Below are 247,222 nucleotides of genomic sequence, written 5' to 3'. Positions count from 1 at the left end.
TAGGAGCTGGTTTTATGAAAAGATTAACAAAATAGGTAGACCACTAGACAAACTAATAAAGAAAACAACAGAGAAGAATCAAATAGACACAATAAAAAATGGCAAAGGGGATATCACCACTGATGCCACAGAAATACAAACTACAATCAAAAAGTACTATAAACACCTACATGCAAATAAACTAGAAAATCTAGAAGAAATGGATAAATTCCTGGACACATACACCCTCCCAAGACTAAACAAGGAAGAAGTCAAATCCCTGAATAGACCAGTAACAACTTCTGAAATTGAGGCAGTAATTAATAGACTACCAACAAAAAAAAGTCCAGGACCAGATGGATTCACAGTTGGCTTCTACCAGAGGTACAAAGAGGATCTGGTACCATTCCTTCTGAAACTATTCCAAACAACAGAAAAAGAGGGACACCTCCCTAACTCATTTTATGAGGCCAGCATCATTCTGATTCCAAAACCTGGCAGAAACACAACAAAAAAAGAAAATTTCAGGCCAATATCCCTTATGAACGTTAACATAAAAATACTCAATAAAATACTGGCAAAATGAATCTAGCAGTACATCAAAAAGCTTATCCACCATGATCAAGTTGACTTCATCCCTGAGATGCAAGACTGATTCAACATACACAAATCAATAAATATAATCCACACATAAACAGAATCAATGACAAAAAACACACGATTATCTGAATAGATGCAGAAAAGGCCTTCAGTAAAATTCAACACCACTTCATGCTAAAAACTCTCAATAAACTAGGTATAGATGGAACATATCTCAAAGTAGTAAGAGCTATTTCTGTTAAGCACATAGCCAATATCATACTGAATGGGTAAAAGCTGAAAGCATTCCCTTTGAAAACAGGCACAAGACAAGTATGCCCTTTCTCACCACTCATATTCAACATAGTATTGGAAGACCTGGCCAGACCAATCAGGCAACAGAAAGAAATAAAGGTATTCAAATAGGAAGAGAGGAAGTCAAATAGTCTCTGTTTGCAGACAACAAGATTGTGTATTTAGAAAACCCTATCGTCTCAGCCCAAAATCTCCTTAAACTGATAAGCAACTTCAGCAAAGTCTCAGGATACAAAATCAATGTGCAAAAATCACAAGCGTTCCTATACACCAACAATAGACAAAAGCAGAGATCCAAATCATTTGTGAACTCCTATTCACAATTGCTACAAAGAGAATAAAATACCTAGGAATACAACTTACAAGGGATATGAAGGACCTCTTAAAAGAGAACCACAAACCACTGCTCAAGGAAATAAGAGAGGACACAAACAAATGGAAAAACATTCCATGCTCATGGATAGGAAGATTCAAGATCATGAAAATGGCCATATGGTCCAAAGTAATTTATAGATACAATGCTATTGACTTGTATCAATAGCTACCATTGACTTTCTTCATAGAACTAGAAAAAAAAAAAACCCTACTTTAAATTTCATATGGAACCAAAAAAGAGCTCATATAGACAAGACAGTCCTAAGCAAAAAGAACAAAACTGGAGGCATCACGCTACCTGACTTCAAACTATACTTCATGGCTTCAGTAACCAAAACAGCATGGTACTGGGACCAAAGTAGATGTATAGACCAATGGAACAGAACAGAGGCCTCGGAAATAACACCACACATCTACAACCATCTGATCTTTTTTTTTTTTTTTTTTCTTTTTTTTTTTTGAGACGGAGTCTCGCTCTGTTGTCCGGGCTGGAGTGCAGTGGCCAGATCTCAGCTCACTGCAAGCTCCGCCTCCCGGGTTTACGCCATTCTCCTGCCTCAGCCTCCCGAGTAGCTGGGACTACAGGCGCCTGCCACCTCGCCCGGCTAGTTTTTTTTTTTTTTGTATTTTTTAGTAGAGATGGGGTTTCACCGTGTTAGCCAGGATGGTCTCGATCTCCTGACCTCGTGATCCACCCGTCTCGGCCTCCCAAAGTGCTGGGATTACAGGCTTGAGCCACCGTGCCCGGCCCAACCATCTGATCTTCGACAAACCTGACAAAAACGAGCAATGGGTAAAGGATTCCCTATTTAATAAATGGTACTGGAGAAACTGGCTAGCCAAACACAGAAAACAGAAACTGGACCCCTTCCTTATACTTTATTAAAAAAAATTAACTCAAGATTGAATAAAGACTTAAATGTAAAACCTAAAGCTATAAAAACCCTAGAGAAAACCTAGGCAACACCATTCAGGACATAGGCATGGGCAAAGACTTCATGACTAAAACACCAAAAGCAATTGCAACAAAAGCCAAAATTGACAAATGGGATTTAAGTAAACTAAAGAGCTTCTGCTCAGCAAAAGAAACTATCATCACAATGAACAGGTAACCTACAGAATGGGAGAAAAATGGTGCAGTCTACTCATCTGACAAAGGTCTAATATGCAGAATCTACAAGGAACCTAAACAAATTTAAAAGAAAAAAATCAAACAAACCCATCAAAATGTGGATGAAGAATATGAACAGACACTTCTCAAGAGAAGACGTTTATGCATCCAACAAACATATGAAAAAAAGCTCGTCATCACTGGTCATTAGAGAAATGCAAATCAAAATCACAATGAGATACCATCTCATGCCAGTTAGAATGGCGATCATTAAAAAGTCTGGAAACAACAGATATTGGAGAGGCTGTGGAGAAATAAGAAAGCTTTTACCCTGTTGGTGGGAGTGTAAATTAGTTCAACCATTGTGGAAGACAGTGTGGCGATTCCTTAAGGATCTAAAACCAGAAACACCATTTGACTTTTCATAATGTACATAAAAAATAAACACTGTTGTTTGAAACCTGCTTTACCATATGAAAGATTCGGCTCATGGACACAAGATTGCAGTTCAAGCACAAAGTCTGCTTATTCCTTCTAACTCTCCATTTATTGTTTAAAAATTAAATTGCATTGCAGGTTATTGAGTACAGTAAAAACGTATTTTTATAAATATATTCTGTCTGACACACAGTAATTTTTCAATAAACAACAAAGTCTTATTTACATGCCTTATTTTCTTTAATTTCCATTAAAAATCCAAGGATATTATCTCCTTCATACACCTGAAAAGCTGAGGCTCAGAAATAACACAAGCATGGCTAATATGGACAATAGACTCAATGTCATAAATGATTTAGGCATTAGGTAATTGAGTTCAAATCCTACTTTCACCGTTACAATTTTAACTGAATAGAAAAGAAATCAGATTCGGGTCACTTTAATTTGGAAGGATTCAAGAGAATCCAGAGGCAATTTTGATAAAGGTGCTGTGCTCATCACTGCGTATAGAAAGAACCTGAAACCACTTTAAGTAGCTTTCAGCTTTAAAAAATCTACTTTATTTTTCATTTGTTAATTAGGAAAAGAAAACCAAAAACAAGTTGGTATTACAGGTAACAATGACAAGCAATTCTGTGACAAAATTGTTGTCTGATGGACGCCTGAGTTTTCTGATTTTAGATCCCAAATATTTATAGGCTATGAGAACGTACCTCGCTAGCACTGGTCAAGTCAATGTTTTTGACTCTTTTTTTATTATCAGTGAAGAGGGCTTTTTGTTATAGTTTTCATTTTTTTTTTTGTTCTAGAAATTGCCTCAGACAGGGATTGATGTCAGGAGGCTTCAAGAAGAGAAATATACACGAATGGGGACCCCAGGGTGCAGGTGACAATAGTCACAGGTATGGGAGAAACCAGGAAATCTTGCCATGTTAACTTTGCTCATCTCATCATGCTTTGTATTCAGATAAGAATGTCATACAGAAACACAGCATGTTACTTCTTGTAAGTGAGTCTTACTGTTCCACAAAATATACAAGTTTAAAAGTCAGAATGGAAATTAGACTTCAACAAATAATTCAGCAACTTCAATATTCAAGAAAACTGTACAAAAATATGCCACAATGTTATTTCAAACAGAAAGGCAAACCTCTACGGATGGGACTTCCTCCTTGATGGGGCTGACTGCTCCTCACCAGACAGGCCTCGGGTTTCTGAAATATGATACTTGAAGAAAACTGGACTGAGTCTATTCAATATTGTATTTGAGATTAATTCCAATAAGCTTAAGACATGCCCATTAGACATTTTCCAGCATGTTACTGCCTAAAAAACTAATAATCGCAACACTAAATAATTCTTTACAAGGTTTGTAAACCAATCTGCAACTTTAGGTGTAGTAAAACAGTTAAATATGCTATAGTAAAGAGTTTGTTTTTAAAAAGCATTTACTTCCTTGACTGACCACGTGCTTGTGAAGCTAAGGAAACACCTTGACAGCCTCACTTGGGTGGAGAGAAACTTCCTTGGCAAGAGTTGCCCAAAATGCCAAGTCACACAAAGCAGACACTCTCTGAGTGCCCCATTTGGGTTGGGCTTTGAAGCTGGCTTTATACAGGGTGTCAACAATCACACAGAGACTTTTAGGTTTTGTTTACTTGTCAAATAATAAAGCAATAAAAAAGACTTTTGGTTTTGTTTGCCTTTTTGTCTTCTAGTCTATCTTTCATGCCAGCAGTAGGATTTTGAGGGTGGTTTTCCTCCTTTGGCTGAACCATTCCCAGCATCACAGTAGCAACCACAGCATTCAGATGAGAAAGCTGTCTCTTTGATGGATTCTTTTAGGAGCACACTTGCTGCTATCCCAGAAGCCCCTGACAAATGTGTCCCCATGTCTCTTGGCTTCATGAACCAATCACTACAGAAGGGATGGGATTAAGTTTTCCCCAGGAATAAGGGAGAAAGTCACAGCACATATGGGAACAATTAGGAAAGGGTGAAGAAGAATGGATGCTAAGGCAAGCGAACATGGCCCCACACCACAGAACTTAATCTGAAAACAAGTGTTCTCCTGACCTTAGGCAGATTCTCACTTCAAATCTCTCCTCCACTGACATTCTCAGCTGTATCTTCAGTGTATCATCTTCTCCTGTAACACCCGATGACAGCTAAAACATTCTAATGGAGTCTTTAGGGGTTTTGGAGCAGTGGTTCTCAAAGTTTAAAGGAAAGAATGACCTGAAGATTTATTACAATTTAGGTGCTGGTGTGCCACACCCAGAGGTTCCAAATTCACTCTGTGTGTGTGTGTGTGTGTGTGTGTGTGTGTGAAAGAGAGAGAGAGAGAGAGAGAGTGATTGCCTGCAGGTGGAGGGGTTGTCATTTTAACAAGCAATCCAGATGATTTGAATGCAGGTAATCAATGGAGAAACACTGACTGCTGAGAAACATCCAATTTAGAACCTATAAAATGTTAAAACTATATAGCCGAGAGAATTTGGAGTTTAAATCACAGCAATCTTTCTATTCATGAAGGTTTAAAAATTCATCACTCCAGGAAAAAGAAGAGCATGCGTGTTTTAGATTTTCCACAGGTTGTTATATATTTTCCAGAATCCTCTCAGGTAATTAGGGTGAGTGGTATTATTCTGACTTTGCTGATTGGGAGATTAATGCAGGTAAAGGGATTTGCGAAAGGTTAACTGCCTGGGGCGTAAACCCTGCCAAGCCTCCTGACTTTTGTACAGAGGTCAAGTAACATGGCATTCCCTCTACCACTACTAAAGTCAAAAGCATTGAGAAAAGCATGCATAAAATGGAAGGTGGAGGTTGCAGTGAGCAGAGATCTTGCTACTGCATTCTAGTCTGGGCAACAGAGGAAGACTCTGTCTAAAAAAAAAAAAAAAAAAAAAAAAAAAAAAAAGTCTTTTTTTTGATAGCAGAGTTGTGCAGCGGAAGCGTGCTGGGCCTATAAAAAGCAGTTTTTTCTAGAATACCCTTCATTTCTGAGCATTCACTAACCTAGAAACCTCGACAAATGGGCTTAGTTTGCCAATCACAAACCAAGTGACCCATCCTGTCAGCTGTCACTGTCCTCTAAATTAGAAAATTGTCTGTGGCAATCAGCTGTGGCCCTGTTTATTGTCCAGTACCAAAAAATCCCCCAAATAAAATATTTATCATAGCAGATCAACCCTGAACCAGAAGGAAGAGAGCACAAAACAGATATTCTAAGCCCCAATACCTTACCAAAAGATTGTTGTCTTATAGCCGACACTTTGTTTTGTGGGGCTCAATCATACTGCTTTAAAATAGAGTTGCTTTCTTTAAACACACACAGTTTCTTTGTTGGAAATGCTCATTTTGCTACACAACAATCTTCTGGGTTTATTCAATTTCCTCTAATTTCCTCTATTGTCTGAATTTGGAAAAGAACTGAAAAGCACATTAGACATTTGTCCTCTTTTCTTACAAAAAGCAAAAATGCATTAGAGGGCAAGCACACCCACTCGTGCAGGACAGGTCCATCCCACTTAGCACCCTCAGTGGAGGTCCTCTGCACCCTGGGATATTAGCCAATTGAGCCACCAGGTCAAAAGGCAAGCAACACTACTAAGGGCTACCTCACAAAAAACAGCTGTTGGACACAGTCTAGACTGCAGTCAACCCAGGGGTTTCATTTACTTCTGCAGAGTAAGTGAGGCAGAGATAGCAGACAGCTGTGCCATGCACAGACCTGCCCCTAAAATATGTATTCCTGGGTGGGAAACACCAATTAAAGTCTGACCCACTGTTCTTCCCTTTCCACTGGGTTCTGTGCCCCAGCATGAACATCCTCCTTTAAACGTGGGTGGAAACACCAGTGCAAACATCAATCTACTCAGTGCACACCCCTTGCAAACAGTTGCCCCTTGGACCTAGGGTTGTGCAATCTGGCCTGCATCTGGAAGGAGGCCCAAGCAGGCCTTGGTAATGGGCATTTGGCTGTTTGAGAAAGAGGCCTGGGTTCCTGGGAGCCCAGAGAACACACTAGAAGGGGCTGTGTGCATCACAGCTTTTCACTCTGTGCAGAGAAATACACCCAGCGAAGGAGGGCCAGTGCAGAGGTCCCTAAAACATAGGGCCCAGCAGCCTGTTTTGGGGGTCTAAGGACAGGATTGCTGTGGGCAACCCCAGGGTGGGGTCTCTGGGATGAACCTGGAGACCTGTGCTTGCACAGCTTCCTTGGTCAATTGAGGAGGTGTGGACCACAAGACTGCCAAGCTCCTTTCTATCCAAACTTGATACTGTGAGATTCCATGATCCAGTTTGTCACAGTTGATGGCTCAATCTCATGCACTAGAAAAAGGTAGTATAAAAGAAAAAAATAAAAAGACATTCAAGTGAGTATAAAGACCTTTAATCTCAGCCTCTCTAGTTCAAAGAGATACTGGTTCATAGAGCTGTTAGATTTAACTTCCACAGATGACTCAACAGAGGATAACTACTAATCAGAGTACAACATCAAAACTGTAACCAATATAATCACTGGATTATGAATAACTCAAAATAGCTCCAGTTTCCAAAGGGCCATAAAGTGTACATATCAGTATGATGTGCAATTAACACATAATTTATTATGAAAATGTGGACATGCCAGGTAAGTAAGGGGGTTTAGGTTGACTTTTTATAATACTTTAAATTTAAAATGCCATTTCTGTGGACTAGATGACATCTTCCAGATTCTTTAATTTGGTTTACCTCCTGATAGATCCTGATAGAAACAGGTAGCACCAGCCTCTACTGAACCTCAATACAGTTGCAAAACACAGAGAGCCTGCTTGCCTACACATGGAGAAACACTGTTATCACAAGACACAGAAGGCAAACTTCCAATCTGGCATACTTACCTGTCCTCTCATATTTAGTGCAATAAGAATGGGGGACCAGATGGTTAAGTAGATGCCAAAGAACACCAGACCAGTCAGTGTGCTTCCCCAGACAGTCAGATGACTGAACTGCAGAGGAAAACAGTCACTTAGACACGGCTTCTCGGCTGGACTGGCAGATTCACCCGAACTCCACCTGCCACAGAATGCCTGCATCCTAGCTAGCTCTCCTTATGGAAAGATTCTCATGACTCATAGCTTACTGGGGAGGTCAATCTTCCTAATTCCCTTGTCTCAGAATTTTTAACAATGACTTGAAGTTATGAGTGTCCCCAAAGTACTCTGAAGATGAACATGCTTTTGCTGTCATGGCTGGCCTTTCTCTTAAGATTTATACCATAGTGACGCGGGTTCCTCTCAATTCATGGCAAGTGTTTGCTCCAACCTAAGGCTGTATACAACAAGGATTCATTAATCTGGTAAGAGAGTGGCTGAATGGACAAAATCAGTAAGATGTTTTTATTGATCATTTTGGGACTTCAATTGTTCTGTTCAATTTGCAAAGAATTTTTTTTTTAAATCTGGAATGGATATTGCCTCTTAACAGTGTTTCTTTAAGCATCTACTGAGTTGTTCATTTTTCCTCCTTTGTCCTCTTAATATGATGACCCTTGACTTCTTTCTTTCTTCCACAACACACAATCTAATCTATATGCAAGTTCTCTTAGCTTTTAAAAAGATAAAATAAATCCAGGCTCTGACCACTTCTCACTGCCTCCTCCTCTAACATCCTAGGCTAAAGACATCATCACATTTAACCTGGATTAATTGCCACTGTCTCTTAGGGCAGTGGGCCCCATCCCACAACACAGGCCATGGACTGGTAGCAGACCATGACCTGTTAGGAACCAGGCTGCACAGCAGGAAGTGCACAACAGGTGCGCAAGCAAAGCTACATCTGTATTTATAGCCATTTCCTATCACTGGCATTCCCACCTGAAGTTCTGCCTTCTGTCAGATCAGCAGGGGCACTAGATTCTCATAGAAGCATGAACCCTATTGAGAACTGTGCATGCAAAGGACCTAGGTTGCATGTTCTTTCTGAAAATTTAATGCCTGATGATCTCTCACTGTCTCCCATTACCCCCAGATGGGACTATCTAGTTGTAGAAAAACAAGCTCAGGACTCCCACTGATTCTGTATTATGGTATATAATTATTTTCTTATATATTACAATGTAACATATAAAAGAAATAAAGTACATAATAAATGTAACGTTCTAGAAGCATCCGGAAACCAGCTCCTAGGAGACTCCCGGAAGTCCTCTTGTCCATGGAATAATTATCTTCCATGAAACCAGTCCCTGATGCCAAAAAAGTTGGGGACTGCTATCTTAGGAGATTACCTATTCCACATTGACTTATCACCTCATACTCATTTTTTTTAGCAGAGCATTTAAACATCAGGCAGGTCATGATACTTCATGAGAGACAAAAATAAAGATTTAGATATAATCTTTAAATGTTGGAAATAATGAAAATGTCTAAAATAGGAGACTGCTGAAATAAATGATGGAACATCTATAAAACTTAATAATCTATAATCATAAACAATAATTGTGTTAAATTATATTTTAAGGCATAGAAATTGTGTCTAATCTTTTTTTAATAATAAAGCCTTGTGTTCTGTAATGCATCATCTTATTTAAAAATACACACACACACAGACATAGAACAATGTCTGGAAGGATCCCCAGCAAAGCATTAGTAGTGACTGTCTCTTGATAAAATTATGGAAATTAAATTTTTTTAGTCTTTCTTTATTTTCTATATATTTGGGTATGTATATGGTTTTTGTTTTTAAAATGGGGCTTTACATTTGAAATGAGATGACTGTTGTAAGCTTAGAGGTGTATTAGGTGCCAAGCAAATAAATCACCAAGAGAATTTGGATTGCAAATTTGCTCCAATAAAGATCAATCCACAATTTATACATATCAAATTTGAAATAAGATAACCAGATGTTGTTTATTGTTTCCCCTAGGCTTAGAAATAAATCATAGCATGAAAATGTCTATACTGAATAGAGAAACAATTCTAGACACTTCCAGAAGAGCTTTCAATCTAGTGATGGGCCTTCTCATAAATAGTAGAGAAAGACTTTCTGTTACCTTGGATGATTTGAGAAACACCACCATTCTGAGTGTTGCTCTCCTTTGCAGGTAGATGTGAAATGGCCATTTGAAGAACGGGGAAATCTGCTAATCACCTGTCAAGAAACTTTGACTTTGTATTTCATAACCATTCAGGCCTTTAAAGGATCTATCAAATATATTTTGAGGAGTTAAAATAAGGAATAATAACAAGGGAGGTCGTATATATAGGGTTTAGAGAAAGAAGTACAAGTCACACATGAGCTACTTAAGAATGGCTTAGCAAACAGAGATAAACTTACTGTGTAAACAATATTTTCAACAAATAGATAGGCAGTGGCAGGACCACTGGTCAACACGTATCTGAAAAAGAAAGAGGCTACTATTAACTTCCTAGATCCTGAGCATGGCCACCTATTTTATTCAAAATATTAAACATGGAACTTTAGGAACATCCATAAACTTACAGAGGCATTTCAAAATCCCATTCTCTGTGATTCTAATGCTAAATTTTGTTTCTAGTGTTAAAGTTTTTCATCTTATAGTCTGTCTAAATGAAGTGAACAAAGTCAAGCTTTCAACAAACCAAACAACCAAATACTTGATCTGCATTGGAATTTCCATTTTTATGAAGATTAAAATTTCTATTTATCCAGTTTTTTATGAGAAAGGAATAAGAAATTATTAACCTATTTTGATAAAATGCCAACATTGAACCTTTTTCCAAGTGTTCATTTATGATTCATCTTTAATTTTTTGCTAAATTTGAATTATGGATCAATAAAAAGATAACTATATGAATATAAAATCAATTTATAATGACTGAGTTCTGAAATAATTTGGGGGGATATTTACCACTCATGTTCTTATTTGTAACTATATGAGCTTCTGGAATCTATCAGTTGGAGGAACGCAAGCAATCCAATGAGAGATGTTTAGAAAATACAGGAAGGATTTTGAAGCTTCAGTTTTCCTCTCTTGTCTTGTTTTTTCTTTTCAAGGATGTCTATGACAATGTATATGACAACCACTAAGGCAGAACTCTAGTAGAGTTGTCTAATCATGTCAACTAGACCCGCATGGAGAAGTCTGATTTTTATCCTCAGGGGTCAGAGCCTATTTTTAAGACAAGCCACAGTATCTTTGTGTTACATAGCCAGCCACTTTTTATTCTTTTTTTTTTCCAACTTTTATTTTAAATTTGGGGGTACAAGTACAAGTTTGTTATAAAGATATATTGTGTAATGTTAAGGCTGGAGTACAAATAAATCCATCATCCAGGTAGTGAGCACAGCACACAATTGGTAGTTTTTCAACCCTTTTCTCTCTCCTTCTCTTCTCCTGTTCCCCAGTGTCTATTGTTCCCATCTATAAGTTCATGTGTACTCAATGTTTAGCTTCCACTTATAAGTGAGAACATGTGGTATTTAGTTTTATTCTTTTTTATACTCAGTCCAGATTTGTAGCTCACAGGCTGGGTAGATAAAGATTTTTGTGTTCAAATTTCCAACCAATAGCAGCTATACGCACATATCTGGGCCTGCCAATTTTCCCATTTGCTTGTTGAAGAATCAACTCTTATGCAAACATCAAGATCTGTTTATTTTCCTAAAACAGTGTAATGAATGGAATCATAAGTAGAATTGGGTAACCATGGGTCTCTGAATCCAGCTCCTGGGCACACACTTTCTCCTGCTTCTCAACAGTTAAGTTTGTGGATAAGGGAAGATTAATCATTAAAGCAATATCATGGGCTGCCCTAATACAGAGGGCCTGCTGCTAGGTAAGGTAAGAGTTACACTAGGAGAACAGGGAGAGATAAGGCCACTGACTTAAAATGGAACAATCCCTAATCTTAGGGGAGAGGTGGAAAATAGAGCCTAGAGCTTAGGCAGGACTTTATTAAAAGGGAAGGAAGGGAGCAAGTTAAAAAAGGAATGGACAGGCTAAGCTAATCCCAAGAATGCAGCAAATCAATGTATTAGCAAATAGCTATTCAAAGTTGTAGGAGTTTACATTTTAGTAACTGGCCTTAAGATTGGTTTTAGTAACAAGCACAATACTTTTTTTTTGTTTTGTTTTTTAGTTTTCTCTGTCTTTTTTTTGTCCTTTTTATAATGGAAAACTTCAAACATACACAAAATGGCAAGGATAGTACAACAAATTCCCAAGTATACATAACCCAACAATAACAATTGTAAGCATTTGGCCACTCACGTCTCTTTAGCTCCCCCACCTCCTCCCTATCCTCCCAAGTTCCCATTGAATTATATATCATGTCATTCATAAATAATTCCATATATTTAGTTACAGCTCAATGAATTTCCACAAAGTGAACATGCTCATGTAAACCACACCTGCACTGGGAAATAGAAATTACAAACACACAGAGCCCCCTCTGCAGTACTCTCTTAGTCCTTTCCTCACTACTTCCCAAAACAGTAGCCACTATCACCTATTGTGAACTTTGCATATATGGATTCATAGAATATGTGTATTTTTTGGTTTGGCTTCATTTGTCTAACATTGTTGGTAAGATTTATCCATGTTGTTGAACATAGCCATAGTTTGTTTATTTTCATTGCTCTATAGTATTTTATTGTAAGAATACACTACAATGTAGTCATCCATTCTACCACTGATGCACAACTGGGTTGCTTCCAGCTCTTGACTATGACAAATGCTGCTGCTATGAACATTCTTATATGTCTTTTGGAACACACTTGTATTCATTTCTGTCGGGTATATAACAAGTATGAAATTGGGTCTTAAAATATGTATATATTAACTTCATCAAATGCTGCCTAAGAATTTTTTGAAGTGGTTGTGCTATTTTACCTTTTCCAGTTCTAGTTGCTCCATATCTTTGCAGTCACTTGACAGTGTCTGTATTTTTTATTTTGACCAGACTGGTCTGTGTGTCATGGTATCCCATTGTCACTTTAAGTTGCATGCCCTTGATGAAGACATTTTCTGATGCTTAATTGGCTCTTTCAATATATTCTGTAACTGATTTATAGGCGTTTTTCATATATTTTGGATATAAGTTTTTGATTGGACATAAACATTGCCGATATCTTCTCCCACTTTAACTTGCCTTTTCTTTCTCTTAATGGTGACTTTCTTAACACAAAGTTCTTAATTTTAATGTAGTCCAATTTATCAGACTTTTCCTGTATAATTAATGCTTCAAGAAATTTTTGTCAACCTCAGTGTCATAAAGATATTCTCTTATGCTATAGAAACTTTGTTTTTTGTTGTTGCTTGTTTGTTTGTTTGTTTTTTGAGATGGAGTCTCACTTTGTAATCCAGGCTGGGGTGCACTGGCATGATCTCGGCTCACTGCAACCTCCTCATCCCGAGTTCAAGCAATTCTCCCGCCTTAGCCTCCCGAGTAGCTGGGACTATAGGCACCTGCCACCACGCCCAGCTAATTTTTTATATTTTTAGTAGAGTAGGGGTTTCACCTTGTTAGCCAGGATGGTCTCAATCTCCTGACCTCGTGATCCGCCCGCCTCGGCCTCCCAAAGTGCTGGGATTACAGGCATGAGCCACTGCTCCCGGCTGTTACAGAAGCTTTATAAAAAAATTTTTAACCTTTCACATTTAGCTTTATAACCCACCTATACTGACCTTTGTTTATGATGTAAGATAGGGGTCAAATTCTTTTATTCCCCCATAATGATATCCAAGTGATCTACTAACATTTATTGAAAAGATTATTGTGGCCTCACTACACTGCAGTTTCACCTTTGTCATAAATCAGGGGATAGTATAAATATGAATTTGTTTCTGGTTTCTTTATTTATATGTCCTTCTGCTAATATCATCTTATTTTAATTGTAATAAAGATTGAAACACCTGATGGTATACATTCTTGAGCTCTGCTCTTCTTCAGAACTTTCTTGATTCTTCTCGGTCTTTTACATTTTCAAATACATTTAAAATTAGCTTGTCAATTTTCAAATTACCTGATAGGATTTTGAGTAGGATTTCATTCAACCATTATTTAATAAATATAAATGACTTATTTACAATATAGAATCTTTCTGTTCATAAGCATTTTGTATCTTTTTTATGCATATGATATGTATATCCTTTTTTAAATTTTTACTTTAAGTTCTGGGATACATGTGCAGAACGTGCAGGTTTGCCACATAGGTATACATGTGCCATGATGATTTGCTGCACCTATTAACCCGTCATCTGGCTTTTAAGTCCCACATGCATTAGGTATTTGTCATAATCCTCTCCCTTCCCTTCCCCTCCAATCCCTGACAAGCCACGGTGTGTGATGGTTCCCTCCCTGTGTCCATGTGTTCTCACTGTTCAACTCCCATTTATGAGGGAGAACATGCAGGGTTTGGTTTTCTGTTCCTGTGTTAGTTTGCTGAGAATGATGGCTTCCAGTTTCATCCATGTCCCTGCAAAGGACATGAGCTCATTCTTTTATATGACTGCATAGTATTCCATGGTGTACTCTAATTTGTATATGTACAAATTAGATCTCAGGATTAAGAAACTCACTCAAAACCACAAAATTACATGGAAATTGAACAACCTGTTCCTGAATTACCACTGGGTAAATAATGAAATTAAGGCAGAAATAATGAAGTTTTTTGAAACCAATGAGAACAAAGAGACAATGTACCAGAATCTCTGGGACATGGCTAAAGCAATGTTAAGAGGGAAACTTACAGCACTAAATTCCCACAACAGAAAGCTGGAAAGATCTAAAATTGACCCCCTAACATCACAATTAAAAGAACTAGCTCCTCATAGATGGTGTCTTCTTACTGTATCTCACATGGCGCAGGGGGCAATGAGCTCTCTGGAGTCCCTTCTATAAGGACACTAATCACTAATCCCACCATTTGTGAGGGGTTTGCCCTCAAAACCTAATCACCTCCCAGAGGCCCCATCTCTTAATATTATCACTTTATGATTTTGGGTTTCAGCATATAAAATATAGGGGTATGGGGGCACAAACATTCAGATCACAGTAGAAGGTTACCATATTTACTGGCCAGGATCAGGGTGCCCAGTGTCCCGAACTCCTCATCACAGTCTGGCAAAGAAGAGTCACGTTCAGGCATCCCCATCCCCATCCCCACTAAAACACTTCGCATAGCCACACTTCGCATAGCCACAGCAACTCAAGTCCTATGCCTCTGCTTGATCCTGGCCATGAATGCTCCTTCTCTGAATCCTTCCTCACACCTCCCTGACCTGTATAGCCATCCCCTACTTATCTTTCAATAACTTCAATATCACTTCCTTGGAGAAGATTCTCTTGAACTTACTAAACTATGCTCTTTTATCATATAAGCTCTACCTACAGACCCCAGGACTCATCACATTGGTAAATAGACAACATGTACACATTTTTTGACCATCAACTCTGACCTTAAGTAAGAGCCATCCCATTACTGGGTATATACCCAAAGGATTATAAATCATGCTGCAATAAAGACACATGTACACATATGTTTATTGCGGCACTATTCACAATAGCAAAGACTTGGAAACAACCCAAATGTCCATCAATGATAGAATGGAATAAGAAAATGTGGCACATATACACCCACCATGGAATACTATGCAGCCATTAAAAAGATGAGTTCATGTCCTTTGTAGGGACATGGATGGAGCTGGAAACCATCATTCTCAGCAAACTATTGCAAGGAGAAAAACCAAACACTGCATGTTCTCACTCAAAGGTGGGAATTGAATAATGAGAACACTTGGACACAGGAAGGGGAACATCACACACTGGGGCCTGTCGTGGGGTTGGGGAAGGGAGGAGGGATAGTATTAGGAGATACACCTAATGTAAATGACGAGTTAATGGGTGTAGCACACCAACATGGCACATGTATACATATGTAACATGTGCACGTGTACCCTAGAACTTAAAGTATAATGAAAAAAAAAAAGAAAAGAATCAATTGAGAGCACCCCTGAATGGTGGGTGAAATATAATAAAATGTCAAAAACTAAATAGAGTCAGGAGGAATCCATGCAGGGATGGAGATGGACAGCCTAGCATTGGTTTTCAGCACCTGAGCAGAAAAAAAATTCTGCCTAAAAGGGCAGCTTGGCACAAAACATCTGAGAAAGACAGGGGTGAAGACAGAGGGAAAGCAGCAGAGGCAACCTGATGAAGGATGTTGAAGTCCCAGAGGGAGTGAGGACTCGCCTAAGGACAGAGACACAAGAGACTGTTCACACAGAAGGGTACTGAACAAATAAGTGAGTACAGCAGGTCCTTGAATAATGGCATTTCATTATAACATTGATGAAAAACAAATCTCATCTGAGGTCCCTGTCCGTGAGGCGTTTAAATGTTCTCATCATGTCTGTGTGGGGTTTCTTCAGGGACTCTGTTTTTGTCCTACATCCCAAAGCTCAGTAGATGAGATTAACTGATGTGTCTACATGATGCCAGTCTAACCAACAGTGGATGTGTGTGTGAGTGAGTGTGCAATGTCATTATGTACATGACATTGCTTACAAGTTTGATGTAGGACAATTAATCCTTTTCAAACACTTATCATTTAGATTAAATCACTGAGCACCATTGACAAAGAAACTCTATAATAATAGGGTTCCCTCCTGGCACCCAAAACTGCCAGGAGAAGCTCCTGCCATCTGCAAACCCGAACTGGAACAAGCAGGTTGGAAAAGGATCAAGTGAATGAATGCAAATTACTGTAAAATAAAAATCTGTGAGAACTACGATAATCACAAAAGTGCTCTTGTTGACAATGATGCCATACAAAAGCACTCTGTGAGGCTGACATACTTGTTCCTGTTTCTGAACTGCATAATGGTAAGTGGTGCTCCTTACAATCTGAAATCTGCTGACATTGATTGCTTGATGCAACCCACCACCACTACAACTGCCATCACTCAGTGGTTCACCAGAAATTTGAGTAAAAAATATCTTACTTATTTTTATTAATCTTTAGAAAAAGTTTTCTAACAAACATTAAACATTGAAATCAATGTGAGCTATGTAAAGCTATGTAAAGCTCACATTGATTTCAATGTTTAATGTTTGTTAGAAGTGTTTTGGGTCCTTATTTAGAAGTTCGGTGATGTTTCTGGGCCCAGAAATATATCATAGGAATGTCACTCTTATTTATATCAGTTAGCCTATGGTGAAAGTGGTTTTATTATACGTATTTCACTCAAGCTCAATTCCAAGACCTATTGACCACATTAAGTAAGGACTTACTATATACTAAGCATGAAGGGAGCCAGGTTACTATCAGAGATGGGAGTTACAGATGCAATTGACCCTTAAATGACATGGTGTGAACTGCATGGATGCTCTTGTTAGCAGATATTTTTCAAGAAATATGAAACAATTTGGAAATTAATGGCAATTTGTAAAAACCTGCAGATGAACCAAATAACAGAAATAGCAAACAAAAATATTTATACAATTACTAGTCTATGTTATCATTGCTACCATGAAATGTACAAAATCAATTATAAAAAGTGAAAATTTATCAAAATGTATGCATATAAAGAACATGATACCAGCTTCAACTAAGAGAAATGTAAACAAGCATAAAAATGCAGCATTAAATTATAACTGCACAAAGTTAACTTTAGTATGTATTGTACTACTGTAGTAAGTTTATGACCACCTGGTACTACTGCAGTGAGCTCAAGTGTTGGGAGTATCAGCTCAAAACACCATGTGATGATAATCGTCTCCACAGGAGCAATTCGTTTACCTAGGAAAATGTGTCGTACAGTAAAAGGTAATTTCTCATGGTTCTTGTCTGTTTTCCATTATTCTTTTTGCAATGCCACGAACCTCAAAACATGTGAAGTGCCACTATTGATGCCACAAGTGCTCCAATGATGTAAAGTCATGACTTTTTTATATGAAAAAGTTGAACATTTCTCCAAAGAAAAAGTTTTGAAAAATATTAACAAGTTTCCTATAATACCACACATCTACAGCCATCTGATCTTTGACAAACCTGAGAGAAACAAGAAATGGGGAAAGGATTCCCTATGTAATAAATGGTGCTGGGAAAATTGGCTAGCCATAAGTAGAAAGCTGAAACTGGATCCTTTCCTTACTCCTTATACGAAAATTAATTCAAGATGGATTAGAGACTGAAATGTTAGACCTAATACCATAAAAATCCTAGAGGAAAACCTAGGTAGTACCATTCAGGACATAGGCATGGGCAAAGACTTCATGTCTAAAACACCAAAAGCAACGGCAGCAAAAGCCAAAATTGACAAATGGGATCTCATTAAACTAAAGAGCTTCTGCACAGCAAAAGAAACTACCATCAGAGTGAACAGGCAACCTACAGAATGGGAGAAAATTTTTGCAGTCTACTCATCTGACAAAGGGCTAATATCCAGAACCTACAAAGAACTCAAACAAATTTACAAGAAAAAAACAAACAACCCCATCCAAAAGTGGGCAAAGGATATGAACAGACATTTCAATAAAGAAGACATTCATACAGCCAACAGACACATGAAAAAATGCTCATCATCACTGGCCATCAGAGAAATGCAAATCAAAACCACAAGGAGATACCATCTCACACCAGTTAGAATGGCGATCATTCAAAAGTCAGGAAACAACAGGTGCTGGAGAGGATGTGGAGAAATAGGAACACTTGTACACTATTGGTGGGATTGTAAACTAGTTCAACCATTATGGAAAACAGTATGGCGATTCCTCAAGGATCTAGAACTAGATGTACCATATGACCCAGCCATCCCATTACTGGGTCCAAAGGATTATAAATCATTCTGCTATAAAGACACATGCACACGTATGTTTATTGTGGCACTATTCACAATAGCAAAGACTTGGAATCAACCCAAATGTCCATCAGTGACAGACTGGATTAAGAAAATGTGGCACATATACACCATGGAATACTATGCAGCCATAAAAAAGAATGAGTTTGTGTCCTTTGTAGGGACATGGATGCAGCTGGAAACCATCATTCTTAGCAAACTATCACAAGAACAGAAAACCAAACACCGCATGTTCTCACTCATAGGTGGGAACTGAACAATGAGATCACTTGGACTCGGGAAGGGGAACATCACACACCGGGGCCTATCATGGGGAGGGGGGAGGGGGGGAGGGATTGCACTGGGAGTTATACCTGATGTAAATGACGAGTTGATGGGTGCTGACGAGTTGATGGGTGCAGCACACCAACATGGCACAAGTATACATATGTGACAAACCTGCACGTTATGCACATGTACCCTAGAACTCAAAGTATAATAATAAAAAAAATTAACAAGTTATAACCTATTAAATAGAATGAACCATGAATCTATACTGATACAAGTAAATTAATAGCTTGAAGGTTTGATGAGAAAGAGATATTCATATAGTCTCAAATGAACTCTCTACAAAATAGTAATTCATTAAAAAGTGAAAAAATAGCATGACAGAGAAGATATTCAGCAGATACCACCATTAATAATAAAATCTAACATCACCAGTAACAGGCCAAATCAAAACTGTGGTCAAATAATAGGATGCAATAAGATCACAGGAGCATTTCTGTGATAGCCATGTTCAAAAAGTATGATATAAAACTAATTACAAGGAAACATTACAAAAACCCAATTGAAGAACATTCTGCATTACTAAACTTTATCTTCTAAAGATTCAAGGTCATAAATATCAAGGAAAGACTGAGAAACTGCTCTCATTGAAAGTCTTAGAGATATAAAAAATAAATATAATCAATGGATCTGAATGGAATCTTTTGCAACAAGGAATATTATAGACAAGTAATAAAACAAAAAATCTAAGAATTAAATCTTAGAATATATTAATGCTAAATTTCTGTGAAGATTATATTGTAGTCACATAGAATGTCCTGACTTGTAGGAATACCCACTAAGAAATCAGAAATCATGGTAGAGTGTCAGCAATTTACTCTCAAATGGTTCAGATAATGTTCTTTGTAATAAAGCTTGAAACTTTGATTTTAAGACTGTTTTCAAAAGCTAATCAAAAAACAAATAAGTAAGTAACATAAAAGGTGAAAAGTCTTAGGAAAACCTTATTTTTTCATGAGGAAAGATCCATATAAATCAGCACTTAAAATTACATAAATTTGATGGTATGGTGTCAATTGCATTACATGCAACCATTGCCAATGACCACAGTACTAATATAACAAAATGATGTCGGTTGAAATCTAAATCTACCATTGTAATTGTAATAAAAATTACAGGATACAAAGCACTAATACAAAGTTGGTAATTTTACTTGTTTAAACAGCTGCCTATTGAAACATTTGAGTATGTAAAACTCAATACAGGTTTTTATTTGCAAGATCCACTAAAAAGTTTGTTAAAGAAGCCTAGAAACATGGTTTAAAATGCCACATAATTTTTTTTTTTTTTTTTGAGACGGAGTCTCGCTCTGTCACCCAGGCTGGGGTGCAGCGGTGCAATGTCAGCTCACTGCAAGCTCCATCTCCCAGGTTCATGCCATTCTCCTGACTCAGCCTCCTGAGTAGCTGGGACTACAGGCACCTGCCACCACGCCCGGCTGATTTTTTGTATTTTTAGTAGAGATGGGGTTTTACCATGGTCTCGATCTCCTGACCTTGTGATCTGCCCGCCTCAGCTTCCCAAAGTGTTGGGATTACAGGTGTGAGCCACCACGCCCAGCCATAAATTTTCACCAAACATGTATGATATAAAAATATTATGCTTTTTAAGAAAAATTTTTATATGTTTTATGTTAAATAAAAAACCATTAAAAGTTCAAGTAAGCGTTCCAGTAATAAAATATTACAATTTTTTATATTATATAATTTTAAAATAAAAGTTAGTACCTTTTTTTCTGATGCTTTACTGACTTCATCTTTTAGATTTAAATCAGTAGATCCTAGAGGAGCCAGTTGCAGAAAATATTGATTGTAGTTCAGCACCACCTGGAAAGAAAAATGTTTATGTTCTTCACCTAAAAGTTTTTATGGTAAACTAAGTGGAAGTCAGAAAAGGGTTGAGAACCTGCTCTGTGTTACTGAGAATAAACAAAAATGTATATGTAACTATTATACAAAATTGTTGTTAAATATAACTCACCCATAGTTGTGCATTGAAATAATTATCATTATGACTATGTATCAGAGCTTCTGGCTTTCTCATTCTTTATTCATTTATTCAACAACCATGTGACAAACACTGGAATTACAGGATGAAGATGAGATAATCCACTTCTTGGCAATGTTACACTATTATATAACCTGAAAAAACAAACAGGTAATTTTCACACTTAGTAATAGATATCATGACAGATTTAAAATAGGGCACTACTGGAACACACAGATGGGACATCCAAGTTTTGGGTCAATATTGTAGACTTTTTGGTGGAGGAGATATGCAGGTTGATACCAGAAGGACAACAAAACCATATGTCAGACAGAAGGCAGGAGCAAATGCCAAGAGTTGGAGCTGGGAAAGATCACTGTGAAATTCTATGTAGTCTCGTTGGCTGGATGCTAGAGGTGGAGTACTAGTAAGTGGTGAGAAAAATCTGAGTAACTTGACAACAACCAAATTGACTTGGGCATTTTTTATTGTATTCCAAGAAATGTAGAACATTTACTGAAGACGAAGGTCAACCAATGACAAAGTCAAAGACTGAAGATTTAAAATGTCACCAGTCACATGACTGCTTATGAACTATAACTGCTTGGCTATGCATTACGAGATGAGTCTTAGGTCTGTTGACCTTAAATCACAACCATAACCCTGAGAAGAGAATGATGCCTTTGTTTTCTCAAAACAACTGCAGTGTGTAGGCTAAAAGTTCCACAGGGATGGCAGAGAGTTAGAGCCAAAAACAGATATGTCGACTATTTGAGAGTTTTCTAAAGATATGGAAAATGACAAATTAATGAGGCATAAATATACTCCTTTTTTTTTTATTATACTTTAAGTTCTAGGGTACATATGCACAACGTGCAGGTTTGTTACATATATATACATGTGCTATGTTGGTGTGCTGCACCCATTAACTCGTCATTTACATCAGGTATATCTCCTAATGCTATCCCTCCCCGCTCCCCTCTCCCCACAATAGGACATGGTGTGTGATGTTCCCCTTCCTGTGTCCAAGTGATCTCATTGTTCAATTCCCATCTATGAGTGAGGACATGTGGTATTTGGTTTTCTGTTCTTGTGATAGTTTGCTGAAAATCATAAATATACTCTTAATTATAAGCATGTGTTTATATCTTTCATTAAATGTGTATACAAAAATAATTAGCATACTATCTATTGAACAAACAATAGCCAACTGATGTACTTATCAATTAAGCAAACTGTAAATAGACATTTCCTATTTATAGTTTATTTTAGAAACCAATTAATAAATCTGAATTGAACTAATAAATCTTGCAATGTACCTTCTCCTGCTCTAGTGGTATTTTCTGCCACTCCTGCTACATTTTAAATAAGTCAAATATTATTTAAAATGTTTAATTTTAAGAAGAGAAATTATCCTGACAATGATGTATCACTTACAGAATTGTGCCCTTTAATATTTTCAGAGACTATACTGAACATGAGAATTGCTTAAATAGAAAAATACAATCATATAAATAACCTAGAATTCTAACTTATTTTAGGTTTAGATAATAGAGACTATACATGTGTACTGCTGTTTAATCTGAGAAAAAAATTACAAATAATATTGTTCTATGAGTTTTTCTCTTAGTACTACAAAGGTTAGAGAATTTAAGTCATATTTTGCAGTGAATGTATTTCTTTCTAATTCTTAGCAAAACTCTGTCCTTTATAAAAGTTCAGTTTTTTCACTTCAATAGATTTTTCCTTAAATTAACATCCCATTCTCCCCCTTCAGAAAATTTACATTTTAATGTTTGTTATATGTTATCAACTTTTCAGCACAGAACCTTAAATACACAAGCAAATAAAGTGGTACTAGCATAATGTCATGAGAAAACTGGACTGGCAAGAGAATAAGTAAGAATATCATGTGATCTATGTTATGATTGATATTTCTTTATATGAACACATAGATTTCATAAAATTTGTTTGAAAAAAGAATATAGGTTAGAACCAGTTTTCAAAGTTAGTTTGATTTATAACTTTCTAGAATTAGAAAGAAGGAAAGTATTAAATAGCTGCATATTTATAACTTTGATGCCTTTTCAGAAATTAGTATCAGTTTTAAGAATCATTTAATTATAGTTTTCTACTTAATAATGAAATGTGTGGGAGTATTTCAAGCTCCATTGCAAGTGTTTCCATCTGGAGTGTTCTTCTTTACATCTTTTGTATAAGAGGTATTCTCTTGCCATATGCCAACAAGGTCTGAAATTGTGTACTGTATACACTGGACACTTTAATACCAATGAAAATATGATACTTAAAGCCTTCACCATTTTCAGACAAACATGTTTTCCCATATTTTGAGAGACTGTACTTCATAACATATCTGTGACTATAATGTTACAGACATGCCTGGTAAATTTAATGATGTGACAATACACATCACTAGAGAGGTCTTGTAAAGGAAATAACTCAACACCAGATAAAGGAAGGAGGCTGTACTGGAAGAATATTATATTACCATTAATAAACAGTATGAAAATGTACACTTTCACGTGACTTCAACTAAAAAACTACTAAGGCAATGCTATTATCTTTTCCCCAAAAAGTTCTTGTTCTAAATACTTAATTCCTATGTGTAAAAGATTACATTACTTCTTTACATCCTGTTTATATTTTTATAATACATAAATTTGATTCCATAAAAATCAAACATGTTTCTCAACAGATTGTCTAATTTTGTACTGAAGAAATATGAACTCTGTAGGGAATACTTTATTTTAACAAACTTAAGTGAGGCCATTTTTTACCCTCCTAACTCTCAAAAAATAAATGGTAGAAGGAGCTCTATCTCCTTCAGTTCTGCTCTAATCTTAGTTATTTCTTGCCTCCTGCTATGTTTTGAATGTGTTTGCTCTTGCTTCTCTAGTTCTTTTAATTGTGATGTTAGAGTGTCAATTTTAGATCTTTCCAGCTTTCTCTTGTGGGCATTTAGTGCTATACATTTCCCTCTACACACTGCTTTAAATGTGTCCCAGAGATTCTGGTATATTGTATCATTGTTCTCATTGGTTTCAAAGAACATCTTTATTTCTGCCTTCAGTTCGTTATGTACCCAGTAGTCATTCAGGAGCAGGTTATTCAGTTTCCTTGTAGTTGAGCAGTTTTGATTGAGTTTCTTTGTCCTGAGTTCTAGTTTGATTGCACTGTGGTCTGAGAGACAGTTTGTTATAATTTCTGTTCTTGTATATTTGCTGAGGAGTGCTTTACTTCCAATTATGTGGTCTATTTTGGAATAAGTGTGATGTGGTGCTAAGAAGAATATATATTCTGTTGATTTGGGGTGGAGAGTTCTGTAGATGTGTATTAGGTCTGCTTGCTGCAGAGATGAGTTCAATTCCTGGATATCCTTGTTAACTTTCTGTCTCATTGATCTGTCTAATGTTGACAGTGGGGTGTTGAAGTCTCCCATTATTATTGTATGGGAGTCTAAGTCTCTTGGTAAGTTTCTAAGGACTTGCTTTATGAATCTGGGTGCTCCTGTATTGGGTGCATATATATTTAGGAGAGTTAGCTCTTCCTGTTGAATTGATCCCTTTACCATTATGTAATGGCCTTCTTTGTCTCTTTTGATCTTTGATGGTTTAAAGTCTGTTTTATCAGAGACTAGTATTGCAACCCCTACTTTTTTGCATTTGCTTGGTAGATCTTCCTCCATCCCTTTATTTTGAGCCTATGTATGTCTCTGCATGTGAGACGGGTCTCCTGAATACAGCAAACTGATGGGTCTTGCCTCTTTATCCAGTTTGCCAGTCTGTGTCTTTTAATTGGAGCATTTAGTCCATTTACATTTAAGGTTAATATTGTTATGTGTGAACTTGATCCTGCCATTATGATATTAACTGGTTATTTTGCTCGTTAGTTGATGCAGTTTCTTCCTAGCCTCGATGGTCTTTACATTTTGGCATGTTTTTGCAATGGCTGGTACCGGTTGTTCCTTTCCATGTTTAGTGCTTCCTTCAGGGTCTCTTGTAAGGCAGGCCCGGTGGTGACAAAATCTCTAAGCATTTGCTTATCTGTAAAGGATTTTATTTCTCCTTCACTTATGAAACTTAGTTTGGCTGGATATGAAATTCTGGGTTTAAAATGCTTTTCTTTAGGGATGTTGAATATTGGCCCCCACTCTCTTCTGGCTTGTAGAGTTTCTGCCGAGAGATCTGCTATTAGTCTGATGGGTTTCCCTTTGTGGGTAACCCAACCTTTCTCTCTGGCTACCCTTAAGATTTTTTCCTTCATTTCATAAGTCCCTTTCAATTTTGTTATTTCTTTCCTATTAAATCCACGTATTTCTCATATTTCTCTTAATTGAAATTCAGAATTATTATTTCCAATCAAGTACCTCATACAGTACCTGGCACAAATTATGGAAGGCAAAAGGAGATAAAAGAATCTTCATGACATCAGTCACTGTTCTATTCAGTGAGAAAAGGGTGTTGGTGATGGCTTTGAAGTATGTGTAGCTTATGAGATATTAAACATTGCCAGAGGAAATACAGAAGCTTAATAAACTGCTAACCTAATTTTATGAATAATACTAAATCAAAAGTTATATTAGCTCCTTATAGGGTAAAATACATAATTTTTAGGAAATTAGCAAGGCTCTCGCATAAACAATGGTTTTTAAATGATTTCCCATAGAAATCTAAGATACTACAGAGGACCTAGCAGTATTAAGGGATAATGAAGTCACAGCTTCAGAGCCTCCATCCTTTCTTTAGCAAGTTAGCTCTTCTTGTACCTGTTCTATTTTATATAATATGGTTGTATCTAACTTTTTTTAAAAAAACTTTCTGTTCTTCTAAAAAATTTCAAGCTATGAAAGTCACTGATTAAGTCAAACTCCTTCATTTTACAAAAGAGGCAACACAAACTCAGAGCACTTATGTCTTACTGTAGGTCACAAAGCCAATTAGCTCCAGGCCAGAAATGGGCTTTAGGTCTTCTGTCTGAGACTGGCATTTGATGCCAGTGATTTCCTCCATATTTAGGAGAAATGTATACATTTAAAAATATAACTCAGAGAAAATGCATGCATATGGTAAAACTGTCTTGTAGCTCAAACATGTTTAGGTGCAATAGGTTAAAAAGTAGCTGTCCAGCTAAATAGTGAATTCTAAAATTATGAATACAAAGTAAGCAATAGAAATTAATATCATAACATCTCTGAGTGACAGTCAACATAATCAATTTGTAAAAAACAAGTTTGTTAAACTCCAAAAAAAAAAAAAAAAAATAGAAAAAAAGGGAAAAAAGGAACTCAAAGGAGAAAAACTTTATCAAGCCAGGTGATATTGAGAAAATTCTTAGAAAAACTATTAATTTTCTCCAAATAGGACTTGACTTACCAAAATCAATTAATAAATGAATTATCCATGTTCTGGGTTATTTTTAGCAAAATTGAAGACACAAAACAGATTTCTCTTCACCATCTAGCATACTTCTATCTAACCTCTTGTCATTAATTGGTACATACAAAGAAAGTTCTGAACTTAATTTCAAGGATAACTTAAACCCATGCACAAATAATTGGTGAGCCTTCATTTCCCTGGCTTCAAGTTTCCATGTGAGGGCTCATGCTGTCTCTACTTTCCTCTTGGGAGGAGGGAAGATTTATGTAATGAGTAAATTTGGGCAAAGCACATTGAGTGTATTTGTTTGGCTTTGAGTCCCTTTGCAAACGTGTGTCTGCCTACAGTGACATGAGTTTGGATTGGCTGTCATCTCTGCAGGAAGCTGCCTGCTCCTGTGGCAGTGTCAAGTATCTCTTTCTTCCACTTGCAACTGTGTGTAAGAGCCTAGTCTGAGAAGAAATGTTCAGAAGCTCACTGTGGCTGCACATCTGAGCCACATCTTCCCATGAGTTGTCATAAGTCAGCAATAAAGCTGGTATGTTGATGTCTGTCCATTTGATTCTTATGTTCTGAACTCAGAGAAAAAATAGGAGCGTCATTTGCAGCCTACCCCACCACAGCCCCACCAAGATGGCTACATAACACTTGTAAAAATGTTTCCTACTTCCTTGACTTTGTAACTTTATATTCTTCAACACAACCCCCCATGTTAACAAGAGAAAGGGCTGGAATAAAGATTGTAAATAAAGAAATATAGTGAAATCAGGCCGGGCGCAGTGGCCTGTAATCCCAGCACTTTGGGAGGCTGAGGTGGGAGGATCACGAGGTCAGGAGATCGAGACCATCCTGGCTAACATGGTGAAATCCCATCTCTACTAAAAATACAAAAAATTAGCCAGGTGTGGTGGCAGGCAACTGTAGCCCCAGCCACTTGAGAGGCTGAGGCAGGAGAATGGCGTGAACCTAGGAGGTGGAGCTTGCTGTGAGCCAAGATCACGCCACTGCACTCCAGCCTGGGTGACAGAGCAAGATTCTGTCTCAAAAAAAAAAAAAAAAAAAAAAAAAGGAAATAAAGAAATATAGTAAAATCAATCACAATAGTAAAGCCCAACAAATACAATGTTCACTATTTCAACAATAACTTAGTGACAGGCTACTGTTACATTGTACCTGATATTATAAGTTTAAAAATATTGCTGTATTGTCTTTTTGAGACCAATTTGATAAATACATATACATCACACACATACTTTTCCATAATTAATATATTTTCAAGTAACCATGTTTTTAAATTAAAATGTAATATCATTCTGTATTTTAAGGAGCACTCAAGTTTTATGACAGTAATTATGCACTCCCATGTAGTATAATCAAATAGGTTTGCACATTTAAACCACTGCAATTCAAGATCAAAATATCAATAATGTCTGAAGGCAATTATACTTGCTAGTTTGTGAGTATTAAAAACATGCACTGTGTCACAGAGAAAGAAAATGGGGAATACTTCATTCACCAAAGACCTGATAGATGAAGCATAGATCCACACATATATTTAAAGTGCAACTCAACATTCTGTGGAAAATGTGCAACTCAACATTCTGATATGACAGTGTTCCACCATGCAACACAATGTTCCACCATGCAACACAATGTTCCACCATGTAAAAAGCTACAGTCTTAGAAATATGGTTTTAGCTTGGACATATCTGTATAACTACATTTAGAAAAGAAGTTGCTAAACTGAATGAACATTTGAGAAATAGAAAAGTTACTTAAATAAATTATTAGAAACCTTTTGAGTCAGTAATGTACTGGAAGTCCAAATCCAATCAATGTAGAAATGAGTCTTCCTCTCTCAAACATTTAAAAAACATGTACCAAGTGACTACTGGGTGCCATACATTGTCTTAGACACACAGGTACTATACAACTTTCAAACCTAAAAAAAAACTTTAAACCAGCTAAGTCTTATCTTTCATTAATGTGGTATAAAGTGAAGATTTCAGTTATCACAAAAACATTCTATGTGCAAAAGGATCCAATGACTGATGTATTTTTGAAGCTAATTTTAATTTTTGAATTTTACAATATAATTTTTTAAAGAACCAATAAAATTATAAAATTCCTTCCCATATATGGAACAAAGCATCTCAGAATTTAAATAAAAACAAAGTAAACGTTTGGAAAAAGTATACATAGTTATCTATGATAGCTATCATAGTGTTAAGTGGTAAGGCTAAACTTAATGTGTTGGTGACAGGTGCAAGAACTGGCAAAAGAGATCAACATAGAGAACACTGGCTTTGACATCTAGCACAACTTCCATCACATGCAACAAAAATGAGGTATTATAATCAGTTTCTCTACAGTTTAAAAAACGGCATAAGAAAGAACTTCAAATTAACAATATTCCAAAATATCACAACCTTGTAAATAAAGAAGATAAATACATTCAGTATCAATGCGATTTTAACATATTTTATATTTAGATATTTTAACATTTTACTTTCTAGAATTATAGCCAAAAATGTCTAAATATCTTCTTGTTTGTAATGCTCCCTCTAAAAACCTACCTTTTGTATTATTTTAGATAATCTGTACCAACTCTCATAGTATTATTAGATGTTTTCCTAGTAGAAATAATTAAATTTTAGCAACTCTAGTAGGCACCTTCTTTCTGTATCTCTAAGAGTTTTGTAAACAATTACATAAGAACTTTTTCAGGTCATTCTAAAGAAGTTATGAAAACATGTCACTGAATCTTCATAGAATTATTAAGTCAAACATGATTTGGCAAACCAATTGCCCACAAAGGAACCCTGCACTCTTTGGAACTACTAATGAAGTTTAAGATGAACTGTCTTTCAACATATCTGGAAATACTAAAAATAAATAGCACTTTGCCCCCTAAAAACTAAGAGAAAATATTTTCTCAAAAATCTTTGCTTGCACTACATTCGTATTTATACATGCTTTCATTATCTTATGAAATTATACATGAGCTGATTATTCTGGAAAAAAAAGATAAGAAAATTTCACATGTGCATCATGATTAAACTTCACAGTAGTATTTAACATTCTTCCTCTTTTTGTACCCAGAAGTGCAGTTTTATGACCCTGAAGCACTTAGACCCTGATCATATCACTCTTTTTTCAGAAAAATAAAACTAAGCTATCAAAATAATTAAAAACTCAGCTAGCTAGGATCATCTAATTTATGTATTAAAACAATCATTTAATTGTTCCCCTTTATTTAGCAGCAATGCTGTCTGAGAAAGTTTAGATTTGCTCCTCTAGAATTTTTTAGAATATGAAGCCAGGTAAAGAAAAAACATTTCATTTAACATAAGCATACACTACTTTTCTCTGCATTAAAGAGACTGTGAAATCACCATCAAAACTATAAGCCAATGTGCATTGATTGAAATGGGTATTTCAGTGACAGTGATACACATTGAAAACTAGTTCCTACCTATTTATTTTAGTTCAAAAAATTGTGGGTTTTTTAATAATTTATTTTGTTTTTGTTTTTTTCCTCAACAGGGACTCACTAAGTTGCCCAGGCTGGAGGGCATTGGCTATTTATAGCTGTGATTATGATACACTACAGCCTGTAAATCTTGGGCTCAAGTGATTATTTTGCCTACTCAGCCTCCTAAGTAGCTAGGATGACTGCACACAGTTTTAAAATTTCTCCCCCAGTCAAAAATGGAGTATCTATCTATCTATCTATCTATCTATCTATCTATCTATCTATAATCAATGCTTTAATTTATAGATCTTGTCATTGCTGGCATCATTTTGGGATCTTCAGAAATGGATTCTCACTATGAATAAAATCATCTAGTTGGATTGTAAGATGTCTGCTACATCATCAAGGTAAATGGGAACCCTGCACAGCTTTATGGAATTCTGGGTAGAAAGAAGATAATGGTTTATGTGTGGTTGTAATTGCCATTAAAAGACTCAATATCATTGCCATATTAGTCATCAGTATTTCAAGTGATAGACACAAGTGAACATCATTTTAAAAATTTAAAGAGTTGAATGATTTAGCTATTTTCAAGCTATTGTAAAATTGCACAGCAATAACAGAGAGTTTACAAAAACTGAGAAAAAAAGTGATGTAGGTATAGTGGCAATTAAAGACCCAGTCTTGTGTAAAAAAAATTATAAGACTTTTAACTTAAAAACAAAAAAATGAATCCTTTAAGTGTTCCATGTTTATTTACTTCATAAATGTATTTATTTTAGATTACTTTAAATAATGAACATCTACATGTGATTAACTGTTTGGATGTCAAACATTCACTTCTGATTAGGGGCACAAAACTTGAGATGGTACAAGAAAGCATTAAAAGTGTTATGAACAACAGTTAAACTCAAACCAATCAGAAAGCAAGCCAAAACATCTCCAAGTATATATTTAGTTACTAGGGAATAATATTCACTTTCTAAAATGTAACTTAAATGCAGTTTTTAAAGCAAATCAAAATGTGTTACTTAAGTTTATTGAATGAAGTTAACAACTAGGTATTTCATAAAAATGAGAACTCCAGGGACTTTTAGTAAAATTTCTGTTTTCTTTCTTTGTTAACACAGGTAATGTTGACCATTATTTAACATACGAGTCAATTAACTCAGTATTTCACCTACTTAAAAACAAGAATTGCATCAGACATCTGAAAACCAAAGGAAGAAAGATAATATAACTAACCTTGAACAAGTAGGTCTTTGCACTGTTATTTTATGTAGTAGGCTTCAGGAAGAAATCATGAATTTTTCTTCTAAAATAAGTATTCTGTCGACTCAAACTATTGGTAAGATTTCCAACACAAGGTAAATCTGGGACTGGCCTCCTAGCATGAGTTGTGAATAAAGATCTGGTCTGTTGTTTCTCCAAAAGAAGTTTCTTACTGGTCTCTGCTTGTCTCTCATGAGTTCTATGAAGATTGCAAAAGAAAAAGCTTAGTATTTTATTTTATCCTACATAATTAGAAAAGGACTTGTATTTAAAAAGAAAACCCTTGTATAAGAATAATAACATTTCCTATTAAACCGTACTTTAACAATGAAGACGTGTGAGAGCATGCCTAATGTATGTAATTATAGGTTTTAAATTGTTCTTAAAAAGTACATATATATTTTAGGAGAATTTCTAACAAAAAGTTTTTTTTTTGCCTGCCATGACTATTCACTATGTAGAAATATATCAAAACGTCATGTTGTATTTCTTAAATACATACAATTAAGAAACTAAAACTAAAAAAGCTATAAATATGTGTTTATTAAACCAGTTTAAAGATTAAAAAAAATTATCCCTCAAATACATTTTCAGGCGTTTGATTTAACATTTCTTGTACATTTTCACGCATTATTTGGGATCAATTAAGCATTTGACACTGAGAAGTAATTCACACAAACAACTCCCAGGGGAGACAAAAAGAACTAAAACAGCTTCAAAGGCAGTCAGCTACTAACATTGTGACCAAGGCATCGGAGGTGGGGCCTGTCCTTCTGTCTTCCACACACACCCTCAGGCTAACAAAAGTGTTATTTTTAACCATTTTGTGAATTATACATCCCTTAATCTCTGTATTAGTAATTCCCCATTTCACAAGGATGTTTTTATAAAGAATAAGAAAACTATACAGGGTGTTTTCTCAGGGTGCTGTCTAATGATAATTCCCAAGATCACTACCAAAGAAAGTTAATTTACCAACTGCCAGAAAGTGAAATGTAGTAGTAATTGTACTTGACCATTTTGGTCTCAATTTTAATCCTCCAAACAATAGTTAAACTTATTAGTATTTCTATTTGGGGACATGTTGAAAAGCCATTTAATGACGATACTACTGTCTGAATTAAATGCTTCAAAAATACTTAGCTGAAAGACTAATAGATCAGGTTGACTAGATGTGAATCGGAAGGGGAAAAAAAGCCATATAAAACCAACAAATGTGGAAGAGACATAAACTCTCCTGGACAAACATTTGGAAGCTCAGTTCATTTACTAACACCATGTTTCCATAATTATATTATCTAGTTAACTTTCACTTCCCACTGATGTTGTGACCCTGTCTCACTAAAAATTAATCTTTTGAGGTAAATTAATGAGCTTATTTTCTATAATTATATTTTGACTGACTAGTTCATTTGACAACAAATCTCTAAATTTTAATTCTTCTAAATAGAGGTGCTCATATTTTTCTAATTCTGTTTTATTAAAGTCTTCTACAGTTTTCATTTTGGAGAGTTCAGATTCCAGATCTTTAACTATCAGCTCCATCTTATTTATTGAAACAATACCATGCTCTCTTAAGTGCTATAGGTTTCCTTGAGTTTCTGCTTGTGTTTAAACAAATTAAAAGTACAGTAACAAACAATTTAATTGGACATTTAAAAATAACTAAAAGAGTATAATTAATTTGTTTGTAACACATTGGATAAAAGCTTGAGGTGACAAATACCCCATTTACCCTAATGTGATTATTATGCATCTCATTCCTGTATTAAAATGTCTCATGTAACCCATACATATATATGTATATATATATGTACACAGACACCTACTGTGTACCCACAAAAATTAAAATTAAAAAGAAAACAAACCAAAACGGTACATTTTAAAGTAATTATAAGCTTCATAATTATTGTATATTTGTTTCCTTTTGTTTTAAGTCAGTGATTCAGAAAGCAATTTTAAATACATGAACGAGAAGCTGAAGCTTAAAATACTTATCAGCAATATTTACTAAATTGATAATAGCTAATACCTAGATAGGAGGATGAGTTCTGGTGTTCTGTGGCATTGTAGGGTGAATACAGTTAGCTATAATTTATGGTATGCTTTCAAAAAGCTAGAAGAGAGGATTGGAAATGTTCCCAACAGAAACAAATAATAAATGTTTGAGGTATTGAATATACTAGTTATCCTGATTTGAGCATTACACAGTGTATACATATATAGAGAAGATATCACTGTTACTTTATATCCCATAAACATGTATGTACATGTCAACTAAAAATATAAAAAAATTCATCTCATTAAAAAAATAATAATACGGGCCAGTCTTAGTGACTTACAGCTAATTAATAGTATGTGGCCTGACCATCCTCACTTAAAACAGGGGAAGGGGGTACCAAGCGCAAGCAGTTTGAGATAGAGAGCCTTTTCTAAGCTAATGCTGCAAATCTCATGGTGTAACTCTTACCATATTCCATTTATTCAAAGCAAGTTCCATTTATGAATGCCTAGAAGCTCCAATGTAGGTGATCTGGCTGCCTGCCACAGCCAACGTTCCAGGCAATGGCCAGCATTAACAACAAGACACACAGCTGAGCAAACCTTCAGATTATTGTACTTTCCCGGTCTTTGAGCTGTCCCCAGGAAAGATAAGAGGAACAGTGACAAGCTGTCCTGGCCAAGCTTCTCCCAAATGGCAGATTTATTAATGCAACAAATGTTGTTTTAACCCACTAAATTGTGGGTGATTGTTAGGAAACAATAAAAATAAAAATTGATTTAAAAAATTACAATAGAAAACTTACACAGTAGGAACTAGTCACCTTTAAAGTATGATCTAGTAGAGGTTGATATTAATTTTTTTCATGTCAAACTATGCTAATGAGAAGCAGTAGAAAAGTAGAAGACAGACAGACATAAGAGCTACTGAGGAGAAAGATTTCCTAAAATTCCTTTTAATTAAAAATTCTTATTACTAGGCAAGTGTGCTTCTTTAGGATTTCCACTCAAGTTAGGAAATCAGTAAGGCAGGGAAGCAAAGAGGCAAGTTTTGAAGTGCAACAGCTAGAAAACTAAAAATATTTGGTTTAACAATCAAAATCAGACATTATCTGATTTCATAGAAGTAAAATCTTAAGAAAGCTAAGCCGCAGAGTATGAAGTAATCAATCTGGCATTCATTATTCATTTTCCTTTCCTCAATGAGAAAATAAAGAGAACATTATAGAATCATTTTTAATCATCTCAGAAGTAAAATAAATGTAGTAGGTTTTGAATGTTAATAAATTAAATACAATGTACCCTTTACTGTACTTCACGTTTGTCTATACGAAGAAGTTAAGACCATTTAATCTTTATGTTGTACCACAATCCTTCTTCATATCATACAAAAAAATTAGCTTTGATATTTTGAAATTTAAACAACTAATTTTACTATTGTCTCTTATAAATTGCCTGAACATAACCTATTTTTTAGTGCTGAACTTTTGAGACTTTTTAGTTGAATAGGATAAAATATTTATTCCAAAAAAATGTATGAAGCTATAAAATATACCTGTGCATCTTGATCTATTTAAGCAGAGGGAAGTAGTTACAGAGAATTGTGATTTCTGAGAATGCAGGAACTGTACCAAGAAAAGATCATCCCAGGTGTTATACATAAGAATCAGGTGCCAGGTCAAAAGAGGATCTACCTGTGAACTGCAAGATGATGAATTAGCTCCATTTCCAATGAGAAAAGCTTATAGCCTGGACTGACTCTTCTCCTCCCAGGATGGATAACATCTACAGATGACTGTGCAAATTACAATGAGTTAATAAAACCTAATGCATGAAATAGTAGACTGTAAGAAGATGATGTGACCAAGATTAGATGGAAATGGGACTCAAGAGAGAGGCATTCAATGAGAGACTAAAGGTTCGAATAGAGAAACAAAGGAAAGGACTCTTGTCTCTGTAAGCTTGACTTCCCATCATGTCATGGAGTCAGCAAGGAATAAGCTTGCCACGGAATCTTTCAAGAAACAAAAAGTAAAGATGTTTCTTTATATTGAACTTTTATTATGCATGATAATATATAGCTGGTAATATGCAAAATGATTGAAAAAGAGTTATCATGTAAGTTGATGTGGTACTGGCATAAGAATAGAGAGATCAATGTTTTAGAATTTAGAATCCAAAAATAGACCTGCACATGTATGGTCAATTGATTTTCAACCAGGATAACAAAATTACTACATGAGAAAAGAATAGCATTTTCAACAAATGGTTCTGGGACAAACAGATATCCATATGCAAAAGAATAAAGTTGGCGTCCCAGCAAATACTGTATTTAAAATTTATCTGAAAATAAAATAGCTAAATTTAAGAGCTAAAACTACAAGTTTCTTCAAAGAAAAGACAGGAATAAATCTTTATGACTACATTTGGCAGTAGCTTCTTAGATATAACAACTCAAAATATGGATTAACATTATAATTTAAAGCTGTGGTGCTTGAAAATATACTAACAGTAAAGTAAAAAGGCAAGCCACTGAGTAGGAGAAAATATTTGAAAACTGTATTTCTCTTAGAAAACTTGTATCTACGATATATAAAGAACACTTACCATTCAGAAAGAAAAAGATGACCCAATTAGAAAATGGGCAAAGGAAAGAAATATACATTTCTCCAAAAAAGATATACACATAGCTAAGATGCACATTAAAACAAGATTAAAATTATTAGTCATTAGGGAATGCAAATCAAAACCATGGAGGGGTGCCACTTCCCACCACTAGCATGGAATCATTCCTGGTAAAAATGTGGAGAAATTAGAACCCTCATACTGCTAATGAAAAATGGTATAGCTGCTTTGGAAAATGTACGGGCATAAAGTTAAACATAGAATACCATATGACTCTTCAATTCCACCCATAAGTATGCACCCAAGAGACATGAAAACACATGCAAACACAAAAACTTATACATAAAAGTTCATGGCAGCATTATTAATAATAGCCCAAAATGGAAACAACCTAAAGATCTATCAACTGATGTGTGGGTAGATAAAATGTTTGTTATATCTAGACAATGAAATATACTCAGCAATAAGAAGAAATGAAGTGCCGATACTTGCTACAACAGAGGACCCTGAAAATGTTATGCTAAGTGAAAGAATCCAGTCACAACACGCCACATACTGTGATGTGAACAAGATGAAGCATACAGAACAGGCAAATATATACAAACAAAGTAGATCGGTGGTTCCCTAGAACTGAGCAAGGAATGGGAAACCGGTGGCTGACAAAAATGTAGAATTTCTTTTAAGAGTGATAAAAATATTCTAGAATAGACTGTGTTGACGATTGTGTAACTCTGTGAAAATACTAAAAGCCACTAAACTGTGCACTTTCAAAGAGTGAATTGCATGGCATGTTAATTATACCTCAATAAAATTGTTACCAAGAAAACCGATTTGATACTAGTGACTTGAAGTCATAGGATGGTGTACTGCTTGCTTTTATATCATTGGCCAGGGTTCAAGACACAGAATGAGCAGTATGCCCATCTTATAGAAAAAGAATACATTAAACATGTATTCTTCTAAGTCCATAAAATTAAAAAACAAATCTCTTTCACTTCTCAAAGCACTGAGAGATTTTTATTTCCCCAAAGTATTTGGGTACCTCTTTTGGTCCCAAAACGTACTTGATGTGTTAGCTTATTCATCTGAATATCCATTTCAAGTAGACCAGTTTTAAAATCTCCATGGAAATTAAGCTTTCCATTTTCACATTCCTTTAACTTCTTTTCTGTTATTTCTAAAAGCTCCTTATATCTGCAGGAATGTACAGAATGACTAAATCAAAATGTTTCAGACTAATATTTAACAATTTCTTTTCTTTTCTTTTTTTTTTAAACAAATGTGTTCTAACCTACAAAGAAACAAATCAATAAATTATCCCTCTCTCATTTGTTTCAATGTAACACAGTTTGAAAACATTCTAACAAAATTTAACTTTATGTAAGTAATATGAAGAAAATTTTACAACATATATGACAGATAAAGGATCGATATTATAACCATATATAGAGTTTTTATAAATAAACTATTAATATTTATTTTAGTATTTGGTTGGAAAGTAATCATGATTTTTGAACCACGATTACTTTTGTACCAACCTAATATGTTAATATAAAATACTAACCTATTATTAAATACGAGTTTTCACTCAGAGATCAGCATCAAAGGGGAAAAGCATATTTATATGTGAATATTTGCAAAAGACACAAAAATACATTTTTGATACATTTTGACCACAGTCTATAGGAAGAAAAGAATACACACACAAAAATTATCACAAAAATTATTCAAAGTAGAATAGAAAGAAAAGAAAACAGTCCGAGTTGAGGAGGGAAAAGGAAATGAGAGATCATGTGAAGACTTAACGACAGTTGTAGGAAGAGATCTAAAGATCTTTGCTAGCACAGTGCTAACAAAGTGAAAGGCATCCAAAACCATGCAGAGAAAGATAATGAGAGAAAAATATTAATTGGAATCAGAGAACAAATTAAAGTTCTCAGCAAATAGAAAAGCAGCCATGTTGGGGGCTTCAAAGGCACTGAGGAAAATTCTATTTTTACTCTCGGTGGCAGAAACACAATTACTCATTTTACTCTTTTTTAGGTAATGCATATTTTTATTATAACATATATATATAATATATGTGTATATATACACATGTGTATGTGTGTATCAAAAACAGCAGAAGTTTAGTGATATATATACATAACTCACATACGCATGGGAGGTACCAGTAGAAAATAAGTAAATATCCATAATATATTTAAAAACTAAACAGAATCAAAGAGACTGAAATAAAAGTTAATCGAGATAATTTTTGATGATGTTTAAAAACAACAAGGGCAGATTTTCAGATATTAAAGAACAGCAGATATGCACACTACCACCCGGAAGATTACCAAATACAAACACATCTTCAGAAATAAAAATTCAAAGTAGATAATGAAGAGAGCAGTTGACATTATATGCCAAAGGCATTGCCATTATTGTTTTCAAAATCATTAAAGAATAAGAGTGTGATATTTAGGTATTCAAAAAAGTTGCAGTTTGTGCTGTGACTCTGATAACGCATTAAGATTGAATAATTTGTTTAATTATAAAAATGCAGGTTAGGTCAAATTTATATCTCAGTTTTAATAAATATGTTGAAATTACAGTTAATATATATTTTTAAAGTTCTAAAATATTGAAACCTTACCCAGTTATTTCTTTCCTGATTCATTTTTTTTCTTTATTTCCCAATCCAAATTATGCTCCAGAGATTGCATTAAGTCACAGTACATTCATTTAATTTCTCTTTTCTATATTCAGTCTTTTAAAGAAGTTAAATTATTATTAAAAATCTAGAGACACTCTTCTTTCCTAAAAATATTATTTCTCTTGAGTTCACGAGTTATATATGTGTAAACCATTTTATAATATGCAGTTTATACACTTTATTCCAATAATGACAGATTGAAACATAACCTTTTTTAAAACAACCCAAAATGATTTATACTTTCATTAGTATCATTTGCGGAATTTAAACTGCCAAAATTTATTTGGTAAAAAAGTTTTTATGCATAAAATACTAAATGCTAACAATAAGTGAAAAAATAAGTAGTTATATTTATATTTTGGTGCCAAAGATGCCCTCAAAGCATTGTCATCAACAGTTCACAATACTCCAGGTTTGTTTATTCAGATCTAAGAAAGATAATTTTTTGAAAGCTCTCATTTGGTCCCCATAACATTTCTGATTCTTACCTAACTTCAGGATAAGGTAACTACGTTCATTCTCTGTAAGCATTCTTTTATGGTTTTTTGATTTTTCTTTTTTTATTAACCATTTTTCTCTAGATACAGTTTATGTGTTTTCTATGTTTATCATTCTCAATATTGTCAACTTATAATGGATTTATCAAGATGTAACACCACTGCAAACTGAGGAGACCCTGTACTGTGTGTTGAAAATCCCTACTCAAAAATGTGAAGCTTCAAAATCTGAAACTTTTAAAATGCAGACATAATTTTTCTCAACAGTCAGAAAAAATTTGATTATTGACTAGAACAATTCTCCTCTATTAGAGTGATTTCTGTTTTATATTTATTGATTGAAATATATTTCAAATAAAACTTTATTATGTCAATGTCTGAAAAAATAAATTATCAGTATAATAAATTTAATTGTGTTGTAACAACTGGTAAGATAGAATATTTTCAATTTATATAATAACAGGTAGCATGTATGTCAGATATAATCCTCTGCTTAGGTAAATTTATAATAAGACATGATTACGTCTCATGAAAAAATAAAGCAATGTACAACTGAAAGTTAAATTGTTCTGCACCAACTAGAAAACACATCCTGAAGCATAAGGTCAATGAGAGTCAGAACAGTCAGAGAAAGCTTCATGAAAATGGAAAATGTGTCCACCAAGTCTGAATGAATGAGGACAGATGAACAAAAACTGAAAATGGAGGAAAAGCATGAGGAAGGCAGAGAGATAAGGAAATCGGCCCAATTAAGTAAATGTAAAATCCAGTGGCAGAGAAATAAAAACATAGGTCCACACAATAACTTGTAAGTGAATGCTTATAGCAGCATTATTCACAATAGCCAAAAGGAGAAGCAGCCTAAAGATCTATCAACTGATGAATGAATAGCTGCTGTAGCCATGCAATAGAGTATTATTGGACAGTAAATAAAAATGAAATACTGATATGTACTACAAAATAGATGAACCTTAAAAACACTACGCTAAGTAAGAGAAGCTGCTCATTAAACACTACAAATTGTATGATTCCATTTCTATGAAATGTTCAGAACGGGAAAATCTATAAAGACAAAAATTAGATGATGGTTGCCTAGGACTGGGGAAGGTGGAGAAACATAGCAGTGAGTGGTGGTGATGACTAAGACATACGAAGTTTCTCTTTAGGGCGATGAAAATGTTCTGAAAATGATTGTGGTGGTGGTTATACAACATTGTGAATATATTAAGAGACATTGAGTTGTACAATTTAAATGTGTGAACTGTATGATACGTGAAATTTTTTCCCAATAAATTTCCTTCTTAAACATCCAATGTCAGTATCAAGATAATTTCCTTTATTTTCTATTTTGAATATGCCTACTACACATGATCTAAATATGTATATGTTTATACAATATAATTAAAAAGAAAAAATAAAAGAATTGCCTAGCTATTCAAATATTGTGTATATTAACCTAAACATTTGCATTTTGGAGAGTAGTATAATGTCCTTGGCATCCATTCACAAAAGTGGAGCTAAGAAATAAGATAATTTTCTGGAATATTCCATTACACATTCTTCTTTGATTAAATATGGCTTGCCTCACCATGGCAACATAAATCACTGAAAAATACTGTTTATCTGAAGAATAGTCTCTCAACTTGTGGGATAAACAATGTATAATTCTTAATCTTCTTAAGGGTAAATATTATGAAAAAATAGGTAATTATAAGAAAAACATTGCAGAATGATAGCCACAGTTTTTAAAATAAGCATATTATAAATAGAATTGTAATAAAACTAATTATAATGAACATATAAAAGAAGTCTTCCCATGGAAATTAATATCATAAAACAATTTATATTACTTAACCAGCTATAGATTCACTGTTGGCATGTTACATTTAATACATACTTGACTTTTGACTTGAAATCATTTCTTCATTAAATCCTATATCTCATCTTTGAGATTAATGTGATAATGTGATGTAAGTTCTAGTGAGGTCTCAGACACACACTGTTTATTGAGATCAGCCAATTGTTTTTGAAGTTGTCTCACAATGACCTGACAAGACATATTTGTTATTGATTTTGTAAATCATCTTATCAAATTAACAATATTTACTTTTAAAAAAATCCCCAAATATATTGATTCAGCTTATTTTCTTCATTTGTACACATTGCTGCTTATTACTGAATCCACTCAAGGACAAAAGAAGGTGCTATCTTCCTGCCAAACTGGTAGTCTCTTACTAGACACCAGGTTCATCCCACTAGTCATTTATTTGTCCCCTAATGAATCTGTAATGCTTCACAACCTACTGCAGTCTCCAAAAAAAAAAAAAAAAAAAAAAAAAAAAAGTTGGGGCAGGACTGGTGGTGGTAAATTCTACACAGTGGAATGCTTTCTTTCTTCTATATTAGAAGCACAAATCAACATCAAAGTTCCTCACATATTCAATCACCTGTTGAAATTTTTCCAATAGATTTCTATCTCAGAATAAAACTATTTTTATTTTAAAGCCTTTAGAGACCCTAGGTAACCTGCTCTCCACATCTCTCCTGACCTCAACTGCTATGTTTCTCTTCTCTACTCGCTTATTTTGTACTATACATGAACCTTGCCACCCCACATGAATTGTAAAATGGGGATCCAATGCAAAGCTAATAAATCACAGATAGCTGCAATGACCTTTCTCTGGGACATGATAGTCTTTGAGCTTTGAAATATAAATTATGAGCAAATTATTTGTAACAATATTCAAAATAAGTTATAAATACCAGTGGGGTGATTAAATCAAATTTGATATTATAAAATTCACTACATTTTTCCTAAGGTATTATTTAATAAAATGCAGATGTCTTTAAAAAATTGAGAGGTTATAACAATACGTAATTTGAGATTCAAATACGTTCAGATTTAAGTCAAATTGACATAAATGAAAATAAAATTATATCAACTAAAATATACAAAAAGCTACTGAAAAAAAGTATTATTACAAGATGCAGAAATGTACACTTCAAAATATACTTCAAATACACTTCAGTTCCTCTGGAAAATTTATAATTAATTGTCAAGGTAGATTGCTGAACTGAATCTGAATTTCAAAATACTAATTGCTGATATGGGCATTCCCATTTATCTGCTTCAATGTGGTCATAAAATGTGGTGACAAAGAGACATTAAAACCTTTATTTCAACAGTAAAACCCAATGTCATTAACGTTCATCTATTAAAAATCTTAAACTTAAAATTTCATCAGTGACACAATGTCTTTACTCAAAGTGTAACGTCTCTCTCAGCTTTAACTTTCATTTGGTGGAGATGAGGTATGTTTCTAAGCTGACATAGTAAGTATATTTATCATCTGTTTATATTCTACTAGATTCAGCATTTAACCAACACCAAATATGCTTTAAATTTTCTTTCAGGAAGGTTGACAAGTATTTATATTTTTTGATACTTACTTCTCTTTCTTCTTTCTCTTTTTCATATTTATATATACAGTCTTTTAAATGGTTACTGTAATTACATTTTTCTCTTTTAGGAGATGATGTTGCATTTTCCCCTCAAGGAGCTGAATATTAATTGTTATCTTGCTTTTGTTATCAGCTTTCTTATGTGCATGAATTAATTGCTGTCGAAGCCACATATTTTTGCTTTGTAGTTGAAATAATTTCTGCTCCAGAGACTCCTGCTGTTCATTGTGTATGTTCACATTATCTTGTTCATTTTGATACATGTGTTCAGCTTTCTTCATTTGATACTGTGTTTCATCTCGCTCTCTTTGTGCATGTTCTGAAACCAATGTATTTTCCCTCAGAGCATCTCCTGCATAATTGAGATTAATTTTTAGGCTTTTGGATTTCCTTTGAGCTTCAGCAAGTGGTTGATGGAGCACCTTATTGTTATATATTGTATTATTCACATCAACATTAATTTTGCCTTGCAGAGAAGCATCTCCTGCAATGTGGAAAGCAAGTCCTTGGCTTTTTCTTGATGTCAATATTTGATCACGGTCTTGTATAGCAGAAGCCAGTCTAGGATGGTATGATTCAATTTCTCTCTCCCGTATTTCTTTGTCTTGTTTTTCCTTCAATTTAGAAGTGAGCATTGTGCTCTCAGCCATCGGAACTTTAGGCTGCTCACTATATTGAGATGCCCTTTTTGTTAATGATTCCACTTTCAGTTTTAGAGTCATTTGAAGTTCAGCAGTTTTTTCTTTTAAAATCTTAATTTTCTTAAGGTATTTATCTTCATTCTCCTGGCGTTGGTGTTTTAGTTTGGCTATTTCCAGTTTTAGCATGGCAATTTCGTTTTTCATTTGAAGTTCAGCAGTTTTTTCATTTAAAATCTTAAGTTCCTTAAGGTATTTATTTTCATTCTCCTGGCGTTGGTGTTTTAGTTTGGCTATTTCCAGTTTTAGCATGGCAATTTCCTTTTTCAACATGCGATTTTCATGTAGGAGATAATTTTCATTTTCATGAGTGTGAGAAACCTAAATAAAACAAAATAAACTTTAGCTAGCAGTCAAAATGGCATATCATGGTTCCTCTGAAACTAAAGAATAACTTGTACATTTATACAATGAAAGGGTTTTTATAAGTAGGTATCAGTTGAAGAACCATTGAATCAAAACTTCAAATGCTATAGAGCATAAATTCCCCAAAGTTCAAACATTTATTTGAAGACAATGAATTCATGAAAGTACAAAATAAATGATTAGAGAATTTTTAAGAGCCTCAGAATTGAAAAAAAAAAATGTTCCCTGAATTACAACAAACTCAACAGCATAAAATAAAAGATTAATCAATTTGACTGCCTACAAAAACTGGGTTTACACTCTGATGTCTAACTTATACAAGATCCCATACTAAGAGCCTTAGTGCTGCATATATTTAGACAGAAAAAATTTCCCAAAGTTCTTTCAGTTCCTTTTTCCTGAGAATATTCTCTAGATATTCTATTTTTTAAAAATATATAGTTAATTTTAAGAATTATATTTATGAATTTTTGATAAATTGAGACATTGTAACAAGCACTTTTAGGTATCACAATTCTGAAAGGAAAAGATTAAAAATATAAACAAGTTGTAGGATTTTCTCCCAGTCTTATGAGTCTACATCCAGGACCTCTCCACCAAATCTCAGTTAATTCTACTGGGTAAATATGTAAATATAAAAGAAGTCTTCAATTTCCAAAACAAAAGAAAGATGATAAAATCTAGAGAGCCCTACATAGAAAACCATGAGCTTGTTTACTATGACAATAACTTTTGCTTCCTCTTCATAATGTTTGAGTCAGTATTAAATGTTAACTATGTTGCTAGGAAAAAACTACGTACTAATAAATTATCACTAAGTATACGGTAGGGATAATCATTGTTTTCAAAAGCTCTTTGTACTGAAATAAGATACTACATGGATGTCATAATTTATAACAAATAACCGTAGCTACAAAAGTGATAATTTTAAGATAACATTTTTGTCTGATTTAGATCTGAATAATTCATACTAAATCAGAGGGAAATAAAGTTAGAAATATAAAATTTTTATCAGAGATTGATTTACCTGACTTAAATTACTTCTTACACTCTTCACTTCCATATCTTGTATTCTGAGAGCCTGTTCAAGTTCTTGTTTCACTTCTAACTCTTTCCTATGTTGCTCTTCGATTCTTCCTAATTCTTTCCTAAGTTTTTCATTTAATATATTGGCATTTCTTCTCTTCTCTTCTTCTTGGTTTAAAGTCAATCTGCCATTAAACATACTTATCTTAAAATTCATTTTGTTAGAAAATAGAATTCACTGTGAGATATATTTATTACTACATTAGTTTATTACTCCAATAAAATTCCTATATTCTTGAATTTTTTTTTCTTTCTAGTTCTCAGGTATTTATTACTCGAACCTCTTCCAAATAACATACATACTTGAAAAATGGTGAGGAAAGAACATCTTCTAGTTAGAAAGTTTCTCATACTATTAACGACTGTTTCTGTAACTAGCAATGACTGTTATGGAAAAGAATACTGGAAGCTATCCAGCAAATTCATAAGTTGAAAATTACTTTTTAAAAATCTTACACAGTCAAAATTACTCCACAATGAGGACAGATCATTTAGAGTTAACTGATTAAAGTGACTGATTAAAGTTAACTGGTTAGTTTTTATGAACAATATACTGATTTATTAGACATAAATATTCATACTTATAAAATATGGCAAGTATCCCTAAAAATAATTTTAATATTAAAATCTCAGATTAGGTTAAATAGTCTAATATCTGATATCCCATATATCTTTTGCTTCTTTTTTAAGTAATGCTTTAAATGTATCTTGTTGATTATTATATATTTTATCAACAAATTTTAAATCTCTTTTATCACAAGACAGAATATAATACTTAAAGAATAAAAATAATATGCATTTAACATAGAACTCTGAATTAATTTTATTTATGTAGGAGAGCAAGAGATGTTGAATAAACTAATAAATTATTCTGTATTTTCTCTACATTCCATGCACATTAAACGTGTATAATTAAAAGAAATTGATTTTGGGGGAGAAAAGAATGGCCATTTCACACTCTGTTTGTTGAGCTGTAAATGAATATAAATTTTCTTGAGAATAATTTAGAAGCAACGAACAAATAACTTCTTATAAACTTCTTATAATTTAGTCAAATATTTTTATATTGAAGAATTTATTCCAAGTCAATAATTAGAAAGGTAGAAAAATATTTGCATGCAGTTATGCCTTGCATCACTTACAATACAGAAATTTAAAAATCAAAAAAATTAATTTGTTAAGTAAGTTAAGTAAGGATTTCCAAATAATGGCCTTCTATATAGCCATTAAAATTGTGATTTAAATAAATATGCATTTAATTATCAGCAGAAATATTCACATTTAAGAACTTGTATTATTTAAAAGAATTTGACACTCTACAAGACAGAGATTTTTTTCTCCAGCTAAACCTCAAAAAGTAAGTCAGCTATTACAAAAATATCCTACATAATTTTAGTATAAATAGTTGAAATATTCATTTAAAACTAGGACGTCATACCTCACACTGCAGAGCTCTTGTTCCCATTTAACTTTTTGATTCTCTAACTGTGAATTTATTTCTTTTGTTTCTGATAGTTCTTTTTTTAGTACACAAAACTTATTTTTCATTCGTTCAATTTTTGCTGCAAGTTTTTCACAGTGATCTTTTTTAAGTTCCCTTGCTCTTTTACAAGAAGGAACTGCATCCAAGCTTATTGATAGGCTAGTTGAATCTGTCTCAAGGAAGAGATAGAAATAAAATATATTAGTACTTTTGGGATATAAAGGGCTGCATATTTTAACAATCACTTATACACTGAACTACTGGGGGAAACTCACTCCTGATAATTCACATGGGTTCTTTTCTATTTCCCTAAGTTTCAGTTGATCTGAGAAATAAAGGGAAAGAGTACAAAGAGAGAAATTTTAAAGCTGGGTGTCTGGGAGAGACATCACATGTAGCAGGTTCCGTGATGCTCCTTGAGCTGTAAAACCAGCAAGTTCTTATTAGCGATTTTCAAAAGGGGAGGGAGTGTACAAATAGGGTGTGGGTCACAAAGATCACATGCTTCACAAGGTAATAAAATATCACAAAGCAAATGAGGCAGAGTGAGATCACAGGACGGGCTGAAATTAAAATTGCTAATGAAGTTTCGGGTACACATTGTCATTGATAATATCTTATCAGGAGACAGCATTTGAGAGGAGACAATTGGTCTGACCAAAATTTATTAGGTGGGAATTCCCTTGTCCTAATAAGCCTGGGAGCGCTATGGGAGACCAGGACTTATTTCATCCCTTTGTCTATGACCATAAAAGACAGCCGCCCACAAAGTGGCCTTTTTAGAGGCCTCCCCTCAGGGACGCATTCTCTTTCTCAGGGATGTTCCTTGCTGAGAAAAAGAATTCAGTGATAGGTCTCCTATTTGCTTTTGAAAGAAGAGAAATATGGCTGTCTTCTGCCCGGCTCTCCAGCAGTCAGAGTTTAAGGTTATCTTCCTTGTTCCCTGAACATTGCTGTTATCCTGTTCTTTTTTCAAGGTGCCCAGATTTCATATTGTTCAAACACACATGCTCTACAAACAATTTGTGCAGTTAATGCAATCATCACAGGGTCCTGAGGTGACATACATCCTCCTCAGCTTATGAAGATGATGGGATTAAGAGATCAAAGTAAAGACAGGCATAGGAAATCACAAGGGTATTGATTGAGGAAGTGATAAGTGTCCATGAAATCTTCACAATTTATGTTCAGAGACTGCAGTAAAGACAAGCATAAGAAATTATAAAAGTATTAATTTGGTGAACTAATAAATGTCCATGAAATCTTCACAATTTATGTTCTTCTGCCTTGGCTTCAGCTGGTCCCTCTGTTTGGGGTCCCTGACATCCCGCAACATCGAACAAATATATATTGATTGGCTACCATGTGGAACGCATTATACTAAGCTCTGCAGATTAAACAGAAAAAAAAAAAAAAAAAAAAAAAAACCTCTGCCCTTGTTTAGCTTAAAATATACTGAAAAGCAAAGCCCCAGAAAAGTGGCAATTATAAATTCAGATAGATACTTTAAGAAAACAGATTGCTAAGAATAAGATATATACTAGGCCCATGCAAAATTCCCCTGAGGAATGTACGGTTACACTGTGGAAAGAAGATTGAAAAGGAAGCAGCTGAGCAAAGGGGGAAGAAAAGCATTTTATCCAGTGTGTGGCATGTGCTGAAGCTCTAGAGTAGTCTGCCTCCAGCCAAAAGAGAACAACGGGTATTGATTTTTCTTCTTAGCTCAAATAACTAAAAATAAAACACACGAAATGCATTAAACATTTTTTTTAGACACTGAACATTAGGCAAAGAAGACGATAATCCCTGAAAAACAGAAAAAAAATTGGGAAACAAACCTTATGAATGTTTCAGCTTCCTGCCTTGACAGAGATTCCAAGACATGACACAGGAAGAAAAAACTGAAGTGGAACCTACCAGACTCTCTTGGTTACAGTGATGAAGCTCAGAGTCTGGTAAAACCAAAGCAGAGAGACATTACAGAACAAAGCACTAAGGAGGAGAGAGATATAGAAGCAACAGCAAGAAACCCCTGGAAACCCCCTCCCAGTATTTAGCAAAATAATAAAGATTGCATGTGAGACAGAAAACTACCTAAGACCAAGCTGTCATTCTCAGCAAATTCTCACAAGAACAGAAAACCAAACACCGCATGTTCTCACTCATAGGTGGGAACTGAACAATGAGATCACTTGGGCTCAGGAAGGGGAACATCATACACTGGGGCCTATCATGGGGAGTGGGGAGGGGGGAGGGATTGCATTGGGAGTTATACCTGATGTAAATGATGAATTGATGGGTGCTGACGAGTTGATGAGTGCAGCACGCCAACATGGCACAAGTACACATATGTAACAAACCTGCATGTTATGCACATGTACCCTAGAACTTAAAGTATGACAATAACAAAAAAAAAATTAAAAAATAAAATAAAAAAAAGACCAAGCTGGGTCGGAGTGGGGGACTTATAAATTTAGAGAAAATCACACCTGGTGCTCACATAGTGGCAAGAAGAGTATCTATTTTTATAGATTTACCTGGAAGACTCAGACTTCACAGGAAAATGAATAGTCAGAAAAGCCTTGCCTCAGGTGTGGGGAGTTAGCTCAAACTATAAAAAGCAAAAATGAAAAGGATCAAGTTGTTTATAAGTAACTCAACTCTATTCTACAATAAAAATCCATAAGATAAGTAGAGCAATAGAAGATACTTTCAAAAACTAAATTGCACTTGTATAGATACAAGTTACAATGCCAGAGATGAAAGCTACACTGAGTAGATATGAGCATAGATTGATTTGCCATCATGAAAGAAAAGATTCACAAATTTCAGACACTAGAGAACTACGAGCAAACTCCCAGCAGGTAATATATAAGTCCCCAAACAGATAGGATGAGAAACAGAATAAAACATTTGAGGAAAAATTGGTTAAACATATTCTAAACTTAATGAAAGCTACAATCCCACAGATCCAGGCTGGAATCTGGCTGGAAGTGAAGAAATGAAAATATACAATTGTAATTTCTTATACCATCTATGATATGATATAATATTACTTGAAGGTGGGTTGTGATGAAGTAAATCCATACACAACAAATCCTAAAAAGCCACTAAGACAGCAAAGCAGAGTTATACCTAATAACCAAATAAACTTATACCACAAAAAGATATGACTAAATCATAAAGAAATATAAAACTAGACCAATAACTAAAAAAGTTATACCTATATATATATATATATACACACACACACACACACATAAAACTAAATCATAAAAATTACTAAACTAGTCTGAAGGAAGTAGATAAAGAACAAAAGCAAAACAAAGAAGATCTGGGACTAATAGAAATCAAACAGCATGATGACAGACAACTTTTATCATATCAATAATTACATAATAAATTAAACTAGTCTAAAAACCACTGTTCAAAGGCAGATTGTTAGAATGGATATAAAAGTAAGATCTATCTGTATAATGCCTATAATAAATAAACTTTAAATATAAAGACAAAAATTGGTTAAAGATGAAACAAGATATACCACACTACCACTTGACAAAAGAAGGTTGAGGAAGAGTGGTTGTATTAATACCAAAGTACATTTCATAGCAAAACTATTACCAGCAATAAACAAACTCATTTTATAGTGACAAAGGGTTCACTTAATCAAGAAAACATAACAGTCCTAAATATTTCTGTACATAATAACATAAATGCTTCAAAATACATGATACAAAAATAGAACTGCAAAAGAAATGGACAAATGCCCAAGTATAGTCTAAAATTTCTAAACCCCTTACTCAAGTGGTAGAATAAGGAGGCAGAAAATCAGTAAGAATATGATAGACAACACCATTCTTTTGAAGTACTCAAAGACTATATTCTAGATCATATCTTAATAAAAGGATCAAGAAGGTTTTAAGTCATACAAAACATATTACCTGACCCCAAAGCAATCAAATTAAAAATCAATAATAAAAATGTACCTGGAACAACTCAACCATTGCAAATTAAGTAACATACATCCAAATAACCCTGGGTCGGTTCAAAAAATAATAAAAAGGAAAATTAGAAAGTATTTTGAACTAACTTCAAACGAAAACGCAACACATTAGATATTGCAAAATGCATCTACAACAGCACTTAAATAAAAATTTTCGGTACGAATGTCTATATTAGAAGACTCTCAAATAAATAATTTTGACTTTTACCTTACGAAACTAAAAAAAGAAGAAGAAGAAGAAAGTAAACTCAGTGGAAGCAGAGGACAGGAAATGATAAATATCTGTATTGGTTTGAATGTTTTTCTCCTTGCAATTTTCATACGCTAAAATCAAATCATAGAGATAGGAGTTTTTGGATGTAATTAAGTCACGAGGACCAACCCTTCATAAATGGATTTAAGCTCTGATAGAAATAACCCCAGCAAGCCTCTTTAGCCTTTCTGCCATGTGAGGACACAGGGGAAAAGAATGTATCGATGAATCATGAAGTGGTACCTCTTCAGGCATCAAATCTGATGAGACCTTGATCTTGAACTGTGCAGCTTCCAAAATTGTGAGAATTCAATTTATGTTGCTGATAAGCTCCCAACTAGAGATTTTTAAAATAATAGGCAAAGAGAACTAAAACATCAGAGATGGAATTAATAAAACACAAAAATGATAGAAAACTTGAACAATACCAAACACTTTGAGAGGATCAATAAAAGCAAAAGTCTACCTAGCCAAACTAGCTCTTGAAAAGAAAAAGCAACAAATTACCAACTTTGAAAATGAGTTAATGTGACATTATTTCAGATTCTACAGATACTTAAAAATACAAGGTAATAATATAAAATTTATGTGAATACACATGACAACTTAGAAAAGATTGACAAATTCATTGAAATGTGAAAATTACCATCTGATATTTGACAAAACTGAAAAAAAGCAATTGGGAAAGAATTCCCTATTTAATAAATGGTGTTGAGAAAGCTGGTTGGTCATATGCAGAAAACTGAAACTTGACCCCTTCCTTACACCTTATACAAAAATTAACACAAGACACATTAAAGACTAAAACATAAGATCTAAAACCATAAAAAGCCTAGAAGACAACCTAGGCAATACCATTCAGGACATAGGCATGGGCAAAGACTTCATGACTAAAACACTAAAAGCAATGGCAACAAAAGCCAACATTGACAAATGGGACTAAATTAACCTAAAGAGCTTCGGCACAGCAAAAGAAACTAGCATCAAAATGAACAAGCAACCTACAGAATGGGAGAAAATTTTTGCAATCTATCCATCTGACACAGGGCTAATATCCAGAATCTACAAGAACTTGAACAAATTTATGAGAAAAAAAGAAACAACCCCATCAAAAAGTGTGCAAAGGATATGAACAGATACTTCTCAAAAGAAGACATTCATGCAGCCAAGAGACACATGAAAAAATGCTCATTATCACTGGTCATCATAAAAATGCAAATCAAAACCACAATGAGATGCCATCTCACGCCAGTTGAATGGTGATCATTAAAGTCAGGAAACAACAGATGCTGGAGAGCATATGGAGAAATAGGAACACTTTCACACTGTTGGTGGGAGTGTCAATTAGTTCAACCATTGTGGAAGACAGTGTGGCGATTCCTCAAGGATCTAGGACTAGAAATACCATTTGATCCAGCAATCCCATTACTGGTTATATATCCAAAGGATTATAAATCATTCTACTATAAAGACAAATGCACACGTATGTTTATTGGGGCACTATTTGCGATAGCAAAGACTTGGAACCAACCCAAATGTCCATTAATGATAGACTGGATAAAGAAAATATGGCACATATAGACCACAAAACACTATGCAGCCATAAAACAGAATATGAATTCATGTCCTTTGCAGGGACATGTATGAAGCTGGAAACCATCATTCTCAGCAAACTAACACAAGAACAGAAAACCAAACACCACTTATTCTCACTCATAAGTGGGAGTTGAACAATGAGAACATATGGACACAGAGAGGGGAACATCACACACCAGGGTCTGTTGGGGGGTGAGGGGCTAGGGGAGGGGTAGCATTAGGAGAAATACCTAATGTAGATAATGGTTTGATGAGTACAGAAAACTACCATGGAATGTGTATACATATGTAACAAACCTGCACATTCTGCACAGGTAACCTAGAACTTAAAGTATAATATAAGAAAAACTTTTTAACTAGGAATGACAGTATACTGATTCTGGCAAAGGTTCAGAGGAAATATTTATGGAAAAGATCAAACTCTCTTTTGCCAAAATATAAATGATGTCAACAACAGGAAAATAAAATTTAGGCAATAGTCAAAAAAATACAATATCTGAAGAAAAAATAGATAGCCTGCATTGCCCGAAATATATAAAAGATTAAGCTATAGTTAAAAATCTTCCTAGAGTGAAAAGTCCAGGCCAAGATTCCTACACTGGTGAGTTCTACCAAATATTTTAGAAAAAAAAAAGAGATATAATTTTAAACAAACTCTACTCCTAAAATTAAAAGTTATGATATAGTTTGGATGTGTGTCCCCACCAAAACCTCCCATTGAAATGTAATCCCCAATGTTGGAAGTAAAGCTTCGTGAGAGGTGAATGCATCATGAGGGAAGATTTCTCACAATTTAGTACCATGCCTTTGGTGCTGTACTCATAATAGTGATTCTCATGAAAATTGGTCATTTAAATGTGCATGGCACCTCCCACCTCTCTCTCTTGCTCCTGCTCCAGCCATATGATATGCTAGTTCTTCTTCAGGTTCCACTATAATTGTAAGCTTCCACAGGCCTCCCCAGAAGCAGAGCCCCATGTTATGCTTCCTGTACAACCTGTAGAACTGTGAGCCAATGAAACCTATTTCTTCATAAATTACCCAATCTCATGTATTTATCTATAGCAATGCACAAATAGCTTAATACAGAGTACATTTCAATTCAGTGTATAATGCTAGCATTACTCTAAATCAAAACCAGATGATATTGTTACAAACAAGAGAACTGCCTTATGAACATGCATGCAAAAATTCAACCAATTTGTGAAGTAACAATGATAACCTTAGAAAGATGAGTGTATAAACTGTGCTATAGTCATACAATGGAATATTACTAAGGACTAAAAAGAGATGAACTATCAAGTATGAAAAGACTTAAATGCATATTTCCAAAAATGACATTATCCAGAAACCAAAATTATGGATAGAGTAAAAAGATTAGTGGTTGCCAAAGGGTTGAGGAGCAAAGTTGTGTGTTGATACCCTGTGTTTTTTCAGCTTTCTGAACTTTTGGCTCATCTTTCTAATCTGAAAACAGAGCCACTTCTTCTATTTAAGTTTACTTTCACTTGCTTGAGACATGTTGTCACCCTGGAGGGTGTGACTTTAACATATACTGAGGAATGCAATTTGTTTCTGAGTGCTGCCAGGGGAGTCAGCCTCTGTATGATTCTTTTGGTTATATGTAAACTTAGTATGGTGGTTTTCCCAAATGCTAGTTCTCATGGCAGCAATCTGGGCATGTGAGAAAGCCCTTGATTTGCTGCAGAAATGAGAAAGTGGAGGTCTCAAGAAGCCTATATCATTTTCTTATCCGCACTTGAGTCAGCAAATTTTGTAATGGGGTGTGCAGTGCAACCTCACAGCCAACAAATGGTGACCGCAGGTTAGAATATACTGTGGCAGAAGCGGGTAAGAATATGCTTTGTCATTGTCTTACTGGTAAGAACTCTTTGTTGCCTCAGGTTATCGACAGGTCTGTGTAATGCCCAGTGCCCTGAATTCTGTACTCAGCTCCAGAAAGAAAGATGAAGCTGAACAAAAGTACACTGACAAGCTGGACTGGACTGACAAAACTAGCCTCAAGTTTGGATACCCTAATGAGGAGCACAAGCACCAGTCAAGACAAGGGTCTCAGGAAAAGCTCTTAGTGAATTGCAAAGAGGCTCCCAGAGGAAAGAGAAAACGCAGCATCAGTTCTGTGTCCTGAGTGGTCATGAATGGCTCTGCTTCCTTATCAAAACCCTGACGTAAGACTTATAAAAAGCTTGTATGATTTTTTTCCTTCAAAAAAGCAGTCTCCTGTATTCCTCTCCCCGCAAAAAACACACTATGCCTGATAGTTGCCATTTACCCAGATAAGTTTAGGTAAATATCAACCCTCATTTTCTTTTTTTTTTTTTTTTTTTTTTTTTTTTAATAAGAAGCAAGATCTTTTATTTTATGATCTCTTTTCACGATCTCTGCCATTTGCTGTAAGTCTTCTTTCAAAGGATATTTTTGCTTTAATGAACTCAGCATCATAATCTCTATACATGTATAATAAATACACTTCCATTCTTTATTATTACCCATTGATAACATGATTAATGTGCCTTTCTTTTTTTTTATTTTTTAATTAATTTATTATTATTAAACTTCAAGTTGTAGGGTACATGTGCACAACGTGCAGGTTTGCTACATATGTATACTTGTGCCATGTTGGTGTGCTGCACCCATCAACTCGTCATTTACATCAGGTATAACTCCCAATGCAATCCCTCCCCCCTCCCCCCTCCCCATGATAGGCCCCGGTGTGTGATGTTCCCCTTCCCGAGTCCAAGTGATCTCATTGTTCAGTTCCCACCTACGAGTGAGAACATGCGGTGTTTGGTTTTCTGTTCTTGTGATAGTTTGCTAAGAATGATGGTTTCCAGCTGCATCCATGTCCCTACAAAGGACACAAACTCATCCTTTTTTATGGCTGCATAGTATTCCATGGTGTATATGTGCCACATTTTCTTAATCCAATCTGTCACTGATGGACATTTGGGTTGATTCCAACTCTTTGCTATTGTGAATAGTGCTGCAATAAACATACGTGTGCATGTGTCCTTATAGCAGCATAATTTATAATCCTTTGGGTATATACCCAGTAATGGGATGGCTGGGTCATATGGTACATCTAGTTCTAGATCCTTGAGGAATCGCCATACTGTTTTCCATAATGGTTGAACTAGTTTACAATCCCACCAACAGTGTAAAAGTGTTCCTATTTCTCCACATCCTCTCCAGCACCTGTTGTTTCCTGACTTTTGAATGATCGCCATTCTAACTGGTGTGAGATGGTATCTCATTGTGGTTTTGATTTGCATTTCTCTGATGGCCAGTGATGATGAGCATTTTTTCATGTGTCTGTTGGCTGTATGAATGTCTTCTTTTGAGAAATGTCTGTTCATATCCTTTGCCCACTTTTGGATGGGGTTGTTTGTTTTTTTCTTGTAAATTTGTTTGAGTTCTTTGTAGGTTCTGGATATTAGCCCTTTGTCAGATGAGTAGATTGCAAAAATTTTCTCCCATTCTGTAGGTTGCCTGCTCACTCTGATGGTAGTTTCTTTTGCTGTGCAGAAGCTCTTTAGTTTGATGAGATCCCATTTGTCAATTTTGGCTTTTGTTGCCATTGCTTTTGGTGTTTTAGACATGAAGTCTTTGCCCATGCCTATGTCCTGAATGGTACTACCTAGGTTTTCCTCTAGGATTTTTATGGTATTAGGTCTAACATTTAAGTCTCTAATCCATCTTGAATTAATTTTCGTATAAGGAGTAAGGAAAGGATCCAGTTTCAGCTTTCTACTTATGGCTAGCCAGTTTTCCCAGCACCATTTATTAAATAGGGAATCCTTTCCCCATTTCTTGTTTCTCTCAGGTTTGTCAAAGATCAGATGGCTGTAGATGTGTGGTATTATTTCTGAGGACTCTGTTCTGTTCCATTGGTCTATATCTCTGTTTTGGTACCAGTACCATGCTGTTTTGGTTACTGTAGCCTTGTAGTATAGTTTGAAGTCAGGTAGCGTGATGCCTCCAGCTTTGTTCTTTTGACTTAGGATTGTCTTGGAGATGCGGGCTCTTTTTTGGTTCCATATGAACTTTAAAGCAGTTTTTTCCAATTCTGTGAAGAAGCTCATTGGTAGCTTGATGGGGATGGCATTGAATCTATAAATTACCTTGGGCAGTATGGCCATTTTCATGATATTGATTCTTCCTATCCATGAGCATGGTATGTTCTTCCATTTGTTTGTGTCCTCTTTGATTTCACTGAGCAGTGGTTTGTAGTTCTCCTTGAAGAGGTCCTTTACATCCCTTGTAAGTTGGATTCCTAGGTATTTTATTCTCTTTGAAGCAATTGTGAATGGAAGTTCATTCATGATTTGGCTCTCTGTTTGACTGTCACTGGTGTATAAGAATGCTTGTGATTTTTGCACATTAATTTTGTATCCTGAGACTTTGCTGAAGTTGCTGATCAGCTTAAGGAGATTTTGGGCTGAGACAATGGGGTTTTCTAACTATACAATCATGTCGTCTGCAAACAGGGACAATTTGACTTCTTCTTTTCCTAACTGAATCCCCTTGATTTCTTTCTCTTGCCTGATTGCCCTAGCCAGAACTTCCAACACTATGTTGAATAGGAGTGGTGAGAGAGGGCATCCCTGTCTTGTGCCAGTTTTCAAAGGGAATTTTTCCAGTTTTTGCCCATTCAGTATGATATTGGCTGTGGGTTTGTCATAAATAGCTCTTATGATTTTGAGGTACGTTCCATCAATACCGAATTTATTGAGCGTTTTTAGCATGAAGGGCTGTTGAATTTTGTCAAAAGCCTTTTCTGCATCTATTGAGATAATGATGTGGTTCTTGTCTTTGGTTCTGTTTATATGCTGGATTATGTTTATTGATTTGCGAATGTTGAACCAGCCTTGCATCCCAGGGATGAAGCCCACTTGATCATCATGGATAAGCTTTTTGATGTGCTGCTGAATCCGGTTTGCCAGTATTTTATTGAGGATTTTTGCATCGATGTTCATCAGGGATATTGGTCTAAAATTCTCTTTTTTTGTTGTGTCTCTGCCAGGCTTTGGTATCAGGATGATGTTGGCCTCATAAAATGAGTTAGGGAGGATTCCCTCTTTTTCTATTGATTGGAATAGTTTCAGAAGGAATGGTACCAGCTCCTCCTTGTACCTCTGGTAGAATTCAGCTGTGAATCCATCTGGTCCTGGACTTTTTTTGGTTGGTAGGCTATTAATTATTGCCTCAATTTCAGAGCCTACTATTGGTCTATTCAGGGATTCAACTTCTTCCTGGTTTAGTCTTGGAAGAGTGTAAGTGTCCAGGAAATTATCCATTTCTTCTAGATTTTCCAGTATATTTGCGTAGAGGTGTTTATAGTATTCTCTGATGGTAGTTTGTATTTCTGTGGGGTCGGTGGTGATATCCCCTTTATCATTTTTAATTGCGTCGATTTGATTCTTCTCTCTTTTCTTCTTTATTAGTCTTGCTAGTGGTCTGTCAATTTTGTTGATCTTTTCAAAAAACCAACTCCTGGATTCATTGATTTTTTGGAGGGTTTTTTGTGTCTCTATCTCCTTCAGTTCTGCTCTGATCTTAGTTATTTCTTGCCTTCTGCTAGCTTTCGAATGTGTTTGCTCTTGCTTCTCTAGTTCTTTTAATTGCGATGTTAGAGTGTCAATTTTAGATCTTTCCAGCTTTCTCTTGTGGGCATTTAGTGCTATAAATTTCCCTCTACACACTGCTTTAAATGTGTCCCAGAGATTCTGGTATGTTGTATCTTTGTTCTCATTGGTTTCAAAGAACATCTTTATTTCTGCCTTCATTTCGTTATGTACCCAGTAGTCATTCAGGAGCAGGTTGTTCAGTTTCCATGTAGTTGAGCGGTTTTGATTGAGTTTCTTAGTCCTGAGTTCTAATTTGATTGCACTGTGGTCTGAGAGACAGTTTGTTATAATTTCTGTTTTTGTACATTTGCTGAGGAGTGCTTTACTTCCAATTACGTGGTCAATTTTGGAGTAAGTACGATGTGGTGCTGAGAAGAATGTATATTCTGTTGATTTGGGGTGGAGAGTTCTATAGATGTCTATTAGGTCTGCTTGCTGCAGAGATGAGTTCAATTCCTGGATATCCTTGTTAACTTTCTGTCTCGTTGATCTGTCTAATGTTGACAGTGGAGTGTTGAAGTCTCCCATTATTATTGTATGGGAGTCTAAGTCTCTTTGTAAGTCTCTAAGGACTTGCTTTATGAATCTGGGTGCTCCTGTATTGGGTGCATATATATTTAGGATAGTTAGCTCTTCCTGTTGAATTGATCCCTTTACCATTATGTAATGGCCTTCTTTGTCTCTTTTGATCTTTGATGGTTTAAAGTCTGTTTTATCAGAGACTAGTATTGCAACCCCCGCTTTTTTGTGTTCTCCATTTGCTTGGTAAATCTTCCTCCATCCCTTTATTTTGAGCCTATGTATGTCTCTGCGTGTGAGATGGGTCTCCTGAATACAGCAGACTGATGGATCTTGACTCTTGATCCAGTTTGCCAGTCTGTGTCTTTTAATTGGAGCATTTAGTCCATTTACATTTAAGGTTAAGATTGTTATGTGTGAACTTGATCCTGCCATGATGATATTAACTGGTGATTTTGCTCGTTAGTTGATGCAGTTTCTTCCTAGCCTTGATGGTCTTTACATTTTGGCATGTTTTTGCAATGGCTGGTACCGGTTGTTCCTTTCCATGTTTAGTGCTTCCTTCAGGGTCTCTTGTAAGGCAGGCCTAGTGGTGACAAAATCTCTAAGCATTTGCTTATCTGTAAAGGATTTTATTTCTCCTTCACTTATGAAACTTAGTTTGGCTGGATATAAAATTCTGGGTTTAAAATTCTTTTCTTTAAGAATGTTGAATATTGGCCCCCACTCTCTTCTGGCTTGAAGAGTTTCTGCCGAGAGATCTGCTGTTAGTCTGATGGGCTTCCCTTTGTGGGTAACCCGACCTTTCTCTCTGGCTGCCCTTAAGATTTTTTCCTTCATTTCAACTTTGGTGAATCTGGCAATTATGTGTCTTGGAGTTGCTCTTCTCGAGGAGTATCTTTGTGGCGTTCTCTGTATTTCCTGGATTTGAATGTTGGCCTGCCCTACTAGGTTGGGGAAGTTCTCCTGGATGATATCCTGAAGAGTGTTTTCCAACTTGGTTCCATTTTCCCCCTCACTTTCAGGCACCCCAATCAGATGTAGATTTGGTCTTTTTACATAATCCCATACTTCTTGCAGGCTTTGTTCATTTCTTTTTCTTCTTTTTTCTTTTGGTTTCTCTTCTCGCTTCATTTCATTCATTTGATCCTCCATCGCTGACATTCTTTCTTCCAGTTGATCGAGACGGTTACTGAAGCTTGTGCATTTGTCACGTATTTCTCGTGCCATGGTTTTCATCTCTTTCATTTCGTTTGTGAGCTTCTCTGCATTAATTACTCTAGCCATCAATTCTTCCACTTTTTTTTCAAGATTTTTAGTTTCTTTGCGCTGGGTACGTAATTCCTCCTTTAGCTCTGAGAAATTTGATGGACTGAAGCCTTCTTCTCTCATCTCGTCGAAGTCATTCTCCGTCCAGCTTTGATCCGTTGCTGGCGATGAGCTGCGCTCCTTTGCCGGGGGAGATGCGCTCTTATTTTTTGAATTTCCAGCTTTTCTGCCCTGCTTTTTCCCCATCTTTGTGGTTTTATCTGCCTCTGGTCTTTGATGATGGTGATGTACTGATGGGGTTTTGGTGTAGGTGTCCTTCCTGTTTGATAGCTTTCCTTCTAACAGTCAGGATCCTCAGCTGTAGGTTGTAGCTGTAGGAGATTGCTTGAGGTCCACTCCAGACCCTGTTTGCCTGGGTATCAGCAGCAGAGGCTGCAGAAGATAGAATATTTCTGAACAGCGAGTGTACCTGTCTGATTCTTGCTTTGGAATCTTCCTCTCAGGGGTGTACTCCACCCTGTGAGGTGTGGTGTGTCAGACTGCCCCTAGTGGGGGATGTCTCCCAGTTAGGCTACTCAGGGGTCAGGGACCCACTTGAGCAGGGAGTCTGTCCCTTCTCAGATCTCAACCTCCGTGTTGGGAGATCCACTGCTCTCTTCAAAGCTGTCAGACAGAGTCGTTTGCGTCTGCAGAGCTGCTGCGTTTGTTATTATTTACTGTGCCCTGTCCCCAGAGGTGGAGTCTACAGAGACAGGCAGGTTTCCTTGAGCTGCTGTGAGCTCCACCCAGTTCGAGCTTCCCAGCAGCTTTGTTTACCTACTTAAGCCTCAGCAATGGCGGGCGCCCCTCCCCCAGCCTCGCTGCTGCCTTGCCGGTAGATCACAGACTGCTGTGCTAGCAATGAGAGAGGCTCCGTGGGTGTGGGACACTCCCGGCCAGGTGTGGGATATGATCTCCTGGTGTGCCTGTCTGCTTAAAGCGCAGTATTGGGGTGGGAGTTACCCGATTTTCCAGGTGTTGTGTGTCTCAGTTCCCCTGGCTAGGAAAAGGGATTCCCTTCCCCCTTGCGCTTTCCAGGTGAGGCAATGCCTCGCCCTGCTTCAGCTCTCGCTGGTCGGGCTGCAGCAGCTGACCAGCACCGATCGTCTGGCACTCCCCAGTGAGATGAACCCAGTACCTCAGTTGAAAATGCAGAAATCGCCGGTCTTCTGTGTCGCTTGTGCTGGGAGTTGGAGACTGGAGCTGTTCCTATTCGGCCATCTTGCTCCCAACCCTCATTTTCTTTCAGGAATTAATGTTTTACTGTTACTTTCTTTGATTGACTCAGCAAGATTTATGACTAGTTCATTTTCCAGGATAAATTATTCATCAATAAGATTCTTCAAAGATATGTATACTTTTATATCAATGAAATTTATGTCTAGTCATTTAAAGTTTAAAGATTAATGAAACTATTGTGTCAATGAATGATACAGATATGGACTTTAAAACATTTTATTGAATATATTTTTTAAAAAAATTATAATGATATAGTCTCTTTCTAATGCGCCAATATATTAAGAAAGTACTTGGGAAATTTTGGATAAATATATCAGAAATTTATATAAAAATAATAGTCATAAGTGACCTAATTTTTCACAAGTTTAAAAAAAGTCTAGGTTCAAACTATATCAAAAATGTGCAGTCCCAGGTGACAAAAAGTAAATTTGTAACTATTTTCTTTATAAACAAAAACATTGAGTTTAAAATTTTTATGTGAAAAAGAAAAAAAAGCAAAAAACACACAAGCAAAATTTTACAAACCATTTCATCATCTAGAGCTCATTTATCACATGGCATCTATGAATCTCACACATGGCTAACATATACTGGTTATAAATTATGAGAGCTTCTGAACTACAAGATACACTTCAGAATCACTTATATCATTAAATTATAAACATTCATCATACTCTTTATCTTATAATTGAGAAGGTACACAGTTACAATAAGAGTTTAGCTGAATGTAAAATTGATGTCTCATTAACGAAAGTGTAATGAATTCATGAGCATGGATGTATATTAGGGAATAATAGTAAATAAAAATATTCATTTTTTTCCATACACATGTGGTGTAATTTTACGCCTACATTTTTGCAACCTCTCGTTTATCCATCTGAATGTTTTTTCATCCCTTCATATAAGATGGCATATAAAACTCATAAAGAAAATAATGTATAAAAATCTTTCAGTATTGAAATATTTATTCAAAAACTTGATTGCTAAATATTAATTAGTTATAACCATTTTTATTTTGAAATCAGTATAATATTTATTTAAAAATCAGTTTTAGTATTCAAGTAATAAATTTAGTTTTTGTTTCTAAAATTAGACTGATTTACCATGTTAGTCTCTAACAAATTTTTATTTTTTTATTTTTATTTTTTTTGAGATGGAGTCTCACTCTGTCACCCAGAGTGGAATGCAGTGGAGTGACCTCAGTTCACTGCAACCTCCGCCACCTAGGTTCAAGCGATTCTCCTGCCTTAGCCTCTTGAGTAGCTGGGATTACAGGCGTGTGCTACCACACCCAGCTAATTTTTTTTTTTTTTTTTTTTGTATTTTTAGTAGAGATGGCGTTTCACCATGTTGGCCAGGCTGGTCTCGAACTGCTGACCCCAAGTGATCGGCCCACCTCAGCTTCCCAAAGTGCTGGGATTACAGGCATGAGCCACCGGGGCCAGTCAACTAACAGATTATTATGGAGCAGCAATTTTACTAGAAAAGTCAATGGATTCATATTCAAATTTATCTCACTTAAATAAATAATATCAACAAAACATGTCTCTATGAATCCTGAAAGTAATAGAAAAGAGTAATGAGTCACTGTGGTAGATGCCAAATCTAGTAATCCCTGCTTCTTCCAATACTGTCCAGAGCACACATAATCTAACCTTCTGGAGTGCAGACATTCCAAATGCATCTGAAATGAGTTCACTCAAGTTTCCTTCTCAGAAACTTCAAAATTACCTACTTAGCTTCTCCTCCCCTCCCCCTTCATGCCTCACAATTGCTATTCTTTAGCAAAAATAATCTCCAGATCTGTAGTTTTGATTCTTTCCCTTCAACACTTTTAAAAATAAATTTTCCTACCACTTTCTTTCTCTTGTTCGGAAGTAATATTGGGCATCTATAAATTCTGTTGTTGTTTTTTAACCTCTTTCTTCGCTTCTGACTAAAAACATACTGAGAAACAAAATCAAAATAATGCTTGCCCTTGACTCTGTTATGTCTTGACATTCTATCCAATTGCTCTTCTTCCAAATTACTTCAATGAAAACTCTATACCTTTGCTACTCAGTGCATGGTCCAAGAACCACCAGCATCAGCATCACCTGAGAATTTATTAAAATTGCACAACCTCAAGTCTATTGAATCAGAATGTGCATTGTTAACAAGATGTGTAGCTCATTTATTAAAGTATGAAAACTTCTGGACCATACTGAAAAAATATATACATGTGTGGCTGCCCATATATGCTTATATTCACCAATAATAGATGAAACATAGCTTCGCACAGTCAGGTAATTCCATCCCTAATGTCCTCCCCAAGCGAGTAAGTAAAGATGGAAAATTTTTTTTATTATTATTATACTTTCAGTTCTAGGGTACATGTGCACAACATGCAGATGTGTTACATATGTATACATGTGCCATGTTGGTGCGGTGCACCCATTAACTCATCATTTACATTATGTATTTTTATTAATGCTATCCCTCCCCGCTCCCTCCACCCCATGACAGGCCCTGGTGTGTGATGTTCCCCACCCTGTATCCAAGTGTTCTCATATTTCAATTCCCACTTATGGGTGAGAACATGCAGTGTTTGGTTTTCTGTCCTTGTGATAGTTTGCTCAGAATGATGGTTTCCAGCTTTATCCATGTCCCTACAAAGGACATGAACTCATCCTTTTTATATGGTTGCATAGTATTCTATGATGTATATGTGCCACATTTTCTTAATTCAGTCTATCATTGATGGACATTTGGGTTGGTTCCAAGTCTTTGCTATTGTGAATAGTGCCCCAATAAACATACATGTGCATGTGTCTTTATAGTAGTATGATTTATAATCCTTTGGATATATAACCAGTAATGGGATTGCTGGGTCAAATAGTATTTCTAGTCCTAGATCCTTGAGAAATCGCCACACTGTTTTCCACAATGGTTGAACTAATTGACACTCCCACCAACAGTGTAAAAGTGTTCCTGTTTCTCCACATCCTCTCCAGCACCTGTTGTTTCCTGACTTTTTAATGATTACCATTCTAACTGGTGTGAGTAGGTATCTCATTGTGATTTTGATTTGCATTTCTCTGATGGCCAGTGATGATGAGCATTTTTTCATGTGTCTGTTGGCTGCATACATGTCTTCTTTTGAGAACTGTCTGTTCACATCTTTTGTCCACTTTTTGATGGGGTTGTCTGATTTTTTCTTGTAAACTTGTTAAAGTTATTTGTAGATTCCAGATAGTAGCCCTTTGTCAGATGGGTAGATTGCAAAAATTTTCTCCTATTCTGTAGGTTTCCTGTTCACTCTGGTGGAAGCTTCTTTTGCTGTGCAGAAGCTCTTTAATTAGATCACATTTGTCCATTTTGGCTTTTGTTGCCATTGCTTTTGGTGTTTTAGTCATGAAGTCTTTGCCCACGCCTCTGTCCTGAATGGTATTGCCTAGGTTTTCTTCTGGGGTTTTTATAGTTTTAGGTCTAACATTGAAGTCTTTAATCCATCTCAAAATAATTTTTGTATAAGGTGTAAGGAAGGGATGCAGTTTCAGCTTTCTACATATAGCTAGCCAGTTTTCCCAGAACAATTTATTAAACAGGGAATCCTTCCCCATTTCTTGTTTTTGTCTGGTTCATCAAAAATCAGATGGTTGTAGATTTGTGGTGTTATTTCTGAGAGCTCTGTTCCTTTCCCTTGGTCTATATCTCTGTTTTGGTACCAAGACCATGCTGTTTTGGTTACTATAGCCTTGTAGTATAGTTTGAAGTCAGGTAGCGTGATGTCTCCAGCTGTGTTCTTTTGGCTTAGGATTGTCTTGGCAATGAGGGCTCTTTTTTGGTTCCATATGAACTTTAAAGTAGTTTTTTTCCAATTCTGTGAAGAAAGTCATTGGTAGCTTGATGGAGATGGCATAGAATCTAAAATTTTCCTTGGGCAGTATGGTCATTTTCATGATATTGATTCTTCCTATCCATGAGCATGGAATGTTGTTCCATTTGTTTGTGTCCCCTTTTTTCTGTTGAGCAGTTGTTTGTAGTTCTCCTTGAAGAGGTCCTTCACATCCCTTGTAAGTTGGATTCCTAGGCATTTTATTCTCTTTGAAGCAATTGTGAATGGGAGTTCACTCATGATTTGGCTCTCTGTTTGTCTGTTATCGGTGTATAGGAATTCTTGTGATTTTTGCACATTAATTGTATGTCCTGAGACTTTGCTGAAGTTGCTTATATCAGCTTAAGGAGATTTAGGGCTGAGATGATAGAGTTTTCTAAATACACAATCACGTCATCTGCAAACAGGGACAATCTGACTTCCTCTTTTTCTAATTGAATACCCTTAGTTTCTTTCTCCCGTCTGATTGCCCTGGCCAGAACTTCTAACACTATGTTGAATAGGAGTGGTGAGAGAGGGCATCCCTGTTTTGTGCCAGTTTTCAAAGGGAAAGCTTCAAGTTTTTGCCCATTCAGTATGATATTGGCTATGAGTTTGTCATAAATAGCTCTTACTATTTTGAGATACGTCCCATCAGTACCTAGTTTATTTATTGAGAGATTTTAGCATGAAGTGCTGTTGAATTTTGTCAAAGGCCTTTTCTGCATCTATTGATATAATCGTGTGGTTTTTGTCTTTGGTTCTGTTTATGTGATGCATTATGTTTATGCATTATGTTTATTGAAACAGCCTTGCATCTCAGGGATGAAGCCAACTTGATCATGGTGGATAAGCTTTTTGATATGTTGCTGGATTCAGTTTGCCAGTATTTTATTGAGGATTTTTGCATTGATGTTCATCAGGGATATTGGTCTAAAATTCTCTTTTTTGTTGTCTCTCTGCCAGACTTTGGTATCAGGATGATACTGGCTTCATAAAATGAGTAAGGGAGGATTCTCTCTTTTTCTATGATTGGAATAGTTTCAGAAGGAATGGTTCCAGCTCTTCTTTGTACCTCTGGTAGAATTCGGCTGTGAATCCGTCTGGTCCTGGACTTTTTTTTGGTTGGTAGGCTATTAATTATTGCCTCAATTTCAGAGCCTGTTATTGGTCTATTCAGGGACTCAACTTCTTCCTGGTTTAGTCTAGGGAGGGTGTGTGTGTCCAGGAATTTATCCATTTCTTCTAGATTTTCTAGTTTATTTGTGTAGAGGTGTTTATAGTGTTGTGTGATAGTAGTTTGTATTTCTGTGGGATCAGTGGTGATATCCCCTTTTTCATTTTTTATTGTGTCTATTTGATTCTTCTCTCTTTTCTTCTTTATTAATCTTGCTAGCCATCTATTTTGTTGATCGTTTCAAAAAACTAGCTCCTGGATTCATTGATTTTTGAAGGGTTTTTGGTATCTCTATCTCCTTCAGTTCTACTCTGTTCTTAGTTATTTCTTACTTTCTGCTACCTTTTGAATTTGTTTGCTCTTGCTTCTCTAGTTCATTAAATTGTGATGTTAGGGTGTCAATTTTAGGTCTTTCCTGCTTTCTCTTCTGGGCATTTAGTGCTATAAATTTCCCTCTACACATTGCTTAAATGTGGCCCAGAGATTCTGATATGTTGTGCCTTTGTTCTCATTGGTTTCAAACAACATCTTTATTTCTGCCTTCATTTTGTTATGTACCCAGCAGTCACTCAGGGGCAGGTTGTTCAGTTTCCACGTAGTTGTGTGATTTTGAGTGAGTTTTTTAATCCTGAGTTCTAATTTGATTGCACTGTGATCTGAGAGACAGTTTGTTGTGATTTCTGTTCTTTTATATTTGCTGAGGAGTGCTTTACTTCCAACTATATGGTCAATTTTGGAATAAGTATGATGTGGTACTGAGAAGAATGTATATTCTGCTGATTTGGGGTGGAGAGTTCTGTAGATGTCTATTGGGTCTGCTTGGTGCAGAGCCGAGTTCAAGTCCTGGATATCCTTTTTAACCTTCTGTCTCGTTGATCTGTCTAATATTGATACCGGGGTGTTAAAGTCTCCCATCATTATTTTGTGGGAGTCTAAGTCTCTTTGTAGGTCTCTATTGACTTGCCTTATGAATCTGGGTTCTCCTGTATTGGGTGCATATATATTTAGGATAGTTAGGTCTTCTTGTTGAATTGATCCCTTTACCATTATGTAATGGCCTTCTTTGTCTCTTTTGATCTTTGTTGGTTTAAAGTCTGTTGTGTCAGAGACTAGGATTGCAATCCCTGCTTTCTTCTTGTTTTCCATTTGCTTGGTAGATCTTTCTGCATCCCTTTATTTTGAGCCTATGTGTGTCTCTGCACATGAGATGTGTCTCCTGAATACATCACACTGATGGGTCTTGACTCTTTATCAATTTGCCAGTCTGTGTCTTTTAATTGGAGCATTTAGTCCATTTACATTTAAGGTTAATATTGTTATGTGTGAATTTGATCCTGTCATTATGATGTTAGCTGGTTATTTTGCTTATTAGTTGATGCAGTTTCTTCCTAGCATCGAGGGTCTTTGTAATTTGGCATGTTTTTGCAGTGACTGGTACCTGTTTTTCATTTCCATGTTTAGTGTGTCCTTCAGGAGCTCTTGTAAGGCAGGACTGGTGGTGACAAAACGTCTCAGCATTTGTTTGTTTGTAAAGGATTTTATTTCTCCTTCACTTATGAAGCTTAGTTTAGCTGGATATGAAATTTCGGGTTGAAAATTCTTTTCTTTAAGAATGTTGAATATTGGCCCCCACTCTCTTCTGGCTTGTAGAGTTTCTTCTGAGAGCTCTGCTGTTAGTCTAATGGGCTTCCCTTTGTGGGTAACCCGACCTTTCTCTCTAGCTACCTTTAACATTTTTTCCTTCTTTGCAACCTTGGTGGATCTGACAATTATGTGTCTTGGGGTTGCTCTTCTCGAGGAGTAACTTTGTGGTATTCTCTGTATTTCCTGAATTTGAATGTTGGCCTGTCTTTCTAGGTTGGGGAAGTTCTCCTCGATAATATCCTGCAGAGTGTTTTCCAACTTGGTTCCATTCTCCCTGTCAATTTCAGGTACACCAATCAAACGTTGATTTGGTCTTTTCACATAGTCCCATATTTCTTGAGGCTTTGTTTGTTTCTTTTTACTCTTTTTTCTTTAAACTTCTCTTCTCACTTCATTTCATTCATTTGATCTTCAATCACAGATACCCTTTCTTCCACTTGATCGAATCAGCTACTGAAGCTTGTGCATGTATCACGTACTTCTTGTGCCATGGTTTTTAGCTTGGTTGGAACATTTTTGCTGTAATTCTTTTACTAGTTTTTGTACTGAAAGCTTACTATATATTCTTCCCACCTTTCTAACCATACTCTTCCTCTATCTAAAGAGTTATTTTATCTTATGAACCTCCATTGTATACACCTGCTTCTTTTTCCCTCATTTCCTCCCTGTACTTTCTGTCTTCCTCATTCTTTATTCCCTCTTTTACATCTTTCCTCTTACTTCCTGAGATACCTCAGGTTTTAGAATATCTGGAATTTAAAGTAATAATTCAGTTCCTTTTTTGGCACTCTCTATATACTCTGTTGCTGACACCTGACAAGATATGTAACTTATTACCATTTTAATTCGCTTTTTTTATACTACTCATTTAGTGCGTAATGTTCTGAGGCTATTACAGTATAACAGTCCTCAAATTTTTAGATAAACATACTGTCAAATGACTTCTAAATAAAAAGTGATTCTTACCCTTTAGTTTTCCATTTATATTCTTGACTTCTTCTTGATATGTAGCCTCAGGTAAACACGTGTAATTCTGTGCAGCACTTTCCGAAACACTCTGTTTGAAGTTCTATCAATAATGAATTGCAATTTTAAAATAATAATAATAATAATGAGTGACATCAAGATTTCCTAACATATTTCAAAACATACTCAGTTTCCTACTTTAAAGGCAATTTGATTTAAGATTAGAAACCTATTGAAAACCAAAACATTTATATAAAGGACTTCACATATGCTCTCCAAATCAATCTTATTTTCATTTTCATTTAGCTATTGAAACAGTTACTAAGCATGAAAACCCAAAAATAAAAACATATCCACAGAAAAAGTATTTACTCGTGTGCATATTTCAACAAGAAATTACATTCAAAATATCTAACTCTACTTTGTAGTCCTCAAGAAAAAAGAGAGGGCATTTAAAACAAAAGACAATCACCTGCTTCTTGCTATATAACATTGACAACATTAAACATTTAAAATATTCATAATTATAAATTTTTAGGGTTAAAATAAGACACTTTAAGGAAAGAAAACCTTCAGAGTATGAGATAGAATATTGCAAAAGCTTCTTTATTTAGGTAGACAAGAATTTGAAATAATCAAAAATTTTTGAGAAAATTTTTGATAACAGAAGAAATGCGTGAATAAATTTAAAAGAAGAAAAACATTCTATTAAGTTTAAATGAAAAGAAACCAATATCATATAAAATATGCAATTCAATCTCAATTAAAACATAATTTCAGAAAACTATAGCAAGTCCTTCATAAAAACATAAGAACATTTATTCATAAAGCATTTATTATGTGCCAGGAACACATTTGCAAACTTTTTTACACCTTACAATAATGAAAATGATGATGATAATGTTTACCCCACTTTCCGCTTCCTAGTCTTTCCAGAATGTTACGAGAAAAATTGTAAAGAAATGTAATCTGCTTTTTTTCTGCTCCAAATGTTTCACCTAGACATTCTTTTTTTTTTTTTTTTTTTTTTTTTTTTTTTTTTTTTGGAGATTTCTCCTTTTTTTTTTTCTTTTTTTATTATACTTTAAGTTCTAGGGTACATGTGTACAATGTGCAGGTTTGTTTCATATGTATACCTGTGCCATGTTGGTGTGCTGTACCCATCAACTCGTCAGCACCCATCAACTCGTCATTTACATCAGGTACAACTCCCAATGCCATCCCTCCCCCCATTCCCTACCCCCTACCCATAATAGGCCCCAGTGTGTGATGTTCCCCTTCCAGAGTCCAAGTAATCTGATTGTTCAATTCCCACCTATGAGTGAGAACATGAGGTGTTTGGTTTTCTGTTCTTGCAATTGTTTACTGAGAATTATGGTTTCCAGCTGCATCCATGTCCCTACAAAGGACATGAACTCATCCTTTTATATGGCTGCATAGTATTCCATGGTGTATATGTGCCACATTTTCTTCATCCAGTCTGTCACTGATGGACATTTGGGTTGATTCCAAGTCTTTGCTATTGTGAATAGTGCCGCAATAAACATACGTGTTCATGTGTCTTTATAGCAGCATGATTTATAATCCTTTGGGTATATGCATGTCATCCTACCTCTCATGCTTGTTATGGGAGTTTGACTGACAGTCTCAAAGAAATCTCTGACTACAGAATTTGACTGCCACCCCCATTCCCATTCTAAGTGTAAACTTCTTCAATTTTATCTAACCTAACACTATCTGTCTTTATATAGAGATCACTTATATTTACTTATAAGTGTTGTTAACTTGCTTTTCTATTCCTACCACTTTAACATAAGTCCTCATCCTGTGTCTTCAGGTCTCACTGCTTAGCACACTTATGCTATTCAGGAAGCACATTATTAATAGTCAAAGCATTTAAAATCTCATCAGAGAGGTCTAATTTGCTAAATTCTTAGCAAGTTTAGAAAATAGTATTAGTAGCCTGCTGATACTTAACATACCCATACACTAAACTAGAAATCCACATGTCTGTTGTATTCCCCCATTATTTTTTTGACAATACTGCCTTCATGTTTAGAAAAAGTACCCTTGATATTTATTAAGCCACTGAATACCACTGTCATCATTATCTTACATTTGTATACACATTTTTCAGTTTGCAAAATATTTTCACTTTTATTACAACATTGCTCAATTAAACATATCTAAGAGGTAGATATTAGCACTAATTCAATGAACAAGGCCACTGACATTTGAATACATTAAATAATTTTCTCCAAGGTTACGTAACTAGTAAGTAACAGAACCAGAATACTGACTGGTTTTTTGACTTCTACTCATGATTGTTACTGCTATAAAGCAGCTACTTCTAACAACTAGTGAGGCCCTTTCCACCTCTTTGCACAACTGTGATCTCAGAATACAGATATTTATGTGGTTGAAAACATGGCTGCCACAAAATAACTCAAATAGTTCTATTTGTGAAAATAATGTTCACTCTTTAAAACACTACTCAACCAAATTGTTTTTACTGTAGTTTCTCAGGTTTCCTATTTTTCTTGCTTTTCCTTTGCCCAAAATATTCCTTAAGATCCGCACTGTGCAATCCAAATATAGCAATACTTTCAAGCACCAGGCATTATCCTTTCAAGTTCCAAGATACACAAAACTATTTTACCTTTTTCCTCTGAATCCAGATATACCAGAGAATCATAAATTTGCTCACAGGTGGACCCCTGAACTGAAATTCTTCAGTTTTTAGACAATTGTAGATTCAGAACCCAAATAAATTCCTAGAAGTCTAAGATGTATTTTCACACTATACTACACTACCTTCTTAAACTTAATCCTGAAAATACGTGAAATTGCACTATGAAGCAGTAATCTACTTAGCAAATAATAACTGCTTAGTATTTTCTGAAAAATATCAGAAATTACTGAAGGGCAATATGCAGAGGTAAAACAATAAAGTCAAAGTCTCTACTTTCAAGTTTCAACATCACTCAATATTTATATTTAAATAATAATAAAAACAAAATTACACAATACCTTAGAACTCCAATGTGATTCTGCATATGTTTCTTTTCCTGATTTTAATGTCAACATATTATCTATAAAATATTAATCACAGATATATTAATGAGAATATTTACTATGATATATTTTAAAAGAGTATACAAATCTATTTTTTTCATGAATCTGTGGTGTTTCTTATTCAACCTGTACATACTTTTTTCAGATTATTCCCACAACTTTTATGGTCAACCTAACAGAATTGCAAACTAAAATATTCAATTCATTAGAATAGAAAAAAATAGAAATTTGGCTAACTTGTATAAATTATTTCTTCAAAAAGGCAGTAATGTGTCCTTCTTCCCAGAAACACAGTATGTCCTATGCTTGAAATTTAATGAGATAACTTTAATTATATGTTATCTTTTTTCTATTTTTTAGCATTACTTAGTTTGATTGACTCAGCAATCTGTTATTCAAATGAAATTATCAATAAATAAGACTCTTGAGAAATATAAATTTTTTTATGTTAACAAACTTTATGTCTAACAATTTTAAGTTTCAACATGTATGACAGTTTATTTTGTGTATGTGTAATAAATAAATAAGCTTAAAAAGCTTTTATTGCATATACATTAAATTTTAAAACTCCTTTAGTTATTTTGAGACAGTCTTTCCTTAATTCAATATCTTCAGAATCAACTTGTGATGCCTTAGAGAATCATTAGAAATCTATATAAAAATAATTGCTTTAAGTAACCTAATTTTTCCCTAAAAAAGAATTAAATCAATGTGTACATATTAGTAAACTACTGTTTCCACATTTAATAGAATTAAATCATGATCTACACAAGATCCAAGGAGTACTGAGAGTCATGAGACAGAATACACACACACACACACACACACACACACACACACACACACATATATATATCCAGTTTCCTTTATAAACAAAGTTTTCAAATTTGAACTATTTAAGACAGGTTGAAGAAAAAAGCAAACATGCCTAACAAAAACTTTAAGGATGATTTCATCATTACGGGTCAACTGATTGTTTGACATTCATGAACTAAAAATCTGATTTTTAAAACTGGTCTTAAATTCTGATCAGAATATCCCTGGAGTTCAAGTTTCCTCCAGGGAATCCAAGAGGTCAAATCATACTTTTGCTGTTGACCATGATCATTTGCGTTTATTTAGAAGTGTATACTGGAATGTTTCAGAGACAAACTGTGTTGTAACACCATAGCTCTAATAACGTTTAACTCATAGTTCTAATTGCCATCGGAATATATATGATTATGCATGCTTATATCTTAAATACTATACTTTTAATTTTTAATATATTAAAAATAAAATATAAAGCCAACTTAAAAGGCTTATCAAAATCTGAATTTGTTTTTATTTTTATGTATTTTATCAGCATAAAACCGTTTAATTAATTGTGCTACAGTCATATAATAGAATATGAAAATCACGGAGCCATAAGACAGAAAACAAACATAAAACAGAAATAATGTTCCGTTTTCTTTGTAAACAAATTTTTCAAATATTAACTATTTAACATAGTTCAAAGAAAAAAGCAAACACGCACAACTGAAGCTTTAAATATCATTTTAATATTAAGGGTACATTTATAATTTGACATGCATGAACTATATATTTGGTTTTCAAATGTGCTTTTAAGTTGTGAGATGAGCATCCCTAAAGTTCAAATTTCATGTAGAGAATCCAAAACTCAAATCATACTTTTGTTATCGACTATTTTCAATCTCATTTTTAGAAGTGCATACTGCACTGTTTCAGGGAAATAATGTGTTACAACAGCATAGCTTTAATGGTTCATAGGTCACACTTTTCATTTTTATTAAAGTAGATGATTGTGCATGGTTATACTTGAAATTCTTTAGTTTTAATTTCTAATATATCAAAAATCAGTAGATAAAACCAACTTAAATAAGACTGAAATTTGCATTTGCTTTTATTTTTTGCGTAAACAAACTTTAGTTGTGGTGCAGTTATATAACGGAATTTATATAAAGAATGCAATAAAAACAAAACCAGAGCTAGTTCTGTCTATTATGGATGGATCTTACAATATAATGCTGATCAAATAAAGAATGTTATAGAAAATTACACACAATGTACAATTATTTACATATTAGAAGTTAAAAAACAAATTCTATGTATTATCTATGACTGTGCACATATGTTGTATAATGTTTAAGCATGTATAGGAATAATTTTTTAAAAACTAGTTTAGCCAATTGTTTACCTCTAAACAATGAAAAGACACTAAAGCCAAATGCTTCAGAATCAGTTTTACAAATATAATTATAAAGAAATGACTACTTCTCCCATTTTTAAAAACTAGGGGTACCACACACACACACACATACACACACACAGAGTAAGCTAAATCAGAATAACTGATTTCCTTAGGATGCTTCAAATGACTACATCCACATGAGGTAACCAATGTTAAAACACAATTGGCATGTCAAAAAGTGAAGCTTTCTCTGCAGTAAAGGGTAGAATTTGAATCAAGTTTTGAACAGGAAAAATATTAGAGTTTAAAAATTCATCTTCTTGAATCTTTAAGTCATACAGACATTCCCAATACAAAACATTACAGTATCAGAACATAAAAATAGAAACACCTGAAATTAAAGCTAATTTTTTAAAAAACTAATTAAAATGCATGTTCTTGTAAATAATCAGTTTTTCAAACGTGGATACCACTATGGACATTATTAACTCAAATATTTCCATAATATTTGAAAAATAAACATTGGGGAGATGAGACTATTAATATGTCAACTATTGAAATATTCCTTTTAATATAGTTGAACTGTAAAATTACCTGCTCTCAATGTTTGTTTATTCCTCCATTCTAAAGCTTTATTTGGAACAGAGTTTTGCATTTCAACAGCAGGCTAAATGGGTTTAGAAGAAAAATGATTAATAACGAATGTATACTTCACAAAATATATAGTTAATAAATAATTCAAGATAAAATTATAAAACTCAATACCTCAAAGTCAGAAGGCTTTTCAGTAGACTCTAAAGCAAAAGAGATTTGTTATCAGTCATAGGTAAATATAACAAAACCAACCACAAATGAACCCAGTGATAGTATCTAACTGAGTCCTCTTGCTCAGCTTTGAGAATGATTCCTTTAGGTTTAGGAGATTTTCTTTTGTTTGTTTCTTTAGGACACTCACATGACAGAAATACACTGAAGAAACTAGGAATCTACGGTTCATCAAACATGCACTGAAGATTTCAAAAGTGAGAATGTGTTTTGCATGCAAAATGTGTTGATATTAATATGTACATGCTGAGTGATGAAAGCATAAATGATCTTTGATCAGAGGAGCAAATCATGACCCTGAAAAAATAAATGTCAAAGCTGAACATAGAATCCTACACCATATGTTTAATGAAATACATTAGAATAATTCATATCATTACATTCATCATGTTCTTTAATTTGTCCTACAGTTGAGACGGTACACCGTTATGATGAGAGTTCAGCTAAATGCAGAACTGACATCTCATCACTGAACGTGTTACAGATTGATCAGCTTGGATATTTACTTAGGGGATAATACTGAATAAAATATTCATTGTTTTCCATATCCATGTGGTGTAATCATATGCCTACATTTCTGTATCCTCTAGTTTATCCTCAGAAATTTTCTTGATTCACTCATGTAAAAAATATATACAAAATTCATTTAAAAGTTTCTGTAATGAGCTTTCAATATTGGCACGTTTATTTGAAAATTTATGGCAACATACTTATTACATACAGAAAATATTTTATATTTTTAAATCAGGAAATCACTTATTTAAAAAAAAATTTAGAATTCAGGTAGTAAATTCAGTATTTTTTTGTTTCTAAAAATTAGTCTGCTTTATTAAGTGTCTAATGGATTTCTATAGAACAATTTTACCAAAACAATTTGCTTCATTAAAAATAAAGCCAATGCTCTTAGATTCAAATATTTCTCATTTGAATAGCTAATATCAACAAAATATATACCTTTTATGCTGATAGTAATAGAGAAAACTAAAAAGTCACCATAGTTTACTCCAATTCTAGTAATCCTCTGCTTCCGGTAGTCTCTGGAGTACCCAAAATCTAATCTTCTGGAGTGCAAATACTGTAAATGCATCTGAAGTGAATTCACTCAAATTTCCTATTGAGAAACTCCAAAGTTGCCTGGTTATCTTCGTTCTTGCCCCATTTCCTGCCTCACAATCCCTCTTCCTTAGCCAAAATAATGTCCACATCTGTGGTCTTCATTTTTCCCATTCAACATCTTTTAAAATCAATTTTCCCAACACTTTCTTTCTCTTTGATTAGGAATAGTATCTGACACCTGTAATTATTATTTCTTTACCTCTTTTTCCCCTCTGACCAGAAACAGATGCAGAAATAAAAGCAATATAAAGCTTTCCCTTGACCCTGTTATGTCTTGATCTTCTATCCAATTGCCCTTCTTCCAGATTTTTCCAAAGGAAAGGCTATTCTCTTGCTACTTAAGAGTGAGGTCCAAGGACCACCAGCAACGGCATCACCTGAGAACTTATTTAAAATGCCAGAATCCCAAGTCTGCTGAATTACAATGTGCACTGTTAAAAAGGTATTCAGCTGATTTTATAAAGTGTGAAAACTTCTGGTCTATACTGAGTGTATATGACAAATTATATACACGCATGGCTGTGCCAATATGCTTATATTCACCTATTGCAGATAAAACACAACTCTCTATGGTCAGTTGCTTCCATCCCTAATGCCTTCCCACCAGTGAGAAAGACAGGAGTGACAACATGTTTGCTGTAATTCCCTGGCAACTTTTGGTAATGGAAGGTCACTTTTTATTCTTCCCAGCTTTCTAATCATGCTCTATCTTTCTGTAAAGAATTATTTTATTTTACCATTCTCCATTATATAAACCTGCTTCTTGTTCCCTCATGTACTCCCTGTTTTCCTTGGTCTTCATTCCCTCTTTTACTCCTTTCTTCAGGTATATTGAATTTAAACTAATAATTCAGCTCTTTTTTTGGCACTCTCAATATAATCTGTTGCCAACACCTGAGAAGACATGTAACTTTCACTCCTTTTGTCCTTCCATGCTATGCATTTAAAAAATAATTTTCTTTGGCTGTCAGAGTATATCAGTCCTCACGCTTTTAGACAAATAATTGGTCAAATGATGTTTTAAATAAAAAATGGTTCTTACCTTCTATTTTGCCATTTATTATCTTTATTTCTTTTTGATATGTAGCCTCAGTTAAACACACATAATTCTGTGTATCACTCACAGAGATAATCTGTTAAAGATAATATTAATAAATAATTTCTTTTTTTTACTATTTTTTTGTTTTGTTTTTTTCTGAGACAAAGCCTCACAGGGTTGCCCAGTGGTATGATCTAGGCTCACTGCAACTTCCGGCTCCCAAGACCAAGTGATTCTTCTGCCTCACCGTCACGAATAGCTGGGATGACAGGCATTAGCCACCACACCTGGCTAAATTTTTGTATTTTTAATAGAGACAGGATTTCACCATGTTGGCTAGGCTGGTCTCAAACACCTGACTTTAAGTGATCCACCCACCTTGCCCTACCAAAATACTGGGATTACAGGTGTGAGACACCATAGCCTGCCTCAATAAATAATTTCAATTTAAAAATAATAATAACAAGCATCATATTTTTCATTTAAAATCTTTTTTAAAACAAAATTTTTTACTCTAAAGGTAATTAGATTTAAGGCTGTTCACATATTGAAAACCAAAACATTCAAGAGAAAACCTCAAATACGCTCTGTAAATCATGCTTATCTTTTATCTTCATGTGACTACTGACTGGGTTACTGAGCAAAGAAAATAAATCATATTCCCCAAAAAATTCAATCGTGTGCATATTTCAAAAGGAATTAAATTCAAAGTATCTGCTTTACACTGTAGTCCTTGCAAAAAATAACAGGGCATTTCAAACAAAATACAACACAATTAAACATTTGACATATGCATAATTACAGATTTTTTGTTAAAAATTATGCACGGCATGAAGAGAATTTTCAGAGTATGTCATGCAGAGTAGGAATAGAATTCTGTAAAAGCTGTTTCACTTAGGAAAACAAAGACTTAAGATAATACGAATAAATTTTACAAGTTTTTTGCTGATAAAGAACTGTGTGAATAAAAGATTCATAAGGAAAACATATTTTTGTTATTTTTAAATGAAAGCAAACAATCATTAGATAAAGTGTGCAATTCATTCTTAAGACATAACTTCAAAAAAGTAGAGCAAGCCTTCATAAAAAGAGAAAAATAAAAGCATGTATTCATGAAACATCTAACATGTGCCAGACACGTATTTGCAGATTTTTCTTCACCTTAGAATAATGAGGATGATGATGATGGTGGTTACCCCACTTTCTACTTCCTAGTCGTTCTAGGTTGTTAAGAACAAAATGATGAACAAATATGTTCCACTGTTCTCTCTGTTCGGAATGGTTTGCTCCTAAACTTTCATATGGCATACTCTTCATCTTTGAGATGGAGATTAAATGGCAGTCTCAGACAGATCTACTCTGACCATAGAATTTCACTGCCACTCCCATACCCGTGCTAATTATAAAGTTCTTCAATTTTCTCTAACCAAACATTCTCTGTTTTGTTTTTAAGAAAAATTTATAATGACTTATAAGTGTTTTTTTGTTGTTGTTTTTGTTTTTTTTTTTGTTTTGTTTTGTTTTGTTTTTGAGATGGAGTCTTTCAAGTCCCAGGCATTATCGTTTTAAGTTCCAAGTTGAGCAAGACTAAGACTACACTTTAAACTCTTTCTCTCTGAATCCAATTAGAGCCTTTGTACATCTAGATATACACAGAATTATGTATTTGCCCATAAATGAACAGAGAAATTATTTAGTTTTTAGACAAACTCAACTTCAGAACTCAAATAGATTCCTAGTGCCTTCTAAGTCTTATTTTCTTTTGCACTATTCTACATTGGCTTCAAAATTAATCCTGCAAATTAGCAGAATTGCACTATGCAGCTATTATCTACTTGGCACATGATTATAAAGTATATTCTGATAAATGTCAGAAAATAAATGCTTTTTCTCTTTTTTTTTTTTTTTTTTTTGCTTTTCTTTGAGATGGATTCTCACTCTGTCACCCTGGCTGGAGTGCAGTGGCGCGATCTTGGCTCACTTCAAGCTCCACCTCCTGAGTTCACACCATTCTCCTGCCTCAGCCTCCCGAGTAGCCGAGACTACAGGCACGCACCACCAAACCCGGCTAATTTTTTTATGTTTTTAGTAGAGACAGTTTCACCATGTTAGCCAGGATGGTCTCAATCTCCTGACCTCATGATCACCCACCTTACGGACACATGCAGAGGTGAGAGTATAAAGTCAAATCATCTTTTTATGTTTTCTTTTTTGTTTTTGTTTTTTATTATTATACTTTGAGTTCTAGGGTACATGTGCATAACGTGCAGGTTTGTTACATATGTATACTTGTGCCATGTTGGTGTGCTGCACCCATCAACTCGTCAACACCCACCAACTCGTCATTTACATCAGGTATAACTCCCAGTGCAATCCCTCTCCCCTTCCCCCTCCCCATGATAGGCCCTGGTGTGTGATGTTCTTTTTATGTTTTAAGATTACTCATTACTTAAGTTTTAAAATTGCGACAACAACAACAATACATATACCTCAGAATCTGAAGATTCTGTATCTTCTTTTTGTCTTGATTCTGATGTGGGTATCTTATCTAGAAAATGTTATTCACAGACACATATATGAGAACATTTATTACTGTAAATTGTAATATCATATACAAATCTATTGCCATTTATGAGTATTTCAAAAACAAAACTAACAGCAAAAATAGAATTTCAGAATTGAAGCAGGTTCAATAAAAAGAATTGACAGCATGAAGAAAGATATCAGAAAATATTTTTTTAAATAGCCATTGTATTTCGGTCTATAAAATTGTTTTGTAAATAATAGCACTTAAGCATAGAAAGATTTTCAGAGATATTCACTAATGTACCACTTCTATTATTTTGGTATAAAAATAAAATTGTCATTACTTGTTTGATCTTGTGGAGCTTGTTCAATAATGCCAATATCATTTTCGTGTTGTCCAGTTACTGTCTTTGTTGCTTCCTCCTATTACAAACAATAAACAAAAGCAACAACAACAACAAAAAACTTCAGGAAAAAAATGTGTTTATTCACTCACACAATTTATCAGTAAGACAAAAGAGAACAACAAGAAAAAACATACACTGTATCTATCAAATCATAGGCACTATCCTGGGAGAAGCAGAAAATATACATGGAAGACAGGTTCTGGCCTATATTCAAGAAATGGTAGAGATATGTGAAAACAAAAAAAGAACAGAAAAGTATAATTCACCAGTTCTACAATGTAAGTCAATAAAATGCATAAGAGTACAAAGGAGAGAACAATGAGTTTTACCTGAAAAGCAGAGAAAATGCCGCCATAATAGGGCCGTATTTGGAAGGACAGGCAAAGTGCAGAGTCAGGATACAAAGACTCTAGGTACAACAGCATGTGCAAAATAATAAGGCATGAAACAACGTGGCAACTGAGGGATGCCAAAGTGATGTGGTAAAACTGGAACACAGTCAGAGCAAATGAGTTGAAGAGACAAAAAATGGGACCAAACCATGTAAGATATGTGTCACGCTAGAATGTGAACTTAACCCTTCAGGTAATGGGTATCTGCTCAATATGCAGATGAGTTACATCATTACAAATATATTTTAGAAAGGTGACCCTTCCAGTGATGTAAAGATAGATGAACATGGGGAGATGGGGCAAAACTAGAAAGGAGTACTTCAAAATTATAGGTAGAGAGTTAATTACGGTAATAAGATATGGAAAATTATAAGAAGGTAGATAATACAAATTTTGGTGTGTGACTGGATTGGTGACCTGGAGGAGGCTTGAAGTGCAGGATGTGGGGGACAGTTGAAATGCAGGTTGAAGTGTTTGAGCAGTTCATGGCTACTTCCTAGATGTTATTTACTAGGATGGGGAAACCAGATGACTGAGTAGATTACAAAGAGTCAGAAAAGAGGCAGGAAAAGAATTAAAAAAAAAAGATGCTTTCAGTTTGAGACCTCTAAGATTTGAGGCATCTAAGGGGCTTGGAAGAAAGATCTGGATAAATACATTTGGAGTTTGAGTAGATGACCTACATGAGGAAAATTACATAGTGATAAGAAAATAAATATTTATAAGATAGACTAAATGGGTAGAATTAAGCAACACAAATCTATGCAGACTGTTGAAATTTTGAAAATGAAATTAAAGGAGAGAGAAAAACGTGGGATTAAGTTTCTAAGTTATATATTTCCAAATTTGTTCCAAGAATATAATTTTATTGATATAGGTAAATATTTCTGAAATATTATTGCAATAGGCATCTTTGAATTGAATGAAAACATTTAAATCTACAACAACAAGATTCTGTGAAACCACTTTTATAAAAACCTTGAAATTTTTAATTGTGCAAGAGAAATGCTTACCTATAGAATTATGAGGCATTTTTAAGTACTACTATAAAGTGAGATAGAAATGTGAAACCCCACTTTAAAATTCACATGCTTTTCTTATGTTCCTGTAAACAATATAATACTAACTCGAATTGCCTATTTACACCATATAGGATGACAGTTTAAAATTGGAGAAAAGATCTCACATAAAGAAAATTAAGCAATAATTATTCGAGTTGAAGATTTAATAGTTTTTATATATATCTATGATTGTCAAGCAGGATTCAGTATTCACAGGTGAAGAAAGAAACTAAAAACTTCAAGTCAACAGGATTCCTGAGTTTTAGAAACAAACAAATATATGTGCAAGGTTTAATAATTATGAAGACTAAAGTTAATAAGGCTTCCTGGAAATAATATAAAATATCTCCACTGTAAGAGATATATTTAAAAGTAAAAAGTGGGGGGGCAGAGCAAGATGGCTGAATTGGAAGAGCTCCAGTCTCTAGCTCCCAGTGCCAGCGACACAGAAGACAGGCGATTTCTGCATTTTCAACTGAGGTACTGGGTTCATCTTACTAGGGACTGCCAGACAATCAGTGCTGGTCAGCTGCTGCAGCCCGACCAGCAAGAGCTGAAGCAGGGCAAGGCATCGCTTCACTTGGGAAGCGCAAGGGGGAAGGGAATCCATTTTCCTAGCCAGGGGAATTGAGACACACAACACCTGGAAAATTGGGTAACTCCCACCCCAATACTGCGCTTTACCAAGGGTCTTAGAAAACGAGCACACCAGAAGACTATATCCCACTCCTGGTCGAGAGGTCCCACGCCCACGGAGCCTCCCTCATTGCTAGCACAGCAGTCTGCAATCTAACTGCAAGGCAGCAGTCAGGCTGGGGGAGGGGCGTCCGCCATTGCTGAGGCTTAAGTAGGTAAACAAAGCCGCTGTGAAGCTCGAACTGGGTGGAGCTCACAGCAGCTCAAAGAAGCCTGCCTGTCTCTGTAGACTCCACCTCTGGGGACAGGACACAGCTAAACAACAACAACAACAACAAAAGCAGTAGAAACCTCTGCAGACGCAAACGACTCTGTCTGACAGCTTTAAAGAGAGCAGTGGATCTCCCAACGTGGAGGCTGAGATCTGAGAATGGACAGACTGCCTGCTCAAGTGGGTCCCTGACCCCTGAGTAGTCTAACTGGGAGACATGCGCACTAGGGGCAGACCAACACCCCACACCTCACAGGGTGGAGTACACCCCTGAGAGGAAGCTTCCAAAGCAAGAATCAGACAGGTACACTCGCTGTTCAGCAATATTCTATCTTCTGCAGCCTCTGCTGCTGATACCCAGGCAAACCGGGTGTGCAGTGGACCTCAAGCAATCTCCAACAGACCTACACCTGAGAGTCCTGATTGTTAGAAGAAAAACTAAGAAACAGGAAGGACACCCACACCAAAACCCCATCAGTACGTCACCATCATCAAAGACCAGAGGCAGATGAAACCACAAAGATGGGGAAAAAGCAGGGCAGAAAAGCTGGAAATTCAAAAAATAAGAGCACATCTCCCCCTGCAAAGGAACGCAGCTCATCACCAGCAATGGATCAAAGCTGGATGGAGAATGACTTTGATGAGATGAGAGAAGAAGTCTCCAGTCCATCAAACTTCTCAGAGCTAAAGGAGGAATTACGTACCCAGCGCAAAGAAACTAAAAATCTTGAAAAAGGAGTGGAAGAATTGATAACTAGAATAATTAATGCAGAGAAGGCCATAAACGAACTGACAGAGATGAAAACCATGACACGAGAAATACGTGACAAATGCACAAGCTTCAGTAACCAACTCGATCAACTGGAAGAAAGAGTATCAGCAATTGAGGATCAAATGAATGAAATGAAGCGAGAAGAGAAATCTAAAGAAAAAAGAAGAAAAAGAAATGAACAAAGCCTGCAAGAAGTATGGGATTATGTAAAAAGACCAAATCTACATCTGATTGGGGTTCCTGAAAGTGAGGGGGAAAATGGAACCAAGTTGGAAAACACTCTTCAGAATATCATCCCAGAGAACTTCCCCAACCTAGTAGGGCAGGCGAACATTCAAATTCAGGAAATACAGAGAACGCCACAAAGATACTCCTCGAGAAGAGCAACTCCAAGACACATAATTGCCAGATTCACCAAAGTTGAAATGAAGGAAAAAATCTTAAGGGCAGCCAGAGAGAAAGGTCGGGTTACCCACAAAGGGAAGCTCATAAGACTTACAGCAGATCTCTCGGCAGAAACTCTACAAGCCAGGAGAGAGTGGGGGCCAATATTCAACATTCTTAAGAAAAGAATTTTAAACCCACATTGCATATCCAGCCAAACTAAGTTTCATAAGTGAAGGAGAAATAAAATCCTTTACAGATAAGCAAATGCTTAGAGATTTTGTCACCACCAGGCCTGCCTTACAAGAGACCCTGAAGGAAGCACTAAACATGGAAAGGAACAACCGGTACCAGCCATTGCAAAAACATGCCAAAATGTAAAGACCATCGAGGCTAGGAAGAAACTGCATCAACTAACGAGCAAAATAACCAGTTAATATCATAATGGCAGGATCAAGTTCACACATAACAAAATTAAACTTAAACGTAAATGGACTAAATACTCCAATTAAAAGACGCAGACTGGCAAACTGGATAAAGAGGCAAGACCCATCAGTTTGCTGTATTCAGGAGACCCATCTCACATGCAGAGACATACATAGGCTCAAAATAAAGGGATGGAGGAAGATCTACCAAGCAAATGGAGAACAAAAAAAAAGCAGGGGTTGCAATACTAGTCTCTGATAAAACAGACTTTAAACCATCAAAGATCAAAAGAGACAAAGAAGGCCATTACATAATGGTAAAGGGATCAATTCAACAGGAAGAGCTAACTCTCCTAAATATATATGCACCCAATACAGGAGAACCCAGATTCATAAAGCAAGTCCTTAGAGACTTACCAAGAGACTTAGACTCCCATACAATAATAATGGGAGACTTCAACACCCCACTCTCAACATTAGACAGATCAATGACACAGAAAGTTAACAAGGATATCCAGGAATTGAACTCATCTCTGCAGCAAGCAGACCTAATACACATCTACAGAACTCTCCACCCCAAATCAACAGAATATATATTCTTCTCAGCACCACATCACATTTATTCCAAAATAGACCACATAATTGGAAGTAAAGCACTCCTCAGTAAATGTACAAGAATAGAAATTATAACAAACTGTCTCTCAGACCACAGTGCAATCAAACCACAACTCAGGACTAAGAAACTCAATCAAAACCACTCAACTACATGGAAACTGAATAACCTGCTCCTGAAGACTACTGGGTACATAACGAAATGAAGGCAGAAATAAAGATGTTCTTTGAAACCAATGAGAACAAAGATACAACATACCAGAATCTCTGGGACACATTTAAAGCAGTGTGTAGAGGGAAATTTATAGCACTAAATGCCCACAAGAGAAAGCTGGAAAGATCTAAAATTGACACTCTAACATCACAATTAAAAGAACTAGAGAGGCAAGAGCAAACACATTCAAAAGCTAGCAGGAGGCAAGAAATAACAAAGATTAGAGTAGAACTGAAGGAGATAGAGACACAAAAAACCCTCCAAAAAACAATGAATCCAGGAGTTGGTTTTTTGAAAAGATCAACAAAATTGATAGACCACTAGCAAGACTAATAAAGAAGAAAAGAGAGCAGAATCAAATAGATGCAGCAAAATATGATAAAGGGGATATCACCACTGACCCCACAGAAATACAAACTACCATCAGAGAATACTATAAACACCTCTATGCAAATAAACTGGAAAATCTAGAAGAAATGGATAATTTCCTGGACACTTACACTCTCCCAAGACTAAATCAGGAAGAAGCTGAATCCCTGAATAGACCAATATCAGGCTCTAAAATTGAGTCAATAATTAAGTCTACCAACCAAAAAAAGTCCAGGACCAGATGGATTCACAGCTGAATTCTATCAGAGGTACAAGGAGGAGCTGGTATCATTCCTTCTGAAACTATTCCAATCAATAGAAAAAGAGGGAATCCACCCTAACTCATTTTATGAGGCCAACATCATCCTGATTCCAAAGCCTGACAGAGAGACAACAAAAAAAAGAGAATTTTAGACCAATATCCCTGATGAACATCAATGTAAAAATCCTCAATAAAATACTGGCAAACCAGATGCAGCTGTACATCAAAAAGCTTATCCACCATGATCAAGTGGGCTTCATCCCTGCGATGCAAGGCTGTTTCAACATACGCAAATCAATAAACGTAATCCAGCATGTAAACAGAACCAAAGACAAAAACCACATGATTGTCTCAATAGATGCAGAAAAGGCCTTTGACAAAATTCAACAGCCCTTCATGCTAAAAACGCTCAATAAGTTTGAAATTGATGGAACGTATGTCAAAATAATAAGAGCTATTTATGACAAACCCACAGCCAATATCATACTGAATGGGCAAAAACTGGAAAAATTCCCTTTGAAAACTGGCACAAGACAGGGATGCCCTCTCTCACCACTCCTATTCAACATAGTGTTGGAAGTTCTGGCTAGGGCAATCAGGCAAGAGAAAGAAATCAAGGGTATTCAGTTAGGAAAAGAAGAAGTCAAATTGTCCCTGTTTGCAGATGACATGATTGTATATTTAGAAAACCCCATTGTCTCAGCCCAAAATCTCCTTAAACTGATAAGCAACTTCAGCAAAGTCTCAGGATACAAAATTAATGTGCAAAAATCACAAGCATTCTTATATACCAGTAACAGACAGCCAAATCATGAATGAGCTTCCATTCACAATTGCTTCAAAGAGAATAAAATACCTAGGAATCCCACTTACAAGGGATGTAAAGGACCTCTTCAAGGAGAACTACAAACCACTGCTCAGTGAAATCAAAGAGGACACAAACAAATGGAAGAACATACCATGCTCATGGATAGGAAGAATCAATATCGTGAAAATGGCCATACTGCCCAAGGTAATTTATAGATTCAATGCCATCCCCATCAAGTTACCAATGAGTTTCTTCACAGAATTGGAAAAAACCACTTTAAACTTCATATGGAACCAAAAAAGAGCCCTTATTGCCAAGACAATCCGAAGTCAAAAGAACAAAGCTGGAGGTATCACGCTACCTGACTTCAAACTATACTACAAGGCTACAGTAACCAAAACAGCATGGTACTGGTACCAAAACAGAGATATAGACCAATGGAACAGAACAGAGTCCTCAGAAATAATACCACACATCTACAGCCATCTGATCTTTGATAAACCTGGGAAAAACAAGAAATGGGGAAAGGATTCCCTACTTAATAAATGGTGCTGGGAAAATTGGCTAGCCATAAGTAGAAAGCTGAAACTGGATCCTTTCCTTACTCCTTATACGAAAATTAATTCAAGATGGATTAGAGACTTAAATGTTAGACCTAATACCATAAAAACCGGAGAAGAAAACCTAGGTAATACCTTCAGGACATAGGCATGGGCAAGGACTTCATGTCTAAAACACCAAAAGCAATGGCTGCAAAAGCCAAAATTGACAAATAGGATCTCATTAAACTAAAGAGCTTCTGCACAGCAAAAGAAACTACCATCAGAGTGAACAGGCATCCTACAGAATGGGAGAAAATTTTTGCAATCTACTCACCTGACAAAGGGCTAATATCCAGAACCTACAAAGAACTCAAACAAATTTACAAGAAAAAAATAAACAACCCCATCAAAAAGTGGGCAGAGGATATGAACAGACATTTCTCAAAAGAAGACATTCATACAGCCAACAGACACATGAAAAAATGCTCATCATCACTGGCCATCAGAGAAATGCAAATCAAAACCACAGTGAGATACCATCTTACACCAGTTAGAATGGCAATCATTAAAAAGTCAGGAAACAGCAGGTGCTGGAGAGGATGTGGAGAAATAGGAACACTTTTACACTATTGGTGGGATTGTAAACTAGTTCAACCATTATGGAAAACAGTATGGCGATTCCTCAATGATCTAGAACTAGAAGTACCATATGACCCAGCCATCCCATTACTGGGTATATACCCAAAGGATTATAAATCATGCTGCTATAAAGACACATGCACACGTAAGTTTATTGCGGCACTATTCACAACAGCAAAGACTTGGAATCAACCCAAATGTCCATCAGTGACAGACTGGATTAAGAAAATGTGGCACATACACACCATGGAATACTATGCAGCCATAAAACAGGATGAGTTTGTGTCCTTTGTAGGGACATGGGTGCAGCTGGAAACCATCATTCTCAGCAAACTATCACAAGAACAGAAAACCAAACACCGTATGTTCTCACTCATAGGTGGGAACTGAACAACGAGATAACTTGGACTCAGGAAAGGGAACATCACACACTGGGGCCTATCACAGGGAGGGGGCAGGGGAGGGATTGCATTGGGAGTTATACCTGATATAAATGACGAGTTGATGGGTGCTGACAAGTTGATGGGTGCAGCACACCAACATGGCACAAGTATACATATGTAACAAACCTGCAGGTTATGCACATGTACCCTAGAACTTGAAGTATAATAATAATAAAAAATAAAAAAAAGAATAAAATAAAATAAAAGTAAAAAGTATTCTTCCAATGATAAGTTTGTTTACTCTGTTATCAATCTTCCCTTGCATATTCTATAATAATAGGTACTTTTAAAAATTCACCAATGTTGATTACATTCATTTGATGTGTGTATATAGTACCATCACATACAGATATTATGAGCAAAAATCTCAGAATATTTCTAGAGATTACTAATTTCTCCATTTATTTATTTCAGAGTACTGAAGCTTAAAAGAGATTTTTCTCTTTTAAGAGACACAGAAGAAAAATCTTGTTCATATGATCAGAAAATTTAATTTTAATAACAAGTTTAAATAAAATACTTATTTATTTATACTCTATTATGAAAAATATTCTAAACAGCTGCCAAGGTTATATCAAAGAGTGAGATAAATTAGTTAAATAACTTAAGGATATGTCAAATATTAAGTTAGAAATCTGAAATCAGAAACCAAAGAATCAAAATTAGTAATTCACAATAAAGCTGACAAGGCCTAAAACAGATTTTACTTTGTATTCTATATTAATATAAGTATGACTACATTAAATATAAAACATAAAGTTACTAAATGATGTGAGAATTAAATTTTCATTCCTTCTTTATAAATTTTTTGTTGACACACTATAAATGTACACGTTTTAGGGGTACATATTATCACTTAATACATTCACATAATCAAATCAGAATAATTGAGATATTAATCACCTTAAGTATGTATCTTTCCTTTATGTTAGAATCATTCAAATTATTCTCTACTAGGTATTTTAAAGAGTACAACAAATTGCTCTTACCTATATTTGTCCTTATGTTTTCTTCCAGTTTTTTATTAAAATCAGCTATAAGTCACTCAAAAACACCTGAGTTATAATTTATTAGCTGGCTATGTTTTCTTAATTTTTATTTTAAATAATTTATATCATATCTTTTATTATAGAGAGTTCCTGCTCTCATTGAAACCAATATTTTTGCTGTGTATTTATAAAAATCTGTCTCATCTTGACTCTCTCATGTAGTCTCTATGATTATCTTACCCTTCTTCAATGACTTATTTCCTATCATCCCCTTCATCTAATTTATTATTATATAATTATGGTGATATCCATTAGATAATTGTTTTAACCAAAATAACCTAGGACAAAAATTTACCCTTACATAGTTTATAGTATTACAGAAATAATTAAAATTTAAAAATTACATGTTATATTTTGAAATATCTCTTCACAATTTACAGTTGTATTAGTTACCTCTTGTGTGGAAAAATGTGAGACTTTAGTTTTTAATAGTACCTTGTTTAACTGGGTTTGCCTTAAAATGGTATAGGTTGTTTCTATTCTGTGTGGCAAAAAGCTAAGTATAAATAACTGTATAAATTCTGCTTCTTCCAAGAAACAGAGAAAAACAGAATAAGTCATGGGGGGGCAATGATTGATTAATGAAAATCATATGTAGCAACTAAATAGAAACTTGTAAATAAATAACAATTGAGACAGAGATGCCCTCAAAAGCAGATACTGAAAAAACGTGTTCTGTGAGAAAAAAGTCTGGGGTAAATCATTTTTAAAAAGGTGACGGAGGAGGGAGAAACAAACAAGAGACATGATCAGTCAATCAAGTATGAGCTTCAGTCGTGAAAGAAAAGGAGAAACAACTACCCTAAGACATGTGACAAAATACATAAAATAGAGACTTGTTAATAATATATTTCCATAATGCTGATCAGTATTTACACTATAATTAGTTATTTTGTTAATATCTGGGTAATCAAGATTTTAATTTTATTATTATATAATAAGACACTCAATTAGTTAAACATGGTCTTCAATCAATACCTAAAAGCGAGAACAGTCTTACTACAGAGAGAGAAAAAATTTAAAAAGGAATGTTTCATAAACTTTTCACCTGAAGAAATTATTGGTAATAAGAATTTCAGAGTAATGTATTCCTTGAAAATATATGTTTAATAGAACATGAGTTTTGGCTGGGCTTTGTGGCTCATGCCTGTAATCCCAGCACTTTAGGGGGCCGAGGAGGGCAGATCATGAGGTCAAGGGATCGAGACCATCCTGGCCAACATGGTGAAACCCTGCCTCTACTAAAACTACAAAATTAGCTGGGCATGGTGGCACACACCTGTAGTCCCAGCTTATGTAGGAGGTTGAGGCAGGAGAATTGGTTGAACCAAGAAGGCAGAGGCTACAGTCAACCAAGATCATGCCACTGCACTCCAGCCTGGGTGACAGAGTGAGACTCCGTCTCAAAAACAAAAAAACAACATGAGTTGAGACTAAAATATATTACAATATTTTTAATCTAAATTCTACATGGAGGATACTAGAAAATATCGTGTAACCTTCTTTCCTAGTTACTACATATCTCTGATTTACTGTCTTCTTATTTAAGACATATTTCCTTAAGATAATGCATGTGAATTTATGCATTCTAAATATTAAAAGAAAATATAAATTTAAGCCACATTTAGAAATTCATTAGATTTAATTATAAGATACATTATGCATATTATCTCACTCGTAACATTCTATTACATAAAATAATCAATTGTCTGCTTATTATTCACATTGCAAACCTCTGAAAATGCTTTTTATAGGCAAGACTGTATTCTGGGTACACAAGGATGCACGCAAGTATGTTTTCTAACTTGCGGTATCTCATAGTGATGGAAGAGCTTCAAAAAGATTATTTAAATAACTAAAGAACTTCAAAAAGATTATTTGAATAACTAAATATAAAATCTTCTGAAATTTAAAATTTTCAAATGTGATCAAAGATCTTTGAACAATATGTTTAAAAACTGCAATTTAAAAATTCTGAAATTAAAATCTTACCATATGCTTATTAAGAGTCTCTGCTTCCAGAACTGGTTGTTTACTTAGGGTAAAACCTGTGTTCTTCATTTAGATGAAGAGTTTAAAGTATACTTTTAATTAAATAACTTAGAAAACACACTGGCATCCCTAGTAATACAGATTCTGAGAAAGAGAATTTACATTTCTAAATTTCTACTAATATTTATATATTTATTTATTTATTTATTTATTGAGATGGAGTCTCACTCTGTCGCCCAGGCTGGAGTGCAGTGGTGCAATCTTGGCTCACTGCAAGCTCCACCTCCCAGGTTCATGGCATTCTCCTGCCTCAGCCTCCTGAGTAGCTGGGACTACAGGCGGCCGCCACCATGCCCAGCTAATTTTGTTTTGTATTTTTTAGTAGAGACGGGGTTTCACAGTGTTAGCCAGGATGGCCTCGATCTCCTGACCTCGTGATCCACCCACCTTGGCCTCCCTAAGTGCTGGGATTACAGGCATAAGCTACCGCGCCCGGCCTCTACTATTATTTTTTAAATTAGAGTTAAGGTCTCGCTATGTTGCCCACACGGGTTTCAAACTCTTGGGCTCAAGAAATCCTCCTGCATCAGCCTCCTTGGTAGCTGGAACTACAGGCATGCACCACCATGCCCAAATAAATTTTCACAACTTCTAATATTATTTTGGTGTATTTAAAGAACCAAGAAGAGAAACTGAGACAAAGCTCTCTCCTAAAAACTACGTGATATCAAAATAGTAAGTGCAAAAATCCTATATGTTATGTGGCACAGTTTTGGAACTGAACAGTATCAGAGAAATTCCTTGATTACTATAATAAGTAACTTGATCCATTAAAGATAAATTTAAGCATGAGTTTTTTTTAAGTTACAATAGGATAATTTTAAAACTCACAGTAAGTACACTTATCCAAATAAAAATTTACCAGATTTTATATATTCTCTACTGTGGAAAAGTTTTTTCTAATATATATAGTGCTCCTGTCACTATATATTCTCCAGCCCTTTCTTTTTATGGCCCTCACACCCTCAAAGTATTTACCAAACATTTGTTATTTACTAACGTAAAAAAAGAAAAAAAAAACTGTTTAAATCAACTACTCATATTTCTATAAAATATTTTTATCTGACCAACTTTATATTGCCAACATGAAATAATGATACTTACAGCACTGCAAAACATGAAAAGTAAATACTATACAGAACTAGATTCCAACTGAGAAAATCAACTTCACAAAAGACCATTTTACCTTAGTAGCAAGACTAAAGTCTTCCTCAAGTTTTGTAGGCTGTGAATTTTCAGTAGTCGGTTTGCCAAAAGGACTTTAGAGAAAAAAGATACAACATAAAGGAGCAAATTCATATATTTAAAAAGGAAATCTGCTAGTTCATATCTTGGTGCTCACTCCAAAAAAATGAGAAGAAAAAAACAAAATCTGGGGAAAGATCAGTCCTCAGTATATTAAATCATGTTTCTTGGTATAATTAAAATATGCCCTCTGTTTTTAAAAAATATTTTAGTTCACTATTTTTGACTCTACTTCCCGAACCTATAACATCCAAAGAACACTCACTCTTAGTTCCATAAAAAATAGTGACAGCCAATATAATTGGCATACCCTGAGAATAACTCATCCTCACAAACTGTCCTCAGTGATGAACTGAAAATGTATTTAATGGTTGACATAACTTTTGATATCTAAATTGGAACAACCTTGATAACCTAAAATGAGGAAGAAAGATACAGTTACCTTGTCCTTTATCCACTCTCTACCTCTGATTTAAAGACTAATCTGTGTCACAGGAAAATGACATTGTTTCTCAGCATAAAAACCACTTAAGAAGACCCTGTTGCTTCCCTTCACCCTAAAACACTACAGAGGGTGCCCTGAAATATTTGAAATGTTGAAAAGCTGAACCTACAAATGTCAAATCACAAATGTATATTTCTTATTGGGAATATTTTTCTCAACAAAAATTGAAACTTTAAAAATAATAAAATCTAACTACTTATTTTATACTTGTCCTTCCCTGTTCAGGGCTACATCAACTAGCAAAACCTTAAAAATCTTTGTACTTATTCCCAAGGAGAGAGACTGCTAGAAAAACTGAGTCCTGATAATTGGATTTCTCTAAGTACCATATATACACAGAGAGAAAGATCTGGAAGTGGGAGCCACTATATATAGTGAAAGCGTCTCACTTCCACATCTTTCTTCTGCAGGGCTTCATGGCAGTCTCCAACCTTTAAATATTCTATTTAAAGATTACTATCTGTGCTTTGATTAGCTGAATATTTAAAGGTTGGAGACTGCCATGAAGCCCTGCAGAAGATGTGGAAGTGAAACACACTTTCACTATATATAGTGGCACCCACTTCCAGATCTTTCTTTCTGTGTATACATGAAAAGATAAATTCAATAACCAGCCAAGAAGTTCTGTATTTACCTATTCCTGGAAAACAACTAAATGGAGTCTCAGTCAGCCATTCACCTCCACCATAAGCATGTTACCAGAAACCCAACTGAAGCTCCATGACTTATTTGATAGCCAATCTTACCCCTGCTTTACATGTACATGGTTACAACATCAGAGGCTTGGAAAAAGAGGCAAAGGGAAGGGGACACCTGCCTTGGGCCACAGATCTATGTAATTCAGCAACCTTCAATCTCCTAGCACTCAAGGGGCTCTAAGCCTCTCCCGTGAGATTTGGGGTGAAAGAACAGAATAGCACATTTCTATCTGATTTTACAGACTTTTCCCAGTGGCTCACTTTTTTTTTTAAATCTTTCCATAGAAACCTTGAAGCTTGTCCATTCTTCCAATTAAACAAACAAAAAAGCAGTGACCTATTCAGGACTTCTTTTGCACCATATTTAATATGCCTTTCTAGATAACTCCCAATGTCTACTGTGTTTGTTCTAATTTATCTTCATCAAACTTGTCATAAGATCCAACATTCTGATCTCTTTGGTAAAACCCTTACTCCTACCAATCCTGGGATTATTTCTCTTCAGACTTGGCCTTTCCCTGCTAATTCCCTTGTTACCTACTTCCACTGGGTTCTCCAGCTAATTCCATTCTTATCCTTTTCAATTTGTTTAATTAGACCCATTTCCTCTTCCTTTCTATTATTCAAACACTCACTTACATGGTGATATAAAAACAAGAGTAATGGGCTTTGAAATGAGTTTAAATATTACTTGTTACCTCCTATATTTAAATAGGTCACTTTGAGTTTCAGACTCTCCATCTGAACAACCATTTTTCCAGGATATTAAATACAAGTTTAAATATAAAAGTATTTTGATTAGTCTCCAAGAGTCCTTAAAATCCTAAAATTCCATGTACTTTTAATTTTACCTATAGAAAAATGGGGCTGGTAGAAAGCAATAAAGTAATAGAAGAAAAGAACACCAAGGAAAGCAGAGAAGAAAGTAATCAGGAAAAGATCATAGAAAAGTCATGGAAGAAGAAAAAAAGACTCTAGCAAAAAAAAAGAACAGTGCATGCAACTAGGCAGGGTACTGCTTTGAAGAAAAGCTAAGCTGGGAAGTCAGTAAACTGAGAAATCTATAAGAAATAGCCTCTAAATATGATTAACATATCTCTATGTAGATATTCTCCAATAAGAGTAAAATAATTCATCTATAGGATTTACCTGGTCTTGCTTATGAAACAAAAACCTATGTCTTGTCACCACAGCTAAGTCAGATCTGCTCTAAAAACTTTGATGATAAATCAAGGTACTGGTTACCACTCTAACTGTTAAACATGTTAGAACAAAGTCTTGGATTAACCAGTGTTCTAAGGGAAATCTCTAAAATGAGTTAACGTATAACAAAATGTGACTTTGTGAATTGATCCCATCTGGACCTATTCCTTGATCCTAGTGATACATAGGTCTCCATCAATCTATGCCGAGAGGGAAGAGAAGGGATTTGGGAGCAAGGTAGGCTGACGGCAAACTTAAAGGTCAGCTACTTTTTAGCTATGAAATCATAGGCTAATTAATCAACCTCTCTGAACCACATTTGCCTCATTAATACAAAGTAGGTGACAGTAGCACAGATGTTTTCCAAAGCTGTGTGATGACTATGTGAGATGATAAATATTAAGCACATAATACGTTGTCTAGCCCAGAGTAGAATACTCGACAGATAGTGGTCTCTTTTCTCTGTATTTTCTGACTTAACATATATATTTTAAAAAACAGCAAAGTCTTACCTGAATATAGACTCTACAGAACTCACATCCACTATTAAAGAAAAAAGTAAATACATTAAATCAACAAATATAAATAAAAGATACAGAATATTAAAAACATAAGAGGGCATCATGGCACATGCCTATAATCCCAGCTACTTTGAAGGTGAGGCAGGAGGATCATCTGAGGAGCTCAGGAGTCTGAAAGCAGCCTGGGAGACATAGCGAGACTTCAACTTAGTTTAAAAGAATCATGCACACTTTCATGCATAATTCAGGTCTTGGTTTAAAAAGCATAATACTCCAATGCTTTGTTACAAAGACTCAGATGATTTGTTATAAAGCATTTATTTGGGACCATACATCGAGACTATAGTGAAATTATTATTAAGTATACTATTATGAAATTAATGCATTAAGAATGTTTATTTCCCCTCTTTTATAGATCTCAAATGCAAGGAAAAACAGAATTTATCACAATTTGATATCTGCAAGTGAACTACAGTGTACAAAGAGTCATAATCCAAACAGAACCCTTTAAGACTGACAGAAAACTGTATTATTAGCAGAATTAGTATAAGAAGACAGTATCAACCTTAGAAAGTATAATTTTTTGATAAATGAACTTGGAGCAGTTAGAACAGAGTACACAGTAGTCTCTCTTTATCTGCTCTGTGTGTAGAAAGACACACAACGTGATTTCCCTCTGTTCTCACACCACCATCATTAAAACAGAAGACATCTGTGACCAAATGTTGGAGGATTTTCTCCACCAATAAATAAGCAACCAATTCTGTAGCAGAAACCAGCTGGTTGCCTCCTATTTAATTCCAACACTGTCTATCTAGAAATAGTCTCAGATCCCATAGTCTGAGGGCTCAGTCTCACAAGACTGCCCTCCCACACCGGTTGCAAATCTGGATCTCTGAAACATCTAACCATCTGGTTTCATGTTGGGGTCCTCACAACTTCGTCTTTGGGTTGGAATAACATGCTAGAGTGCCCCAAATCCTAAAGGAAACATACTTACCAGTTTATTATAAAGGGTATTATAAAGGAGACACATGAAGAGATGCATAGGGCAAGTTATAGGGGAAGGAACATGGAGCTTCCATGCCCTCCCAGGGCACATCTGCCTCCAAACACTTCCATACATTCAGCTTTCTGGCAGGTCTCTGATCCCAGTCCTTCTGGGTTCTTAAACAGCTTTACTACATAGGCATGAATGAAAAAATCTGTGGCCACTGGTAATCAATATAACCTTCAACTCGTCTCACCTCTAGGAGGTTGAGGGGTGGAGCTGAAAGTCCCAACACTCTAATCATGCCTTGTTCTTTTTTGTGACCAGCTCCTATCCTGAAGCTACCCAGGGATTGCCAGTCATCACTCAATTATTAGCATACAAAGACATCACTTAGGAGATTCTAAACATTTTATGAGTTGTATGCCACAAAACAGTGTTGAAGACCAAACATATATTTCAAAATATAATATCCATGGTTTTGATTTCTGTAATTTCAGTTACTCATGGTCAACCATAGTCCAAAAATATTAAATGGGGAATTCCAGAAATATATAAATCATAAGTTCTAAATAAGGTGTCATTCTAAGGAGTATGATGAAATATTAAGACATGCTGTTCCATCTCACCCAGGTCATGAATCATCCCTTTGTATAAGCTAACTGCCCATTAGTCATCAAAATCCCAACCATCAACATTATCATCGCTCAATGATCCAGGGTCACGTGAAGCAGATGATCCTCCTTCTGATGTGTAGTCAGATAGCCAGAAATAATTAGTAGCCTAACACCACATGACAGCCCCTACCTCATTCACCTGACTTCATCTCATCACACAGGCATTATATCATCTCACAATCATCACACGAACAAGAAGGGTGAGTACAATACAAGACACTTTGAGAGACCACATTCACCTAACTTTGAATACAATATGTTGTTATTGTTTTATTATGACTTATTGTTAACTCTCACTGTGCCTAATTTATGAATTAAACTTTATCATAAATATGCACATATTTAAAAAAACATGGATGTATAGGGTTCCATACTATCCACAGTTTCAGACATCCAGTGGGTGTCTTAGAAAATACTCCCCATGGATAAGGGTGAATTACTGTACGTGTGTATGTCTGTGTGTGTGTGTGTGTTGTGTGTGTGAGAGAGAGAGGGAGAGAGAGAGAGAATACAGATCTCCACTCTCCACAAGAAGCACATAAAAAAGACAGCACTTTTCCTTATACAAGACCCTTAGGTTTTGACAATTCTGGAAAAATACTGGCATGCATACTCCCCAGTCTAGACAATTTTCCAGACCCTGGGTATGTTGACTGCTTCAGTTGCAAAGCGTTAGGTAGGATCTTGGGAGATTTCTTCTTGGACACCAGAAATATTAACCACATCAACAGTGTACCTAACAACTCTAAAATAATTCTTTTGAACAGATTATCACTGCAGAACTTGTAAGTTAACTCCAATTGACTTTTCAGTAATCGCACTGCTTGAAATTCTCACATTTAAAAGAAATTTGCAACATCATTTTCTCTCACTCCTCTCCTACTTTTCATTAGCCACTGTTCAGTCTCCTTTACGAAGTCCTTTGACTCTGTGAAATGTTGATATTTCCAGGGTTTTGTCAATGGCTTTCCTCTTATTCTACATCTTCTGCATCATGGATATACTCATTGAGATCTATGGCTTTGTCTAAAAATTATAATAAAATTATTCTAAGCCTGCATCTCCAACCAGAGTTCTATCTCCAGCTAGAAATACCTATAATAATCCAATTACCTACTGAAAATATCCCACATAAATGTTTCATTGAACTCAATATGTGAAGAAAATTGGCCGGGCGCGGTGGCTCAAGCCTGTAATCCCAGCACTTTGGGAGGCCGAGACGGGCGGATCACGAGGTCAGGAGATCGAGACCATCCTGGCTAACACGGTGAAACCCTGTCTCTACTAAAAACACAAAAAACTAGCCGGGCGAGGTGGCGGGCGCCTGTAGTCCTCGCTACTCGGGAGGCTGAGGCAGGAGAATGGCGTAAACCCGGGAGGCGGAGCTTGCAGTGAGCTGAGATCCGGCCACTGCACTCCAGCCCGGGCGACAGAGCAAGACTCCGTCTCAAAAAAAAAAAAAAAAAAAAAAAAAAAAAGAAAATTGTTGGTCTGCCCCATGATTGTTTGCACTTTTCTGTTGACCTGACAATTTCTGACTCCTTCCCCATGAGCATTCCCCATGTGGAAACTTATGAATGACCTGAGATTTTTTCTCTCCCCTAGCTTTTTAAACTCAATAATCAGTAAATCATATTAACTGTACCTCTTTTCTGCATTTGCTTTATTTTTCCATTCCCACTGGAAATACAAACTTATTTATTTTATATTTATATTTCCTAGTTAGACATGGCCCCTTAACTGATGGCTTTCACAGGGAAAAAGAAACCCTACCTGTAGGGGATCGGATAAAGTGGTTAGAAAAATTATAAAGATAGTTATAGGAAATAGATACGAACCTTCTTGGAAGGCCGGTGGGGTTGCATAGCTTCAGTAAATGATTTGGCTGAAAGTCGCCTAATCCTCTTTACTTTGAGTTGATAGCAATATAGCAAACATCTAGGGAATGTGGCGGAGTTTATCCAAATAACTTGTTTACTCACGTGGTCCTAAGACCAAACTTTGATCATCCGAGGGTGCATGATTGCTCTGTACTGGGGGTCAGCAATGTAAATTACACTCTAGTGGTGTTTACTCGAGATCTTTGTCATTTACTCTGTACTAAATAATGCGAACTCTGCCACCTCATCGAGCCAACAATGCAGACTCAGGCAGCAGAGCCCCTGAGCCGCACTGACAGGCAAAATATCTATTTCAGTGTAGGTCTCTCATCCCTTGCTAGGTCAGGTTCCACAGGATGGAACCCGCAGGTGGTGCCCCGCAAGATGAATGCTGCAAAAGGATCACGACGGACCACTCAAAAATGAAGGTGAAAAGGACTGCGCAGTAAGTGAGTCAGTAAGTCATTGGTGCCCACTCGGGATTTTCAAGTTCCGGGAGAATTGTTCAGGCTAGGGTTTCATCATGGGACAACAATTATCAGCAGAAACAGTATATAAAAGTATTGAAAAAGCTGCTTAAAGTTAGTGGAGCCTCGGTACCGCAGGCTCAATTAAGGGACCTAATGCAAACTGTTGTATTCCATAACCCATGGTTATGGGATTCCAAATTCAGCTCACCAAATGGTTTTTAGACAAAGTTTTATTGGAGTACAATCATGCCTATTTCCTCACACACTATCTATGACTGCTTTCCTGCTACAATGGCAGAGTTGGAAAGCTGTGATAGAGACCACATCACCTAACATATTTCCTGTTTGGCCCTTTACAGGACAAGTTTGCAAATCTCTGGTTTGTACCATGACCAGTATGCCCTAATACTTTAATCTAATCTTGGGACGCCGCTGCTCAAACAATTCCAATGAATCCCTGCAGAAAACATTGCTGGCTTCCTACACATAACCATTATTTATTCTTTCTTGCTACAGAAACACAAGTTAATTTATATATTTATTATCCCATTACTCCCATCTCATCTACAAAACAAGAAATGATTCTAAGCTAATCACACTAATCACATTTGCTTTTCTAGTGACTGGTACAAATGAGTATTTGTACTTGGGATGTTGATTCAGGAGAAATACTTGAGTCTGGGAGGCAGAGGTGGTAGTGAGCTGAGATCACGCCATTGCACTCCAGCAGGAGCGAAAGAGTGAAACTCTGTCTCCAAAAAGATAAACATTTAAAATGTATTCCTGTATGTTAAATATTTTCACTTTAATTTTTAACATTAATTGAAGCAGTAAATACTCCCACTTCAATAAAAGCTCTCTGATACAAGCTGTCATTTAATGTTGACTTTAGGTGGCTATGAAAGACAGCCTAATTAAATGCTTTTAGAGTTAAAATGACAAACTATGAGGCCTTAAATCAAAGTGGAGCTAATTGTATTAAGCACAACTGAAACATATGATAAGTAAACAAAAAAGGAAGTTCCAATATAATATGTACAGTACAATAAGACAAGAAAACAAATTCTACATAAGTCTATAACCGCACACATACGTTGAGAATTTTTGTTTTTTTGTTTGCTTTTTGAGATGGAATCTCACTCTGTCACTCAGGCTAAAGTGGCACAACCTCAGCTCACTGTAACTTCTGCCTCCTAGGTTCAAGTGATTCTCCTGCCTCAGCCTCCAGAGTAGCTGAGATTACAGGCACCCACCACCACAACTGGCTATTTTTTGTTATTGTTAGTAGAGATGGGGAATCACTATGTTGACCAGGCTGGTTTGGGACTCCTGACCTTAAGTTACTTGCCTGCCTTGGTCTCCCAAAATGCTAGGATTACAGGTATGTGCCACTGTGCACAGCCTGTTGTAAAATGTTTTAAACATGCATGGAAATGACAACAAAAAACTAGTTCAGGCTGTTTTGTACCTCTAGGCAATTAATTACAGTAGCATAAAAAGATACCAAGGCCAAATGCTTTGGAGTCACTCTTCTAAAACACTGTGTAGCAAAGAGTCATCAAGGAATGATTGCTTGATTTACTTTTTAATATTATAAGTCACACTCACACACACATTCAGTCAGCTAATTAAAAAAAAAACAAACTGATTTTCTTTAGATTCTCAGAGTGACAACACTCACAACTGTCATGTCAGCAAGTGAAATTTTCCTCTAGGTAAATATCAGAATTCCAATCAGTATTTGAACCACTGCAAATATTTGACAGTCTTAAATTTCACCTGCCTTGAAACCAAGCACATACAGAAATTGCAAGTTGGAAACTTTATACTATCAGGACATTAAAGTAGAACCACATGAAGTAAAGCAGATTTTTTTTTTTTTTAAATTTCTAAATCTTATGCTTGTAAATGGCATTTTTTCAAACATAAATACTAACATTGGCATTATTTGTATCAAATTTTCCCATCAAATTTTGAAAAGAAAACAACATTGGGAATAAAAAGGCTTTCAGCATTTCAAATATTTTAATATTCTTCTTTCCAGAGTAAAACTAAAATTACAAAATTTACCTGCTTTGAATGTTTGTATATCCTTCACTTCTAAGGCTTTATTTGGAATAGAAACTTTCATTTCACAAGTAGGCTAAAGGGTTTGGAAACAAAATAATTAATATATAATGTATACTTCATAAAATATGTAGTTAATACTCAAGATAAAAATATAAAAGGTATTACCTTCAGAAGACCATCTTTATGAGGAGACTCTAAAAGAAAAGGAACGTATATAATTGATTATGTGCAAGCCTGTCAAAGCCTACCAAACATTCATACAGTGTGAATATGAAGATGAATCCTCATGCTTGGATTGAAAAGGGATTACACTAAGTTTTGGATTCTTTTGGGTGATGGTATTTGTTAACATGCCTACTTGACAGAAATATACCTAAGAAAATTTCAAAAATAGATTTCACCAAACATGCTGTGAAGATTTCAACAGTGAAAATATATTTAAAGTGACAATAACTAAAGCACAAAAATCCTAATAGAAGTAAGAGTAAGCTGCTGTATAAGGAAAGAAGTTGTATTCAATAAGATGACCAAGTCATGCCCCCACCACCCCCCAACAAAAATAAATACCCAAGATAATGGTAGAATGCAATATTATATTGTTAAGGAAACACATCAGAATCACTTATGTCAATATACTACATGTAGCTATTATGTTTTTCAATTTGTCCTGTAATTTAGGAATTGCAAAGCTGTGATGAGAGTTCAAAAGTACAATTTACTTATCATTACAGAGAATGTTCTAAATTTATCAGCATATCTACATATAGAATAAAAGTTAATAAACATATTCATTTTTGTATCTCTGTGAAATACAAGTATTTTTACATTGATGGGGTTCTCTAACTTAGTTCTCTTAAAATTTCCTGATCCACTTATACAAAAAGGTTCAAGCACACCCATTAACAAACCAATACAGGTCAGGTGCAGTGGCTCATGCCTGTAACTCCAGCACTTTGTAAGGCTAAGGAGGGCGGATCTCTTGAGGCCAGGAGTTCTAAACCAGCCTGGACAAAATAGCGAAACCCAGTCTCCACTAAAAATACAAAAATCAGCCAGGTATGGTGGCACATGCCTGTATTCCCAGCTACATGGGAGTCTGAGGTATGAGAATCACTTGAACCCAGGAGGCAGAGGTTGCACTGAGCCAAGATCATGAAACTGCACACTAGCCTGGATGACAGAGCAAGACACTGTCTCAATAAAAGAAAAAAAAAAAGAATTCTAATGCACATGTACCCTAGAACTCAAAGTATAATAATAATAATAATAATAATAATAATAATAAAAGAAATAAAATAAGGTCCAAAGTTCAAAAGAAAAAAAAAAAAAAAAAGAAAGTATCAAAAACTAGAAGTAAATTTCCAGAGGCTTTTTACATATCATTAACCTGTGTATTTCAATGTTAGAATAATGGTTATTGAAAATAACAGTTTTAGTGTTCAAGGAATGAATATTACAATTGTTTTGTTTCTAAAACTAATTCTATCTGTTCTACCATGTGAGTTATTAAACTACTGTTATGAAAAAATTCTTATAGAAAACTTAGCTTCAAGAAAAAGCAGCCATCTCTTTGATATAGAAATATATCTCATTTCATCAAATAATATGAATAAAACATGTTTAATCTCTCATTTTTCTCTACTTTTTTATTTTTTTAAGTATGACACACTTTAGTACATTTAGAAATACCAACTACATATGTGGTTTTCATTGAGAGATAATTGATCAATAATTAAGACACTTCAGGGATATAAACTCTCTAAAACACACAAAATTTATGTCTACCCATTTGAAGGCTAAATATGCATGACCATATTGCATGTATGTGTTTTAGAAAAAAAGTGTTTAAAATTGTATTCAATACACTTTAAACAAAAACCTGCTTTAATTACAATGAGAAGGTCCTTCTCGATTCATTAATATCTTTAAAATTTACTTCTGAAGCAGTGAAGAAACCTTAGAAATTCATATATAAGAAATGATACCATTAATTCATCTGCTTGTTTTAGGTAAAAATTTGATAAATGTACATCCTCACTAAGTGCAAAGAAAGCAGAGTGTCATGAGACAGGAAATGAATACGTAACCAAAATATTTTCCCTTATAAAGACAATAGCTGTCTTTAAACTTTCTAACACAAGATAAAAAAGCAAAACACAAACAGATGAAACATTAAGGGCTATCTCATCATCAAGGAACCATTTATCACTTGGCACTTAAGAATCCCATGTATGGTTGAAAACTGGTTCTAAATGGTGATCTGATAATCCCTGAAGTTCAAAATCCATGCAGAGGAACCAGGTAGGGAAATACTACCATAGTTATTTTTTTGTTACTTTTATTTTTATAAAGGGGTACACTGGAGTTTTTAGAGTCAGGACAGGTCACATGGCATGGCTCTAAAGATTAGTGAGCCACATTTATAATGGCTATTGAAATGTATGGCTGTGCATACTTGTATTTTGAGTACTGAGTACTTCACTTTTAATTTCTAATATAGCATGAAGTAGGACATACGCTTTAACAAAGGCTTGTTAACACCTGTAATTATATTTACGTTGCTTTTTAGTCACCATGAAGAGAGTCTAATTAAATGTGGTGCAAAGTAAAAATGCACACTATGAATTTTTTTCTTTTTTTTTAGATGGAGTCTTGCCCTGTGGCCCAGGCTGAAGTGCAGTGCTGTAGTCTGGGCTCACTGCAAGCCATGCCTCCTGGGTTCACGCCATTCTCCTGCCTCAGCCTCCCGAATAGTTGGGACTACAGGCGCCCACCACTATGCCCGGCTAATTTTTTGTATTTTTACTAGAGATGGGGTTTCACCATGTTAGCCAGGATGGTCTCGATCTCCTGACCTCGTGATCCGCCCACCTCAGCCTCCCAATGTACTGGGATTACAAACGTTAGCCAACGCGCACAGCCTGAAATCTTAAAATAAATGAAAAATGAGCTAATCACTGAACAAAAAATAAAAAGTTGCTATAGAATGACAAGAACATTGTACAACCATTTATGAATAATTTTTGCAAAAAGTGTTAATACCAATATGCATATGCTCAGTGATGAGGAGAGAAGTGATCTTGAATCAGAGGAGCAAATCATGACACTGAGAAAATAAATGCAAAAGCTGAACGTTGAATGCTACACCAGGTGTCTTTAATGCAATACATTATAATAATTTATATCGCCGGGCGCGGTGGCTCAAGCCTGTAATCCCAGCACTTTGGGAGGGCGAGGTGGGAGGATCACGAGGTCAGGAGATCGAGACCACCCTGGCTAACCCGGTGAAACCCCGTTTCTACTAAAAAATACAAAAAACTAGCTGCGCGAGGCGGCGGGCGCCTGTAGTCCCAGCTACTCGGGAGGCTGAGGCAGGAGAATGGCGTAAACCCGGGAGGCGGAGCTTGCAGTGAGCCTAGATCCGGCCACTGCACTCCAGCCTGGGCGACAGAGCGAGACTCCATCTCAAAAATAATAATAATAGTAATAGTGATAATTTATATCATTACATTACAAACATTCATCATGTTCTTTAATATGCCCTGTCATTGAGAAAGTACACAGTTTGAATGAGAGTTCAGCTGAATGTAGAATTAACATCTCATCAGTGAAAATGTTATGAATTAATCAGCTTGGATATATACTTATGGCATAATACTAAACATAAATATTCATTGATTTTCATACCCATATGGTATAATAGTATGCCAACATTTTTGTAATTTATAGCTTAGCCATCTCAGTATTTCTTGATCCACTCATGGAGGAAAATGTACAAACCTCATCAAGAATAGCAAATTTAATAAGCTTTCAATATTGATATATTTGTTTTTAATTTATTTGCAACAGACTTGTTAAATATTAATAACATTTTCTATGTAAAAATCAGCATAATACCTATGAATAACAATAACTTAAGTATTCAAGTCATAAATTCAGAATTTTATGGTTTCTTAAATTAGTCTGGCTTGGTGTATCATGTTATTCTCTAATGAATTTTTATAAAATGGCAATTTTACCAACACAATTTGCTTCCTTAACAATAATGCCAAGCCAAGGTTCTTACATTCAAGCATCTCTTATTCAAATTGCAAATATCAACAAAATATATACATATATATATTTGATGCCTCATATTAATAAAGAAAATTAATGAGACACTGAGGTTTAGTCCAGTTCTACTAACCCTCATGATTCCAGTCGTCTCCGGCGCACCAACACTCTAACATTCTGCAGTAAAAATATTCTAAATGCTTCTGAAGTGAGTTCACTCAATTTTCCTTCATAGAAAAATCCAAAATAATCTAACTGACTTCTCTCTTGTCCCCTGCTTCCTGTCTCACAATCTCTCCTCTTTAGTAAAAATAATCTCTAGACTTGTGCTCTTGATTCTTCCCATTCAACACCTGTTAAACTTCTTTTCCCCACTCTTTCCTTTGTCTTTGTTTAGTGGTAATATCTTCCTTCTATCATTTCTATTGTGTTGCCCCTTCCTTCTTCACCTCTGGCTCAAAATACACTCAAAAATAAGATCAACATAATCCTTTCCCCTGACCTGTTTCCACTGCAACCTTCTACCCAATTGCTCCTCTTCCACATTTTTCCCAAGAATGGCCTCTCCTCTTGCTACTCAGAGCAAGGTCCAAGGACAACCAGCATCAGCATCACCTGAGAACTTACTAAACATGCAGAATCCCAAGTTGGCTGAATCACAGTGTGAATTGTTAACAAGGTTTCCAGCTGATTTTCTATGAAAACTTCTGGTACATATGGATTGTATATGACAAATAATATACATGTGTGGCCGTGCACATATGCTTACTCTCACCTACTGCAAATAGAACACAGTTCTCCATGGTCAAGTGCTTCCATCCCTAATGGCTTCCCACCAGTGAGAAATACAGGAAAAATCAGAATACCTTTGCTGTAATTCTCTGGTAAATTTTGGTACTAGAAGGACACTTTTTATTCTTCCCAAATTTCTAACCATACCCAATCTCTTTGTAAAGAATCATTTCATTTTATCATCCTCCATTATATAAACATGCTTCCTGTTCCTTCATGTACTCTCTGTACACTCTGTCTCTCTCAGTCTTCATTTCCTCTTTTACTACTTTCTTCTTTCCTATTTTCTTATTTTCCTCAGGTCTTGGAATATCTTGAATTCGAACTAGTAATTCAGCTCCGTTTCAGCACTCTCAATATAGTCTGTTGCCAACACCTGATAAGACATATAACTTTTCACCATTTCACTTCTCTTTTTTTCCGTGCTTTGCATTTAGGAGGTAATTCTCTTTGACTATTAGAGGATATCCTTCCTCATCAGTTTAGAGAAATATTTGGTCAAATGACTTTTTCAATAAAAAATGGTTCTTACCTTCTAATTTTCCACTTATCGTATGGAGTTCTTTTTGAGGTGTAGCCTTCGGTAAACACACACCCTTCTGTGAAACAGTCTCACGGACACTCTGTTAAAAGCAATATCAGTAAACAATTTCAATGGAAAAATCCTAATAATAGCAAGTATCAAAATTTCCTAATTAAAATCTTTTTAAAAAAATTTCACTATGAGGCAGTAATCTACCTAGCACATAGATTTTCTATGAAGTGTATCCTGAAAAATATCAAAAATAATTGGGGTGGCATATGCAGATGTGAGAAGATAAAGTCTAAGCCTCTGATTTTATGTTTTCATATCATGCAATACTAATATTAAAAAAACATTGATAATACACAGTACCTCTAAATCCCAAGAATTTTCTTCCTCTTCCTTTTGTTTGGTTTCTGATGGGATCATCCGATCTATAAAAGGTTAATAACAGATACATTCATGAGAACATTTCTCTACTATAAATTTTAAAAACATATACAATTCTTTCATTAATTAATCTGTGGTTTTTCCTCTGTAGCCCGTATATTCTTTTTATCGATTACAATCACTACTTCTGTAGTCAATCCATCAGAGTTGAAATCTGAGTGTCTGAAAATTAACATTATATCATTCATTAGAATGCAGAAAAATAGAAAACTGATTAACTTGCATGAAGTATTTCCTCACAAAGCAGTCATACCCTCTTCTCCCATGAAACACTGTATGTCCTATATTTGCTGTTCATTCAGAAAACTTTTCTATTACCTATCATCTCTCATTTCTTTGTAAATTTTTATTTTGTAGTATGTCTTAGCTCAATTGACTCAGCAATCTCTATTACACGGTTCGACAAAAAAGATGATTTATCAACGAATAAGGTTTTTTAGGAATATTAACTTTTTGATGTTAGTAAACTATATGTCCAACCCTTTTACATTTCGATATGCCATGATAGCATATTGCGTGTGTTTTGGCTGTGTATATGTTTTAGGAATATAAGCTTAAAAATCTTTTATTGCAAATAAATTAAAAACTGCTTTAATTACAACGACACAGTTCTTCCCTAATGCAGCAATACCTTCAGAGTCAGGTTGTGACACCTTGGAGAAACATCAGAAATGTATAGGAAACAGTAATTGCCTTAAGTAACCTAATGTTCCCACATATTATAGGATAAAAATCAAGGCCCACACAAGACTTGAGCTCTCAGGCCCATGAGACAGAAAATGAATTTGTACCAAAAATAACTCAGAGCAAATCCAAGGACCATCCGCATCAGCATCATCTGAGAACTTATTAAAAATGCAGAATCCCAAGTCGGCTGAATCACAGTGTGAATTGTTAACAAGATTCTCAGCTGATTTTCTATGAAAACTCCTGGTCTATATGGAGTGTATATGACAAATTATATATATGTATGGCCGTGCATATACACTTAGTCTCACCTATTGCAAATAGAACACAACTCTCCATGGTCCGGTGTTTGCATCCCTAATGGCTTCCCACCAGTGAGAAAGACAGGAAGAGTCAGAATACTTTTGCTGCTATTCTCTGGTAAATTTCAGTACTGGAAGGTCCGTTTATATTCTTCGCAAATTTCTAACCATATCCAATCTACTCGTAAAGAATCATTTTTTTATTATCCTCCATTATATAACCATGCTTCCTGTTCCTTCATGTATTCTCTGTACACTCTGTCTTTCTCAGTCTTTATTTCCTCTTTTACTACTTTCTTCTTTCTTATTTTCTTATTTTCCTCAGGTCTTGGAATATCGTGAATTCAAACTAATAATTCACCTCCTTTTCAGCACTCTCAATATAGTCTGTTACCAACACCTGATAAGACGTATAACTTTTCACCATTTCACTTCTCTTTTTTTCCATGTTTTGCATTTAAGAGGTAATTTTCTTTGGTTATTAGAGGATATCCTTCCTCGTCAGTTTAGAGAAATATTTGGTCAAATGACTCTTTAAATAAAAAATGGTTCTTACTTTCTAATTTTCCACTTATCGTATGGAATTCTTTTTGAGGTGTAGCCTTGAGTAAACACACATCCTTCTGTGAAACAGTCTCACGGTCACTCTGTTAAAAGTGATATCAATAAACAATATCAATGGAAAAATCCTAATAATGAAAAGTACCAAAATTTCCTAATTAAAATCTTTTTAAAAAAATTTCACTATGATGCAATAATCTACCTAGCACATAGATTAGGTATTCTGAAAGTGTATTAAGTGTATCCTGAAAAATATCAAAAATAACTTGGGGGTGACATATGCAGAGGTGAGAAGATAAAGTCTAAGCCTCTGATTTTATGTTTTCATATCATGCAATACTAATATTAAAAAAACATTGATAATACATAGTACCTCTAAATCCCAAGAATTTTCTTCTTCGTCCTTTTGTTTGGATTCTGATGGGATCATCTGATCTATAAAAAGTTAATCACAGACACATTGATGAGAATATTTCTCTACTATAAATTTTAAAAACAAATACAAATTTTTCATTCACGAATCTGTGGTTTTTCCTCCGTAGCCCGTATACTCTTTTTATTGATTACAATCACTACTTCTATAGTCAATCCATTAGAATTGAAATCTAAAACATCTGAAAATTAACATTATATCATCTATTAGAATGCAGAAAAATAGAAATTTGACTACCTTGTATCAATTATTTCCTCACAAAGCAGTCATACCCTCTTCTCCCGTGAAACACTGTATGTCTTTTATTGGCTGTTCATTCAGAAAACTTTACCTATCATCTCTCATTTCTTTGTAAATTTTTATTGTGTAGTATATCTTAGCTCGATTGACTCAGCAGTCTTTATTACACAGTTCATCAAAAAATATGATTTATCAACGAATAAGATTTTTTAGGGATATTAACTTTTTGATGTTAGTAAACTATATGTCCAACGTTTTTACATTTCAATACACCATGACAGCCTATTGGGCGTGGTTTGGCTTCGTTTATGTTTTAGGAAGATATGTTAAAAATACTTTTATTGCATATAAATTAAGAACTGCTTTAATTACAAAGATACAGTTCTTCCCTAAAGCAGCAATATCTTCAGAGTTCGCTTGTGACACCTTAGAGAAACATCAGAAATGCATAGGAAACAATAATTGCCTTAAGTAACCTAATGTTCCCACATGTTATAGGATAAAAATCAAGGCCCATAGAAAACTTGAGGAGCTCTCAGGCCCTTGAGACAGAAAATGAATTTACGTCAAAAATAACTCAGAGCAAGGTCCAAGGACCACCAGCATCAGCATCGCCAGAGAACTTATGAAACATGCAGAATCCCAAGTTGGCTGAATCACAGTGTGAATTGTTAACAAGGTTTTAAGCTGATTTTCTATGAAAACTTCTGGTCTATACAAAGTGTATATGACAAATTATATACATGTGTGGCCGTGCATATATGCTTAGTCTCACCTACTGCAAATAGAACGCAGCTCTCCATGGTCAGGTGTTTTCATCCCTAATGGCTTCCCACCAGTGAGAAAGACAGGAAGTGTCAGAATTCCTTTGCTGTAATTCTCTGCTAAACTTTTGTACGAGAAGTTCAATTTATATTCTTCCCAATTTCTAACATTACCCGATCTTCTCGTAAATAATCACTTTATTTTATCATCCTCCATTACATAAACCTGTTTCTTGTTCCTTCATATACTCTCTGTACGCTCTGTCTTTCTCAGTCTTCATTTCCTCTTTTACTACTTTCTTCTTTCTTATTTTCTCATTGTCCTCAGGTCTTGGAATATTTTGAATTCAAACTAATAATTCACCTCCTTTTCAGCACTCTCAATATAGTCTGTTGCCTAGAGCTGATAAGATGTATAACAAATCACCATTTCACTTCTCTTTTTTTCCGTGCTTTGCATTTAGGAGGTAATTTTCTTTGGCTATTAGAGGATATCCTTCCTCATCAGTTTAGAGAAATATTTGGTCAAATGACTCTTTAAATAAAAAATGGTTCTTACCTTCTAATTTTCCACTTATCGTATGGAGTTCTTTTTGAGGTGTAGCCTTCGGTAAACACACACCCTTCTGTGAAACAGTCTCACGGACACTCTGTTAAAAGCAATATCAGTAAACAATTTCAATGGAAAAATCCTAATAATAGCAAGTATCAAAATTTCCTAATTAAAATCTTTTTAAAAAAATTTCACTATGAGGCAGTAATCTACCTAGCACATAGATTTTCTATGAAGTGTATCCTGAAAAATATCAAAAAAAATTTGGGGGTGACATATGCAGAGGTGAGAAAATAAAATCTAAGCCTCTGGCTTTATGTTTTCATATCATGCAATACTAATATTAAAAAAACATTGGTAATACATAGTACCTCTAAATCCCAAGAATTTTCTTCTTCATCCTTTTGTTTGGATTCTGACGGGATCATCTGATCTATAAAAGTTAAATGACAGATATATTCATGAGGACATTTCTCTACTATAAATTTTGAAAACATATATAAATCTTTCATTCACGCATCTGTGGTTTTTCCTCTGCAGCCTGTATATTCTTTTTATCTATTCAATCACTACTTCTATAGTCAATCTATTAGAATTGAAATCTAAAAAGTCTGAAACTTAACATTATATCATTCATTAGATTGCAGAAAAATAGAAATTTGACAAACTTGTATGAATTATTTCTTCACAAAGCAGTCATACCCTCTTCTCCCGTGAAACACTGTATGTCCTATATTTGCTGTTCATTCAGAAAACTTTACCTATCATCTCTCATTTCTCTGTAAATTTTTATTTTGTAGTATTACTTAGCATGATTGACTCAGCAATCTCTATTACAAAGTTTTCCAAAAGAGATGATTCATCACCAAATAAGATTTCTTAGAGATATTAACTTCTTCATGTTAGTAAACTATATGTCCAACCCTTTTACATTTCAATATGCCATGACAGCATATTGGGTGTGTTTTGACTGTGTATATGTTTTAGGAAGATAAGCTTAAAAAACTTTTATTGCATATAAGTTAAGAACGGCTTTAATTACAATGACACAGTTCTTCTCTAATGCAGCAATATATTCAGAGTCACCTTGTGACACCTTGGAGAAACATCAGAAATGTATAGGAAACAATAGTTGCCTTAAGTGATCTAACGTTCCCATATGTTATAGGATAAAAATCAGGGCCCACACAGGACTTGAGGAGCTCTCAAACCTGTGAGACAGAAAATGAATTTATATCAAAAATAACTCAGAGCAAGGTCCAAGGACCACCATCATCAGCATCACCTGAGAACTTACTAAAAATGCAGAATCCCAAGTCGGCTGAATCACAGTGTGAATTGTTAACAAGGTTCTCAGCTGATTTTCTATGAAAACTTCTGGTCCATATGGAGTGCATATGATAAATTATATACATGTGTGGCCGTGCATATATGCTTACTCTCACCTATTGCAAATAGAACACAGCTCTCCATGGTCAGGTGCTTCCATCCCTAATGGCTTCCCACCAGTGAGAAAGACAGGAAAAATCAGAATACCTTTGCTGTAATTCTGTGGTATATTTTGATACGAGAAGGTCACTTTTTATTCTTCCCAAATTTCTAACCATACCCCATCTTTTTGTAAAGAATCATTTCATTTTATCATCCTCCATTATATAAACCTGCTTCTTGTTCCTTCATGTACTCTCTGTACGCTCTACTTTCTCAGTCTTCATTTCCTCTTTTACTACTTTCTTCTTTCTTTTTTTCTCATTTTCCTCAGGTCTTGGAATATTTTGAATTCAAACTAGTAATTCAGCTCCTTTTCAGCACTCTCAATATAGTCTGTTGCTAACACCTGATAAGACGTATAACTTATCTCCATTCAACTTTCACTTCTCTTTTTTTCCGTGCTTTGCATTTAGGAGGTAATTTTCTTTGGCTATTAGAGGATATCCTTCCTCATCAGTTTAGAGAAATATTTGGTCAAATGACTTTTGCAATAAAAAATGGTTCTTACCTTCTAATTTTCCACTTAGTGTATGGAGTTCTTTTTGAGGTGTAGCCTTGGGTAAACACACATCCTTCTGTGAAACAGTCTCACGGTCACTCTGTTAAAAGTAATATCAATAAATAATTTAAATGGAAAAATCCTAATAATGAAGAGTATCAAAATTCCTTATTAAAATCTTTTTTAAAAACACAATTTCCTACTTTACAACCAATTTGACTAAAGAGCAGACACATAGAGAATCAAAACATTTTGACAGAAATCCTCATTTAACTCTCTCTACATCAAGCTTATCTTTACATTCATGCAGCCATTAACTTAGTTACTGAGCAGGAGAAAGAAATCACGTTCATGAAAAAATTCACTCTTGCATATTTCAAAAAGTATCTCTCTTAAAAATATCTAACTTATGTTGTAGTCCTCATCAAAACTAAATATGACTTTTCAAACAAAATACAACACACTTGCTACTTGCCATTATACATTTAAAATATTAAACATTTAAAATATTAAACATTTGAAGGCCAGATTTAACATTTAAAATACTCATGATTATAGAATTATTTAGTGTTAAAAATGATGCATGTCATGAAGAGAACTTTTAGAGTCCGTCATATAATATATGCACAGAATGTTGAAAAGCTGCTTTATTTTGGTAAACAGGGGCCTAAATTCAGCAACATGTTTTTGACATATCTATGCTGACAAAAAAAGTGCCTGAATAGAATGTAAATGCAGTAAGAAAAAAATTATGTTATGTTTAAATGAAAGAAACAAATGTTAAAGTTTTTTTGTCTAATGATAAATCAGATAAAATCTACCTGTCTGTTGACTTCCACCCTTTGGTGTTACCACCAGGCAGCAGCTGCTTATTTGTAAGAGGTCAGATACTTTCTATGTCTTTCCACAGCTGTGACCTTAAAATACATCACTATTATTTGACGCTCACGCTGCTGCAGCTTGACTGCCACAAAGGGACTCAAGGAGTTCTATTTGTGAAAATCATTTATATTTTTTAAAAGACTAGTCAACTAATACTCTTGTTATTATAGTCCCACCAGGTTTCCTATTCCTCAGACTTGTCTTTTTCCTGAAATGTTCCCTCAGCTCTATACTGAACAATAAAGATATGTCAATATGTTAAAGTCCCAGCCATTAACTTTTCAGGTCCCAGCTTTTACAATACTGCAGTTTAAACTGTCTATGAATCCAATTAGAACTTTTGTACATCTAGATAAATCACAGAATCATATATTTGCCCATAACTGGACTCAGTATAATTCTTTCGCTTTTAGACAAACGTACTTCAGATCCCATGTGAATTGCTAGTGACTTCTAAGCCTTATTTTTTATACTATACCACACTAGCTTCTTAAATTAATCCTACAAATTAGCAGAATTTCACTATGAAGTAGTAACCTACTTAGCACATAGATTCTCTATGAAGCGTATTCTGAAAAATACCAAAAATAATTTGGGGATGACATATGCAGAAGTGAGAAAATAAAGTCTAAGCCTCTGATTTTGTGTTTTCATATCATGCAATACTAATATTAAGAAAACACTGATAATACATAGTACCTCTAGATCCCAAGAATTTTCTTCATTGTCCTTTTGTTTGGATTCTGATGGGATCATCTGATCTATAAAAGGTTAATCATAGATACATCCATGAGAACATTTCTCTGTTATAAATTTTCAAAACATACAAATCTGCTTTCATTCATGAAACTGTGGTTTTTCCTCTGTAGCCCGTATATTCTTTGTGTCGATTACAATCACTACTTCTATAATCAATCCATTAGAATTGAAATCTAAAAAGTCTGAAAATTAACATTCTATCATTCATTAGAATGCAGAAAAATAGAAATCTGACTAAATTGTATGAATTATTTCTTCACAAAGCAATCATACCCTCTTCTCCTGTGAAACACAGTATGTCCTATATTTGTTGTTCCTTCAGAAAACTTTACCTATCATCTCTCATTTCTTTGTAAATTTTTATTTTGTAGTATTACTTAGTTTGATTGACACAGCAATCTCAAGCAATCTTAAGTAATCTAACGTTCCCACATGTCTCAGGATAAAATGAAGGCCCACACAAGACTTGCAGAGCTCTCAGGCCCATGAGACAGAAAATGAATTTATACCAAAAACAACGCCCAGTTTTCTTTATCAACAAAAAGTACATATTACAACTATTTGAATCAGGTTAAAGAAAAAAGCAAACATGAACAACTAAAACTTAAAAGACTGTTTCATCATTAAGGGTTCGTTTATCATTTGACATCCATCAACTGTATACCCAGTTTTAAAAAGCAAATTTAACTTGTGATCAGCATCCCCAAAGTTCACATTTCATGCAGAGGGTCCAAGAAACTCAAATCATACTTTGGTAAGCCACCATTTTCACTCATTTTTAGAAGTGTACCCTGGATACTTTCAGAGACCTAACATGTTGCAATACCATAGCTCTAATAATCTGTGGGTCACAGGTCAAATTTTTAGTGGAATGTATGATTCCAAAAAGAAATACTTTAAATATTGTAGTTTTAATTTCTAATAACTAAAAAATCAGCAGATAAAACTAACTTAAAGACTCTGAAATCTGCATGCTTTCATTTTTATTTATTATTAACCAGCATCAAAATTGTGCAATTAACTATGGTGTAGTCATACAATGGAATTTCATAAACAACCTAATATTTAAAAAGACACTTAACTGTGCTCTTTATGGATGTCTCTAAAAATTATAATGCAGATAAAAAAAGAATTGCTGAATATTAAAATATTACACTGTACAACCATATATGCTTTAGAAGTTGAAAAATATTTTACATATTAAATATGAACTTGCACACATGTTGTAAAATGTTTATACATGCATAAGAATAGTTTTTAAAATAGTTTAGAATATTGGTTACTTCTAGGCAATAAACAGTAGTACTATACAAAGACTCTAAAGCCAAAGGCTTCAGAATCACAGTTTCATGAAAAAGAGTGTGTTTATCAAATATTCACAAATAAATGACTAATTACTATTCTCATCTTTACAAGGGAAAGGTACCACACACATAAACAGACACACACAGGCACACATGCAGACACATACACACAAACACACAGAGTTCGCTAATCCGAGTTACCGATTTTCTTAGGATTCTCAAAGTGACAACACCGGAAATGAGGTAATTAATGTTAAAAAACAAGTGTTATATTAATAAAAGATGCAATCCCCGAAGTAAACCGTGGAATTTGAATCAAGCTTCAAAGAACTAAACAAAAATTAAACTTTCAAAATTCACCTCCTTGAATCTTTAAGAAATACAGAAGTTCAAAATAGAAAACATTACAGTTTCGGGATACAAAAGTGGAAACACTTGAGAATAAGGCTACATGTTTTTTAAAAATATTGTAAATTACTGTTCTTGTAAGATTGGGTTTTCAAACACAAATACCAGTATTGGCATTATCTAGATCAAATTTTTTTCAGCAAAGTTGAAAAAAATACAGCGTTGGGGATAGAAAGACTATTATCAAAATGTCCAATATTGAAATATTGTCTTTACATAAGTTGAAATTTACCTGCTGTCAAAGGTGGTTCCTTCTTGCATTCGAAGGTTTCATTTGGAAAAGAGTTTTGTATTTCAGTGGCAGGCTAAATGGGTTTGGAAGAACAATGATTAATCAAGAATGGATACTTCACAAAATACATAGTTAAGAAGTCATTCAAAATGAAATTATAAAACTACCTTGAAGGCAGATGACTTCTCAGGAGGCTCTAAAAAGCGAAAGAGATTTATCATCAATCATAAGTAAATATGACAAAGCCAACCACAAATGAACACAGTGAGAGTATCTAACTGAGTCCTCTTGGTCGTCTTTGAGAATGAATACTTTAGATTTGGGAAGTTTTCTTTTGGTTTATTTAGGACGCACACATGACAAGAATACACTGAAGAAAATATAAATATAGGTTTCACAGATCATGCAGTTAAGACTTCAAAAGCAAGATTGTGTTTCACATGTAAAAAGAATTGATATGAGAAAATAAATGTCAAAGCTGAACATGGAATGCCATACCAGGTACTTAAGGAAACACACTAGAATCATTTATATTATTCTATTCATCATGTTCTTTAATACGGGCCTATCTTTGGAAAGGTACATAGTTCTGATGAGAGTTCAGCTGAATGTAGAATTGACATCTCATCTGTGAAGTGTTATGAATTGATCAGCTTGGATATACACTTAGGTCATAATACTAAATATAAATATTCATTGTTTTCCATAACCATACGGTGTAATCATATGCCTATATTTCTGTATCCTCTATTTTATCCATCTGAATGCTTCTTGATCCACTCATGCAAGATGTATAAAACTCATCATGGAAATAATTTATAAGCTTTCAATATTCACATATTTATATAAAAATTAATTGCAATAGATGTATTAAACACAAATAACTTTTTATATTGTTAAGTCACCACAATATTTATTTTAAAAAGCAATCTTATTATTCAAATATAAATTCAGTAATTTTTAGTTCCTACAATTCATCTGATTTGGTGTATCATTAGTCTATAATAAATTTTTGTGGAATGGCAATTCAACACACTTTCTTAAAAATAAAGTCAATGTTCTTAGTTTCAAATATATCTCATTTGAATAGCTAACATCAACAAAATATATATTTGTCATGCCTGATTGTAACAGAGAAACCTAATGAGTCACTGTGGTTCTCCCAATTCTAGTAGGCCTCCTGCTTCTGGTAGTCTCTGGAGTGCCCACAAACTACTTTCGGGAGTGCAAATAATCTAAATGCATCTGAAGAGAGTTCACTCAACTGTCCTTCTCAGAGGACAAAACCTGCCTACCTTCTTTCTTGTTTGTCCCCTGTTATCTGCCTAGAATGCCTCTATTAAAAAAATAAAATAAAAATAAAAAATAAACAAAACCCTCTAACTCTGTAGAATTCTTTCCATCCAACACTGTTTCAAATTTCTTTTTCCATCACTTCCTTTCTCCTTGTTTAGTGAGAGTATCTTAAATTTACAGTTTCTGCTTTTTCATCTTTTTCTTCTTCTTCTTCTCTGGCTAATAGTATACTCAGAAACAAAAGGAATATAATGCTTTCTCTTGACCCTGTTATGTCTTGACCGTTTATTCAGTTGCTCTTCTTCCACATTTTCCCCATAAATGGCCTCTCCCCTTGCTTCTGAGAGCGAGCTCCAAGTACCACTGGTATCAGCATCGCCTGAGAACTTACTAATAGAAACTCAATTGTGCTGAATGATACTGTGTATTAATAAGGTATTCAGCTGATTTTCTAATGTTTCATAACTTTTGGTCTATACTGAGTATATATGACAAATTATATAGATGCACACCTATGCATATTTGTTAATACTCACCTATTGCAAATAAAACACAATTCTGCATGCTCAGATAATTCCATCCCTAATGCCTTCCCAGTAGTGAGAAAGACAGGAAAAGTGAGAAAACTTTAACTATAATTTTCTGACAAGTTTTGGGACTGGAAGTTTTGGAATTTTATATTCTTACCATCTTTCTACGCATTGTCTATCTTTTCTAAATATATATATATATATTTTCCCATCTCCATTTAATAAACCTGCTTCTTCTTACTTCATGAACTCCCTATACTCTCTCTGTCTTCCTTAGTCTTCATTCCCTTTTTTACTCCTTTTCTCTTACTTATTTCCTGACTCTCCTCATGTCTTAGAGTATTTTGGATTCAAATAATTTGGTTTTTTTTTTTTTTTTTTTTTTTTTTGTACTCTCTATATATCCTGTTGTCAACTTATACAAGGAATAAAATGTAACTTACCATTTTATTCCTCTCTTTTCAATGTTATGTATTTAGTGGGTAATTTTATTTGGCTATTAGAGTATATCAGTCTTCATGCATTTAGACAAACATATGGTTAAAAGACTTTTCAAATAAAAATGGTTCTTACCTTCTACTTCTCTATTTATATGCTTCGTTACACTTTGATAAATAGACTCAGGTGTACACACTTGAATCTTTGTAGAACTCTCAAAGAGACTCTGTTAAAAGTAGTATCAATAGATAATTTCAATTTTAAAATCAAAAGAGGCATAAAATTTCCTAATTAAAATATTTTTAAACTCAATCTCTGGCTTCAAAGGCAATTTGATTTAAGGATAGGCACATATTGAAAATCACAACATTTTGATAGAAAACCTCACATATGCTATCTAGATCAAAACTTACCTGTTATCTTCATGCAGCTATTGACTCAGTTACTGAGCATGAAAAAATAAATAATATTGACAAAAATATACACTTATCTGCATATTTCAAGAAGCAACTCACTTAAAAATATCTTACTTTATCTTCCTCACCAAAAACCAAGAAGGCACATCAAACAAAATATAATACACTTGCTACCTGCCATAACACAAGTTGGAATTCAATCAGGCTGGTGGGAAAAATATTAGAGATAGTTATAGAGATAGACACAAATCTGCTTGGAAGACTGAGAAGTTTGCATAATTTTGGTAATAGATATGGTTGAAGGCAACCTGATCTTCACCTTTAGTTAAACAAATTAAAGTAGTCATAAAGGAAGGCAGAGTAGTTTACCTAGCTAGCTAATTTACTCATATAATCTTAAGACTAACCTTTGATGTACCACAGGTGCTTAAGGGCTTTTTACTCGGGAAGTCCACAATGTCAATTACCCTCTAATGGTGTTGACCCAAGCTTTTGTTAATTAATCTTACTGAATAATTGTGAGTCTGACTAGCTGATCAGGGCCATAGTGGCAACTGTTTACAGAACTCAGCAGGGAGTCTATAAGCCACTTGGACACCCTCAGCTGGACTGACAGAGCAGAATATCTGTGTGTCAATGTACTTTATTCATCTGTCGCCGGGTCAGAGGTCTGCAAGGGACAGACTCCCTGCAGCTGGTGTTCCCTGGAAAGGAGGGCTGCCGCACATACATACTGCATTAAACATCGAAAATATTCATGATTATAGAATTATTTAGTGTTAAAAATGATGCATGGTATGAAGAGAATGTTAAGAATAAGTCATATAAAGTATACTCAGAACATTGTAGAAGCTGCTTTATTTAGGTAAACAGGGGCTTAAAATAATCAAAATGTTTTTGATAAAATGCTGACAGAAAAAGTACTTGAATAAAATGAAAAAGTACTAAGGAAAACTTATGTTATGTTTAAATGAAAGCAGACAAGTATTAGAAAGTCTTTTTTTTTTGTTTGTCTATGGACAAATTAGATAAAGTCGACTTGTCTACTGACATCTCATTTCTGTTACCACTGTGCAGCAGGGGCTTGGATCTAAGAGGTCAGTCACTTCCTGTGTCTTTCCACAGTTGTGACCTTGGACTACATCATTATTATTTGGTACTTATGTTGCTATAAGCATGGCTACCACAGATGGACTCAAAGAGTTCTATTTGTAAAAATAATTTCTACTTTTTAAAACACTACTCAAACAAATTGTTGTTATTACAGTCCCACTGGTTTCCTACTCTTTATGCATTATTTTCTCCTAAAATATTCCTTCAGATCTCTACTGGACAATATACATATGTCAATTATTTCAAGTCCAAAGCATTATCTTTTCATGTTTCAAGTTGTACAAAACCGCAGCTTAAACTATTTTTCTATTAATCTAATTCGAACTTTTTTACATCTAGATATACCACCAAATCATATATTTGCCCAAAGGTGGATTCAGAGTAATTCTTTAGTTTTCAGCCAAACTTTGCCTCGAACTCATGTGAATTACTGGTGAATTCTAAGCTTTATTTTTTATACTATACTAAACTCGTGTCTAAAACTAATTCTGAAAATTAGTAGAATTTCACTATCAAGCAGTAATCTACTTAGCACATAGATTTTTTTTAAGTATTTTTTTTTTTTTTTTTTTTGGAGACAGAGTCTTACTCTGTCACCCAGGCTGGAGTGTGATGGTACAATCTCAACTCACTGCAACCTCCTCCTCCTGGGTTCAAGTAATTCTCCTGCCTCAGCTTCCCAAGTAGCTGGGATTACAGGTATGTGCCACCGTGTCCAACTAATTTTGTATTTTTAGTAGAGACAGGATTTCACCATATTTACCAGGCTAGTCTCAAACTCCCAAACTCAGGTGATCCTCCCTCCTTGGGCCTCCCAAAGTGCTGGCATTACAGGCATGAATTACAGTGCCCAGCCAAGTGTGTTTTTAGAAATACCAGAATTTCTTCTGAGCATATGCAGTGGTAAGAAAACCAAGTCAAAGCCTCTGATTTTGTATTTGCACATCACTCAATATTAACATTTTTAGAGAATAATAACATCAATAATATACAATACCCCAGAATCCCAAGCATTTTCTTTATCTTCCTCTTGTTTGGATTCTGTTGGGAACCTCTGATCTATAAAAGGTTAATCACAGACACATTCATGAGAACATTTCTTATTATAAATTTTTAAAACATATACAAATCTATTTTCATTCATGAATCTGTGGACTTTCTTCTGTAGCCTGTATATTCTATCGGTGGATAATAACCACCACTTCTATAGTCAATTGGTTAGAACTGCAATCTTAAAAATCTAAAAATTAACTTCATATTCATTAGAATGCAAAAGAAAAATAAAAGTTTGACTAATTTGTATTAATTATTTCTTCACAAAAGAAGTCATATTCTCTTCTCCCATGAAACCCACTATGTCAGATATTTGCTGTTCACTCAGATAATTTTAATTACCTATCATCTGTCATTTCTAAGTTTTTATTTTTTATTATTACTTAGTTTGATTAAGCAATCTTTATTACACGGTTCTTCAAAAAAGATTATTTATCAATAAGTAAGATTCTTCAAGATACTAACTTTTTGATATTAGCAAAATATACATCCAATCCTTTGAAATTTCAGTAGGCCATGACAATATATTTGATGTGAATGTGTTTTAGATAAATAAGCTTAAAGAACTTGTACTGCATATAAATTAAAAGCTACTGTAATTACAATGAGATAGTATTTCCTCAATGCAACAAGATCTTCAGAATCAACTTGTGACTCCTTGGAGAAACATTAGAAACTTATAGGAAAAATGAGTGCTGTAAGTAACCTAAATTTCCAACATTTCATAGAATTAAATCAAGGTCCATGTAAGGTCCAAGGAGTACTGAGAGCCATGAGGCAGAAAACGAATATATAACAGAAATATTCTAAATGCATCTGAAGTGAATTCACTCACATTTCCTTTTCAGAAACTCTAAAGTTGCCTGGCTATCTTCTTTCTTGCCCCGTTTCCTGCCTCACAATCCCTCTTCCTTAGCCAAAATAATGTCTATATCTGTGGTCTTGATTCTTCCCACTCAACATCTTTTAAAATCAATTTTCCCAACACTTTCTTTCTCTTTGATTAGGGGTAGTATCTGACATCTGTAATTACTATTTATTTACCTTTTTTCCCCTCTGGCCAGAAACATACTCAGAAATAAAAGTAATATAATGCTTTCCCTTGAACCTGTTATGTCTTGACCTTCTATCCAACTGCCCTTCTTCCAGATTTTTCCAAAGGAAAGGCTGTTCTCTTGCTACTTAAGAGTGAGGTTGAAGGACCACCAGTATCAGCATCACTTGAGAACTTATTTAAAAATGCCAGAATCCCATGCCTGCTGAATCATAGCGTGCATTGTTAACAAGGTATTCAGCTGATTTTCTACAGTTTGAAAACTTCTGATCTATACCGAGTCTATATGACAAATTATATACATGCATGGCTGTGCAAATATGCTTATATTCACCTATTGCAGATAAAACACAACTCTCCATGGTCAGGTGCTTCCATCCCTAATGCTTCCCCACCAGTGAGAAAGACAGGAGAGACAACATTTTGCTATAATTCCCTGGCAAATTTTGGTAATGAAAGGTCACTTTATATTCTTCAAATCTTTCTAACCATGACCTATCTTTTTCTAAAGAATTATTTTATTTTACCATCCGCCATTATATAAGCCTGCTTCTTGTTGCCTCATGTACTCCATGTATTCTCTGTCTTCCTCTGTCTTCATTTCCTCTTTTACTCCTTTGCTCAGGTCTTACAGTATATTGAATTTAAACTAATAATTCCGCTCTTTTTTTTGGCACTGTCAATATAATCTGTTGCTAACACCTGAGAAGACATATAAGTTTCACTCCTTTTGTTCTTCTATGCTATGCATTTAAAAAATAATTTTCTTTGGCTGTCAGAGTATATCAGTCCTCACGCATTTAGACAAACATTTGGCCAAATGGTGTTTTAAATTAAAAAAATTGTTCTTACCTTCTATTTTGTGATTTATTGTTTCGACATCATTTTGATATATAGCGCCAGGTAAACACATATAATTCTGTCCAGCACTCTTAGAGATAATCTGTTAAAGGTAATATCAATAAATAATTTGTTTATTTCATTTTTTTGTTTTTTTGAGATGAAGTCTTGCAGCGTGGCTCTTTGGTGTGATCTTGGCCTACGGCCACCTCTGTCTCCCAGGTTCAAGCAATTCTCCTGCCTCAGCCTCCCAAGTAACTGGGACTATAGGCATGAGCCACCACGCCTGGCCAACTTGTTCTATTTTTAGGATAGACAGGGTTTCACCATGTTGGCCAGGCTGGTCTTGAACTCCTGATCTCAAGTGATCCGCCCGCCTCATCCTCCCAAAGCACTGGGATTACGGCGTGAGCCACATCAATAAATATTTTCAATTTTAAAATAATAAAAATGACAAGCATCAATACTTTTATTTAAAATCTTTTTTATGGACTGGGCACAATGGCTCACACCTGTAATCACAGCACTTTGGGAGGCCAAGGCGAGTGGATCACGAGGTCAAGAGATCGAGACCATATTGGCCAATTGGGTGAAACCCCATCTCTACTAAAAATACAAAAATTAGCTGGGCATGGTGGCAGGTGCCTGTAATCCCAGCTACTCAGGAGGCTGAGGCAGGAGAATTGCTGGAACCCAGGAGGTAGAGGCTGCAGTGAGCTGAGATCAGGCATTGCACTCTAGCCTGGTGACAGAGCGAGACTCCATCTCAAAAAAAAAAAAAAAAAATTTCTTAAAACATATATTTTTTTTTACTTTAAAGGCAATTAGATTTAAAGCTGTTCACATATTGAACACCAAAACATTTCAAGAGGAAACCTCAAATGTGCTCTGTATATCAAACTTATCTTTTATCTTCATGTCGCTATTGACTAGGTTACTGAGCATGGAAAATAAAACATATTCAGAAAAAATTCACTCGTGTACAAAAGGAATTAAATTCAAAGTATCTGCCTTACTCTGTAGTCCTCACCAAAAATAATAGGGCATTTTAAACAGAACACAATATGATTAAACACTTGACATATGCATAATTATAGAATTTTTGTTAAAAACTATGCAGGGCATGAAGAGAATTTTCAGAGTATGTCATACAGAGTAGGAATAGAACTCTGTAGAAATTGTTTCATTTAGGAAAACAAGGGCTTAAGATAATAAGAATAATTTTTACAAGTTTTTTGCTGATAAAGAACTGTTTGAATAAAAGGAAAGATTCAGAAGGAAAATTTTTATTTATGTTACTTTTAAATGAAAGCAAACAGTCATTAAAGTATGTGATTGATTAAGATACAACTTCAGAAAAGTAGAGCAAGCCTTCATATAAAAAGAAAAACAAAAACATGTATTCGTGAAACGTGTAACATGTGCCAGACACATATTTGCAGATTTTTCTTCACTTTAGAATAATGAGGATGATGATGATGTTGGTGGTTACCCCACTTTCTACTTCCTAGTCATTCTAGGTTAAGAACAAAATGATGAACAAATACAGTCCACTGTTCTCTCTGTTTAGAATGTCTTCCTCCTAGACTTTCATATGGCCTACGCCTCATCTTTGAGATGGAGATTAAATGGCAGTCTCAGAAAGATCTACTCTGACCACAGAATTCCACTGCCACTACCACACCCATGCTAATTATAAAGTTCTTCAATTTTCTCTAACCAAACATTCTCTGTTTTGTTTTTAAGAAAAAGTTTTAGTGACTTATAATTTTTTTCTATTTGTTATTCTCTTCCTACTACTACAGCATAATCCCTCATCTTGGATATTCAGAGTCTCATTGCCTAACACAGTTAGTGCTCAGAAAGAAATTACTCCAGGTCAAAACATTGAAAATCTCATCAGGAAAGTCTAACTTTCCAAACTGCTATATTTCTATGGAAAATCTGCAGTTGTAGCCTGCTGAAAGTTACCATCCCCTTACCCAAAATTAGAAATCCACATGCCTGTTCCTACTCCCCGTTCTTGTGCTAACAATACTGCTCTCACATAAATGCTACTTTGATCATTTCATCTTACATTCGTATACAGACTTTCCAGTTTACAAAATCTTTTCACATTTGTTACAACATTATTTCATCACATGTACCTAAGAGGTAGATATGAGCACTATTTTTATTAACAAGGTTACTGGTATTTGATTAGGTTAAATGATTTTTTCCAAGTTCCCATAGATAGTAAGTGACAGAACCAAAATACAGACTTATTTTTTGACATCCACTCATTGTTGTTACCACTACGCAGCTGCTGCTTCTAAGTGGTAAGGCCATTCCTATCTCTTTCACATCCACAGCTGTGACCTTGGAATACATCATTATTATTTGATACTTATGTGGCTGCAAACATGGCTGCCACAAAGGGACTCAAAGATTTCTATTTGTGAAAAGAATGCCTGCTTATTAAAATACTACTCAACCAAATTGTTGTTATTACAGTTTTACAGGTGTCCTATTTCTCATGTTTATCCAATTCCTGAAATGTTCTTTCAGATATATACTGGATAATCAAAATATACCAATACTTTCAAGTCCCAGGCATGATCTTTTCAAGTTCCAAGTTGAGCAAGACTAAGACTACAGTTTAAACTCTTTCTCCCTGAATCCAGTTAGAGCTTTTGTATATCTAGATATACATAGAATCATACATTTGCCCATAAATGAACGCAGAGAAATTATTTAGTTTTTAGACAAATTTAACTTCAGAACTCAAATAGATTCCTGGTGCCTTCTAAGCCTTATTTTCTTTTGCACTATTCTACACTGGCTTCAAAATTAATACTGCAAATCAGCAGAATTGCACTATGCAACTGTTATCCACTTGGCACATGATTAAAAAGTACGTTCTGATAAATGCCAGAAAATAATTTCATATAGACACATGCAGAGGTGAGAAAATAAAGTCAAATCATCTTTCTATGTTTTAAGATTACTCATTACTTAAATTTTAAAATAACATCAACAACAATACACATACCTCAGAATCAGAAGGTGATTTTATATCTTCGTTTTGTCCTGATTCTGATGTGGGCATCTTATCTACAAAATGTTATTCACAGACACATATATGAGAACATTTATTACTGTAAAGTGTAAAAACATATACAAATCTATTTCCATTTATGAATATTTCAAAAATAAGAGTTAATAGCAAAAATAGAAATTCAAAATTGAAGCAGGTTCAGAAAAAAGAATTGATAGTATGAGAAAAGACAGCAGAAAGTATTTTTTTAAGTAGATATTGTTATTTGGTCTACAAAATTGTTTTCTAAATAATAGCATTTAAGCATAGAAAAATTTTCAGAGATATTCACTAAATTACCACTTTTATTATTTTGGCATAAAAAAATAAAATCATCTTTACTTTTTTGATCTTGTGGAGCTTGTTCAATAATGCCAATATCATTTTCTTGTTGTCCAGTTACTGTCTTTGTTGCTCCCTCCTATTACAAAAAACCAAAAAGCAACAAGAAAAAAATCTTCAGAAAAAAATTGTATTTATTCACTCACTCACTCAATTTGTCAGACAAAACAAAACAAAAACATCCATTGTATCTATCAAATCACAGGCACTAACCTAGTAGAAGCAGAAAATACACACAGAAGATAAATTCTAGTTTACATTCAAGAAATGGTAGAGATATGTGAAAACAAATAATAACAGAAAAACATAACTCACCAGTTCTACAACTTAAGTCAATAAAATACATAAGGGCATAAAGGAGAGAAAAATCAGTTTCACCTGAAAAGCACAGAAAATGCTGCCATAATGGGGCCATATTTGGAAGGACAGGCAAAGTGCAGAGTCAGGATACAAAGACTCTAGGTGCAACAGCATGTGCAAAATAATAAGGCATGAAACAACGTGGCAACTGAGGGATGCCAAAGTGATGTGGTAAAACTGGAACACAGTCAGAGCAAATGAGTTAAAGAGACAAAAAATGGGACCAAACCATGTAAGATATGTGTCACGCTAGAATGTGAACTTAACCCTTCAGGTAATGGGTATCCGCTCAATATGCAGATGAGTTACATCATTACAAATATATTTTAGAAAGGTGACCCTTCCAGTGATGTAAAGATAGATGAACATGGGGAGATGGGGCAAAGCTAGAAAGGAGTACTTCAAAATTATAGGTAGAGAGTTAATTACGGTAATAAGATATGGAAAATTATAAGAAGGTAGATAATACAAATTTTGGTGTGTGACTGGCTTGGTGACCTGGAGGAAGGTTGAAGTGCAGGATGTGGGGGACGGTTAAAATGGAGGTTGAAGTGCTTGAGCATTTCATGGCTACTTCCTAGGTGTTATTTACTAGGATGGGGAAACCAGATGACTGAGTAGATTACAAAGAGTCAGAAAAGAGGCAGGAAAATATTAAAAAAAAAGATGCTTTCAGTTCGAGACCTCTAAGATTTGAGGCATCCAAGGGGCTTGGAAGAAAGATCTGGATAAATACATTTCGAGTATGAGTAGATAATCTACATGAGGAAAATTACATAGTGATAAGGAAATAAATATTTATAAGATAGACTAAATGGGTAGAATTAAGCAACACAAATCTACACAGACTGTTGTAATTTTGAAAATGAAATTAAAGGAGAGAGAAAAACGTGGGATTAAGTTTCTCAGTCATATATTTCCAAATTTGTTTCAAGAATATAATTTTATTTATATATGAAATATTTATTTCTGAAATATTATTGCAATATGCATCTTTGAATTGAATGAAAACATTTAATTCTAAAACAAGATTCTGCAAAATGACCTATATAAAAACCTTGAAATTTTTAATTGTAGAAGAGAAATGCTTACCCATAGAATTACGAGGCATTTATAAGTACTACTATAAAGTGAGATGGAAATGTGAAACCCTGCTTTAAAATTCACATGCTTTTCTTATGTTCCTGTAAACAATATAATACTAGCTCAAATTGCCTACTTACACCATATAGGATGGTAGTTTAAAATTGGAGAAAAGATCTCACATAAAGAAAATTAAGCAATAATTATTCAAGTTCAAGATTTAATAGTTTTTATGTATATCTATGATTGTCAAGCAGAATTCAGTATTCACAGGAGAAGTGAAGAAAGAAACTAAAAAATTCAAATCAACAGGATTCCTGAGTTTTAGAAATAAACAAATGTATGTGCAAGGTTTAATAATTATGAAGACTAAAGTTAATAAGGCTTCCTGGAAATAATATAAAATATCCCCATTGCAAGAGATATTTTAAGAGTAAAAACAATTCTTCCGATGTTAAGTTTGTATACTCTGTTAACAATCTTCCCTCACATATGATTCTATGATAATAGGCACTTTACTTTTAAAAAATCCAAAAATATTGAATACATTCATTTGTTGTGTATATATAATACCACTACATACATACTATGAACAAAAGATATCAGAATATTTTTAGAGATTAATAATTTCTACATTTATTTCTTTGAGAGTGTTCTAGTTTAAAAGTGATTTTAAAAAAGTGATTAAAAATTTAAGAGACACAGAATAAGAACATTGTTCATATGATCAGAAAATGTAATTTTAATAACAAGCTTAAATAAAATGCTTATTTATTTATACTCTATTATCAAAAATATTCAAAACAGCTACCACGGTTACATCAAAGAGTAAGATAAATTAGTTAAATAACCTAAGAATATGTCAAACATTAAATTAGAAATCTTAAACCAGAAACCAAAGAGTCAAAAATTGATAATTCACAATAAGGCTGACAAGGCCTAAAACAGATTTCACTTTGCATTCTACATTAATATGACTAAATTAAATATAAAACGTAAAGTTAATAAAAGAAGTGAGAATTAAATTTTCGTTCCTTGTTTATAATTTTTTTTTTTTTTTTTTTTTTTGAGACACAGTCTGGCTCTGTTGCCCAGGCTGGAGTGCAGTGATGCAATCTTGGCTTACTGCAAGCTCCACCGCCCGGGTTCACGCCATTCTCCTGCCTCAACCTCCCGAGTAGCTGAGACTACAGGTGCCCACCACCACGCCCGGCTAATTTTTTTCTATTTTTTAGTGGAGACAGGGTTTCACCATGTTAGCCAGGATGGTCTCGATCTCCTGACCTCATTATCTGTCTGCCTTGGCCTCCCAAAGTGCTGGGATTACAGGTGTGAGCCACCGCGCCCGGCCATTTATAAATTTTTTGTTGACACAGTATAAATGTACATGTTTTGGGGGTACATATTATCACTTAATACATTCACATAATCAAAACAGAATAATTGAGATATTAATCACCATAAGTATTTATCTTTCCTATATATTAGAAACATTCAAATTATTCTCTACCAGGTATTTTAAAGAGTACAATAAATTGCTCTTACCTATAGTTATCCTTATATTTTCTTTCAGCCTTTTATTCAAATCAGCTACAAGTCACTCAAAAACACCTGAGCCGTAATTTATTACCTGGCTATGTTTTCTAATTTTTTATTTTAAATCATTTATATAATATCTTTTATTCTAGAGCATTCCTGCTCTCATTTAAACAACTTTTTTGTTCTTTTTTTAATAATAATCTGTGTCATCTTGACTCTCTCATGGAGTCTCTATGTTTATCTTACCCTTCTTCAATGAATTATTTCATTTCACCCCGTTCATGTAATTTATTATTATAGAAATATGGTGGTATCCATTAATGAATGATTTCATTTCACCCCTTCATATAATTTATTATTATAGAAATATGATGGTATCCATTAGATTATTATTGTTCTTTTTTCTTTTTCTTTTTCTTTTTTTTTTTGAGATGGAGTCTCGTTCTGTCTCCCAGGCTAGAGTGGTGCAATCTCTGCTCACTGCAAGCTCCGCCTCCTGGACTCACGCCATTCTCCTGCCTCAGCCTCCTGAGTAGCTGGGACTACAGGCGCCCGCCACCACACCTGGTTAATTGTTTGTATTTTTAGTAGAGACGGGGTTTCACCATGTTAGCCAGGATGGTCTCGATCTCCTGACCTCGTGATCTACCCACCTGGGCTTCCCAAGTCCTAGGATTACAGGCGTCAGCCACCGCACTCGGCCCCTAGATTATTTTTTTAACCAAAATAACCTAGGACAAAAATTTACCCTTACAAAGTTTATAATATTATAGAAATAATTAAAATTTAAAAAGTTAAATTACATGTTATATTTTGGAATATCTCTTCACAGTTGTATTAATTACCTCTTGTGTGGAAAAATGTGAGACTTTAGTTTTTAATAGTACCTTATTTAACTGGGTTTGCATTGAAATGGTATGGGTTGTTTCTATTCTGTGTGGCAAAAAGCTAAGTATAAATAATTGTATAAATTCTGCTTCTTCCAAGAAACAGAGAAAGAAAGAGTAAATCATGGGGAAGGCAATGATTGATTAATGAAAATCCTGTATAGCAACTAAATAGAAACCTGTAAATAAATATGCTGACAATGGAGACAGTGATGCCCTCTCAAAAGCAGACACTGAAAAAATGTATTCTGTGAGAAAAAAAGTCTGGGGTAAATCATTTTTAAAAAGGTGAAAGAGGGAGAAACAAACAAGAGACCTTACCAATCAAGTATAGCTTCAGTCATGAAAGAAAATGAAAAACAACTACTATAAGACATGTGATGAAATACATAAAATACAGACTTTTGTTCATAACATATTCCTATAATGCTGATCAGTATTTACACTATAATTAGTTATTTTGTTAATACCTGTGTAATAAAGATTTAAATTTTATTATTATATAAGAAGACACCAAATTAAACATGGTCGTCAGCCAATACCTAAAAGCGAGAATTTTCTTACTACAGAGAGAGAAAAAATTTAAAAAGGAATGTTTCATAAACTTTTCACCTGAAGAAAGTATTGGTAATAAGAATTTTAGAGTAATGTATTCCTTAAAAATATATGTTTAATAGAACATGACTTTCGGCCGGGCTCAGTGGCTCACGCTGTAATCCCAGCACTTTGGGAGGCCCAGGAGGACAAATCATGAGGTCAAGAGATTGAGACCATCCTGGTCAACAGGGTAAAATCCTGTCTTTACTAAAATTACAAAAATAAAGTGGGCGTGGTGGCACGTGCCTGTAGTACCAGCTACACAGGAGGCTAAGGCAGGAGAACTGCTCGAACCTGGAAGGTGGAGGAGGAAGTGAGCCGAGATCGTGCCACTGCACTCTAGCCTGCATGACAGAGGGAGACCCCGTTTCAAAAAAAAAAAAAAAGAGCATGAGTTGAGACTAAATTCATTAAATTTTTTTTTTAAAATCTAAACTCCACTAGGAGGATACTGGAAAATACAGCGTAACCTTCTTTCTTATTTACTACATGTCACTGATTGTCTTCTTATTTAAGACATATTTTCTCAAGATAACTTACATGAATTTATGCATTCTAAATATTAAAAGACAATATAAATTTAAACCATATTTTAGAAATGAATTAGAATTAATTTTAAGATATATTATGCATATTATCTTACTTGTAACATTCCATAACATAAAAATTCATTTGTCTGCTTATTTATTCACATTGAAAACCTCTTAAAATGCTTTTTATAGGCAAGACTGTATTCTGGGTACACAAGGATGCACGCAAGTATGTTTTCTAACTTGCAGTATCTCATAGTGATGCAAGAGCTTCAAAACAATTATGTAAACAACTGAATACAAAATCTTCTGAAATTTAAAATTTTCAAATGTGATCATAGATCCTAGAACAATACGTTTAAAAACTGCAATTTAAAAATTCTGAAATTAAAATCTTGCCATATGCTTATTAAGAGTCTCTAATTCCAGAACTGGTTGTTTAATTGGGGTAAAACCTGCGTTCTTCATTTAGATGAAGACTTTAAAGTATACTTTTAATTAAGTAACTTAGAAAACACACTGGCATCCGTTAATAATACAGATTCTGAGAAAGAGAATTTACATTTCTAAATTTCTACTATTATTTTTTAAATTAGAGATAAGGTCTCATTATGTTGCCCACACTGGTCTCAAACTCCTGGGCTCAAGCAATCCTCCTGCATCAGCCTCCTTGGTAGCTGGAACTACAGGCATGCACCACCATGCCCAAATAAATTTTCACAACTTCTAATATTATTTTGGTGTATTTAAAGAACCAAGAAGAGAAACTGAGACAAAGCTCTCTCCTATAAACTACGTGATATCAAAATAATAAGTGCAAAAAAACCTATATGCTATGTGGCACAGTTTTGGAACTGAACAGTATCAGAGAGATTCCTTGATTACTATAATAAGTAATGTGATCCATTAAAGACAAATTTAAGCATGAGGTTTTTTTTTTAAGTTACAATAGGATAATTTTAACACTCACAGTAAGTACACTTATCCAAATAAAAATTTACCAGATTTTATATATTCTTTACTGTGGAAAAGTTTTTTCTAATATAATGTTCCTGTCACTATATATTTTCCAGCCCATTCCTTTTTTGGGCCCTCACAACCTCAAAGTATTTACCAAACATTTGTTATTTACTAAAGTAAAAAAAAAGTTTAAATCAACTACTCATATTTTATATAAAATGTTCTTATCTGACCAACTTTATATTGCCAACATGAAATAATGATACTTACAGCACTGCAAAACATGAAAAGTAAATACTATACAGAACTAGATTCCAACTGAGAAAATCAACTTCACAAAAGACCATTTTACCTTGGTAGCAAGATTAAAGTCTTCCTCAAGTTTTGTAGACTGTGAATTTTCAATAGTCTGTTTGCCAAAATGACTTTAGAGAAAAAAGATGTAACATAAATGAGCAAATTCACATATTTTAAAAATAAAATCTGCTAGTATATATCTTGGTGCTCACTTTAAAAAATGAAAACAAAAAGCAAAATCTGGGAAAAGATCAGTCCTCTGTATATTAAATCATGTTTCTTGGTAAAATTAAAATATGCCCTCTGTTTTTAAAAAATATCTTAGTTACATATTTTTGACTCTTCCTCCCCAACCTATAACATTCAATGAACACTCACTCTTAGCTTCATAAAAAATAGTGACAGCCAATATAATTGGCATACCCTGAATATAATTTGTCCTCACAAACTGTCCTCAATGATGAACTAGAAATCTACTTAATAACTGACATAACTTTTGATATCTAAACCGGAACAAACTTGATAACCTAAAATGAGGAAGAAAGACACAGTTACTGTATCCCTTTTCCATTATCTATCTCTGATTCAAAGACTAATCTGTGTCACAGGAAAATGACATTCTTTGTTTCTCAGCAAAAAAAACCACTTAAGAATGCCCTGTTGCTTCCCTTCACCCTAAAACACTAGAGAGGGTGCCCTGAAATATTTGAAATGTTGAAAAGCTGAACCTACAAATGTCAAATCACAAATGTATATTTCTTATTAGAAATATTTTTCTCAACAAAAAGTGAAACTGTAAAAATAATAAAATCTAACTACTTATTTTATACTTGTCCTTCCCTGTTCAGGGCTACATCAACTAGCAAAACCTTAAAAATCTTTGTACTTATTCCCAAGGAGAGAGACTGCTAGAAAAACTGAGTCCTGATAATTGGATTTCTCTAAGTACCATATATACACAGAGAGAAAGATCTGGAAGTGGGAGCCACTATATATAGTGAAAGTGTCTCTCACTTCCACATCTTTCTTCTGCAGGGCTTCATGGCAGTCTCCAACCTTTAAATATTCAGCTCATCAAAGCACAGATTACTGAAAAGATAAATTCAATGACCAGCCAAGAAGCTCTGTATTTACCTGTTTCTGGAAAACAACTAAATGGAGTATCAGTCAGTCATTCACCTCCCCCATAAGCATGTTACCAAAAACCCAACTGAAGCTCCCTGACTTATTTGCCAGCCAATCTTACCCCTGCTTTACATGTACATGGGTAGGACATTAGAGGCTTGGAAAAAGAGGCAAAGGGGAGGGGACAGTTGCCCTGGGCCACAGATCTGTGTAATTCAGCAACCTTCAATCTCCTAGCATTCAAGGGGCTCTAAGCCTCTCCAGTGAGATTTGGGGTGAAAGAACAGAATAGCACATTTCTATCTGATCGAAGAGACTTTTTTTTTTTTTTTTTTTTTTTTTTTTTTTTTTACCCTTTCAACAGAAATCTTGAAGTTTGTCCATTCCTCCAATTAAACAAGCAAAAAAGCAGTGACCTATTCAGGACTTCTTTTGCACCATATTTAATATGCCTTTCAAGATAACTCCCAATATCTACTGTGTTTGTTCTAATTTATCTTCATCAAACTTGTCATAAGATCCAACATTCTGATCTCTTTGGTAAAACCCTTACTCCTACCAATCCTGGGATTATTTCTCTTCAGACTTGACCTTTCCCTGATAATTCCCTTGTTACCTACTTCCACTGGGTTCTCCAGCTAATTCCATTCTTATCCTTTTCAATTTGTTTAATTAGACCCATTTCCTCTTCCTTTCTATTATTCAAACACTCACTTACATGGTGATATAAAAACAAGAGTAATGGGCTTTGAAATGAGTTTAAATATTACTTGTTACCTCCTATATTTAAATAGGTCACTTTGAGTTTCAGACTCTCCATCTGAACAACCATTTTTCCAGGATATTAAATACAGGTTTAAATATGAAAGTATTTTGATTAGTCTCCAAGAGTCCTTAAAATCCTAAAATTCCATGTACTTTTAATTTTGCCTATAGAAAAATGGGGCTGGTAGAAAGCAATAAAATAATAGAAGAAAAGAACACCAAGGAAAGCAGAGAAGAAAGTAATTAGGAAAAGATCATAGAAAAGTCATGGAAGAAGAAAAAAAGGCTCTAGCAAAAAAAAAGAAGAGTTCATGCAACTAGGCAGGGTACTGCTTTGAAGAAAAACTAAGCTGGGAAGTCAGTAAACTGAGAAATCTATGAGAAATAGCCTCTAAATATGATTAACATATTTCTACGTAGATATTCTCCAATAAGAGTAAAATAATTCATCTATAGGACTTACCTGGTCTTGCTTATGAAACAAAAACCTATGTCTTGTCACCACAGCTAAGTCAGATCTGCTCTAAAAACTTTGATGATAAAAACAAGGTACTGGTATACCTCTTTAACTCTTAAACATGTTAGAACAAAGTCTTGGATTAACCAATGTTCTAAGGGAAATCTCTAAAAAGAGTTAACATATGACAAAATGTGACTTTGTGAATCCATCCCATCTGAACCTGGACCTTGATCCTAATGATGCACAGGTATCCATCAATCTGTGCTGAGGGGCAAGAGAAGGGATTTGGGAGCAAGGTAGGCTGATGGCAAACTCAAGGGTCAGTTACTTTTTAGCTATGAAATCATAGACCAATTAATCAACCTCTCTGAACCACATTTGACTGACTAATACAAAGTAGGTGATAGTAGCACAGATGTTTACAAAGCTGTGTGATGACTATGTGAGATGATAAATATTAAGCACATAATATGTTGTCTAGCCCAGAGTAGAATACTCAACAGATAGTGATTTCTTTCCTCTATATGTTCTGAGTTAAAATATACGTTTTAAAAAACCATAAAGTCTTACCTGAATATAGACTCTAGAGAACTCACATGCACTATTAAAGAGAAAAAGTAAAATACATTAAATCAACAAATATAGATAGAAAATACAGAATATTAAAAACATAAGAGGGCATGATGCCACATGCCTGTAATCCCAGCTACTTGGGAAGGTGAGGCAGGAGGATCACCGGAGGAGCCCAGGAGTCTGAAAGTAGCCTGGGAGACATCATGATACTTTAACTTAATTTAAAAGAATCATGCACACTTTCATGCATGATCCAGATATTGTATAAAAAAGCATAATACTCAGATGCTTTGTGATAAAGACTGAGATAATTTGATATACAGCATTCCTTTGGGACAATACATTAAGACTATAGTAAAATTATTATTAAGTATACTACTGGTAGAAAATTGATGCATTAAGAACTATTATTTGCCCTCCTTTATAGTTCTCAAATGAGAGGAAAAATCGAATTTAGCACAATTTGATATCTAAAAGTGAACTACAGTGTACAATAGCCATAATACAAACAGAATTCTATAAGACTGACAGAAAATTGTATTATTAGCAGAATTAGTATAAGTGGACAGTGTCAACCTTAGAAAGTATAATTTCTAGACAAATGAACTCGGAGCAGTTAGAACAGAGGATACAGTAGTCTCTCTTGATCTGCTCTACTTATAGAAAGAAACACACACACATGATTTCCCTCTGCTCTCACACCACAAACATCAAAACAGAAGACTTCTGCGACCAAATGTTTGGAGGATTTTCTCCACCAACAAGTAGGCAATCAATTCTGTAGCAGAAACCAGCTGGTTGTCCTCTATTCAATTCCAACACTATCTGTCTAGAAATAGTCTCAGATTCCACAGGTTGAAGGCTCAGTCTCACAAGACTGCCCTCCCATACCAATTGCAAATCTGTGTCTCTGAAACTTCTAACCAGCTGATTTCAAGTTGGGGTTCTCAAGACTCCCTCTTTGGGTTTGATTAACATGCTAGAGTGCCCCAAAGATGAAGGGAAACACATTTACCAGTTTATTATAAAGGGTATCACAAAGGAGACACATGAATAGATGCATATGGCAAGTTATGGGGGAAGGGGCATGGAGCTTCCATGCCCTCCCAGGGCACATCAGCCTCCAAACACTTCCATACATTCAGCTTTCTGGAAGGTCTCTGATCCCAGTCATTCTGGGTTCTTAAGAAAGCTTTATTACATAGGCATGAATGAAAAAATCTGCGGCCATTGGTAATTGACCTTATCTTCAGCTCCTGTCACCTCCTAGGAGGTTTAGGGGTGGGGCTGAAAGTCCCAACACTCTAATCATGCCTTGTTCTTTTTTGTGACAAGCTCCTTTCCTGAAGCTATCTAGGGACTGTCAGTTATCACTCAATTATTAGCATACAAAGACATCACTTTGGAGATTCTAAACATTTTATGAGTTGTATGCCACAAAACAGTGTGGAAGACCAAACATATACTTCACAATATAATATTGAAGGTTTGGATTTCTGTGACTTCAGCTACTTGTGGCCAACTGTAGTCCAAAATATTAAATGGGGGATTCCAGAAATATACAAGTCATAAGTCTTAAATAGTGTGTCATTCTAAGGAATATGATGAAATATTAAGACACGCTGTTCCATCTCACCCAGGTCATGAATCATCCCTTTGTATATGCTATCTGCCCATTAGTCATCAAAATGGTCTGTTCCTGAATCCCAACCATCAACACTATCATGGCTCAATGATCCAGGGTCACATGAAGCAGATGATCCTCCTTCTGATGTGTAGTCAGATAGCCAGAAATAATTAGTAACCTAACACCACATGACAACAACTCCTACCTCATTCTCCTGACTTCATCTCATCACATAGGCATTATATCATCTCACAATTATCATATGAGTGAGAAGGGTGAGTACAATACAAGACACTTTGAGAGACCACATTCACTTAACTTTGATTATAATATATTGTTATTGTTTTATTTTATTATGAGTTATTGTTAATCTCTTTCTGTGCCTAATTTATGAATTAAACTTTATCAGAAATATTCATGTATAGAAAAAATATGAATGTATAAGGTTCCATACTATCCACAGTTTCAGACATTCACTGGGTGTCTTAGAAAATATCCCCTGTGGATAAGGGTGAATTACTGTACTGTGCATGTGTGTATGTGTGTGTGTGTGAGAGAGAGAGAGAGAGACAGAGAGAGAGAGAGAGACAACACAGATCTCCACTCTCCACAAGAAACACATAAAAAAACAGCACTTTTCCTCACACATGACCCTTAGCTTTTGACAATTCTGGAAAAATGCTGGCACATGTACTCTCCAGTCTAGACAATTTTCCAGACCCTGTGTATGTTGGCTGCTTCAGTTACAAAAAGTTAGGTAGGATCATGGGAAATTTCTTCTTGGACACCAGAAACATTAACCACATCAATAGTACACTTAAGAACTCTAAAAGAATTCTTTTGAACAGATTACCACTGAAAAACTTGTAAGTTAAATCCAATTGACTTTTCAGTAATCTCATGAAATTCTCACATTTAAAAGAAATTTGCAACATCACTTTCTCTGACTGCTCTCCTACTTTTCATTAGCCACTGCTCAGTCACCTTTACCAAGTCCTTTGACTCTGTAAAATGTTGATAGTCCCAGGGTTTTGTCAATGGCTTTCTTCTTATTCTACATCTTCTGCATAATGGATAAGCTCATTGAGATCTATGGCTTTGCCTAATAATTGTAATAAAATTATTCTAGGCCTGCATCTCCAACCATAGTACTATCTCCAGCTACAAACACCTATAATCCAATTACTTATTGAAAATATCCCACATAAATGTTTCATTAAACTCAATATGTAAAGAAAACTTTGGTCTGTTCCATGACTGTTTGCACTTCTCTGTTGACCTGACAGTTTCCTACTCCTTCCCCATGAGCATTGTAAATACTAATACACAATGTGGAAACTTATGAATGACCTGAGATTTTTTTCTGTCCCCTAGCTTTTTAAACTCAATAATCAGTAAATCATATTAACTGTACCTATTTTCTGCCTTTGCTTAATCTTTCCATTGCCACTGGAAATACAAACTTATTTTATATTTATATTTCCTAGTCAGAAATGGCCCCTTAACTGATGGCTTTCACAGGGAAAAAGAAATCCTACTTGTCAGGGATCAGAAAAAGTGATTAGAAAAATATTTATAAAGATAATTACAGGAAATAGACACAAACCTTCTTGGAAGGCCGTGGTTAGAGGTTTGCACAACTTCAGTAAATGATTTGGCTGAAAGCAGCCTAATCCTCTTTACTGTGAGTGGACAGCAATGGAGCAAATAACTAGGGAACGTGGAGGAGTTTATCTAAATAGCTTGTTTACTCATATGGTCCTAAGACCAAACTTTGATCATCCGAGGGTGCATGATTGCTTTGTACTGGGGGGGTCAGCAGTGTTAATTACCCTCTAGTGGTGTTGACTCAAGACCTTTGTCTCAAGGAATTCATGGTTATGGAATTCCAAATTCAGCTTACCAAATGGTTTTTAGACAAAGTTTTATTGGAATACAGTCATGCCTATTTCCTCACACATTATCTATGACTGTTTTCATCCTACAATGGTAGAGTTGAAAAGCTGTGATAGGGACCACATCACCTAACATATTTCCTATTTGGCCCTTTACAGGAAAGGTTTGCCAATCTCTGGTTTATACTATGACCAGAATGCCCTGATACTTAATCTAATCTTGTGACTCCCCTACTCAAACATTTCCAATGCATCTCTGCAGAAAATATTGCTGGCTTCCTATACATAGCCATTATTTATTCTTTCTTGCTACAGAAACACAAGTATATTCATATATTTATTATTCCATTACCCCCATCTCATCTACAAAATGAGAAACCATTATTCTAAGCTAATCACAGTAAAAACATTTGCATTTCTAGTGACTGGTTTACAAATGAGTATGTGTACTAGGGAGGCTGAGGCAGGAGAATTGCTTGAGTGCAGGAGGCGGAGGTGGTAGTGAGCCGAGATCATGCCATTGCACTCCAGCCTGGGCGACAGAGTGAGACTGTCTCCAAAAACATAAATACTTAAAATGCATTCCTGTGTTTTAAATATTTAACTATTTAAATCAGGTTAAAGCAAAAAGCAAACATGCAAAACTAAAATGTAAGACCGTTTCATCATTAAGGATACGTTTATCATTTGACATCCATGAAGTGTATATCTGGTTTTAAAAAGCAAATTTAACTTCTGATCTCAGCATCCCTAAAGTTCACATTTCATGCAGAGGGTCCAACAAACTCAAATCATACTTTGGGAAGTCACCATTTTCACTCATGTTTAGAAGTGTACCCTGGATCATTTCAGATCTAACATGTTGTAATACCATAGCTCCAATAATCTGTGGGTCACAGTTCGAATTGTTAGTGGAATGTATGATTGCACAAGGAAATACTTTAAGTATTTTAGTTTTAATTTCTAATAACTAAAAAAATAGATAAAACTAACTTAAAGACTCTGAAATCTGCATGTTTTCATTTTTATTTATTATTAATCAGCATGAAATTGTGTAATTAACTATGGTGCAGTCATACAATGGAGTTTTATAAAGAACCTAATATTAAAAAACACAGTTAATTGTGTCCATTATGGATGTCTCTAAAAATTATAATGCTGATCAAAAAAGAACATTGCTGAACATTACACTGTACAACCACGTACGCATTGCAAGTTGAAAAAAAACTACATATTAAATATGACCACGTACACGTGTTGTAAAATGTTTAAACATGCATAAGAATAGTTTTCAAAACTGGTTTAGAATACTTGTTACTTCTAGGCAATAAATGGTAGTTGTGTAAAAAGACTCTAAAGCCAAATGCTTCAGAATCACAGTTATATGAAAAAGTGTGTTTATCAAATATTCATAAAGAAATGATTAATTATTTTCCTCATCTTTACAAGGTAAAGGTACCACACACAAAAACAGACACACACAGGCACCCACACAGACACACACACACAAAGAGTTCAGTAATCAGAGTTACTGATTTTCTTAGGATTCTCAAAGTGACAACACTGAAATGAGGTAATTAATGTTAAAACACAATTGTTATATCAGTAAAATAAATGTTCCCCAAAGTAAACTGTGAAATTTGAATTAAGCTTAGAAGAACTAAAAAAAAAAAAAAAAAAAAAAAAAGTGGAGTTTCAAAATTCACCTTCTTAAATCTTTAATACAAATTCAAAATAGAAAACATTACAGTTTCAGGATACAAAAGTAGAAACAACTGAGATTAAGGCAACATTTTTAAAAAAATACTATTGAAAATTACTGTTCTTGTAATATCAGTTTTTCAAACATAAATATCAGTATTGCCATTATTTAGATCAAATCTTTTCATCAAAGTTGAAAAAAATAAAGCATTAGGGATAGAAAGACTATCAAAATATCCAATATTGAAATACACATCTTTTCATAGTTAAATTGAAAAATTTACCCGGTCTCAACGTTTGTTCATTCTTCCATTCGAAGGCTTCATTTGGAACAGAGTTTTGCATGTCAACAGCAGGCTAAATGGGTTCGGAAGCAAAATGATTAATAAAGAATGTATACTTCACAAAATACGTAGTTAATAAGTCATTCAAAATGAAATTATAAAATTCAATACCTTAAAGTCAGAGGGCTTTTCAGGAAACTCTAAAAAGCAAAAGAGATTTATTATCAATCATAGGTAAATATGACAAAACCAACCACAAATGAATGCAATGACAGTATCTAATTGAGTCCTCTTGCTCAGCTTTGAGAATGATTCCTTTAGGTTTAGGGGGCTTTTCTTTTGGTTTCTTTCTTTAGGATACTCACATGACAGAAATACACTGAAGAAAATATAAATATAGGTTTCACAGATCATGCAGTTAAGACTTCAAAAGCGAGATTGTGTTTCACGTGTAAAAAGGGTTGATATAAGAAAATAAATGTCAAAGCTGAACATGGAGTGCTACACCATATACTAAATGAAACACATTAGAATCATTTATATTATTCTATTCATCATGTTCTTTAATGTGGCCTATCTTTGGAAAGGTATATAGTTACGATGAGAGTTCAGTTGAATTTAGAATTGACATTTCATCAGTGAAGTGCCATGAATTGATCAGCTTGGATAAATACTTAGGTCATTATACTAAATATAAACATTCATTGTTTTCCATAACCATATGGTGTAATCATATGCCTACATTTCTGTATCCTCTAGTGTATCCATGTGAATGCTTCTTGATCCATTCATGCAAGAAGATGTATAAAACTCATCATGGAAATAATTTACAATAAGCTTTCAATATTGATATATTTATATATAAATTAACTGCAAGAGATATATTAAACATAAATAACTTTTATATTGTTAAGTCACCACAGTATTTATTTTAAAAAGCAATCTTATTATTCAAGTATAAATTCAGCGTATTTTTAGTTCCTACAAATTGTCTGATTTTGTGTATTGTTAGTCTATAATAAATTTTTGTGGAATGGCAATGGCAATTTTATTAAAACAACTCTTTCTTTTTTTTTTTTTTTTTTGAGACAGAATCTCGCTTTGTCACCCAGGCTGGAGTGCAGTGGCGCCATCTCAGCTCACTGCAAGCTCCAGCTCCCGGGTTCAGGCTATTCTCCTGCCTCAGCCTCCCAAGTAGCTGGAACTACAGGCACCTGCCATCACGCCTGGCTAATTTTTTGTATTTTTAGTAGACATGGGGTTTCACCATATTAGCCAGGATGGTCTCGATTTGCTGACCTCGTGATCCACCCACCTCACCCTCCCAAAGTGCTGGGATTACAAGCATAAGCCACCGCACCTGGCCAAAACAACTCATTTTCTTAAAAATAAAGCCAATGTTCTTACTTTCAAATATATTTCATTTGAATAGATAACATCAACTAAATATATATTTGTCATGAGTGATTGTAATAGCGAAACCTAGTGAAACCAAGATATTCTAAGAAGTGAGGAAAGTCAGAAAATAAGGAAGAGAAAAGGAGTATAAAAGGGAATGAAGACTAAGGAAGACAGAGAGAGTACAGGGAGTTCATGAAGGAACAAGAAGTAGAGCTATAATTTTCTGACAAGTTTTGGTACTGGAGGATCATTTTATATTCTTGCCATCTTTCTAACCATGATCTATCGTTTCTTTAAAAAGTATTTTATTTTGCCACCTCCATTATATAAACCTGCTTCTTATTCCTTCATGAACTCCCTGTACTCTCTCTGTCTTCCTTAGTCTTCATTCCCTTTTTACTCCTTTTCTCTTACTTATTTCCAGACTTTCCTCACTTCTTAGAGTATCTTGGTTTCAAAAAATAATTCAGTTCATTTTGTGTACTCTATATATATCCTGTTGCCAAAACCTGAAAATATGTACAACTTATCATCATTTTACTCATCTCTTTTCAATGTTATGTATTTAGTAGGTAATTTTATCTGGCTATGAGCGTATATCTTTCTTCATGCATTTAGACAAACATATGGTTAAATGACTTTTCAAATAAAAAATGGTTCTTACCTTCTACTTCTCTATTTACATGCTTCATTACACTTTGATCAATAGACTCAGGTATATACACTTGAACCTTTGTAGAACTCTCAAAGAGACTCTGTTAAAAGTAATATCAATAGATAATTTTGAATTTAAAATCGAAAGAAGCATCAAAATTCCTAATTAAAATATTTTTTAAATTCAATTTCTGATTTCAAAGGCAATTTGATTTAAGAATAGGCACATATTGAAAATCACAACATTTTGATAGAAAACCTCACACATGCTATCTAGATCAAAGTTTATCTGTTATCTTCATGTGGCTATTGACTTGGTTACTGAGCATGAAAAATAAGCAACATTCACAAAACTTTTCACTCATCTGCATATTTCAAAAAGTAGCTCACTTAAAAATATCTTACTTTATCTTCCTCACCAAAAACCAAGAAGGCACATCAAACAAAGTACAACACTTGCTACCTGAAATAACGCACGTTGGGGTTCAATCAGGCTGGTGGGAAAAATATTAGATAGAGATAGTTACATAAATAGACACAAATCTTCTTGAAAGGCCGAGAAGTTTGTATAACTTTGGCAATATATATGGTTGAAGGCAACTTGATCTTTACCTTTAAACAAATTAAAGTAGTCATAAAGGAAGGCAGAGTAGTTTACCTAGCTAGCTTGTTTACTCATATAATCTTAAGACTAACTTTTGATGTACCACAGGTGCTTAAGGGCTTTTTACTGGGGAAGTCCACAATGTTAATTACCCTCTAATGGTGTTGACTCAAGCTTTTGTTAATTAATCTTACTGAATAATTGTGAGTCTGACTAGCTGATCAGGGCCATAGTGGCAACTGTTTACAGAACTCAGCAGGGAGTCTGTAAGCCACTTGGACACCCTCAGCTGGACTGACAGAGCAGAATATCTGTGTGTCAATGTACTTTATTCATCTGTCGCCGGGTCAGAGGTCTGCAAGGGACAGACTCCCTGCGTCGGTGCCCCCTTCAGAGGAGTGCTGCCGCAAATACATACTGTATTAAACATTGAAAATACTCATGATTATAGAATTATTTAGTGTTAAAAATGATGCATGGCATGAAGACAATGTTAATAAGTCATATAAAGTATACTCAGAGCATTGTAGAAGTTGCTTTATTTAGGTAAATGGGGAGTTAAAATAATCAAAATGTTTTTGATAAAATGTCTGCTGATAGAAAAAGTACTTGAATAAAATGAAAAAGTACTAAGGAAAACTTATATTTATCTTATGTTTAAATGACAGCAGACAAGTATTAGAAAGTCTTTTTTTGTCTACGGACAAATCGACTTGTCTATTGACATCTCATTTCTGTTACCACTGTGCAGCAGGGGCTTGGATCTAAGAGGTCAGTCACTTCCTGTGTCTTTCCACAGTTGTGACCTTGGACTACATCATTATTATTTGGTACTTATGTTGCATAAGCATGGCTACCACAAACAGACTCAAAGAGGTCTATTTGTAAAAATAATTTCTACTTTTTAAAACACTCAAACAAATTGTTATTATAGTCCCACTGGTTTCCTATTCTTTATGCATTGTTTTCTCCTGAAATGTTCCTTCAGGTCTATACTGGACAATACAGATATGTCAATAATTTCAAATCCAAAGCATTATCTTTTATGTTTCAAGTTGTATAAAGCCACAGCTTAAACTGGTTTTCTATGAATCCAATTAGAACTTTTGTATGTCTAGATATGCCGCCGAATCATATATTTGCCCAAAGGTAGACTCAGAGTAATTCTTTAGCTTTTGGTCAAATTTCACCTCAGAACTCATGTGAATTACTTGTGAATTCTAAGCCTTATTTTTGACACTATACTACACAGTTGTCTGAAACTAATTCTGAAAATTATCAGAATTTCACTACCAAGCAGTAATCTACTTAGCACATAGATATTTAAGTATTTCTTTTTTTGGAGACAAAGTCTCACTTTGTCACCCAGACTGGAGTACAATGGCCCGATCTGAGTGCAATGGCACGATCTCAGCTCACTGCAACCTCCATCTCCCAGGTTCAAGTGATTCTCCTGCCTCAGCTTCCCAAGTAGCTGGGATTAGAGGTGTGTGCCACCACACCCAACTAATTTTGTATTTTTAGTATAGACAGGGCTTCACCATATTAGCCAGGCTAGTCTCGAACTCCTGACCTCAGGTGATCCTCCCAACTCGGGCCTCCCAAAGTGCTGGGATTACAGGCATGAGTCATCACGCCCAGCCAAGTATGTTTTTAGAAAAATCAGAATTTCTTCTGAGCATATGCAGTGGTAAGAAAACCAAGTCAAAGCCTCTGACTTTATATTTTCACGTCACTCAGTATTAATATTTTTAGAGAATAATAACATCAATAATACACAGTACCCCAGAATCACAAGAATTTTCTTCATCTTCCTCTTGTTTGGATTCTTTTGGGAACCTCTGATCTATAAAAGGTTAATCACAGACACATTCATGAGAACATTTCTTATTATAAAATTTTAAAACATATACAAATCTATTTTCATTCATGAATCTGTGGACTTTCCTCTGTAGCCTGTATATTCTATCGGTGGATAACCACCACCACTTCTATAGTCAATTGGTTAGAGTTGCGATCTTAAAATCTAAAAACCAACTTTATACTCATTAGAATGCAAATAAAATAAAAATTTGATTAGTTTGTATTAATTATTTCTTCACAAAAGAAGTCATATCCTCTTCTCCCGTGAAACACACTATGTCAGATATTTGCTATTCACTCAGGTAACTTTAATTACCTATCATCTCTCATTACTTTCTAAGTTTTTATTTTTTACTATTACTTAGTTTTATTGACTAAGCAATCTTTATTACATAGTTCTTCAAAAAAATTATTTATCAATAAATAAGAGTCTGCAAAATACTAACTTTTTGATATTAACAAAATATATATCCAACCCTTTTAAATTTCAATATGCCACGACAGTATATTTGGTGTGTATATGTTTTAGATAAATAAGCTTAAAGAACTTGTACTGCATATAAATTAAAAACTGCTTTAATTACAATGAGATAGTCTTTCCTTAATGCAACAATATCTTCAGAATCAACTTGTGCCTCCTTGGAGAAACATTACAAATTTATAGGAAAAATGATTGCCTTAAGTGACCTAAATTTCCCACATTTCATAGAATTAAATCAAGGTCCATGCAAGGCCCAAGGAATACTGAGCACCATGAGGCAGAAAACGAATATATAACAGAAATATTCTAAACACATCTGAAGTGAATTCACTCAAATTTCCTAGTTAGACATAGCCCCTTAACTGATGGCTTTCACAGGGAAAAAGAAACTCTACCAATTACTATTGTATTTTTTAAGTTAAAAAATTCAGTAAAAGAAATCAAAGTAAAATAATGGCAAAGAAAGACCTACATGTTTAAATGTGTAAATTGAGCTTCTGAACTTGATTCTTTTTACCCTGAATGGGTCAAACTTTCATAATAGATTGATACTAGGCCACAGATCGGTGACCAAAAAAAAAAAAAAAAAAAAAAAAAGACTATAGCATGAACTACTACAAAAGCTTCATCTTTAAATCCTTTTATGTAATTACCCTCCATCTTTCTTCTATATGAAGGGCCAGCAAACTATAGGCCACAGGCCAAATTCAGCTTATCAAACAGTTTTCTATACAAAGTTTTACTGGAGTACAATCTTGCCTATTTGCTCATACATTATCTATGACTGCTTTCACCCTACAATACAGACTTCGATAGCTGTTATAGAGACCACATGGCCTAGCATATTTTTTTTTTTGGAGATGGAATATTGCTCTGTCACCCAGGCTAGAGTGTAGTGGTGCGATCTCAGCTCCCTGAAACCTCTGCCTCCTGGGCTCAAGTGATTCTCCTGCCTCAGCCTCCCAAGTAGCTGGGATTACAGGCGCACACCACCATGCCTGGCTACTTTTTGTATTTTTAGTAGAGACGGTGTTTCAACATGTTGGCCAGGCTGTTCTCGAACTCCTGACTTCATGATCCACGTGCCTCAGCCTCCCAAAGTGCTGGGATTACAGGCTTGAACCACCGTGCCCAGCAGCCTAACATATTCCCTATCTGGCACTTTACAGGAAAAGTTTGCCAATCTCTGCCTTATACCATATCCAGTATGCCCTGATACTCAACTCTAATCTTGTGACTCCCCTGCTCAAACTTTTTCAATGAATCCCTACAGAAAACATTGCTGGCTTCCTATGCATAGACATTATTTATTCTTTCTTGCAGCAGAAACACAAGTTTCTTTAGATATTCAGTATTCCATTACCCCAATCCCATCTCAAAAAGAGAAATCATTATTCTAAGCTAATCACAGTAATTACATTTGCTTTCCTAGTGACTGGTTTAGATATAAGTATGTGGTATGATCCAGCCAATAAAATGTTACAGGAAGATTACTGCAAGCTTCCAAGTTTTCTCCCTCTTTAAAAGAAACGTGAACAAAAGCAACCCTTCCAGATTTTAAATATTGTCTTGAGAGAGCATGATTACTGGAGCTGTTGCTAATTAACCAACCAAAAGTGGGATCCCAGCTGGGCACAGTGGCTCACACCTGAATTCCCAGCACTTTTGGAGGCCAAGGCAGGCATATCAGCAGGTCACAAGTTTGAGTCTGGCCAATATAGTGAAACCCCATCTCTACTAAAAATACAAAAAAATTATCCAGGTGTAGTGGCAGGCACCTGTAATCCTAGCTACTTGGGAGGCTGAGGCAGGATTATCGCATGAAACCAGGAGGCGGAGGTTGTAGTCAGTCGAGATTGCTTGCGCCATTGCACTCCAGCTCAGGCGACAGTTTGAGACTCTGTCTCACAACAACAACAACAAAAAAACAGAAAGTGAGATCCTATGATATCCCTGTACCACCAAAACAACTTTAGTTCCTATGGTTTTAGCCATTGTTCGTTAGTTCATCTAGTATTTATAGCCAGAAAAACTGTGAGAATTTTTCCAGGGCCTACAGAATAAGAGCTACTTAATTCCTCTACTATTAAAAAGTGTAGCCTGAGCTTGCCTTATTTAGATATTCAAGTCATGGGCATATACCCAGTAATGGGATGGCTGGGTCATATGGTACTTCTAGTTCTAGATCCTTGAGGAATCACCATACTGTTTTCCATAATAGTTGAACTAGTTTACAATCCCACCAACAGTGTAAAAGTATTCCTATTTCTCCACATCCTCTCCAGCATCTGTTGTTTCCTGACTTTTTAATGACTGCCATTCTAACTGGTGTGAGATGGTATCTCATTGTGGTTTTGATTTGCATTTCTCTGATAGCCAGTGATGACGAGCATTCACCCAAAGGATTATAAATCATGCTGCTATAAAGACACATGCACACGTATGTTCATTGCGGCACTATTCACAATTGCAAAGACTTGGAATCAACCCAAATGTCCATTAGTGACAGACTGGATTAAGAAAATGTGGCACATATACACCATGGAATACTATGCAGCCATAAAAAAGAATGAGTTTGTGTCCTTTGTAGGGACATGGGTGCAGCTGGAAATCATCATTCTCAGCAAACTATCGCAAGAACAGAAAACCAAACACCTCAGGTTCTCACTCATAGGTGGGAACTGAACAATGAGATCACTTGGACTCAGGAAGGGGAACATCACACACGGGCATATTATGGGGAGGGGGGGAGGGATTGCATTGGGAGTTATACCTGATGTAAATGACGGGTTGATGGGTGCTGACGAGTTGATGGGTGCAGCACACCAACATGGCACAAGTATACATATGTAACAAACCTGCACGTTATGCACATGTACCCTAGAACTTAAAGTATAATAATAATAATAAAAAAGATATTCAAGTCATTCCCAACTACTCCCACATCACACTTTTTTCATTAGGGAACCCGAAGTGCCAATAAACCTTACAAAGTTCGCTCAAGCATCTTACCATTGGTACTTGCTTTTGTAGATGTTTCTTTTGTAGGACATGCAATCATCTTAGATGTTCCTTTTTCCAAAACTTTAGTTTTATTAGATGTTACTACTGCCACGCGTTCAGTCTTTACAGGTCTTGGTTTTTTCTCCCATGCCATCTTCCTAAGTCTTCCTGTTACTGGACATATAAATTGCCCATATGTTTCTTTTGCAGGCCTCGTAATTTTTCTAGGTGTTTCCTCTGCTAACTGTTCCAACTTTCCAGATGTCGCTTTCCCCAAACATTGAATTTTGTCAGGTGTTCCCTCCACCAAGGGTGCAGCCTCATCAGGTGCAGACTCATCAGGTGTTTTTTCCACCAAGCTTTCAGCTGTGTCAGGTGTTCCCTCCACCAAGGGTGCGGCCTCGTCAGGTGTTTTTTCCACCAAGTTTTCAGCTGTGTCAGGTGTTCTTTCTGCCAAAGGTGCACCTTCTTCAGGTGTTCCTGCAGATGTTCCTGCTGCCAAACACACAATCTGGTTATACTAGATTCTTCTACTAAATATCATCCTCCTGACTCTTCACCTGGCAAACTTCTACCCCTTCTGTATGCTTTCCTGAAATATTACCAAACTTTTCTTTTTTTTTTTTTTTTTGAGATAGAGTCTCGCTCAGTCACCCAGGCTGGAGGGCAGTGGTGTGATCTCAGCTCAATGCAATGGCTTGCGCCATTGCACTCCAGCTCAGGCGACAGTTTGAGACTCTGTCTCACAACAACAACAACAAAAAAACAGAAAGTGAGATCCTATGATATCCCAGTACCACCAAAACAACTTTAGTTCCTATGGTTTTAGCCATTGTTCGTTAGTTCATCTAGTATTTATAGCCAGAAAAACTGTGAGAATTTTTCCAGGGCCTACAGAATAAGAGCTACTTAATTCCTCTACTATTAAAAAGTGTAGCCTAAGCTTGCCTTATTTAGATATTCAAGTCATGGGCATATACCCAGTAATGGGATGGCTGGGTCATATGGTACTTCTAGTTCTAGATCCTTGAGGAATCACCATACTGTTTTCCATAATAGTTGAACTAGTTTACAATCCCACCAACAGTGTAAAAGTATTCCTATTTCTCCACATCCTCTCCAGCATCTGTTGTTTCCTGACTTTTTAATGACTGCCATTCTAACTGGTGTGAGATGGTATCTCATTGTGGTTTTGATTTGCATTTCTCTGATAGCCAGTGATGACGAGCATTCACCCAAAGGATTATAAATCATGCTGCTATAAAGACACATGCACACGTATGTTCATTGCGGCACTATTCACAATTGCAAAGACTTGGAATCAACCCAAATGTCCATTAGTGACAGACTGGATTAAGAAAATGTGGCACATATACACCATGGAATACTATGCAGCCATAAAAAAGAATGAGTTTGTGTCCTTTGTAGGGACATGGGTGCAGCTGGAAATCATCATTCTCAGCAAACTATCGCAAGAACAGAAAACCAAACACCTCAGGTTCTCACTCATAGGTGGGAACTGAACAATGAGATCACTTGGACTCAGGAAGGGGAACATCACACACGGGCATATTATGGGGAGGGGGGGAGGGATTGCATTGGGAGTTATACCTGATGTAAATGACGGGTTGATGGGTGCTGACGAGTTGATGGGTGCAGCACACCAACATGGCACAAGTATACATATGTAACAAACCTGCACGTTATGCACATGTACCCTAGAACTTAAAGTATAATAATAATAATAAAAAAGATATTCAAGTCATTCCCAACTACTCCCACATCACACTTTTTTCATTAGGGAACCCGAAGTGCCAATAAACCTTACAAAGTTCGCTCAAGCATCTTACCATTGGTACTTGCTTTTGTAGATGTTTCTTTTGTAGGACATGCAATCATCTTAGATGTTCCTTTTTCCAAAACTTTAGTTTTATTAGATGTTACTACTGCCACGCGTTCAGTCTTTACAGGTCTTGGTTTTTTCTCCCATGCCATCTTCCTAAGTCTTCCTGTTACTGGACATATAAATTGCCCATATGTTTCTTTTGCAGGCCTCGTAATTTTTCTAGGTGTTTCCTCTGCTAACTGTTCCAACTTTCCAGATGTCGCTTTCCCCAAACATTGAATTTTGTCAGGTGTTCCCTCCACCAAGGGTGCAGCCTCATCAGGTGCAGACTCATCAGGTGTTTTTTCCACCAAGCTTTCAGCTGTGTCAGGTGTTCCCTCCACCAAGGGTGCGGCCTCGTCAGGTGTTTTTTCCACCAAGTTTTCAGCTGTGTCAGGTGTTCTTTCTGCCAAAGGTGCACCTTCTTCAGGTGTTCCTGCAGATGTTCCTGCTGCCAAACACACAATCTGGTTATACTAGATTCTTCTACTAAATATCATCCTCCTGACTCTTCACCTGGCAAACTTCTACCCCTTCTGTATGCTTTCCTGAAATATTACCAAACTTTTCTTTTTTTTTTTTTTTTTTGAGATAGAGTCTCGCTCAGTCACCCAGGCTGGAGGGCAGTGGTGTGATCTCAGCTCAATGCAATGGCTTGCGCCATTGCACTCCAGCTCAGGCGACAGTTTGAGACTCTGTCTCACAACAACAACAACAAAAAAACAGAAAGTGAGATCCTATGATATCCCAGTACCACCAAAACAACTTTAGTTCCTATGGTTTTAGCCATTGTTCGTTAGTTCATCTAGTATTTATAGCCAGAAAAACTGTGAGAATTTTTCCAGGGCCTACAGAATAAGAGCTACTTAATTCCTCTACTATTAAAAAGTGTAGCCTAAGCTTGCCTTATTTAGATATTCAAGTCATGGGCATATACCCAGTAATGGGATGGCTGGGTCATATGGTACTTCTAGTTCTAGATCCTTGAGGAATCACCATACTGTTTTCCATAATAGTTGAACTAGTTTACAATCCCACCAACAGTGTAAAAGTATTCCTATTTCTCCACATCCTCTCCAGCATCTGTTGTTTCCTGACTTTTTAATGACTGCCATTCTAACTGGTGTGAGATGGTATCTCATTGTGGTTTTGATTTGCATTTCTCTGATAGCCAGTGATGACGAGCATTCACCCAAAGGATTATAAATCATGCTGCTATAAAGACACATGCACACGTATGTTCATTGCGGCACTATTCACAATTGCAAAGACTTGGAATCAACCCAAATGTCCATTAGTGACAGACTGGATTAAGAAAATGTGGCACATATACACCATGGAATACTATGCAGCCATAAAAAAGAATGAGTTTGTGTCCTTTGTAGGGACATGGGTGCAGCTGGAAATCATCATTCTCAGCAAACTATCGCAAGAACAGAAAACCAAACACCTCAGGTTCTCACTCATAGGTGGGAACTGAACAATGAGATCACTTGGACTCAGGAAGGGGAACATCACACACGGGCATATTATGGGGAGGGGGGGAGGGATTGCATTGGGAGTTATACCTGATGTAAATGACGGGTTGATGGGTGCTGACGAGTTGATGGGTGCAGCACACCAACATGGCACAAGTATACATATGTAACAAACCTGCACGTTATGCACATGTACCCTAGAACTTAAAGTATAATAATAATAATAAAAAAGATATTCAAGTCATTCCCAACTACTCCCACATCACACTTTTTTCATTAGGGAACCCGAAGTGCCAATAAACCTTACAAAGTTCGCTCAAGCATCTTACCATTGGTACTTGCTTTTGTAGATGTTTCTTTTGTAGGACATGCAATCATCTTAGATGTTCCTTTTTCCAAAACTTTAGTTTTATTAGATGTTACTACTGCCACGCGTTCAGTCTTTACAGGTCTTGGTTTTTTCTCCCATGCCATCTTCCTAAGTCTTCCTGTTACTGGACATATAAATTGCCCATATGTTTCTTTTGCAGGCCTCGTAATTTTTCTAGGTGTTTCTTCTGCTAACTGTTCCAACTTTCCAGATGTCGCTTTCCCCAAACATTGAATTTTGTCAGGTGTTCCCTCCACCAAGGGTGCAGCCTCATCAGGTGCAGACTCATCAGGTGTTTTTTCCACCAAGCTTTCAGCTGTGTCAGGTGTTCCCTCCACCAAGGGTGCGGCCTCGTCAGGTGTTTTTTCCACCAAGTTTTCAGCTGTGTCAGGTGTTCCCTCCACCAAGGGTGCGGCCTCGTCAGGTGTTTTTTCCACCAAGCTTTCAGCTGTGTCAGGTGTTCCCTCCACCAAGGGTGCGGCCTCGTCAGGTGTTTTTTCCACCAAGTTTTCAGCTGTGTCAGGTGTTCTTTCTGCCAAAGGTGCACCTTCTTCAGGTGTTCCTGCAGATGTTCCTGCTGCCAAACACACAATCTGGTTATACTAGATTCTTCTACTAAATATCATCCTCCTGACTCTTCACCTGGCAAACTTCTACCCCTTCTGTATGCTTTCCTGAAATATTACCAAACTTTTCTTTTTTTTTTTTTTTTTTGAGATAGAGTCTCGCTCAGTCACCCAGGCTGGAGGGCAGTGGTGTGATCTCAGCTCAATGCAATGGCTTGCGCCATTGCACTCCAGCTCAGGCGACAGTTTGAGACTCTGTCTCACAACAACAACAACAAAAAAACAGAAAGTGAGATCCTATGATATCCCAGTACCACCAAAACAACTTTAGTTCCTATGGTTTTAGCCATTGTTCGTTAGTTCATCTAGTATTTATAGCCAGAAAAACTGTGAGAATTTTTCCAGGGCCTACAGAATAAGAGCTACTTAATTCCTCTACTATTAAAAAGTGTAGCCTAAGCTTGCCTTATTTAGATATTCAAGTCATGGGCATATACCCAGTAATGGGATGGCTGGGTCATATGGTACTTCTAGTTCTAGATCCTTGAGGAATCACCATACTGTTTTCCATAATAGTTGAACTAGTTTACAATCCCACCAACAGTGTAAAAGTGTTCCTATTTCTCCACATCCTCTCCAGCATCTGTTGTTTCCTGACTTTTTAATGACTGCCATTCTAACTGGTGTGAGATGGTATCTCATTGTGGTTTTGATTTGCATTTCTCTGATAGCCAGTGATGACGAGCATTCACCCAAAGGATTATAAATCATGCTGCTATAAAGACACATGCACACGTATGTTCATTGCGGCACTATTCACAATTGCAAAGACTTGGAATCAACCCAAATGTCCATTAGTGACAGACTGGATTAAGAAAATGTGGCACATATACACCATGGAATACTATGCAGCCATAAAAAAGAATGAGTTTGTGTCCTTTGTAGGGACATGGGTGCAGCTGGAAATCATCATTCTCAGCAAACTATCGCAAGAACAGAAAACCAAACACCTCAGGTTCTCACTCATAGGTGGGAACTGAACAATGAGATCACTTGGACTCAGGAAGGGGAACATCACACACGGGCATATTATGGGGAGGGGGGGAGGGATTGCATTGGGAGTTATACCTGATGTAAATGACGGGTTGATGGGTGCTGACGAGTTGATGGGTGCAGCACACCAACATGGCACAAGTATACATATGTAACAAACCTGCACGTTATGCACATGTACCCTAGAACTTAAAGTATAATAATAATAATAAAAAAGATATTCAAGTCATTCCCAACTACTCCCACATCACACTTTTTTCATTAGGGAACCCGAAGTGCCAATAAACCTTACAAAGTTCGCTCAAGCATCTTACCATTGGTACTTGCTTTTGTAGATGTTTCTTTTGTAGGACATGCAATCATCTTAGATGTTCCTTTTTCCAAAACTTTAGTTTTATTAGATGTTACTACTGCCACGCGTTCAGTCTTTACAGGTCTTGGTTTTTTCTCCCATGCCATCTTCCTAAGTCTTCCTGCTACTTGACATATAAATTGCCCATATGTTTCTTTTGCAGGCCTCGTAATTTTTCTAGGTGTTTCTTCTGCTAACTGTTCCAACTTTCCAGATGTCGCTTTCCCCAAACATTGAATTTTGTCAGGTGTTCCCTCCACCAAGGGTGCAGCCTCATCAGCTGCAGCCTCATCAGGTGTTTTTTCCACCAAGCTTTCAGCTGTGTCAGGCGTTCCCTCCACCAAGGGTGTGGCCTCGTCAGGTGATTTTTCCACCAAGCTTTCAGCTGTGTCAGGTGTTCCCTCCACCAAGGGTGCGGCCTCGTCAGGTGATTTTTCCACCAAGCTTTCAGCTGTGTCAGGTGTTGCCTCCACCAAGGGTGCGGCCTCGTCAGGTGATTTTTCCACCAAGCTTTCAGCTGTGTCAGGTGTTCTTTCTGCCAAAGGTGCACCCTCTTCAGGTGTTCCTGCAGATGTTCCTGCTGCCAAACACACAATCTGGTTATACTAGATTCCTCTACTAAATATCATCCTCCTGACTCTTCACCTGGCAAACTTCTACCCTTTCTGTATGCTTTCCTGAAATATTACCAAACTTTTCTTTTTTTTTTTTTTTTGAGATAGAGTCTCGCTCAGTCACTCAGGCTGAAGGGCAGTGGTGTCATCTCAGCTCAATGCAATTCAAGCAATTCTCCTACCTCAGCCTCCCAAGTAGCTGGCATTATAGGCGAGGGGCCACATCGCCCCGCTAATTTTTCGTATTTAGTAGAGACAGGTTTCACCATGTTAGTCGGGCTGGTCTCAAACTCCTGAGCTCAAGCCATCCATCCACCTTGGCTTCCCAAAGTGCTAGGATTACAGGAGTGAGCCACTGCGCCTGGACACTGTCAAACTTTTTAAAGCTTTAATTCTTCACCTTGGATATAAAATGTCTGACACATGCTGAATACAGTAACAACATGACATAATAAGTAATAATTATAAGCTCCCAAAGGGGTTCTGGCACAAAGTAAGCACTAAATAAAGTAATAAATAATAAAAAGATGATAATAACAAGAAAATGCTTAGTACCTTAGTAAAGTAGTAAATAATAAAAAATGACAATGATAATAACAAGGAAGACGCTTAGTGCCATAAAGATACCTGACAGTTTTTTGTTAAGTGGACAAGTGGATAAATGAATAAAAAATATTTTTTAGGAAATTCTGTTGGAAAAATGCAGAAATTCAATAGGGACACCTGTACTGTATTATGAGCACCTCAAAGACCCAAACTATGTGTATTCTATCTTTGTCTCTTGCAACTTACAAAACCTAACTTATAGAAGTCCTTTGATAAATATATAATAAATATGTGCTCATATAGTTCATATTGTACAATGCATTATGTCACATCTAGGTATCACAATAGCATTTTTGTTATTATGAAAAATTTTTGTAACTTTGTTATAATTTGTTGAGCCTAGAGTTAAGCTATTTGAATATTTATAATGATAATATTTTGACTATTAGAAACACAGTATCTTGTTGTAACAAATTACTATTAACACACTAATTATCCAGCATATAGAACAACATATCTTGTTCTAATGAAGTAAATATATCTTATTTGGTTTCAACTTAGGGGGAATGAAGTTGATAATAGTGAGACCTTGTTGGTACAAGACTATGTAACATAACCTGCGCTTCTCAACAAAAAATTGCTTTTCTGACTTCTACATTCAGTAAGTATCTTTGAAAAATAATCTCCTATTGGTACTGAGGCACCCTGGCTAAGTTTTGTGATTCTTGTTGGCATTTGTTTATGGTGCCAGAAAAGTATTATTAAATTTCAAGTTCTAAAGATAGTTACTTTTTTAGTGACACAAGTCACTATGTCCCACAGTTGATCCTTGAATGAGGGTTTCACTGTAGGAGCCCACTAATAGACAGATTTTTCTTTTCCGTTGCCACTGCAAGATAGCAAGACAAATCTCTCCTCTGCCTCTTCCTTATCAGACTACTAACATGAAGGCAAATAAGAATGAAGACCTTTATGTATAATAATTCACTTCCACTCAATAGTGAATATATTTTGTCTTTCTTATAAAAGTTTCTTTCTTCCAGCTCACATATAAAATAGAAACTATGAGTTAATTGACTGTTTATGCTTTCAGTAAGGTTCCAGATCAACAGTGGACTACTAGTAAAGTTTTGGAGGAGTCAAAAGAAACAGATTTTCATATGAAGCAGATTTTCAGCTGCATGGGGGATCAGCACCCTAACTCTCATTGCTCAAGACTCAACTGTAATTAATTCTCATTTACTAAATCCAAACTATGTATTGTAAAAATTAAATAGCGCCCAGAAGTTCAATACCAGCCTGGGCAACATAAGGAGATCCTGTCTCTACAATAAATAAATAAATAAATAAATAAATTTTTAAAACCGTGTTTCTTCATCAGTTATTGTGGGAGTTCAGTCAGGCTGGTGAAAAACATTTTAATATGAAGTTATAGGACATAGACACAAATCTTCTTGGAAGGCCAGAGGGTTTTGTAAAAGTCTCAAGATAAGGTTATGGCTGAAAGCAGCCTAATTCTTACCTTGAGTAAATAGCTTAAAGTGAGTACAAAGGAAGGTACAGTAGTTTATCTAAATAGCTTATTTACTTATGTGGTCTTAAGACTAACTTTTGATCACCCATGGGCAGGATGGCTCTCCTGGGGTGGGCGGTGACCAGATTAATTACCCACAGGTGTGTTGACTCAAAGCCTTTGTCATTAAAACTTTGCTAATAAATGCCCACAGGGCCAGCTAGCCAGGACTGTGGCTGCTGACTCTTTACAGCACCTTCCTTGGTGTCTGTAATCAGCTCAGAACCCTTGCTGCTCTTTCACTGAATATGGGTGTCTGGGTATGTGTCTCAATCATCTGTAGGATGGACCCCTGCAGGTTATAATATTCAAATGTTACAGCTTTCTGTTATTAATTCCTACTTTTCATTATTAGACGTTCAATTCTTTGTGGCTTGTAATTCAGGGCATGTAAGCTACTTTATAATTTGTAATAAAATTCATTTATAAATATATTAATTCGTTAATATATGAAGCAGATTTTCAGCTGCTTAAATTAAATTGGCTAACCTAAGCATCCCCTATTACTGAGTTCATCAATCACAACAAGGGTTATACATTTTATACCAAGCCTAAGTTGTTAGGACAATTGAGGAAACATACAATATACAAACTTAAAAGTTGCATTACTTATGTATAGAAAAGTATTATATAGGATTTTAGGGACCATAATTAAACAAATATTTTTTCAGATAATTTTTTTGAGATTATAAACTACCTACAATGAAATTATTAACTAATTCTGAATTATAAACTAAAAATTAAAGCTACATATATATACACACACACACATGTACATATGTAAACACATGCTATTTACACATTGCTTTTTGAATTGCCTTTTTGTGATCAACACTTCCATAATCTTATGGTAGCACCACCAAGAGTAGTTTACTATCAGAAGTCTTACCTGGACCGGCATTTTTAGATAATTTTCGTATATATTCCAAAAGTTGTTGATGAATGCTAGGTATTAAAATGTAATAAATAAAATTACTATTTTAACACTGATATTATAAAAAACATTTACCAAATGTATTAAGTTCTTAGAGTATTTCAGACAATATCAGAGCTAATATCAGAACATTACTTATTCCATAGACTTTAAGTTTGTTAGCTCTATGAACTTACTAAGTTTCTAATTAAAGAAGAATTAAAGTAAGATGAAATAGTCATGAATTGAGGGCAGTATAACTCAGTAAATTAACTACAGTTAGCTTGGCTTAATGGAAAATGTCCCTAACTCAGAAAAAGTCCTAGCATGTTACCAATAGGTACTTTTTGTTGAACAAGCTGCTTCTCTTAGGCTCAATGTCTTCTAAAAATGAGGATTTTAGAGCCTCATTTCGCTAGGTTATTATAAAGATTTAACAAGATAACATTTTTAAAATGCTCAAAGAAATAGTGAAGCAATGAAATAATTTGTTCTTGAACCTTATTGCTGAAACTATTTTAAAATTCCCAATAAAACCCAATGTGTTGGCCCGGTGTAGTATCTCATGCCTGTGATGCAAGCACTTTGGGATACTGAGACAGGAGGATTGCTTGAGCCCAGAAGTTCAAGACCAGCCTGGGCAACAAGGGAAGACCGTGTCTCTACAAAAAATAAATTTAATTTTTTTAAAAAAGTGTTTCTTCATAGGTTATAATGTTCAAATATTGCAGTTTTCTGTTATTAATTCCTACTTTTGGTTATTAGATGTTCTAGTCTCTGTGGCTTGTAATTCAAGGCATCTAAGCTATTTTATAATTTGTAATGAAATGTATTTATAAATATATTAATTCATCAAATTGGATAACCTGATTATCCTCTATTACTGAGCTCATCAGTCACACCAAGGGCAGAAAACTAATAGATGTCAGCATCTGGCTTGGACTACTACTACTCTTTATCTACCTCCTTAAACTTGAACTAACAAATCTTTGTTAAAATGAGGCTTAGTCACTATGTTCATTTCCAGCTGCTGTGGAAGACAAAACCCTACCACTATTTTTTGCAAGTTCCACAAAAAAAATGCAAGTTGTTACTTTCTCATTTCTGAGATACCTACTTACAACATATTTGCACAGAAGATCCTATGTGTTACTCACCACATCTCATTTCATACATCACCTTACATAAATATTTTTTGTATGAAAATCACAACTGCAATACTTGGTGTCACGCATTTTGCTTTGACTCACACCGTTTCCTTGGAGCTAGTTAGAAAGTAGTCAAACGTCCTTTTGGGGACTGCAAGAAATATGCAACACTTCACAGATTTGTGTGCCATCCTTGTGCAGGGACCATGCTGATCTTCTCGACATTGTTTCAATTTTAGTATATGTACCACTGAAGCCAGAACAGATCCCAACTTTTACACATGAAGACTGATCAGTGATGGATGAGGCTTAGCTCTGTTAAATCTAACTAACTTACTTGAGATAGAGTGAAGTCTATTGAATGGCTTCATGGTAATGCAGAATTTGAAAAATATTTTAAAAACTCGAGATAGAGATGCAAGTAGCATGGGAGATTTTTGCTTTTAGGAAAAAAGAATCACTTGAGGGGACAACTACAAGTTGGAACCGACTACAAATTTGGAAAGATGACATAGGATCTTACAGAATAAGATGAGGCCTTCCACTACCTATAAAATGGTGCCTCACAGGATATAAATTGCCAGGGATATAGATCTGGTAACAAAATAAAAATAGATCTCTAATTTATTCCTGTAACATTATTTCAACCTGTCTTACAGTTTTAAACTATCACAATTAATATTTGCTAGAGAAAATAGAAAAAAGTCATTCAAAGGATAACTTACCATGAAGGTCTAGGCCAAGTCCAGGCTAAGATGTGGGTTTCACATCAGGTTTTGAGTGGGAGGAGAAGGGTCAATTTGATCACTATGTGGGTGGCTAAAGTTAAAAGTCCTAGCTGCCAGAGCAGGGTGCTGGTACTTTGGAAATAATGGCTGAGAATATGTATGTGAACTTTAGAAAACTAATGACTTTGAAATCTACATATGGATCACCATAAAGGCTGAGGGATCTATGTCAGTAAGGTCGCAAAAGTCAATCATTACCAGACTGCAGGAGCAGTTTCAATGGCAATGATGCAGCAACAGAATTAATGGAAACAACAAAATTCCTACTTTTATACATGAAGACTGGTCAATGATGGATGAGGCTGAACTCTGTTAAATCTAACCAACTTACTTAGGATATAGCGATTTCCACCTCCAATCCTTTTGACTTACACAAAAAGAATGTCTTCTTTGGACTTAGGGAACCCTTTGGATTTTTTTTTTTTTTAAATTCAAGTATTTAGATATGGAAGACAGCCCCTAGGGGACACTATCAGGTTTTCTGCTAAAGTGGACATTTCAAGACCCAAATAACTAATTAGAAAAATCAACTAGACAACATTAGGGATAAAGTTGTTGAAAGTCCTTAAATAAAGAATCTTGGACACGATACTCCTAACTAGTCTAGCTTTTTGCCTAGTTTCTGGCTGATGAAGTGAACTAACTCACATTCAAAAACTACCTGAAACAAACTATAAAATCTCACCTAGCCTCTAAATGTAAACACTTACTGATCAAATCCACAAGCAATAGCATAACGTACTGCAGTCATTCCACACGTATCTTCAGCAAAGACGTCAACATTTCGCAGAAGCAGCATGCCGACTATCTCTGATGATCCATGACATACAGCGAGCATGAGAGCTGTGCTAAAATAACAAAGAGATAACTTCATTATTATGAGCAGAACCAATTTAATATGTGCCTGTCAATGTAGAATTAACCATTTACATGTACTAACAAACATAAATATCTTGAGTGCTCAAATGTTTATCCTTGTAAATCACCACGAAGGCTGAAAGGAAGGAGCAAAAAGACTCATGTCCCAATGGGATATGGCATACTAGAATTGACTAATATAAAGTCCTTTGAGGGGCAAGAAATTATGCTCTGTTCACTAATCTAACAGAGGCAAAGATTTAAGTGAAGAATTATCTATTCCTTCCTTAGTCTGATGTAATAGTTTATACTTCAAAATCAGCTAGAAGTCAGACCAGTGACAGCAATCTGAAGGCTTAAAATAATATTAGGAATAATGATATTAGTAGTAGTCATGGTAAGTTTAGTTAATGATGCTGATAAGAATGTATGAGACCCTGAATTAAATGCTGTTGATATTCATAATGTTACTTCAATGCAATCATCCTTAAAGGACATATTATTATTCTCTTTTTCATATAGAAAATCATACCTGGTATTAAGTAATGTTTGCAAGGTCACACCTATCAAGTGAGGAAGCTAGAAATTAAACTCAGTCTTGTATGAATCAAAAGCCTCTTTTCTCTTTATTACTCACCTTTGGCTTATCTTAATTAACTAAAATGTTAATCCAATTAAAGATGTATTTCTTCCCTCTACCCATACAAATTAAAAATAAAAATACACTATGAATAAAAAAGGAAAAATAATAATAAATTCACAGTATCTGGTGATAGCAATTAATAGTCACATAGGGATAACCTAAAATTAATATTCTTCAAATGAAACAACTTAAAGCAAACAGTTATCCTAAAGACAAAATGGTTTTAAACTCCTATTTCTATTTAATTTTGCTTTTTTTTCCCTTTGGGACAGAATCTCGCTCTGTTACCCAGGCTGGAGTGTGGTGGCACTATCTCAGCTCATTGCAACTTCTGCCGCCAGGTTCAAGCGATTCTCCTGCCTCAGCCCCCCGAGTAGCTGGGACTACAGGCATGTGCCACCATGCCCAGCTAATTTTTGTATTTTTAGTAGAAACGGGGTTACACCATGTTGGCTAGGCTGGTCTCAAACTCCTGGCCTCAAGTGATCCAACCACCTTGGCCTCTCAAAGTGGTGGGATAACAGGTGACAGTTACCATGCCCAGGAAATACTGCATTTTTTAAAAAGTGTATAAAAAACAGAAGTCAGAAAAATACTATAAAAGTGTTAATCATTCAATATTGAATTATAAAGTAAACTTATTCATACTTCTTAAAACTAATAGAGAACCACTTTAGCTAACAGAAGATAATGCAACCCAAAACATCAGATTACACATAGGAATCAGTCAATATAATAAGAGAAGATAAATCCTACTATATACTGTTCTTTATGTTGACCAGTCAAAATAATTGCTTTTCTTCTGATAATTGGTGTTGATATTTTCACTATAATCTAATAATTTTAAGTAAATGTTATTTAAAATTGTTATTACTCTAGAACAAGTGTTATTACTCTAGAACACTGCACAAGTGTTTTTTAATAAAAAAAGAAATACTATACCATTTAAACCTATTGACTGCATTCGCATTTGCATTTTTTGTCAGTAAAAGTTCCACAATTTGCTCACTTCTTTTCGTTATGGCCAGTAAAAGTGGTGTGAGGCTAGCCTGTAAAATAGCAAAACAATTTAAAATTCAGGAAATTACATATTTCTCAGCTGAACTGAAAACCTTATATAATATCCTATGAACTTAAACACATAAAATAGAAAGTAAGTCAATAGCAGTCCCTTCTTTGTCCCTTTTCTGTGCTTTCCCATGCACTGCACCTTCCCTTGTAAATATTCAGCCTCTGCATCACCATGTTAACTCTGGTTATCTCCAATCATTATATTACAATGATTTTATGGTCTCCCATCTAAACCATGAGCTTCTTGAGGGCAAGGGCTGTATCTTTTATCTCTATATCCTTAAACCCTAAGACATAGTAGTAAATACTTTGTTTTTGACTAAATTAGTAATCTAAATTGTTACCTCTAAAGCAGTGTTTCTTAAACTATATTCCAAAGAATAATTACCTTACCAGAAGCACGATACCTCAACAGATTCTACCATTATCTATTTTCAAGAAATATTATAAAACTGTGAATTAAATGTCCATTATTCAATAAATGACTTGAGCTTTGACTATTCCTTATTTGACAATATATTTCTGTGGCAGACATTAACATTTGAAAAATTATAATTTCAGGGATACAGATCTGAAAGTTTCCCAAGAAAAATGGAGGTTTCCTCTGGGTAGTACAAACTCGCTTGATTCTCTTCTATCAATAATCCCAAGATCCCAGATGCCGATGTCAAGCACACCTGTTCTACATGGGTCACTAAGGAAGTGACTCTAAATTAATAGAGATTGGCTTCAAATGAACTTTGATTGCTTATTATTAAATGGTCCATGGGGTTTCTCCTATTACAAGACAATAGAATTTTATCTCAGCTATTAAAAATTCAGTATGAAAGTTTATTCTCAATTATAATGATAATCCTAAGATTCTAATGCATATCTACTTCTTAAAATGCAACAATCCATTTTTATTCTGGTTTCTATGTAGTTGCTACTTAATTTTTGGCAAAATATCAAAAATATGAATAAAATGACTTGTTAATGAAAGTTCTAACTCATCTATATGGATTAGCATAATAGAAGCCACTAAATCACTTGAATTTTAAGGGACAATTCTGAGGAGAAGGATGTAATATTTTCTGCAATAGGCATAACCTATTCAAATATAACCATGATTAATCTTAAAAAGCTTAAAGGCATTTCAATAGAAGATAATTATTTATGGTTTATATACAGAAAAATCATTGTTTAAAAAGTCTTCTAAATTCTTGAAGTCAACCCCATTAGTAATGAACTAATGTAAAATATAAACTATACAAACTATATATTATAAACACCTATCAACTGTCTTGAATACCTTGAAATCTTTACCAAAATATACTATGAAAGAGGAATTGATAACTGAAATATTTGCAGAGGCAAAAGAGATAAGTCAAGTAAGTGATGTAACTAGGTGGGCACAGAAGCAAACTGGAAACATAGGCTTTATGTAAAGCTAGAACGTCTTCATAGTATACCAAACAGTCATATGGGCTCAAGAGACACCAGATTCAATCCTTTAAGAGGAAACCCAGATTTCTGCATATTTCCTAAATTTTACATGTTGACTCAATTTATGCAGGCAAATTTTGCTTTCCTCTAGTTTTACACTAACTGGAAAGAAAAAAAACACTTGTGTGGGAAAGAATATTTGAAAAACTTTTACCTTTAACAAATTCAAATATTTACCATCAATGCACAGAAAAGCCATACTCTCTAATACTTCTTGTAAAAACATAAATATTTAAAGTAAAATCTTAGACAATTAACTTCTTTCAAGATATTTTCATTCAAGGAATGTTTGAGCTTCCAAATATAAAAAACCGTACACATGTTAATGTTAAAACAAATTGATTTCAAATATTTTGAAAATAACACTGGTTAATGTCTACCTTGTTTTGCGTTTCGACGACTGCACCGTGGGACAGCAGTTTTGCCACCACTGACAAATCCTTATTATAAACAGCATAATGGAGAGCTGTGTTGCCATACACATCTACAATATTTAGATTGGCACCAGAGTCTACCAGAATATTTGCACAATCCTCACTCTGGCATTGTAGAGCCTGTCAGTATTAAAGCAAGAATTATTATAAACTAAATAATTTATAATATAAATTATAAAGAATATAAATTATAAAGTATAGGAAATCAAAATAAATATTCTGCAGGTTTCAAAACTAGTTGTATTTCAATGAGATAAATTCATTTTTATTCTATGTATTTAAACTAAATCTATCTCCTGCTGAAAAAAATTGGCTACTGTTTACCTTCATCAGAGGTGTCCTGTTTTCACCATCAAGGACGTCAAGCTGGCACTTTCTGTCTACCAGAAATGTTACTACTTCCGCATGGCCGTTGACACAGGCCCAGTGTAGAGCAGTCCTATGAGAGTGAGAGGACTTGTTGGCAAAGTTTAGTCCACTGTCTCAAAACATACAATTATTTATGTAATTATAAACATTAAATGCCATGCTCTTTTTCTGCCTTCAAAACAAATATTTAATATTCTCCTGAAGAAAGTACAGCATTCATTTGCTCTCGTTACTCACTACATTAATGAAAGAGTGGCCCATCTGAATAGAAAGAGCTTGGTCTTCGGATTCAGTTCAACTTGGGCTTGAATATTACTTTAAGGTCTTTCACTTTCTAGCTGTCACTTAAACTTTCTGCACCTCAATTTTCTCATCAATGAAATGAAGATGAATACAGCAGTTATCTCACAGGTTATCACTATGATGCCTCAATGAGAATCTATGCAAAGTATTTTGGAGAGTTCCTAGCACATGTAACAGCTCGGTAATTGTTAGATACTATAATTATTACTACTGCTTAACAAAGACAACATTTTAAGTAAAATGGTGCAATTATGCCTACTTTGTGGTGTGTTTTAAAGGTTAGATATAACATTGTGTTTTAATGGTTCTAAGATGCTCAATTTCTCATATTTTAACATTTCTGATTGAAATGCCACTTATAATTCATTATTTATTACCACTATGTTTGGCAGAAATTTAAACAATCTTTTACTGGTGCACAAAATAAGGAGGCATCACACAATTCACAGTGCCTTCCAAGAAGTGGAATATAGTATATACAACAGGACAAGGGCAGTCCTAGTCACAGGATTAACACTGAAAAAAATTTTAGCCTTTTAGAGTACTAAGCAAAAGGAGAGTTGACATAAAAACAACAAATTATTAAAACACAGTACTTCTTTAATATTTTAAAAGCTTCAAGCCAAAGGAAACTTGGGATTCAAATAGATAGGTATGGTTCATCTAATTCTGTATTTACATTTATAGAATGTATGTAAATTCTATTTAGATTTATAGAATACATGTAAATTAGGTATTTCCAATGATTAATATTGCTATTTAAAGCTATTATAAATTTCCAAAATTACTAGTTTCTCACTTCAGAAGTGTTTTTGTTTGAAAGATGAGAGGAAAAGCTTCAATTGAGATTCAATCCTAATACTCCAATTTTAAATCTCTCACTTTGCTCTGGCTGAGCAAGTAAGTGTGAAATTTTTAAGGATGAAAGGGTCTTGAGAGTTAGAATGTATCTTCTACATAATAGGCATTCAGCTTACATGCGATAAATGGATTAAAAGAATGGATCAATACAGTTGGGAAGTTCAGTATCTTAAAAAACTGCTATAAAAAAAGCACTTATATTTGCTCTTTTATTTTTCTAATAACACTACACTAAAGTGATTAATCTATAGTTATTGACATATGTAATAAATCTATATAATAAAAATGTGTCCAATAAAATATGTAAATCAATAAGCACAGATAAAAAGATTATCTTCTGAAGATGCTAAAAGTTCACAGAACATACTAATCCACAAAAAATAAAAATTAAAATATAGAAAGCAAGAAAGTATTTTATCTGTGTAAAATTCATATTGCTGCTCCTCCCAAAAATTATTTTATTAATAATAAACTTTTACTAATAGCATTGTCCATGCTCAATGCAGAAATCAAAGATAATAAAAAGGAAAAACATTTTATATAAAAACAAATGTCCTTAACAAATTTTATATTTTGTACATAATTTCAGATAACACAAGACCATAGTCTGTGTGTATGTATAATCAAACTGAACTTTACTTTACCCTCACTTAGTATACCAAAATACATTTTCAAATGTCAACATATTTCTGAATATATTTCTACCTTGAGTGATCACATATTATCCCATGCTGTAAACTCACTGAAATGTATTTATAAAAGCCATTAAATGGATTTTTAATGCATTGATATTTCAAGCAGTGCTCAGAAAAGAAATTGTGTGTATGTTTCATTATTTTCTAAAAATATTTTTGTGTAATAGAATTGACCACTAATGGGCATATACAATTTTTAAAATATGGTACTTACCATCAAATTGTCTATTTGAAAAGTCATCTGCAACTTAAACTTTAAGGAGTACTATAAATATCACTGCTTTTTATCCGCACAAACTTTGTGGATAGAGAACAGTATTTGACTCCTTTTTTAACTTAAATGCCTTCCCTAACCGGGAACACTAAATATTGTTTGCTTTGTGCATAGGTCACTTGCAGATCTCAAAAAAGGACTTTGCCCAATTTTAAATTACAGGCCAAGTACTTTTTTTAGATCTGCAATTTAGATCTCTAATTTAAATTGCCCAATTTTAAATTAGAGGGATTTTTGTTGATTTGAGTGAATTCTGTATAAAATGAAGAGTTTTAAATCTAACATATATACACACACACATACATGTATAGTAAATATTTTTACAAGTATGCTGCCTTTTATTGTTTCTCATATGCAGGGTGGTTTAATTTTTGTTTTACTAAATTGCCCTTCAGAATGCTTGCTTCTGACATTCTTAGAAAGGTTTTGTCAACATAAAAATATATCTGTGTAAATAGGCATATATGTTTTCTTCTGTTAATTTTTATCATTTTGTACACTAAAAACTTTTAATCTATCTTCCATCGGGAACTTATTTTCTGGCATTAAAATCTAATTTTCTCCAAAAAGCAGGCATTTTACTTAGGAAACTAATTCTTTTCCTACTAGTATAAAGTGTGACCATTACCAAGTTCTAAATTCTTACATATGTTTGGGTGTTTCTGGATTTTCTATTCTGTCATATTAATTTACCTGTCTTCTCAGCTGTTAGTAAACAATTTGTGATTTTTTTTTTCTTTTCTTTTTTTTTTTTTTTTTTTTTTTTTTTTTTAGAGAGAGAGAGTTTCTCTGTCACCTAGGCTGAATTGCAGTGGTGGGATCTCGGCTCACTGTAATCTTCACCTACCGGGTTCAAGCGACTCCTGTGCCTCAACCTCCCCAGTAACTGGGATTACAGGCACCCGACATCATGCCTGGCTAACTTTTGTGATTTTGTAAGAGATGGTGTTTCACCTTATTGGCCAGGCTGTTCTTGAACTCCTGACCTCAGGTGATCCACTCGCCTCAGATGCCCAAAGTGCTGGGATTACAGGCGTAAGCCACCGCGCCCGGCCCATCTTGTGCAAGTTAATAGCGCATTTTGGTATCTAGAAGGGCAAGATTTTTCTACTCTATTACAAAATATGTAAAATGTCATCACAATAGTAAAAGCCTGTGTAATTCAAAAAATGTTAAAATGTTGATAACTTTATTTGGTTTATGTAAAATTGATAAAGAATTCGCATCTTAAGAAAAATCAGTCTTCTTAAATTCAAGAACATAAACCATCTTCCCACCTCAAAGTTTCCTTCTAAGGTCCCTCAGCAAAGAACATATTTACATAGACATTCATTGATATCAAAATGGATATTGGACTTTATCCAAAGAATGTTTAGCCAAGAAGTACATATATTATGGGAATTATTTCATTATGCACCATTTCATAATGTAGCTAACATTATCTTTTAAAGCTTGTACATTAAAAGTAAAACCCTGTATGTACTTAATTTTGTGAGTTAAATCATTAAAATTCTCTACACAGTGCTCTGTGAGAGGAAGTAGGAGTGAAGGAGAAAGCAGCTAAAGTTTGGGGTTGATTTTAAGGTGGCCTGGGCCTTCTGCCCAGCAGGGTGCCCCCATCCCAGGCCTGGGGGCCTGCCCGGGAGGAAAGCCTAGACCCTGGGGCCCAGGGTGGCCGCCCCGCCGCCAGCCATTCCTCCACCGGCTCCCTTCCTCCCCAGGCCCCCCAGCCCCCGACTCTGAAGGGGAAATCCTCCTGCAGCCACCATCTCCTTCTGCAGCCCCGGCTCAAGCAGGGCCTGGTACCTCTTCCTGGCGTCTTTTACATTAAGGTTGATGGTCTTCTTCTTCAATGTCATCTTCTGCAACGTTGAGACTTGGCCCCGGGAGGCAGCTTTATGGATCTTTCTAAGTTCCCCGTACTGGATGATGTAGGAGTCGTTGTTGGTGTACACTAGCTGGCTGAAGGGGCTCGGGCGCTCCTGGCCCGTGGGCAAGTCATTGCCACCGACTGGAGAGAGCCACTGCATGGCTGCGGCAACCTGCTAGAGAGAGCCCGCGCCTCCGGATCGCCCTCCCCTAAACCCCTCCGTTGGCCCTAGCTTCCCGCTAGCCCTTCCCCAGCCACCACCCACCCCCTCCCACCCCGATCGTCCTTGCCCTTCTTCAGTCCACGCAGTGCTCGACACCCGTAAAAAGTTCTGTTTTCGCCAAGCTCTTGCACACTCAGGCCTCTCTCAGCAGAAACGCGCAGAGCAGAGCCGTTAGCCAGCAGCGCATGCGCAGCTCAGCAGGCTGAGGAGACACGCGCCCTGGCCACGTTCCCCAGGCACCGCGTGCAGGTGGCAACTGCCGCTGAGGCACTTCCGTGTTGGCGGGCCTCCTTGGAACGGAACATGGGGGGCGCCATGCCACATGGCCTGCTTGACATAGCCACTCCCGGCCCCTCCTCGACCTGCGATCCAGGAGCTGGACCCTGGCACTGGGCACGGTGCAGCCTCTGGGGTGGCACTGAGGGTCGGTTCCCGCCCTCCTGCAGTCAGGGACCCACCCCCTGATTTAGGCGCCCCAGAGGCTTCTGGCCCAAGGATTCGCGCTGCTGGTGACGCTGACAGTGTCAGGGTTGCAGCCCCTGTTGTGCGTGCCATGTTCAGGTACGAGCTGTACCTGAGTCCATGGTGGAGGCTAATTTTGTATTTTTTTTAGTAAAAACGGGGTTTCTCCATGTTGGTCAGGCGGGTCTGGAACTCCTAGGCTCAGGCGATCTGCCCAGGATCGCACAGTCCTGATCCCAGGACAGATTGCCTGAGCCTAGGAGTTCCAGAACTGTCTGACCAACATGGAGAAATCTCATCTCTACTAAAAAAAAAATACAAAATTAGCCGGGCATGGTGGCACATTCCTGTAATCCCAGCTACTAGGGAGGCTGAGGCAGGAAAATAGCTTGGACCCAGAAGGCGGAGGTTGCAGTGAGCCGCCCATGGAACATGGGCGGCGCCATACCACACAGCCCGCCTGAAATAGCCACTCCTGGCCCCTCCTCGACCTGCGATCCAGGAGCTGGACCCTGGCGCTGGGCACGCTGCAACCTCTGGGGTGGCACTGAGCGACTGTTCCACCCTTCTGCAGCGGGGGACCCACCCCCTGACTTAGGCCCCCTGGAGGTTTCTGGCTCAAGGCTCCACGCTGCTGGTGACGCTGACAGGGACGGGGGACGAGCCACCACACCAGGTCGATGTATTCCTTTCTGATGAATAAATTGACTGGGTGCCAATTTATCATCAGAAAATATGGATTACTTCACTAAACCATTTCCCAAACCTCTCCTCTCGGTGCTCTGCCTTGGTTACTTTTTTTTTTTTTTTTTTTTTTGAGACAGAGTCTCGCTCTGTTGCCTGGACTGGAGCGCAGGGGCGCAATCTCGACTAACTGCAACCTCTGCCTCCCAGGTTCAAGCAATTCTACTGCCTCAGCCTCCCAAGTAGCTGGGATTACAGGTGTGTGCCACCACGCCCAACTAATTTTTGTATTTTTTAGTAGAGACAGGGTTTCATCATGTTGGTCAGGCTGGTCTTGCTCCTGATCTCACAATCCACCTGCCTCGGCCTCTCAAAGTGCTGGGACTACATGACAAGCATAAGCCACCGTGCCCCGCTCTAATTTTTTTTTTTTTTTTTTTTTTTTTTTTTGGAGGCAGAGTTTCGCTCTGTCACCCAGGTTGGAGTGCAGCGGCGCATTCTCGGCTCCCTGCAAGCTCCGCGTCCTGGGTTCACGCCATTCTCCTGCCTCAGCCTCCAGAGTAGCTGGGACTACAGGTGCCTGCCAGCACGACTGGCTAAATTTTTTTGTATTTTTAGTAGAGACAGGGTTTCACTGTGTTAGCCAGGATAGTCTCATTTCCTGACGTGATCCGCCCGCCTCAGCCTCCCAAAGTGCTGGGATTACAGGCTTGAGCCACTGTGCCTGGCCAATTTCTTTTTTCTTTTCTTTTCTTTTCTTTTTTTTTTTTTTTTCTTGAGATGAGTTTCTCTCTTGTCACCCAGGCTAGAAGGCAATGGTGTGATGGGCTCACTGAAACCTCCGCCTCCCAGGTTCAAGCGATTCTCCTGCCTCAGCCTCCTGAGTAGCTGGGATTACAGGCATGTGCCACCATGCCGGCTAATTTTGTATATACATATGTATATTTTTTTAGTAGAGACAGGGTTTCTCCATGTTGGTCAGGCTGGTCTCAAACTCCCAACCTCAGGTGATTCACCTGCCTCGGCCTCTGAAAATGCTGGGATTACAGGCATGAGTCACCACCGCCTGGCCAGTTACTTTGCAATTTAAGTAACATAAATGCTGGCTGGGCACGGTGACTCTGGCCTGTACTCCCAGCACTTAGAGAGGCCGAGCCCAGTGGACCACCTGAGGTCGAGGTCGAGACCAGCCTGGCCAACATGGAGTGAAACCCTATCTCTACTAATCATACAAAAATTAGCTTCTACTAAACATACAAAAATTAGCTTGCAGCCTGGCGCGGTGGCTCAGGTCTGTAATCCCAGCACTTTGGGAGGCCGAGGCGGGCAGGTCACCTGAAGTCAAGAGTTGGAGACCAGCCTGGCCAACATGGCAAAACCCTGTCTGTACCAAAAATATTCCGGCGTGGTGCTGCCTACCTGCAATCCCAGCTACTAGGGAGGCTGAGGCAGGGAGACTCACTTGAACCTGGGAGGCAGGGGTTGCAGTGAGTGGAGATCAAGCCATTGCACTCCAGACTGGGCAACAGAGCGAGACTCCTTCTCAAAAACAAAGTCTAACTAAAAATAAAAATAAAAAAAAAAAGTCTAACAAATTGTAGAGACTACATTTCATTAATTTGCAGTGTTTTCTTTGTTAGTTTACACTAAAATTTAATTATTTATTCCAGAATAGGCTAGAAAGGTATAATGCGCTCTCTTTTCCATTGGAGATGAAAAATACGAATGATTATTCTTGGCTCTTCAGGAGTCCTTGAAGGTCCTTGGATCTTCACGAAGGAACTCACAATTTCTGTTCTTCTGACTTATATCCCTAAGTGAAATTGATTCTTACCAGTTAAGCATCAGTAAAATGACCAAAATAACTATAACGTGAAGAAGGGTTAATAACTAAAAACATATTCAAACATACATGGCCACCACTAAGACCTTGATCAACAAAAGGACAAAGAAAATGAATGCACTTTTAACACATACATGTATACATGGGACTATGTTCTTTTCACTAGTAGCGATTAAAGACATGCTAATATAAAAAACAGTAAATGAACCATCCTACACTATTAAAGGGGCATAAGAAAGGAATATCGATGGTCCAGTTAATAATACTACCAAAAAGGCATACTAATATTTTTCTGGGGGCATTGTAAATTAGCATAGTGCTTTCTGGAGGAAATCTGTCAATATGTTTTTAAAAATAAAAGGATTTAATTCTCTTTGATCTACTGGCTTATGCTTTGGAATTTATTCTAAGGAAATTGTTCAAATAAACAAAAATATACATAAATGAAATTATTTGTTGCATTATTATTTTCAATAGGGAGAAATTAGAAATTACTTAAATTCATCATAGAAATGTGGATAAATGATAGACTATCAACTTAGAAACATATTGTATTCTTGGCCAGGTGCGGTGGCTCGTGCCTGTAATCCCATCACTCTGGGAAGCAGAGGCGGGTGGATCACTTGAGGTCAGTAGTTCTAGACCAGCCTGGCCAACATGATGAAACCCGGTCTCTACTAAAAATACAAAAATTATCTGCACGTGGTGCACGCGCCTGTAGTCCCAGCTACTTAGTAGGCTGAGGCAGGAGAATTGCTTGAACCTGGGAGCTGGAGGTTGCACTGAGCCAGGATTGTGCCACTGCACTCTAGCTGGGAGGACAAAGTGAGAACCCATCTCAAAAAAAAAAAAAAAAAAAAAAAAAGAAACATATTGTGTTCTCTCTTAGAAAGGGTAGATGAATGGAAAAGTATTAATAATGAAAATAACCAAAAATTGGACTTATAAACTATGGAATTATAACTATTAGTATTTGAAAATATATGCAGATCTACAATTCTTCACATGGAATTACAAAATTCAACATTTATGAATACCTAAACATAAGTTTGGTAAAATCTGATCTATGCTGATGTAGGGGTATTTATAGTCTTATTTTTTTAGACAGAGTTTTTGCTCTGTTGCCCAGGCTGGAGTGCAATGGCGCAATCTCGGCTCAGTGCAACCTCCACCTCTTGGATTCAAGCAATTCTCTTGCCTCAGCCTCCCGTGTAGCTGGGATTAAGGCACCTGCCACCACACTCAGCTAATTGTTAATAGAGACAAAGTTTCACCATGTTGGCCAGGCAGGTCTCAAATTCCTGACCTCAGGTGATCCACCCACCTCAACCTCCCAAAGTGCTAGGATTACAGGTGTGAGCCACCGCACCCAGCCAGGGGTAGTCTTTACTGCTCCCAGTTCATGTGATTATTCATATGATTTGCCACTAGGGATATTCCATAATATGCAGTATATTTATCACATTACCTTTCTAAAATCTAAATATTTTTGAATTGTGATTTCAAAGAAATCTGACTTTGAAATCTTAGTTTGAAATCTGATCCTAACGATTTCAGATAAGCTATTGGAAAATATTACAAATGACAAAAATTGTGCATTAAGATTAAATTGTTGATTAATTTAAGTCACCTTGCAGCCGAGTGTGGTGGTTCATACCTGTAATCCCAGCACTTTGGGAGGCTGAGGCAGGTGGATCACGAGGTCAAGTGATCGAGACCATCCTGGCCAACATGGTGAAACCCCATGTGTACTAAAAACACAAATATTAGCTGGGCATGGTGACACACGCCTGTAGTCCTAGCTACTCGGGAGGCTGAGGCAGGAGAATCGCTTGAACCCAGGAGGCAGAAGTTGCAGCGAGCCAAGATCGCATCACTGCACTCCAGCCTGGTGACAGCAAGACTCCATCTCAAAATAAATAAATAAATAAATAAATAAATAAATAAATAAATAACTTCATATATCATAAGGGTTAAATTTTAAAAAAAAACTTTTTTGTAAAATATATGTATGTTAGTATTATTAGTTCTTATAATTTCATCAATGTGAGGCATAAATAAAATTTGTTAAGTTAAAACTTTCATTATACATTCATTCATTCATTCATTTATTTTCAGACAGAGTTTCGCTCTATCATCCAGGCTGGAGTACAGTGGCATGATCTCGGCTCACTGAAATCTCTGCCTCCCAGGCTCAAGCAATTCTCGTGTCTCAGCCTTCCAAGTAGCTGGGACTATAGGCATGCACCACCATGCCCGGCTAATTATTAAAAGTCCTATAAGAACATTAGAGTTCTGGGATTATTTTTTGTTTATTTAAGAGACAGGGTCTCACTGTATCACCCAGGCTGGGGTGCAGTGATGTGATCATAGCTCACTGTAGCCTTGAACTCCTGGGAAAAGCAATTCTCTCACCTCAACAACCCCAGTGGCTAGGACTAAGGTGCTTGCCACAACGCCCAGCTAGTTTTTAAATTTTCTGTAGAGATAGGTGTCACTATGTTACCCAGTCTGGTTTCAAACTCCTGGGCTCAAGGGATCCTCCCAACTTGGCCTCCCAAAGTGTTAGGATTACAGGTGTGAGCCACCATGCCAGGATAAGAACATGAGATTTCTCTTACCATCTGTTTATATCTAAGTGGAATAGTATAGTATTATGTGTCAGTGTTGAATTATTTTAAAGTATTATGCACTGAAACATGCTAATAATCTGGGTCAGTTTCTATCTTGACCTAGGCTTAAACATGTAAGCTAACAAGAGGGGCCCAAAATATTGATTACACAACATCTCCTTATTTATTTTTTTGAGACAGAGTTTTGATCTGTCACCAAGGTTGGAATGAAGTAGCATGATCTCGGCTCACTGCAACCTCCGCTTCCCCTGTTCAAGTGATTCCATGCCTCAGCCTCCTGAGTAGCTGGGATTACAGGCATCCACCACAACGACCAGATAATTTTTATATTTTTAGTAGAGATAGAGTTTCACCATGTTGGCCAGGCTGGTCTCGAACTCCTGACCTCAAGTGATCTGCCCACTTTGGCCTCCCAAAGAGCTGTCATTACAGGCATGAGCCAATGTGCCCAGCCACCATCTCCTTTCATTAAAAATTTGTGAGCTGAAAATAATTCGAAGACAGTTATTTTCATATAGAGTCATTTAATCAAACAGGGATTAATATTAATGACTAATATTAATACTTATTTTATCTAAAATTATGTCTAACTGATTTTTCTAAATTCTCTGACTTGCTAATAATGTTAAACATTAGGTTTAATACATATAATTAGGTCAGTGTGGATGCACTATGTAAATAAAATTGTTTTTAACATTTTGTAAGGTCTGCTGCTTTACAAGTCTTATTATCTTTGTTCCATTTTGATACCAAAATTTTAACTGTGATAATTAGGCTGGAGACACCAAATCGAGGTATGTTTATATAATCACTCTCAAGGATCTCAAGGGTCACTTTCTGGTTGCATTATGAAAATTGTAAAAGGATTCAAGTATATATCCCTGATAATAGCTCTTGATAAATCATATAAATCTATATGATAGATACAGTTTAACATTTAGATCTAGATAAATTCAGCAACTCTGTAATTTATCAAAGAGTTTTGGTTAAAATTTAAGACATTCCTCAATATAGAATGAGTTCTAAAAAATTTGTTGCAATGAAGAATGTTAACAACTTACCTTTGTGTTTTCTCTGAATACTGAACAATTCAAGATAGACATAGAAGTAAAGCATAATGAAATAAACATGTGAGCTTTGTAGTTCATGGTGTTGTTGGCGCGGTGCTTAGCAACAGGGATTTTCCTACACTACACTCCATTACAGGGCACCCTTACCTACTCGGTCACATATGGAGCAGAAACTTTATTGCTAAATTTACAGCATAGCAGAGGCAGAACAGAATTCAATTTCACTTCAGGCTGGGACATCCTAAAGAGAAAAAACACGGAATGGGTGATATGAGCTACCCTAGTTTATTCCTTTCTTCTAGTATCTCCAATCACCTCCACTTGAGGAACTACTGAACAAGAGCACAGGAGCAGTGCTCTAAATGACATTAGATGTCCTTCAATATCTTTGTCAGTCTAAATTCAAAGGAAATATTTTAACTCAAGTAAAAAGACTAGAAAAGAAAGCTAACCCGTATGGGGATGCAGAAATTTTTGTTTTTGTTGTTTTAAAATCTCTTGTTTTTAGCCACAGGCACTCTGAGCTAGAAGAAAATATTTGGAAGGATGAGAAATCCTTCTGTATTGAATAAGGGAATTACTCCCAGATGGCAGTGGTGTAAATCTACTATGAAAATAACTATACACACACACACACACACACACACACATGTATGTATGTATGTATATGTGTATATATATGTGTGTGTATAAAAACATATGTACAAACATATAAATAAATAAATATAAACATATATAAAAATATGTTTATAGAAAATGTCTGGAATCTTTTTAGAGTCTAGAGTCCTTCTTGATGGCCTTAATTTATAAAAATAGCCTCAAATTATTTTATTTAATTAAAAACTGCAAGAGATTAACATTTTCTCCTCATAAGGTCCAATCAAGTATTTTTCTTTTGAATGAAGAAAAAAATAATACATTGTCTGTAAAAAAGTAACTCTTTGATTTAGTAGTTAGCAGTGAACAGTTGATAAGGTTTGGATGTTTTATCCCTTCTAAATCTCATATTAAAATGTGACCTGTATTGTTGGATGTGGGGCCTTGTGGGAGGTATTAGGTCACAGGAGCAAATCCCTCATGAATGGCTTGATTCTCTCCCTTGGGTAATGAGTGGTAAAGAGTTTACAGGAGATCTAGTTGTTTAAAAGAATGTGGCACCTTCCCTTTCTCTCTTGCTCCCTCTCTTGCTCAATTACATGCTGGCTCCCCTTCAAATTCTGCCATGACTGTAATCTTACTGAGGCCTTCACCACAAGCAGTTGCTGGCACTATGTATTGTGTACAATCTGCAGAACCAATGGCCAAATAAATCTATTTTCTCTATAAATGACCCAGTATTAGGTATTTCTTTTACAACAACACAAAAACACTAACACACTGGTGAAAATCAACTTAAATACTTAAATACAGGTAATAACATAAATTTAAAATGCAAACTAAGAGTTGTAAAATTTATATTTCCCCTTCAAAAATTAGCATTCTAAATTCTCTCCTTACAATTTGTTTTACTTTATACACTTTCAACCTCCTATGCTCAAGTTTTCAGAAGACATTGAATAACATCACATCATTAAAGAGAAGAAAAGGAAAAATTGACTGTGAAAATTAAGCATACAATGTATTGAATTAATAGAGATTTGTTGAACAATTTTTGTTAATGAAGTTTATATTTTTAAGTATAAATATTTTTCTGCATATCTTTAAACAAAGTTTTTTTTTAAAATCCTATATTTTAAAAATATAGGATATTTACAGCAAATGGTCCCACGGATCCCAATTATTAAACAAAACACAAACATAAATTGATTTCAGTATATCAAATATGCCTTAATAATTATTTTAGGTAGCTATAAAAAGTAGAGTTACAAGATTGAGAGGCATTTCGACTTCTGGGAAGACTTTAAAAACATGAAGCTACATTTCCCACCACCATCAAAGATTTATGTGTAAGAGATTTGTCTTCATTTTGTTTTAATTAGAGCAAACAATTTGTCCATGGGTATCAAAACTTAGAATGAGTTTGACATCACAACACAGTTTATATTCTCTGAGGAAAAATGAAAGGAAGCTAAAGAATTTTATTTTTCAGACATCAAATCACAAAACTAAACAGTCCAATTTTCTTTGGGTTCTCAGTGGTACATTTGTGTCTTCAGAGTTTAAAAAAACCACACTTTTGGCCGGGCACTGTGGCCCCACGCCTGTAATACCAGCACTTTGGAAGGCCAAGGCAGGCAGATCACAAGACCAGGAGATGACGACCATCCTGGCTAACATGGTGAAACCCTGTCTCTACTAAAGATACAAGAAAAACAATTCACTGGGCGTAGTAGCGGGCCCCTGTACTCCCAACTACTCGGGAGGCTGCGGCAGGAGAATGGCTTGAACCCGGGAGGTGGAGCTTGCAGTGAGCCAAGATCACGCCACAACACTCTAGCCTGGGCAATTTTTCTTAAAATCTGGAGATCTAAAACTTTGCTAAAATAAACGTTTAGCGCGAAACAAGTTCACATGCGTTGGTTGCTGAAATAAACTGCTAAAGGGAATGCACTAAAATGTCGAACACAATTATACAAAGTAAATACTCATCGAACATGCCAGATGTTTCCTAAATTTAAATTGTTAAATGGATATCGTGGAAGAATCATTTTAGTTTTAAATTCTATAATAAGCAAAATAACTTTCTTATACAGAAACGTTTGTTCCTTTGTGTATAAACCAAATCAAATATCATATATAAGTTATACATAAGATATGAATCATGCATAATGTAACTTATCAAACATTTTAGATGAACATGTCAGTTTTTTTATATTATCAACATAGAACTGTTTTAAGATAAATAATTTCTTCATTTTTCATCTCAATTTATAAGAGATGACATAAGTTACATGACTCAGCGAATCTACACTGAAAGCACTGGATAAGTGAATTAATTCACTGGATAAGTGAATTGCAATTTTTGCTCAAATATGGAAAAAATCTGACTGATTATAATCAAAATCATCAACTGTCAGTTACTTTTTCTGCAAGCTCTTTACTTAATATAAAATCTAGACATTAAGAAACTAATTTATCCTCTTAAATGCTATAAACATTTTATTGCATTTCATTATTTCTTTAGTTGTCAATTTTGATAGTGTTTGACTGGAAGTCGAGAATAGGAAATCCACTAACGTATCCACCTTGGGTGGGCCAGTTACTTACTTTCTCATTGCCTTGGTTTTCTTTCTTGAAAAGTGAAGAATTGTTTTCTTCATAATTATCTCATAATTGTTTTCTGAAAACGTAAAACACTGGTAACATTGCCTGGCATTGAGTAAATTACTAGTTTTTAGTATTAGTATCGATTCACATTTTTCCTACTTAAAATTAGATAATGACTCCTCATTTTCTACATGATGTTATAGCATATAAATTTAGATATAAATCAAGACATATTTGAGTATCTAGTAGATGCTCAGTAGTATACATTGAATAAAATAATGCATCATTCTTCACAATCTTCATAAGACAAGTAACTATCATCTTTTCCAAATGGACATGAAAGTTGCATGACAGAAAGATTCCATAACTAGATTTGTTGCCCAGCTTACCTGTAGTAGATCTAGGACTTCAAGACAGGCAGGTTCTTAACTTCTACACTCGATTAACCTATATGGCCTGCCTTTGTTCATGCTTTGCCATGTTTATCTAGTTCTCTGGTTCTTTCACTAGATTTTAGTTTCTTGAAGGCAAGTTTACCTCTATAGAACCTACCTCAGTGACTTACCAGGTACTGGGGAAGTAAATATTCAATGTTTGCTAAATTAAATAGCAAGTTACAACTGGGAGAATCTGACAAAGTAGAAAGACTTTGAAGCTAGTTAGACATAAGTCAAAATCATACTTTGGATATTTGTTATATTCTGCTCAAAATATTACTTAACCTCTCTGAGCCTCCCCTTCCTCTTATACACCATGGGACTGATATTACCTCCTATGAAGATTACGCACAACAGATAGGATTCATGTATTATGTTTATTTTCATGTCAAGTAATTCGAATACATTTTGTTCCATTTGCCCTGGGTTCTAAGTCAAAGGCTGGGAAACTTTTTCTGTGAAAAGCCAGATAGCAGGCCAGGTGCAGTGGCTCACGCCTGTAATCCCAGCACTTTGGGAGACCAAGCCAGGTGGGTCACGAGGTCAGGAGATTGAGACCAACCTGGCCAACATGATGAAACTCCTTTTCTACTAAAAATACAAAAATTAGCCGGGCATGGTGGCTGGTGCCTGTAATCCCAGCTACTCTGGAAGCTGAGGCAGGAGAACTGCTTGAATCCTGGAGGTGGAGGTTGCAGTGAGCCGAGATCACACCACTACACTCCAGCCTTGGTAACAAAGCAAGACTCCATCTCGAGGGAAGAAAAAAAAAAAAAAAACCCAGATAGCAAATATTTTAGCCTTTACAGACTATACAATTTCTGTTGCAGTGATTCAGTCCTGCTGTTGTGATATGAAAGTAGCTATAAACAACACATAAATAAGTGGATATGGCTGTGTTCCAACAGACCTTCTCAAAAATGCTGCATGCTTGATTTTGCCTGGGGGCCATAGTTTCCAAACCCCTGTTCTAAAGCGTGACATCTGGGGTCACTAGCTAAAAGAAATTCTCATCTAAAACTACTGGATTAAACATTTTAATATTGTTTATCATGTATTTATCTCTGTACATTGATTTCTTGTGTTGTAATTATAAACACTAATTATAGAAACAGGGCAATTACAATTATCTTTGCAAAGAGTTTTACATACTCAAAATGTGCATCCAGTTCAGCCTTACACGTCAGGTGCTTAGCAGCACTTTAAAGATGTTGATCAGTATGAGCAGAATGGTTCATATTGAGTCCTTTTAAAATAGCCTCATGAGGGCAAGATGTTGACTTCTGGAGCTGAACCAGCCTAACCGGCCTTTCTTGTTCTTGTTTCTGTGCGCTGCTACCTCACGTGACTTGTCTATGTCCCGAATTTAAATCTTGTTTCCAATACTCCTATAATCTTCTCTTTACCTGAGTTGGTATTGTTCATCTCAATATCTTGTTACTGACCTTGGCTTGACTGTTTCTCTAGTCATTGAGTCCTAGATATCTCAAGGCGTTTTTCATAAATAGCTACCCCCTGTCCAGCATATTTTGTCACTTAGCAAGCTTGACAGCACTACTCCTGGGCTGTGAATTCCTTTTAGATCCTTATTCATTTTAGGGTTAATTGAACTCCTTTGCCTTGTGTATAAGGCTCTGTGGGACTTGGCTCTAGTCATATTCTCAAAACTCCAAAATATAGTCAGGCCCCTTTCACATGCCTTGTTTCACACTTCTGTGCCTGCTGTTCTCTCTGTGACACACTTTCCTTGTTTGGGTATTTGGCAAACTTCTACTAATCCTTCAAACTCGGGGATGGCTGAATCTTGATTCTTCCCCATAAAGGTTCCCCTTTCCAACTAATATCACCTCTGTACTCATATCCCTAATCTCAGCAGCAATCAGCCCCAGGAAACCAAACCAAAAGCTCTGCAGCAATTGACCCAGAACAGATAGGATTTATTCAATGACTACAACTTCCCCTATTTTTGTTTTCACCTCAGGACCAACCAAAAAAAGCCAATATGCTCCCCAAACCAATTACAGGGGATGCCCTGCTTCTAGTTAGCACAACTGCAGCTTCTTCATGCCAACCACCTCAAATCAAAGCATACTTGAACCCTTCTCTTCTGTTCACTAGGATGTTTTCCACTGCCCTGCCTACCTATGAGTTTCTAGCTAACACAGTGATGATGGCTGATTCCCTTACTTTAGAAAGCTCTGATAAAATAAGTGACTAAACAAGCTCTGCCTCATCTCATGTAGGTGAGTTCTTTTATTCCCACAATCCCTAGCACCAAGCATCATTAATACGTTAAATCTGCCCACACTGATGGAAAGAACATCAGGATAGGCAGTCAGACTAAGTCTAGAAGTGTTCTGTGGTGAAGCCCTTCTCTAAAACTTTCAGTACACTTAACCTAGGGACCAATCAGATCACAGGTCCGGTAGGATGTCTCATGAGCTAAATGGGAGCAGTGGACCAATGGAAATGTATATGTAGAAAAGCAAAGAATAAGAGATATAGAGAAGAGAGCTGCAAAGTTACTAGGAAAGTCTTAAACATCCCTCTACTTTTGCTATTATCACTGGCCTTCTGATCTGCAAGGATGAATCAACTTATATAAAGGGCCTAGAGTGGGACAGATGTTTTAATGTTTTTTAAATCAAAGAATAAAACCTCAAACATGAAAAGAATAAGCATATTTGCAAATACTCTCATCTGGCTTTTTTCCTTTATTCTACAATACAAAGCAATTTCACTTTAAGTTCTCTGTAATATATTTTATAAGACAATACCAAGGAAGCTTAATCTATTTTACACATAGAAGGCAAACAGAAAAGACTGATCATGATATGAGGAATAGGTGTGCCTCCAGGAGCATTAGATCCAGCCATCAGTGCACACCAGTACACCTCTGATACCTGAAATTAATCTCAGCAGTGGGAAAGCTTAGTCATGCAGGCTGTGCTTCCTGCTGAAAGTAAAACCATCAAACTCAACACACATGCAGGAGGTTGCCTTTGAATCTTAAGGACCATTATCATTATCTGCCATAACTATGCCATAAGAATATTGCCTCTCTCATTTATTGCACTGAAAAACCTTAACACTTTTCCTCATTTCTATTGTATAATTAAATATCAAATGTATTTATTTTGGCAGTGTATCATATTAGGGAATGTGCTATGGAGCTGGAAAACATGAGTTAAAATCCTCATTCTAACCCTCAGATAAAGGACATGGTTTATCAAACCTTTAGTTTCCTAATCTGTATAATGGGTATGTGAACATCAGTATCTTGGGGAATATTATGAAAATAATATTAGATAATGTGTGAAAAATATTTAGTGTAGTATAAGATAAATAGGATTATTTTATTACTATATACTCTATGCATATGACTATACATATCTGAGCATGTATATATTTACTAGGTATACATGATATATATTTTAACATTTAGACTGGGCTCCTTCAAATTAATAGTTATGCTGTAAGATATTTGAGTATCTACATACCATATACAACATATCAGATGTAGTAAATTAAACTATGAATGTGTGTATGGCAATATATTTTAAAACTGTGATACCATTAAGCGATAAGGATGTTTGGCAGACAATTGGGCTCACTCACTACCAAAGTAACCACTCTGCACACCAGCTTCACAGCACAGACAATTCACACTTCTTTCTACTTCAGGGAAATAAAACCTATTACTGTTCTCTATGTTTTTTTATGTCACTATCGAACGCTCAAATATGTAATTATTGGGTCCATGGACAGTAATGACTCATGATTTATTTTATATTGCACGCATCCTTGCCTCCTCCCTTTTCCTGAGGCTCTGACAGCTTGACTACAGTGTCTTTAATGCTTCCTCTCAGAACTAATTCAAATTTCACCTCTGCCACAAATACATTTCCTTATTCACTCTTTCTTCTGTGTTACCATAGCACCTGCTCGTCCCTATGAAGGAGGATAAAACATCGACTTACGTTTTGTTCATTATTCTCTCACCGGGTGGATTGTGAGTTCTCTGAGGACAAGAGATGATGCTTTCTGTGGCTTTGTAGCACAGTGACAGCAAGTCACTTTATTCACTTATTCAGCACATTTATTTGGTAGAAGTTCATTAAGTATCTACAACACGATAGGTGCTATGCTATTAATGTGGGTTTCGCCAGCAAATAAGACAAGGCCTCTGCATATTTCCAGTTGAGCCAGGAAGATAAGCATTGGATAGGTAACTGCAGGCATGATGAGGAGTAGGGAAAAAGCAGTCTGAAGCTGAAGGGAAGGCAGGGTTGATGTTGCTAGGTGATGTTGGGAAGAGGTGTTCCAATCAGGAGGAATAGCATCTAGGCAGAATTAGTATTGTTGGAGCCAAGGGCGGAGCAAAGTATAATCGGGCTGGAGTTTGGGAAACCAGGGGGTCAGTGGTACAGAGTAGATCCGAAGAGAGAATGTACCCAGATTTCTCTTGGACTTGTAGATTATTTTGCACAGTTTTAAGTGTTAGAAGAAGGCACTGAATGGTTTCAAACAAAGGAGTCACATGATCCGATTTGTAGTTTAAAAAGACATTTAGGTGTTGTATAGATTGGATCTAGGGATAAAGGGTTTCTTGAGAGACAAGTCATAAAACCAGTTAAAACATCCAAGTAACATGTGATGGTGGCCCAGATCAGGATTGTGTCAGAAGCAATAGAGAGGAAGAGGCAGCTTCAAAATATATTTAATGAGTAAAATGAACAGATCGTTGTCTTCATTTGCTATGGGAGGTTGTAAGGGGTGGAAAGGAGTCAACAATAAAACTTGTCTTTGAATTTGAGCAACTCTATCCTGACCCAAAATTAATCTTTAAGTCTAGGCCAGATTCTGGCATTTCTATGATTACAGCTCTCCAAAGGCTCTCCTTGTTCTGAGGGAAAAGTCCAGTTCCTTTGCATAGAAGGTAGACCACAATCAGAACTCAGCCTCAATGTAGAATTTTGTCCTTTTTATTTCACCAGTGCCAAATTCTGTGAAGTTTCCCAAACATGCTACATGGTTTATGCCTTTGGTATCTGCCCATAATTTTCTCTTTCCCAAACTTACACTTTTTCATATAAACTCCTGAAAATTCCAAAATTCCTTCAAAACTCTCATTGGGTAACATTGCTTAAAGCTTCTGTTAGCTTATTCCTTTCTATTGTTTTATCTTTCTTAATTTTATATAAGTTTATTTTATACTTATTACATTTCATTAGAATATTGTGGTTGTTGTTGTTTTTGCTTATGTATTTTTAGCACAGATATTTTAATCTTTTGACTTCAGCGGATTTGAAAGTTTGCTTTATTCTTTCCAGGCCTAGATGAAATTAAATCTTAGGGTATAGAAAACTGAAACTAGAAAATTTTATACTTTTCCTTTTGGAGAGCCAAAGTTGCAAAACACACACACACACACACACACACACACACACACACACACACACACACACAGATTTTCTTTCAAAATTCAAAGGTATTTTTCTAGCCTGAAGTAATCAACCTAGAAACAGAAAAAATAGAAAGAAAAAAATAAAATCCTGGCCGGGCGCGGTGGCTCAAGCCTGTAATCCCTGCACTTTGGGAGGCCGAAACGGGCGGATCACGAGGTCAGGAGATCGAGACCATCCTGGCTAACATGGTGAAACCCCGTCTCTACTAAAAAATACAAAAACTAGCCGGGCGCGGTGGCGGGCGCCTATAGTCCCGGCTACTCAGGAGGCTGAGGCAGGAGAATGGTGTAAACCTGGGAGGCGGAGCTTGCAGTGAGCCAAGATCGTGCCGCTGCACTCCAGCCTGGGCGACAAAGCGAGACTCCGTCTCAAAAAAAAAAAAAAAAAAAAAAGAAAATCCTATATTAAGTTCAAGTCACTATGCTAGATCTCATTACTCAAATTATCTCATTTTATCTTTAGAATGATCCTGTGAGGCTAGTTACACTAGTTCTGTGCAATACTCAATCTCTACCTTTTAGAAACCCTAGGGATAAATTTAAGAACCTTTGCAGTGTTGCTCACAAGAAACTGAAAGACATGGTTCATTATTTTCCCCAGTGCAGACCCCAAATGACTTCTTCCTTGTTTGATATTCTACATTATATTCGCACCCAGCCCAGCATCTATATTTTTTATAAAAATCAATGTAAAAATATATGGCTAATAATGATAGCTAAAGTTTATTGAGTATCTACTATGTACTGATCACTTTTCTTGGTACATTGCCTGTGTTATTTTCTCTTTACAAGTCTGTGAAGTAAGCTTCATGAATATCTTTACCTAATATGAGAGAATGTTAAAACATAATGAGGTGGCTGGGCACAGTGGCTCACACCTATAATCCCAGCACTTTGGGAGGCCGAGGTGGGCGGATCACTTGAGGTCAGGAGTTTGAAACCAGCCTGGCCAACATAGTGAAACCCCATCTCTACTAAATTAAAAAAAAAAAAAAGAACAATAATTAGCAGGGCATGGTGACACATGCCTGTAGTCCCAAGTACTTGGGAAGCTGAGGCAGGAGAATCGCTTGAACCTGGGAGAAGGGGGCTACATGAGCTGCTGAGATCTCACTACTACACTCCAGCCTGAGGGACAGAATGGGACTCCATCCAAAAACAAACAAACAAACAAAAATGAGGCTTGGTACTTTGTTCAAGGTCATATGGGTATTATTAAGGTTAAACCCAGGAAGGCTCATAACAGTGTCTATGCTCCTAACACTTTGCATACTGCCTCCCAGTACAGAAAGCAATATGCTATATTGACCATGGTGCACCTTGTGGAAAACTGATTTTCAATCAACATTATGGCCCTCCTCATGAAGTTCCAAGATAAAACAACAACAACAACAACAACAAAACAGCTCACTTGATCATTAGTTGGCTAGCTAACCATGTATACAGACCTAATAGAATATCTGAATAACAATTAAGATCTTAATGCTATAAAAGGTAAAGAATAAACAAACAAATTATCATTTGGCTTCAGGATTCTCATTTCTGCCTCGGAAAACTACCAGTTGTAAATGTTTGGTTTATCTTTTTCTTAATAGTCTGACAGAATAGTTGCATCTTATGTTGATCAGTGCACTAACAACAGAAAACTAAAGCAGCTATAGAGTTTTGGAGACTGTGACAGGTACCTTGTCAACACCTAGCATAGGGACTCATTATTTCTCATTTAATATATAAGTATATGAATTTATGAATGAATTAATAATTGCATGAAGCATATAATATGTTCCAACTATTGTATAAGCACTGATATAAAAATGAATGAGATGTAGTTTCTGGTAAAACAGATATGTACACGGTTAATTGAGATAAAATGTGAAGTGTAGAAAGATTTCTTTAAAAAGTGTGTTAGTACAGTCACATAGGAAAGCAGATTTGGAACATCCAGGGTTTGTAGTGGATGACAGTGGTAGAAGAAAATCTAAATGAAGATTTTTGAAGGCATAACAATTTCCCAGAAAGGCAATAAAATAATCTTTAATTAATTTATTCATTCATAACATTCAGCAAATTTAGTGAATATCATGAACCAACTATTACTTTTAGTTATTTTTTTCCCTATCAACTTCAGTGCACTTAGAATGGGAATAAGCATGACACTGACACCAAATAAATTACCGGTTGATTGATTCATGTGATATAAGAGCCATGGAATGGACCAAGTCTGCAATCACAGCTTGTACACTCTGTGCAGCCTAACCTCAGCCAAAGATTATTCTCCATTCTTTTCTTTAGTGCTTACGATAATATATTGACCCATGGATATTATAATTTTTACAGTGACTTATTATTAAAGAGTGCACCAATACTTCAGGCAAGCAGGAGTGCTGAAGAATTATCTACTCATCTTCTATTCACCTAGCTTACAGACAGTGCATCATAAAAAAGCATATAAACTTCTATTTGTTCTACTCAGGGTTCATACCTAAACCGTGTATGTGCTTCATGGATGATTTTTTTTTTTCCAGAAAGAGTCCTGATCATATCCAAAATTTGACCTAATATATTGTCTTTAGTGTCATGCCACAATATAATGAGTAATTCCACTGCATTATACCCAGAGAAACTCGTTTCCCTTCTAGAAATAGTTTTGTTCTGACTTGTTATTGGTCTGATTTGCCATGGGATGTATTATTTTCTTATCAGACACTTTAGTAATTATTAAGATGTGTTGCTTATGAAAATACTTTTTTAGAATTATCAATTGCTTTTAAATGCACAATTTGATGTAGTAACTTACAGAGTAGATTCAACATCCTCATACAAAACAAACAAACGAAACAAACGAAAACACCCAAAGCAATAGACAATGCCTTTCAAAAGGACACATGGGGTATTAGATTCCCAGATTCATCGCTTTCTTATATTCTTGTGAAGAAAGTGAAGCAAAGCCAGGGATCCAGCTGCATTTTTTTACTGACATTATTCCAAGAAATCCTGAAGAAAATGAAAGTTAAATCTTACAATACAAAATGATGGTAAGATGGGGTGGAGATGCTGGTATTTCATCCTTTTGCATCTTGTCAATTCACTCACCTACTGCACATAGATATATAAATCATCCATTCCTTCATTTCCCCTTCTAGTTCATCAGAAGGCTGCATCTTCATTTGAAAAGCACTTTGCAGTTCTTAAAGGATAATTATGCAACTGCTGGATGATGTTTCATTCCAACAACAACAACAAAATTGAATTTTGGATGGCCTTTAGCATTCCACAAAACAGCCTCTAAGGAGCTCTTGGAATTATGGTATCTAAGTCTAAAGATGAAAAAGAAATTCAAATTGAGAATTTAGAAGTGAAACATGTTTGCTAGGCTTTTTCTCTCCTGAATTAGAATGTTGTTTCCAAAAAGTTTAGTATTTTGCAGTCATGTGATACGCAGTCATTCAAAAAACATGGTACTAGAAGACTGGGTGGATTGAAACAAGAACAACATAAATATCCTCATGAAACCAACAGTCTGGTATATGTGAAAACAGGGAGGAAATTTTTTGAGTTCTTAGTATATAGCTGTGGCTTTGGCCTATGTTTGCACACATCTTATTCAACCTTTACAGCAACCCTGTTATATAGCTTATGTTACCTTCTTTTTAGATAATAGGTTTTCATCTGGTTCATCAAATTTGTTACCGATGTAGATGTAAGACAACCTCACTACCACTGACCTGGTCAAAGCCACCATCACCTCTGCTCCTGTCCATTCAAATAGCTTCCTAATTGGTCTCCACATTTATTTTTGCCCCTTTCCAACTTATTTTCCACTAAAAAGCCAGGGTAAAGCCTTTGAAAATGTAAATGAGACCCTACGACTTCCCTGCATGAAATGCTTCATTGGTTTCTCTCTTCTTTTAGAGCAAACTTCTAACTCATCAATGGCTTACAGTGTAGCACTGAATGACAGGATCCTTACCTACTTCAACCTCATCTCTTCCTTTACCTCCCACCTCACCTTCCCACTCAACATACACATTTTTGCTCCTTATGCTGTGCTCATGCTGGGCTCCTTTCAGTTCCTCACAAAAACTGAACTCATTCCAGTCATTCTTACCTCAGGACCTTTGTACTGATGTTTTTCCTTTGAACTCTCCTCCGTCCCAGCCCCCTCCCTACCAAACCCAGCCTGTCATATTCACCATTATGTAGTGCTTGGTCTCAAGCGTCCCTCCTTAGGCCTTTTCTGATCATCCTATCTCAATTAGAGCCCTTTCGATATGCTTCCATATACCAAAACCAAAAAATCATAACATGATTTTTTTTCATGGTATGTTTCACAATTTAAAAGATGTATTTGTATGATTAAGTCTACTAGACTATAAACTTCTGATAGTAAAGTCCAGGTTGCTGGGAACACTGTTACATTCAAAGTACCTAGCAGTACTTTGCCCATGGTAGACACTCAGGACTTTACTGTTTACCTAATGAATTCACTAACTTAAAGGGCTCTTTAGATTAGCTGCCACACTGGAAGAACCTCCAGAACCTCAATAACTAATAGTACCATCACAGTCAATGTTAACCAAACCTTTATATTTCTGATACTGTACTTAGTTACACATTTCTCCCAACTCTTAGGAGAACTCAATGAGGAATGCATTATCATCCATCTTCATTGATGAAACAGAGTCATAATGTTTAATCAAATTATCTAATCACACCTAATTAGTTAGCAGTTGAAATGGATTCAATATAAATAAGTTTTGCTTTTAAATCAGGACTTTTCCATGTCCAGTATTTGGTGGCTTTGTGCTATTCGACTATGTCGGTTCTCCTTTGGTTCTGTTTATCTTTCTCAGTGTGTCCTGGGAGGCTGATTTCTATGGGTTATATTCTCAGGTTCCGTTGATCCTCTTTCTCCTATTGTCCCATCGAGTTCAGCCAATAACCGGATTCAGCAGCACATCAAAAAGCTTATCCACCATGATCAAGTGGGCTTCATCCCTAGGATGCAAGGCTGGTTCAACATTCGCAAATCAATAAACATAATCCAGCATATAAACAGAACCAAAGACAAGAACCACATAATTATCTCAATAGATGCAGAAAAGGCTTTTGACAAAATTCAACAGCCCTTCATGCTAAAAACGCTCAAGAAATTCAGTATTGATGGAACTTACCTCAAAATAATAAGAGCTATTTATGACAAACCCACAGCCAATATCATACTGAATGGGCAAAAACTGGAAAAATTCCCTTTGAAAACTGGCACAAGACAGGGATGCCCTCTCTCACCACTCCTATTCAACATAGTGTTGGAAGTTCTGGCTAGGGCTATCAGGCAAGAGAAAGAAATCAAGGGTATTCAGTTAGGAAAAGAAGAAGTCAAATTGTCCCTGTTTGAAGATGACATGATTGTATATTTAGAAAACCCCATTGTCTCAGCCCAAAATCTCCTTAAGCTGATAAGCAATTTCAGCAAAGTCTCAGGATATAAAATTAATGTGCAAAAATCACAAGCATTCTTATACACCAGTGACAGACAAACAGAGAGCCAAATCATGAATGAACTCCCATTCACAATTGCTTCAAAGAGAATAAAATACCTAGGAATCCAACTTACAAGGGATGTAAAGGACCTCTTCAAGGAGAACTACAAACCACTGCTCAGTGAAATCAAAGAGGACACAAACAAATGGAAGAACATACCATGCTCATGGATAGGAAGAATCAATATCGTGAAAATGGCCATACTGCCCAAGGTTATTTATAGATTCAATGCCATCCCCATCAAGCTACCAATGAGGTTCTTCACAGAATTGTAAAAAACTGCTTTAAAGTTCATATGGAACCAATAAAGAGCCGGCATTGCCAAGACAATCCTAAGTCAAAAGAAAAAAGCTGGAGGCATCACTCTACCTGACTTCAAACTATACTACAAGGCTACAGTAATCAAAACAGCATGATACTGGTACCGAAACAGAGATATAGACCAATGGAACAGAACAGAGTCCTCAGAAATAATACCACACATCTACAGCCATCTGATCTTTGACAAACCTGAGAGAAACAAGAAATGGGGAAAGGATTCCCTATTTAATAAATGGTGCTGGGAAAATTGGCTAGCCATAAGTAGAAAGCTGAAACTGGATCCTTTCCTTACTCCTTCTATGGAAATTAATTCAAGATGGATTAGAGTCTTAAATGTTAGACCTAATGCCATAAAAATCCTAGAAGAAAACCTAGGTAATACCACTCAGGACATAGGCATGGGCAAAGACTTCATGTCTAAAACACCAAAAGCAATGGCAGCAAAAGCCAAAATTGACTAATGGGATCTAATTAAACTAAAGAGCTTCTGCACAGCAAAAGAAACTACCATCAGAGTGAGCAGGCAACCTACAGAATGGGAGGAAATTTTTGCAATCTACTCGTCTGACAAAGGGCTAATATCCAGAACCTACAAAGAACTCAAACAAATTTATAAGAAAAAAACAAACAACCCCATCAAAAAGTGGGCAAAGGATATGAACAGACATTTCTCAAAAGAAGACATTCATACAGCCAACAGACACATGAAAAAATGCTCATCATCACTGGCCATCAGAGAAATGCAAATCAAAACCACAATGAGATACCATCTCACACCAGTTAGAATGGCAATCATTAAAAAGTCAGGAAACAATAGGTGCTGGAGAGGATGTGGAGAAATAGGAACACTTTTACACTGTTGGTGGGACTGTAAACTAGTTTAACCATTGTGGAAGACAGTGTGGCGATTCCTCAAGGATCTAGAACTAGATGTACCATATGACCCAGCCATCCCATTACTGGGTATATACCCAAAGGATTATAAATCATGCTGCTATAAAGACACATGCACACGTATGTTTATTGCGGCACTATTCACAGTAGCAAAGACTTGGAATCAACCCAAATGTCCATTAGTGACAGACTGGATTAAGAAAATGTGGCACATATGCACCATGGAATACTATGCAACCATAAAAAAGGATGAGTTCATGTCCTTTGTAGGGACATGGATGCAGATGGAGACCATCATTCTTAGCAAACTATCACAGGAACAGAAAACCAAACACCGCATGTTCTCACTCGTAGGTGGGAACTGAACAATGAGATCACTTGGACTCAGGAAGGGGAACATCACACACCGGGGCCTATCATGGGGAGTGGGGAGGGGGGAGAGATTGCACTGGGAGTTATACCTGATGTAAATGACAAGTTGATGGGTGCTGACGAGTTGATGGGTGTAGCACACCAACATGGCACATGTATACATATGTAACAAACCTGCACGTTATGCACATGTACCCTAGAACTTAAAGTATAATAATAATAATAATTAATTAATTAATTAAAATAAAAGCTCTTAGAGTCTGAGGAAGTTTTAAAAATATAATTGATTAAATTAAAAAAGGGACACCGAGAAAATAAGATTAAGAACATCCTCAAGAACTTGAGTTAAAAGACATGATGTGTGAATAAAGGAAACACAATATCTGAATAGCTAATTCTCAAGAAAAAGAACAAAAATTGAAGGAGAAATTATCAAATAAATAATGAAATCAATTTTTCCAAAATTGAAATGAGACATATGTTACCGTATTTAAAACGATTCCCCCCAAGTGCCAAGTAGTAAGAATTTGGGGAAACTCCCATATGTAGAAAAAGACTGTCAATTATTAATGCAATAAATATATCAAAACATGATTCTAAAAAGTTTCGTATAAAAAGACAACAAAACACAAGGTTTTCTATAAAGAAACAATAATTGGTTTTGCATCTAATTTTTTTCACAAAAACAATGCATCCTAGAAGAGGGGGGATATAAATTTTTAAAGGACCAAGGAATATATTTTAGAAAATGAAAGCATTATGGATTAGGACAAATAAAGTTATTTCAGATTAAAGATTCATAAATTTTATCTTCCAAGCAAGCGTACTGTATGAGAAAGGTTTTAAGTTGTACTCCAGCAAAACAAGGGTGAAAAACAAGAAAGGAAGAGATGTTGGAGACAAGAAATTCTAAAACTGCCCAAGAGTCTCATTAAAAAAAAAAAAAAAAAAAAAAAAAAAAGCTATGTAGGAGGCCTACAGCTTAATCTTTCCAAATTTGAGTTCAAAGCCAATTACTTCCAAGAAGAAGGTTTTCAATATGAGAAGAGTATAATAGTACAAAGAAAAGTTATATGTTGTAAGAACTTAGAAGATTTTAGAAATAAATATGGTATTGATTTTTATATCTTAATTAGAAAAACAGCAATCCCAAATTCCAGGAAAAACAAAAATGTGTTCAAGTAAGATATGACTTAATCATAAAACAAAGTAGAAGGTAGCTTATCATAAGCAATTAGTAGGCAAAAAAGAATGGGAAATGTAACTTTCTTTGAAATTAAAAATACCAGTTTTTGTGTACGAAAGATGGGATAATATCAGTGGAAATGAAGAGAAGAAAAGATAACAATAACTGTTTGGCTCCTTGGTGAAGAATATCCACCGGCACATAATTACATGAACACTGTTTACCAGCTGCCAAATTTAAAGCTCCAGGATGAAGTACTTAATGTAGAAAAAGACTGTCAATTATTAATCCAATAAATATATCAAAACATGATTCTAAAACGTTTCATATAAAAAGACAACAAAACACAAGGTTTTCTATAAAGAAACAATAATTGGTTTTGCATCTAATTTTTTTCACAAAAACAATGCATCCTAGAAGAGGGGGGATATAAATTTTTAAAGGACCAAGGAATATATTTTAGTTATAGAACAGAAATAGAATGTGATAGAAGTTTTTAAATACTAGTTTCAATTAGAAATTTAAATTTTTTAAATAGAAGTGCACAGGGTGTACTCAGAAGGTTAATGTTCTCACCCTAAGAAACAGCAAGTCAAAAGACACTGCAGAATATTGATGAATTAACTTTAATTATAATAATAATTATTATTGTTATTTTGAGACAAGTTCTGGCTTTATTACCAAGGTTGGAGTGCAGTGGCAGGATCTCGGCTCATTACAACCTCCGCCTCCCTGGCTCGAGCAATTCTTATGCCTCAGCCTCACAAGTAGCTGGGACTAAAGGTGCCCACCATAATGTGGGGCTAAGTTTTGAATTTTTAGTAAAGATGGGGTTTCCTCATGTTTCTCGGGCTGGTCTCAAACTCCCGAGCTCAAGTGATCTGCCTGCCTCAGCCTCCCAAAGTGCTGGGACAATAGGCATGAGCCACCGTGCCCAGCAGATGAATTAACTTTAAATGTACAATCGATAGTTACAAAGATATCTATTAAAGGAACTAAAGTCAATTAAAATAACAATTGAAATGCATGAGTATAAGAAAGAGGAATCCAGGGGTTTAAGTAAAGTAAAATTATTTTCTATTAGAAGAGGAATATATACATATCTGTAGGTAGTCATATTTTTGTACTTTGAAGATAATCATAAAATACTGATTACAGAAATATTTAAAAGTAATTGGCCCCAAGAACTTATTCTATATTAAGGGGGGTGGAACAAATTGTTGCTTTCCTCAGCCATTTTGCACTATTTCTTTTCTTCTTCTTCTTCTTTTTTTTTTTTTTTTTTTTTTTTTTTTTTTGAGAAAGAGTTTCACTCTTGTTGCTCAGGCTGGAGTGCAATGGCTCTATCTCGTTTCACTGCACTCTCCACCTTCCAGGTTCAAGCGATTCTCCTGCCTCAGTCTCCTGAGTAGCTGGGATTACAGGCACCTGCCACTGTGCTCAGCTAATTTTTTGTATTTTTAGTAGAGACAGGGTTTCACCATGTTGACCAGGCTGGTCCTGAACTCCTGACATCAGGTGATCCTCCCGCCTCAGCCTCCAAAGTGCTGGGATTACAAGCATGAGCCACTGCGCCTGGCCCCTACTTCATTTTTGTACTGCATGGTATGAACTCTTTTTTATTTTATTTTATTTATTTATTTATTTATTTATTTATTTTTGAGATGGAGACTCGCTCAGTCGCCCAGGTTGGAGTGCAGTGGCGTGATCTCAGCTCACTGCAACCTCCACCTCCCGGGTTCAAGCAATTCTCCTGTCTCAGCCTCCTGAGTAGCTGGGACTACAGGCACCTGCCACCATGCCTGGCTAATTTTTGTATGTTTAGTAGAGACGGGGTTTCACCTTATTGGTCAGGCTGGTCTCAAACTCCTGACCTCAGGGATCCATCTGCCTCGGCCTCCCAAAGTGCTGGGATTATAGCCATGAGCCACCGTGCCCAGCTGAACTCTTTTTTAAAAAACAAATAAACATAAGCAGATCAGCAGTGTTTATAGATATGATCACGATTTTAATTTCAACATGTCAAAATTCACAGGCCTTATTCTCCATCTTCTACTCTTCTTAACATCATGCATGTATAGAACATTCAAACAAACAAAAATATAAAATAGAACATTTAGCCATATTAACACATGAAAATTTATTCTAGTACTTAATTATTTTTTGGTCTTGCCAATTTCACAGCTGTCAATCGGCTGTAGGAACCATCCAAATATGCCAGCATCTACTTTCATATGATGGATTTATTCATTTTAATGACTCCCAAGGGAAGCAGTAGATTTTTTTTTTTAATCAAAATTCATTTCAGTGTTATGGCCTAAGATCTTATTAAGCATAAAAAACACACAAAATCTATTCATTTACCATCACACCTCCACTTATTCTTAAGCCATCTTTGTCTCTTGAGTAATATAATAATGTTTATTTTTTCCCTCTACCTTTTTAATTAGTGTCAGCAAAAGTCCATTTCCGCTACTGGCATAAAATTCAATGCCTTGTTGACAGGGGCTGGCATCATGTATTTATATTAAAAAGTAAAACTATTAAATATATAATAACCTGCATATTTTAATTGATAATATATACATTTACTATCTGCTTTTAACAACATTGTAGATCATTTAGGCTTGTCTTGAAAGTTGTATTTTTATGCCTTTTAGTCAAATTTATATTTCTGGAATGTTGTTCATTAATTCTAAAGCACTGTCAATTTTCAAAAGTGTTTTTGACATGTCCTCCTGTTATAGAAAATTGTCTAGGGGAAAGCTAAAATAAACCCAGAAAACACATATTGGAGTGGATATTTTTATTACTCATTACGGTTAATCATTTCAAAGTTTTAACACATTAATCCAACAGGAAAGCATGATTTTATCTAGTCTGTGGTTTATGTTGTTCCACTTTTTTAAAAAATGAGTAATACATGAAGCATCCTAAAGGCTCTCATTTGCTTCCTGTATCAATTAAAAGAAAGCATTTTATTGTCCTAATCAATTGCATGATAAAATTAATTTTAGAATATATTAAAATGCATCATAATTGTGTTTCTTCAGTAAATGTCTTATTAATAGGAAATGAACTTCAATACTGAGTAGATTGTGAACCTGTCAGTTGTTTTCCTGCCTTGAGTTTTGAAAAGTTGAATATTTTTATTTCCTAGCAGTTCTTTTTAAAATGGCTAGACTTCTTTCCACAGTTATTTTCCTGGGAACATTATATTTTATTTTAGAAGCCGTTGAGGGTGGAGGAAACCTTCTCCTCTATAGGATGGTTTTTTAAATGCGGTACCTTATATAAAGTGGAAATGACGAAAGATGATGATTTAATGGACATGTGGGGGCAAAAGCATGAAAGGAAGAGGCTGGGTCAGTTTCCTTTATATATCTTGCTTAAATGTTATTCAGTGATGGTCCTCTATTACCTGGATTATGGCCACAGACTTCTAAATTGCATTCCTACTGCCAGACATGTTCTGAACACGGCCCATCTACCTCACACACTGCTGCCAAGTTACGTTTCTGTATTACAAAAACAATTATATCACGCCGGTAGGTGGAAATTTGTTAGCTCCCAATGCTGACGGGACCAATTCCAGTTTTCCTAGTGAAATAAGTAAGGCCCTGGACAATGTATTCCTAACAGCCTCCTGCCTTATTGCCCTTTTCTAATCTGGCTTTCACTTTCATCACCCTACCCCAGTGTCACCAGTGACCTCCTTGTCATTTAATAGAATGAACACTTTTCCTTCCTAGAGCACTTTCTTCTGCTGCTGACTTTATTGACTCAACTTTGCCTGATTTTTCTCCTACCCTCTTTGAATGTTTTTCCTATGACTCCTGAAGATTGATCCAGTTTCAAACAACCTTTAACTGTCAGGAGCTTCTCAGGGGGCTTAGTGCTAAGCCTTCTCCCCATGTTATTCTATAGTCTCTTCCTAGGTGATTGTGTCCACATCTACAATGCAGTGACCAGGTTTACCCGGATGACTTATAAATTACTATCTACACGTTAGGCCATTGCACCCAGCACTGAGCCCTATGAATCCAACTGTCCCCTCGACACATATCCTTGAATATCTCAAAAGAACCTCAAACTCAACTTGCATACAACCAAACTCATAAACTTCTCCCAAAAACCTGGTCTGCCCAATAAATGTTATGTTTGCATTTGAAGAAGCAAAATGTTTCACAGTCAATCTTGAAACACTTCCTCATTATTTCCTACTTCCTTCCCCAGTAAATTAGGAATTTTAAAATTATGCTTAATTAATTATTCATGGCTTTATAATCAGCAAGTCCCAAGACATTAATAAGTTTTAGAATCACTTAAATAGGACAGGATTGTGAAAGATAAAGCTGAACGCTAGTTAGAATGGTAAGGGCAGTAATATACTATTTCGAAGAGTCCGGCATGAACTGATCACTACAATTTGTACAGAGGTGAGTAGGTGTTTTAAAGGGAGAATGAAGGAATTATGAGAGGAATGAGTGGGACTCAGTGAATCTGGGAGGTGAAAAGTGACTAAAAGCAGGAAGGTGGAGTTCATGTGAAATCCATCTTGGTTAACTAGCACTTATTAAAGTTAACTAGGGCTCTTACCCTCCCACAGAGACTGGAAGACAGGGGCCCTATCTTCAAGTGTTGGCTACAACAAACAATGAATTATTTTTGCAGCCCTGAGTTTTCTCAGGCAGGCATTTTATCAAAAGATTTATCCAACCCATGTGAATGTGAAAGACAGTTGAGTGGAAATTTAGGAATATTTAATTTATGCATGTGTTTATTTCTTTCTAGGCCAATTAGGACAGAATTTTAAAAAGCAATTTTATTACTATAAATTGATTTGGTAATTCTATCCAGGCATTATCACATAACATATAATAACATGTGGGAAGTACTGTATCACTGGGAATTATTATTATATATTTATATATGTGTATTATGTGTATATATGTATATTCTTGAACAAGAAGACAGATGTAAATAAAGATCTTATGATTTTCACTTAAAACATTACAGCATAGTTAAGGTTACCTACTGAATGTAAGGTTAGTGCATTTTACCAACATATTTGAAGGATACTTTGAAGATTTTCTTTTGTCCTGATATGTAATCTTACAGAGGCAAGAGACTGAGGGGACATCAAGAAGCTGTTGGAATGTTTCCAGAGTTCATATGAGTGTATAAAATATCCAGTTTGTTTTGAATCAACCTTCTCCCATTGAAGCCTCAGGTAGTTTTTTTGGCGGGGCGAGGGTGGAGTTCCTGAGTCCCTTGAGAACCCCTGATAGTCCAGGGAAATTAAAGTTCCAGTGACTGCAGGGTGTGAGGAGCTGGAGTGAGAAGAAAACTGTCTGGCAGGGATCAGCACAGGGGAGAAGAGGTAGGGGCTTGAAGGGGGACATGTGAAAGGATGCCCTGGAGCTGGGGGGGAAGATCAAGGCAGTGAGAGGGGAAAGGAGCAGAGGGGATAGGAGGGAAAGGTCTTAAAGGAGCCATTTTGGGGAGATCTTAGGTTTTCCACAGAAGCTATTGAAGTTTTCCACATTATCCTAAGTCATGCCAGGCCACCAAGAACAGAAGCTGACAGTGGTAGCGCCTCAACAGCGCATAGTCAGTGTGAGTTGGAGAAGGGGGCTTCCTTCTGCTGAGATTTTCCCATGAGAGCTGTAGGGTCAAATAGAACAAAAAGGGGCCAGGCGCGGTGGCTCACGCCTGTAATCCCAGCATTTCGGGAGGCCGAGGCAGGCGGATCACTGGAGGTCAGGAGTTTGAGACAAGCCTGGCCAACATAGTGAACCCACGACTCTACTAAAAATACAAAAAAATTAGCCGGGCACGGTGGTGCGTGCCTGTAGTCCCAGTTACTCGGGAGGGTGAGGCAGGAGAATCCTTGAACCCGGGAGGCGGAGGTTTCAGTGAGCCGAGATCATGCCACTGCACTCCAGCCTGGGAGACAAGAACTAAACTGTGTCTCAAAAAAAAAAAAAAAAAAAAAAAAAAAAAAAAAAAGGAATAAAATGTCCTTACAAAGAGACAAGGAATAAAAGTTTTTTCAATCCCATAAATCAGGGTATAAACTCTACTCAAAATAAGCAGCCAGGAAAGAAAACTTCCAGCCGAGAAGTTACCTTTCAAAAGAAGTCTGGGATGTAACCCAGTTTCAGAATCCTAAGAACCCAGACCTATCATCAGCGTGCTTCAGTGGAAGTTCACCCAGAACACTGGATCAAGAGTCAGACCCCTTAGCAGATACCACAGGAGCAAGCTGGCTGGACAGGAGACAAAGCTTTCTGGGAGCTGGAAGGTCCAGTTGTTGTGTGTTAGGCCATTAAGGCAAGACCATCACTATTTTTAATGAAAATAAATTTAATAAGCTGGGCACAGTGGCTCACACCTGTAATCCCAGCACTTTGGGAGGCTGGGGCAGATGGATCACGAGGTCAGGAGATCCAGACCATCCTGGCTAACATGGTGAAACCCTGTCTCTACTAAAAATACAAAAAATTAGCTGGGTGTGGTGGCAAGCACCTGTAGTCCCAGCTACTCAGGAGACTGAGGCAGGAGAATGGCATGAACCCAGGAGGTGGAGTTTGCAGTGAGCTGAGATCGTGCCACTGCACTCTAGCCTGGGCGACAGAGCAAGACTCTGCCTCAAAAACAAAAAAAAAAAAAAAAAAAAAAAAGAAAAAAAAATTAATAAAAGTGAAACTGAAAGAGATAAAAGTGCATTACACATGGTATATTTTGAGTCACAAAATATTTATTTTCATTATAAATGTGTGTGTGTCTTTGCTTGTGTGCCCATACAAAGCTTGCACCGGGTTGAAATGTAAAAATTATTTCTTAATCCAGACCATGATCAAAAGTGTTTGCTTTCTCTTCTGTTTTCCACACCATTATCCACCACTCAAGTCACCTTTAGTTCTCTCAAGGACCAATACTATAACCTTCTAATTGCTGTACACTATAATCTCAGCACAGTTCCCAGGACATAAGAACCACTCATTTAATATACATGAATTACTCTAGCTTGTTGGTTTCATGTCCTACCAGTCTCCCCCATAAGCTGTAACTTAGTCACATCCAACTTCGCTCCATTCTGTAAATATTGGTGTCATCCAGGCTGTTGTCTTCATTTTCATTGCCAGGTTCCCTCTCTTACTTTACTGAAATCCATGAAGGCAAGATCAGAGTTTGCCTTCCTTGCTTGCCATTGTATCTGGTAAGTTGCATAATGCCTGGCACCTAATAAATGCTTCATGCACAGCTTTTGAGTGCACAGATGAGTAAATAACTATATGAACACCCTGGTGTTAGAAAATCGATACAGTTGACAGAACAATTTAATGGACAACACAAATAATGAGTAGTTTAAAAATCAGTTAATTTTCTTTGGATTAAAACAGCTTCAAAATCGTTTGTGTGTTTTGTTACAGCTACACTTGAAATTTAAAACTCATGCTTATTTCAAAAGTCAAATGGATTTGTTAAATAACTAGGTGGAAAATCTCATGCATGCACAAAGTACTTGCTCATATGATTTTATAACTCTTTTATGCCAAATTCTCAATTTTTTTTTTTACTTTCCAAATACAATGAAATCTGTGTCTTCTGTAAGAGCTTTTGTTCATTAAAATATTTTATTATTTCCATTTTACTTCTACCCTCCAGCAGCACCTTTTTTTTTTTTTTCTTTCTTTCTGTCAAAGCCATTACATTGGCCTGGTGCAGTGGCTCATGCCTGTAATCCCGGCACTCTGGGAGGCCGAGTTGGGCAGATCACTTCAGGTCAGGAGGTCGAGACCAGCCTGACCAACATAGCGAAACTCCATCTCTCCTAAAAATACAAAAATTAGCCAGGCATGATGGCGGGCACCTGTAATCTCAGCTCCTCGGGAGGATGAGGCAAGATAAACGCTTGAACCTGGGAGGCGGAGATTGCAGTGAGCCGAGATCTCCCCACTGCACTCCAGTCTGGGCGACAGAGAGACGCTTCGTCTCAAAAAACAAAGAAAGAAAAAGTTGCATTAAACTTCACTTGGTAATAATTTTCAGTGCAACATAATTTAGGCAACATTATTTGAACATTGGAAGCACATGGTATTCTAGACATTATGATCTCACTACATTAAGGAAAGAATAACCTATTCCAAACAATTTCTCCTTTTAGCGTATTTAGTTTTGTTTTTGTTTTTGTTTTTGTTTTTTTTTGTAGACGTAGTCTCACTCTGTCGCTAGGCTGGAGGGCAGTAGCGCGATCTCAGCTTACTGCAACCTCCACCTCCTGGGTTCACGCAATTCTCCTGCCTCAGCCTTGCGAGTAGCTGGGACAATAGGCGGGCACCACGCCCAGCTAATTTTTGTATTTTTAATAGAGATGGAGTTTCACCATGTTGGCCAGGAAGGTCTCGATCTCTTTATTTATTTATTTATTTATTTATTTATTTATTTATTTATTTATTTTGAGACGGAGTCTCGCTCTGTCGCCCAGGTTGGAGTGCAGTGGCACGATCTCAGCTCACTGCAAACTCCACCTCCCAGGTTCACGCTATTCTCCTGCCCCAGCCTCCTGAGTAGCTGGGACTACAGGCGCCCGCCACCACGCCTGGCTAATTTTTTTGTATTTTTTTAAATAGAGACAGGGTTTCACCGTGTTAGCTAGGATGGTCTCAATCTCCTGACCTCGTGATCCCCCCGCCTGGGCCTCCCAAAGTTCTAGGATTACAGCCGTGAGCCACTGCACCCAGCCTTTAATGTATTTTTAAGCATCTTTCCTGGATCCTATGAAGAAGGATTCAAACATACTTATTGCCAAGTTTGATGACAATGGATTTAAGGATTTGAATTAAGTTCAAATCTTTCCGCAGCAACATATGCTTCTTTTGCTCTTTGAAACATTTGCTTTATATTAAAATTTAACTATAAAAATTAATAAAGGATATTTCCTGGCCAGGCGCGGTGGCTCATGCCTATAATCCCAGCACTTTGGAAGGCCAAGGTGGGTGGATCACAAGATCAGGAGATCCAGACCATCCTGGCTAACATGGAGAAACCCCATCTCTACCAAAACTATAAAAAAAAAAAATTAGCCTGGCATGGTGGCGTGCACCTGTAGTCCCAGCTACTCAGGAGACTGAGGCAGGAGAATTGCTTGAACCAGGAGGCAGAGTTTGCAGTGAGCCGAGATGGCGCCACTGCACTCCAGCCTGGGTGACAGTGCGAGACTCTGTCTCAAAAAAAAAGAGGCTATTTTCTGGAATTAATGTTCAGAAACCATCCTGAATATTAGTTACTTCTTACAAGACCATAGTTTGTGAGTTAATTGTAAATGAATTAAGACTATATAAAAAACTATCCTGAATATTGAATATTAGTTACTTCTTACAAGATCACAGTTTATGAGTTAATTGTAAATGAATTAAGACTGTATATATATATATTTTCTTGAAATCGACATGGATTTAAGAATCATTAGTATGTTAAATATTGTGCACTGACAGTGACATAGTAGACTTCATCATCTTGAGAAGTCTACAAGACACTTGAATAACAGACTAATCTACTTGTTCAATACTCTTAACTTTCAAGGTATCTGTTTTGCTTTTATGTCTTAATTGTATGCATAGATCTACAGTGATTCTAACTAAAGTGAATAATAATTCAAGAAGCTTAGGCTCTATTAAAAAAACACACACTTGGCAGGGCATGGTGGCTCACGCCTATAATTCCAGCACTTTGGGAGGCTGAGATGGGTTGATCGTGAGGTCAGGAGATCGAGACCATCCTGGCCAACACGGTGAAACCCCTGTACTAAAAAATACAAAAAATTAGCTGGTCATGGTGGCAGGTGCCTGTAGTCCCAGCTACCTGGGAGGCTGAGGCAGGAGAATGGCATGAAGCCAGGAGGCGGAGCTTGCAGTGAGCCAATATCAGGCCACTGCACTCCAACCTGGGCAACAGAGCGAGACTCCATCTCAAAAATAAATAGATAAATAAATAAATAAATAAATAAAAATAATATAAAAAATAAAAAAGACACACACTCATGAATTCTCTATTTAACATGGCTCAATTTAGCAAGTTAGTCAAAAGTAAACATTTTCCACATTTATGGTGACTCTGCCATTTCTGAATTCTTCAGCCTAAGTTCTCTCAATCTTGTGCTGCTTTTTTTAGAAAAAAATTATCACCACAGCACTGTTTAAATTTATGCAATGACTCCCTAAAGCCTCCATGATAATGTCTGAATTTCTGACAAGATAGCCTAATTTTCATTCCAAATTCTTATCTCACTAATTTTTGTCATACATTTTATGTTCCTTCCAAATCCTCTTTATCTCCCAAAACTCAGTTTCGCCTCTGCCTTTGCATGTGGTGTATGTGGAATGTCCAACTTTTTTTTTTTTTTTTTTTTTTTTTTTTGGTAGTGATGGTGTCTTGCTCTATTGGCCAGGCTGGAGTTCAGTGGTGTGATCATAACTCACTGTAGCCTCAAACTCCTGGGTACAAGCGATCCTCCTGTCTTGACGTCCCAGAATGTTGAGATTACAGGTGTGAATCACGGCGCCCAGGCCACCTGTTTCCCACAAAATGTATCCTCCTTGTTCCTCAAGGTCAGTAAATATGCTTCCTCCTCTCTGGCCTTTTCTGGTTTTCTCCAGAAGCCACGAACAGAAGTCACTACACCTCTGTTTTCCCAAGCACTTTGTTAACAAATCTTTCATAGAATTCATTGCACTATATGGTATTCATTGGATTGTGTTGCATTATAGTGTTATATTACTGCATCTTTCTCTCCACATTGCAAATTTCTTAAGGATACTTTCCTTTATTCATTTTATGCCTAACATTATATTTCTTGTCGTGTAATAAGCAATAAAATTTTGATGACTTGAATGATGTGAGAAAATAAGAAGAAAAAAACAGACTTGAGGATTACACAGATGTATGTCTTATTTATCATTTTGCATAACTTCGGCCTATATTTTATTGATGACCTTGGCCTTGAATATACATAAGTGGATAAAATATGACTCATATTTCAGAGTAGTTGTAGCAAATTAATCATCTAATTGTTTATACTATTCAGTTTGATCATCACAATTGAGGTCTCTAGTATGAAGAAAAAGAGGACTTTCACATATGTGACAAGTAAATAAATAGGATACAAATAGGATTTGTTAATAATTGGAATCTGTTAAAAACCAAATAATTTTTTACTGTTTGTGATAATAACAAAACAAAATAAATTGTGTTCCTACGGTTCACTTATAAATTCCACACACTATTACCACTTTATTTTCCAATTTCATCTCTTTCAGAAAAAAATGTGTTACTTTAAAATCATCTATGAGTACAATTTTATAGGGAAAGGGCAATAACATTACTTTCAATGCAAGAAGAAGTTTATCATTTCAAGGGCAACTGTAAAAAAAACTTTTTTATTCACAACAGGGTGTGTGACATAGACCTTTAATATGGGGCCAATGTAGCTAAGGAGTTGAAAATATAATATTAAGAAATCAGTAGAAAACAAGCAACCAAATAAAAGTGTCTGTCTTCTTTTCTTTGTCCAACATGTTTGGGTATTAGTATTGAAGGAGCTCCATAACAAGTTGCAAATGATGTGTGAAATGAATCAGCTCTGCTCAGCATATACACAGACTATAAAGTTACTTATGCGAATATGGCTCTGCTGTGTTAATTGCTACAGGACTTAGATCAGGTGTGGCAGAAAAGATGGCCATATTTAGATGAGCTAGACACTGATGTCACACTAAACTCTTGGAATGGGGGTAGAGTTGAATTTTATGCATATGTGACACCCCACCACACACAAGCAAATTATTGTATTTCCTTCTTGCCTGTGTTATGGCCTGCTAATGGTATACTTTACTTGAATGAACTCATGTGCTCCAAATTTCCTATGGAATAGGGATTGATAATATTCCCCATTTTAAGGAAATTATGGCTTGACAAAACTAAATAATGTGGCAAGAAAGTTAGTAAGTTGCAAATTCAGGGATGGTCCCAGGATTCTGACTCTAAAGACTGTCTTTTCCACCCCATTACCCATGGCTGCTGGTCATCGAGACAGGTTTCCATGATGCACAGGAAGGTGAGTGCAGTAGGTGGTGGCAAGACATGTTTACTGTACTCACATCTGTCATTTACCAGCAAATCAGCCATGGAAAGCCCCACAGTCCTTAAATAAATAACACCTGCTAGAACTAACCTTAGATAGAGGACATGTGTGAAGCAGCCCTGGCTCACACCGAGGCTTGGGGCCTCTGTGGAGAATTCGCCTCTGCTATTTGATGTAGCAGAGCCTCCCAGCACACGCAGTGGGCAGGCCCTGCAGAGCGCCTTTTTCTCATTCCACAGAGCGTCGATTTTAAGTCAGATCATCCTGAATTGCCCTTAAACCTGACGGCAATCTGTCCGTCCACTCGTACATCACTTAAGAGACAGAAAGAAACTTCATTTTCTCTCATATGTGTCTGTGTGTATGTGAAGACATTTCCCTTCCCTCTCTTCCCCGCTAAGGTCACCTGCTCAGCACACTTTCCTGTTTGCTTTTTCCTCCTGGGCGGGCCCTTCCTCCCTGCCTGATTCAGATTCTTCCCTGGAGCTGTTGTCCAATATTTATTGTCCAGCTAAGTATCACAAAAGAGGAAATACAAAAATCTTGAAGGATACTACGTGCTGGGTAATTTCACATACTTTATTGGGGAAAACCAAATTTTTCAGAGCTTGTTTCTCAACGGAGTCACACAGTGAACTAGCGGCAAAGCCAAACTGGACTTTGGGCCAAGATAACCCCAAATCCATTAATTTTCCTCAATCCCACCAGAAATCACCCTGGAGAGGGGGGCGACTTATTTTTTTAAAACTTTAACATATATTGGTCACATTTATTACTTCCCATTAAAAATGAAAAGGATTGGCTGGGTGCAGTGGCTCACGCCTGTAATTCCAGCACTTTGGGAAGCCGAGGTGGGCGGCTCATGAGGTCAGGAGTTCGAGACCATCCTGGCTAACACGGTGAAACCCCGTCTCTACTAAAAATACAAAAAATTAGCCGGGCGTGGTGGCGGGCGCCTGTAGTCCCAGCTACTCGGGAGGCTGAGGCAGGAGAATGGCGTGAACCCGGGAAGCGGAGCTTGCGGTGAGCTGAGATCCGGCCACTGCACTCCAACCTGGGCCACACAGCGAGACTCCGTCTCAATAACTAAATAAATAAATAAATAAATAAAAATGAAAATGATTATATTAAATTCAATAAGGGGGAAATGAATAGTCCTTCAATTTAGTTTTGTTCCCTTTAAGGAATAAAATAATACACGTTAGATAAATGTCACCGGTTTTTAGCCACTCATACATTACCATTTGGAATTATTTAGTATTTACAACCCAAAGCTGGTTCTCAAATCTTCTGTTTCTCATCTTTGTGTAGTAATTTTACAAAATGTCCTTTTCATTTTTGAAGAAAAAGAAACATCAAAAGTTCGCGATCAAATGCTTCCCCCTGTGCTGTATGAGAGGAACCCGAAACAAAGCCTCCGGAGGGCGCTGGAGACGCGGCAGCTGCAGAGCAGTGACCCGAGGCCGGGGGCGCCAGGCAATGGCGGCCGCAGCCTCCTGACAGGGATGCAGGGAGATTGTGCACGCGGCGCTCCTCTTTTCCCCACCATAGTGTTTTCCTGCCTTTTGGCTATAGAATCACCTCTGTTTTGGATTTAAACAGAGAAAACAGTGCAGTCCGGAGCAGTGTCAACACTGACATTTTCCCACAACGATCTCTAGGTCATCCAAAGAGCATCTACTATGTTACACTAGCTCCTGGTGCTAGAGGGGCCGAGAGAATGAAGGCCTTCGCTTTGCGCCTGACCTATTGAAATGAACTCCTTCCACAAATCAGGAACTTGAATCTGTGGCTGAGGCTGCGCAGAAAAACACATGAACCTGGAGGCATAAGGTACAGCAACATCTGCACTTTCTTTTTCTTCCTTTTTTGAGGGAGTAGACAAAGTCTCACTCCGTAAACAGCCCAGGCTGGAATGCAGTGGTGCGATTTGGGCTCACTACAGCCTCGACCTCCCAGGTTCATTTGATCCTCCCATGTCAGCCTTCCAAGTAGCTGGGACCACAGGCACAGCACCACAACTAATGTGTTTTTTCTTTTTTTTTTCTTTTTTTTCCTTTGTAATTATTTTTGTAGAGATGGGGTTTGACAATGTTGGGGTTTGGCCATGATGCTTAGGCTGGTCTAGTACTTCAGGTCTCAAGCAATCTGGCCGTCTTGACCTCCGAAAGTTCTGAGATTACAAGGGTGAGCCACCGACTTCTCTGCCTAAGTTCAAAAGAACAAATGATCTAGCCATTGCACAAGATGCTAGGCTTAAAGCAATTATATCACTTTCAACTTTACATAAATTTAATGACAGTCAACTTTAGGAGGTGATGGTGTGCATGTGTGGTCTGCACATTCATAGAACTCCATATTATTGCCAACACACACACACACACACACACACACACACACACACAATTTTTATGGTAACAAACTTTCTTATAGCTCCCATTATATTCAATTTCCTGTAAATAATTCACCAACATACTTACATGTGTGAATTAGAAGTATGACAGTGGTAGTAATATATGCGATTGTAATAGTAATAGTTAACATTACTTCTTACTTCTAATAACATGTTATTAGAAGGCCTCCACCTCGGAGACTATATAAAAAGGATACTGTGTTTTCTTAAGCCAAGGATCTTCTTTAACCAGTTATATAGTAAGAGTTCACTTAATGTCATCAATATGCTCTTGAAAACTGTGACTTGAAGCAAAATGAAGTATTACATGCAGTAGGAACTGAACTCCTATTTATATCAACTAGCCTATGATAAAATTAGTTTCATTACAGAGTAAGTCATTTTCGCTTAAAGTCACAGTGTCCAAAAACCTATTGATATTAAGTGAGGTTTTATTGTATGTAAATTCGGTGGTTAAATTATATGATGTTTTATATGGTTTCATATATAGCCTAGGCAGAAAAACACTGGGAAGTTATTATTACAATGATATTTATGTTACATTATCACTTTAATATGTTTTCATTCACATTCCTTTAAATAATGTGTTCAAAATATTTTAAGCATAATTAAAAATATAAATATTAATAAGCACCAATACAAAAATGACTTCAACTTTAATGTTATTTTTCATGGTTTTACATTTTACATAAGTGATCTTACACAGTGGTATATAAGGGGATCCTGCAAATATAAAAAATGTTATTTCTGCACTGAGATCTTTCTGCTATAGATAGGGAGAAGTATGCAAAAGGAAGTATAATTCAGTGTTATAGAAATACAATGTAATATTTTAAAGATGCATTAATTATAGATGTGATCCCAAGTAGAAAACAATCAACTCTCCTCCATTGGTGCAGAACAGTACATAATTGATCTAGGTGTTAAAGGACGTATAAAAAGTCACAGGGTGGAATAAAGAGGATGAACATTTCAGGTATTTCAGAGAGAATTTCAGTGCAAGCTTGGATTTGGGAAGCAGGTTGCGTAAACCAAATAGAACAGCATGTAGTTCAAAACGATTGAACCATTAAGTACCTGAGGGTCTGCAATGACATGGATTTGAACATGTTGGAAGGGGCCATTTCCTGTCTTATGGTTATGATTACTTAAATAAGATTTGGACTTTATCCTATAGTGGGGAACTCTGAAACACTTTTAGGCAGAAGAGTACATCATCACATTTGGTTTCAGATGGATCACTCTGGTGACTTCTTGACAATGATAAAACTAGACATAGACAAGCCAGGAATAAAACTTACAATATGTTAAGCAAGAGTTCTAATTGTTTGTTTTAGTGCAGAAAACTATGCATAGAGGAAGGCACAGATTTTGAAGATGTTAAGCAAGTATAGTTGAGAATTTGTTAACAGTTTTCTGTCTTAGAACATAAGGAAGCTTGTGTGGTTATTTGACAGAATAAGAGAAAACAAGCACAAAGACACCTGCAGGACATTCCAGTGGAGATTCCTTTAGAGATTTGGGACATGTGGATCTAGAATTCAGGAGAGGTCTAATATTGAATTACACCTTTGAAAATCACTAGCATCCCTGAAGACAGACATTTATGCTATTGTCAAGATCATCCTGAAAAGATGACCATAGATTGAGCAGCCCTGGTTGGAAACATTCCAAGGCATTTTGGTTAATATCTTTTGTTTTGTAAGAGTCAGAATCTCCCTCTGTCACCCAGGCTGGAGTGCAGTGGCACCATCATGGTTCACTGGAGCCTCGCCAGCTAAACATTTTAAAAATCATTATTACTATTTTAGAGACTGGGTCTCACTATTTGCCCAGGCTGGTCTTGAACTCCTGGCCTCAAGAGATTCTCCTGTCTCAGCTCCTGAGTCACTGGAATTATAGGCATGAGCCACTGTACCTGGTGTTTAATATCCTCAACTCCCTTTATGATCTTGACTCATCTACTCCAGCAGCAATGATGGTCTCTTCCTGCTGCCACATTCACACTCATTGACTAACTTATGTTCTCCTATGTTACTATTCTACTTTACATAAGCTGTTCCATCACAGGTCATCTTTGAAGCTCTTTCTTGCTTAATGTGAAAAATCGTCTTCATCTAACTTACATGTCTAATGTTATATCCATCTCTTTATTTTAATTTTTAAACTTTTTTATATCTCTTAATGCATTATCTGTCATTTTTTGTTCATATGTCCTTTCTTGTTTAGTCAGTGTTTCCAAAATTATTTTTGTCTTCCATTCTTTGGACTTCTTAGCTTCATTTCCAGTTTTTACAGGTTTCCTTTATTTCAAGCAGATTATTTATAAGTATTTCTTATCATAATTTATGTTTTTAATAACCCAACATTTTATTGATTTCTTTGAGATCACTGTTAAATATTTCATTCCAATTTTCACCATTAAAAATATGCTTTTCTAGTTTGTCTACAGAGATATAATTTCGCTCCTTATTTTCTTTTCTTATGTAATAACTTTATGTGGAACTTAACTGAGATAATTTACTGTGAACCATTGTTTCAACGAAAAGAGTTCTTCTCTACTTTTGGAAAGCATGAATGAGCCAAGAGACATTTTCTATCTTTATGTTTCAAATGCTCCTTCTATAAAAACGTGTTACAAATATGTGACCAGGCTTTGTGAAATTTGATTCCCATTGTCGCACTTTTATCTGAAACTTCTCTTACCTGTGACAATATTATTCCCATCCTGCCCAATTTGTATTCAGCTCTCAGCGGTTTCTACTCAATGCATGGCTTTGTCTTAGAAAGGAGATTGAGTTTGAGGGTTTCTAAATCCATACTGCTCCGGCAACATCGTATCCTGTCATTGCCCCCTTACCCTAACTTGAAATGTGGATACTACTGAAGCCCCTTCTGCTTCTGGTTGTGTTTTCAGATTGGCCTTTTGTACTTTCCAGTGATACTTATTCTCAGTTTTATTGTCCTAGTACTCCCAGAGCCATTGGAAACAAACATATCTTTATAAAATTTTTCTACTTTTTTCCCCACACATAGAAATGGTGACACTAAATGAGTCTTGTGGCTGTTGGTGGTTTGTAATTTAGGGTTCAGGAGAACTCCTTGTGACCTGGGTTTTATTTTGTTGGAAATGTTATTTGTAGGTTTTCCGTTCTGTCATTGTTGTTTCCCTATCTGTTAATATTCACCATCTTCCTATAATCCTTCCTTAAAAAAAAAGTTATACACTCCAACCTGTTCAAAAGTTAGACTTACACATTTGACAAAAGCTGTTTATCAGCCTAGGGATGGCAGGTTTTAAATGCCATTACTCTTTTATTTGTAGGCAATAATTAGGACTTCATAGCATTCCCACAAAAGAAAACACAGCTTGTTAAAGAGAAATATTTGACACAATTTCATAGTATACCTGCAACTAAGTAGGCCATCTTGCGTAGTGCTAAGGCCTTTTTTTCTGGGTATCCCAATACTTCAGAATAAATCTACTGAAATATCCCAAACATGTGCATGATAGCCAGGAAATAAAAATCTACAGAACCACCTAAATCACTCTTCTCTGTGTGCCCAAGATAGAATCTTGGCATCGCCCTCATGCTGCAACCTCAGTTATACTTTCAAAATAGCCCTATGATTTATAAATAGTTCCTCAATAAAAATACAGCATTTCTTCCTGACTACAGTTGATCAGAAAACAAAAACCCAATTCTCATCCACTTACCTCTATCCTTATTCCCCTAATTTTATTACTAGTCCATAGTGAGGATTAATGGAAAGTCCATTATGGCTTCATGATGGCAATAGATACTTGATTTCTTATGAGGCGAATACATTTTTCCAACAGTAATGAAGAAGTTTCCAACAGTAGAGCGGCAAAACACAGAGGTTCTTAATATTCAAGCAGGATTTTGGGTCCACGCTCCTTTTAGATCTCATTGAAATTAATATTACTTGACAGCTTTAAGACTTCAGTGCTGATTAAGCTAGACACGTTGTGGGAATAGCAATGTTTGTTCTTTATGGATAATTGGAACTGGGGTAACTTTTTCATTTGGCATTTGGCATAGCCCTTTGTGTGAGGAGTGACTGGGATTGGAATATTTAATCTCCTTGAAGAAGGTATAGCATTTTATTCATTTTTCAATACTCAGTACCTAACCAAGAGTCTGGCACAGAGTAAAAGCTGAAAATACTTTTTATACTGAAAACTAAATAAACGAATGAGTGGATGAATAAACAAATATACAAAATGCAATCTATATGGAACAAACATTATCCTCTTCATCTATCCAGATATTGAACAGAGTTCTTGGTCGTTTGCTAGCTGATGTCCAAGGTATGCTTGTTTAAAATACAGTGGTCCTGCTTTTAGCAGGATAAATTTTGTAGTTATAAATGAAAGGGAAGAAAAGGCACTGTGCCACCAGTAAAACAGAAAACAATAATGTGGAAAAATAGTTTTTTCCAGGACATTTTCAGTGCCCAGGTTCTATTTTAAAACATGATTGATGACCCATTTTACCGATGAACTCTTGAAGTAGAGAATTTTACAATTCAGTGTACTTATTTCCAATATATGGCATCTTCCTACTTGAAGTGCCATCATTTCTTCATTGTTAGATAAAATGCAATAGAGAAAGAGCATACTGAATTTATTTTCTTTCTTCTTGGTTTGCAGTATTTTGAAATTACTGAAGAAAAATTTACACACAGAGGACATTTGTTCAAGAAATAAACAATGACACTCCATTTTAGTTTAATTCAGGCCATTCTCTGAGAACAGGGAGCAAATATTCTCCTTCCATTGCAAGCTTTGCAGATACAAATGATCTGGAGATTAGGGCTACACAAGTTAATTATATTCACTAAATTTTGAAAATCTCATTATTTTTGTCCAAAGGTTCAAATATCTCACACCGCTGTAAAAAGACCAGGCAAAGTGGCTCATGTCTGTAATCTCAGCACTTTGGGAGGCTGAGCCAGGAAGATTGCTTGAGTCTAGGAGTTTAACAACAGCCTAGGCAACATAGTGAGACCCAGTCTCTACAAAAAAATTTAAAAAGTAAAAAATTAGCTGTGCATGGTGGCACACACCTGGTCTCAGTTACTGGGCTGATGTGGAGGATGCCTTGAGCCTGGGAGGTTGAGGCTGCGGTGAACTGTGATCGCACCTCTGCACTTCGGCCTGGGTGACATTGCAAGACGCTATCTCAAACAAACAAACAAAAACGAAAAATGGGCTGGGCACAGTGGCTCATGCCTGTAATCTCAGCACTTTGGGAGGCCGAGGTAGGCAAATCACTTGAGGTCAAGAGTTCGAGACTAGCCTGGCCAACATGGAGAAACCCCATCTCTACTAAAAATACAAAAGTTATCCAGACATGGTGGTGGGCACCTGTAATCCCAGCTGCTCGGGAGGCTGAGGCAGGAGAATTGTGTGAGCCTGGGAGACGGAGGTTTCAGTGAGGCAAGATTGTGCCACTGTACTTCAGCCTGGGCTACAGAGTGAAACTCTGTCTCAAAAACGAAAAAAAACAAACCACACACACACACACACAAAACGTTGTCACAAGGCACAAGAGATTGTAAATTTGTTGTTTTTGTTTCACTCACTTTAAACTAGAAATACTAATTGGTATCCAATAGTACAAAAATAACATTAGAGAAAAAACAAACTAAGGGCTTTTTATATAAGTAGCAAATGAACTAGCTACAGTCAGGTATGAAATTTACTTTCCCATGGGTAATAATTTTAGCATGAAATTTTAATGAAAAAAATGAATACTTTTTAAATACTTAAACTGCATCAATAAAAAGAACCATATCCACAGCAACAGCAACAACCTAATGGGGCCGGGTGTGGTGGCTCATGCTTGGAATTGCACCACTTTGGGAGGCCGAGGCAGGAGGATGTCCAGAGCCCAGGAGTTTGACACCAGCCTGGGCAACATAGCATAACCTCTTCTCCACAAAAAATACAAAAATTAGGGAGGTGTGGTGACACATGGCTTTAGTCCTGGCTACTTGGGAGGTTGAAGTGGGAGGATTGCTTGAGCCCAGGAGGTCAAGGCTGCAGTGATCTGTGATTAAGCCACTACACTCCAGCCTGGGGGACAGAGTGAGACACTGTCTTTAAAATAAACAAATAAATAAATAAATAAATAAATAAATAAATAACCAAATTGGTTATCATACATATTTGAAGAGCATATAATCCACATAATTTTTTTCACACTAGCTTTGATTTTTTTTTTAATTAGCTGGGCATGATGGCGGCTGCCTGTAATCCAGCTTCTCAGGAGGCTGAGGCAGGAGAATTGCTTGAATCCGGGAGGCAGAGGTTGCAGTGAGCCGAGACAACGCCATTGCGCTCCAGCCTCAGCGACAGAGTGAGACTCCTCCCCCATACACCCCCCCCAAAAAAGGTACAATGAGTCAAAGGTGATACTAACAATATATAAAATTCTCACCTAATATCTACATTTACAAAGAGGTGATATATTCGCTGTTCTGAATTTATAAAATGTGACTCATACACTTATTTGAAAACCCACCTGCTGGTAAGTGAAAGAGCTTCAGTTTCATTCTTAGGCTTTTATACCAGTGCGTTTTAAAACTTAATCATTAGTCGATGTGAACTCAATATCTGAACTTCATTCATTCAACCAGTAATTAGTGAAATATTTGTTGAGGACCCAAGGTGCGCCAATAATTATTGATGGCTGGGAATGCAAAAATAAAAGCACCATTGTAATGTTAGGGGAAGTATGTGAGGGAGAGAAAATGAAGTATAAATCAGGTGGAGGGTCTAGATTTGCAAAGATGCAGTGTTGGGAGGAAGCCTCTCAGGAAAAGAGCAGCTCCTGAGAGTGAAGGATGCATGTAACAGGTGGGAATATGCAGGATTTCGCAAGTCCTTGAAATTCACATTCTGTCTTGAAAACAACAGAAAAATATTGGAAGAATTTTAAGCAGAGCAATGACTTGCCAAAATATAATCTTTGAAGAAAAAGAAAAACTGTTGACATTCTAGAGAATAATTATTTAGAAGCAGAGGATTAAAATGCATTTTGGCATGAATAACATTGTCCATAGGCAACCTAAAGTAGTCATTAAGATAATACATTTTAATCACTTGAAACAGCAATTATTTAGAACAAATTTATACTTTAACATTTCCTTAAGGTACTTACAATTCACATAGCTTTAAAGTGTCTTTATCATATAATTAGAATAAACTATTTTGCCTGTCACCAAAACTTGGATCTCTTCTCTTGAAATCAATGATAGGTGTTAAATGAACTGTTTTCATTTTAGATTTGATCTGGGAGTACATCAGATCACTATTTTCAAAGTGGATATTAGTAAAAATGTCACTTTCTCACAGGAAACTCTTTTTGATCTCTCCTTTGTGATCTAAACCTGGTGTCATGCCTTGCACATGAAACATTTTCATTACATTTCTGTTGAATTGAACTGCTTAAAAACATAATCCCAATATGTTTTATGCAATAAATGTTTTCATCATAAGCATTTTTTTCTCTTTTCTTCAGAGTATATGACAAAACAGAAACTAATCCATTTACAGATGATGTATTTTAGTGTGTAAGAAAAAAACTCCTTCAACATTACTACATGTTATTGACAAAGTGAAAAATAAAAATGTGTATATAAAATGCTTTTAAAGAAAAAATATTCCAGTTAATAGGGAAGTATACATCGGGAAATTACTATATGTTTTAGAATTCCCCTTTCTGTTGAAAGAAAAAAAAAATCAGCACATCAAAAGAGTGTAACTTTATTTTTTAAATTTTTCTCTGTGCTCTGAATACATAGTAATGATAAGTAGAATATTTTTTAATTAAATGACTTACAATAAATACATATGGCTGAGCATGGTGGCTCGCACCTGTAACCTCAGCACTTTGGGAGGTGAGGCAGGCAGATCATGGGGTCAGGAGATTGAGATCATCTTGGCCAACATAGTGAAACCCTGTCTCTACTAAAAATACAAAAATTAGCCAGGTGTGGTGGCAAGCGCTTGTAGTCCCAGGTACTTGGGAGGCTGAGGCAAGAGAATCACTTGAACCCGGGAGGCAGAGGTTGCAGTGAGCCGAGATCGCACTACTGCACTCCACTTTATTTATTTACATACATAAATAAGTAAAGATTAGTATCTCTTTGGACCAAAAGTGGGAGAAGATTACACAGAGACAAGGGGGCACTAAAGATGAGCAATTAACTAGAAACAAGTAAGGCAAGCTGATAATGTGCCTCCTGGAGGGCTAACATAACTAAAGGTGCCCTAGTTGTTGTGGGAAGGGAGCAAAGAAAACCAACCACATACAATAAGGAGTTTCAAGTGAACTTTCCAGGCCTTGAGAAAAAACGGTTTTTTGTTTTGTTTTGTTTTGTTTTAAATGGAGTCTCGCTCTCTCGCCCAGGCTGGAGTGCAGTGGCACGATCTCGGCTCACTGCAACATCTACTCCCAAGTTCAAGTGATTCTCCTGCCTCAGCCTCCCAAGTAGCTCGGATTACAGGAGTGCACCACCACGCTCGGCTAATATTTGTTTTTTAGTAGAGATGGTGTTTTGCCATGTTGGTCAGGCAGACCACAAACTCCTGACCTCAAGTGATTGCCTGTCTTGGGCTCCCAAAACACAAAAATTTATGTGCTTTCTCCTGTACACCGTAGGGTTTACAAAGCTGTGAGAATCAGAAGTGTCACTCAGCCCTCTACACTTGAGCCATGCACCTTCCATGCCCAACGACCATATCTGTGACATTCACCAAATACCTAATGCACAGAAACTCCAAGTCTGTTGTTTTGGCCTCCTTCTGTGCCATCGGTGACCAGGCAAAGAAACAAAAACCTTATTAGGAAATGGTGAATGCGTATCAAAAGAAGCACTTTTTTTTTCAATTGAAAGAAGAATTTCAATCTAAAATCCTAAAGTGCATGGTAGAAACTAACAGAAAGGAAAATTAGCAATTAGGAAAAGAATCCTTTCTCATTATATGCAACTAATTAAATAACCTGAACATTACTTTGAAACAAATACCATACATACACAGACCTAAGGAGACCCCAACAGAAAGAAAAATCAAGTAGTGTTTTGGCCAAACAGACATTAAAGGATGTTGAAAAATCGTCTATTCATAGTCAATCAATTAATTAATTTTCACATGCATAGCTGAAATCACATATCAAACAAATATATTAATTTGGGAAAATTACATTTCCTACTCATATTTCATAGAAAATAACTTAGTGTAAATCTTCCCATGTATCTTCAAATATATAACAATCCCAATGATATGATCAATATAAGAGTTTTGCTTACCTGAAATATAAGCCATTTGGTATGTTGAAAAAAGTCAACTATTCAATTATAATATGTATTTAATAAACTTAACTACATGTAAACATTTCACAGTATATTATTTAAATTAATTAAAATAGTGCCTTCTCCACTTATATTATATGAAACAAATGTTCTCAAACTTTTCACGTACATTTTTAGTATCACTGTTCTCATTGACATGCAGTCAGTTTTTGTCATTTAATAGTTTTACCTGCTCCAACACCATCAATTTTATCTTTACTGTTTAAACTGCAACACTTTTCTGGTTCAGGCCTGTAATCCCAGCACTTTGGGAGGCCGAGGTGGGCGGATCACGAGGTCAGGAGGTCGAGACCATCCTGGCTAACATGGTGAAACCCCGTCTCTACTAAAAATACAAAAAATTAGCCGGGCGTCGTGGCGGGCACCTGTGGTCCCAGCTACTCGGGAGGCTGAGGCAGGAGAATGGCGTGAACCCGGGAGGCGGAGCTTGCAGTGAGCCGAGATCGCGCCACTGCACTCCAGCCTGGGCGACTGAGCCAGACTCCGTCTCAAAAAAAAAAAAAAAATATTTGCAAGTTGAAAGGACAATCTACTTTTAGGTTGAGTATAAAGCTTAAATATTTTTTCCTCAGGATATTTTCTACTGTATTTCATTATCAGTGAAAAATATACCTACAGACTATGGAAGCCCTTAGCAAATATAATAAAGTTTAAGAAGCAAAGATTCTATTATAGATAACTGTATAAAATTCCTGAATAATGCTTGGGCTGCTTTATGCTTGGGCTGGTTTATATTCTATTGGGTAGAGCGCAGTGAAATCAAGGTTTGTGCCATTGGTTTTGGTTTATCCCTTGGGAAGTCCAGGATTCAAATTAGCCTGGCCATATTACCCTGTGTCCACTCTTCTGTTCATGTTTATTAAGGTGAAATTATGGTGAAATAAACATTGCAAGAAGCCCGTAGATTAATTTTTGTGTGAAAAACTATGGAGGACAATCATTTGCCTAGGTGTAAAGTAGTGTCAGGAAGGTAGTATGGATTGTTAGTGATGTAACTATAAGAAAAAATTAATTTCTGCTACTCCCATCCTGCCCCAATTATTCTATTTTATGACTGTGTATAGGAAGTGCTTATAGGACACTATAAGCACTCTACTGTATCCTTAGATAATATATAGTATTCTATACTTGTCTTAATAAAGCTTAAACAACCTTGAAAAGGAACCATCTGATTCACAATTAAATTACTCATTAGCCAGAACAAAACTTCTTTATTCTCTAAGGTAGGACAACAAGATGTAGACAAAATAATTGTTAGTCCATAATGTCTAATACACAAAATGACTAGACATGCAAAGAAGTGGGAAAATATCATCCTAATCTAGGAGAAACATTATTCAATAGTGGAGTCCTAGAAGTGACAGAGATTGTAAAACTTTAAAATCTAGTATATACTTGTGTATAGATGGATGGATGGATGGGTAGATAGATAGATAGATAGATAGATAGATAGATAGATAGATACTTCCCATTCTGGGAGCTGGAAGTTAATTCCTACTCTTCCCACCTCCCTCTGAGGATAGTCTAGATTCACTGACACATTTCTATAGAAGAGAGTATGCAACGTGAATTATAGTAACTTTGCAGTGGAAAAATCTGGCTAATTCTACCTTAATCAAGTGATGAAGTTACTATCACTAGTGATATCATCTGGATCTCATATAATCCCTCATAGGGTATGTCAACTAGGGCATTTCTCACCTGCCTTACTCTATTTGTGCTGGTGTAGCAAAATGCCTGAGATTGGGTAAATTTATGAAGAACAGAAATTTATTTCTTATAGTTCTGGTGGCTGGGAATTCCAAGGTGAAGTCAATAGCATTTGTGTCTGGTGAGGGCTGCTCTCTGCTTCCATCATGGCACCTTGCTGCTGTGTCCTCACATGGAAAAACGGTAAGAGAGTGACCCCTGCAACCTGCAGCCCTTTTATAAAGTTATTTATCCCATTCATAAGGGCAAATCCCTCATGACTTAATCACCTCCAAAGACCACACTGTCCAATACAATAGAGATTAAGTTTCACCACATAAATTTTTGGGGAAATTTAGACTATAGCATTCCCACCCCAAAATACATGTCATTCTCACATGCAAAACACATTCATTCTATCACAATAGCACCAAAAGTCTTAACTCCTTCTGTCTCAAAAGTTTAACGTCCTGAATGTCATCTAGATGCCATCCACGTCAGACTGAGTGAGACTGAAAGTTGTGTTTTATCCTTAGCAAGTTGCCCTTCAGCTCTGAACCTGTGAAATCAAACAAGTTACTACCTTCAAAATACAGTTGTGGGACAGGTCCTACAACTCCGGTAGACATTGCTCTAGTGGGTGCTGTCTTTCGTGGTCCCAACCCCATGGCTCCGCTAGGCATTGCCCTAGTCAGGGCTCTATTCAGTGGCCCCAGTCCTGTAGCAGTTTTCTGCCTTGGCCATGAGACTCTTGGAAGCATTCTTTAAAATCTAGGTGGAGAAAGCCATGCCTCTACAGCTATTGCAGTCTGTGGGCCTGCAGAATTAGCACCACATGGTTGCTGCTGAGGCTTATCACTTATGTCCCCCAGAGAGGTGGCCTGAGCTGCACCTGGCCCTTCCTCAGCTATAGCTAGGGTGGCCAAAGAGCACTCTACTGGAATGTGGGAAGCAGAGACTTGAGCTGTGCTGGCTAGTGAGCCCCAAGTTACCACGAGTGCCCTGAGCCCCTGTGGTGTTGTGGGCCCCTCCTTTGAAAAAGATCTGCCCTTAGGCCCTGGCACTCTGGGCCTGTAATAGGTGTGGCAGACTCAAAGATCTCTGAAATGCTTTGGGGAGTCATTCTTGCATTACTTTGATGAATAGCATCTGACTTCCTTCTATTCATACTAATGTTGTCAGATGGCCACATGGCCATGCCCTTTGTTTTCTTTGCTGAACAGGCCGTTTTTTTGTTTTTGTTTTTGTTTTTATTCTTTACATGGCCAGGCCAATAATTTGTCACATCTTTACATTCTGTGTCCCTTTTGATTATAAATACCATCTTTAACTCATTTATCTTTTCTCACATTTTACTATAAGCGAAGAGAGGCGATGCAGCATCTTGAACACTCTTGTTTAGGGATTTATTCTGTAAAATACCCTAGTTCATAGATATATATTGTAACAATATATATCTTTAAAATTATATATATATATATATATCTAAATTTAGATATATCAATATATATCTAAAAATTAGATACATGTTGTAGCAGTATTCCACTCCTAATAATAATTTCTTTTTTAGTAAATTTGTGCTCTTGAATTTTAGTGAATTTACCCTCTTGAATTCTGTCTTCCGTAAAGCATTAGGACAGATACAATTTAACCAAGTTCTTTGCCACTTTGTAAAAAGGATAGCCTTCCCTCCAGTTTTCAGTAAGATGTTCCTCATTTTCATGTCAGACTAAAACAGAATGTCCTTTACCATTTGTATTCCTGCCAACATTCTGTTCACCACCACTTAGATAATCTCAAACAGGCTCTCTATAGCTCTCCTCTTCTTCTGAGTCCTCAACAGAATTGGCCTTAAGACTCTATTCATGGTAATACAGGTTTTTTTCCAGCATTTACTTCAAAACTGATATTCAAGTCTCTAACCATTACCCAGTTCCAAAACTGCTTTAAATTTTTAGATATATGTTGTAGCAATATTCCACTCCTAATAACAATTTCTTTTTTAGTGAATTTGTGCTCCTCTAACAAAATATTAATACCTAAGTCTAGGTAATTTGTAAACAAGAGAAATTTGTTTTCGTACTGTTCTGGAGCCTGAAAAGACCAAGATTGACGCACTGGCAGATTTTGTGTCTGTTGGAAGCCTGTTCCTTATAGATGACACCATTCCTGGGGCCCCAAAAGGAACTCAGATTTGGTTTTAGCCCATTAAGGAACATTTTTTATTTCTGTCCTCTATAATTGTAGGATAATAATTTCATGTTGTGTAAGCCAATAAATTTGTGGTAATTTGTTACAGCAGTAATAATTAATATACCATCAAATAATAGAGATTTTAAATGTGAAGCAAACTGAAGGGGAAATATTTAAATTCACAGTTATATTTGAGATTTCAAAATTTTTCTATTAGTAACTGATAGAACAATAGGCATTGTCAGTAATTACATAGAATTCATGAACACTAGCAACCAATTTAACCTAATTGAGATTGATAAAACATCACCTTTAACCCTAGAATTCCTCATTCTTATAAATGCAAGTGCAGTATTTACTGTGAAGACCATTTGTTTGGTTATAAAAAGGGTGCACTAATTTAATAGAATTCAAATAACAGAGATTATATTCTTTATTCATAACTCAATTGAACTAGAAATCAAAGTAATAAAGATATCTGGGAAATCCAAAATATTTCAACTTATGCAACATATTCTTAAATAGCTTTAGGCAACCATTAGGGACATTAGAAAGTATTTAAAAATCATAGTGAAAATAGAGGCTGGGTACCATGGCTCATGCTTGTAATCCCAGCACTTTGGGAGGCTGAGTTGAGAAGATCATTTGAAGCCAGGAGTTCAAGACCAGACCAGGCAACATAGTGAAACCCAATCTCCACAATAAAAGTGAAAGAAAAAGATAATATATCAAAATTTGTGGGATATGGATAAAATAGTACCTAGAGGAAAACTGGTAACTCTGAAATTTATATCTTTATAAATAACAATATATGAGAACAACAGAAAAGTTTAAAATCAAGTATCTGAGGCTCATTAAGAAGTTAGAAGAAGAGCAAATTAAACTCAGAGTAAACATAAGGAAGGATATAATAAAGATAAAAAGGAAAAATTCAACTTTACAAAACCAGAAATCCAGTGAAACCGAAAACTGTTTTTTAAAAAGTTTGATAAGATTGATATACATCTAATCAGATTAATAAAAAACAGAGAAGGTACGAACTACCAATATTGGAATAAAAGATAACATCATTATCCATGTTATAGCCATAAAAAGAATACATAGGACAACTTAAATGAACAAATTCCTGGAAAGATGGAAACTTCTAAAGCTTATTTAATTAAAAATAAATAACCTAAGTAGGTCTCTATGTTTTTAAAGAAAATGAATACATAGCTAAAACACAATTTAGGTTGGTGTACATATTATTTTGTCATCCAAGTACAAGATGGTATACAATAGGTATACTATTATACTATCATATAGCATGGTACCCAGTAGGTACATAGGTACCCTCCACCACCCTTTAACCTCAAGTAGGCCCCAGTGTCTCTTGTTCTTTTCTTTGTGTCCATGAGTACTCAATGTTTAGCTCTCACAAATAAGTGAAAATGTGTGGTGTTTGGCTTTCTGTTCCTGCGTTAGTTTGCTTAGGACAATGACTTCTAGCTCCATCCATGTTGCTGCAAAGAATATGATCTCATTCTTTTTATGGTTGCATAGTATTCCATGGTGTATATGTACCAAATTTTCTTTATCTGGTCTACCATTGATGGGCATAAAAATTGTTTTTCTATGAACAATTCAAAAATATAAATTTAATATATTTTGTAATAATATTCAATAAATATAAAACACTTAGGAATAATTTATTGAAATATGTGTTAGACCTACCGAAAGCTACAAAATATTCCTAAGAAAAAAATAAATGAAACCTAAATAAATGGAAAGATATGACAAGTTCTTTAATTATAAGACTCAGTATCATAAAGATGTCATTTCTCCCCAAATTTATCTATCAATTCAACTCAATCCCATTCAGATTCCCAGTAGGTCATTTCAAGAAATTGACAAGCTTCCTTTAAAAAATACATTTGCAAAAGATGTCTTTTCAAGACCCATGTACTATTGAAGAAGAAAAGAGACTTCAAGAAAATTAAATCACCTCAATATTAGATTATTAACGAAATGAACAGGCAAGCCTCAAACTGGGAAAAAATATCTTCAATGTATTTGTCTAATAAAACTTGTATCTACTAAATATGAGCAAATCAATAATAAAAAGACAACTCAATAAAGCAAATGGGCAAAAGATTTGATTAGGGACTTGATAAAGGAAGGCAAGTGAGTGGCCAATAAGCACCTGAAAAAATGCTCAGCACCATTTGTTGTCTTGAAAAACCACCAGGAGACACTACTACACATTAGGATAGCTAAAATTAATAAGACTGACAACATCAGATGTTAGCTAGGATGTGTAGGAACTGGAACTCCTATTGATTGCAGATGGGAGTGTAAAACAGTGCAACTGTTTTGAAAACTGTTCTGACAGTTTCTCAAACCTTAAACATACCACCTATCCTATGAAACCGCAGTGTCACTCCTAAATATTTGTCCAAGAGGACTGAAGACACAAGGTTCACAAAAAGACTAGTACACAAATGTTTACATCAACTTTATTCTTAGTAAACTACTTGTATGTTAAAAGAAGGGTGGATACACCAATCGTGTTACATTTATACAATGCAATACTACTCAGCAATAAAAAGAAATGAATTATCTCCTGGCTAACACAGTGAAACCCCGTCTCTACTAAAAATACAAAAAAATAGCCGGGCATGGTGGCGGGCGCCTGCAGTCCCAGCTACTCAGGAGGCTGAGGCGGGAGAATGGTGTGAACCCAGGATGCAGAGCTTGCGGTGAGCTGAGATGGCACCACTGCACTCCAGCCTGGGCGGCAGAGCGAGACTCTGTCTCAAAAAAAAAAAAAAAAAAAAAAAAAAAAAAAAAGAATTATCAATACAGAGAACAACATGGAACAAGCTCAGAAACACTATGGTGAGTGAAAGAAGCCAAAGAATACATGATGTATGATTCCGTGTGTATCATTCTCTAGATTAGGTAAAACTAATCAGAAGTGAAAGAAATGAGAACAGTGAATGTTTACAGGAGATGTTGACAGTGAAGCGATATTAGCAATCTCTCTGGGATGATGGAAATATTATATTATGATAGGATGGTGATTACATAGATGTCTGAATTTATTAGAAGTCATCAAGTTCCACACCTGTTATTTTTGTATTTTACCAAATATTTTCCATACCTTAATAAAATTTTAAGTAAAAAAAAAAAGAATAATGAATTTAAACTTCTAAAGGTTTTCTCTTATTTTAATTCTTACATGTGCGAGGCTTTGAAAATGGAAGGATATATTATAAGGAATTGATTTGTCTCATTTAAAGATTGCTATTTTTGATATGAATTATGAATGAAGTAAATCAAAGGAAAAAATATCTAGGAAAGGACTATGTTTATATCAACATAAAAATACATTAACAAATGTGAACTGATTGACACTATTCATGTTTGTGGCAGAGGTCACAGAGATTGGCATTTAAGGATACTGGAAAGTCTGAAGAAAACCATGTTCCAACTGACGACAATTGAGTTTGGTACTATCTGTGATGTCAGGTGTCCACTAGGGGGTCTTGAAACCTACTTCCAAGTGGATAAGGGAATTCTACTTTATACAAATACTATTAATATGACTTAGAAAAAAATTTAGAAAATAATGACATACCTGCTGTCACTCAGATTTTATGTGTTTGTTAATATACATACAACTTATTATAAATATAATCTACTCATTGCTTGTTTTTTGTTAGCATGTGCATTTTACTTTTATGAATCCTGTTTTTCTTTCTCTTGACTTTCTCCTCTTCCTTCTTGCCCCCATCATCTATCACCCAGAACACCTTTTATTTTTTTTTTTTTTGAGACAGGGTGTTGTTCTGTTGCCCAGGCTGGAGTGTAATGGCATGATCATGGCTTACTTCAGCTTCGACTTCCCAGGCTCAGTTGATCCTCCCACCTCAGCTTCCTGAGTAGCTGAGACTATGGGTGCGTGCCACCATGCCTGGCTAATTTTTGTATTTTTTTGTAGAGACAAGAGTCTCCCTATGTTGCCTAGGCTAGTCTCAAGCTCCTGGGCTCAAGCAATCTTCCTGCCTCGGCCTCCTAAAGTGTTGGAATTATAACTGTGAACCACTGTGCCTGGCATCACCTTAACATATATTTACAACCTAGTACATAATCTTCTCATGTTTTTCTTCATTTTCATATAAACTTACATATGTTGTACAGGGTGAGTGTCATTGATTTACAAAAATAAAGCCATATAATACATGCAACTTGGTATGTTTGTTTATCTCACTCCACAATATATTGATTGTGGATATCGAGCCAAGTCAACTATGTGACTTTAATCCATTCTTTTAAATGACTGGAGAAGATATATCATAAATATACCACCATTTTCCCAGTGATTTGCATTGGATTTCAAAGTCTTGTTTTCATTTTTTTGTCACTATGAAAAAGTGACAATAATCATTCCTACATGTTGACATAATAAAACTGTTTATTCGTTATGCATAAACTTGTTTGGTCAAAGGCCATATATATTTTTATTTTTGATAAATAATGTTTAATTACTTTCCAAAGGGATTTTACATTTCATGCTTCTACCAACAATGTACACTTCTGTCTGCATTCTTGTCAGCAAAATGTATTGTAACTCTTAATTTTTTATTGTTTCTGGGGTATAAATTATTTTAATGTCTTTTTTAGTACTACTAATAAACTTCAGCATTTTTTAAATGCTGGACATTTGAATTCTGTGAAACTACTTTTATATTCTTTATCCATTTTCTATTCATTTTTTATTTTATAAGTATTGTATATTATAGTAACCCTTTAATCACAAAATAGCTTTTTCAGATCTTTCACTATTGGACTTTATCAGTCATATCTTTGCCATTAATTAATTTTGCAATTTTACAAAGTTATAGGTATAAATAGTTTTTGGTACTTTCTGAGTTCCAATTATGGTTTTAAAATTCTCTTGGCCTTTAGATTGTATATGTAGTCGTATGGGAAGAACAATAGAAAGGTAACTGTGTGCAAGCCACTGTACAGTCTAGGTGATTTGCGTATGTGTTGATCATTCCACATGAAGCTGTGCTATCAGCTTTGTTCATCACAACTGGCACTTAGCAAAAAAAGAAAAAAAAAGAAACAATAGAAAATGTCAGACTAAGTTACAGTCTAATGTTTTAAAAATATATTTGTTTTGGCCGGGCGCGGTGGCTCAAGCCTGTAATCCCAGCACTTTGGGAGGCCGAGACGGGCGGATCACGAGGTCAGGAGATCGAGACCATCCTGGTTCACACGGTGAAACCCCGTCTCTACTAAAAAATACAAAAAACCAGCCGGGCGAGGTGGCGGGCGCCTGTAGTCCCAGCTACTCGGGAGGCTGAGGCCGGAGAATGGCGTGAACCCGGGAGGCGGAGCTTGCAGTGAGCTGAGATCCGGCCACTGCACTCCAGCCTGGGCGACAGAGCTACACTCCGCCTCAAAAAATAAAAAATAAAAAAATATATATATATATATTTGTTTTTATGCTATCTTCATATTGTTTAAAGTAGAATACTCCTTACTAGTCTCTGTTTTCATCCTTTTATTGGCTATTTTCTGGTATAAAGTTTGTAAACTTTAAATAACTTTATGAAGCCTTTAAAATAGTCCTATTGTCATTTTAATTACAATATATAAAACTCATATACATATTGATTTTTGATAAATTTACATTTTATTGGTATTTTCTTCCTATTGTAAAAGTTTTCTAGGTGTTCAGATTGTACTTTATGTTCCTTTAATAATTGTTTTATATTTTTTGTCCCATGGTCCCTCTCTGCCTTTCTTGTTAAAATTATTCCTAAGTGTGTAATGTTTTTTCTGCTATTATGAATGAAATTTTTTTTCTAATTTCAATATTTGTGTTAATTGCTAAAATGGGGAATAAATATTAATAGTTTCGATGTTTATCTTATTATATATATTTCCACTAATTATTGAGAGTACTTTGGATGTTTCAAATGAATTTTCATCTTGCTTTTCAATGTTTATACCAGGTTTTACATTTTATTATTTCATTTATTACAACTTTTGCAATTTGACTGGTGATAATTATTATTGTAATAATAATTCCTAACCCATGCATAGTGCTTATAATGTGCCAGGCCCTGTTTTACTAGCTGTACCTACATTAATTAATTTAAAACAAGCATTTGAGGTGAGAAGCCTGCATGATTAATCCCAGATCACATAACTAATACTTGTTGTTGGTTTCTAGTGAAAAGTCTTTATTTTACGTAATATTTTCCACTCCTGTTGTACTAACTTTTTTCTTTAGTGGTGGTTCCTGAATTTGATCAAATGCTTTTCAGCATCTAGTAAATGATGATATAATGTTTTCCTTTTAATTTGTTGATATAAGGAGTAGATCTCCTGTTGCGGATTTCCTGGTATTGAACCACTCTTGCAATCCAAGAAAATACCCTCCTTGGTAGTGTTTTATTGTTCTTGCAATATACTGCTGAATTCTGTTTGCTTATAGATTATTTAAGAGCATTGTATCTTTATTCAGTGATTAAAATGCTCTATTATTTTCCTTTTTGATAGTCTCTTTATCTCTTTTTAAGTTTTCGGTATTAACATTATGCTGCCTTAATAAATGAATTATGGAGCTTCCTATTTTTTCCCCAGTGGCCTAGAGTAATTTTTTTCAATGGTAGTTTAAGGTGAGATCAAGATTAGCTATGAACCTGTTCCGTGGGAAATTACCTGATGCAATGTTGCCTCCTAGTACACTACTAGGCAAGTCATCCCAGATTTCACAGAACAGAAGGGCTCACAGATCTAATAAGCTTCTCAAAGCAGATGATTTATTAAAGCAATTTAACATATTCAATAGGAAGAAATGGAAGAGAGATGGGATAAGTTAATATAGTTAGGATCGAATGCAAGCAGGTAGAAAGATCAGAGTTCTTGAGTCCTGGTTCATGTATCATTTATATGTCCTGTATCTTTTTCTGCCTCATCTGCCTTTCTTTGATGTTACAGGTGCCAGAACTGAGGTTTGAGTATAAGGGAAACCACAGAAGGAAAGTGTTCTGGTCCAATGAAACACATCAGCTCTATTAGAGAAACACATTAGCAGCTATGCTGAATAGTTACAGGTTTTTTTCTACATTTCTTGTGCAGATAAAACCCACAGGGGCCAGAGTGGGGCTATACTGGGTATTACCAATGGATGGGCAATTTAAAGCTGACATAGATATCATCCAGATTGTCAAGAACTATGAAAGGGGCGGGGCGCGGTGGCTCACGCTTGTAATCCCAACACTTATAGAGGTCGAGGCGGGTGGGTGGATCACCTGAGGTCAGGAGTTGATGACCAGCCTGGCCAACATGGTGAAACCCCGTCTCTACTAAAATTACAAAATCAGCTGGGCATGATGGCACATGCCTGTAATCCCAGCTACTTGGGAGGCTGAGGCAGGAGAATCGCTTGAATCCAGGAGGCGGAGGTTGCAGTGAGCCAAGATCATGCCATTGCACTCCAGGCTGGGTGACAGGAGTGAAACTCCATCTCAAAAACAAAACAAAACAACAACAACAACAACAACAAACTATGAAAGGTCTGAAATTTAACCTTCCCATGCAAGCTAACAATTTACCTTGCCATGGTTTCTTAGATGCTATCAGAAGACATCAGACAAAGGTTGGAGACAAAGACTTATAGCACAAGCAGAGTAAGCATCTTGTTAGTGTCTATTTCCCTCACACCCCCAAGTTTCATGGAATGACTTGTTGGAGATGCTATGGACTGAAATGTATTTCCCCAAAAGTTATATGTTGAAGCCGTAACCCCCAATGTGACTGAATCTGAAGATAGATTCTTTAGGAGGTAATTAAGAGTAAATGAGGTCAGAAGGGTTCAGCCCCAATCTGATAGGACTTTGGCCTAATAAGAAGATGATGAGAGAGAAATTCTCTCTCTCCACTGTGTGAGGGGACAGGGAGCAGGAAGTCATTTGTAAGCCAGGAGGAGAGCCCTCACCAGGAACCAAATTGGCTGGCAACTTGATCTTGGACTTCCCAGCCTCCAGAACTCCAAGAAATAATACCTGTTGTTTAAGCCACCTAGTCTGTGGTATTTAATTAGGGCATCACGAACAGACCCAGGTGGGTTCTGTGTTCCCAGTGAGGACCCAGGTAGGACCCAGGTGGATGCTGTGTTCCCAGTGAGTTTACATCCCGGTTAAGCAACCTCAACCTTAGAGAACCTAAAATTTTTATGATGGGCAGTAAGATCGGACCTCTGCCTTATAAAGCATCATTACCTTTCTTGTACTGGACAGTAAACAAACCTGCCCTTTGCTCTAAACTGAGATACTGTCTCTTCCCAGGCTGTTAATTATGTAAACTCCTTGAAAACAGTGCCTCATATAAAATGGCAATTACTACTTTCCTCTAAGATCTGCAGAAATGTGAGAGACCCAACACAGAGGTAGTATGATTATATCTTGAGTTGGTCTTTCCATCTATCTGTAAATAACACTTTTTTTTTGTTCCATCATACATTCAATGTGTTCTGTCCTTGACAGTTCTTGCTGATTTCAAGCTTTACATTTACTGTACATATTTAACATCATTTGAATTTTGTCTGTCTCTCATGAGCCACTTACTTCCTTACCTATACTTAACATAGCCTATGACTTTTTGTCTACATCTTGGAAGCTATTATGTTACTATTAATGTTTAATGTTTCTTTTGTGTTCATCTATTCCATTTGTTTTCTTGTCTTCTAAAGCAGAATTGAATATTCTTAGATAATATAGCAAATCCACATTACATATTTTTATTACCTGTTCCCTTTTTTGAGGGGAGGCGAAGGTGTTCAGAAACATATTTCTTTTAGGTTCTAATAATTCACCACAGAACAATGACTCTTCTTTTTTTTTTTTTTTTTTTTTTTTTTTTTCCTCAAAAAGCACTGTGTTCGTTTGGGCTGCTATAATGAAGTACCATAGACTGGGTGGCTTATAAACAACAGAAATTTATTTCTCACAGTTCTGGAGGCTGAAAGTCTGAGATTAGGATGCCAGTATGGTAGGCTCTGGTGTGGAGCCCTAGACTGCTGACCCTTGATTATATCCTTACCTGGTGGAAAGAGGGCTGGAGAGCTTTCTGGGGTCTCTTTTATAATCCCATTCAGGAGGGCTCTCCTCTAAGTACCTATTCACCTCCCAAAGTCCAAATCACTTCCTGTTGCTGTCACATTGGAGGTTAGGATTTCAACATATTTTGGAAAGACTCATTCAGTTCATAACAAGCATTCACTTTTTAATTCTTATAATCAGTTCCTTTTAAATGATCTAAATCATAAGTTTCCAGTTCCTTAGTACTTATGAAAGGTCATTTGAACCACTCTCTCCAGACACAACAAATTTGGGTAATCTTGGTTATGACCTCCCCAGTGACAGTTTGCTATTTTAAAAAGGCTGAAAATCTCTCTTTTCTGTTCAGTTTTGAAACTAATTATAAAAACATGGAGTGGGAGATGAGGAATCTGTTTTCGACTGAAACTGTTGATCTTATCATTAATTCATTGAGTATACATTTATTGAGTTCTGTGATGGACCAATAGCACTGGAATTACTAAAATAAGTACTGTGTTGTATCTGCCTTCAGTAATTGTCTAGTGAGGGAGACATTTACAATTTGTAAGAGGCCTGTGGTAGCACATCTGTTTGAGAAGTCAGAGCTTTTACAAAATCTTGGCTTGGCCTTTAAGGATGAGAAGTTCTCTGTGGTGGAAGTATTATATAGTGACTCAGAGCATAATGTCAGAAGTCTGATAGACTTGGCTACACTATTAACTAGTTAGGTGATTTTGATTGCATCATGTAACCTCTCAAAGACTGTTTCTTAATTTATAAAATGGTGAAAATGACATCGATTTCACAGTGCCATTTTGAGGATTAGCTGAAATAACTGAAATGAATCACTTAGCATAGATCCTGGGATATAATGAGCTCTAAGTAAGTTGTATTTGTTGCTGCTACCACTATTACTGTCTGGTATTACTGTAATACAATCACTGCCACCACCTCCTTGGTGGTGCACGTTGGAAGAAGCTGCATTGCAGTTAGGAAGACCGTCACATTAGGAGATTAAGCGTGAAGCAGCATGGCGTGATTGAAGGAGTGTTATGTTGTGTGACATGTTTAGAATACAAGATGTGTCTATGAAAATGGTACAAGATGATAAGAACCTGTTCTGAAGTAGGTTTTACCCTATATGACTAGGAGCAGAAGGGAGATAGAGTCAATTGAAGTTGTTCATTGAGAGGTGAGTGACGTCAAAAGGAGTGAGATGTAGTACTTAGCATAACTAAAGTTTTCATTTGGTTTACATGGTGTTTGTGGTTCCGCTAACCAAAATAGTCTCTATTGGACTAATGACAGCTGTTGAGAGGATGGTAGTGAGTTCATTTTTGGATGTGTTGAATTTGAGAGTTTAGGTCAGGCGTGGTGGCTCCCGCCTGTAATCCCAGAACTTTGGGAGGCCAAGGCAGGAGGATGACATAAGGTCAGGAATTCGAGACCAGCCTAGCCAACATGGTGAAACCCTGTCTCTACTAAAAATACAAAAAAATTAGCCAGGCATGGTGGCACGTGGCTGTAGTCCCAACTACTCAGGAGGCTGAGGCAGGAGAATTGCTTGAACCCAGGAGGCGGAGGTTGCAGTGAGCCAAGATCACGCCACTGCACTCTAGACTGGGTGACAGAGTGAGAGTCCATCTCAAAAAATAAATAAATAAATAAATAAATAAATAAATAAATAAATAAAATAAAAAATAAAAGAATTTTAGAGTTTAGAGGGCATATGGTGGACCTATTTATAGGTGAATGGATGTAGGGGTCTAAAACTGGCCTCTAATGTCTTAGCTGTACATCTCACACCCCAGTGTGCTTTGGCAACAATAGAAGCAGTGGTTAGGGATGAAATCACTCAGTGTAAACTAAGAAGGCTAAGAATTCCACTCTACTGAAATCCAAAGGAAGTCAAGTTGGAATATACTACAATAGGAAACTGTGTAGACATTTTTGAGAAATCCGAGAGAAAGATGGGTGCATTGAGGGACAATTTGTGAAGGTACAAGAGTGGGAACACTTCTTTTGGTAGTATGAGAAGACATTTAATACATTTATTTTGTAGGGTGCCACAGTAAGTCTCAAGATGGAGAAATTTTACAAATATTTAAGTGCAGACTGCCTTTTTACTTATACTGTGTTTGTCTGGTTTTGACATCTGGATAATGCTGGCCTCATAGAATGAGTTGGCAAGTATTCTCTCCTCTTTAATATTCTGAACAAGTTTGTATAGAGTTGGTACTGCTCTTTAAATATTTGGTAGGATTTACCAGTGTAGTCTGCTGAGCCTGGAGTTTACTTTTTGCAAAGATTTAAACTACAAATTTAACTTCTTTATTGGATATTATATTATCTATGCAATCTATTTCTTCTTGAAAGGGGTTTGATAGTTTGTGTCTTTCTCTTTTTTTTGAGATGGAGTCTCACTCTGTCGCCTAGGCTAGGGCAGTGGCGTGATCTCGGCTCACTGCAACCTCTGCCTCCCGGTTTCAAGCGATTCTCCTGCCTCAACCTCCCAAGTAGCTGGCATTACAGGCATGTGCCACCACACCCGGCTATTTTTTGTATTTTTAGTAGAGATGAGGTTTCACCATTTTGGCCAGGCTGGTCTTGAACTCCAGACCTCAAGTAATCTGCCTGCCTCGGTATCCCAAAGTGCTGGGATTACAGGCGTGAGCCACAGCACCTGGCCAAGTTTGTGTCTTTCAAGAGATCTGTTCATCGCATCAAAGTAGTCTAAACTATTTCTTTATGATATCCCATTATTATCCTTTTAATGTCTATAAAATCTGTTTTGATGTCTCTTCTCTGCTAATATTGGTAATCCCTGTTATAATTCCTGATATTCGTGATTTACATCTACTTTTTTTTTTTTTTTCTAATCTCTGGTCAGAGGTTTATCAATTTTATTGATCTTTCTAAAAAACAAAAACCAAAAAAAAAAAAAAAAAAAAAAAACAGCTTTAGGTTTTAGTGATATTTCTCTCTCTCTCTCTCTTTTTTTTTTTTTTTTGGTTTTCTATTCCTTTGATTTTTATTATTTCCTTTCTTTGCTTAATTTCGGTTTAGCTTGCTCCTATTTTTCTGTTTTCCTAAAGGGGATGTCAAAATCACTGAAAAAAGACCATTCTTTCACATTAATATAAGCATTTAGTGCTGTAAATTTCCTTCTAAGCACTGCTTTAGCTCTATTCTGTAATTTTTTAACATTGTGTTTTCATTTTCATCCAATTTTAAATACTTGCTAATTTCCTTTTTGTTTTTTTCTCTTACTCATGGGTTATTTATAGAAGTGTACTATTTATAGATGTATAGGGTTATTTATATATGTGTACTATTTTATTTTCAAATTTGGGGACTTTTCCAGATAGCTTTTTTTTTTTTGGATTTTGTTATTAATTGAAAAATAATAATGGTATATATGGGATACTGTGTGATGTTTTGATAATATGTATATTTTGTGTAATGGTCAAATCTGGCTAATTAATATGTTCATCACCTCACATAATTATTTCTTGTGGTGTTTAAAATCTCTTTTAGCAATTTTGAAATATACAATACATTACTATTAACTGTAGTCACCATGTTGTGCAAACAATCTATTGTTATTGATTTTTAATTTTATTTTATTATAGTCAGAGAATGTACTTTATATGATTCGAGTCTTAAATTTATTGGAGCTTGAATTTTAGCCCAAAATATGATTTTTGTAAACTTGCTCTGGTGTTGGAGTTCTATAAATATCAGTTAGGTTCAATTGGTTGATGGTCTTATTCAACTCCTTTGTATCTTTATTGATTTTCAGTCTTCTTGTTTTATTAATTACAAAGGAATGTTGAAATGTTTATATTGTGGGTTTATGTGTTTCTTCTTTCAGTTCTCTCAGTTTTTGCTTCTTGTGTTTTGAAGCTCTGTTACTCAGTTCATAAACAATTAGGATAGTTAAAGCCTCTTGATGAAATGATGTTATTTTGAAATGACCCTCTTTATCCCTAGTAAAATGGTTTGCTCTAAAATCTACTTGGGACTGGGTGTGGTGGCTCACACCTGTAATCCCAGCACTTTGGGAGGCCCAGGTGGATGGATCATTTGAGGTCAGGAGTTCAAGACCAGCCTGACCAACATGGTGAAACCCCACCCTACTAAAAATACAAAAATTAGCCAGGCATGGTAGTGGGCACCTGTAGTCCCAGTAACTCAGGAGGCTGAGGCAGGAGAATCATTTGAACCTAGGAAGTTGTAGCAAGCAGAGATCGTGCCACTGCACTCCAGCCTGGGTGACAGAGTGAGACTCTGTCTCAAAAACAAAACAAAACAAAAAATACTTGGTCTGATTTGATGTCTTTTTCTAAACATTCTGTTGATGGTCATTTCCAAGGGAGTTTTGTTTAATTAAGTTCTCTCTTCATATGGGTCATGTTGTCCTGCTTCTTTTGCAGGCCTGGTAATTATGAGTTGAATGCCAGCTGTGGTGAATTTTACCCAGTTGTGTGGTGGATGTTTTTTCATTCCTATAAATATTCTAATACATTGTTCTGGGATACAGTTAAGTTACTTAGAAATAGTTTGATCCATGTGGAGCTTACTTTTAAGATTTTTAGGGAGAACTAGACCAGCATTAAGTCTAGGGCTAACTTTTCCTCACTTTTGTGGCAAAACCCTTTTGAGTAGTCTATACAGTGCTCCATGAATCGTGAGATTTTTACATTCTGTGTGAGCTCTGAGTATTGTTCATTGTAATTTCTTACAATGATTCTTTCACTGGTCTCACATTGTTTTCTTTCATAGCTCAGTCAGTACTCAGCCGAAGACTGCAGATCTCTGGAGCTCTGTTGCTTTGCATCTCTCTCTGAGCTGCTACTCTGCCCTGCAAGCTTTTGACACCTTTATCTCCCTGTACTTCAAACTCTGTTTTCTCTACTGCAGGAGACCATTATGTTCTAACTGAGTTTTTCTTTCTTCTTCTGGGCCTGCAAAGTCTTTCAGATGGTGTGCTTGAGCATTAGTAGGTGTCACAATTTGTTTCCTGTTTCTCCGGAATCACTGTTTTTTATTGCTTGATATTTAATATCTTGAAAACAATTTTTCTGTATATTATGTTCATTTTGCATATTGTTTAGGTAGGGTAAATCCACGCCCTGTTACTCCATCTTCTTCAGAAGTGGAAGTACTCTGACCCTTGAATTTGATTTATAAAAATTTTTATGTTGTAGTTTTCCATTTTACTCTTCTTCCCCTTTTTGTTTTTTGCTGTGTTTATGTTCATGTGTTCCCAGAATCTTAGATTGTAGATACCTTTTTTTTTTTTTGAGATGGGGTCTCGCTCTGTTGCCCAGGCTGTAGTACAGTGGTGCAATCTTGGCTCACTGCAACTTCTGCCTCCCAGGCTCAAACAATTCTCCTGCGTCAGCCTCCCTAGTATCTGGGACCACAGGCACACATCACCACATCCAGCTAATTTTTCCATTTCTTAGCAGAGACAAGGTTTCGTTGTGTTGCCCGACTGATCTTGAACTCCTGAGCTCAAGTGATTCTCCTACCTTGGCCTACCAAAGTGCTGGTATCACAGATGTGAGCCACCACATCTGGCCTGATTGTAAATACTTAGTGAAGCCGAGTTGGCCCTCCATCCATCAGTCACTCTCTTCAGTATTTCTGGGATTGTGCTAGATACTGTGACTAGAAAGATGACTAAGACTAGTGATGTAGTGTCATAAGAACTCCAGTTAAGTATGAACTCCAATCGAGTGAGGATTGTGCAACAATATGGAGTTATGCAATGAAATGAGGTTAACCCCAAAAGTCTTAAGTTTTATTCATAATGTTCTATTACATATATGCCCTTTAAGAAAATGGCTTTTTGGAAGATTACATCTGAAGGCAAATGTGAGCACAGCATTTAGTTCCATGCTCTATTATGGAAGTGAATACAAATCTGTACCATTCATTTATAAATGACTCCAACTAAACAAGCTTAATATTTAATAGGAGGCAGAAACTAATTTTTAAAAACTAGAAAAGTATTTCCCTCTGATTAGGAAAAATGTGTCCTGGAGATTTTAGGCTCTTAGCATCAAGTTCTGTGTAATTTTTCCTTTCCATTTGCTTTTCCTTTCCATTTTGCTTGCTGTGTTCAAAGAACAAAAGCAAATTTCTTCAAGATAAATAAAAGTTTTCCCTTTAATTTGTTTAAATAGCTTAGGTAACAGAGAAACTTCCAGTGGCTAAATCATATAGTATCTGCTGCACAGAATAGTCTGTCAGTAAACTGATATTACTCTAACTTGAAGATGTAGTTCATACATCTGGGAGGGGGGGGGATTACTTATTTACTTGTTTATTATTTATTTATTTATTTATTTAGAGACAGAGTCTTGCTCTTGCTGCCCAGGCTGGAGTACATTGGTCCGATCTCGGCTCACTGCAACCTCCACCTCCCAGGTTCAAGCAATTCTCCTGTCTCAACTTCCTGAGTAGCTGGGATTACAGGTACCCGCCACCACACCCAGCTAATTTTTTGTATTTTTAGTAGAGATGGAGTTTCACCATGTTGTCCAGGCTGATCTTGAACTCCTGACCTCAGGAATTTTCACCCACCTCAGCCTCCCAAAGTGCTGGAATTACAGACATGAGCCCCTGCGCCCAGCCCAAGGGTTTTTTGTTTTTTTTTTTTAACTTTACCTTTGCTCATTTTATTTTTAAAAAATTTTAAGCAATAGTTGTACATATTCATGGGGTTCATAAAGATGTTGTATACACATAATGTATAGTAATCAGATCAGGGTAATTAAGCATATTCATCATGTCAAATGTCCTTCTTCATGTTGGGAACATTCAGTATCCTACTTCTAGCTGTTTGAAACTATATATTTTATTGTTCGTTGGAGTCATTCTACAGTGGTATAGAACACTAGAACTTAATTACTACTGTCTAACTGTAATTTTGTATTCCTTAACAAATTTGTCCCTGTTCCTTGTTTCCCACCTCGCTTTCCAACCTCTAGTATCCTCTGTTTTACTTTTTACTTCTATGAAAAGTGAAAAACTTTTTTAGGGAGGACTTTTGATACCCATCAAAGATGGAGTTCATGAAGGAAGAATTGGCATTGAGAAGAAAGACAGTTTCTCTGTTCATTGGTTGTTTTTAAGTATTTATTATGAAATATTCCAATATATTTAAAATTAGTTTTTTATTAGCGGTGACTTAAATTTAACTCTGTAATAAGGAGTAGAAAGCTCATGACTATAGAGAATCAGTATGTGGAACATTAGACAAAAATACTTAAAAGAAAAAAAAGAGTCTCTGTTGCCCAACCTGAAGTGCAGTGGTGCAGTCATAGCTCACTGCAGCTTCAAATGATTCCTGGGCTCAAGCAGTCCTCCCATCTCAGCCTTCAGAGTAGCCAGAACCACAGGCACTTGCCACCTCACTCATCTTATTTTATTTTTTGTAGAGATGGGATCTTGCTGTATTACCCAGGCTGGTATGGAATTCCTGGCCTCAAGTGATCCTCCTGCCTCAACCTCCCAAAGTGCTAGGATTACAGGAATAATCCACTTTGCCTGGCCCTAACAGAAATACTTTATAGCTTAATTCAGTGATAATAGCATGTTATTGTCACAACTTTTTGAGAAGTAACTAGGAATATTTTCAATCTAAATGAAAAAATTATAAAGGACAAATTTATATTATGATTTTTTTCTATACCATACATGTAAGGAAGAACTAAATATAAATATTTTGAAGAAAAACAATTTGAATATTGTTGGCATAAAAGTGCAAAACTTATTTTGAGTATAGAAATTTAGCCAACGTAGTGTTAAACCATTTGGGGAGAAACTACCTAAATTAGATAAATGGCTTTCTTAGCCTTTTTCTAATTTTAAGATCATAAATGAATGTATAAATTATATGCATATTTATGCTTGACTTTCCCTATAAAATAGAAGGGTATTTGTTTAATGATTATCTTCTCAAGGCATTATTTGAATTGGACAAAGCTCTTTACTGGGTAAAGGTAACAAAGTTGTAACTTGTAAACTACACCAGATCATACATCTTTTAGTAGCATTTTTATTACTCTAAAATATTGAAATTTTATATTGAAATATTTCTTTTGTACAGATGCAAGGTAATTTCAATATCTCCTTTACTAAAATCAGATGAGACCCTTTTATACCTTGTTCACAATGATATTGACATAGTGGCTTTATTTTTGTTTGTATTTTAAAAGGTACCTTCAAACTTAGATCTATTTTAATTTAGATAAATATCTAACTTCATTTTCTTCTTTCTCTGCAAATTTACCACCCAACTCTTCCCGTTATGCGCTGCTATGAAAAAGATATAAAATATATTCATGTTCCTTGCTATGGTTCCTTAATATCCTTTTGTGGGTTCATTTTAGTTTCTTGCCTTCTTTCAAAAAAAAATATAGACAAAGTATTGCTTAAATTTTAAAAACTATTAAAAATGAACTGGAAGATAGATAAATACCTTCTTTGTTCTTCTCCTTCATTACTACATTTGGCTTTTGACTCATTCAGATTGATATTTAATGCTAGTTGAATACAAGATGGCTTTTAAGATGCATCATTTAGAATGCAAATTATTTTTAAGCTGAGGAATATTGAAAATAAAACAACCAAGTAAAGAATCTGAATTATTTGCAGGCTAAGGGCTTAAAAGTGCATCACTCCAGCACAAATATGAAATTATGAAATGGGAATTTCAGTTTGCCATAAATCTGTCTGCCACAGCAGCTTAAAATAAAATAGTTTTACCCATCTAAAGCAACATCAATTTGCCAGTCAGTGCTTCATGTATCAAAGAGTGTTCTGTGAAAATATCATTATCATTGGTTAATATAAATGAAATTAATTTTTAAAGCTGGGCTAAAGGTTGACATCTGAAAAATTGCATTACTTTGCAGAAGAGAAATTTCTGTCTTCTAGTGAAATTTCAGGTCATAAGGGCAAGTAATTTTCACAATCTTCAATGGGAGCCAGTGAAATATGAACTTCATTGTCACCTAGCCCCAAAGCGATAAGATAAAATGAGCTGATACATCATTTGCTGTGGTTTTATCATCTCCCTCAGTAATTGGAAGAGAAAACATAAGAGTGTGTGTGTTTGTCGGCTCCCCTTTTGCCCCTCCCAGCTGCCCCATCGTCCACACCCAGGCTAAAGCCATTTTAGTCCAATCAATACAAAGGTCACATAGCATTTTATTTATATATTTTTAATTTTTCATACTGACTAAAACTGCCAAGTAGAACATTAGAGTAATGAATATGTTTAATTGAATTTGTCACCCATGAAAACACTATGAATACTGTACTACATCATGGTACTTGAAACCAGAAAGGAAATATACTGTTTAGATGAAAAAAATTAAATAACACAATTAATTTAAGAGGTAATTTTATTTTTTATGTATGACTTTCATTTTTGTTGTTTTTTGAAGTTTGGGGACATTCTAAGTGTTCATGGATATACATTTAGTAAGAAAATTATCATCTTAAATTTTCCACCGGAGCCAACTATATGTCATTGTCAAATTCAAAAAAGACCTCTAAATTTTACTTAAAGAATGTATATTTGAATTTCAAACTAAAAGTTATATGGTTGGTGATGAAGTAAATCCTTGAACCAACTAGGATTCAATATTATTAGAGTAAATTAGGTGCTATGCTTTGATATCTACCTTCAGAGAAAACTATAGCAAAATGTAAAAACTATGTTAATAATAGTGATGCAACTTTAAAATACTTGATTAAAATTACTTTAAGCTATTTGTTCAAATTACAATTATTGTAACATAAAACATATTTGCACATATATTTAGTGGTGAATTGATATGAAAGTATTTTTCATAATCTTTATTTTAAAGGTGGTTCAAATAATTAGTTTTTCCTTATTAAAGTATAAACCTGTGACTATATAATTATGTTCCATTAAAATGGGATATAGTGAATATTTTCTAGACTTTCTTAGCCATTGTGTTATTGCTTAATGGATGGTATGATTAGTTTGTGTTTTGTATATTTGGCTAAAAACATTTTTCCTGATGTTAAATATATCCATAGGATTTGGAGGTTCTGTTGTGAATTTTTAAGTATTATTATTGATATATATTACCTGATTTTATTCTTAACACCAAAATCTTCAGAAATCTGGAATTATCTGAAAAAATAAAATTACTATAGAAATTGGGAAATATTTGGCATAGGGATAGGCTATGCTAGTTTTAAACCTTAGGAATAGTAATTTTAAAAATACCTTTTATTGATGTTCTATATGCAGGCTGTCATGTAAAAATTTTTTTTGAGGTAAAACATTTTGTCACTTTTTAATATTTACCCTTCAGAAGGAATTTAAAAACGTTTAAAAAGTATTGAGGATAGTTTTTTTTTTTTTTTTTTTTTTTTAAATAAAACCTCTCTATTATTCACTTAAATGATTGGCTTTATAGCACATGTACCCTAGAACATAAAGTATAATAATAATAATAATAATAATAATAATAAAAAGGATTGGCTTTAACTCTTTTAAATCTACTTTTTAAAAGTCCCTAGTATTCAATAAATAAGAGCATATAGTTGGGCAGTGAATCTTGCTTTCTATTTTTGTTCTTTCATGAGGATAAGAAAACAAAAGAGAGTTTAATTTGAATAAACTTACAAGCTTTTACAAATGGACTAGTAAAGGGAAAGTAAAAAATGCCTTACTTTTACTAAGAGTAAGTGCAACAAAGTGAAGAAATTTTCTTATGTGTTAATAGTGTACTATTTCTAGGACAGAAGGAAAAAATACATGCATTATTTGGGAAAAATAATATATCCTTTTCATAAGGCACAATTTTCAAATAAAACTTTTAAAGAAGATAGGTTTGATTTTTTACAATAAATAAATAGATTATTTATGTGTGTATATAATCTATATATTCAATACTAAATCCTTTCTGTCCTCTCTAACACACTATCTCAACATTTAGTTAATAAACCATCTTTGAAACAAATTATTTAAAACAACTGAAAGTTTAATTTACTAATAATGCTAACAATAATAAAACAAGGTGGTAAACATTCAAAGAGAGTAAAGATTTCAAGCAATTCAGGAGTTGAGGTCATAACTGCAGAGCAATGGTAATGATATGGTTTCTATGGCAACTGATTCACTGGAGGGCTAGACCTCTGTCTAAGGTGCTGTCAGTGTATGTAGAGTATCAGTGAACAGAAAGTCACAAAGAAGGGTCTGTGTCTACCTAATCCAGTTTTAATTGAACTCTAGAGACTTTGAAGTGAAGCCTCAGACCAGGCCTGTACTATTCCAATAAGAAATGAACCCCTTGCTTAGTTAGGCCTCAGCTGCTTTTCAGTACTGACACCTTTTCCTAATGAACACTTAAAGAAATATTATTATATAAATTTCAGCTAGCAATTCCTTAGTTAAGAGATTGCTAGTTTCTATTTTAAATCTCAATTTTTTTGGCCCTAATTGTGGAATTTTATTTAATTTTTTAAAGATTAGGCTAGTTTTTTTGTGTGCAAGATTTAAATTTTTGACACATTTGGCAATTTTAAATAATTTTCTCTCATGCTGTTTTTTCTTCTCTGTTTTAAAACTTCATTAGACTTTGTCATATTTAACTTGAAAAGCATATCATTATACATTCAGTATGATACCATTTATATCAGGTTGAAAACATACAAAGTGATGTATGTTATTTATGGATATGTATGTACTAATAGTATAAAAACTTACATATAGAAATAGTACATATACATGATAACCCTAAAAACAAGGATAGTGATTGGCTGTGACAGAGGAAAATGGGATCTGGAAGGGTTATGCATGTGAAATTTTAACACTGTAACGCATTTATCACTTGCTTATAGATGTATAGAATAATATGGCAAAGTATTATGATCTTATAAGGTTACTGAGTAGAAGGTGCATGGAGCTTATGTCATTTTCTTTACTACTGAGTATTTTTTGTTTGTTTCTTTGTTTGAGACGGAGTCTCGCTCTGTCGCCCAGGCTGGAGGGCAGTGGCCAGATCTAGGCTCACTGCAAGCTCCGCCTCCCGGGTTCATGCCATTCGCCTGCCTCAGACTCCCAAGTAGCTGGGACTACAGGAGCCCGCAACCGTGCCTGGCTATTTTTCTTTTTTGATTGAGATGGGGTTTTACCTTGTTAGACAGGATGGTCCCCATCTCCTGACCTCGTGAACCCCCCACCTTGGCCCCCAAAGTGCTGGGATTACAGGTGTGAGCCACCGCGCCCGGCCTACTACTATTTTTGACATTGGAATAAAACAGATTTTAAAGGACTATGACACTTGCTGTGTTTCAAGCAGATCTTTGAATAACCATACTGTTTAAGGGAATGGAATATAAATGGTATATTTTGTTTAATCAGAAAACTGTTTCAGTACATTAAAAATAACAATGCTGTAGTATACTCATTTCTCCTAATAAATGGAGTAATCTAGAATATGATTAAATCTTTAGTTGTACGATCATGACTTTGCAACAAGTGGATTCACTATTATGAGCAACAGATGTTATTATATAGTTCTATATATACAAAGGGTAGAATTTTCAGACCAGTGTGTGATATTCCTATTATCAAAGAGTTTAAAAGATTTTTTAAATTTGTTTTCCTTTGATTTTCCTCTTCCCACTTTAACCCAAGTGAAGGAAAATTTTAAGCAGTTAGTTGGGTTCTAGTTTAACAGATATTTCACCCTTTCTTAAAAATGTGGCAATGTAGCATATACAATGGAAGCTCTGTATTTTTGGATTAGAAAACCTGGGAATAGGCCAGATTCTGCCACTAATTTGACAAGGAATTTTGTTTCATATATTTAATATGTCTAGGCCTCGTTTTTATTTTTTTTATTTTTATTTTTTAGAGACCGGATCTCGTATTGTTGCCCAGGTTGGAGTGCAGTGGCGCAATCACTTACTGTGCCGTCGAATTCCTGGGTTTGAGTGATGTTCCCATCTCAGCTTCTTGAGTAGCTAGGGCTACAGGTGCATGCTACCACGCCCAGCTAATTATTTAATTTTTTGTAGAGATGGGGTCTTGCTATGTTGCCTGGCCTCAAGCAGTCCTCCCATCTTGGCCTCCCAAAGCTCAGTAATTACCAGGTAAGCCACTGGCCCTGGCTCTTGTTTTTCTTATGGATACATTGGACTATAAATGTTGCAGAACATATATTAGATTCTCTAATATTTGGTAAATCCAGGGTAGCAAACTCAAGTACCAATGGAAACTAGGTGGATAATAGTAAATGAGTGAATGCTCACATTACATTAGTGAATAATAATAAGTGAAGTGAAAATAGTACCAAAATGGAGAGTGCATTGCCAGTTGTTACTATGTGGCATATAGATCCAGGTTTGCCAGATACCATAGTTTTTCTTGAGAAGACAGAAATCCGAATATCTTTGCAAATATCTGTTTTCTCAACTATTTTCAACCATGTGAAATTTTGTTAAAATATCTTGCGGGTCAAATATGGATTGAAGGTTGACATACATTGATTCATTTAGTCAATCTGAAAATTGCCACTTTGTGCCAGATATTTTTCTAGGCATTGGAGGTAGGGTGTATTCAAAGTCTTTGCTCTAACAGAACTTAGATTCTAGTATTTTAGTGCTGAAGAGGCAATAGACCAGCAAGCAAATATTATAGTTTCGGTTAGTAGCCAGTTGTAGTGGCCCATGCCTATAATCCCAGCACTTTGGGAGGCTGAGGCAGGAGGATCACTTGAGCCCAGAAGTTCAAGGCCCCCCTGGGCAACATAGTGAGACCTCATCTCTACAAAAAAAAAAAAATGTTAAAAGTTAGCCAGATGTGGTGGCACATGCTTGTGGTCCCAGCTACTCGAGAGGCTGAGATGGGAGAATCATGTGAGCCTAGGGGGTTGAGGCTGCAGTGAGCTGTGATCACACCACTGCACTCCAGCCTGGGTGACAGAATAAGACCCTGTCTCAAAAATTAAATTAATATTTAAAATTTCAGGTAGTGATAAGTATTATGAAGAAAATCTGTAAGTTTGGGGTGGGATGAGTTGTTAATAGAGTTACTGGGGTTTAGATCCTGTGGCTTCCCTGTAGAGGTGACATAAGAGGAGAAGTCTAAATGTGAGACTGATTGAACCATGTGGAGATTTGGGAGAACATTCCAGGCAGAGTGGAAAACAAGGACAAAACAAGGCCCTGAGGAAGAATGAGTTGAACTCATCAGACAGTCCCAGATATGAGGCTTTATGCAATTATAAAGAGCTTAAGAGTTTATTATATATGTCATGGGAAGTCACTGGATGTTATTAAATACAGGAATGATGTGATTTGATTTATATTTTAAAATTTTGAGGCAAAGGGTCCTCTGGTCATAGTAGACTTCAGAGGTAAAAATAAAAGAGAGAACAAATGGAGGCCTCTGAAGACTCTAGGGCCATAGACCAACTGGTGGTATGTCTGATCAAAGTGAGAGAAAGGGATACATGCAATCTCTGAGAGTAATATTAATATTTTTGTCCTCTCTTTTCCTGTTCATTTACCTTTACTTTACATAGGTATTGATTATATTATTGAATTAGTAGGATTTCTCTGTCATCCATTTCAAAACTGCATGCATGATTATCTTGTCCTTTGAACTTTTTGTTTTGTATTTTTAAGAAACACTCCCCCTTAGAGTTATATCCATTTTATTTCTAGATTCCGTGGTGTCAGAAGTAGAATCATTTTTGTAGAAAGACTGAAATACATACTTACTGACTTAAATAAGGTTTGCTACTCTTTTTTTTCCAAAAAACACTACATTCTGCATTGAAGAATGTAGATTTATTTGCCATTAGGATTTTGAAAATGAAAATGAATAAAGAAAAAACAGTTTGAGAAGGATAAATTTTCACTATTCTTTATTTTTTCCTCTTTGCTCATCCCATCTTTATTCCTACAATGCAGTATCATAATCGGATGTTTCATTTGTAATTTTTAATAGTGGTTACTTTTGAGAGATATGTCTTAATTTTTTAACTTAATTTGCTTTCATAGAATATCAGGTTTTGATAGAAAGGCATCTCATTTTCTTATGTATTATGTATAGTACAGGTGTAGAGAAATGCTGAGTCTGGTTTTCCCTTAACATTTTCACAATTTAGCTTTTGAAATGAACTTTTTGAAAAACAAAACTTGAATAACAAAGCAACAAAGTGGCTTAGAACTAAAGACAGGATTACTTTGAATTGGCAAAGCATTTTAAGCAACTCTGTCTGTCACTTGGGATGACAAGAATTGTAACAAGTTACTCTGACAACCACCTACCCCATAGGGAGATTATGCTAAGTTCATTTGCAGGTTTGTGTTTAGCTTTAGTTGACAAAATGATACTTTACCTCTATATAGTCTTTGCACTTTCTGAATGACTGTTGCCTTAACAGTGACCTTAAAAGTGTCATTTTGTAGTTATGAACTTAATATATTTGTATTATAATGTATGTAAAAGCATTATTGGGCAAATTATAATCATGTGAAACTGAATTGTGTATGTGTTTTATAAGCATATGTGGCCTCTTTTGAGGTCTTTTTGTTTCTAAGAATTTATCTGAAGTTTCATGTTTCTTAATGTGGTTTAAAAATCAATCAGTAAATGATGCAATATGTATTTCCTCAGAAGAGTAGATTATATCATTGTTTTTAAAAGCCCAAATATATACTTAAATGTTTTATAATTTTACTTTGCTTTTTAATTTAAATTTCTTTTCCATAAATTAGTTTATTTTCTTCATCTCCAAATTATGTCAGTAACTATTAAATCCTTTTTCTTAAAAATTATTTTTCTTAATAGGGTCTTTTCTATTTTAATTGGGGAAAGAAACAACAACAAAAAACAAGTATTGTTACTTACCTGGGATTATTTTTTTCCTCATTAGATCCTGGCGTATACAGAAGGACTGCATGGAAAATGGCTGTTCACAGAGATACGATCAATCTTTTCTCGTCGTTATCTTTTGCAAAATACAGCCCTGGAGATCTTTATGGCAAACAGAGGTAATATGCTACAGAAGTACATTGTTACAGAGCTAACTTCCATCTCTTTTAAGATTTCATTTTTGAACATACCATATTGCTTCAATTTAGATAGTAATTTGTAGCCTACCCTCTGTTCTAGTGACCTCTTTTTTTGTACCAGATGCTTCTTCATGGTTTTTTCCCACCTTGATTATTAATAGAATCATTTGTAATTTTTTTTTGCCATATCACAAATTGATATAAGGCTTCATAAACATAAGGAATACATAACCATTTAATCGGTTTGAAGAGGAATTTTGATGTCCTGAGCATTGCTTTGATGCTTACATTCCTTCTGGAAGGTGGCTGCATTTGGGGGAGAGGAGAGGATGATTTAACGATTCATACATCTATTTAATCTCTTGTCTGATGTATTTCGTTTATAAAGGAACCATGAGAAAATGATACTGAACTGTTCTGTTTGCTCTGTATTTCATCATTCTTGAAAGTTGAACTAAAATTTGATTTGTGGTTTTACAATGGAACTTGGTGAAATCCATTAAGACAAGAAGGGGAGACAAGTTGAACTTGAAGGAAAAGCTTCATTTGGTATGGGTGGAGGCATACAATGGAATATATGTAAAACCTACTGATTTATTGTACATATTCCTTGTATTATATATACATGGTCTGACGGTTATTTTTAAAGGTACACATACCTGCATATATCCTACACACACATCTTGTTTTTCCTTTATGAAATTATTTGTCTTTAGGGAACACAAATTTCTTTGGGAAAATATTTTTCCCTTTCCTTTTTGATCTCCTCCTGGCACATACCTCTTCTTCTAATGTAAACATTATTCTAGGGAAACAATCAAGAGAATGTTTCATACTTTATTTCAGTCCGCATCCTTGCTGTCCCAAAGGGGCTTCAATCTTAGAATATTTATTACTTGCTCATCCTCATTCATTTTCTTTCTTTGAAATTTCTTATGCATGCTTGTTTTTATATGTGTGTTTTTCTGTTGCCTTTGCCTCATGGCCTTGACCATCTGCCATAACCTATGATGGTTTTTTCATCTGTTTATTTTTTCCTCCTGAATTCAGTGTAATAGTGGATATGTAAAGGAGGCTTATTTAAAGTATACATACACACACACATAGATAAGAATATATATAATATATATTCATATATATAATTATATATTCTTATATATAATTAAATATATATTCTTCTCATATATAATATGTATTATATATATTCTTATGTGTGTATATATATAACATTACTAAATATGTTGTAGGTGGTTAGTGAATGATTGTTTACTTATTTACCTGAATACTTGAAACTTGTTGACAATGCTAGTTTTAAAAATTGTGGCAACATTGGTAATT

General features: G+C 35.8%; 1 protein-coding gene, 4 long non-coding RNA genes and 1 other non-coding gene across 6 annotated transcripts; 1 reads left to right on the top strand and 5 right to left on the bottom strand.

Annotated features, from left to right (window-relative positions):
* Window positions 1-5,775: 5,775 nt before the first annotated feature.
* Window positions 5,776-41,170, bottom strand: LOC103215794 (uncharacterized). The gene is made up of 8 exons (XR_012092363.1): window positions 40,801-41,170; window positions 31,056-31,281; window positions 20,934-21,094; window positions 20,681-20,779; window positions 10,121-10,181; window positions 9,837-9,934; window positions 7,687-7,794; window positions 5,776-7,135 (listed from the first exon to the last, which is right to left on the bottom strand). It is a non-coding gene; the product is annotated as an uncharacterized lncRNA (long non-coding RNA).
* A 1,000-nt stretch (window positions 41,171-42,170) lies between these two features.
* On the bottom strand, window positions 42,171-168,666 carry LOC103215795 (uncharacterized). The gene is given in 37 exon segments (XM_073014106.1): window positions 42,171-42,418; window positions 42,421-43,384; window positions 44,457-44,640; window positions 45,954-46,167; window positions 74,068-74,140; window positions 74,239-74,267; window positions 76,457-76,547; window positions 78,943-79,001; window positions 79,324-79,402; window positions 94,481-94,511; window positions 98,136-98,190; window positions 100,578-100,650; window positions 100,743-100,771; window positions 105,955-106,045; window positions 106,318-106,379; window positions 107,941-108,031; window positions 108,319-108,380; window positions 108,464-108,559; window positions 109,942-110,032; window positions 110,307-110,368; window positions 111,935-112,025; window positions 113,507-113,568; window positions 140,352-140,424; window positions 140,523-140,551; window positions 142,417-142,507; window positions 144,795-144,856; window positions 148,367-148,852; window positions 150,208-150,693; window positions 152,050-152,667; window positions 154,024-154,641; window positions 157,684-157,739; window positions 160,354-160,491; window positions 162,087-162,193; window positions 164,081-164,254; window positions 164,459-164,573; window positions 165,219-165,304; window positions 168,295-168,666. Coding segments are annotated over 37 exon segments (6,261 nt in total). The 3' UTR covers window positions 42,171-42,257.
* Window positions 102,767-156,537, top strand: LOC140711203 (uncharacterized). Its single transcript, XR_012092364.1, has 3 exons — window positions 102,767-102,878; window positions 155,783-155,882; window positions 156,315-156,537. It is a non-coding gene; the product is annotated as an uncharacterized lncRNA (long non-coding RNA).
* Window positions 115,678-120,364, bottom strand: LOC140711204 (uncharacterized). Its single transcript, XR_012092365.1, has 3 exons — window positions 120,301-120,364; window positions 117,910-118,000; window positions 115,678-115,706 (listed from the first exon to the last, which is right to left on the bottom strand). It is a non-coding gene; the product is annotated as an uncharacterized lncRNA (long non-coding RNA).
* On the bottom strand, window positions 125,282-132,051 carry LOC140711205 (uncharacterized). The gene is made up of 3 exons (XR_012092366.1): window positions 131,977-132,051; window positions 125,669-125,747; window positions 125,282-125,343 (listed from the first exon to the last, which is right to left on the bottom strand). It is a non-coding gene; the product is annotated as an uncharacterized lncRNA (long non-coding RNA).
* Window positions 159,012-159,118, bottom strand: LOC119628168 (U6 spliceosomal RNA). Its single transcript, XR_005244477.2, has one exon. It is a non-coding gene; the product is annotated as a U6 spliceosomal RNA (small nuclear RNA).
* Window positions 168,667-247,222: the final 78,556 nt, after the last annotated feature.

This window comes from Chlorocebus sabaeus, unplaced genomic scaffold, assembly GCF_047675955.1.
Source record: "Chlorocebus sabaeus isolate Y175 unplaced genomic scaffold, mChlSab1.0.hap1 unalloc_scaffold_285, whole genome shotgun sequence".
NCBI classification, from domain to species: domain Eukaryota; kingdom Metazoa; phylum Chordata; class Mammalia; order Primates; family Cercopithecidae; genus Chlorocebus; species Chlorocebus sabaeus.
This window is presented reverse-complemented; position numbering and strand designations above follow the sequence as displayed.